We start from the raw sequence: 265,108 nt of genomic DNA on the forward strand, positions 1-265,108 counted from the left end.
ACACACATTTCAAGTACTTCCCCTGTCTAATAGCTGCCACCCATAAGGCCTGGGTTGTAGTGGTCATTTAAAACTGCTTTCTTCCAAGTATTCTTGTTTGGTGTCAGAATTCATAAGGGTGAAATATGAGGACTGTTTTTAGGTTATTCTCACTCCTACTAAACTTCTCAGCTGAACACCTCTCAAGGAAATCTTTATTTAAATTCATTTAAAGATGCTGTGATCTGCCTTGGAAACATCTTTAAATGCTGGGAGCAAGACAGGGAAACTATTCAGATCAACAACTGTGCTGTGGTTTCCATTTCTATGCTGTAGGTGTAGGACATTTTTTGTTGCAGCCTCCTGACACCCCCCATTCAACTTCTGGAAGTCCCTTCTTGATGAAGTGATGCTGTGATTTTATGGCTGCTCAAACTCAGGCTTTTGTACACAACCCTGCAGCTTTAACTGAGCATTTCTTAAACCACACATCCTTCTGAGGTATGTTGATGCCTTTAGATTTCTTTTCATAAATGTTTCCTTGAATAAAACATCCCACAACCTTTATTCCAGTCACATACATGATTTATGCCTGCCTATTTCTGAGAGGAGTGAACAGATGCATTCTGTAAGGGGACAGGGAAGGCAACATTTAATGTGTCCTCCGGTGTATATTGAAATCAAATCTAAAAAGTGTTCTATATTTCGTTTACCACCATGTTACCTTCTAAATTGCATGTGCATGGGACATGTAGAGACCTCCTTCGCTTGTTTTAGTATCTTCCTTCCTCTCTTCCTGTAAACTAACGTGTCTTGGACACTTTGTTGTTTCCCCAGTATAGAAAATAGCCAGTGTATTTTTAACTACATTTTTGGTGTCTTTTTCTCATTACATGGTTTACTTAACTCTGGGTGGGAATTTTCAATAGGGAAGAACTTCTACTGGAGGAAGCAGGCTCCAGCCAATGCCTGTTTACTAAAAGACAATTTACATATTTGTAGATAAATAAAAACTTACGAATGACTAATTTGGTGGCTTCAGGCCACCACCCATACCTGATGACCATGAGGAACTATTACCTTTGTCCTGGGGTGGAGCCCCAAGAACACTGTGGTGCCTCAGCACAGTGTAGCAAAACTGCAGGCTCTTGCAGGCCTCTTCCCAAGGCACAAATTTCCCTTGGAGGAAGAGACTCAGCAGAAAAAAAAAAAAAGCTCTAGTCCCTATTCATATACCTTTGCCTCCACACTTTCTCCTTGGAGATATGGAAGGAGAGAATGAGACTGGCCCTGTATCTCCACCTCACTCTCACGCTATGATGGAAATGCTCCCAGAGTAAGCATCGACCTTCACATATTGATGAATTTATAAAAATCTGTGTGCTGTGTGAGCCTCACTGGTTAATAAACCAGCTTTACAAAATGAGAGCACATTTTTAATCCTGTTCTCAGAGAGGAATAGAAAGGAACACACGAGTCATAGCAAGTCATAATAATTTAGACACTTAGGGACAACCAACAAAACAAACCATGCTGCAAATGCTATTGAATAAACTACTGGCATTGAAATCAATCAAGCAAGCTGGAGCTGTTCATAAATGAACAGCTGAAGGAATTAAAATTAGGATAGTGTCACAGGTCAGCTACCTCTTTGCAAGCATTTGGTCAGGAATAAACATTTTTTATCCACAGTAATGAGCAGTTCTCACTGTACCTGTATTAAATAACAGTCTTCCCTCAGTGATCCTGCAGGGATAGGAGAATTGATCTGCTGAGAACAATTTGTAGATTTGGAGTCTGACTTTGAGGGCATACTAGAGGAAAGTGAATACTCCTCAGGATTTTTCTGTGGAAACTCAACTTGAGAGGTAACTGGATGGGCTCAATCCAAGCATGCAATTTTGCCTCAAAACTTAACTGAAACACAGGTTCCCTGAAAACTCATAATCCCATCATGTTCCGTTCACCTTCCTGAGGGAACCGAGACCCACACAGCAGGTCTTTAGGACAGCTATGTAAAATAGTCCCTGGCATGTCAGCTTATGATTTATCTACTTCTGTGTGCCCAACGCTGTAAATGCTTTGGTTTTGTCCTATGTGATGAACTGTCTTGGAAAGGCATAAATAATACTGATTCTTACATATTCGCTCACTTATCTTGCACCTTTCTTCTCTATTATTTTGCAAACATCACAGAAAAGAGGCATTTTCCCCTTCACAGCCATCCACTTTTTTTTTTTTTTTTTTTTTTTTTTTTTTTTTCCCCTGTTGCAATGGGCTTAGAAACCACTTGGGGGAACTTTTTACATTGCAGTTAATTATAGATAAAGAAATTGTGCTGTCATAAGTACCTACCGGTCTGACTCAGCTGCTTTTATGAGCACTGAATGTAGTAGAAATCCAGCTGATTTCACTGGGAGCTGTCGAATATTTAGGACACTTGAAAATAAAGCATTCTTTAGATTTTCTACTGTGGTCATAGGGTTTGGGAAAGTTTGGATTTAGCTAAATTCCCGATTGAACAGCAAACTGGCATTGAAACTAATTATTTATTTATTTATTTTAAGTCTTGAACTGTATATTGATCTAAAAAAGCTGGGAAATGTTATTTAGTTGCTAAACAGGATTTTGTAGAGCTGTTAAGATAACTATTGTGGACAGTTAGATTGAGGTCGTGCTAGAACTGGTTCAACAGATAGCAGCAAAAATCTTGCAGGACCTTCTCCCCTTAAAGCTCTTTCATTTAAAATAAAGTTTGTGTCCTCATAAGTAAGAGCTGGGTGGGAGCAGAAACGAGCACAACAAACTTTCTCCAGCAGCCAAGAGCTGCAAAGCCGTTCCCTAAGCCTAGGCAGCAGTGGCAGAGACACAGAAGCAGCACCAGGTGGAGCTCGGCCACTCTTTTCGCCTTGAAAATCCTCCCTATAAATCTCACCTTCCATATGTAAGGCTGTACATTTTACAAAATAGATTTTTTTTTTTTTTTTTTTTGGGGGGGAGGGGGGGGGGGAAGAACGGCCTTTGAATTTAATATTGAATGCTAAATAACATTACACTGTGTTATGGTGCTGCTGTACCTGTGCTGGGAGACAACACCATGTGCAGACAACCCCAAGAGTGGGGACAAAGCCCTAAGTGATGCTCCCGTGTCCCTCTTACTTACAGCCTTGTGACTCAGCCAGCTGTGCTGGGTTTTCATCACTGCAACTGCTTCCACCTGGTTCTGATGACCTCCTGGTCTCAGCCTGGCTATCAGGCACTGGGCACAGCTCCTTCATCCTTGGCCAGTTGATCAGTTTTGCTTCAGGGACGTTCTCCTCTCTCCCTGCGGTGGTCCTGGAGCAAGCAGCCCTCTGCAGCCAGGCTGCCCACAGTGCTCTAGGTAGCAGGACTGCAGCATTTCCCACACTGTGCTTTTTCACACAACACTGAGGCATTAATCCTGTGTGCTTCTAAGGATGCGAGAAATGAAAGATTACCCAGTGAGGGACAAAGTTATGCCCTTTATGCCTCAAACTGCATCTAAACCCAGGAGTACTTTTATTTAAAACAAATGGACTATTAGGGCTCTAATTTGTGCATTAAAAAAAAAAAATGTCTGAAACCCTTTATCTGCGACAAATCATGGAAGAATCCATTTAAGTCCCAGTGAAATCAATGGAACTGAAGTCCATATCTTAGTTTCATCCTGAGGCTGGTTGCCTTCCAGGCAGAGGCAGAGGCTGGTGGCAGGACAGTGACCAGCGAACACTGCCGTGCCCCCTGCTTCTCCTCCTCCTCACCCAGCAGAGACAAGGGAAATGCTCTGGGCAGAAGCATTTTAGGGAAGAAATGAAGCAAAGAGAGAAACAAAGCAGAGCAAGGAGCGAACAGAGCTATTCCCAAGTGACAAACATGAGGCCTGTGAGAAGGTTTTTTTTTTTTTTTTTTCAGATGCTAGAGAACAAACAGAGCACTTGGTAGTCCAAAGCATGCACATAGATAGCTGTGTGAAAGGTTGGTGGGGTTGTTTTGTTTTGTTTTTGTAATAAATATGATCTTGTGGTCTTTGGCAGGTCATTGGATAAACCTCAGAGGCTCAAAGTACAGATGCTGAGGTTATGCAGCTCCCCTCATTTAAAGGTCATCACTGGGATTTGTGGAAATTTACACTATGAATGCTTGTCTTTGACAAAACCATCAGGAGATTTCTCCCCAAGAAAACAGTAGATTGGAGTCTGGTATATCCCTGGTATGACACAGCTAACTAAAAATGTGATAGCTCAGAGGCACAGCATTGCCAGGTGAGCTCCCACTGGAGCTCTGGATTGCCCAGCACCAGTACTTTGGGAGAACTGGCAAGCAACCTCTCAGCTTCTGACTGGGACATCTTGGGAGCCTAAGGATTTACATCACCCTTTAAATATTTACGTTGCAGCAAAAGTTTTATCTATTATGACAAATTTTTAAATAGAGATTGAAATGATCATTTTTCTTCTTGCTGTAGGAGTACACGTTTTTCTTTGCCTCCAAGTCTAGAGGCTTAGGGTTGCCTGGTTACTCTGACTCAGAAGCTCTGTGAGGTGTCTCTTGATGAAGAAGCAGATACAATTTGGCAATTAGAGATGCTTGATTTGTCATCTAAATGTAGAAATCCTTAGGAAAAAATAACCATTTGAAGAGCAGTTGTACAGAACCAGCAGTGAGAAACTCTTATAACATACGTTGGTATTGAACATGACCGTGTCATTTATCATAGATGCAGGAAGGTCATCAATAATATATACAATAATTAGTTGTTTTTTTTTTCTTATTTTTTTTCCAGTGTTCAATTAATAGAATCCTGTTTATAGCATATATGAATTGCAAATGTGATCAGAAAAACATTTTTGTTGAAGAATTTCCCCACAGACTAGTACTATAAAAAGACTGTTCAGCTGGCAATCTATTCATCTCAGGCTGGAGTTAAAGACACACAGTGTATTCAGGTTAGGCCAGAGCACAACCATCACAGCAAGATAAAAGCATCTTACATGCTTAAGTGTGTGTGTGTACATGCATAATTGTACATACGTTATATGTATGTATAAATTCATCCAGATGTTCTCGTGACTACACCCTTGTGCTGATTTGGGAAATCTGTGGTTGCAGAAATGGTTTTATTTTGCAAAGTATTTCATTTAGAACTGAAGCCATGTTGTTTTACTACTTGCTTTGTAGACATCCTTTCCTTGCTTGCATGTTGATGAATGGCAGCAAACAGTCTGAAAGCAAGGATGGGCATTTAATGGTGGGGAAGGTTTGCGGGAAGGTGCCATCTCTGGACCGAAGGTTTTGCTTAGAGGTCCAGGGAGCAGAAAGGCTCTGCCAGTGTAAACTACAAAAGGTCAAAATTTGATTTAATGAACTTAACCTTCAAGAAAACAAACCTGTTTCAAGTAGAATATCCCCTTAGGCTTACTTGATTCAACTAGCAATAAATGCAGAACAAACACAATGAAAAAGTCCCATTTTGTAAATCCTGCCATGTTTTTAATCAAGTGTAACCAACTCGTTTTATAAAGCCTAAGATTAAATTTGGCTACATAATGCTAAATCTAGTAGAGGTAAGGTAGATCCATGGCATTACGATGTTTCCTTTATACACTTGGTATTACGCCTACCGCTATAAACCTACATCACCTATGTCTGAACAATCATTTGTAACTTGTATATCAGATGTGCTGCCATAGACTCTCTTTGGATACTGCCTAGTTAAATGGAGCAATTCGCTTAAATATCTCCATGCTGTTAGGATTTCCTACTTCTTATATTATCTTTTTTCAGCTCTTAAAATGCAATGGCTTTGAGAGAGAAACAAACAACTATAGGTGTTTCTTCTCTTGTTATTTTAAAGGATAACTCAGGAAAAAACATATATCTCGCAGCCTTATTTTTGGTACTATATAACTGTCTTTAACAACCATTTTAAATATGAAACTGTGAAACTCTTAGCTATTAATGGTATCTAGAACTTCTTCAATGAACATTGGTAAAGAAAAATTACACCTCGCTGATCTCTTAAAGACTTTTTTTTTAAATTATTTTCATTTTTACCAGAATCAGCTGCATAGGTTATGAAACAAACCATTAGAATAAATGCCAGTTTTCATCAGGACACGAGGCGAGCCTGATGGGTACATCAGGAATGACAAGTAATTTACTTACTAATTGCTGAAGGAAAAGCCCACCCCTCCAAAAACAAACAAACAAACAAAAAAAACAAACAAAAAACTTGCATCAAAATATCAGGAATTGAGAAGATGTCTGGAAGTTAACACAGCAAAGCTGAAACAGAGCCAGAAAAAGCTTTCAGATCCAAACTTAAGTGCAACAAATTTGCAGAGGGAACAAAGATGACCCAACGTGGAGATGACTGCTTTCTCAAGCCCCAAGGGATTGATGCTGCGGCCTGAAGCAGGTAGGTACAGCTGCAGCAGCGAGAGTCTCAGCCACAGCCCCCAGGAGGACCAAGCTGGTGGCAGGCTGCGACTCGTTTCTGTGCTTCTGATTTATTTTTAGTACAAAGGAAAGGATTTCAGTATCGCTCCTTCTTGCCTAATGAATGATCAAAATTTTCCAGATCTTTGGATGGAAACATGCTGGGCCCAATTTTGTTATTTCCTGGTCTGTGCCCACACGATGCATTCACAGCCTCCCAGTGGAGTGGCATTATTGGCAGCTCAGAGCAAGAATAAATAAATTGGTGAGAGACAGCTGTATGCCATATACATCCACGTATCGCGCTGTGAGGTTCTGGGCTCATGCTCAGAGCTCCTTTTTGCAGGATAATCCATATTCCGTATCCCAGAACTCTTCTGGCTTCCTATTGTGAACTAGAGCAGTTTACCGCTTATTACTCACTTCATTACATATCTAGTGCATAATATTAATGATGTTGTCAGCAAATGAGAAGAATTACAAACACAAGTGAAGGCAGAGAAATAATCAAGGAGAAGAAAGCTTCTCATGGAAAAATGGAACCTTAAATGGAGAACTCTGCTTAAAACATCTTCTTTTTCTAAATGATAGGGCCCTTGGTGTTGGGGATGCTTGTGTTTTTTTTATGTAATTTTGGTCATGAGGTCAAGGAATACTTAGATATTGAATGTGAAGTGTTTTTGTTTATTTGTTTCTTTGTTTATAGCAGTGTTTTTACAGACATTTTACAGACCCTAGAAATTCAGTAGCCAATGCCACCAATGCCTCAGCTGTGTGGGAAAGGACTGGGACAATACAGTTTCATAACCTGAAATGGCCTGAATATTCACGCAGCTTATATATTCACTTACATACCACATATTCACTTCTGTGTGAAAGAAAAATTGTGAGGATTGCCTAGACCCTTATTTCCCAGAGACCAGTTCTGCTGACAGAGGAGGGGAAGATGAGCAATGGGGCAGGTATAGACCCATATGAATATTTCTCAAACAAAAAGTGGAACAGACTAGGTTTCTGGGTTTTCCAGGCTCCTCTGAAGGATTAAGCATACCCTGCAGTGGATTTTCTTGAGCCTGAAGCTGTGAATGCAGAGTGACAGTATTCAGGCAGGACCCCTAGGGACCCCTGGATACATTGCTGACAAAAAGTAGGCTGTGTGTATGTGTTGCTGCACGTAGGAGTTAGCTGCTCCTCTGCCATGGAAGTATCCTCCTCAAAGATATTTTTGTATAGCTGCTCTTCCTCCCAGTACATGCAAAGCCTCGAGCTTTAATTGCCTTCTGATGTTTGAGCCTTCAGGCTTCATGTTTTTATGATCCTCTTTGCAGCTATTTAATTCATATAAATTGGTATAAATTAAAGCTGACTTTTTCTACCTAATAAAGTCCCTGCATTTAAATAAGGAAACTAAAGATACACATTTCTATCAAAGAGCTATTTCAGATGTTTTCCTGAATTATTATATATTTAAGGGTGTAGGAGGAGGGGGAGAGGGAAGAAATGCGTTTCTCTCTGATTCAACCACAGAGGTGCAAACCATAAATGAGGCTGATCCTCCAACTCCCTTCCTAGCAAACAATGGGTCTTGAGGCCACTTTTCCATCCTACGGTTTATTTCCTCAGCATTAACTTTGGGAAAGAGAAGTGATGCCATGCAGCATTCTGGCCTAGCAGGAGCTAGCAGCGGTATCTACAGGAAGCTTTTAAAAATCTTTCTGAAAGTATCAAAGGCCAAAACTAAGCTACAGAGGACACTTATCAAGGCAGGACAGTATCTCAGATGTCCTCAATGGAGCTGGTTAAGGCTTCTTTTTCCCATTAAGCTTTTTATACTGCTGCCAGAAGCTGACAGCTAGGTGAAACTTTTCATGGCAATGTACTGATGTATCTTTCCATAGCAAGAGCTTTCTAAGTCCTAACATACACCTGGGCAAACAAAGATGCCTCTCCACAGTGTACCAATGTGGTCATGATCTCCAGGCTGCAGTCACTCATCCTAGATTTTTTAATTAAACTTGAAAAGAACCACATAAGCAAGCAGTGACACTCCCCATGGAACAGAATTTTAATTTTCCAGCTTCCCTTAGTCCTCCCCTAATAGCAACACACTATGTGTCAGCTCAAAGAACATATGTCTTGGAGAAGCTCTGCCAGGAGGAAGGAAGTTGGATTGCTGTTGCTAGCGGGGCAGAGCTGAGGTTTCTAAGGTATTTTCTCTGTGCATTTCCTCACTTGCAAAAAGGCTCACATTTCTTTTAGATTTAAAATGGAAACTGAATGCATAAGTTGCTACAGGTTTTCTTGTAACTTCAACATTTTAGCTATCTGTAGGTTGCTACCATATATGATGAAATTTAACTGTGTTTAATAAGATCTTGCAAATGTAGGATATTGCCAGCTTCAATATAGACTACAGCTGCAGTAGCATAGTCATCCATAGCACTCAGGTACAGAAGGCAGAAGAACATTGCACATCTGAAACCTCTCTTTGAATGGGAATATTGACACCACTAGAGCATTTCTCTACTCTGGGGAAAGTATTTCCAGATAGTAAAACGCAATAAGCCGAGAAGGTTTGGATTAGCATCTCATGTCAGGGCAGAATGGAGTAGACTGGCTTCTTTTGTATGAAAGGATTTCTAGAACAAGGATGATGTTTCAGAGCTTCTTGATGTTTCATAGTCTCTTGTCTAAAGGTCTGCCTGCAAAGAGAGGCAGTTCACTCCATAATGACTCACTTTAGCAGATAGAGCACAGAAAGCCTCCTGATGGCACTTTATTCTGAGTCACATTTCTCCAGTGTGGCATCCATTCAATGTACATGGACTGACAGTCACCTTACGCGATCAATTAAAATCTTCAGCACTGTATGAACGTTGCTGGAGTGAAGGTATATCCTAATAGATTTGCAACTACAGTGGTTATAGAAAACATCTGCATAACAATAAAGTTAACACACAGGTCACTTATCCTTCTTTTAAAGCTTTTGTTTGTGTTTTTAAAATAACTGCTTTTATATGTCAGCATCCTAGGTGAAAAATCAGGGATAGTTGAGTATCGTTGTGCATTTGTGTCTATGTGTGTATTTAAATGCATACATAGAAGTTATGGGTATATATGGATATATAGAGACATGGAAGTTAAATGAAAGCTTAACAATTATAGTTATCGACAAACCTCACATACACAGGTTACTCATAGTTAAGTACTAATCTTGCTTAACACTGTTGTGGGAAGAAAAAATGGCCTCCTCAGTAAAGACAAGAGTGATGGCTCTCATCTGAGTGATATTTTAGACATCCACAAGGTCAACATCAATGTCTGAGCTAGTCACCTTGACTTCCTCCATATTCAAGAGAAATTAGTACTTTGGGGTGTGTGATTCATTTGATGTCTCAGATACTGGGTTTAGCAGGAGATGAATTGTGTCCCAGACTCCATCTCTGTTTATAAAGGGAGCCTAAGGGGACTAGCAGATAGAGATGTTGGCTTAGTCACATGAGTACTATTTTGAGTAGTCTTATCAAACAAAGTTGCTGTTACTTCCCAGGTTTTCTTGATTCTCTCCTTCATCCCTCCCACACACCTCTCATAGTGGAGTTCTCTCTCACACATTTTCTTTTTTCCCCCCACCAACCACAGCAGCACCAGGGAATTGGGGTTCTTCTTAATTCCTGGACATGGATTTGGCAAAAACATGGTGTGAAGGACAGTGATCTTGGTGAACCATTGTGATATCTCCTCTACATGTTCTACAGAACAGGTACAATTTCACCTGGGCTCAACCCATTCATCAGGACATGGCCCCAGTGCCCCTGTGCTAGATCTCCAGAAGAGATGAGAGGAGACTGGGCAGTCACAGCTGAGCACTGAGGTGAAGGAGCACACCCCAATCTGTAGAGTTGTGTCGTGGTTGGGAAATGCCATGACATTACCGTGCTCCTGGATGAGGGAAATGACACAGGAGCAGCGTCCTTCACATTTATTTTGGAACTAAGAAACATGTGAAAGGTCAGGTCTCACATGTGCTTGAGTCCTGGTGGCTGTTTGTTGGGTCAAGGATGCCATCAAGGGGGACGTGGAGTCATGGTGCTCAACCATAATGCATTATTGCACATCATTGCCTCAGTGATGGAGGCTATGGTCTACACAGTTATAATTCAGGGAAGAATGCAACATGCACAGAGAAATGTATGGATATTCATTTCTCAAAGAAAGGGTATGGTATTTAGCTGAGTGGTGTAAAAGTTTGGCTTCAACAGCAGGCAGGCCAGCTATGTATCTCGGGAGGTGTGATCACGCTGCATATATCACACCTGTGCGATGGCATATAACAGTTTTTGAGGAAGAGAAAGAACTTAAATGGCTAAGTAGATGTTCTGATTTAGCTCAGTGCTAAGTGACATTTTGGGGGCAGAAAGAAGGGGTGTGTAGATTTCTGAGTGGGTTGGGGTGCGATGTACCATTTGCACCCTCACCATTGATGTGGCAACTCAGGGACACACCTCATAACTACAAGGTTATTGTCCAGCTCTCTGCACTTGCTTGTGCACGGAGCACATTTTAAGACTCCCTTTGTGTAAAATATGACCTGCCACAATGTTAGTGTTATGATCAATACATTTCAAGGACACCCATTTTCATTGTCATACAGATTTCCAAACCTGGCAAATTATGGACGCCAAATTCATCGTATCCACATTTAATAGTTTCCAGTGCTGGAATACTTCTGTACTATCTAGCACTTAATACCTATGATTAATAACCTCATATTCACTTCACTTTACACATATATTTTACCTGATGCTGATACTACACTGCCACCTTTAATTTCAGTAATTTAAGGTATTCTATCAATATTTAAAAACTGTATCAGTTTCAAGTGAAATTACAATCCATATAATATTTAAATCATTTTAAGCATCAAGTCACTTTATATGACATCTTTTCAATTACATCCTTGCTCAATATATAGAACACTTACTCATAAAGTAGAATGAGTTAGTCAGATGTACAGAGTTTTCAAGGTCACTATATTGTTAATAAAACTTGTTAACTGACACAGGCATTAGTCATAAAGCTGAGTAAATGTAATGATTAAGCCACTCATAGTTCCTCACCGTTCTGTTACATCCTGCCTTCTAAAGAGAGAATTTTTATTTTGGGGCCTGATTTAAACCTACTTAAGTCAGTGCAAAAACTCCCTGTGGCTTCATTGGGCTTTGTACGAGAGTGCCAATAAATAACAGAACGACACTCACGAAAGGAGCAGACAACAGGTTGATAACTTGGGCAGACTCCTACATACCAGCTCCTGGCACAGTTCGGAGCTGTAATGTTCATCTCAGAGAAACAGATGGAGCTTGACCAAGCTCTAGGTGGAACTGTAATTACATTTTAGTCCTTTAGAGATCTCTTACTGTAGGAAGAAGAGAATTTCCCTGCTGCAGAAAAAAAAAAAAAAAAAATGAATGCATTGAATAATCATTGCTTGGACTTGTCAGGGGCTTGTTGAACTTCCAGTAGTGAGCTGGTTTTCATTTGCTGGGTGCAAGGGTCCAAATGAGAGCATTCATGTAACAATACAAACTCTGCAGTAAATATAATGATCACTAACCAAATGGAGACACTGCACCTTAATGAAATCCCCATTCCTGCCTTGACTCCTTGAGGAGATAAAATAGATCTGCTCTTTTTAAATGATAAGGAGTACATTATCCCTGTATACATTACCACTCTATACTGAATAGCAGTGAATACTAAGTGTAAAATTGTAGCTTTTTGTCTGGCCTGTGTCTGCTGTGCCTTACTCAGACAGTCATCCTTGCTGTAAGATTAGGTATTTGAATGATTCTTGCCAGATGAAAAGCTGGGAGGCTGGAAAGGCAACTAAGGCATGGTCAGTGCCAATATGTACAATGCAGGCTGAGTCACATCATATGTGGGATACCACATCTCACCTAGTATGAGACAGCTTGGATACTTCGAAAACTGAGCCAGTCATCCTCATCTTCCTTTATGTTCAGTGGGAAGATAGCAACTTCAGGGTGCCTTTTAAACCACCTAGGGTAGGCATTATCTTCAGTGTGGAATGAACTATGCTATAAACTTTAATGACTAGCCTGAATAAATCTCCTTTGGCCATAGAGAAGACTCACCCATACATGGATTTCCACACAGTGAGATCCATCCAGAGCAGTCCCACAAAGCATCTGCCACTGGGAACCAGGAGGAGGCAGCTGGAAGACCAAGTTGTTGATACACTTTGCCAGCAACATGGGCAGAATCCCTGCCTGGCAATCCTGAAGCACTGCAATACATCCTCTTCAGATGCAGCATCTCCCACAGAGACTAATGGAGCTTTGGAATCCTCCATCAGGAGACTGTGCACTGCAACCCCGCTTAGAAGCAATGGCCTGCATACAGGAGGAAATACCCAGTCAAAGAGAAATCCTGCTCAAGGAAAATGTACAAATGGGGTAAATAAGTTTGCTACAGTCCCCAGAGTGTGAGGAGTTAAACTGGAAAGTATTTGTGGGAAGTAGTATCTCATCCAGAAAGCTGATCTGGTTAGGATCATCAAGGCACAGAAGTCTTTCTCATCAGAGAGCGCTGGAGGAAACAGAGTGCATGAACAATGCACACCATGCAGCAGTGGGGTAAACAACAGCATGGTAAAAGGAGTCCTCCTCCTTTTATTATCTGTAGTAATAATAAGGAAGCATTTCATTCAGAACCCATGACACTAGAAGGATAAAGAGTATCCAAAAGGTACAATAGAATGGCAGTAAAGTCCTTAGTGTGATTCTTTTATTAACACTACAGGCAGAGCAAGAACTAGACACTGGGCATGCGAAAGGGCTTATAACGAAAACTGCAGCCAAGGGTTATAAAGAGGTGAGTCCAGGACACACCTGCACAGAGTGTATTGTTGTCACTATGATAGATAGTGAACGAGCTCATTTTGATTTCTCTTTGTAAGAGAGAGGAGAGAAATGTAATCTTTGAAGGAGATCAATAGAGAATGCTAGAAAGGAGGATCAGGAAAAGTACTTAAAGGTTTCCTCAAGATCTGGGTTGACTTTGCATGAAGAATGTGACAGTGACATTAGATACAAATAAACTGACTTTTTCATAACATTGATTTCTACATTGTGCCACAAATCGCCTCTCTTCTGAGCACATTCAGCTCTGTTTACAAAGTTAAGGATGCAAAGAGGAAGATACTTTGATATTATTTCTTTGAATTTACCTGGCTCCATGGAATTAAACAGGGATGAAGATCTGCTGAAATTAAACAGACACACAAAACTGTACCAGATGTACCAGAGACACAAATACCAAAGACCGTCCCTGTGACATTTGGATAGTATTTGGAGAAGGAAGGAGGATTTTTAATTCATTCTTCATGTGTACACAGGAATGCTGCTATGGCAGCAGCAAGCTGCAAAGGTGTGCAAGGGAAATTCTGGAGGACTCCTGATGCCAGTGATAAAAACCAGTAAGTATTCATTTCCCACGTTTGAACAGCTCAGAGACCATAAAAACTTTAATGCAGGAAAAGGTCAGGACATTTCAACTTCTGATTTGTTTAGTTTTATCTGTTCCACTAAGAACTGCAGATTATAATATAAAAGAGCCAAGAAGAAATTTCACGTAGTACAAAGCAGCTTCCCTTTACCGAGTGTCCATAACTTGCAAAGCGATAATCATGTACTTTATAATCCTTTGGGAATCTGTACCCACTTGACTGCCATTAGACAATGCATAAATCCACTGTAGTATAAAAAGTGAGGAGCAGTATCATGCTTGTGTTTGCTAGTGCCAGCAACAGTATCTGAAGACCAAAAGATGTTTGGCTTTGTCTTCTTTTATACCACCTTTCACAAGTAGCCATGTCAACCCCACACTGATGATGGAAAATTAGGGCAAAGGGAGCAGCACCTATGCAAAAACTCCTAAATCTACACATGAAACTTACAACTAGGCAGAAAATGGGGTGAGTGCTCTGGACTGGGAGGTGGTGGGGAAGTATTTTGACAAGATGGCTCTAGTCCATAGAGCGGTATGCGATGTTAAAATAATGTAGGGTGTTTGGAGAAGGTTAAAAGAGCGCTGCCAGGGTTTCAGCTTGGGAAAGTAACCCCAGGGGATCAAAGGGAGCTGAACAGCCCAGAGAAAAATCTGGAAAGAGCTTTAGTTTGCAGCACAATGCTCTGGCCTCTAGCTGAAAAGAAAGTAAAACCAAGCATAAGCCACTGTGACATTTCTAACAAAAAGTTGAACCTTTTGTACTGTCTGCAGGGTGGCAAACAGCTGAAGGCACCTGGTGGGACCCCCCAAGGAAAGCAGGGATGTGAAAGAGCCAGTGGCAGCTCTTGCAGCAATGAATGTTTCTTTGTTACCAAAGAATTTTGTATTCAGGGGATTGCTGACTGCATATTTCTGTTTTCCTGATGTGAACGTGATCCAGATCCTGACTTAACACGGGCCAACTCATTCAGTGGGTTAATTTAAATGAGTCTGTGGCCTCCCTATTCAAATCCAGGTGAAAAGATGTCTGTGTTGTCAAACATGTTACCTCACCTGTTTGGTTTTAACATTGCATTCCTGGTAGTCCTAAATGCATTAATTCTGGATATAGTTCATGTGGTCCCATGTGCTGCTCAAAAAAGCTTCCCATGTCAAGGATCTATCTGACTTAGCATGGGCCTGTTTCTGCAGGGGACATGAGGGCACAGACTCTGCTGATTTTGCAGATTTGGTCTTGTTATTTGTAAAGATCTGTCACACCTTCAAACCATTAGCTTAACTCTTTGAGAGTGGAGTTTTCAGAGAAGTGCTGAATTCATAAAGGACTGGAGACCAAATTCTCTTTTTTAGTGGCTTTGAAAATCATTGATTTCTGTTCTAATCATTAACCAATTAATAGTTTGCATCTCAATCAGTGAAATAGTACCTGTTTTCTTCCAAGTTTTCTCTTGACTCTTATTAATCCACGCTAGAAAATGTATTTCCCATTAGAGGAGAAAAGAAACAAGCAGAGGAAAGTACAAAATGTGCATGAATAACCTCCAAAACTGCACTGTTTGTTTTGTTTCAGTATATTTCCTTTTATAACCTCCTGCTTAATGCTCTAAACATGCACACACTTTTGATGAAACAATATCCAAACAATTTACTTCTACGGAAAGACAATTTACTGTGAGGTAAAAGCAGGAGCAGGTTAACAGCATAAAACTGTGTCTTAATCTAAACACAACCACATGCAGGCTGTGGGTTCTGCATCTTCGATTGAAATCCCTCCCCCAAAGGTCAAATGCAACTATTTAAGGGCATAAGTAAACTTGAGTTTTGGGCAAGAACAATTGATCAATGTTCTCAGACACATGGTCTGATTTTTGGGTGGTTCTTTGGGGACCCAGGAGTTAGAATTGGTGATCTTTGTGGGTCCCTTCCAACTTGGGATATTCTGATTCCAAGAACTACAAGATGTGTACTTGTTTCAGCTGGGCTAACAATTTAGAGAGAATGTACGAGGCAATATTTGATCAATCAGAAATGTAGTTTTCTCTGAGCTCCTTAATACTAAAAATAATCATTTTTCATGAAAAAGTAACAAGGAAATTCTCATTGCGCAGAACACCAAAGCAAGTAATAGTTTAGTTTGTGTGTAAAACTATTTCTTATTCATTGATGAAATGATAAATTAAGAAAGAAAAAAGAAAAAACAACACAATACCACAACAACAAACCACAATCTACCTAAGAATGCTAAGAACTGTATTTTTGTCATATTGTTATTCAACTGGGAATTCCAGTTGCAATGTAGACAGCAAACAGTTGAATAGAAAGACCATGCCGTGCACAATGGCAATCTATAATTAATTATAAATCCTGGAAAACAAAACAAAACAAAACAAAACAAAATATTCATATAGTACAACTTAGTAAGGAACATAGCATTATTCTTACTTATGGCAAGAATGGTCATTCAAACAGAATATATAATTGCAGAATATATTTTTCAAAGTTGTCTTTTAAAATTTTCTACTATTTTTGAATGAAAATTTCACAACCTGTGAAACTATTGCCTTCTTATTTCAACCACAAACCAACTTATGATGCTGGTCTTGCAACGGAGCAGCTGAGATGCAAATCAAAACTTTGTAGCAAATTCCTGTAAAATAATTGAAAAAAAAAATCATAGAGATAACAAAACTGCCACCAGCAAAGAGAAACTGATATATTTTAAAATAAAAACATTGCAGCAAGTAGAAATAAAATACATTGGTTACAAAGCAGCACTAGGAATTTTTGTTAGCTTATACAAATAATGAGCAGTTGCCAAGTACCTCACAAAATGCAGTGTGGGAAGAGTTGGACAGGTGTCTTCTTCAGTGCTGCTGTGATTTTCCCTTGATAAAGTCACCAAGATCATTTGGAATGTCATGGTCCTTACCACCCTGTAGCTTCAAAATTTTTTCATGCAATATAGACATCACTATACAATGCTATTTTTAACACTGAAGTGTGTTGCATCAGCCTGTTTCTCATCTGTAGCACGTAGCCAGCCTAAATTCCCTGTCAAGTAGCACAGCTAATAGCATTCAACTCCAAAGAGATCCAGGTGGCCTCCAAAAGAGGGACTGCCCCAATTGTCCCCCTGCATGTCCACAGCACACAAACCCATGTCTTCTTCATGGCTCTTGTCAACCTGTGTGAAACAGCAGGGGAAAAGACATGACAGAAAGCCAACACCATTATGGGTGTTTGCCAAGCAGATTTTTAAAAATGCAGGTTGTAAAATATACTCCATGATTCCCCATCAGAAGCAGAAGCAAGTCAACAGCAGGCAGGAAAGCAAGACGGTGCACACGTGGGCAGGATAGCCCATGCCATGGTGAGATTGGAGAGGTGTCCAACATCTCTCCGACAGCCAAGAAGCAAACACATTATTTATCACACATTTTAAGCTGATAGATCTGAAAGACACCTAATGGGCTGAATTTCATCCCAAGACTCCCATTCACCAAGGTTAGCAATCCTTTCTTTTATTTACTTCTAAGGCCCATCTATTGGAAAATCTTTTCTTTTGCAGCTACAAAAGTGTAATGATTCTGTATATTTTTTGCCCCCATGAACAGTAAAAAAAAAAAAAAAAAAAAAAAAGAGAGAGAAATAAAAAAACCAGGAGAGGCCCTTTGTTCTCACTCAAATGAATGGAAAATTAATAAAAAAAAAAAAAAAAAAGAGAAAAAAAAAAGAATGGAAAAAGGAGAGTGGCAGCCAGAAGAGGTGGTACCAGCACCCTATGCTCACTGTTGTTTCCACAGAGATTTATAAACTGATTTGGAAGTAATTTATCATATGCAAACCTTACGCTTCATTTCATTTTGCAAATAGAAATGTGTTGATTTGTTTCTAATGGAAAAGAATGAATCACACTACAGTTTTTCTGCAGTGTAAATCAACATGTAGATAAACAGGTTATTTTTGTACATTATGAATAGTCGTTGAAAGTATTTAAATGGATTGTATATTCATGTTGGCACACTTGTGTGTACAATATGTATATCTATATTATGCAGAAGATCATAAATGCATACTTCAAAAATATATAGCTATTTTGGGTGCAATGTACTCTTTTCCATGCTTGAACACAATGAAAAATTAGGCCCAACTCAGATATCTAGAAATCTAAAATGCAGTGATTTGAAGGCAAAATGTTCAGTGTTTGATTTGTTTGTATGCTTTCAGTGACTTAAAAGAGCTAACATAAATGGAAAAAAAAAAAAATCACCTGCATAAATGGAGAAAGTTCAATTTTCCAAATATTAAAAAAACAGAGGATTGAATATTGCAACAAGACGAAGGCCTGCCAAACCAACTGAAACAATCAATTATTACCTAATATCTTTTATTACATTTCTAGCACTGTTAAAGCTAATTTCTGAGTTGATGAGATTAGCTCTTTTAGAACTGAAAAAAATTAGCTCCAATCTATCAGAAATACTATTTTATTAAGGGGAAAAAAAAAAAATGTTCAGCTTGAAGTAATTTCTTTGCAGGTAGATATGCCACCATATAATCCTGAACCAAATCAAATGCCATTTTGAAGAGTTATAATAGAAAGAAAAAAAATATTAAAAATTCTTTGATGGTTCCTCCATATTCTAGTATATATATGTGTATATATATATGGTGGAAGACACTCTTTCAGTTATGCAAAAGTTCAAGCACTCACTTAATGTACATAGCTAACCCTGTTCTCTCCAGCCAGTTCTGGTCAAAATAATTTTGTTCTTCACATTGCCACTATGATGAGGCTACTTTGCTGAGGGAGAAAAACTCTGGGCCAGTGCTCAGTGACTCAGACGGTAAAGTGCTTCCTGAAGTTTAGACAGAATCTCTTGTGTTCCAGTTTGTGCCCATTGTCTCCTATCCCAGCATTGGGCACCACTGGACAGTGCCTGGCTCCATCTTCTTTGCACCCTCCTTTCGGGTATTTAGAGACATTGGTGAGATTCCCCTCTGAGCCTCCTCTTCTCCAGGCTGAACAGACCCATCTTTCTCAGCCTCTCCTCACAAGAGATCATTTTGGTGGCCCCACGTTGGACTCTTTCCAGTAGGTCCATCTCTTGTGTTGTGGAACCCAGAACTAGATTGGCCTTCCCTTACTCCTTAAAAGCCATGCAAGTGTCAGAAGTGGAGCTCAGAAGACCCAGCTAGTTATAACACCATGTCTGAAAGCCTTAGGTTTGAGATTAACTTCATGAAATAGTTCAGAGTAAAATGTCTAGGCTATATCTTCCAGATACCCAGAACTGTGCACAGTTCACTTAGTGAATGTACATAATTCCCTTCCCCTTCTCTCCCACTCATGGTCATGGCCCCATCACTCCTCGATATCATGACTCAGGATGATTACAGAAACTGCAGTGTTTCAACTCAGGAGGCACTCTGAAAGTTATAAGTGAATATGTGCCTGTGCAAGAAACTACTGGAACTCCTACATGAATAATGGGACAATAATAAAAATGGTATGACAACTGAAAATAAACTAATTAAGCCTAACTATTTATACAGACATAAGAATATACAAAGGCTGTGCTGGATGAAAGGCTCACTTAGCCCCATATCCAGTAGTAGCTGATTATGGAAAGAAACCAGGGTGATTATGTAAAGACAATTCTTTAAGCAAACTGCAAATTAAGAGTTTTCATCCACCGTTTTCAGGCATCTTGATAAATCTCTCTTCTATGACCTGCCTAATGCTTTTTGAACTCCTGGTATCCACAGCAATCTGTGAAAATGAGCTCCGCAATTTAATTACGGCATATGTGGAAGAAAACTTCATTTGTTTTAAAATGCTGCATGATGGCCACCCTGGGTGTTCTGTAATTCCTGCAGGATGAAAACCAGCAAATACCAGTTTTCTAATCACCTTCAGACCATTTTTTATTTTATGTAAGTATCATCATGCTCTGTCATCTCTCTTCCAAGTTAAACAAGCTGCAGTTGATCTAGTCACTCCCTACACATCAGCCATTCTCTGTTTTTTGATCATTTTTATTACCTTTTCTACATGTTTTCTAAATTAGATGAGGAATCCAGACATGCACATACTGTACAGGTGACCTATAGGCTTTTACAATGACATCATAGGCAGCCATCTATTTATTTCCTAATCTTTTCTAATGTTTTAGTTGTAATTACTTTCAGAAGAATGTAGTGCCAATCCTACAGTTTTGGTCTCTAAATTGTAGTGACTGAGAAAAGAGAGCTGTTGGTCATGCTATTTCTATAACCTGAAATCCTGAACACAGTGTGCAGCTAGTCCAACTGTTGATGACAAGAAAACATAAGGAAAATCCTGAAAATGCTGATGTTGTGATCAGATCATATACCTGTAAAACTCATTTTTGATTGCTTTACAGGTTTGATGCTTAGTTTGTTTAATTTAGATCAGCAATGACTTCAGAAAAATCACAACACAAAAGGCTGTAGACAGATTTCATATAAATGTGCTTTATTGCAGAGAAGTTACATTATTTACATGCTGCAACACATTACAACATAAATCTATCAAGTAGTTCATGGTGGATGCTGTTGGTTGCCAGATAACATTGTTATAAGAACCACATTATAAAGTGAAGAGACTTACAGCTTTATATATTCTACAACTTGGAGTAGCTAAAATGTTAAAAGTCAAAAGGCAGTGTTTTCTCAGGCCTGCCTGTTGTCATATGCATGCAAAAGCCTAAGGAGAGCAAATATAAAAGTATTGTCCAGTTTCAGGTCTATGATGCCACCAAAGCTGATGATAGGTGTGTACTGATTTATATTTTAAAGCGTATAATCTTGCATAAATTATACAAGTCTAATAAGATTGGTATAAATCTAATTATTTATAAACCATGGCTTAGAAATAAAGGAGAAATGCAGCTTGCACATGCATTTAAAAGGACAACCTAGCAAATGTTTGTGACTTTAGTGTTTATTATCTTTTCTCTTAACAGATCTGCTAGAAAACATCTTAATTCTAGAGTTGCACTTCTCTTGGCTGAATAATGACAATGAAACTCCAGAAAAAGACAACTAAGCAATCTAGCCAATATATGCTGGTGGAGAAAAATCTATGAAATACAGAACATTATTTATGTCTAACTTAGTATGTCTTCATTAAGCAATGTTTCTAGCAGCATCATAGTGAAATATAATAGTTGAGTGAAGTTTGGCCCCTCTTTCTTAAGTGCAAAATAATCTAAAGTACCAATTGAATCTGTAGCCCAAATATCCATTGCTAAATAAACTGGGGAAAGCTTTGTTGCTTTCTCAAGGAAAGTTCTCCAATTGTATCAGTCTTAGGATATGTGACTACAACAAGCCTAAAGAACCATAACAGACACTTTTTAAGAAGTGAGGGAAAGGGTCAGGATGAAAGAAAACAAAACCAAACAAGAGTACACAAGCCAGTGCTTTCCCTGGTCAACCAGCCTTCATTCTTCTGCTGCCAGTGCAGCTGGGCTGATGTACACCAGCTAAGGAATGGACTTTGTTTCTGTGTTTCTAGTAAGGATATCTTTAAAAAAGAAATAAAAAAATAAATGAGTAAGGAACTGTAGATACAGAACAGCGGCACAGATACAGTCATGCATGAAGGGCTGGATCCTGCCAGTGCAGCAAGGGACAGTGGTGCTGGGTTGCTGACATGGATGCCCTCATTCCTGGTGGATGCTGCAGCATCCACCAAGCAGCAGTGTGTCCTCGAGGTAAAGAAGGGAGATGAGGACAAGGGAGGGCACCAGGGCTGGTGGTGCCTGCTCCTTGTGAATGTCTTCTCTAAGAGGCAGTGAGGATGTACAAAAATCTCTTTTCATGACACCCCTACAGATGCCCACTTCTAACCTCAGCGCCTTTGTGAGTAAGGGCTACCTGCCGTAAGCTGCCCTCCTTCCCCAGTCATACCAACCACCTCCTGAACGTGCTGCAGGACCTTCTTCCAGGGGTAGGAGAGGCACAAGGTGATCACCATATTCAGCAGGTTTAATTGTGTATCTCTCTGGAAAGGGTCAACGTGCCCCCGCAGGACTTCCAGAGAGCTGTGTTCTCAGGGTGGACTTCTTCCCACACAGGGCAGTTTAGAGTTACTTTCCCTCTGATCAAATCCCACTGAAGCTGATGGAAAAGTTACTGCCAAATTTTGTGAGTGTCTGGGATTGGGGAGGGGAAATTTGGGCACACGGGCTCTAACCCCAGCTCTTTTCCAAACTAAATAGCAAGCTGGATTTGGGCTGTACATGGGTCACCACTGGCACTGTTTGGGCAAAGTGGGTGCACAGATGGCCAAAGTAAGGGTCCTGGCCAGATGTGTCTTGAAGGTAGAGACCAGGTCTCCAAGGCCATGACTACATCCTACAAAAGAGGAGTCGGGGAGTCAGACCAGCCCAGGATAGCAAAGACCTAAGTCAGCATGTCCCCATGGTGGAATCGAGCACCATCCAGGCTCACCAGGTTGTTTGGGGCAGTTTGGCCACTATCATCTGGAGCTAACAAGCTCTTACTCTTGGTAGAATTTACGAATGAGGCCAATGTGTTCAGACAGCACTGGGACCTGAGCTGACTCTTTTCCAATTGGCTTAGGCTTTGGGCTTAGCAGAGGCAGTAGGAAGATCAGGTCTGTCTTCTTCTGTCAGTATAGATGGGCCTGTATTCTCTTGTCCTTTCCAAAGGACAAAAATATCCTCCTCTTGTCCAGCTTGTCTAAGTCCCTCCAATTGTTGCATTTTATCTTAAGCCACTTTTTCTATGATGCCACAAAAATCAGTTTATACTACATACGTGTATGTGCATGTGTGTATTAGATATGACATGTTATATATATATATATTAAACATATATAAATATCTATTATATATATATTATATATATATTAAACAACACATTCTATTCAGTCATCCTCATTTCGTGTTCTTTCATTGAATCCCATCACTTCTCTCAAATTGCACAAGTTCTTTAGGACTGAGCTGTCTTTATTTTGGAGTACTGTATGTACAGCCAATTCTAGTGAATAGCACTTCACTGGTACTACATTCAGATGGGCGAGGGTGGAACCTAGTTTTTATTATTAGTGATGCACAGATTCTCTATGATACCTCTTAGGCCCTGGTGGTATACCATGAGTGTTTCTGCACTAAGACTCATAGTTGTAAATGGGCCACCTTTGAATTAAGCTCATATGCAGGATGAGGACTGTAGCTATTACTGAAAATTAGTACTGTATTAAATACTAACTTTTACTGTAAATGTATGTATAAATTAAACATAAATAAATAAAATATAAACTTTTGGAGAGTGGGAGAGAGATGCCACCATTTTAATTCCTGCTGTATATTACAATTGCATATATAGGGGAAGAGAAATATTTCAGATTCTCTCTCCTCACTTGTGTATCTCCAAAGGCCAATTTCTGGAGGTTTGCCAACAGGGATAAACAGTAAACTGTTGTTCCATATGAGCTAGCTAATATATTTCCCAGGGTTGTCTGGTTTTAGTAAAAGCAGGTCATCATTTCTGGGGTATATTTGTTGTCATTCTTGCTTGTCTCATTTAGAAATATATCCTCAGTATGAAATACTGAACAAGACCATCATTATGGATGTTTAAAATTGGTATTCTGGTTTCTTAGATTATATTTTCCAATTTCTAACAAACAACAGATAAGTTGTCCTAAGACTTACCAGAATATGCAGCTAAGACGACTGGATTTCCACTATTAACAAAGTCTATGAGCATTAACAGGGAAGTGCATAACAAATAACTTGCTGTGTATAAAACCCCTGAATAATACAGTATCAAACTATAAATTTAAGTAACAGAGAATAAAACAAAAAGTTCACTATATAAATCACAGGAAAGGAAAAAAAATCCCCAAAGCCCAAAGGAATTTCCCAATGAGAGTTACGGCTTCCACAGCCAGTGGAAGATTACTGTAATTCTATATATTAACAAAAAGTCTATAGCAGGTATTTTAAGTTACAATAAGAAGAAAATATCTGCAGATTGCATAAATGTGTTGTTGTGTCACATAATATCAAAGTTATTTGCAAAAATTATACAATCTGGAATGCTTTAATATGAGACACAACAATGTACTTAAACACACAGTAATAAGAAAATGAGAGCAATCATTATATAAAATGTATTTTTGGGATGCATTGAGTTAGCAGTGCTATCAAGATTAAAATATGCAAAGTGAAAAGTCGTCATTTTAACAGCTGCTCATTGATACCCCTTTTTGCCATCAGGACATTTTCTGTGCCCTACTTCTGTTGGATCTCTAAAGTCCCAAGGGCGAGTTAAAGCCAGTTGTGACATTCAGAAATAATTCTGTTAAGACCTAGTGTGCGTTTTTTACCACCTTTTTTTTTTTTTCCTTTTAAAGGAGAAGTGATTTCACAAAGGCAGGTTACTTTCATTGACACAGTACAATCCTTGGAGTTGGGAACACATTCTGGGCACTGCTAATCACATTGTTGGCACTCAACAAATAAATAATAATAATAACAATTTGCTTTGTTTAATTCCTACTTTTTTGTTGTGCTGATTCCTTTAATTAAAGTGATGCTCCTTAGGAATTTTCAGATCCTTTTGGCCTAAGTCCCCTCTGTCTTTCCTGTTGTCTTTCTTCTCAATGTTGCTACTCTCCTCAGTCCAAAAGCCTCTTATTTTCGAGGTGTTGCTGTTTTATTTGCACTTATAGCAGAGGTGTTCGATAAAGCTACACTTCTTTCTGCATTTGGTAAATCTGGTGTATCATACTCCCAAGGGCAGACTTCAGCTCGAGATGCTGAAGGTTGCTGTAAGTAACTACTTGGCTTACGGGAGTCAGATGAAAGCACATTTCCCTCAGAAGAGGCATTTTTTTTCTGTTCCACCAATTTATTGATGTTTTCCACTGTTTTCGGGGGTAGCTCATCATGCTCCCCAGCACAAATATTCGGTGCATATCTATTAAAGTTCTCACACTTCAGCCCAGGTGAGACCTGAGGCTTGGAATTTGACTGTTTTTTCTCATTTTCAAAAACCTGCTGCTCTTGTGCCTCCCGAGTGGCTGCCTCCACCTTCTCTGAGCTCTGTTGATTTGACTGTTGATACCCCTCAGGTGTCTTCTGCTTATGATGAGATTTCCCCTTTGGCTGGGAAGGGTGATTTTTCTCTGGCTCTGAGGAAGCAATAGACACATGTTTTTGAACCTTAGAGTCAGAAGGCACAGGACCAGGAGTTTGGTCATATATCTCCCAAGGACAAACTTCTCCTATGTCAAAAGTGTCCTTGTGCAGAGACTTACCTGGGCCTGTGTCTGGATTTGTGGGTGTTTGAGCAACCCTTTGCTGTTTCATAATTCCAGACTTATGGGTTTTCTTTGCTTCCTCAGAGTGGGTAGAGTTCTTCCGATGAGAATCCTTATGCTCCCCTTTATCAGAGGCAGAGTGCTTTCTGCTGGCCTCCTTACCCTTCTGCTGAGATTTATGAGATTTAGCGCTCTCTTCTAGACTTTGCGTTTTACCCGTTAGTCCCAGAGTCTTTTCCTTGGCACTAGCAATAACACTGAGGGATTTTTGTAACACGGACGTTCTTGGATGCAGAGGCTTCTTATCTGCACTTAAATTATGTGCACTTACTGATTTGCACACCAAAGGAACCGATTCAGTGGACACTGCTTCAACCTTTTCAGGAGCTTTTTTGGTTACATCATTACCAGTCAAGGAATCCAGAAGTGAATTCTCAGCAGCCATAACGTCTGTGCTTTCTGTAGTTAAGCTGTTAGGTTCTCCTGTTTGATCCCTAACATGATCGTAAGTGCTGTGGGACTTTTTTAATGAAAAGACTCTGTTTTTGATAGTCTCTTCTTTTGGCTTTACAGAACTGGTGGAATCCTGTGGGTTTTTCTTCAGTGTAGACGTGTTCTTCACAGCACTATGCTCCAGCAGGTCCTTCTCGTCCCTGGAGCACTGCCTGGTGACTGTCTCTGGGATTTCCGTAATACGCCTCATTATCGAGCGACCCAGGCCCTTCTTGGAGCACCTTTTTTTCTGAAGATGTGGGTTATTAGCAATCATCTTCTTCCTTTTATAGATTTCAAGCTGGGCATATAGTTTCTTCAACTCATCCTGTAAAGTAAATAGCAAAAATAGTACGTAGAGTGAACACAGTCAAACAAGCAGCCCAGTGAATGCATTACATATTGCTCTAAAAATGACATTAAACTTATTTCACCCTCTTTTCTAGTTCTTGAATATGCCATTTCTCCATGAACTCAAATTTCATGTTCTTCTACCTTAAAATTGAGTTCAACCTTGGTGCACAAACCAGTTACCTTGCATAGTTGTGCATCATACAGCATGCACAATTAGTTACATTCCTACAATACCCTGTGCAAGCTTTCCTGCTGACCCCTACAGATATTTAGTATTCTGGGATTGTAAGAAAAGTTCCAGGCAGAGTTGCCCTTTTACTATTTAACATAGGAATAACATAGTTTTGTTTCTATTTCCTATGTTTGTTAAAATTATATGTTATATAGCTATGTATATATTATGTACAAACAACTAATCACAGTGACACCAAATGCTGTTTGTGCTTCCAGGTAATTCGAAGAGTCCATGTAAACTGATAAACAACTCTTGCTGTGGATGCTTATTCCTCCTCAGCCTCCAGCATGACTTCCACTACAACTAGTAATGTGGCTTCTCTTCACACTAGTGAATTCTTCCTATGATATTTTACATGACCTGATTACCAGAATCATTGAGAGACCTAAGCTGACCTGTTTCATCTGGTATCTGCAAAAAAAGTTACACGGATGTGATTCAGAGTTTACTGACAGGAAAAAGTGTTATTGAAATAAATGATATTTAAGTGAGTTATATATACCCGAATATCTTCAGGATCCAAACTGTGCTCGCTCCATGCTGAATTGATACTGCTGTTCAGATAGGATCCAGATCGACCCATATCGAGCTCATCTTCATAAGCTTCTGTAGCTATATCATCTCTTGGGTTATTGCTTGAATGTGAAAACTGCAATAGGCATTCATAACAAAGATGTTGCCATCAGTGCACTGCAAAAATTTACATCAACAGTTTTTATGACATAGTCAATCACAACAGATTTCATATGGTTTTCTAAACTCAAAATACTACCCATAAGTTCTACTGGTTTAAGTAGTGTCCTATAGAATATCAGCATTATATGGAAGAAACTCATATTCATGGTGAGTTAACTTCAAAGGTTTAGAGATCTGTGTTAGAAAAAACACAACACCTTTGTACTCATTTTGATGCTTATTTGAGCCTCTTTACAGTGCATTTATATTAAGCGAGCATGACAAATATATGGGAACAGTCTTTCAGTGAGAATTAGCAATTAGGCTGCTAAAATCATGACTGTATTTTATATTCCATGCAGCTGAATAATCCTGCAGAAAGCAGTTCTCCCATTTTAGATCCTGACCCTGGAAAAGAAGAGATAAGGTGGCCAATGTAAAAAAAAAAAAAAAAAGGAGGGGGAAAAATTGAAAAAAAAAAAAAAAAAAAGAAATAAGATGATCTTTCTCTTGTAAGTTTTAGCAAATGCCCAGATCAAGCATTGCAGGGAGAGGTTGTGCAACCTTTTTTTTATTCATATGGATTCATTCATCTGTGGTTACTATTGCCTATGTAGTCATCTGGCCTTAGGACTTTATGAATGGAACTAAACCTTGTGAATCTTCTTACTCCTTCAGTTCTTCGGGGTGCTGGAAGAAAAGTCTGTATAGTGTTACACAGAAAATAAGCTAAAAATTGAAATGAATATCCTTAGTTATGAGTCAGTTTCAGAAAGGTTAACAAATTTTCTAGGCTAGTCTAGAAAGGTATCTCTGAAGACATGTAATAAAGCATATGGATAAAAAACAAAACTATTGCTAACGACCAGCTGAGTCATTAAAAAAGTAACAAGGATATTCAGTATTAAGGCATCAGTGTGTCCCTTGCTTATGGCTGTTTAATATACATATATTTGAGAGTTTATCAGCATATCCTCTCCTGACAGAAAGGCAAAAGATAGGAATAGCAGCTTCATTAAACTGAAAATTGCATTAACTTGAACTGCTTTCCATTCTTCCTTCATATGCAACTTTCACCTTCATTGTTCTCTTTGACTCTTGACTTTTTGATTGATGCTATTGGTCATTCCAAAAGCAATTATAAAATCATGTGTTTGCTGGGGTATTGCATAAGAAGAAAGCTACATTCAAATGATTCAGACTGGTGCTAGGGACAGGTGGAGCTACCTGGGGTTTCCCTACCCTGGTGAGACTGACATATTGTCATTTCATTCTTGGAGCCTGCTGGGAGCTGAGCCGCAGTGCTCAAAGCTCATTCTGTTCTCCTCCCTGCACCCTGCCATCCTGCATCTTCTCACGTCCGGCACACATTCATCTTCTCACCCTGCTCTGCTCCTGGCTCCACATCATGGGCCAAGTCTCTCCTGGGTATGCAGGACATGGATGTCCCAGGCTCTGACTTGCACAGAATTTTCCTTTTCCAGCCAGTAACAACTGCCTGGTTGAAGTCCCAACCACTTCTTCTCATGGCTAGTCTGAGCTCCTTATGCCACTTTTATTTAACAGTCCACCCTAGTCTTTTTATCCCCTTGGCCAAACTCTTTGTCTGATCACCAATAGCACAACAGCACAGTCACCAAAGTACATGAAGTAAGCATTATCAGGCAAGATCCTTTACTTCTCATATGAATCAAATCATTTTTTGTTTAATTTAAATTAAAATTAAAAGTCCTCTAAATCTCTGGAATTTTGAAAGTAGAAAGAAGGAATTTTTCAAAACGTGTAAGAGTTTTTAAAGAAAAAAACATGTTTTTAGGCATTACAGCCAAATTTTACATTTTATTTTTCTACCAGTTGCTTGCTAATTTTATATAGAATTACTTCTGCAAGACATTTATGTTCCTTGGTCTTGGCAAAAGAAAAAAGGCAGGAGAACCAAATACCTTAGGGATCAGAAGTAGGCCAACAGTGACAGTCACAGTCAAGTGTGTGTGTGCAAAGAACAGCATCAGCATCCAGTCAGACTGAAGTCTCGAAGCAAGAATGAATCTGAAAATAGAATTGTGTTGCAATTCACTGCTTTTTCTCCAGTGCATCAGATTTAACATTTTTAACATTCTTTAGGATTCTTTTCACTGAAATGCCAAACACAACTATTTTTGTTCTGTACAGCTTCATACAGACCAAACATTACATGCACATGCTTTACCTACATACCACGATTTCAAAACGAATCAGAAAAAAAAACAAAAAAACAACAACGAAACAAAACACAAGATGGAACAAAGTATAAAAAGAAACAACAGACCTTTGAGGACATTTCTCAGTCTCGTGTTTTCCCTCTACTTAGCTGGTGTTTTTTTGGATGGTGTAAATCATCAGTTTCTTTAGAGTGAATTGAGTTACGGCAGTTTACATTAAGGATCTGAACTGATGATTTTAGGTTAGGTAAGCACGTGTACTATGAAAATTTGCAGTGCGCTTTGTAAATACAAGATGTCCAGAGATCACAGCTACAGAGTGTGGCTGATAAGCCCTCAAAGAGATAACTAACTGAAATGCATTTTAGTGGGGAGAAGAGAAATGGTCTTGATTGTAGGAGCAGTCAGGGTCTAAGAGCCCCACAAACCCTAGGAAATGAGTGGCTGAACGTCCTACATGAAGCAATTCCTTGCTGAGCTTTCTAAAAGAGTGGCAGGACAAACACTGCAGTTAAAGTTAACTGAAGCATGCTTGGCTTATCTGCTTTACTGAGCTCCCAAAGATATCAACTATAAGCAATGCAATGGATGAATGGATTCACCACTGGCTTGTAATTTGCAGGTCTACATAAATCATTCAGATCGAAATGAGATTTGCAACTTACCCAAGCCCACAGAAGCATATTTTGCAGAAGCTTTTGTTAACAGAAATAGTCTGGCATGAAACACTGCCTTATATGCCATAATAATGTATTTATCATTTCATGTTTATTACTTTGTAAATGCAGTGCTTCATGAGCACAATAAAATGTTATAAATTCTTCTTTCTGACAGACCTGTTGCTGTTAAGGTGTGCAGGCAGACGACGAGGCTCAGGCCTGCAGTTTAGCTATCTGAACACATCTTGAGAGCTATTGGAGATGACATGAGAGACTGCCGGATATAACAAATGACAGAGCAAAAAGCTAACAAAAGTTACAGATTGTGCCGTGAGGAATGGCACAATTGGACAGGCAGTTAAAGGAGAAAGACAGCAAAACTGCAGAGGTAATTGAAGGGAGCATTGGGGGCTTTGGGGGGAGCAGAACTTGCAAGGTCAGGGGTACCAATGTAAGGGCTTGTGATCACCTAGGTAATGAAGCCAGAAGTACCAAACTGAGTGCTGGAACCGACAGAAATGACAAAGTAATGAGGGGTGTGTTGTTTACTTGGGAAAACACAAGGACAGAGAAGGGCTAAGGTGGATGGCAGAAGAACAAGCATGGAAAAAGAGAAAGAAGGGACAATAAGAGGGGCTACTGACACGTATGCAAGTTACTAACTGAGCCCTGTATCTGATCTCTGTGGAGACAGAGTTTCTATTCAAATGAGATTTTCCCATATAGATTTTGTTCTTCTCAATAGTACTTTTGAGAAGAACATTTTGAGAAATGTTCTTTCTCAATTTTCTCAAGAAAGAGCAAGGCAGGAATTTAATAATATGCTGATCTGAAAACAATCAAGAATCCTCTGTTTCTGAAATGGGAATCACACTTTTAAAGAAGAACAAACATAAGCAGTTTGAGGTTTTATTTAGTGCTCATATCAGTCTTCTATGAGCTTCAGGGTTTTTCAGACTGGATTGCTGCCACATAATAGTATATGTCCTTCAAGATTGTGGCACTTTCAACTTCATGACAACTTAGATATAAGTCTAACATTACAGCTCTTTCAGTTACATGCAGAGCTTGGCAGGGAAGACAGAAGAAAAACAAAACAAAACAAAACAAAACAAAACAAAACAAAACAAAAAAAAAAAAAAAACACAACAAACTCACACAAGGAAAAGTGAACTTGAGACCAGGTTGGGACTTGTGTATAAAGATATGGACATAATCTCAGGAGGGATCATGTATTTACATGTATTTTGGTTAACTTCAGATACTGTAGGAACATCTTGGAAAAATGAATAAAGTCTGGAAATCTATTACTGAAAACAAACAAATCACTGGCCTGATCGGAAATGCAATAGGACCAAGTCTATAAAAGAGAGCTCAATCCCTCCTTTTCCTCCAATTCCTAATGCTTTCAAGTAAAATCCTCATGGTTGAAGGGAATGAAAATGTTGCATTTTCCCCTTTCCCTTTCTCTTCAATCCAAGGTTTCTTTCATCCTGTCCTATTGCTAAAAGAAACTTCTTAGCACACCTCTCCTAATGCACTGAACTGTATCTTCTACCATAGACCAAAGTATGGTTTAGGAACATCAATTAATGGGGGAAAAGTTTGACTGAAGGGCTACCATATTGGTTATAGCCAATTCAAAAGTACTGCAAGCAAATTTTATGTCTGCTCTATCAGAAATTGAAAGATACTTCAACCAAATACAAATTTTAAAAATCGTGGGTTTCTTTTTTAGATGTTTGTGTTAAGGAGTAAAGAAGATTTTGAATGTATGTGGATGATACATACATAAGGGGCTAGGAGAAGGTTAAGGAAATAAAAAGTTGCAGAAACATGGAAGAAAACATCAAGAAAGCACAGAGAAACATGAGCTCCAAGACAGACCAAGAAACTGAGAAGAGTATTTGAAGACTGTCAGTGAAGTGCCGTTAAAAAAATATCTGAGTAGATATAGGATAGGGTCTGTCAGGAGGCAAAGAAAGGTGTAAGAATGCCATAAGAAAGTCCTAAGAATCTCTTAGAGCATGAGATGAAATTAACGCTATCTTGCTATTCTGAATTTTCTAGGACCAATTCCTTATTGCAAAGTACTCTGCAGCAAAACATATATGGTAATTATCATGTAGCTCTGGCAAAGACTGTTATTTATCTGTTACTATTCTAATGATTTACAAGTATGAAACATAGAGCTCATTAGGAGTTTTATAAGAAACACAAGCCTTATATTATTGCTGCAGCATAATGACTTTTTATGTCAGCATATAAACCACTATGCTGCATGCACAAACCAGTGCAATTATCTCAACATACAGCTGCACTTTGCCAATCTGTTACACAACAGGACAAGTTCATATAAACCAACATCCTTACCTGCTGCTTTTCTAGGGATACAAACCAATGAGCAGAGTGTAAATGATTCAAGACAGACAGTATTTCTGCTACCTTTAATTTATCACATATACTGATATATACATATATCTAATTTATTGCATCTACTTTCATCCAAGATCATATTAGCTAGCAATACTGAAAAAAACAAACAAACAAAAAAAACCACTAAATATATGATTTACAAGTTGACTGTACATTTTCTTGAATCCTGTGGGAACAGTTTTAAGTTTAGTAGTTACTTAATTTGCAGAATTAAATATTTATGAGACCTTCCATTCTTCATCCTATCCCATTTACCCATTTTAAGTTGCACCATAAGAAACCTGAAAGATAAATAGTTAATTACTAGATCTACAGATCACTTGCCTAATTGTATGGAATATAGCAGAGATAATGAGCTCATTGTGAACTGCAACAGCCATATAACGTGGCTCATGAAATGCTGATGGGACTGTCCGCACTGCATAGCAGAGATAAACACCCCACAAGAGGAATAAAAATTCAGCTGTGAGAAGAACAAAAAGAAATAATTTGCAATTAGTTTTATAGATGAAAAAGGAAGGAAATTTGAAGCACTATAGTATCTTCTGTATATATGAGCAGATAAAGACAGTACACACTTGTAAATTTATATGCGCACACACAGAGAAGCAAACACTTTCAGATATTGTTACTGTGCATCATGCATTTGGTTTTAATTTTAAACACCTCTTTTTTCCAGATCAGGAACCTTTGCATTCATGGTGTTTCAGTTTTTCAATATACAATCATTAAGACAATGTCTAATAATTTCTCACTCATTTTTCAAATCGGGACTATAGCAACTTGATGTTATTTAAAATAACAAAATATGTTTATCTGTAGCTTTAGTTCTTGCTATAGAGGCAGCTACTGGTGCTACTACTAGACTACAAGTTTCTAAGTCAACAGTTTCATTTCAAAGGTTTGTAATTTAGATTAAACAATACATTTTGGATTAAAATTTTTCCACTGTTCATGACAGTTAATTCTGCTGGTGCCCATAATATTATGAGTCATTTCTGAGGGCTTAATGTAATTATATGAAATGACGTGTTTCTCTCTGTTAGGAGAAAAATGAGTAAAGGAAGAATGGAGGAGTAAAGGGTCAGGATCAGTTCAAACTATCCTGTTAGAGCTCATTCATCTGCACCCACTAGTCCTCTGGCTTCGTTTCCAGTAGACAGTCTGCTGTGACATCATTCAATTTGCTTTTGATATGAATGAAATAATTTCATATCCATCTCGAAAAACCTTCCCTTGCAAAAAATAAAAGCCTCAGCTCTGCCACATAGCTATGAGTACAGCTGGCACCTTTACCTCTTGCCTTGTACTCTGGGCTGATGATGGCTGGAAGTGGTTATGTCTGCCCAGCAAGGTGCAATTCCCTATCAGACCCCTGCAATAATGGCACTGCTCCAGGACAGCTTCAGAAATTGACTGTGGTCCTGTTGTTACTCATACACTGCTTTAGGCTTGGTGAACTTTTGCATCTAATCCAGTGACTGCTGTATTTTGTTAGTGACCCTCGCCTACATTCAGTTCTCTTGAGAGCATGTTTGTACATGTACTCGAGAGGAAAAAGAAGAATGGGTGGGATGGGATTGAACTCACCCATACTCAGCTACCGAGTAGTCAGGTGTCCAGCTCGGCCAGTGATCCTCCTGCTGCCTATGAACAACAAGCCAGCTCTGCAATGCAAATCATCACATCCTAACACGGCAGGAGGTGCCACATCTCTCCTTAAAATTTAAAGCACTCCAATGATTACCCTAAGTATCTAGACTTTAGATGTCCTGGTAGGTGAGCTGAAGCCTACCATAGCTCCTCAGCTCTGAAATGAATTCAATCAGCTGCCTGCACTAAAGAAAAGTTCCTTATTCAGCTTTTTGTTGGCTGGAATGGAAATTTGGAAATTCCATACTTTGTTGCTAGATCTTAAATTGCCACTGATTGTATGTAAAGAAACAAATTACCTTTACAGTAAAAATACAGTCAAATGTAATATAATAGAAAATCATTTCTTCCTCAAACCTCTTTTCACAAATACGTCTTATTATACTGTAACCAGAACAGGAGACCAGCAATATCACCCGATGGTAGTGATCATCAAATCATTATTGGTCTGGTTTGGATAAATGTCCAAATATTTGTGAACCCCCCATTATCAAAAGATTGAAGTAAAATATCTGCACTGTATAACTTATGAGATCAGGTCCTCTGGTTGCTTCTACTTATAACAGCATGTAACTGCTGCAAAGTACATACATTATCATAGTGTTACAGCATTTCAAAGCTTCTAATATCATATATATAGTTAGATATGTTACCAGTGTAGTCTATTACTCTAGCTCCTTAAAAACACCTATGCAGGAATCACCTACAAAGCAATCTTGCTCCTGAAGTCCTCTCTGAGCAAGTGGAATACAGATTTTGCTTCAATGAAAAGAGATTAAAGGCTCCTTTACAAATGTTAGCAGTTTTGTTTTCTCGAGGTACACTTGTCTCGCATATGCAGAATTGTGGCACTGAGAGGTATTGCTCTTCAAAGTAATGACATTCCTTGCTCTAATTGCTCTGTATTGATTTCAGAAGAAATTGAAAAGAAAAGAATGCATTCACAGGATTAGGTTGCTAAAGCCAAATCACTGTATTGCACTGTCCTATGTTCTACGGATCCCCATATTTCAGCAGGCATCACAGAACATGCCACATAGCACATTACCTCTCATTTTGCCTTTCATCCAAACTGCTCCACAGTATAAATTAATAAATGAATAGATAAATTATCAGTAGAGTTGCATAGATAATATAGGAGCTAATTATGAAGTAAGAGGCATACTACCCCAAAACACAGTTCATTTTTCTTTCTCTTCTACAACTGAAGTGAGAAGAGCCCCATGTCTCTTATTGTTAGAAATGACTAGTTACCATTGCTAATACAGGTGGAGAGTTTGAAAAAGTTGGGCTTTTAATGGCATGAAAATACATGTGCTAAAAGTATTCCTACTTCAAATAAACAGGATGGGACAAATTTTGCTTATTTTTACCAATAAAAAAGAAAGAAAGAAACAAACAAACAAACAAAAACCACAACACTGCTGCAACCTTGAAGATGTACGAGAATTATTATTTTTTTTGTATGCAGACTGAAAAAAAATGTATAATCAGTATTTCTCAGAACACAAATGAAAGTGAGTAAGTCAGACCCAGATAGCAAGATGAATTACAGTCAGTGAACTGCATTAAGTAGGAGTGAATGATTCCCAGATCTGATTGCAAATTTCCCTGTTTTCATTTTCAGACTCAGTCACAAGGAGTTCCTAAGACAAGAGGGGATTTCAAAGCATTAGCATACTGGACCATAACAGTAGTTTGCACTGTTTAATGCATAATGCTTTAATGCATAATGCTTTGCACTGTTTAATGCATAATGCTTTACATTTAGAGCAGAACTGGCATTCCTGTCTGCAGATAATAATTAGTGTGACATCTGGTAACACAGATAGGAAATAGCTTTTGAAACACAAGGTAAAATAACAGAGTTCCTATAGTTGCTAAGCCCAATGATACAATAATTTCATTAGCAATAACAAAAAAAATCTTGCTTGAAAAACAATTAATTATCAAAACCACTAATTACACAGCTTAAATGCATTGTGCAGAAGTTGTGCTTGAGGGGGAAAATTGAATTCATATAATTAGCTACGGACTACTAGTGCATGTTGTAATGAGAAACTGAAGATGTTATAAAATTTTGCTGTATTATTTTCCAGTTGGTCTTTCTGGTTTCTCAACATCAAATAAGTTAGTTATATATTTAGTATACTTATGACAAACACAGGTGTAGCTAACTTTAAATTGGTAGACAGGATAGGCAGACAGTTAAATAGGTAAGAGCAAGATTCTTAAGCACCACTCATCTCTGAAGTCCTACTAGTTTTGTTTGTGGCACACTAATGACTCTCTTGCACCAAGTATCTTTTATGATTAAAATCTGGCTTGCTGAACAATTTTTCACCACAAGCCTGGTGTGAGAAAAGTGACTTTTTGACAATTAAAGGACTACATTAGCATAATGCAAGCCCACCAAGACCAAACTCAAAGCTCAAAATGCATAATCTTGTTCCTTTAAATATGATTTATCAAAAGGCCTAAAAAATATTCCATTTTTACTTATTAAGCAGAAGAACAAAAAATATCTTCTTTTCTTACTTTGAAAAATGATGGAAATTTCTAGGAGAGACAGCTGTCAACCACTATCTGGACAGGAAATGTGAAGTAAAAAATAAAAATAAAAAAAATAAAAATCAAGCTTTTAAAATACTCAGAGCTATTTTGTAACTGTCCAAACCAGGCATTTCAGATTTTACTTGCAAATCTGTGAGAGATAAGAGACTAAGAAAAGGAATAATTAAAGACACAAGTAGATGCACATATGAATGGAAGGTGAGATGAAAACATAATATGGCCTCAATATGCCATGTGCAGGGATTAATTAATCTTTAAATATATCTCTTGCTCGTTATCTATTTCTTATCCTTAGAATATTTTATCTGGGCTTTGCACTATCTAATGAACTTACTTATTTATATTTCTTGTTTGTTTGTTTGTTTGTTTGTTTTTTTAAAAAAAAAAGATCATTCCTTTTGTTTGCAATGTCCATCATGTTTTTTAAAAAATGGAGCATTTTGGAGCACTTAGCTCCGTTACCCAACACACCAGATGACGCTGGATACATCTGGCCTATTACTACTAACAGTGCACTATGTCTGCTCACCTGGGATTTCTTTGGGTCACTGTTCATACTCCACAACTTTTGATAATGAGGGACAATGATACGTTCACAGTATGTGATATGTTTCTGCTCTGTAAAGAAGGACACGCTCACAGTTGGTTTTACTGACTTAAATTACCTGAAGATCTGCAAAAATATATGTACTAGGTTTTGGTAAACATTCAGTTGTCTGTGCTGTCAATTATTCTTTCATATTTAAAGCCAGTACAAAGCACAGCTCTGTCCAGAGACAGTCACGGAATCACAGAACTATGGAATCATTTGGATTGGAAGGGACCTTAAAGATCACCCAGTCCCAACGCCCCACGCTCAAAGCCCCATCCGGCCTGGCCTTGAACACCTCCAGGGATGGGGCACCCACAGCTTCTCTGGGCAACCTGTGCCAGAGCCTCTGCGACATCTTCTTGCATATGATGCAGGCTGCCCCACTCCTGCCCGCCCAGTCCCAGCATCTGTGAATTCTCTGTCCTCATTCACTGTGTACTCTGCAGATGTCTGTACTTCAGCTGACTGTATGGGACAGTGGAGTGAGATATGGGGAACTGAAAGCCATGATCAGAGTGCTGTTCCTGTCCTTTAGGATTTGGAAAAGTTAGACCTTCCTTATACTTGAATGGGCAACAGAAAAACACCTGCAGATGGCAAAGGGAAAAAGGTAGTAAGGGCATGACATCAAGCGTGGTAAGAAAAAACAGATTCAGAAAAGCAAAAATCACATAAGAAAACCTGAAAAGTCAAGAAATGTTAAACTCCTGATTTTTGAACTGGGACACTAACTCTTCTTAGAGGCCTTAGGAAAGTAATCCATCTTTACCTCTCCACCTTTGTCCTCTCTAAAACTTGGACAGCACTAACATAAAAATATGTAGTCTTTATTTGCCCTCTTCTGCATGTGTAACCTTCAGTTAACCATACCATTTCTTTGGAGACCAGACTCATTTACAGCACGTAACAGAGCAATTCCAGAGATAAATCAAGGTTGGCTAATAAAGAAATCTTTATAATTTGTTGCAAATGACATTTGGATGCTTAGTGAAGGAGAAAAAAGTATGCAGAGGGAAAAAGAAGAAAAAAAAAAAAAGTGGTCTTGAGCACATGCAGGAGAACTGAATTTTAACTTTGCACCTCAGTACTTCAGAGTTTAATGTCCCACTCAAGCCATGCTTCAGAGAGATGATCACAGAGCATGTTTTTCTTGCTAGCTGGGGGCCAGCTTCGAAATTTTTGCTGCAACTGGCAGCAGAAGTGAGCACACAGGGCTGTATTTGCAGCCAGTGAGACCCTATATAACATGTTCTGTACAGATTTGACTAAGCTCTGTAACTGAGCCAAAAGCATTGCAAAATGGACACCCAGATTAAATGGACCACATAACCCTAATCTTATTGCGCCTCAGTGCTGGCTGTGCAGAATGGGGATAATGCCACCTTGTCACTGAAAAATGGCAGTGGAAATAAATTTACCCAGATTTGTGAACATCTTAAATCCTAAACTGTGAGTTTCCTCCCTGCCCTGGTCTGGGAGGAAAGAGTTATTTTAGGCTGTCCTGGTTGATGCTCAGCCCTCCTCCCCTGACAGCAACATTCTTCTCTTGTGCCTCTTCAGGCCAGCCCCAAGGTAGATGCAGCCATGGCCTAGAGCTGCTACAAGGAGCTCCCTTGAGCCACCATCCCCATCCCCATGCTCACTTGCACTCTGTTGTCCAAAGGCTGCCTGCAAAAAGAAGACAGCCCTGAAGGTTTGAAGCCAGTTTTCATGACTTTGTATGATGTTCCATGTCTGACCATGCTGATTTTGCTTAAAAAGCACTACCACAGGACAAGAACATGACGCTGCTCTCCAGAGATGGTGAAATATTTTGCAGGCTTTCATTATAAGTATTTAAGAAGGGAGAGCCTTTTACAACTATGACCTTGACCAAGTCCATTTGGCATCCTGAACTTTACAAAACAGTATTGTTCCACAGCTGCACCATTTTTTCTTCAGATTTTGGATACAAACTATAACTCTCACTAAATCCACAGCATAGACAGGCTACAACTCATCTTCTTCTCCATCCCATTTCATCTCATCAAACTAATGTATACATTTTAAATGCCCTGTACTGAAACAAACTGCTCTGTAGATCTGGAAGCACAGCTCTTCCATCCATTTCCTCACTCTGAGTGCCTTCCGGAGCTGAGAGAGCTCCACTGTTAAACAGAAAAATCATGTCCTAGATTGCTCTCAATTTCCAGCCAGTGCAGTCTCTTTCTGCTTCACTGCATTCAATCTCCCACCTGGAGAGCTGTGCCATGTCATAGTAGAAGCTTTTTTCTTAGGCTGAAAGGATTTTCCTATATTTCAGCAAACTCTGGTTACATGCATAAGTCTTCAGTGCTGAATTATTCAAAGCAAGTTATAAATTATCCGTCTCTCTCAGCATACCTCAGGATTATTTCAATTAGCCAGGCACAGCAATAAAGAGACTTCTATGTGGAGTAAGAGTTGGTGTCAAATCCTGACATTTTTTCTCTACCAGAAGTTGGATTGTCTGTGGCTCTGCATGGTCCCCATGGTTTGAGGGTGACCTAGAGATGCCTTTTCCTGGCAATGGAGACATTGGAGACATATCCAGTGACCTGAGTGTGATATATATCCATGTGCCCCTTCCATAGGTGTCTCCCCACATGAAACTTAAGGCCTACAGTTTCCAGGAACTCCTCTCGTTTCTGCATGTTCCCTCTCTTATCCTTTATACTCCGTTTTATTCCTTCCTCTACCCAGCTGTGCTGCCTTTCCTCAGTCTTTCCACAGGCCGCTGTTATTAAAGCCAGCTGACCACTCTTCTGGGCCTGTCATCCTCTTCACTTTTGTGTTGGTGAAAGAGGAAGAATTAGAATCAGAAAGATTTACCACCAGCAGCTGAAAGCAAGCTGAGTGTGGGACCTCTTCTCTCACAACTTAAAGAGGTTGCGATCGAATGCCAACAGGATCCAAAATACTTGAAGGTCTGGAAAGACTTCAAAGTACAAACAAGAGTGCTGCAAAGACAAGACGAAGTCATGGCATCTCCCAGCCTCTCCCAAAGCCACATCCTCCTGCAGGTGGTTCTGAAGAATCTTAAATGTGGTTAAGAGAACCTGTACATGGTTTCCCTAGCAGAAACATGTTGTAGAAATGGTGCACAAACAAAGGCTGTTGGCTTTCATCTGTGATGTAGCAGGTACAAAGAAAAAGCAGTGTTAGAGCAGGTGGCAATGCAACCCAAACTGCTCCAGCCATGAGTTCCAGCTACTTTTGAGAAAGGGAAACTGAAGAATGATGGCTGCTAATTGATAAAAAAATACAAACAAACAAAAAATGTATTTAAACAATGCACCTTCTGAGTATCTAATACGAGAACTGAAGCCAGATCTTTGCTGGTGCTGAATTCTAGCAAGTTCCTCCTGGCTAGGCTTTCCACACAGAGGAGGCTATAAACACTACTTGGAAAAATCAGTCCCTAGATGTCTGTAGACAGCACCCAAAAGGGATAGCTGCTCTTGACAATTTTGGCATTAAACTCTGTACATTGATGTTAAGGAGAACATGGCTTAAGAACACCCATTTGGAAATTAACAATTCTTCATTCATTGCATACTCTGAACAATGTACCCTAAATATGGCATAGGGCCACTTCTGATGGGGATAACAAAAAGAAATAATAATCACTCATTTGCTGAATACAGCAGAAAGCCTGTAGAAAATTTAATAAAGGGCTTTGTAAGGCTGTATTACAATGCTCTAACTCGGAACCGTATGGATGGTCTTAATTCCCAATCTGTCAGAGCCCGTCCTGGCAATTCATCCCATCTTTAGATGCAAAGATTATATAGGTTAAATATTATTAAATGAACAGGAGGAGGGAACTCTTGGGAACACAGACTGAAATGCTTACTTTGTTCCTTTTCCTGGCTGAGGGCATTCAGTAATCATGATAGAGCCTTGTGTTTGAAACTCTCTTTATAATGAGGACCCAAATCCTGAGCTCCCAATTAGTGTGCTGGTGCAGCAGCTGAGCCAGAGGAGCACAGCTCCTGCCAGCTGGGAATCACACAAGTGCCAGGGAAAAATACCTGGCTGCATTTGGTTAATACCTGCCTTTTACTTCTTGTTTAAGTAAAACATTGGAAAAAAAGCACACAAGGTGTATGTGGGAATTTTTAAAAACTACAGTTTAAATGCTATCTGCTTTAGGTAATACCCTGGCTCTAATGAAGTCAGGATCATTCACCTGCCAAGACCACCTCTGTTTTTTACTGGTGTTCGTGCATGCATGTTTACCTCTCTGCCTAGCTTTCCCTCTTGCCAGGGGCTTTGCACATTAAACTTATTTTGCAGTTCTTCCAGATTGTAAGAAACTTTTTCTTTTTTTAAGTACTGTGCTGATATTTGTTTTGTTTATATGTATTTTTCCTCAGGATAAAGAGTAATAGTTTGATTTGTGACACTGTCACAAATTACATACCACAAGTTTTTAAGCTGCTTTTTTCTAATTTGGAGTCAGAAATCAGGCTGTGGCAGGTAGAGATGTAGAATATACCCAGGCCATAACAGAAAGGCTTTGTGGATGAGCTTTTTCAGGCCCTCAGGTCCTTCTCTAAAATCTGAGGTTGTGATCCACGCTGCCATGGCTTGTCAATGAGACAGGTGCCACAACCTCTAAAGTGATGCACAAACAAATACAAAGGAAATAAAAGAATCTAGGCAAGTGACAAATAAAATACCCACAAGCATCCAATCTCGAGGAAAATGCATACTGACTTACATTACATTACATAGATAAAATAAGCATTTACTGAATGCCTATTTCTCTCATCGGCATAGCACAAAGCACAGAGGGTAATGTTAGAAATGGTGACAACCTTTATGTCTAAGTCCTTACTTCACTCAAAGAGAGCATCCTCTCAAACTTAATGGAAATGTAAATATAAAACATTCACTGCCATAAAAGTTTCTCGAGATGGAGCCTAAGTAGTGTGATTAGTATGGAAAATGCTCCATAAATCCTAACTCAAATAATCTCTGGTAGCATAAAGGCTTCATCTCATTATGACTTTTTAACAGAGCCTTGTTAATTCTCACTTCACTAATCTGTGACCTTGAAAATTCCCTCTCCTCATTTCAGTGAGACATTGACAGCAGAATGAAACAGTGAGGTATTGGAACCGGTATTTGGAATATACTCCAAAATATGCAATAGTTTTGTATAAAATCTTGTGCCTGGCTAAATTAAATGAGATAACAAGCCTTTCATAAATTAACAACTGGCATTTTTATTTTGGTATTTTAAATGAAATATCATAATCTATCAATTAATTTGTAACATAGAATCTTTTCCTAGGCTGCTCCCAGTCAATTGCAGAAATAAAAGGAGTTTTGCATTACATGTATTTCTCCTGACATCTCTTTGATATAAGTACCTGTTTTTGGAAGTAGATCCTACTGTCTGTAAGCTTTTCAGACTGCTGTTAACAATAGACACCTGAAAGTGCACATGCACAGATATGTGTAGAGGCACACACATGTCAGTACAGACCTGTAGCTGTACAAATCCTGGCAGCACTCATGTGACTCCGCAGTTTACTGAAGACTTGCACAAATGTAACTCAACTCTGCTTATAAGGTAGTTTGGGTGAAAAGGCAAAATGCCAGAACAAAAAAAGCTCTGTCCAATTTTGTTCAGGCTTGAGAAACAGTTTTGCCTCTACTACCCCTGAGTATATTTTGGAAAAAAAAAAAAAAAAAAAAAAAAAGAAAAAGAAAAAAGAAAAACACTTTAAAAACCCCTCTAGGTGTAAATAAGTCTTCAAAAACAGTCTTTGTTCTTTCCAACACTAGGCATACAGCAATTTACATCATTTCTTACAATAGGGGACTATTGGTAATACTCAGCCATTAAGATCTGAGTTTTTATTCAGTTTACTAGCACAGCTGTAAGATCAAGAGAATAAAAAGATTTGTTTGCCATTATGCAACAACCACCAGTATCAAAGTTTTAATAATACTACACTGCATTACTGGCTGTGAAATGCAGTAAAATTTTCATCCAAAATGGCTCAGTGCAGATGACATCATGTTCTACATTTAATTCTCTCCTGTTATTAATTTTACAACATCTCTGGTGATTATACTGTTGCATTACAGCAAGGCATAGCTATATTTTATCAGCATACACCTACAAAAGGATCCAGATTGAGACACATTTCAAGATGTACTCATTTATACTCTCTGTGTGGTTTACCCGTGAGTACATTCACAAATGAGGTAGCCTGAGAGATCTTACATGAAGGAGGGAAGAGCAGAACACAGGGATGAGAGGGGAGACAGAGCAGCTTAGACCCATGGAAAGTCCTTGGGGAAGCTGGAAGCAGTGGTTTGTCCTTTAAAATGGCTGTGTGCTACTACGCACTGGCCTTCTGTACAGAACTCAGAGAAAATACCCCAAATACCCACAGGCTGCTTCTATCCATCTCGCCTTCACTTTCACAAGGAGGATACCCCATTACCTCTCCCTCATCCTCAGCTGCAGAGCTCTGTCAGTGGGATATCCATAGGGAGGAAAGGAAAGGGCAGAAAGGTAAGTTTTCACTTCAGATTTCAAAACATTGACATATTTTAGATGGTGGGTGGCACACCTATGTAGTACTGGAAACGAGGGCTCTAGGCGCAGATGCTCTGAAGTTGTCCAGCCACCAGGAAAGGGTATGTTACGCCATATAACTGAACGCTGGCATGGGGAAACCACTTTTAAAATAAAGGAAACAAAGGTGTGTCATTTTTCTCCTTGGTATGATGGATTTCTGCAGGGTGGCATTTTTTAGCTCTTGCCTATCCCAAGCACTGACAACACTTCTAGCAAATGTGTTAAGTTGGGAAGTTTGATGGGCATTTCCTATTCCTGTTACTTCAATACTAATTTCTGTGCAGTTATGAAAGAGTGCTCTAGCAAGTTCTTCTCTCCACGTGACAGCTCTGTCCAGTTCTGTGGTGCAGAAGCACAAGGCCTTTGTTATTTCTGCCAAAGTTTCTCATGTGTAATAGTGTAGAATAGCTAGATACATTCTGCCTTCAAAGATGACAGCTCTTGAGCACCACTTTGTTACTACAATCCAAGTTACAAACCTTTGAAAGTCATAAAATTCTCAGTATATTTTAATTATACTTCTCAGATCATTTAAAAAACACCTATGCCAATATTGCATTCTCCTCAATGTTTTTCAAGTGATGTTATGCATCCTGATAAAGCTTTAAGATATTCTAAAAGAAGGAAAATGTAAAGAAAAGGCAACTAAACCTTAGTTTAGACATTAGAGGATAAGCTAGAAAATGAACATACCAACAGCCATCATGTAATCCCAGCGGTCTAAGAGGCACATATTGAAGATCAGGTGGTCAGATGTTTGTCCTTGGCCAATGAGTGGAATGTTTCTCTCCAAATTTTGGGTTATTGCAGAAGTCCAGCCAACGAGGAACCAAAAGACTACCAGGAGAATTACAGCCAGCATCCTCATCACTCGCCCACCTGTCATGTATGGAATACGCTGAGCAGTTCGGGACAGGAATACCTTTAAAACCCTGAAAAATTCAGACATGGCAGAATTAAAAAGAGAACTAACTGTGTTGCAGGAATTAGATTTTCATTTTATTTCACTATCAGACTATTAAAAAAAAATATATCAACATTCTCTCCCTTGACAGTATATAGAAGAGTAAAATTTGAAACATTATTAGTTTCATATTCATCATATTTAAATGGAACTGATTGCTGCCCAGAGAGTGCTACAGAGCACTAATAGAAAATATTAGCTATACTTATGCTAGAGGCATGGATTCACATGCTGTGTTGTCAGGCTATTTTCTACCTTCCAGCTCCCAGTGGAAGACTTCTGTCTTTGGAAAAGGGAAGGTCATATCCATAAAACAGCAACCATGTGTGAGATTTTATTTTGTTATGATGCTGTCTGTCTGCTCATCCCAAATCATACAATTCCCCTATTTGATATTCTTCCCATAGACTCTGATGCTTACAAGACAACATCCTGTTCCTTGTAGAGGTAACTGTGGAAGGCACTTTCAAAGTGAGGGGTGAACTGTTTCAGTGATTTTGTCCTCAAAGCCACTCCACTTCTAGATTCCTGAGCATGAGCATGACTACTGAATACTCTTGATATCCATGTGGAATTAATTATCACTGAGGTTTAGAAAAAAAATATTTTTTTAATAAAGTTGAGTTTTTAAAAACCCTCAAATATTTGCAGTGTACCAAGCTCCTCAGCCAGATCCCAAATCATTTCATGGCCAGGCCTGCACTTTCAGCAAAAAAATCACACTCCAATATTTATGCTTATTTTTGCCTAAAAGGAAGCAGAAGCAACCGGCACTGTCTCTCAGACAAACAATAATGCAATGTCTTTTAAGGCAAAAGCACAAAATCTTTTCCACATCCATAAAATGAATCAGCATTTGACTACAAACACAGCCCTCACAGTGTGCGTTAGGTGAAGCCAGAGATCTGAATATGTTCAACATTATTCAGCTGTTTCCCTCCCAACAGTCACTCCACAGGGAGTCACAGGTTTTGATCCTTCCACGTCTGATTGATGTTCTCCTCTCCCTTCCCAGATGCTAAGTGTTTTATATCTGAAGAAGGTTCACAAAGACTTTGGGAAGGACAGGCAGAAAATTCCACAGAGGCGAGGCAGACAATTTCCTTCTGCCTTTATCAGCCATAGCACCATTGTTCCAGGCAATGCCAGTAAATCCTCATTTTTTAGAACACTAAAATTCAATATGAGCAAAGTTTTTCTCCTCCATGTTGTGAATGACAATCAATACTTAGCCTCTTGGAAGGAAGGAAAGAGATACTCTTTTTGTGATGAAATCAGAAACATCATCTTTTCACTGCTGTTGTTTGCCATTTGAGAAAAACCTTACCACACGTTTACGAAGCTTTAAGAATTTGAGAAATCATACAAGCTATCTGAGAATAGCAATAAACTCCTAATTCCTTTGTATTTTGGCTCTCCAAAGGCAATTCTTGGTGATTCTACTGAACTGTGAACCTTTTCTGGACATAACAAGCCTGGGCTCATTAATTTTTTTCCAGTACTAGCTCATTAGCTGCTGACTGTGAAACAGCTTTCATGGGGAGTGGGGTGGCCTGTCTACTTATTGATCTAAGTAGAGTGAAACAAATAACATGCTGCAATAGAGCAGTCAAAAAAACCTCCAATTTGCGTTTCTTTTTTTTCCCTCATCTTTTTCACAAAAACAGGCATCCATCACCACCACCATTTATATCTTCAAAATATAGGCCTACATGTAACCTAACCTCTAATTTATGTAAAATATATATACATATTTCTGAAGAGCTATCAGAAAAGCTGTGTTAGACTTGCAATGTTGAAAATCTCCCTTCCAAAGGCTGAGCCGTGAAAGTGCTCAACCAGAACACGAGGTCCAGTGTTGCAACTCCCTTGTCTTCCTGTGGCAATATGAATCCAAACCCACATTGCTCACCACCTCATCACTGGCAGACACATCCTCAGTCTCCCCTACATGTTATGAGCCTGTATTAAAGCAGAGACATGTACCCAGGAAGTTCCCCTCCTGAAAACATCCCTGCTCACCAGGCTGGAGCACCATTCTCCTTCCTGTACCTCTGACTCATATACTATCTAAGTTCACCCCCAAAGTTTAACTGTTGTGATATGAGACCAAATTGTCTGGGAACTGTGTGTTGTCTGATGACTGGTGCTTTCCATCAGAAAGGTGGTTCAAATCTCTGCCCTGAGTTCTTGGTAGACAATACTCAGTCCTCCTTTTCCACACTGTATCTATATATTGGGTTGAAAAAGTTATTGAGCAAATGAGAGAGATTTCTCACAGGGAGGTAAGATATAGAGCTTCTGGGCTACATCTATATTAAGAAATTAAATATGCCCAGATGATGGAGTTCCAGCTCCCAGAAACATTTTCAGATGCCGCTTAATTTATGAATATGTATGTAGCCATGGATTCAAATTCCTGAACAAATTGATGTTTGATCATGAGTATCAAGTAAAGCAATGCCAACTGAAAAAACTCCTCTTCCTGTCTATCCCCAAAACTCCTGATTGTTAGAAGCATTGGACACTGTTTGAGAGGTATTGCCTCTGATCTAAGGCAAAAGAGGAAATATAAGCATCCTCCTCAGCATCTTCTAGCTCTATTACCAGATAAAACTGTTCAACACATGCGATGCACTTTCATGCACTGCTGTTGAATAATCCAATCATCATTTTCAGTGAAATGTCGTCAGCTCTGTTTACAGGCAGATCAGACATCACACTGTGATGTGCTCTATCTACTTTGCTGGAAGACATTAAAAGCTGCCTTTAAGCAAAGCTTTGACCTACAGACAGTACAGACAACATTAAAGCCAGTTTGAGATAGCCATCCTTTTAACAGAGTAAGAAGACAGTTCAGGCTGAATGAACTGTCTGGAAACTACTGAAGGTAACCCCCAACTCTGCTGCCTGCACCACCAAGTCATCTGGGGAGAATTAAGCTCTGTGATCTGAGGCCTTGGGCTTGGGCTTTTTTTTTTTTTTTTTTTTTTTGGCCTGGATCTATATAGCTGGATGATGTGAGGGCTTGATTGCAAACATTGAGAGCAGAGAGGAGCGGGCAGCCCAGCAGACAGGAGGAGAAGAGGAGAAGTGACCAGAAATGGAAGGACAGAGCACCCTGGTTCACAGATCCAGCTGGGATCGCCAGCATAGGGACTGCAGCCAAAAGCATGTGGCTGCTGCTGTAAAAAGTATGTCCTGAGACATAATGTATAATCTTAGAAAATAAATAAGATCATACTGAATTTTCAGGTCATATCAATAATTCACCCTGTGAACAGAAAGCATGGTCCTCAAACCATGAGCTGACTCCGTAAATGGAAGGAACAACAGGTGAAGGGTCCTGCTTTGACAGCAGTGACCTGGCACAGTTTGTTTGCTTTTTATTTCTAGTATCTGTCATTTTGTGGCTTTACTGAGTCATCCTGTCAAACTGTTCTGTTCCAGACTGATGATTTTTATTGTGATATGAAAGCTACATCAGAAAGATTAAGGGTCAAGAGCTCTTATGCAGTATATTGACTTCCTATGGGAGAGGGATTACGTCTTATCTGCTTCTTCTGGAGTAACAGTGAACAGGAGACCAGTTACTAGAGCTTGCAAACTGATGTGATCCCACTGAGAACAGAGAAGAGGTACCTATGGCCCATGTACGGCACCATGCCAATGCAAAGAAAACTCACACCTTGCACTTGACACATACATCCACACACACAAATACTGAGTGTGGGGTTTTTTTCCACGTCAGGGAAGATGACTGAAGGAAGAACATCCACACTGAAGGCCCAAGACCTCACAGTTTGTATTTAGATGCACTCATACCACAAGTCATTGTCTCTTGGCTATAAAGGATAAAATCTTGCTAAGAGATCCAAATAAACAGCTTTTTCAAACACACCTCAGCTCAAACTCTCCAAATCAGTCTTGTCTAATTCCCAAATAATTTCTCAAGGCCTTAGCATAAAATAGGCATGAAGCCCAACATGGAATAAACTTAATGAAATCAGGGTGATTTTTTGCTTTATTGAATCTGGCCATTTTAAACCTGAGCAACCTGGGCTCAGAGCTGCACCATGTCAACAGTGTGACAATGGCATGGTGAGACTGTGTCATACACACAAAATCACAGAATCACAGAATCACAGAATCACAGAATCACAGAATGGTTTGGGTTGGAAGAGACCTTAAAGATCACACAGTTCCAACCCCCTGCCATGGGCAGGGACACCTCCCACCAGACCAGGTTGCCTAAAGCCCCATCCAGCCTGGCCTTGAGCACCTCCAGCGATGGGGCATCCACAGCTTCTCTGGGCAGCCTGGGCCAGGGCCTCACCACCCTCACAGTAAAGAACTTCCTAATGTCTAATTACTGATTGAATAGTCTTGTGTTCTGAGTGATCAGAGAAACAGTGATATCCTTTTTTCCTTAACAAATTATATTTACCTTCAAAAGTGCAATTTTGAAAATATAGTTTCCTTGATACTTTCCACAGAGTTTTAAAGTAATTTTCTATTACAGAAAACCACTGTAATACAAATAGTTCAGATATATGGCTAGAAAACAAAGCTGTGAAGAACTGTGAATATGTGTTAAAAATATATTTTATGTCAGTGCCTGCTAAAAACTACCATTAGTAAGCAAAGCAAAGACCCATAGGTCATGACATAATGCTAACCTACTCAATATAGTACTTTCCTAGATTATTTTTAATACTATATGTATTGCACTGTGCCTTTAAAAATAGTCATATACCACATGGAGGAAGACTGGACTAAATATATAATGTGCCACTGAAATGTTATAAAGGTCATTCGCCAGTGCTTTGATGAAAGTCCCAGTGCTGGATCAATATATAGGAGATAAACCGTGCTGCCATAATTTCCAAGAGTTTGACCAGACTGAGGAAGGTCATAAATTACGGGAGGGAAATCACAGGCAGTTCAAGGGAAGGCTCAGGGTATGAGGGGCAAAAAGCAGCCCAATAGTTCCCCGCTGCAATCAGAACCACTCACTCGTTCCCATATGAGCACCACTGGACTCTCAGTATCATGTATATTTAATAATACAGAAAGAGTCTAAAAATATGACTTGTTTTGATGAAAATGTATTGAGTTGAAGTAGCTTTTGTCTGTCAGTATGTGGGTAAGCCTGGAATGAGCTAACTTAATTATTTGTGGTTTCTTTAAATGTACCCAGATTCTAACACTTTTCATGCTCTACATATGCTATATTTTCTTCTTTCACCTGCAAGTCTAAATTCCCACCTGAGGGAAGCTCAGTTTCCTGGCAGAACATAGATCAAAAAGTTTTGTCTGTCTGTGGCTGATTCCAGGGATTGTAGCTGGAGTCTTTTGACAGATCAGCTGGCGCTTGCCGTTCCCCTGTGCCCCCTCGCTCCCCAGCTCACTGCCCTGCTGCGCGCATCTGTTCTGCTTGGCTGCTGGCCCCCATACCAGGAGGTGCTGCAACTGTGTGTGTGTGTGTTGCTTTTGGAAGTGCTTTTGTTCATATCACCATTCAGGTAGGTCTCATCAGCCACGGCAATTCCTTAGCTGGACTTGCCCATCCTGGTGGATGCGCCAAGCACCAGGGAGCTGAGAAGTAAGAAGGCTCAGCTGGGGACTTGCCGTGTCATGTAACCAGGCTTCAGTGATGCAGACCAAGTCTCCTTATTTACAAAATCCTCAGCTGCTTTGTGCTAATTATCTCTTCTAATAAACCACTTAATGCACTAATGCCCCCAGGAATCCTGCTGAGATTAGCAGAACTGCAGAGTGCCAGGGAAGCATCTGACCCTCTGCTGTCAAGTCCTGACCACGCAGAGCTCCTACAGAGCACTGTGACAGTAACTACGTATGCTATAAGGGCCCATCTCTCTGACCCCAGACAACTAGCGGTGGCATGTCTCGTGTTTGCCAGTTACTCATGTTTAAGGTTACGTCACACAGTTACATTCAGGGCACCAAAATCAAGAGCTCATGACCACGGAACCCTGTGTGAGATTCCTAAAATGCTGAAAATCCAGGATGTTGGGATAGGGATAACACCACCTCTTCCTGAATCTGCTACTGAATGGTTAATAAAACCATTTCAATAATTTCCTCCTGGTAGACAGGTTTAAATAATTACATCCCTCACTTGTTAAAAATGAGGTCAGCTCCTCAGACATTTTTCTCCATAAGCAAACCAACCCCGTTGAGCTCTTCTTCATTCAAATTCGAGGTGATTCTGTGGCAGAAACGTTAATTCATATATCGTTAAGACTCCTGCCGCTAGGACTTGAGTCTGGAGATCATAAATCCTTCAGGCTACACAAGCTTTGGCTAAGCTAATTATTTGCTTCTTAAAAATCATCAAGTGCTTATTAACTTTTTGTAAATCTAAAGCCATTCAGTTCTTTACTCCTATCAAAGACTTTCAGAATAGGCAGCAGAAAAGATCTCAGAGTCACAGTTTATCAGGAAGCTTATGCTGTGAAAACACATTCAAGCACTGCCTGCCAGTAATCCTCTCCTACAACAGGTCAAGCACATTTTCAAGACGATCATTACAAAATTTGCTTCACAGGGTGTTGTGGAGTTGAACTTACAAAGCCAACGCCCCTCCTGCTCCAAGCTGACAATGTTTGCTTTAACAAAGGCTGATGAGTAAAAGCAGTGGGGATGGCACAAATCCCCTTCCTTGTTAGTGCTGCTCCACACAGGCATTCACTCCTGCTGAAAACACTCACGGACGATTTCAGCAACCTCTCTGAATGTCAGAGGCATTTTCTAGTGACCAACAATAAAGTAGCCTATGTCAAAGCTTGCATTTTAGTTCTTAGATAGGCACACTACAGATAGCAAAAGTCTTGCCATGGATAAAACCCAAATCCAGACCAAAATAAATTTGGGGGTGGTTACATGTCTTGATCCAGAAAGACCTTCTTTCCTTTCTGCTCCTTCTTAGTTCACTGGCAAGCACTACACTTCTGATTAGAGAATGATAAGCCCAAATTAAAAAAGACAGTACTTTTTCAACATTTCTAATGTGGTCATGAAAGCAAAATACCTCCTTCCTTTTAAGCTAATGTCAATAGATCCGGTGATCCATTTGCACAATTTGAAGAATTGCTGCTTTAAGAAAAACAGTACTTATGAGATCTTCAACTGGACTGGACAGTTTAACAATCAAGATATACACTACATGTTACACCACTCTTATAAATTTAACTTATTTGATTATTTCATTGAAGTAATATATATGAAGAATGCATGGCTTCTCCCTGGATCAAAAAACAGTGAACAAGAATCTGCCAAATTTGAGGGAATTACAATTCACTCTCTTAGCAGTGTTTTATTCTGAAGACTGGACTATATATTAATAGCATAATTACAGACCACTATATACTTTACTTTTTGAGCAATGCACTAAACAGTAGTCAGCAACTGAAGAAAACAACATAACCATAATTTCATAAATGAAATATCTTACTGTTCAAAGATGGAGGTATCATTGTTTTCCCCTTTGTATCCCATGGAACATGTGGCTACTAACTCTCTTCTTGAAACTATTAGTTCATGTGTGCTACACTATGGATTGGAAAAGGTTTTCAATAAAAAGACCTCATTAATTTATTGAGTTTTTATCTCTAATTTCATAGCAAATTTCTATACTAAAGCACCAGAAAATCAAATTCCCTTTTATGCGATCTCCTCCATCTTACTAGCTACTTTAACAACATTAAAAACTTTTAATAGTGCTTTTGCAATAATATCATGTGATTCTGTTATGAATTTTCCACTGCAGGATCTGAGATCCCATAGCCTGAAGGCCAGATGTGGCTCTCTCTCCATTTCACATGGACTGGGTCAGTTACTGGCTACCATCACTGGGAACCCATTAATGTGCAGACCAGTAGAGGTGTTTGAAGCATCCCCAGCCTCAGCAATGAGAAGGTTTCCCATCCCTGCTCTAAAGGAACAAACTAGTCGACTTCCAAGATTTAAGAAGAGAGTCTGAGTTTGGGTTTGTCATCAGTGACCAAATGACTTCTCTGAAAACTCTTCTTGCGGGGGGAGATGAAAATTAATTTCCCCTTAGGAGATGAATTATTTTCTCTGTAGACAGCTTCTCAAGCTGGTGCAATTTTCCTGAGGATCTTCATGCTGTATGTCATATCTGGTGTTAGTTTTATATGTAAGATAATAAACATACAATTATTTAGGAAATGTTGATGTTAGTAGACTTCTCTGATGGAAATTACATTGCTCTGTCTGTCAATGAACTGCTGAGCAAGCTCAGGAAGAGGCCTGAGAGACAGCAGGGGGTGAAAGCAGGAGAGATGGAGTAGACCTGGGAGCCCGAAAACAAAATTTCCAAGAACCGTTGAAAACTGTGGAGAGCATGATGCAACTTCAAAACTCACTAGGTTAGATCAAATCTAGACCTCCCTGCAAGGACACAGTACACAAGTGAAGAATTAGGTATAAATACTGCTCTTTCCAGTCTTATTCATCTATTTGTCTCAATTTTTATTTATTTATTTTTTTTTTTCCATTTAAAAAATCAGTCACCTCAGCTGGTCAGAGAGAATGTTAATTTTCTGAGTCTTCCCTTTGCCTTTTTGGAGAAGGTTCCTGTAGAGAAGGTGCGTGGACTCAAAGCTGTAGCTGGCTGTTGGTTTAACTGCATTGTTGGAGGACATTCAAGAGAAATATTTTTCAAAATAAACTGGTTCTCTAAGATAAAAAGCTGGCAACAGCAAAACAAAGGATCAAGTTTGCTTTGCCTGGATTTGGCATCAACACATTTGGTTTTAAGTATGTTGCCTTCAAAAAAGTTTCAGTGGGAAGAAAGAGACGAGGAGAGGTGCTGTGTCTGTGGAGTGCTCACTAAAGCACTCTGCAGAGCATTGTTTCGCACAAAACTATCTCCTCAAATGACTTGCAAGCACTTGTTTCCTTTTGGTTTCTGAAATTACGTTAATAGGCACCACTTAAAAATGACAATCCATTATTAAAGATGCAGGAAGCAAACAGCAGCAACTGAAAGGACAGGAACTTCTCCTATCTGTATATGCATCACCATTTTTTATGCCTCCTATTATCTTTTGCAGCATAGTTTTCTCCTTTCTCTTTCTCCTTTCTCTTTCCTTCTCTCAAAATGTTTCAGGGCTGAAAGTTACTTTGAACTGGCTGAGAGAGGCTCACAGAGCTGCTTCCATGTCAGATGGCCAGGAGCATGTGTGCCTTTACGTGTCCAACCAAAGCCATAAAAATGTTGACATTTTTCATCATGACATCCTCCCAGTTTTATTGCTTCATCACTGATCATATGCAGACATGGAAACCTGGTTTTCTAAAGAAGAAAAGTTCCTGATTTCCAGCTGACATTAATGAGGTCTACATGAGTACAACTTCCAAGATTTATGCTTTTCTCACAAATTAATACGGTTAATATCTGGAAAAAATCTCTTTTCCTACTAGCCCATGTAAGCTAATCATGCAAAGTTCCTACATATCATCTCTCAGTTAAGTAGCCACGAACAAGAACAACCCAAAAGAGCATTTCCTTTAACCCACAATGTGGACACTGAGAAGGAGACCTGACAGTACATTAAAAGGCCCAGCCTCTGTGCTCTGCTCTCATTTACATACATTCACAACGATGGCAGGCAGTTAAACAGCCCAGATGTAACAAAAAGAGCCTGTTCTACTATATTTTACTAGATACCTTGAGGCATAAGAATGAGTAATCACACCCACTGGACACAATTTCCTACTCAAATCCAAATAGCAGGATTATTATATGGTGTAAAGCTGACAGAGATTAATAGAATGTGGTATAGAAAAGCCTGAGGAGAGAGTTGGTCAAAAACTGTCAAAAGAAACACATCTGTAATACTTAGAAAATATTTGTTGAGGGTTTTGTGCTCACTTTAATAAAATCAATGTTAACCATTTTATAATATGATTGACAGGCAGCAGTGTTTTATATCAACTCTATTGAAAATGAAGCTCTTTATCAGCATTATGTTCTCCTTCCACTTGTGGAATAAATATTAAATTTATCTTGTGGTCTGTGCATGCAGGTATCACGGCTAAGACCTTCATGTGTATTTGAAAGGAAAGTTTATTCTTCAGCTTGTCTGCAAATGATAAGATTCAAACCATTCTTACAACAGATTAAATCGGGAACATCTCCACCTGTCATGAGATACAGCAGAGTCATCACCAATGGAAACTGAGGCCATAAACAATGCTAACTTCTTTGGATGAAATTTCCATGTGATAAAATATTGTTATTATTAAAAACAGTCCTGTGCAAGTAGATTACACTGAAGGGAATGAAAATACTGGCAAGAGCACAAAAGCCCATCAGGCCTCTGGGGAGTTATTTTTGCTCTGGTCGATTAATTCACAGGATGCCAGAATAGCTGAGGTGTGAAGGGAGAGGTTAAGAAATTGTCTAATCCAACATTCATGACTGAGGCTGCATCCACTACAGCAGGTTACTCAGGACCTTGTCCAGATGATTTTGAGTTTCTTGTCTTTATTAAGCATCTGCCACAGCAGGGAGAGGAAGAGCCCAGTTGCTGGCATGGAGGAGCAGTGACCTCATATAGAATAAAAAGCCCAACATGTGAGTTAAATGCCAAAGGCTCCTGCAGCAGCTTCCTGTGCAGTTCCCAGGGTTACAGGAGATATTTAAGATGCAGGAACAACATCAGATATAAATCTCCCTCAATATAAAGGTGTAGATATTTGGCTTTAAATGTTGCAGTACTACCTGCAGCCCTCCCCTCCATTGGTAGTCTTCTTATTTTACATTAGTAAATTCTCCAGTCTCAAAAAACAACAATGAAATAAGGTTCCAAGCCTTAATTATTTCAAAACCACTCTTTTCTTCTGAATGCTGATGATGCAGGGGACAAACAGACATTAGCTGGTAGCCAAGCTGCTACTCACATAAATTCCCTGCCATATTGCCCAACTTATTCATGCTTCCCTTTTAGCATTCGTTAAGAACATTAGAAAAAAAGGAAATTCTACAGTACAGGCAAACAGACCAAAATAGAATTTTTTAGACCCAGCCTCATTCACACTCCAGTATTTGAAAAACTCCTACTGGTAGAAGAACAAGTAGAGCGATGACTGTGTAAGAAATGAACATCAGCATGTGCACAGCAGTTTCTTAGCTAAAGCAAAAAAGAAAATCTGTCCAAAGTCAAATACAGAAGAATGAGAAGAATGCATCTCTTCTGTTTATAATAGTAAAATAAAGGAACAAATAACTAAAAAAAAAAACCAGCAACTAAAAAGCCCCAGCTGTATAAAATAGACATCTGATAAACTGTTGAAGAGGGATGGAATCTTCTGCTCTGATTAGCCTCAGCTTGGCTTGTGCAAGCAGCACTGCACACAACAGTGCAGAATGTCCCTGTGCTTTTCCATATGTTATTTCTGTATGAATCCAGCATGCTACTGACTGCCACTATTGTTATTTAAACAGATCAGTTATATTCACACTTTGGAGGAGATAAATTACACTATGGATGATCTTTTTCCAATGTTTCTGTTTTAGTTTTGGCCAGGATAGGGTTAATTTTCTTCATAGCTACTCATATGATACTCTGTTTCGGATTTTTTTAACAAAATACTGGTAATCATTCACTGGGGTGTTTTTAGCTGCTGCCCTGCCAGCTGTGAGGGGACACAGTCAGGAGAGGTGACCCAGGCTGCCCAAAGGGATGTCTCACACCACATGGCAGCATGCTTGGCTGTAACAGCTGGGGGAAAGAAGGAGGAAGGGGGGAATATTCGGGGTGATGGAGTTTGTCTTCCCAAGGAACCGCCATGAGTGATGGGCCCAGCTCTGCTGGGAGCGGCTGACACCTGCCTGCCGGTGGGAAGCAGCGACTGGATTCCTTCTTCTGCTCTGCTTGTGTGTGGCTTTTACTTTACCAGGTGAGCTGTCTTTGTCTCAACCCATGAGTTCTTGCACTTTTATGATTTTGATTTTCTCCCCTAACCTACCTAGGCAAAGCCAGCAAGAGGTTGCATGGTGCTGAGCTGCCTGTTGGGTTTAAACCACAACAGGTTCATGTAAAATACAACATCTAATTAAAGGAAGTTCAAATAATTGTAGTCCAGAATCCTTGTAAAGTGTCAGCAGTATCTGAATAAAATTACTATTTTCATAAACTTCCACATTCTATTGCCAGGTAAGTGCTCATTCAGCTATGTTTACTCTCAGTATGTGTAAATATGTGTGGCAATCAGAAAAAAATGCTAATTAGGTCAATCATGAGCACTTCTAAGGAAGCTACAGCTTCTTGTAAACTAGCTTCTGAATGTCTCTCTGGATTTAAAATTTGTGAAAACAATTGAATATATTGCATGTATTGAGAAATACATGCTGTGGTTGACCCCCCACACTCAACAACCTCACTTGGTGCCTTCCCAGCCCTGTATAATACCATACTGCTAGGAGTGTGCCTCAACAGCTAGAACTGCTTCCTGAATTAGACATTTTTAATGGTGTCCTTAAAAATGACTGCTGATGACTGAGAACAGAGCTTATGGGTCAGGAACACCAATGTGGGTGACACTTTAGTGGGTATCTGCTACAGACCACCTGATCAGGAAGAAGTAGATGAGGCCTTCTTCAGACAACTGGCAGAAGCCTGCTGTTTGAAGGTCATGGGGTCTTCAGCAACCTGCTCAAAGGGCAACATAAGAGGGCATAGCCAATCTAGGAGGTCTTTGGAACACACTGATGATAACTTCTTGACACAGGTGACAGAGGAGCCAAGGAAGGGAGGCACTCTGCTGGAACTAATACAGACAAGGAAGAACTGCTGGGGCCATGAAGGTCAGGGACAACCTTTGCTGAAGTGACCATGAGTGGTGATGTTCAGGATCTTGAGAGAAGGGGACAAAATTTCAAGCTCCTCCAAGCTCAGGAAGGTATCAAAGGTGCAAGAAAGGTATCATAGGTGCAGGAAATCAAGCAAAGGTGGCAAGAGGCCTGCATGGATGAATAAGGAGCTCCTGACTAAAGTCAGAAGAAGGAAGTGTAAGAGAAGTGGAAGAAGGACCCAGGGTACCCAAGCAGAATACAAAGACACTGCTTGAGCATGTCTCAATGCAATGGCATTGGGATTAGGGAAGCCAAAACCCATCTGTAGTTGAATCTGGTAAGGGACATGAAGGGAAACAAGAAAGACTTGTACAGGTGTATCAGCAGCAAAAAGAATAGGGAAAATGCAGGCCCACTGTTCAATAGGGCAGGGATCTGGTGGTGACATGGAAAGGACTGCAACACTCAACCCTTTTTCGCCTCAGTTTTTACTAGTAGGACTTGCCTTGAGGAATTCTGGGTGCCCAAGACCACTGGGAAAACCCATAGTAAGAAAGATTTAACCTTTCAGGAATCAGGTTAGGGTACATTTAATTGAACTAGACTTACTGATGTCCATGCATGCAACATGGTAAAATGTCACTGACATCATTGTGAGGCCACTCCCAATACTTTAAAAGGTTGTGGTGACTGGGGAAGGTTGCTAAGGACTGGAAAAAAAAAGCAAATGTCACTCTGTCCTTCAAGAAAGGCAAGAAGGAGGATCCCTGGGAATACAGACTGGTCAACCTAACCTTATCCCTGGGAAGATGATAGAAAAAAAGATCCTGGACACCATTTCCATACACACGAAGGAACAGAAGGTGATTGGGAGCAGTTTGCACAGCCTTAGGAAGATGAAATTGTGCCTGCTCAACCTGATAGCCTTCTGCAAGGAGATGGCTACCTTGCTGGACGAGGATAGAACAGTGGATGCTGTTTATCTTGATTCAAGAAGGCTTTCTGTAGCATCTTCATAGACAAGCTGATTAAATACAGGCTAAATAGTGAGTTCAACTGCCAAGCTGAAAGGGCTGTGATTAGTATCAAGAAGTCCAGGTAGAGGTCAGTTACTACTGGTGTACCCCAGGAGTCAATACCATGTCCAGCACTGTAACCTTTTCTTTAACAACCTGGACAATAGAGCAGAGAACACCATCAGCAAGTTTGTAGTTGACACAAAGCTGGGAAGAGTGGCCGAGAGACCAAATGGTTGTGCTGCCATTTAGGGGGGACAAAAACAGGCTGGACAAATGAGCAAACAGGAATCTCAAGCTTCAACAAAGAGAAATGCCAGGTCTTGCACCTGGGAAGGAATAACCCCAAGCAGCAGTACATTCTGACTAGCTGGAATGTCACTTTGCAGAAGAAGACATGGGGATATTGGCAGATGCCCAACTGACCATAAGCCAGCAGTGTGCCCTCAATGAAAAGAAGGCCAGCAGCCTCCTTTGGCAGGGTATGACTAGCAATTTGAGGGAGGTGGTCCTATCCCTCTACTCGGCACTGTTGTCACATCTAGAGTGCTGTGTCCAGCCATGAGCTCCCAGTACAGGAGAGACATGGACATACTGCATCTGAGTCCAACAAAGAGCTGGTAAGATGATTAAAGGACTTGAGCATATGGGACTGTTCATCCTGGCTCAGGGGGATCTTATCAAAGCGCATAAATGCCTGATGGGAGGGATTAGACAAGATGGAACCGGGCTCTTCTTAGTGGTGCCCTGTGACAGGACAAGGCAATGAGCACAAACTGAAATACAAACAGGACATCCATAGAATCATAGAATGGTCTGGGGAGGGATCTTAAAGACCATCTAGTTCCAACCCCCCCTGCCATGGGCAGGGACACCTCCCACCAGACCAGGTTGCTCAAAGCCCCATCCAACCTGGCCTTGAACACTTCCAGGGATGGGGCATCCACAGCTTCTCTGGGCAGCGTATGACACTGTCTTTATAGTAATACAAATCTAAAATCTCATCTAAATCTACCCACTTTCAGTTTAAAGCTGTTACCCCTTGTCCTATCACTACAATCCCTGATAAAGAGTGCTGCTCCAGCTTTCTTGTAGCCCCCATAAATTCCATTTAGACACAATAAAAAGCTTACTTTCCATGCATGTGGTCAAACACTAAGTTGCCAAGACAGCTGTGGAGTCTCCATCCTTGAAGTTATTCAAAACCTGACTGTACATGCCCCTGAGCAACCTGCTCTAGCTAAGCCTGTTCTGAGCAGGAGGGCTGGAGTAGAAGACCTCCAGAGGTCCTTGCCAACCTCAACTGTTCTGTGATTCTGTAAACTTTGTGTAGTTAATATATAGTTGCATAGATGGATGGAAGAAACAAAGCAGTCAGTAATATTTTCTTAGTAAGCTTTCTGCAACAAGCTTTTTATTCAGACCTTAAGATTTAGCATGCTTGAATATATTAGGATTAGAAGCTTTTTTGTGTAATTTGTTCTATGAACTTCAGAGCTTTGACTGAATATTCCACAAAGTATCATAAATTCTGATCTCTAGGGCCCCTTAAAGTACACCTTTTTAGTTTTATTTTCAAAATTTATTATTGGACAATACCGTCATCCATTCTAAAGAAGCAAAGCAAAACTCACACTCCCCTGCAAGGGTACTTATATATCAATGCAACATACAACTTCAATAAATATGAATAAGTAAGTAATGATACATCTTGTTTATTTGTCATTCAGAAATGAAATGTTCAAGTTCAAAAAGTGAACTTGAAAAAGTAAGAAACACTAACTCTCATCTTCTATGCTTCCTCTCAGAAGCACAGGAGGAAATATCATCAACTGACAAGCTGAATTCTGTAAAGGTTTGCCTCATGTTCACCATAAGATAATGAAAAAAGTGACAGAAGCATACTTGATCATAAACTAGTGAACACCAACAGGTACAGGGAGATGACCTGGAGGCTGTTTCTCTTATTTTTGCAGCACAGCAGTCTATTCTTCCTGTTCATTAACTTAACCTGGCAGTTGACTTCTACAGCACAATGGAAATGAGCTGAAGGTAATAGTCAGGGTTTGGGTCAGAAACTGCTTGGAGACATTTGTCCTTGTATTGGTTTGCTTTTGATGAAAACATTTTCTCCTACAAATTCTCTCTGCTGTTGCTTTCACTGAGAAATGTGAGGTACTCAGCACCCCTGAGTAGTAGATCATTTATACATACGCTGAAATACAAATTTCAGAGTGCTGTTTAAAGCACTCAGTGTTGTGAATTTTTGCTAGCACACTTGTCATACTGAAGACAAACAAAGTTAAAACTCTCAGTGTATTTCACTCAATTTTTCTGATATTCAGATACCATGGAAATGAACTTCAATTAAACATTAAATCACTCAGCTTTTCACCGATCCATGCAAAACTGATCTGACAGTAGCTGTTGTGGACACTAACACTGGGGCTGTATTGCAACTGCCTACGTGGAGTTCTCTGTATCTAAACATTGGCAAGTCAGTCTACCTTGTCCTCAACGTGAAAACAAAGGCTTGGTATATCCGTGTCCTAACACAGTCATGACTTGTGTTACAGAATCACAGAATCACAGAATTTCTAGGTTGGAAGAGACCTCAAGATCATCGAGTCCAACCTCTGACCTAACGCTAGCAGTCCCCACTAAACCATATCCCTAAGCTCTACATCTAAACGTCTCTTAAAGACTTCCAGGGATGGTGACTCCACCACTTCCCTGGGAAGCCTGTTCCAATGTCTAACAACCCTTTCGGTAAAGAAGTTCTTCCTAACATCCAACCTAAAACTCCCCTGGCGCAACTTAATGTCACAGACCATTTAAATTATGGTCAAAGTCTTACTTGTCAAAGGTTCAAAGCCAAACTAGAATAATGTGTCTATTTTAAGGTAATCTAAAATAAAATATTTTTCCTGTTCTGACAGAGTGTTGCAAAAAACAGAGGAGAGATAATATAAATAAATAAATAAAAATTCAGGAAGAAAGAGGGAAGTTTTATTGCTATCAGACTGATGAAAAACATTTGAGATTCTCACCCAAAATCCAATGTAAAAGATCATCCTTGTAGACCCACGTAATCTAACCTCATACAGCAATGAAACCCTACTGACAACAAAATTAGTAGGAAACACAGTAAGTTGAAAACTCAGTAAAAACTGTGAAGATGAAGCAAGCAGAAAGAGTCCCAGCTCCACTCTGAGGTCACATACATATTAGAAAAGTGTGGATAATTTTGATTATTTTTAAGGAGAAGTTGTTTAAACAGAAATGCTCCAAACAGTGGGAAATCAAAGAGTGCTAAGAAATGCCATGGCTGTGGCTTTTCTGCACAACTAAATAATCCATCCCCAACACCACCAAAAAAAATAAATGGGGGGGGGGAGAAAAAAAGGGGGAAAATTAAAAAGATTTCTTTCCAACTAATAGTCAGATATTGACCCAATTTCAGACTTGGTGACAAGCATGGAATGAGAGCTAATCACAAAAGAAACAGATTTGGACTCTGGAATATAGAAAACAGCTTCAATGTTCTTCTTCATATACCATGAAGGAGATAAGAGAAATCAGCACAGTCTAACTGAAGAGACAAAAGGGAAGAGAAAATGTGTTTTTACTTAAAATAGTCTTGGGATGCATCATTTGGTTTCTGTATTCCTTCTGACAAGTCTTGTAAATGACATTGATGATTGTGACTTTGCGTGGTAATGCAGATGCATGATGACAGACCTGAGGCTTTCCAGGGCAGGGCAGGCTGCCAGTTCTTCCTACATTCGACTGTGCTTGAGCTGCATGCAGGCTGCAACAAGCTAGAAAACAGATAAGCTCAAAGGCTCCTTGCTTTCTGAGAAGATGGGTACAAAATCTGACTTCCTAATTTTGATTTTCAGTACCCTTTAGGTCACTCAGTTACGCTAATTGTGACCTTCCTATAATCATTATGGATGTTAGGAACCCACACAAGGAACACTTTTGGGATTTGGAATAAATAGTAGTATTTGGGTTTGCAGGATGATCTCTGTCAGTGGCTTTAATATAATCACTGTGCTTTCAGTGACAAGGTGTGGAAAACAACTACCAAGTTCACTGACTTGGTTTATAAGCTCTACCTTCTTTCTTATAAAAAAAACTCACAGATGGAGACTAAAAGGGCATGGGTTTGGTTGTTCCAAAGTTTATACAATTGCTGGGGTGCAGGTTTAACAGATACAAAGCATTTTAGCTCCTAAACAAGTCCTTTTATGAAAGTGCTTGTGGGAAAATGCAACTTAGGAAGATCTAGCAGAAAGTGCCTGGAACTGGCATTTGTGCCACTTGCGCTGTGTGATGCTGGTTGGATTGTAACCTCTTAAGTAAAGCAGATTTGGGTTCTGTATGGTTTCTGTAGAACTTGGTAGCATGGTTTAGTGGTGGACTTCAACCTTTCGGTTAAAGGTTGAACTAGATGATCTCAAAGGCCTTTTCCAACTTGAGTGAATCTATGATTCTAAGTAGTTTAGCCATTCCATGGTTCCTGGAGTTGGAACTGGCAAACCCTTTGCACCCAGACAAATGGCAAATGCAGCCCGGAGCACTGAGGAACAAGCAGCAGGCAGGGACACTAATAAGCCAGCTACAAAATTTTTACACTGAAATTTTAAAATATGGGACTTTTTTTCCTAACAGAGAAACACTGATATTTTAAACAGACATCCAAAAGGAGGAAGGAACAAGAGAGTTTATGATATCCATAATGAATAATTGGTCTTGTCATTTTAGGTGGACTAGCTGGTTAGTAGATCTGGTTGTGGCTGACACCTGATAGAAAAAAAAAACAACAGAGAACCACTGGGATCCCAGAATTAGCCCTTTGAAAAGCCACTAAGATTTGTTTATCAAATAAACCACCTAAACGGATCTTGAGATAGGTAGTGGTTCATCATGTATAAAATATAAAACACTATGAAAAAATTATGGGACAAAAAGGCATCTGGAGGTCCCAGAGTACCTACAAACAACACCGCACTGTACCTAGTGGCGCTACACGAGATAGTGCCTTGTGTTTGAAAAAAGGCTCAAGTCTGCCAGCTCCGGGAGAGCAATCCCACCATGCCCACATTTTCAGTCCAAAACATAAGAGTGGTTTGTTAGCACAAAGAACATTAAACTAGGTAAGCGTAATTTTGGTACAGGAAAACTAAAGAACAGTTTTCTGAGGCTCTCTGTGTCTTTGATGAGAGCAAGGGTTCTGGGCAACAAATAAATGAGTATCAGAATGACAGGTAAGAGAAAGAGCAAGCCCAAGAGCAAAGTTCAAAGAGGACATAAATAGACAGTGGCTGTCACCACCATGTTTCCCACCCTGCAAATGAGAAAAGGATATTAAAAGAGACAGAATGGTGAACAAGGATTTTGTAGCTCGTCTCTTGCCCGTGTCAGTGATCCTGATGTGAGTGCAAATCTCAATAAAGAATGTGAAAAACTGTAAGAGTTTGTTCATTCCCTGAGGAATCATCATAGAAAGCATACAAAATGAATGGAGCATGAGCCACTGTTTCCGAGGAGAAGGCTCTGACAAAGTTTTCTTACAAAATATTGAGTCACAGACAAAACTGAACATTACACAATGTATGTCCCTGCAAAAACCCTGAATTTTAATACATTAAAATGTAAAATGGCCAATGTCTCTTTTTCATGGGTGTAATAGGTTTTTATTCATCAGAGGACAGTGTTGATACTCAGCAGAAGCCATCAATTGCTATTTCTAAAAAGAGTTTGACAGTCACCACCTACAAGGTTCTCAGAGCAATATCTAGGCAATTTTCTCAACTAGCAAAGTGTGATTTGCAAATTGAATAAAAACTTGGAAGAGATTTGGTCACTGCAGCCATATTCTCCAAAGCATTTGGAAAAGTGCAGGAAAACAAAGTCCAGAGCTGGATTATGTTAATTCGATTTAAAAGAAAAAAAGTCTGTCCAGTCTAAGATAGAAGGCAGACTATTGATGAGGAAAGATCCTGCATAAAATAATTAAGGCCGTTACTAAGGGATGGATGGGACAGTGTAATTCCAGCTCTTTTATCAGTTTTAAGGCTCTCAGCACTATATGGAGTTGTGTTCAAAGCAAATAAGAGAATGATTTCTGAGGTACCAGAGAAATGTGTCAGAAGGAATATATGGTGGTCATTTAGGGACTGAAAGAAATCATAGGAGAGCTGAAAACCACACGGTTTAATAAAAGCTACTATGAAATACAAAGTTCAATACACAACTTCACAAAACAAATATGAACAGTGGCATGGAAAAGAAGTTCTAAAAGTTTGTCACATACGCCAAGGCTGCAAAGATAAGTCAAGCAAAAGGACAGAAGATCTCTTGCAAAAAAGGGGACACAGATTTCTTCACAATATCTGGGAAAAATAGCTGATACATTTTTAGCCTTATTTCAGTGAGACAATAGTACCAAAAAATTCCACACTTATACACATATCAGCTTGTTTTTTAATAGCCCTGGTGAAACAGTCGTGGTACCTTCAGGCACTGGCCCTTATCATAGATCATGAATTAATGTAGCTTGAACTGAAGGATGATTTAGGATATTTAATGCATTTTGCTTTATTCATAATTGAACAGTAGAAAATTATGTTAAAGTAATGTTGAAAAACACAAAAGAGAAAAGACCCTGGACCATGTAGAGCAACAAGGCAGGACCCATGTATCCCTGGCCGCCATCTGATGTTCTGTACAATAGAAAACTGAAAACAAGCACACCTGCACTGCTGAAAGTTGATGCCAAAGTCAGATGGGCCTAATGGATGTATAAAGTGATAGGCAAGGAGAAACAAAAAGCCTAGCAAGATCTGTAGCCACAAGTTAGCTGCCACTTCATAACAACTCTGCAAACAGACACTAGGAGGCAAAGGCTGCAAACAGCAGGGGCTTCACCACCAGCAGCCCTGTGCTCACATCAAGTTTTAACCTGCCTTAGGAATATCCAGGAAGAATATGTGGCATCTCCTTAAAATCTCAGTAAGGGAGAGGGGGATTTCTTGGCTCAAGAAGATCTCAGAAAAGTAACATGTTGCTGTTGCAGGGGCCAAGACCAGAATATGGCTCAACCAGAACGACTGCACTGCTGTTATCTTCCAGAGCACAGCAGCAATGATGGCTGGGAAGAGACCCAGGGCCCCCTGAGTAGCTCACCACTGCAAACTGATTTAATTTATACATAAAAATAGGCATTCAAAACCTTACACTGATTATTAACAATTTTTAGAGTTGGCTAGACATAGAGGCTGCAGCTTGAACCATATAGAGCTAATTGCAATTACGTACACAGGCTCACGTTGTGCACATAAAGGGGCAGAACTCAAATCAAGAAAATCCAAAACTCAGCTGACTCCATGTGTCAGTGGTTTTATGTGGCATTAAGCCATGTAAAACCTGCCGGTCCACTGGACTAATAATCTCCAATAGTAAGGGTTTTATTTTTTGATACAAACATTTTGTGGTAATTCTTAATTTAAAATATTACAGATTAACTCTGAAATCAATAGCTTGATACTTTCAGCTGAGTTAATAAATAATGAAGCTTGCTTCAGGACCTATTGTCTATGCATTCCTGAACATATAGAATCATAGAGTCATAGAATGGTTTGGGTTGGGAGGGACCTTACAGATCACCCAGTTCCAACCCCCCCTGCCATGGGCAGGGACACCTCCCACCAGACCAGGTTGCCCAAAGCCCCATCCAGCCTGGCCTTGAACACCTCCAGGGATGGGGCATCCACAGCTTCTCTGGGCAGCCAAGACAGAGCTGTCTTGACCTTCCCAGTTCAGATCATGGACTTCATTATTGCATCTAAAGTTCTTAGACAAACTTGCCTCTGTTTCAGAGAAGTGTGTATGAGGCTAACCCATACATGACGGCTCTGTGTTAACTCACCAACGTACAGACCAGCAGTACAGTGCTGACAAACTTTATCCTTTATGTGTTAAAGAGTGGTCACATTTCCCAAAGAGGTTAACTTACCATAGTTACATGATTTCCCATCCATCAGCTGAATAGCCGTTAATTTTATATACTTGCTTAATTATCCCCAGTTGCAAAGTAAAACTGGATCATTTAAGTCACTTCTATTCTTCCACCTTGGCAATTAGGTCATGCTAACAGATCGTTCACAGTCAGCTGCCATGGCATAACTCAATTGATCTAGTGATTACATCCACGAATGGCAACATGGTGTTTTTTTGTTACGAATGGTTTGTTACCGCTGGTCAGATGAAGACTTTTTTTCAAGCACATAATGACAATTTTTAGTCTTCAAGATAATCCAGAAAAGAGCAGCTCATATCTAAGAATATTTAGTTCAGGCACCAGTTATCCCAGTACTAAACATCTAAACTGATCCATACTAATACGGATGCTATAATTTCTATTGCATATATGTGGGTAAAAAAAAAAAAAAAAAAAAAAAAAAAGGTCAAGTATGGGACTAAATCCTAAATTATATACTTTGTGTAAAATTATATAAATAATTATATATAATTATATATTTAAAATTATATCCATTGAGTAAAAAGATCATTGCATTTTTTTCTATATAAACTTAAGTAATTTGCAGTTGTACTTAACTAAACCGTATCTTCCAAGACAGGATTAATTCTTGATTTGAAAGCAATACAGAAAACTTCCCATGTTTCTTGTTACGTTTTTCAATGGCTAAGCACCTTTGCTGAGAAGAATCTGTGCCAGATTACTTATTCGAATTTCTCTGCCTTTGGCTTCCAGCTACCAGATCCTACTAAGCCTCTGCCCAACAGATTAAAGAGTCTTTCATGTCTGCTTTTTTTCTTCCTGCTTGTTTATACACCACACAAGAAGTCTTCTTTCGGTCTTTTTGCTTATCTAAACAACAGATTAGGTTTTACAGTATCAAACACTTTCAGTAGCCCTCAGATGCTTACTGAATTATATCCATCTACTGCGTACCTCCCTTAAAAAATGCATCTCAGGAAGAGGGCGTAAGGCTATTGTATTAATCTCAAAGATGCCACCTCCTACAGCAAAATGAATTCCCTACTGATAACTTTTGAAACTGAATTTGGTTTCTTTAACTAGTCCGCAGCCATAATTTCTTTTGACTGCATTCAAGTGTATCTCTTTGACTAGGCTCAAGGTATCAAGCAATAAATACTGTTTTTCATTACTATCCCTTCTCAAACAAAATTTACCGTTTCACCAAGCTTTGAGTTATCCACAAATTTTATGAGTAATCATTTTGTGTTTGGTTCTTCATTGCTATTGAAAATGCTGAATAGTATCAGGCTTACTGCCTGATAAGACACGAGCCCACTAGAAGCACTCCCATGCAGTCATGATTTTTCACTGACAATCAACGTATGTGATCTGCAAATCCCTCCTTCTTCTTAGCTGTGACAAAGCCCTGTGTGTGGAGTGTGACTCATATACTTAACTCCCTCTTCACACTCCTCCACAAATATCCTGTAACTCATGTAATGCGGAATGATGCCTGGCTTCTCTGTCATGCCATAATCCCACCCAGCAGACAGCTGGGCAGCAGGTACCTTGTTTTATCAACCAATTCTGTCTTCCCCATGGAAAGAGAGATGAAAGAGAAAAAGAAAAGGAAGAAAGGGAAGAAAAAAGGGAGGGAGGGAGAGAGGGAGGGAGGGAGGGAGGGAGGGAGGGAGGGAGGGAGGGAGGGAGGAAGGGAGGAAGGGAGGAAGGCAGGCAGGCAGGCTACCTGGAATGAAAACGCAGCTATATTGCACAGCAGCACAAAGCTTTGCCACCTGATGGGGTCCTGTACTCAGCTGTGGTCTCAGAGATGCTGTGTTCCAGCTCCAGCTTTGAAGCCCTCCTGCCATCACGCAATCTGATGTGCAAAACCAGTCCTTTCTCCTACTCTCTGCCATGGGGCTGTTGCATGCCATCAAAATGAAAGAGATCTGAAGGGTCTCATGACACCTGTGGATCACTGCAGAGGGCCTTCCCAAACACTACTTTTTTTCCTAATCGTGATAGCAAGATAATTTAATATTAAAATGACATCTTTTTTATTCATCTTCTCTTGGTCTACTAAGATACAGCAGAATGTGCATTACCTTAGGTGATTAAAAAAAGCAGCCCACGGAACTGTATAGCCATACAGCTGTATCTACATTTTTTATATAAATTAAATATTAATAGGAATATGGACAAATAATATTTTCAGGATTATAGTTGTCTAATAATCTTATGTATTTTAAATGTTGCTGATATTTGTGCTCAAAGATAATGTTTATTAGTCCCATTTCTGTGCTGTGCTCCGTCAAGATTAATTGTGTTCCAAGTGTGTTTATAACAGTTGTGCTACATTTTATTAGTTTATACATATAAAGTAGATATTTTAACCAGAAATATGAAACAACCATTACACTGTCTAGTTAAGGCTAGTTATTGCTTGAAAAAGGCAGGGATACAAAACATCTAAATAGGATTTTAATAATGCAGATTTTATTGGGAAAAAGAGCCACAACAAAACAGAATATGGCTCTGTTATTTAATCTAGAAGAACTACCAAAACAAGAATTTCATCCTGAAAGTGCACCATACAGGAACACTATACGGAATTACTTAACTCTTAAGCCCATTTTTTATTTATAACATAAAATAAATAGCAAACAGGCAGATTTGCAGGAGGCAGGAGAAATTAATTATACTCAGGAAGTGAATGAATTAGGTTAAAACATGGTAACAAGAAAACAGATTTTTCCACGACCAGTTTAATTAGTGAAACTTAGTTCCTTTTTTACTGTGTGCGCAGAGATTTTCTGCAGCAAGTCCAACTCCCTTTCTTCCTTGCCAAACGGTAGCACTCAGCCTTTCCCTCTGCCCCCAGCCCTCAAAGCCCCCATTTCTCTCTTATTTCCCCTAACAGCCAGGCAGCATGGGGGTGCTGACTGCTGGGGCACAGCAGCCAGAGGTATCTGCTGGTGGTGTGCCTTTCAGCCTCCTGCCCTGTGGGACCACTCAGAAGACCTGTTTTCTGTCCCAATAGCATTTTTCACAAAGCTTGGTAGGATTTCATGTGTATAACCTCTTATTCTCTGCTATCTTTGGCTGAATTTGGCTAATGGGTTTCAAAACAGAACTGAGAGATAAAAACAAATCCCTGTTCGTTTGGCATTGGATGCAGCAGTTGACAGGGTGCTGCTTTGGAAGTTCCCATCATATATACCAACAACCTCAAACAACCATTTTTTCTGCCATATACCCAAGACATCTTTCCATAGGACTAGAACTACCTCTTTTCTTATAAAAGAAATACCACTGACGTGAGCTACAAATAATGCAAGTGACATAGAAATCCACATACGTTTTCCATGCACTGCTTTACTTCTTTTTTAAAGAGAGGTAATGCATTTTTAAAGATAGGTAATGCATATGGCATCGAACTGCTACATGTGGGGGGAAAAAAACACTGGAAGAGGACATAGATGTATTGGTCTCACTGATTTACTTTTTCTTAATTAAATTAAAATCATAATAAAAATAAAAAAGTACCCAATTCCTCTCCTTTTCCCTCACGTCTCCCTTTTAGCCAAAACTAGGTGCCTCCCTCTCATCCAAGTCATCACTACCAGGAAATGAAGCTCAGAGTGAGGTGATACTAATGCAGGAAGGCTCTTTTTTAATCCTTATAGATTCATTAGTGCTGCTGGCTCTGATATTCAAAGCAGCATTATGGAGCTCTTACATGAACACAAATTGAAGAGGAGAGACAGAAGAGGGATGTCTGTGAGAGGGCTGGAGAGGGATGGAGCTCCAGCAGCCCACAGCAAAAGCTGCACGGCTGTGAGTCCCTCTGCCAACCACTGGCAAATTTTGGAAGCTTCTTGAGTTAATTTTCCCTTTAGAAGAGAAACTGGCAGTACAAAATAAGTATCTTCTCAGTGCAGGATGTTTATTTTCAAAAGTCCAGCTGCCCTTTTCCCTAAAGCAGGAATGATAATAAGCAGTGCTCACACAACCCTGTTCAGCCAAAGCTTCAGACCAAGCGTCTCTCCCTTCTCCAGAAAAAAAACATCTTCATGTCTTCATCTGCCTCTCTCCAGGGATCTGCACAGAAATGTGTGCCAGACGCTGCACTTACTGCTTCTTTTCAAGAGTGACTGATGGTGGCTTCATGTCTGACCACATACTCCTTCACTTCTGCTTAAGACAACGCAGACAGAGACCAGGCAAACTGCACATCAAACCTTCCATGAGGTTGCATGGAAGATACAGAAAGATGGTGTCACTGAACTTCATTTGCCTTATTAGGAGGTAAAGTTAATGAGGAAACCGAGATTACTCCTCTGCTACATAACTGCACAAAATTAACAAGAGTTTTTACCTGTTTAATCCAAACCTGATTCCTATAAAAAGACATCTCACTCAAGACAGGAGTACTCCAAAGTTTATGAGTCTTGGGTCAAATCCAGCCCAGGCTGCAGGCTGTCCACTATAGGGAGGATGAAGCAGTAAATCATTCATTTGCTGATGGTTCCACAAATCACTTGGAAAGAGAGGCAGACAAATCCTCCTTCCAGGGACTGGGGGAGATTTATAGCAAGTTTCAGCACAAAGAACCATGGAATACAATATAAACCCATCGTGTTCACAGTAAGTTTGTCTCAGGGTGGTTGGTCTTTAAAATGGAGTTCAGAGTGACAAGCCACTTGACTTTTTAGGCTGATGCTATGATTTAATGGGAATATAATAAATGGGGATAGCTGCCCCCAAGCATTTTATAATAAAATCACATGAATTGGATTCACAAAACAAACAGAGATGCACAAATAGAACAGAGATCAAACTTCTCAGCTGTTAACCTGTAGTCTTCCAATGAAGAAATATACAGAAATGGTCAGAATGGTTATGGAAAGCCCCTGAAGTGCAACCGGCTGTGTAGATTGATTAAACCATCCCTTTTCTTGCCTACAGGCTCCAACTGCCACAGCACCATCTGTACCTTTCTGCCCCATATTCCCACCAGCCTCTTCTAGATGGGATCTGTATGTTCCTTCTCTTACCTAGCTACAAGAGGAGGTTTCGCTATGTCCTCCTCCCCTTCTTTCCTGTTCTCACAATCAACACACACCTCCTCCCAAGAGCTTCAAAAAAAGCAGCCTGACATCTTTCTTGGTTTCTCTGCTAGTATGAGTTTCCTCTCCTGTAAAATACTGAACCATGACACATGACATGCACTGCCCACCGCTCACACTCTTCCCTCTCCTTCCGTTATCACCTGCAAAGATCTGTAGGAAGGGCCACCGCTTGCTCAGATGCCTTAGAAGTGTCACACTGTACCAGACAGCAAGGCACAGCAATGTAATTGTAGCACAACTTTTAGACGAAGTGCAGAATTGCCTCACAGAGTCACATCTTCCTGTCCCCTCACTAATGCCCCCATCCCAACTAATAAAAAAGCCACTCTGTGTTATTGTCTTGTTTTCTCTACCTGGAACAACACCTTCTCCACACCTTCGTACTCTCCTCAGCTCCTCACTCTCCTCATTTGCTCTTAGTAAGAAAAGGAGGCTGCTGTGAACTGGAGATCCCATTCCTAGACTTGGAACTGATAGCCTAAAGGAAGGAGAGTCTCTAACTCATCACTCTCCTAAAATGTCTAAAAGCTGTCCTAGGTGTAAAGATAAACACATACATACACACACATATATATACATCTATTGTATGTATTTACCTATAGCTTTCTTCCATTCTTATGCTTTAATACAGAATTAAGGATTCTGTATTAATCCTGAACCCAAATTGGCAGAAGCTCACAAAATTTTAAAAATAAGAAGATAACCTGTTTATAAAATATAGGGTTTGAAAAAGGATACAAAGTGTCTTCAGTCAGAGCAATATACTGAAAGATACAAAATCAGCTGCTCTTTTAAGCCTAAAAAGTTAAATTTGAAACATCATTATTTCTTGAGGATTACTTTGAGGAATTCATTACTGAGGAAAGTACTGAGTCTTCTGTTCATTGCTCTACAGTTAGATTTCTTAAATTAACCTAATTTGCTTACCCCCACCCTCCCACCCCCATAAACATCATCTCATTATTTTAAAAATGCACAATGAATAAGAAAGAGGCAATTTAAGATGAGGCACTTTAGAAATTGACTGTGATGGGTGTTCAAAGTATGAATCAGTACATGAGTTCCCTGTTCTTTTGCTCTTCCTTAAGTATCTGATCTTGGCTACTTTCCTGATTTTTCCCTGTTTTCTGACCCTAATAAAACCTCAAAGTCTTCCTTGGGAAGTGGGGAGCCAAGGGAGAAGAAAGCCACAAAGCAAGAGTTTCCAATGCCTCCTACCTAGCTCTGGATAACTAACCTTCATGCTCCAGTGCTATTCAAAGCACCTCATTTGTTGAGAAATACAGCTTTAGACTTTCTAGTTATCATTAATAGCTGCTTATACGCAACACTGGTATTTCCATTAAACTTAGAAAAATCACCAGTTCCTTGCTAGCATCCAATTATTCCCCCAGGCAAGACACAGGCTATCTGCAGGAGGGAATCAGTGCTTGTCACGAGTATTTGTGGTGTCTATAACAAGCAATTCTTCAGCCCTGTGGTGTCTGCAGATTAAATTAGATGTGCCAAAAGTTTCTACTAAATTTCTACTAGCATCATATTGTTCTTAATTAGCATAATTGTTGCGAATATATACAATAAAACTTATCTAACTTGACTCAGTCTTTTGCAAGGCACACTCCCTAAGTGATATATTTAGTACTAAAGTAAAGTATCATGAATGTAAAGAATGAAAAGGAAGTAAAGAAGAAAGGAAAAGAATGATCATGAAACCTTAGTGGAAAACAAAGATTCCTAGAGAAAGTAATTCTAGATTAGTACATGAAATATTTATTTTATTTTCATGTATACATGAAATATTTATTTTCTTTTCATGTTTCATATAGAAATGTAGAATCAATCAGATTGGAAATGGTCCCATGAGGTCATTCAGTGCTAAAACCAAGGTAAACACTGAATTCAAACCAGTGCTTTTTACTCAGTGCTTTATCAAACTGGGCCTTAAAATCCCCAAGTATGGATGTTCACAGCCTCACTGGCAACTAATTCTGCTGCTTAATTACCCTCATGGTGAAAACGTTTTCCTTGGATAAAGTTGAACCTGAGGATAATACTGTATAAAGTTGAAAGCTCCCATTTCAATTTCTCAATGTCTTTTGTTGTCCCAACATACGTCACTGTAAAGAGCATGGCTCCGTTTTCTCAGTAAAATCCTTGTAGCTGTTAGCTAGCTACTGTTATGTCCCTCCTAAGTCATCTCTTCTCCAGGCTGAACATGCCCTGTTCCTTCAGCCTCTCCTTGCACAGCAAGCGCACCAAGTCCTGACCATGATGGTCCTTCACTGAACTCACTCACTCAAGTTCACTGATGCCTTGGGTGATACCAAAATTGGACCCAGAATTGTGGATATGGCCAAGGGGAATAATCACTTCCCTCAATCTACTGATTGGGCTCCCTCGATACAGCCTAGTCTGCTGTTACCCTTCATTGTACGGCACTGATCAAGGATGAGGATGTAGTTCATTCTTGGTTTCTTATTCAGTCGTTGTCCCATTTACTGAGCCTGTCAGCACATGTGCCAAGAAACACCAAAGAATGAACAAACCACAAGTGCAAAATTTTCTGCTGAATTTTCCAGCCTTTTCTCGCTTTATATAAGCAGAAGATCAACTACCCTGTTAGGACACTGCTTCCGCACACTATGTAAAATAATAGAAACAACCTGCTAGGTTAGCAGAACTGCAGTTATGATAGGAGTCTCCCATGGGCTTAAGACTGTTTCTGTCTGTATGTGAGCTATAGATAATGAATCATCCAAGCAAATCACCAGTTCTGTCCTATCTTTTCTATAGTGTTCTAGTTATTCTTTTTTGCATCAGAAATTGTTCATCCTGGAAAATACCATGAGTGTGTGGGATTTTCTGGATGAATTTCAATGAGAAGACGTGGCCAGACATAGTGTTATATAGTCAGGGTTTACCAACCAAAGTGTACACTTGTAACCAGGAACACAAATGCAAGAAGTCCAACAGGATAGCAGGGGTTTCCACCTAAAATGTGACAAGTCATTTGTGCACCATGAGCAAGATATTCTTAGTCCTCTTTCAGTTATGAGCATAATATTGAACCTTACTTATCTAACATGCCAACACTGTTATGAAACTACAATAAAAAGATGAGCAAGCTTACTTCATCCAAGGTGTTTAAGTACCAATAGATGCATATTGTACTTCTCTTTACTTCTACAAAAATACTTAAGGAATGTATCAGTAGTTTTTTTCCATGGAAAATTAAACAGGGAAAAGCATTAGGATTTTATCCAGCAAAGGCTTCACTTTTTAAATGGACTGCAGAAGTGGGGTTTTAAGCTGGAACTCTGAATCTTAATGTCTGAATCGCATTTGAATGCATTGCCAACCCATTGGAACCTCCCCCAGTGTAACCCAGAATTTCCCACACATTTTTTCTGGCAGGCACCAATGTTCGTGAGTGTGCAGCCTGTCAGCTGTGATTGCCTGAAGAAAGCAGCCCTTGACTTATGAGCCGTAAGAAATCAGAGTATGTATATTCACCATAACGTATTCTATTTCACCCACCAACACTGTATTTAAACACTTAGAAACATAGAGTATCTCTATGAACACTTTAAATGGAAAGCTTAGACATTTTACTTCATCCTACGTTCAAGGAGAATATATTCACCTTCTTTGAAAGGTGGCTCTTGCACAATTTTACAGTTGATGTACATATTCTTCATCAAATCCTGCAGCTCCAGCTCTACACCTCTCACACTCAGCCCCATTGAGCAGCCATCGTTATCTCTGTCTGCATTCACAGCTCTCTACTGGGATTAGGAGCATGCAATTGCAGCAGGAATAGTGTGGAGAAATACACAGTGGCTCAAAAATCAGAAACGGCACTTGTTTATGGTAATATTTGCAGCTCTTTAATCTAAGTACCCACACAGATTGCACATACTCCCACAGAGATGGAAATTAATAACATGTGAAATACCTGTGTAGCTTGAGCGTCACAGTTCCATAAACAGTGGCAAAGCCCAGAAGACGAACCCATCTTAGGAGAACACAGCGAAATACACTTGGCTCAAAATACAAAATGACAACCTATAGAACAGAAAGATAGAGAGAGCTTCAGTACCTCTTTAACGCAAAACTAGATCTTCAATCAAATGCAGAATAGTTGCAAAGCAGGACAGCAGACATATTTCAGTTCGTCCTGCTGTATATTTAGATTTTCTAGTAAAGTGACAAGATGATCAGATCAACCAGCTGGCACAGTTCTAGGCACCAGCTCCTTTTGAAGGGAGCTGGCAAAAGCCCTGTGACAGACTGTGAAGTGACAACACTTTTAAATGCAATTCCTCTGACTTTTCTTAACTGAGTGAAAACATGTACCCGGAGAAGATAAGAGAACAGACAAGGACGTTTTCCTTGAGCTATTCCAGTAATAGGCAGCTGGCCTAATTCTGGTTTGATGGACTGTATTTACTAGGTTACACTTCAAAGTTCCTCCTTCTAATAAACCGAGCAAAAAGTGAGCTGCTCTTTTTTTCTCTCTCAACCACTTTCTGTCAAAAACGACTGCACTAGCCTCTCCCTGTCTGAAACCCCAATATCTCAATGTCATATTTGTCTTTTTCCTCTTCTTCCCCATATGTTTTCACTGAGCCATACCAAATCTGTCTATACATCAACACTTTCTGAACAGGAATAACATTTTTGTTCACTTATAGATTTCTCCAACTGCAGCAACAGGAAGGTCCTACTGACTGAGTTCTGTTTCACTTCCCTCTGCTTCCCAATGGATGCTCCTCAGTACTCCAGCCACACCTTCCTTCTTCCAAATGCATTGCTGTTTTCTTCTTAAGTATTTCACTAATTTCTGTTTTGTTTTTGTGTGTTTTGTTTGTTTGGTTGGTTGGTTCCCATCTCACTATCAAGGCAGTAATGTATAACCCAGGCTGTGGCCTATCTGTCTAGGATTCCTCCCAGACAACCCATTGAAATTCTCCTTTCAGTGCTGCCCTGGCCATCTTCCAGCTAGCAGATCTTCCATCTTTCAGCTGTGCTTGTAACTTACACTTATGCACACATGATGCTGCCTGTTCTCCATTCTCCACCCCCCCCCCCCCCCCCCCCCCAGTTCATTTTAATATTACAAGAAAAGCTTTCAATTTAATAACCCAAGAGATGGGTAAAAAGATCTGTCACACTCTTAGGCTGAATTCTCAGCCTTGGTGCTGAGCATCACATGTATGCAAACTGTAGCATCTGGATGTGACCTAGACTGCTCTAGAACTGCTTGTAAACATGAAGGAGGCAACACTGGAGACAGAAAGGCCTTTCTCTGCATCTACCATGTACCACACATGAGGCCAACACTCAATAAACAGGAACATAACACCAATTCTGCAGGTGTCCTATGCCATCATTATCAAGTAAAATGCCACCCTGATCTAAAGCAGGGCTGCTCGGATGGAGGACTCGGACACAGTGTGAACCAGGAGTACATTTCTGCTGCCTTTAACAGATGTTGTCGCTTGTAGGGATGATCCCATATTCCTTCCCACTCTCTTGGCATCACCAGGAGCCCACTGTCCCAGGGATTTTTTGCCTTTCCCCACCTGCAGACCCTGCTTGGTCCAGCAAAGCTAGAGACGATGCATCCCACCTGCCTGACCAGAACCTGCAGAACACCACCAGGGACTGTAGTACAAATTAATTGCATAATCCTGATCTAGAGAAAGAAAGCACTGAAACATTTTCGGCCATCTGCCACAACCTCATTTAGAGTCACTACATTCTGGCAGTAGAGGTAGTATTGTGACTACCGGCTGCCACATGATATTATTTGCCTAAGTAAATGCTTTTCTATGTGGGGATTCAAGCCCAGGATATTGGCCAAAAGCCCAGGACTAGGTCCTCTGGGTGACACAGACATAGTTAGGAGAGTGGGGGCAAAAATGGCAGATGTGAGCTGAGACAGAGCGAGCTAGGGGAAGCTGCTGTGCTTCACTGCAGTGTTTGTTTGTTGGATGGATGGTGGGTTTTTGCAGCAGAATCAAGCTATTTCTTTAAAAATAAATAAAAAAAAAAATTGCTTGTTGAATCAAACCGGGTTGGAAAATTTCATCCGCTTTTTTTCACTGCTGTAGGACTGAACATGTTTCAAGGTAGGCATTTGCTGGGAATCTGATGAATTCTGCATGCAGCAAAAGGCCTGCCTCTTGGAAGATCAGATGGAAAAACAAATTACATCCACGCGCCCATGGACACGCTTGTGTAAATAGAGCATCCAGCAAGAAGTTGCTCAGAAAGACTTGAATTTTAGTAATGACCTCTTCTCCTAATATAACCAGAGCCAAGTCTGAAGCATTAACCTGCCTCCTGAGGTTTGCGAAGGGGGTAGAAACCATCCTGTTTCATCTTTGATTCTTCCAAACTAGAAAAACAATGCCAAAAAAAGACAGACATGCAGGGACTCTGAACATTTCAAAGTGGATCTGAAAGCAGAAATTTTCAGATGATTGAAATGGGAAGGTCTGAAAACTTTCCAGGCACACAATTTTCTGAACAAGGGCAACAGCTCTCTCTGCCATGAAAACTGACACAGCAATTTTAGCTGCAGTTGCTTGTTGAAATATTAACTGCTTGTGTCTAGAAAACCTCACTGATTTGCGCTGAACCATTTGTATGAGCAGCTGAGGCATTTGGCTAGCTATCAACCAAGAAAGAAGCACTTCAAATGCATCACGGTGGGAGCTGGCATGTGGCAGCCAGCTAGGAAGGCTGCAGAGGCAGGATTCTGTTGGTGAAAACTGTTCTCATTTCCCAATTTCAATGTAGACGTATTTGAAGTACTCCTTTGTCCAGTGGTCTAACATGTTGTGGAAGTTGACAAAGATTCAGCTCAAGCTCGACTCCCTTTTGGGTCTTTTGAAACTCTCTTCCTATGTTTGTATGATGGACAACAGTCACAGTGCTCTCCCAAGCTGCCAACATCCATTTCTACCTACTCTTCTGTAAGCTACACGTGGTCTGGTATGAACCAAGGTTTTGAACAGCAAGAATTATTGCACTTAATGTTTTTGCTTGCTTAGGCTTTCCAGAAAGTTATTCTAAGAAAATGTCAGCCCCATTTCCATCAGAGCTAATTGGGATGTTCAGCTGACTACTGTCTCTAAGCTTTTGTCAGCATTAAGTCTCTTACAATCACAGTAAATTTTGGTGGCACAATATTAAATTGGATAATCTTTAAAGGATCAGAGCCAAGGGGCTACAACAGCACTGTCCTGAATGCTCAGTACACCAAAAGCCATGCTCAAGCTTTTGATTCAAGTGGGATCACATTCTTTTAAAGAATATATGTCTGGTGAAATGTCTGGCTGCTGTAATCCATCCATTGTTCCTTCTTGCTAAAGCAAACAAACAAAAAAAGAAACATAACACAGGGAAGCCTTGGTTCATTTCATTACAGCCTTTTCTACCTTCTGATTACCAAAACACCCGTTTCCTTGTGTTCTTCCCAGAGACATGCCTTCCTTACCATGACAAACAATATGCAGCAATGGCCTGCTTAGCTCCAATGAGAGGTATAGGATAAGCATAGGATTCAACCACTTGCCCGGGCTGCTGTCAACAGCAGAGGGAATCCCTTTGCAGTTCTAAAAAACTACTCTGCCCACCAAAAATCTAACAGTAATTCATTTTCACTTTTTGCTTTTATAATGCATCACACCATGCTGGCAGCAAAAATCTCACCAAAAAGTGCTGAGATTTTGCTGATGGATGCCACAAAACCTATTTAAGACCCATAAGGAAATGTGATATTCTTTGTTTCACCAGCTCCTGAAATCTATTTAAATACTAGACACCAGTTTCTGTTCATTAAAGAGCAAGGATTTGAGGAAAAAATATTCAGAAACCAGAAGAGAAATCAGACAGTGCTTGTTCATATACTAGATACTGCAGCTGTGCATGAGACTTCATAAAGTCATGTGGCTCACATTTGCTGTTTGGACAAATGGATTCAGGTTTTTGCTTTTAACCTCAACATGTTTTGAGCTTTTATTACCCTTGCCAAAACATCATCATACTACTAACATCGTCAGTAGTCATACTACCACTTCTGAAGTCAGAGATGAAAAGACTTTCTAAGGTCACCAGGCAAGAGTCGAGAGCACTTAGAGATGGAGAGATAGAGACATGGAAGAGAGCCTTAGCTTGCTGACACAGCACTCAGCCAGCCCAATCATTCAGCTGGCATGAAGAACAGATACATGCACTGTCTAAAAACAATGCCTAAAGTCAATACAGGATCCTTACCCACTGCGGTAACTTTTTGTTATCAGGACAGATAGGAAATAGCAGTGCAAAGAGAACCTACACTGAACAATTTAATCTTCAAAAGCATACTAGATGTGGTCCTTATGAAAAAGGAACAAATACATGAGTTTATAGCTTCAGTGTCATTGTTTCTTGAAAGAAAAACAGCATTTAGAAAGATTTGCTAAAACAAAAGAAAAAAAAAGAAGAAAAAAAAACCACCTTATAAGACCTCTGCAATGGTAACATTGAGCAATATTTCTTTTGTTTTTTGTTGGTTTTTTTTTTTTTTTTTTTTTTTTTTCAGATTACCATTACTGTGCACATTGTGAGAAGACTAACTTTGCTTTCACCTGGGGTACCAGACCCAGGTGAAAATATTTTAATACTGTACAGCTCCACAAGGAACACTGACTGGGAATCAGGCATAGATTTTCTGCCAAAATTATAGGTGACTAGCAAATCAAAATGCAAAAGTCCCCTAGATAACCCATGGATAAACCTGGTACCCTTGAGAGCCTTGAAGAAATTCAGAACTTCAGTTTCTTGGACAGAATCTTGACCTAAAGGCTTCAGATACACATCTCCACTGACTAGAAAGGTACTTCAGCATTTATTTTAGAAAAGTTGCTTCATTATATGTCAATTAAAAGCCTATACTAGAAGGACTGAGATTATTGTAGATAAATTGCATTTTACTTCAGTTCTTAAGCCATAAAAACATCATGGATAGATCAAAAACTCATTTTCCTTTGCAGTCATCAAATTTCTATCATTCCTGTTGAGAAAGAATGTGCAATACCATAATAATTCAACAGATCAGAAGTCACAGAACAAATAATTTTAAAAATATTAGGAAGTGACAGTGCTATGAAGCCTAAACCTAAATATTAAAAATGTTGAATAGGACCTTAACTCAAAAACTCCAAAGAGAGAGGCTAGTTCACCTTTCAACTATACTTATTTTTGCCATGTTAGATACATTAGATACATGGAGATGAGTTATCCATGTTAGTTACATGGAAATGAGATACAGAGCTTAGAACATAAGCTAGAGCATCATCTGGTTATGGATCTGAGGTAAAGGTCACCTACTTTAGAAAAAAAAATGATGCAAAAATATTTTTTTTTCTTATTTTCAAATAACCAAATTTCTCCTGTGTCAAGTTAACCTTTACAAAAACCCTTACAGGAAAATTAACTATTTTTATTTAACTTTTTTTTCTTTTTCCCTGAAAGTAGTCTGCCCAGTACAAAGCAGGATGTGACACAGCCGTTTAAGATAATGCCTTTTGGGCTAATTCCATTAACAAGCATCTAGGAGAAACTGTGAGGAGATCTATCCGATCTGTTCCACTGCCCAGCACCATCTGCCCTTGCCTGGCCTGTCTCTAGGCAGTTCTGCAGCAAAACAAGCCACCAGACACTCCAAGAGCTCTTTCCGGCTCCCACACTTGCCTTTGACACGCAGCTCGTCCTCTCAGTATCCTGCCGTGTCTTTGAGATTGGCATTCTTTTTTCTTCTGCCATGTTTGAATAGTTTCTTTCAACATAAAATAACCTTTGGGATAACCTACTATATCAAGTCGCCTATTAATGCTTCCGTGCTAATAGTGAGAAGGGATTTCCTGCACCAGAGACACTGTTTGCAATATTAGATAAGCTTGCCATCCAAACTCATAACAGTCTGGCACTATGCTTTCTAGAAAAGGGACCCATCCACTTGTATGCAGGCAAGTTGCCATCTTCACAGATGGGCATGAATGAAGGCATTCATGAGCCTATGTACACTATGGGCATCACATACCACTGTTCAAAACATGATTCACAGCTCAGAGCATCTGCTTAAATATTAGTGAATGCACAACTCATTATCCAGTCCTGGACTACCAACAAATATTTCCGGTGCAACTACACAAAACGTTTTAGGGGTAGGATAACAGCTGAATATTTTCCTAGGCTAATTAAATAAGTGCACTTCCTTCCATCTCTATCCCATTTTTCTTAAACCACATGTACTTTTTAAGCCATAATATTTTACTCTACTAGACCTATGGAAACACAGTACCATAAAACCCTGTTATCCTTGCAAATCTACAATTTGAAAGCAGAGTTGTGCCAGATCATTAGCTCAACGTCTCTATAAAGCACACGGCTGCTGCAGGAAACCACAATTACTACTCAGTAGGTTTTCTTCTTGCCTCTGAATTGGAATGGAATCAATTCCTCAGTACAAAGTGTTGGAGACACTCTGCTACTGGGGGCAATGCATTTCAGATAATATGCACATCAAAACCAAAATCCTTATGGCCGTGTAAGATGTTTTGGTTTTCATAAAAGAAGACAAGTTCTTCCTAGCCACCCACACGGTCCAGCTTGAAACAGTCTACTGAAATCCTTTCAGGACACTTTCAGCTGTGGCTGTTTTTTCCCATTTCCTGTCTTAAAACATATGAAACATCGAGCTACATTTCAGCAAAGACAAATCTTGCCTGTATAGTCATTTGGAAGACCATGATGCAGTGTAAGTACATGTATATAACTACCAGCACCAGTGTAAGATGCAAAGACAGACTTCTAGAACTTGAGTCATCAGAATGCTTTGCTATAACTAATTTTTATCATACTTCAAATTCATCCTCGTCAGGCAGTAACAGCAGATCTCTAAGGCTCTTTATGGAACTTATTTTTTACAGTGAAGCTCATTCTGCTTCCTGAGAGATTTATTTGGTGATTAAGTAAACAGAACCTTCAAGAGAATTCTGATTTGACACAGGACTGTATACATAGAATATCTTTTTATTGAAATTTATCTTCAATTATTTTCCTTCTGTTTTCCCCCCTGTTTGTAAGCCAAATCTCAGCTAACCCTGGACATGACACCTCTAAGTTATTCTGAAGAAAATAGATGTCCATGTGAACTCCATGTGCTGCCATATCTTTCCTCCAATTTGAAAAGAAATAGTGGAATGCCACAGATCCTACCAGGTCTGGAAATATCTATATCTAACCTGAATGCATAGTATCACAATGCATTCATTTGCCTCGTGTTCTTTAATACAGTTATCCTAACAAAAACCCAAACAACCTCAGAAGTCATTCCCTGAAGGTTTGAGAGTTGTCTACAGCTCAGAGACTGCGCTGGCAAGATGTAGACTTGGCTGAACACATAATCAACATATAACCAGAGAAAGTTTAAAATCTATTTAAATGAAGATTTTTAATATGAGAAACAATTATTTTGTCTGAAAACGTAAAGCCCTCCAGAATCCATCTAGCTAAATGTGCACTGGGGAAAAAATAATAAAAATCTTACATATGATTACATATGTTAGAGGTTACACACACAGCCTTGAAGCACAAAATTAACGTATAGTACAGTAAATATTATAATTGAGCTGATTCTGTAGGTATTTAGGAGCTAGCCAGGGAGGTAGGAGCTTATGACCTCACTGAAAGGCAACTACTCGAAAAGTATCTGGCTCCTTGCCTTCAAAAGAGGAGTTTAAAGTGTTAAGAGCAGTGTGGATCACATAGAAGCTCTGCACTCTTTTATTTGATGTTTCTTCTTCCTAAGACTAATGCCCAAAGGCCTTGGATTCCTTTCCAGTTAAATATTGCAATATATGTGAAAATGTGGGTTTCTTGGTCAAATTGTCAGGTTTTGAGTGCAGATTATTTGACAAACTGTTAGCAGCAACATCAGTAAATAAATAAATAAATAAAATAACCAGGTGGGACACTTCCACAAGAAGTGATAAGCAGGCAGGAGCAGGAGCTCCAGCCACATTCATTCTAAGGATGAGAAAAGAAGCACAAGTGAAGTGTAGAGAAGCTGAACTTCTTAGCCACTCAATAATTCTATTTTTATGGGTTTGCATTACATTCAAAAATATAATTCAAAGTAAATAGAAGTAATTTAATCAGAATGCTTTATATAGGCAACAGGTATGTATGTACAGGCATGTTTCAAAAATTGTTCACGGCAATACAGAATTAAAAAAAAATCAAAGGAAGTTGCAAAGTCAAACTATCATCTAACTAAACTAGATGTTCCCTCCACCAGATAACTTCTGCAATCCAATGATTTCTTTTATCTCTTCATATGTATTTTTTTCACTGTGACATGCCACTTGGGTACATGACAACAGTAAATTGAATGCCCTAGTTTACTTACTTCATATGTGAAAAAAATAGAAAATGTTCTTATTGTATACACTGCTCTAATCTTTTCTTACCAAAGATCTGGTGACCTGAGAAGCAGAAAGAGAAACATCTTAAGGAGCTGAAACGTCTCAAATGAAAAAGCCATCTATTCAGCATAGTCATCTGCCAAATACTTGACACGCATTAACAACAGGGTTAAGAGTATACAAGTCTCATTTTATGAATTAAAAAATGCACCATGCAATACAATATTTTATTGAAAACAAGGAAAATCTACCAATTCACTCTAAGAATTGAATCTCTGTGATTTTAAGAAAAAGGAACCTTTTAAAAACATAATGGTAAAGTAGCCTACATTAAAATAAATCTTTCAGGAGCTGCCGCTATCTTAAGACATAACAGACTAAATTATTCAGAGTAACTTGCCAAGTACACTTAATGCAAGACACAGGTCATAAAACAGACCTGCACAGATTTTGCATTTCATTACAATAGGGCTGAAATCTCTACAAATCTAAGGAGAAGAGTTTTATGAGAACATTTTCAAGTAGTGACTTCTACTTGGGAAAAATTAAACATGCAGCTATTTAGAGTTCCCAAATACCTTATCTCCTACAAGAGTGGTTCTAATATTAATCTAACAGGTCTGTGCAGCATTTAACTCCAAGATTGTGAGAGGACACTTCTGGATGGTTTTAGTTCTTCAGGAACTCCTCCTTCCTGGCTGCATGCTCTCTCTGAATTACACCTTAGGCAGGTTTACGAGTCCAGGCAGAAATTTTATTGACACATAGTTTTAAGATGGTGACTTGGAAAAGATAATGGGGGCAGAGCAGGTCTTCGAAACATCCTGTTAAACCACAGCAAAGAGGAAGACACAGGACTGGCTGTTACCCTTTGCAGCAAAGTTTTTGTTGGTATTTATTTTGACATTAATTTAGAAAACCTCTCTCCACAAAATACCAGCCGGACATCTCCAGCCAGCCAGCGCTGATTAGTTTACTGCAGACATCACTGCTGGAACTATTGACTTTTCATTTTCAGCTTATGTATCTGTAGCGAGAACAGCAGCAGGGACAAGCCAAAGGCCACAGCGTAACAAACCACCAGAGGAAGCAGCGGGAACATTCCTCCTCTTTATGTTCCCAAATCAAGAGTGGACACCTGTCTGGGAAATCTGTGTCAGATAAACTGCAGCTATTGGCTTCAGTAGAGAAGTTAACTGGGTAAATCGTGAAAATGAGTGACATATAGCAGCTCAGATGACATGATCTATGATAGCACTGGTCTTAAATCTACATTAACCTTTTCAAAAAAAATCATGTCATTAAAATTCTGTGGAATTAACAAAGTCCAGAAGAAAGCAGCCACAGCTGCAAACTCAAAATTCACACCATAACAGAAACAATAGAAATAGAAAGGAAACACAATTTCTCTTCCCATTGACATTCTTTTCTCATATCATAATGATATGAACATTGTTGCCTTTCAAAAAAATTGCAGACAAATGGCTTTGCTAAGAGGGCCAGAGCACTCAGGCTCTTTAGCTCTAGCCAAAAGGAAAATTTTTGTTTTGAATAAATCCAAACAAATATTTATGGTGTGTTGAGCAGATACTGAAAAATTATTATGATAGAGAAATGAAAAGAAATTTAGAAAATTAAATTTCTAATTGATTCAAAATATCAGACTCTCTAAAGAAGCTCCACTCCTCCCTGCAGCACTGGTGCAGAGCAGCCTGCGGAACCAGCCCTCCTCTGCACAGAGCGTAGGCACATTTGATATCAGTCCTCTTCTCTGGAAACAAAACCATCCATAGTAAGCAACCACATACCTATGGATGGCTCAGGGATGCTGCAAAGTAGCAGTTCAATGGTGGCCTAATAAAGGAGAAGCCAACATGATAAATTTATTATTGGGATTAATACCATGGTGGTCTGAAAGAGCTGGGGACTGAACTCAGTGATGGAGCAGACCTTTCTTCTCATATGTTCCCAAGACAACTCTTCTCCAAACTTTCATTAGCATTTTATTTTTTTTTCACAGAGTTTACATTCTGTGATGTATTACTGCCATTCTGGTTTTAAAGTGTAGAAAGAAAAGAAAAACAATCATCTCTATAATTAGAGTGCAGCTGAGTTTCACTGGAAGCACTATAGACAGAGCATTTTCAAGGAAACAGACTTCTCACCTCCTTGCTGCATTTAGGCTACAGAGTGCAGGCAAATGAAGACCAGAGCACAATTCCTGTCTTCCTATTTTCATTGTCAGTAAGCCATTGAAAACATACTAGAAATAAATTCTGTCATAGCAAGTTTATTGTTTGTAAAGCATCCAGCACACACCTGACCATTGCTTTTGCTACCTAAGAAGTGCTGGGATTTTTAGACTATTTAGGAAAGTTATTTAATTTCTCAGGTCAGAGCTTCCAGCTCTTGGCATATCAACTTGAATACAGAGATAGCTGGCGCCTTACACTCCTTGCCATCCATATGCAAGATACTGCCGGATCAACTTATAAATAACATTTACTCTTTTAGGGATAGGATTTCCTAGCTTTCATGAAGTTTAAGCAGCACACTTAACCCTTAACTGGAGAAGTCTGACCCACCAGCCTTTTAAGTCCTTGTGTTAAGGTGAACAAATAAGTCTCAGGAGACCTGAGTTCTACTTTTCCACTTGTCATGGAGTTTCTGAGGAGGAAAATATTCTTAATAAAAGCAGTGTAGAAGCGAATATTTGGATGGCACAAAAATCAATGCTTTCACAAAACTTTGAGATCCAATAGATTATAGATATATATAATGATATTGTGGTGGTCCAGAATTTGATTCTGTGTGTATGGTTATGTGTTTGCTTATGAGAGGATAATTGTAAGTAAAGCATTAAATCTTTTTTGATGCAAGTTCTACATGTATAAATGTTTCCTACTGTTTTTTCCATTTTATGCACTTCTGTTTTTCTACATATAAAATTAATCACCTACTTGTATGAATAATTATATATCACTACATTCCCAACAGAGAAACAGCTAAACTGTATGAGATTCTAACCCGAATCTAACAAGCAACTTCAGTCAATAAGATAGAGAAATCATGTGTTAGCTCATCGGGTAATAACTAATAACTAAGTAATAGTTATTATTCACAACACTAGAACAAGGAACACACACACACACACAAAAAAAAAAAAAAAAAAAAAAAAAAAAAAAAAAGATTTATAGATTTTAGCCATTTTAGTTCGTTTGTTTTATCTAGCTCAGTTTAACAGTTACTACTATTTTAAACTGTGGGTCTCAAGGGAAGCAAAGACCTTTACAAGAATTCAACTGATGAAATAAATGGGCCTAAAAGACAACATATGTTTTGTAGATTTTAAGTTAATAAGGAATGCAGAAACACAAAAATAAGATGGCAATGAAGGTAACACAGGCACTAGACTATCAAGAGCTTTGCTGTGAATGGACAGGTGCTAGTTCCATTAGAGAAGAAAAATGCAAAAATCTTAAAATGTAAAGCAATGATCTCAGACGAGCCATGCTGAATACAATCTGTCAAGAAGCTCCCAAGTGTAGCAGCAGAAGCTATCTATCAGCAACGTACCTGGATAAACTCAGAGAAGCCTAAGAAGGATTATTTACAGATCTCAGGAGGAAAATTTCTTCAATAGTACAAGAACAGCACACTCAACCCTGAAAGAGCAGTCTTCAAAAGCTTCAGCACACGTAGGTGGCAACCAACTAAAGAGAACAACAAATCAGAACAGAAACCTTCCCCTAGGAAATGCTGTGTTTAAGTGGAAAGTAGGAGAGATGGATCCCGGAGCATATCTTCAGGAAATTGTGTGTGGACTTGAAAACCTTTAAGGAGTCTGTGGAGGTCACCAAGTAGTTGGTGAGAAGTTTGAACTATAATTGTGTAGGAAAGTTGGGAGTGAGATGAAAAGGGAGTTGCAAAATTTGAAGTAAGTGACTGGGGGAAAATAAAGGTGATAAATTCTCCTCCTCTGGAAAACAAAGTTTCATTACACCTCAACAATTTGTATTGCTGCTCATCACCTGAAAAATCAATAACCGTAAAATCCCTAAGGGATAATAGGCACATCTCATCTCCCAAACATCATATCTGCTAACCTTTGCATGCATTCTGGTTTTCCATAAAACTGTATTGGCAAATGCACAAGTAAACATATTGATGAATTCTTTATTCTCTGACATAGGCAATTTCTTTTTTCAGAAACAGATAAACCACAAAAATGTTTGAGATGTAAGGTTGCATTTCATGGGCTTATCTTTGATCTTTAATGTCTTTTTCAGTTGTCATTAAAAACTTAAATCCTCTCTCTCACATGATATGAAGCCTTTTCAGGCCCTATAGATTTGAACCGAAAAACCCAGAGCAGTACTAGCACCTGAAGATTTTCCTGAAATGTGCTTTCTCTTTGCATAGGGTTTAGGGTTTTTTTGATTAAAATAGCCTTTTATTTCAAAGATGTAAAATAACTGTAGATAAATTAATTGTTGGTAAGACAAAGTAACTCAGAGGAGCCATTTTTCATTATTTAGGAGGTATCTAGGAAAGTGCTTGAGAGTTAAGGCTGTCAATTTGTAAAATAACCACGTTCAAGCTATGCTGTTCCAGTGATAACTCTTCTTGTTTGGTACTCCAGGGTTATGTACCAGTTGTTCTGAACTTTTACTCAGTTCTTCATTTATTTTGTGATTGCTCTTGTGCATTGGCGATCAGTAATGCTTGGGCATTACTTAAACATTCATTGGAGCAGGTATTGGAAACCAGGTCTCCCCTTCCTCCATCTAAGTAACATTGCCAATAGGTAAAATACCTTCCCTACTACACTGTAATATTAATATTTATGTTGTGCTTATGCCTGTACCCTCTACTGCTTAGTGAAGAAATGGAAAAGAAGCAATAGCAGCATAAGAGGCTGAAATGCTTCTCATGCTTGAACATCTTAAAACCCTAGTGCTAAAACTTTTGGCAAGATGGTAGAAGTTGGTATCTCCTGCGATAGTGAGGGGAGCTTAACTTGAGTGTCACATCAAGAATGAAAATACGGACAAGTGGGACATTAGGTAAAAAAACTATATACTATAGGTTGAATTTTACCACCCACACTTAGCAAAAAAAAGGGCAAGGTTTGAAGGTTCACACAAAGAGAGGGCTCAGATCTGCATGCCTTTGTAAAGGAAGGCATCTTCACAAAATCTAGGCCTTGTCTGAGAGGCAGATTACAAACTGCAAATATTTCTTCAGCGTGTCCAACAGCCTGAGTTAGCTAACTCCAAAGCAGGCATGTTGGCTTCTGTGTCTCTGGCTCTGAGCACACACCTCTTTACCATCAGGAGTACACAGGCCCCACTGACCTCAAGGCATAAAAATTAGGTGCTGCAACCTGGAGCTGCAAGGCCTAATGCCATCGGAAGTTGAGTCCTGAAAAGATTTTCCCTGTTAAAAGCTGAAGCTGTAATAGGAAAACAGTCCATGCAGATGGCTCAACCATTCAACCTTCTTGGTCTCCTCCTTTCTGAAACACTGTACAAAATAGCTAAAACCAGTACCTGCCAGGTTCTCACTTTTTGTTGTGGCTTACAATAAAGCTTAGAAATAGCACTCTTCCAGCTCTTATTTGCAGTCCTGACACATCTCACTTGCACAGTCCACAAAATGTGCTCATTAGCAGATTAACATAAAACAGCAGAAAGAGAATTTCTTCAAATGTTTCACTCCTTTCTGAGCACAGGGGGAGTCCTCCAAACAGTCCAACAATTTATCAAAGAAAAGGTCCTTCCTCTACCATGACGGACATATTCTGCTGCGTTTTGTTGCTAGGCAGTCCTCTGCATTTTTATTAGTATTAGTATTAGTATTAGTATTAGTATTAGTATTAGTATTAGCATTAGCATTAGCATTAGTATTAAACACGAGCCAGGCTGGTAAAATAGATAGTTAGAAAGATAGTCAGAAAGGAGATAAAATACCCACGTATGTAATATAATACCCTATACCTCAGACTGGCCAGAACAGACATCTACAGACCTGCATTTACAGGAGGTGCTGACAGTACTCAGAGGGCCATGACCTCCCTTTTCTTCAAGGTTCTTGAACACTCACTATATATATATCACAACTATTTATGATTTAAAACAAACTCATTCAGGCAAAATTTGACAGGATTGTTTGTGACATGTCTGAGAAAAATGCATTACTTCAGACTGTCTAAGGAAATGAACTTAGCAGACTGCCCTGTGTTACAGTACAGTATTTAATCTACTATAGGAAAGACATGCATGGAGGAAACAAACAAACAAACAAACAAACAAAAACAGTTATTTGAATTTGCTTAGGTGGCCACAAAATCTCAAGAAAGTGTGTCATGGTCTCTTAGACTTACACAGACCAGTTACAATTTTCTTTTCTCCTGTTTTCTAACCTACTTCTCAGTCAGTTAAAACTAAACCTTACTTGAATTTAGCTCAAGGTTCCACATTTCTTTTCTTTTCATCTGTTGAAAATAACACAGAATGACTTTTCCCAAATTTACTGTCTTCTCAATAATTCATCCTCCATCAAATTGCTTGTTTGTTTCATCTGAACAGTGTCGGGGGGTTTGTCATAATGTAAACAATAATATATTCTAATTATGGTATAAAAATCTGATTAGTTACCTCCTATGAAATTAATTTCAAGTCTACAAGTTCTTGATCACCTCTGATGTCTGCTATATACACTGGAGAGTCAAAACAGAAATGATAACATTATTTGATATGAAAAAGCTTTTGACGTTATCAGGTTAGCAGCATTACTAGACACTTGAGGAAAGCCTAATATACTGGAGATATCTTTTCCAAATACAGTATATATTGATGGCACTTACCCTAAACAGAGAAGATATCATGCCTAAGAAAAGAAGTGCTTGTTATTTTTGTGCTATTCCCACAACCAACAGCAGTAACAGAAAGTCATCTCAGGGTTGGGGTCAAAACAGATCAGGTCCCTTTGCCTGTAAACCTAATAGTGTTCTGTGTCTTTTGGTTCCAGAAAAGTCACAAAAAGAACAGCTAAAAAACTAATTTAGACTTTATTAAAATGCTTGGTGACATCTGAAATTGGCAGATACCTTTATGTTACCAACATAATAAGCAAATGAATATATGTTACTAAATCTACTAATTTAAGATTTATACTGTAGGCATTTATGGTACTTTCTGATTCAGCTATCTTCCAAAATCCCTGGGCCTTCATAAAATGGAGCATATGTGCATAACAGTGCAAATGTTGAATTGATGGTTGATACACTTAGGGTTTAAAAAAACTTGTTATGGCAGCATTTTGCCTTCTCTTTTTGTAGCAATGACTGGTGATTACTTGAATATAGAGTGCCTGCTACAATGGTACTTGAATATAGATTGCCTGCTACAATGGCAGTAACTTATTTGGATTATGATTTCAAAGATGTAAATATGCCTCGAGGCTTGGAAAGTAGATACAAGTTTAATAAATATGGATATAAATAGCTAACTAAATAACCCAGCACACAGATTTTTGCAGATTAGCTCTTTATAGGTTTCAAGGCAATGCCATCAATAAAGAGAGAAAAAAAGGATCAGCTGACTGCACGGGCCAGGAAACTCTGCCAAAGAGTTTCAAAACAGCATTTCAATGATTCAGCATGCTGGTGATTTCAGATTAGAAGTTTGAGATAGTGAACTGAACATTAAGAATACTTGATCTGTACCCCAATACATGTTATATTTGAGAAGGATTAGGCTAGTTAACAAAATAAAAAACAATAGCAGATGTAATAATGGACTACTGTAATATATAAAATTATTTTGGACTCTGACTAATCTGACAACTTGCACACTTGAACGGTCATGAAGAGACCTGAAGATCAAAGCTACAAGCTAATTTAAAACTAGTGGTTATTTTAACAATTTACTTACAGAAAAATCCCAAATTTGGAAGGAAGATCAAAATTCTGAACAAGATTCAATACTTGAAGGAAAAGTGTAAAGGACTTGCATATGACAACAAAAAGTCCTTTTTCATGAATGTCATTGAAGCCTGTATGCATACCAGCATATACTATACAAAATGTACCTGCTGAATATACAGATAACAGCATTAATTTCTTTCAGTGAAAATGGCCAAAAAAGTCTTGATCACCCAGGAAAAGAAGTAAAAATATGCTCTCATAAAAAAAAAAAAAAAAAAAAAAAAGCCAAACCAAGAACTTAAGATGTCCCTTTCTCCAAAAACGCTTCTACTACCATAGTAGCAGAGGCTACAGTTTCTTGTGACAGATTCCTACCATAACTTTATTCCACCACAAACCACAGGGATTTCAGTACGTCCTGCACAAGCTGCATTCACAGTGGATCTGCACATGTGCACCCCTCTGATGCACCCAGAAAGGTCAGAATTAATGTGTATGGACATTATGGCTACGTTTTGCATTTCCACAGGCATACTTTTAACTTTTTGGCTATCCCCAAGCCAATCTCACACTGAACATACAAAGCGAGGACTGTCTACTGTCTGCAATACATAAAAGGAAAAAAGACAAGTAGCTGGTAGTCCTTTATCACCAAGGGAGATAAGATATTTGAGGAATTACTTTAACTTCAAGACTTATGCTTTACTGTTAAGTTTAACTGCAGGTTAAGGCTCTCTAGTGAGAGTGGTGGATTTCCTTCTTACTCCAGCATTCCTCACTGCTTTGTTCACCACCTAACTTCTCATGATGAGCTAGATAGAACTTAGTAGAGTACACCTGAAATATAGTCCTTGTGGGACTGGAATCTGACATTTTTTGTTAGTATTTTTATGGTTTAATCTTCCCAAACCTAAAACAAATATCCTCAGATCTTTCCAAAAGTATACCTAACTTCTCTAGCGATATAAAAATAATTGCATATTACCAGACCTTTGGGAGGATAAGAAATTTACCATCAAACATGTCCTTCCTCACACCTTTAATAAAATATTTTTAAACACTTTCATTGTTATTATTAGTAACAGCCATTTGTCATGTGATTCTTATTCATTGATCAGGACCCTGCTTTGCAAAGCACAGCTAAGTCAAACAACCCTGGACCAAGGAGTTCATAATTTAAATATGAGATGAGAAACCACATGTCAATACAGTGGAAGCACAAAGAAATTATATAAAAAAATATCTTTTACAATTATGTAAGTTGTGGTTCAGGAAAGGAGAAGAAAGCTTGCAAGGAGCAGGGAGAAATAACTGTATCTACACAAGCAAAGAACAAACACATAATGTACAGTATTTAGGTTTACAGATACCTTCTATAACGTGTTATTGTGCCAGTGAAAGAAAAACCAGAACTGTATCAAGGTACAAGATGTAATTTCCATCTTGCTTTCATTTCTATACTATTTAGTTACTCAATTTTTTATTAATTTTCCTGTTGCTATGTTAGATTTTCAATCATGTTTTAACTCTGAAAGTTCTCTATTCTGTTTTCTTGTTATTATCCTTTCCTTCTTCTCTTTATTACATTGCTTTAGCTTACCAAACAATATGCAATAAAGCTAAGAGTTTTAGCACCCTGGCCTATATAAAGATTAACATCAAAGAATAATGAAACTTGTGGATGATCTAAATAATTTAATATAAACTCAATAAGTGATACACTGTGAGAGAACCGTGTAAAATGTTATTTTTTCCACTTGCAATTTTGTGAGTGATGAAAGAAGGTCTCATTTCATCCTCTTATTTTCAGTGTTCTTGGAATTGCTTTAAATATTTTGGTTTTGAAATCCTCCCATTTATTTCCAATTGAGCTTTGATTGAATTGACATATTTCTCTCTTTGCTCCTTTTTTTCTTCCTCAAGAACATGCAAAACTTAGTGTACTGTATCATGCCATTACAAGAAGTCTTATTCAGATTCGGATTTCAAAGAAAGAACACTATGTGGATGCTCTATATTGGCTGTGAAGGACATGATATTCCGTAACAGCCTCCTCAAAACTTGCATATATTTGCAGACCTATGCTTAGTCCCACAGATGCAGAGGATCTCAAAATGAAATAGTTTGTATAAAACAACTTTTTTGGAAAATACTATTGCTTTTTCTATGTGGTCCTAATATACAGTGCTATGCAATGAATCAGAAGGTTTGCATCACATAGCAAAAGGTTGTTCCTTGCAAATACCTTATTCTTGTGAACACTTGCTATTCCATCCTCAGTACTACTGCTATTTCTATGAACACAAAGCTAACCTCTCCCTTCTTGGTGTGGTGTAGCTTTAGACCCAGGGGCTACTCTATTCAATGTGTCATTTTCAGAAATCAAATTTAGTTACACGGTGAACTTTTTACCTCTTGAACCCTAACTCTCCTTTTTTTTTCTTTTTTTTTTTTTTTTTTTTTTAACCCTGGCAAAGATGACTCTACTACATCATTCTTGATAATAGCTAGTGGAAATACAGCATATGTTATACACGAGTACTTGCTGATGGATTTGGATCATTTTATAGTGCACCTTCTATTTTATGTTGTAAATTTGTCCGTGCTCTTTTAAGTATTTATGTTATTTAAGCTTTTAAAAAGCTAATTTCTTATTTACATCAGATGATAAGTGGTTCAGGGGCACTGATTTAAATCCCACAGATCTCTTCTCCCAGAGTTTAGAAGTTCAATTACAGTGCTACGCTGAAATGAAAACTTTCTACTAACACCATCATAATTCTGTAAGATTTTTCCCATGTAAAGATTTCACTAATTATCATATCATTTTGCCTGTATACTGCAAGTTGTTTAACAATGTTTAACAGTTGGTATTAAAAAAAAAAAAAAACACCACATTATATCACTATCTGCATTGTCTGTATTCACGGCATGCAGAATGACTTGAATGAGAGCAGTCTCATCATTGATGGATGAAATCTCCCTTCTTAAGAATTTCTTCTAAAAACATCATCTTTTCTCTTTCTTTTTTGTAATGCATTGACTTTCTCAACTCTTGTAATCATTAACCATTTATCATCCTGAAATCATCACTTTAATCATTACTTAAAGTAGATGGTTAGGAAGTTCATAATACATTCACATGTTGAAGAAGAGGGACTGAGGAGAAAAACCCAGTGAGAAAAAATGCATGTCTGCTACTGTAATATACACAGTAACAGGCTTTGAGGTGGAGATTCTTTCAGTTTTCCTCTGTCTTGACTCAGAGGTCTCTGTCAAGCAACCTGGAACTTGATAGGTAAAATACAGTGTTTTAGCACTCAGTTGTACATATCACACCCATCTGTGCCTTACCTTCTATATCTCAACCTCATGTTCCAAGGCATGGTGGATTACCACAGCATGCTTTTCACTGGCAGCACAGGTTTATAATTGCACTCAATTTCATGTAAGATTCAGTTTGGTAGTATCAGATTATCTAAGCAAAGTCTACCTTAGGCATGAAATGCTTCTGCTTTCATTTTCCTCCAGATTCTTGTTAATGCAGACCACAACAGCTCTGAACTAGGTAAGCAGACAAGCTGACTTGTACAGGACTTTCATTGACCACAGCTGTTGCTCCTTTGGTCTTAGGCATGAAAGCATGTATAAACAATGAGAAAAGACATTTGGTGGAAAAATACAAACATGCCCCTGGCTTTCACTGAAAGACACTTGGGTAAGTGAAGAAGAATGACTGAAATTTATCTCCCACCAACACAAGGTCTCTCAGGTGCTAAACTAATTAGTGAAGGTAAATCACTGACATCAAGACTGTGTCCTATTGAGAATACATCAAATGTTGATTACAGCTTTTAATATTTTCCTTTCTGGCACAATTAATTCCTGGCATATCTGTAATATCAAAAACTCTTGACTTTAGTTTTGCAGTTTAATAAAAATGTAGTATATTACTTTTTATCACCTTTTCTGTAAATGTTGTCACATTTATATTTTGAACTAATATACGAATTAATTCATGAGAACCTTTATTCATGTATTGATTTTTCATATGCTTAAATCACTACAGTAAAATTTAAGCATTTTCTAAATAAACATTGTGCATACTGACTCAGTTCGCCTGCCACTTGCCCAGTCATCAATGTGATCATTAAACTGTTTGCCTGAGAAAAATGGTTCCTATCATTTCTAGCCTATACTCTACTGAGATTCAACAAGCGTTCAAGTGCTGTATAAAATAATATGCATGATCCTTCAATAATATATATATATATATATATTTTAATCTACTAGATATTCTTCGGTATTTCTTTGGCTTACCTATGGCAGTGTGGTCTGCCACCCAAGTACTAGCCAAGCCTCTAATGGATTCACTTTGGAGAGCAGAGCAAAGACAATGGGTTTATTATAGCATGGTTCTAGGCAATGGTAAGGCGCATACTATGAACATTCCCAGGACCGTTTTCCTCTATACGAATTTACCCACATTTTAGTCTTTGATCATTTCTGTATCAACACATTCTATGATCATAAATCATCTAACCACAACTTTTACTTTTCAAATGCAGCAGATTTTTAACATGTGCACATGGTTATACAGTTAATACCAGTTAAAAAGCCCTGCTGAAATACTGGGCATTGTTTTTCACAATTGTGGTCTGTTTTTATATTAATTTGAAGCAACAAGACAAGTAACAAGTAATGTGGACATTAACTTCGGGTCTTTACCTACAAATTCTTACATATGCAAGTCACTGTATTCATGCGAGTGACAGTGGCATTACAAGTAAAGGGAAAGGCCTTGCCACTCTGACCACAAGATTGATGTCAATGAATGAAGGGCTGACAAGACTGAAACACTGAAGTCCAAGAATCCAGCAGTGCAAGAAAGTCACTTAAAATAAAAAGACTGAAGAAAATCCAATGCAGCAATTGGTTCAGGTCACCAACTACTGCCTCCTTCTCTCTGGCTCTCAAGCCTCTGCAGACACACTTGACTATTCAGTGAAACTAGATTCTGACAAATGTGTCCTTCAAACTTAGTTCTCAAAGAAGCTTTCAAGAGTTGTAAAAATAACGTTGCCCTCTTGTAATCCTGTACTGCACCTTTGGATTCACAGGAAGAAGAGACTGGGTTTTGTCTTGTTATCACAGCCAGTGCCAAAAGTATGAGCATGGGAATCCAAGACATGAAAGAATGGCAACACTTCTACCTCTGCCATTACTGACCATTTACAAAACCCACTCAATGTTCCAACCGTGTCACATATTTTACACCATAATTCAAAAGTTACAACCACATCACTTTTCAATACGCCTGCACACTGCCTGGATAGATGATCTCTATCTATGTTTTTAAGACCTATCTATGTTTTTAAGACCTATTTGGATAAAGTCCTTAGAAACCTTGTCTAACAGCTGGCCTTATTGCTGACCTGCTTTGAGCAGTACATTGGACTACAGCCCTCCTGAGGTCCCTTCCAGCCTATGATATCCTGTGAACACAGCACACAGACAAGCACAAACACACAGAACAGACTCCTCACTGAATTTTACTTGTGTATTTCCTATCATTCATGATGCCATAGTTCAACTGAATTTCCAATACACCAAACATTTGTTATCTACATGGAGATACCAATCATGAGACATATAGCTGTGGCTAATCACAGTTCTAGATGTGGATAGATATATATTAAACAGCTTCTAGTTATATCCCTGAGAGTAGGTACCAGATTTTTTTAGGTTATCTATGTAGACTAGTGACAACAGAACCACGAAGAACTATTTCCTTCTGCATTTTGTTTTTGTGCTATTTCAAAAAGTAGTTATTCAAAATGCAAAAATTTTTCAGTGCCTGGTTCCAGTTAGTAGAAAGAGTCATAAACATTTGCCTTAGTGAGGTTCATGGCAAGAACACATTTCTTCTTAGCGCCTATGGGTCTTCTGTAATTTGAAGCAAAAGCTTGTAATGTGGAAGCTGCATGAGCTCCATTTGGGCTTTTGCATTCAAATCAAGCTGTCTCTCTCAAAAAAAGCTGTTGCTTTATTGGTTACATGTTAACTCCAAAAAGTATGTTTGTCTGCCAATTACAGGAAAAAACTATTGGATAAACCTCCACCTGGTTCCCTCACTCCTCTGCCCAAACAAGACAATTTACATATAAAATCCTCATAACATGATATTTTAAATCCACCTTTTACATTGGCTGGACTTTTAACCTACTGTGATCCAAGTAAAACAGGAAGACCCTTTTCTAGAGTACTAGCAAAATTTGTGGTGATCATCCCAGAGCAGAGAGCTATGCTGTGCCCTTAGACTTAAGTGGCACAAATACTATTATTTAGCAACTGTGAAACAACAAAAAAAGTGATGCATGTTGATTGTAAGAGCTTTAAAAACTATTTTATGAGTAAAGAGGATGTAGCTATATACTGAAAAGTTAAAACACCTGAGGTATGAGAGAGAGCTTAAAGCCTGAGATTCACCCCAATTCATCAGCATGAGCAGAGCTGAATGTGAAAAAGGCAACATCTTTCAGTTGGCCTCTGTGAACAACATGTAAAGAATAAATAAACAGTCACTGAGCTCTTGTAATGGATCACTTCTAGGCATACTTGAGGGACAAATGCATAAAAGCATTACACATTAACCCATTTTCACATTCATTAATATCAAAAACTGAGCTCTCCAGTGACCTTGTTGCTCTGCTCAGGGCTATGACTAACAGAGCTACCGCAGACTAGACCCCACAACATTCATGGCTCACTTCTCCTGTGCTAATGTGCATACAGATGATTTGAGGGGAAAAAAGCCCACACCCACATTGATGTTACAATACTTCCCACTTTCTATTCAGTCTCATAACACTAAAGGGTAGGTCAGTCTAGCTCAAGTGTGAAAGAGGGAGTATCACAGTCCCCGAAACAGATCCTAATACCTACTACATGCATCAAGATATCTGAGTGTAAAGAGTCTATTCCAGGCTTCACTACTCACCTGCTTCATGAGTGTCAGTGCACTGCAGCTCAGCATCTGTTTCCCTAAACAGAAACCAATGCTGCTTTGCTATAATTAGATGTTTGGAAATACAACAGACAGCAGGAAAGACAAAGAATTTGGATTTTTGAGCCAAAAGAAGAGAAGTCTGAAGGAAAAAATCCAATGGTCTTCAAAAAGATGCACTACAGCCCCTTCAACTAATCCATCTTATGGCCTAATGACCTCACTATTATAAAGTCACCCCCTCACCATCTAACATAACTTGCTAGATTTTAAACCCAGTGCCTCTCTTCTGTTATATCAAGAACATGGAGAAGATATTCCCTGCCTCTTTTCATCATGGTACCCACTAACTTTTATCACTGGCTGTAGGAATGATATCATAATATTGCATGGATTTTGGAATGCATTCTAGTGTTTCTTTTTAAGTACACTATCAGATAACCCACAGTTGCCTGGGTAGAATTCTTCACCATTCAAAACATTTGATAAATATTGTAAACATTACACTATTGGAATAGAGCAGCCCTTGGCTTCCTTTATAGTCAATGGAGCTAAGACCATGATTCACCTAATCCTCAAGCTAAAGTCTAAAGTGAGATGTAAAAGGCCCAGTTTCTCATCACCAACTACTTGGTGAGCACAGGATAACTTTTATCAGCTGTGAATACACACATTAGCAACAAAGAATACTAGAATAATTTAGGTTGCCAGGAACCTGCAGAAGGGCTACGAAGCTGGTGAAGGGCCTGGAACACAAGTCCTGTGAGGAGCAGCTGAGGGTTGTTTAGTCTGGGGAAGAAAAGGCTCTGGGGAGACCTCATTGCTCTCTACAACTACCTGAAAGGAAGGTGTGGGGAGCTGAGGGTTGGCCTCTTCTCACAGATAACTATTAATAAGACTAGAGGGAATGGCCTCAAGTTGCACCAGGGGAGGTTTAGTTTGGAAATTAGGAGACATTTCTTCTCAGAAGGAGCAGTCAGGCATTGGAATGGGTTGCCCGAGGAGGTGGTGGAGTCACTGTCCCTGGGGGTGTCCAAGGAAAGGTTGGACGTGGTGCTTAGCAACACGGTTTTTAATGGGTGATATTGATAGTAGGGTAGTAGGTAGTAGGGTTGGTTCAGATGATCTTGGAGGTCTCTTCCAACCTTAATGATTCTATGATTCTAAGTCATCTAGTCCAAATCACTGCTCAAAGCAGGTCTAATTAGGTCAGGTTGCTCAGGGCTGTGTCCAGTCATCTTAATGCTTCCAAGGATGGATATTCCACAAGTACATGTAATATGGGCATTCTGTTCCAGTACTTTCACGTAGTGAAAAAGTATTTCCTGGTATCTAACCAGAATCTCCTGTTTTCCAAACTGTGTCCATTACAGTTATCTAAAATCAGCTGATATCTCATCCCTCATGAAATTAACAGGCTGATCTATTAAAATATTGTAATACTTACAATATTTATGCAACCTATTACAATTATTATCAAGATTGGAGTTAGGAAAGGTCTAAAAGCTTCATCATGGTATTTCTGGAAAAGGAAAGTAATGAGAAACCTCCCTTCAGATGCCAAGTATAGAAGTTAAGAGACTATTGAAAAAGACATTCAGGTTTTGGCCCCCTCTTCAAAATCTAGGAACAAAGAAATATAATGAAAATCGATCAGAGAGCACAGCATTCATTTGGAGGAGGTCTATCAATAATTGGAAAGACTAATTAAAGGAAAGTCAGAGATGATACTGTGAGAACTACAGAAAATGTAAGAAATTAGAGCCTCGGAAATGACAGCTGCCCAGCAACCATGCATTTGTAATAGACAAAGCTCCTCTGCTTCTTTGTAATTCAGGAAAGATCAGTGTGTTGTTATCAATATAGCAGAATTTGAATAATAAATTTTGGTGGAGACCATCATTTGCACTCCCTGTTTGGTTCTAAGGGCATTATAACAGCTGTTTTTCTCACCAAAGGCAGCTGGCTGGTGATACTATTTTTCAATTAATGACTCTATACTATGAATAGATTACAGCATGTAGACATGTAAACAGTAACAATTAGTGAACGAAATTAAGCGATAAAACAAAACAGGTTTTGGTTTCCATTTAATTGGAGGGTAGGGAAAGGCAGAGATGCAATAAAGCTCTTCTGGACACAGTAAAATTGGTATGCTGAAGGCTCTCAAAGCAATCTAAGACAGACTGTGTGAATGGATAAAGAAAAAGACAGAACTAGGAAAGCACAGGGAAGTGGAGAATAAAGATACAGAAGACTTAAGCAGCGTGGAGAAAATCTAAGTGGAAATTTTCATTTTTAAATGAGAATGTGATTTTGCATTGAATCCTTAAATGAACAGAGATTTGAGTTATTTAGAATTGAAATTCTGTCATTTTTTTCTCTTTACATTGTATACACACTAACACAAGCTTTTTAATTCTGCACTTATTTGAGCATGAAAGTTGAGCTTTTCAGTTTTACATTCCAAGTCACAATAGAAGAGGAGATGGGACAAAAAGAAAAAAAGCATTATGTTAAACAGAAACACCATGCTGCAGTGGTGTCTGGACCATATTGGTGAACTTCATGTCATATTTTAACTTGCATCTCATGTCAGCTGTGGAAAACATATTTGAACATGCTTATTTAGGATGTATAAAAGGAGAGATTTATATTAGCACAGCATAGCATAGAACAGAACAGAACAGAACAGTTGGAAGGAACCTACAAAGATGATCAAGTTCAACTGCCTGACCACTTCATGGCTAAACAAAAGTTAAAGAATGATAATGTGGGCATTATACAAATGCCTCTTGAATACTGTTAGGCTTGGGGTACCAACCACCTCACTAGGAAGCCTCTTTCAGTGTTTGACCACCCTCATGGTAAAGAATTTTACTTTATATCTGATCTGACCCTCAACTGGCACAGTTTTGTGCTGTTCCTCCACACAATATTCAAGGTGAGGCCACACCAGCGCTAAATACAGCAGGAGAATCACCACTTCTGACAGGCTGGCCATACTGCACCCCAAAATGGGGTTTGCCCTCCTGGCTGCCAGGGCATGCTGTTAGCTTATACTGAGCCTGCTGCCAGCCAGCACCCCCAGGTCCTTCTGCTGAGCTGCTCCCTGGCCACTCATTGCCCAGTCTGTGCCTGGGTCTTACATTAATTACTCCTAAATCTCTAATGTATTCCTCTCATAAAATGAAGACCAATTCACATAGGTAAATCAACTCTACCTCTGTGTACATGTTACTACATTTTTAACATCACAGAGTAACAGAATATTCCCAATTATTCTCAGAAACAGATAAAAACACCAAACAATGGGAAGAGGTAAATAAACAATGCACGTGACCCAGAAAAATTAAGACCTGCTCTGCATGTATGTGACATACCAAATATCATAATCCATAAACTGCACTCATTGAATGAACATTTGTGTGAATGTCAGCTAGTGCAAACAAGACTCTTAGTTCAGAGCTCAGGCTTTCTTTCCCACTCCATTTTGCTCTGCTTTGTGCTCCTTTTTCCAAACAAGATGCGGGTGAGCACGTTTAGATGCTATTCACGTACAGCAAAATGTTAAGAGTTCCCATTTCAAGGACCCACACCCCATAATTCATACCTTGCAGAAATGCAGTCTTTTCTTTCTTAAAGATGATATAATGGACCTCTCTGGCTATGTTTTATGTGTGCTCTCACACTTCACACATTTATTGTTCAATTTTCTTGCCATGGATCAGAAAGTGATGAAATCTTCCTTGGAATAGAGGGACAGGGATATTGCAATCCTGGTATTTCTTCATTAGCTTCAGTTTTCTTTTTTACAAAACCATATTCTTGCAGCTGGTGGAATTGGTTAATTTCTCTGTCTGAACATTAATATGACCTCCATTACCACACTAAGTCCCTCTCCTTAGACCTTTAAAATAGAAATGATAAAATTACTTTCCCTTTTCTTTCAGCCTGTGGGAGTAATAACCCGATGAGTAATTACCTATGTATGAAAAAAAGAGAGCCCTACCAAAGAGTGTGGGAGCATAAACCTGCTCTAACAGAGAAGTCAAGTTGTACCCTTTACATTTTAGTTTCTAACAGAGCGTGTTCTCAGTGGGCAGTTTAATATCATATGAGATGTGCAGAGACAGACGAGGTCCAGTCAAGTATTTATTTCCCACCTGGGATACAGGCTCATCAAGACTTTTCAGCAGAACATTTTTCCTCAGACAATGTCAATTTGTCATTTTTCACTTGTCGTACATTTAACATTGTTAATGTCAATGAAAAAAAAAAAGGGGGGGGGGGGGGGAACGTTTAAACATCAGTGAAAAACAGTGGGGAAGCTTTGGTCTTCTAATGCCCCCTCCGAGCTCCACTGCCTTTCTTTTCCCTCTGCATTTAAAGGTTACAGATGACCATCTCTTGCATCTAACAGGTTACTTCTTCAAGTCAGCTGGTGCCAGTAAACTCCATTGCTATTATCTAAGCTTCTCTGATACTGAGCTCCTAAAGCCTGAGGACAGCCAGCCACCAGAGGACATGACACCAGAGATGCTCTACTCTGTGCTGGTGCGGCCTCACCTCGAGTACTGTGTGCAGTTCTGGGCACCACAGTACAAGAAGGACATTAAACTGCTGGAGAGTGTCCAAAGGAGGGTGACGAAGTTGGTGAAGGGCCTAGAGGGGAAGACGTATGAGGAGCAGCTGAGGGCACTGGGCCTGTTCAGCCTGGAGGAGAGGAGGCTGAGGGGGGACCTCATTGCAGTCTACAACTTCCTCGTGAGGGGGAGTGGAGAGGCAGATGACCTATTCTCTGTAAACACCAGTGATAGGACCCATGGGAATGGTGTTAAACTGAGGCAGGGGAAGTTTAGGCTAGACATCAGGAAGAGGTTCTTCACTGAGAGGGTGGTTGCACACTGGAACAGGCTCCCCAGTGAAGCAGTCACTTCACCAACCCTGTCTGAATTTAAAAAGCAATTGGACTGTGCACTTAGTCACATGGTCTAAACTTTTGGGTAGACCTGTGCAGTGCCAAGAGTTGGACTTGATCCTTATGGATCCCTTCCAACTCGGGATATTCTATGATTCTGTGATTCTATGATTCTATAGCATTTGTCCTTTCTGGAAGACAACAATTACAGGATCAAGACAAGCACTGGGATAGATGCCGAAGAACCAGTCACAGGTGAGCAGACTGCAGGCACAGCACACCACTATAATCAGGCTTTTGGCAAACTTGGAGCCAGTATGGTACAAACACTGACTGGTTCTGATAGAGCCTCTGCCTTGGAAAGACATGGCTCCATGGCTCTCTGGGAAAGCAAGAGGGGACAGCCATGGAAAGGAAATCCCCTATATTATGCTTTATGGTATGAATTTCCTCACACGATTTACACCATTTCTATACCAGTTGAGGGAGCAGTGCATGGTCTTCCTGTTCTTCTCACTGGAAAAGAACATGAAGGGACCTCTGGAAACCCAGGGGAGAGGCAATGCAAGTAATAAAAAGCATTTGTACAATATGGAAAAAACAAAACTTCCTTCTTCCTGACGTCTGCAAAGTCAAGGATGAAAAGACACATAAAACCATCCAAGAAACGCACACACGTTTCTTTAGAACTTGAAAGGCCAACAAAATTCCCAAAATAATGCATAAAAATTCCACCAGGATTTGTGTTTATTATAGCATTCTTTACACTTCATTCTGCTACAGTTTGTTCGCTATCTGTTCCACAACCACTAAGGAATTTTGTTTTCTAGTAGTCACTCAGTAACTGTCTGCAAAAGCACAGAAGATTCTTACTACTGAGGAAAAGAGAACATAAACATATTTTAAATCAATCCACAACTACATCTTTGCTTCTGTCCCCCGATTTGCACACTTTCAACTCACTTCACTTGATTTACTCTTTGATGCCTTGGTTTATCTAGGCTTTATCTTGGGTTTATGAGTTCAGTGGGGGATTTTTGAAAAAATAAAGTATATATATTTCATGGAGTTTTGTGATACATTCCTCATGTGAATGTGAAATCACCTTTTTTCCCATTTAAATGGATAACATCACATTTTCCCAAATACCTGGTATTGCAGATGTCACGAGGCCTCAGAAACACTTACTGAAATATATACCAGCAATAATACACTAAAATAATCACCTTCCCTTGTACTGCATTCCCAAGAAATATACGGTATAATCAGTGTCTTCCTTTTACATACCCTGTACATTTTTCCCCTGACAGAGCAGAGAGGTATCTTCTTTCAAGGCTAAAACTCAGTTTAGCGCAGAACACCAATAAATAAATAAATAAATAAATAAATGTTCTTTAACCGAAGATGGAGAATTTCTTCAAATACAGTAAAACATCCAAGTGTTCTTAAGAATATTTACAGAACATAGCACATTTTATTAAACCCATTAGACAATCATTACATAACTACTTTTGATAACCACATTTGTTACCAATGTGACTCATGCAACGTTTTTAAATGTTGGCAACGATATAATTTTCCAAAAAAAAAATCATTTTGACTTACTGGAAAGTACAGAAGAAGTGATCCAAAAAGAATGGTTTCCAACAGCACCAGCCCTGAAGCCCTGATACTCTAGGAAACAAACAAACAGAAGAAAAAAAGACAATACAAAATATTAGAAAATTCTCTGTGTGCAGTTTAGATTCTGAGTTCTTTGCAAAAGGCACCTTCACTTCCACCAGTATAATGCTTCCACAGTAATGCTTATTAGCACAGTATTAAGCTGTCTATCATGTTGTCACGCTCCACATTCTTTAATTCACCAGCCCATTACAATAGCTGTGTTTTACAAAATCCAATTTCAAAAATCACTCATTCCTATGTTAAATATTATTCAACACATTACCTGGATACATTTTCAAACTGCTAAAATGGCTCTCAATTGTGAGGAATTACAGATCATGGAAATTACAGATATGAATTTAACTGCAGAATTTGTTCTGTACTATTTAAATTTCAAGAAGCCCTTTGAACATTTTGACCTGCCTATTTAATATTGATGACTTGGCTTCCACTGTATGTATAAATAATCTACAATTTTACTGAATACAGAATGTACTCTTAGATTGAAAGCACCTTTATTTTCCTTGAAATTTTGTACAAAGACGTTGATTTAGACATTAACTTGTTAAGATTGTAAAATATTGTGCCATTTCCTTACCAATTCTAATGCAGCCTCCATCATAGTTTTCTTCCATTTTAAAGTAAAAAAAATCAATTATTTTCCTTAATATAAAGATTATTCCAGTAAGTTTGATGATTTATGTATAGTGCATCTGCACCTTATCTTAAAGACAAAAGATCAACACTGCTTCCCATTTCTTTAGCTACCTCCTTCCTCTGAGAGGGTCTTTCATTCACTATTCTGGATGTAGGCAGCGCCATCCTGACGGCAAGCAATGCAATCAGATAAGACAGCAAAAGAGGCTTTGCCAAAAATCTTTTGAAAAATGATGCATTTCATGCAATTTCAACCATTTCCCATCATAACATCCTCTCATGGACTGGAATCAATGGTCTGTGGTACTATCTCTAATGGGTTTAGATGGGAGAAGTTTATCTTTCATTAGTAAACCAATCATTAAAAAAGAGCCCTATGTGAGTAGATTTACAGACAAATTTTTGGTGCCCAGGAGTCCAGTTTCAACTTGCAAAAACTGGTGGATTTTTGTTGATGATCTTTTTTTTTTGGCCAGAAAGAAAAGTGCATGTGTGCTTTCCTATTCCTAATCTCCACTTTTAGAAAGTTCTTCCTAATGTTTCTTAAGCTTTCTGTAGTGCAGCTTTAGTTCTGAAACTTAGACTTTCTTAGTAAGAGTTACATATTAAGGATCACAAAACTATTCTGCTAACTCACTCTAAAATCACACCCCGAACTTGAAACATACATATTTCTAGCAAAATTTTCCTATAACATACATGCTTCCACAAAAAGTTTCCTAAAAAGCAAAGCAAAGCAAAACAGAGCTCCACCAACAGCTAAACTACCATAACTCTATTTCCAAATAGAATGCAATGCCTGTCAAAGCAATTGCAGAAACTTGAAAATTGACCCACAAGCAGAGCTCATATTTACATTTTCATCACTGGTCTCCTGCAATGCAAGATATTTGTTTCAAAAACCCAAATTAAAGTGTGTTTTCTTTCTCTCTCTCAGTTAATACATTTTGATGTTGGGTAAAGTGTAAGCTTAATCCCAAATACAAAGAGCTAGACAACGGGTAACTGAAATGTCACTGTAAGGTTCTTTAGGCTCACGCAATCCAATCTATCAGTGACATACCAAATTCAATTGAGTTAGCACTTTATGTAATTTATTTCTGTCATTTGGATAGAGGGGGAAGCTCACCCACTAGTCTACCAAGGTAAAGATGGTCCCACATGCCCACACTGCATTTCTTCACAAAACAGCCCTGCCTCATTTCATCTGCAAGAATGCTCCAGAGACATACACAAAGCATATATATCAACAGACAAAAAATGTCCAAAACAAAACGCATTGATTCCGTATTCGCAATATGTTTATTTTTTTATGAGTGTCCCAAAACTATAAACAAAAAACAAATGGAAGATATTATCGTTTATGGTTGCTGTATTAAAATTGCTTATGTATTCTTATTTATGTATTCAGATATACATTCAACTTATTCAAATGGCACTATAAAAATCAATACCTCTAGACAACATTTCAAGACTGCTTTCTGCAGACACTTTTGTTCTGATCCAATATGACACCAAAAAGCTAGAAGTAAATGTTTAGGTGCCAGTTATGAAGCCATTAAATAGAATACTTTCACGTTATTTTAATTAAGAAGTGACTAAACTCTCAATTTTTTTTTTATAGCTTTCATGTTTGAAGTTAATGGATTGTGCACACTGCTTTGACATGTAGAACAGAAACTGCATATATTTTGCAAACTATAAATGACAGTACGACTTAGTTCACGTTTCTAATGAACACATAACTTTAGTCTGAGAAAGGCGTAAAACTTCTGTGAAGTACACAAGGAAGAAAAGATTAGAAAGATTAGAAAAGGTTAAAATCTGCCTCCAATACCATTTCCTACTTTGTGATGTAAAGTTCCAATCATTACATCATAAGTAAAAACAAGTAGTATCTAGGACCAGAAGATTCCTTATGTAGTCCTGACTCTGCACATTTTGATAAAGTTTTTTTCACAACATCTTTCTAAGACAACACCAGTTTACTCACTGGGAATTAATGCAGAGGGGACTTGACCACAACCAATGAACTCATGTCTCCCACTATCAGTCAACCCTCAAACCCTGAAGAAGCTTTTTTTTCATTTTATACTATGCATCTCTATATGGCAGAATGACCAAGAAAGTAGGTGAAATGGGTATCTATAGAGAAGATGAAAACATTCTTTAAAAATTGTTCTTCAAACAGCTTCTGTATGAACATCCTTTTATAAATAAGTCTTTTGCACCCTGATCAGCCTTTTCTTATCAAGCTTTCTTCTGGATGGCAAGATGATAAGGTAACCTGCAGGGGCACAGAACTGCCACATTTCCAGCACTTCTCCCAAAACAATAAAATCCTATATGATTTCCTTCTCACCTGTGTTCCTGTAGCAACCATTATCTATGAGTTCTGACCATGTACTTCTCTTCTGTGCCCTAAAAGAAATATGAATTCCACAACAACACTGAAATTCAAAATGAACTTGAATCCAGGTCGTGACTGTGCCTTTATCTCAGTCTTTGGGACTTAGAAAATAGAGGTTTTAACCCTACATTCACAGCTTTTTGTAAGAAGATTCTTCAGAAATTGGAGTAGATATTCTGACAGAGATGAATGGCATCCCTATTGATGATGAAAAACATAAATGTTCAAATAAGAAACAGCACCAGCAAAATTCTGTTTTTGCAGTGTAGAGAAAATAAAAAATTGGGAAGGAAATGGAAGCATGAGAACTCTCCCAAACAACAAGTTTGAAATTCCATTTTTTAAATTTTCTTTATTGTAAAGAAAAGTGTATATTTTAACAAGAAAAAGGTAACATGGAAGCTTTCAGTTTATAAAAGACAAGTATATTTATTTGAAATATTTATATTTAATTTGACTCATTTTTTCCTCCAGTGACACTACTACAGCCCAATAAGGTGCAAGAAGCCTTCAGCCAGTACCAAAGCTTTAATAATAGGGAATAGCTAAAAGGGTGAAAACCAAAATAAAAGGTTTTTTACTTAATACATGAGATAGAAGTTATCTTATGTTAGATAGATAGCATTTCTATCAGCCTTGGAGCACCATTTTTCCACCAAGAGTTGAATTTGCCACTACGCAAACTTCACAAATACAGGCACCTAAGGCAGTATGTGTACCTGTAGGCAGCACCACAAATATTTGATTCTTTAGGACTCTCAAATGCACAAAGCAGTGAATGAGTCCACATATGTCAGGACACAAATCTTTACTCTTTTAAGAAAGTAAATGAAAGAATGGAAGCAAATGGCAATATACAGCCTCTGCCTTTTGCTCTCCACCAATGCTGTCTGTACAATTAAAATCCTCCTTCACAGAAATCAGGGCATTTTAGGATAAAGCCCAGGGGAATCTTCTTCCATTTGCATGTAACATCATGTCAACTTATTTCTCTTTTCCTTATCAGCTGCCTGGGCATTTATTTGAGTTTTTGTTTGTTGATTATTTATTTCTCTGGCTGTTCAGCTTGTGTAAGGTCTGTTTATTTGCTGTTTTGTCTGTTTGCTCACTTCCCTTTAAATGATTTCATTTCTGTGTTTAGTTATTTGTGTCAGTAAATCTGTCCTTTCTGGTTTTCCCTGTCTCACTTAATGGTTACACATTGCAGGCACCTAAGTGACAATGCAATTTATTTTGCTTCTAGCTTCATACTAACTTTTATACTTACCTTACCTCTTTCATACGTTTTCCACATTGTTTAGTTTTGTGGGTTTTTTTGTTTGTTTGCTTTGTTCTTTTGTTTTGTTTTGTTTTTAAATCTTCATTAAAAGTAATTATTGCTTTAAGCTGAAGGAGGAAAAATAATGCTTGAACTAGAAATTGGCTTAAATCCAGCCTCCATCCAGAAATTCTGGAATCAAACCAGAAGGAAGCAACTGAAATATTATGGCACGTATTACACTAAAGATGGAGACCAGGTTATGTACTGGTCTCTACCATCTTATTAGTCTTGAACTTGAGTTTCTCTGAAAGAAGTTACAATCCTTAAATCCTGCAATGAACAAAATGCCCAGTAAGACAATTCCAGCAAATCCAGTGCAAGTTGTCAGCCGTAAGAGACATTCAGGAGAATTGCAGTCAGGTGTTTCAGAGGAAGCTATCAAAAGGACCAGCTAGAAAAATGCAAGATAGCTTTAGGTAGATGATAGCAAACAACAAAATAGTGCGAGGACATAGGACATAAAGGCCCCCAGTCGGTGGGTGGGCTTGATAACTTCTGAATCACTGAGTATGTCACATTAAATCTACACAGAAAAAACACCGTAATAGGATGGTAAAACATTTTGCATCTGCATGTTAAATACTTCAAGAGGCATTTATGGAAAAACTGAGTTCATGTGTGACTTAGGCACTGGAACAGGACTCACAGCTGAGGACATACCCTTGTGTTATACAACCGCTGCAGAAAACAGACCAGCACTCCAACTCAAAAAGGATAAAACTTGAATTGTTCACAGTTTCTCCTCTCAGCTGGGATGCAGCTACTAGCAGTTGTGAGATGCCACTGGCCATTTGCACTTCGGTGACTGCTCAAAGTCACGTGGCTGTTGGTGATTTCAAGTAAGAAGTTACAAATATTCACAAAGTCCAGATATACTCCAGGTCATTAACAGCTCAGAGGTTAGTTATCACCTCCATGTGAGACTCAGGATTTGACTGCAGATCTGCAACCCAGATATAGGGGCTACGGTCATGCCACGTGATGGATGTCACAACATCTGATGTAGCATGTTTATTCTATAAACAAGTCCAGGAGCAGCTACAGTGAAATTGCCTTTGCAGGCTTCCCCTTGGAAGCCAAGACATAATAGTGGGTCAAGGTCACCCCATAGCAGATTATTTCGGTTACTTTAGCAAGATGCAGTGATGGAGAGGAGACAGAGCCTCGGGGCACGGATGAGGAAAGCAAAGTCAGGATGCTGGGGTCCAAGGCAGCCCACTGAGAAAGGAGACCTTGCCCCTGGGTGTGGGGGTGGTCCAAACACAGAGACAGTCAGAGACATCCTTACTAAAACCCTGGTTTCAGTACTGAAATCTCAGGGCAGCACATACAGATATTATAAATTAGGAAGGCACGGAAGTAAAGGCTGGCTCATTACTTCTGCTGTGAAGCAAACATTGCTGTCTCTCTGGAGCAATTCTTTTATAGAAAGCTTCACTCACTGTTTATTAGAGAAATATAGCTGTTTTTTAACTTTCTCATATATCTTTTCTCATTAATAGAAACAAACAAAAATGCTATTACAGAAAGCAAACATTTATCATAGTTTTTTGTTGTTCTGTGAAGCAATGAGGACTGCAGTCCAGCTGAGACAGAAGCATCCCAACAGCTATCTTTAATACAGAGTAACTCACAGAACTAATCCAATTATATGCTTTGCATCTAATCAATAAACATTAGAATAATCCATAATGAGCATAATGAAACCTAACTAGTCTCAAAGAATTAGTGACTCATATAAATGTTTTTTGGAAGGAGCTTCTACAGGTTATCCAGTCCCATCTCCTCGTTCAGGCAGGACTACTGCCAACAGTAATTGGGTCAGCCATAGCTTTGTCTTTCAAAGCCTTCAAAACCTCCAAGAATGGAGCTAGGTAACTGATGGGTAGCTGACCGTGGTCTGGCACTTTTTTCCTAGTGAGAAAGCTTTTCCTAATGCTCAGCCTCAAGTTCCCAAGCCATAATTTATGATTGTTGTCCCTTGTTACATCTCCTGACACTACTAAGGAGAGTTTGGATCTGTCTTTATAAACACCCTTCAAGTAGGCTGCTACTAGATTGCTCCTTAGCATCCTCTTTGCCATCCTATTCAAGCTTAGCTTCCACAGGCTTTTCCAGTAGGTTATACATGTATGCTCTAGCATTCACAGGATGACTACTGTCATCCTCTGGGCTCTCTCCAGTTACCCCACATTTCTTGAACCAAAGAGCACAAAACTGGACTCAGTATTCCAAGAGCAGCCCCACTACCACTGAACAAAGAGGAATAACAGCCTTCCTTCGCTTACTGGGTACGCCCCTGTTGTCCAGTATATGGTTTTCCTTAATCGTGGTGAGAGCTCAGCATTGGCTCATAGTCCTCTTCAACTTCCTGCTGTTTTTCAGCCAGACTGCTTCTTGGGACATTTGATTAATGAAAAGATCAGAATAAAATAAAGCCTTAGAGATAAACCATATGAACAGATGCCTTTGTTAAGATGATGGTATCAAGGCGATGCATCGACCTTCCTCACCAATCTCATTCCAAGACTGGGTTTCAGCCAGTTTTTCTATCCAATTACTGCTTCCAGTTTTGGATCTGAAGGAGCTGGAACTGCATGTGTTTGAAGCAATAAAAACAGTGTTTTGTTCTCTATTCTAAGTATTATCTTCATCTAATTCATAAAGAAACTGACCAGAAGAAGAGGGCAGCTTCTGGAGGAAAACTGAAGCAGAGACCACAAAAGCTGAGGAGCAAGCACATAGTGTAACTCACATATCATTAGAGAACAGCATGTAAAGCCAGATCACATTCATGTCATAACACTTCAAAAGTGGTATTTTGGTGTTACTGCACTTTTTGGTTTGCTCCCGAGCCTTTCTCTAAGGTAGGAAGGAAATCTTCATCAGTTCTGTACATGCTAGTGGCAGTCCCACTGTTAATTTAGAGCTTTACTGCAGATTATGAAACTAATGAGAAGGTGGGGAGTTCCTAGGTAGCACAGGCCAGGTATGCCCAGTCTTCCTTTTTGTTTCCCCCTTACCAATATACCTTAGTAGAGCACATTTTCTTGACCAGGGCTGAAAAAAATGCTTTTGGATTTGCTCGCTCTTTGGTCCATCCATTCTATGTTGACCACATCAATAGTCTTTAAGATAAATAATAATTTTCTATCCTCAGGTCTCAGGGAGTAACACAATTTCTGTAGCAAATCACATTAGGAAACTCAAGTCCTACATGCCTTTTCAGTACTGGCAGTGGGTCATAAATAAATGCTTGACAATTAACTGCACAAGGACAATTAAAAAAAAAAAAGTGTAGCCATCCAAGTTGCATCAAGTATAACAAAACCAGAAGCTAAAATGATGTATAAACAAGCACAGAAGATGCTGCATTACAATTCTCTGTGGTCCTAAGCAATCCAGGAAATACAGCAGCCTTAATTAACTTTGAATTTCTGAATATTTTCACACAATGCCAGTGATATGAGTGTCAAAGTATTTTCAGAAAGGAGAAAAATGAAAAACAATTAAAAGCCAAAATAAAATTGAAGTAATTCTGTATCTGGTACACTCTATATTAATGAATTAACAAAACTGTAGATTTTTGGTGTCAGTCCAGGAAGCCTGCAGATTTCTCCATGGCCACATGTCACAATGGATTATATGTAGCATGGTACCATGGAAACATAGTAAGGGGATGACTTGGCATAATTAGATTTTTTTTTCTCTTTTATTAAATAGTTCTGCCATTTTTATAACATAACAAATGACTGAGTGGGGCTGTGATTAAAAGAAAATTTCCTTTGGCAAAGGTGGCTTACCACCAGGATGCGATCTTGCCTTCCAGATAAACAAGGCCTTAAGAAAATCATTAGAAAAAAAAAAAAAAAAAAAAAAAAAAAAAGAAGATAGATTTCCTCTTTGGTCTCAACTTTGCATACGACATACTCATATTTCTTAAACCGTAAAAGGTACCTACCACTCAACATACAGCTGCTGGCAAGCACGTATTGATGCATGGCAGAATGGCCAAGAAGCTAGGAAACAGAGAACAGACAGAGGTTTGCTCTGTTATGCTAAGCTGATGCATTTGAAGAGACTAGATAAATCACTAAGCAAAACTGCCTCAGAACAAGTGAAACAAAAACCTTAGCTAAAGGTATGCGTGTCAGCAGTGCGGTCACTCTTTGGTGCTTCCAGGAGGAATACTCTCACATGTCCCTTATTTTGCACATCTGGCAGGTCCCATAGCGGAACTATAGATAATGTACATGTGAAGGCACAGTAGATGTGATGAGAAGCTGTTGGATCATGATTCTGAATTGCTCTCCTACTCTTTTCAAAGCCCTTCTTGTTCTAATTCTTGTTTCCTGCTATTGCTGTTTCTTTACTTCTGCCAAATGACTAAAGTGAGTGGAGATTTTGTCAAGCTCAAAATATTTGGTCTGAAGTGGAACTGGTTGAAATGGTTTATTGCCAGTTCATTATCTTACTAAAAAACACCTTCCCAGCATATTGTGTTTTTTTTTTTTTTTTTTTTTTTTTTTTCATTCATAAATGTATTTTTGCTTTGATTTCTATCCACTTTTTTTCTAAAGCCCATTGAACCTTTTTCCTCTCCTCTCAGCCTATATAACTTTTCCCAAGTACAAACACATTTTTATCTTTTTCAGTGTGTGGAAAAACTGAAGAACTAATTTTCAGAACTGCCATTTCACTTGAAATTTACCTCTAATAAATAGAAAACAGAGATTCTTCTTTAAGTCCCTGAGGCTGCACTAGAGCAAGCAAGATGTTTGGCTCCTTTGTTAGAGACAAAAGCAGTAGCTGCCAGTCCGCAGAAAGCCTGTGACATGAAGAAAATCAGAAGAGTGGTAACACGTTTCATTGTGGATACAAAGGAATGGACACAAAAGCAAGTGGAAAGAGACCTCCAAAGCCTCTGTTACACATACCAGAATGGCACTGTCTGGAAAACAATTCCATTCCAAAATAAATAAATAAATAAATAAAAAGAATAAGAAAAAAAGGTTTCATAAATCCACTTTCTTCCTGATCCAAATGCCTTCTAAAAGCATTGGTGAAACAGGAAAAGATACCATATGCTCCCTGGCACAAGAGAACTATCCTAGCACAGGACAGATCTGTCCACATGAAGGCAAACATTTTGAGGGTTGATGGTCTTCCTCATCCCAGGACAAATCACAGCCCGCTACAGCAGAAAGAATAATTCTAGTTTAACAATGTCAAAAAAAAAAAAATTAAAAATGTATCTAAAAGGCTTTCCCCAAGTGCACAGGCTTGTAAGGAGTTAAAAAATTAGAAGAGCGCTGCCATGAAATAAGCAGAGAAGTAAATAATTGTTTTTTATCTTCTCTATAATAAATTCAAAGACTGAGTAGGACTGCTACCCAGCAAAAAGGGAATTTTCAAGATCTCATTTCATTAATGTAGGTTGTCTTACAAAAGTCAAGCAACTCTTTTGCACGAAATGCTTTTCGCCTCAAAGTGGAAATGGTTGTGTCTCTTTTGAAAATTTCTTTGCAAAACATTCAATGTGAAATTCTATGCCCTGTTCAACCTCTTATCACACTGACAAATACTTTTAATGATAATTGTTCTCTTTGAATAATAGCCTTCTAATAGAATATGGATTGCAAATACAGTAAATTTCACAGCAAAGGCCAATGTTCCAAAGATAGGCTTACAGTTCCATGTTTCCATTTAAGCTATATTGGCACGTTGTCAAAATCTTCTGGCATTTGCAGTTTTCTGCAATATTCCTAAACCAAATAAATATAATCCTCATGGCTTTTATATTCCTCTTTAAAAAATACTTACAAAAAGGTCATTTTTTTCTATTACTAGTTATAGCTAAGCCCAAATAAAACGTAATCATTAAATTTACTTTTTACTTGGAGGAAAAAAACAAAACAGGAAAAGCAAAGGTCAAGCAGCCATCAATCATAAACCAATTTCATTAAAAGTGCACATGATGTCAGGCAGCCGAGAAATCCCCAAATGCTTTATTTTTCAATTCATGTGGCCCTTGATCTTTTCTATTATAGAAGTAATGAAAGCTGTTATGATATATCATGAAGATAAGTTGTTCTACATTTTGAAGTACAAATCCTGCTGCATAAAAGTTGCACTATGCCACCTACAATCCAGATACTTGAAAAAATACTATTGGTGAAGAACCCTCACAGTAAAACTAGTTAATGTCCCAGAGACATCTTTGTTATAAGACCAGGAATTCCTTCAGCTTAGATCAAGATAGCTGGCTCTCACCAAATTGTAATAAATGTGAGGGTGAAGGAATATCAATAAGGAGGTAAAGCAGGGTCCTAGTTCAGTTTCAATCTATTCACATCCTTATGGTTAATTTAAAGGTTGAATATGTAAGATGACGATTATCAAAATTCCAGATTGCCTAAAGAGTCTGCTTCACTAGGTATGCCTTCAATTAATGCAGAATGAAGAGAAAGGAAGACAAAAAGGCATTATGTTCTTCAAGAATAAAGTACGCTTTTAATATCGATAGTTGTTTAACCAGCAGGAGATCAAACAATATATATAAAAAATCTGGTGGATTAAAAAAAAACAAAACAAAACAAAACAAAAAAAAAACATTTCACTAGCAAGTACAAGGCTCATTTTGCATGTTCTCCTGGTCCAGTTTACAAATAGCTTTGGATCACCTGAATTGGATTTCAGCTTTCTCATTCAACATGGCATTGCCTATTACTGAAGATAATGCCACAGCTCACTAAAACAGTCTGTATAAATTGTAGCTCAATCATGTGGAAAGAAATAGTTTATGGTGAATTACAGGAGAAAAAACAACCTGATTGCAAAGCTCAAGACCCATGATATCTCAGAGGAAACAAACTGGGCATGATGTAAGAAGAGAAGGGTAGAAAAAACTTGATAAAGAGAAAAAAAAAAAACAACTCATTATTCACATGACTAAGAAGGCAAATGAACTTTGGATGATGATCATTACACTAATTTCAAATCAAACAAAACCTCATCATTCTGAAGGTTTTAAATCCAACTCCGGTTTATTTTATTCACTTTTCCTTTATGAGAGCCAAATGGCTAAACTGCTCCAAACTAATAATTTATCTGAGAAATGCTGACCCCCAAAATGGTGAGACTGTTCATCTCCTCAGAATTTATCACACTAAACGATCTTGTATTAAAAAAATTAATCATGGGTTGTATGTTTCACTGAAAATAAAAGCACACTTGCCTTTGAAGGAAATCTTGCTACATATTCCTGCTACCACTGTATGGTGGAAAGACCCAGCCCCACGTCCTCCTTAAGTTATTGTGGACCCTGCACAAGGAGAAAGTAATGAAGACTGCTCTTGCTCCAAGAAGTGGGAGTTTAAGCTAAAGGAAAACAGATGGATAAGGGCAGATGGGAAGACCAAGGGAAAAACAAGGCAATATCACTTATTGTAATGAGCCACCAGCACTCCCAGCCTATCAGTATCACACACTTTGTAAGTTGCTGAATCTGAAAACATAATATGGAGAGCAGGGGAGGCTCTCATAAAGCCCCTACCACGTATGAGGAACATATGAAGGGAACAAGGGGTGTATTTGAAAAATGTAACAAGATGATGATGGAGGCTGGTGTTGACACTTTTGCGTCAAATAAATGGCATGAGTAGAGAGGGAAAAGCTTATGAGGGATCTTGAAAACAAGAAGGTATAGCTTACGTACGCTGCCAACAGAGAGAAGCAATAAGGACAGCACAAAGTGGCAGGATAGGGAATTGTTTGCAGCATCATGTTGAAGAGATACAAACAAGCCATGACTGCACTTGCCAAAGCCAGAAGAAAGCATTGCAGTAGTCAAGGCACAAGGTAGCAAGATAAGGCAAGGATTGGCAGAAGGCATGTAATAAAAGGGAACTCGGAAAGAGTTCAGTGAGACTCTGACAGAGCTGGAGGCAAAGTGAGCTGAGTCCAACAAAATGTTAGATAACAAGCAGATTCCTACCGTAACTAAGAAAGCAGTAGCTGGGACATCTTTGAGGGAACCAGGAGGAGATGGAGGTTTCTTTTCAGGTCTACTGATGATATTGATGAGAAGTTGTCAGAGGAAAATGTCAAGATTTTACCTCAGAGGGAGGGAGGCATGTCTGGGACAGAGAAGGCAGAAAGCAATCTGACTGTTCTCAGCACAAAGTCCTAAAGAGAAGCTGACAGTATAATGCTGCTGCTTGTGATCTACGAACCTTCAACTTTCACCCAAAGAAATAATGAAAAGAATGAGGAATAGGCATATGTTTTAGTCTGAATGATCTGAAGAGGCTACAGTCAATTACAGTCTCCAAATCTGTGCCCTGTCTATTAGCCAAAGACATGTCAGCTCAGGGAACCACGTACAAAACCTTCTTCCATAGACAAACATCTATGATTGTCACTGCTAAAATTTCAAGATTTGTTGGTTGAAAAGTCCCTTCATTACAAGATGGGCTTTTACTTTGAATAGTTCTTCCTAGCTTACACTAAGGTGGTTATAATAAAAAGAAAGGCCTAGTTCAGATGGAAGTCTGCTCTTGGAGAGGGAAGCATGCCAAGGACATCATGCAACCCACCAGGGGCTTAGCTATTGCTATTGATTGTACAAGGAAGGTTCACAGCAGCATACAACTCCAAGACAAATAGCAGGATAAATAAATAATGCCACTGCTATTCTGCTGACATGACAGGAAGTCCCCTCCCAATAAACCTGTAAGCGTCCATTCACAAATCCAAATGAAACTGCAGGTAAATGCAACTGTCCTGAAGTTACTGCATCAAAGAATCAGTGGTAAAAGCTTATCATTGTGTGAATGGCCATCTAGTTTACTCAGCTTCCCTGAAAGGAGCATACGTATGAGATAGTCTTCAAGAACCAAAGACCAACATTAGCAGATGAACAAAAAGCTTAGCAGTTTAGTTTAATTTCTAGCTCCAAAACTGCTTTGGAAAAAATATTTTATGCTGTACTAGTTCTCATTGTTGGGAAACATATGCTGAGATTCATGGATTCAATTATCTTTTTTTTTTTTTTTAACATTTATTTTAAAAGGAAAATCAGATTATTATACAGTTAAACTTATATATGCATTCAAGGCTACTACAGCCTTGTCTCTCCCTGGTGACAGCTATCTTCCTAGCCAGGATCCTGTATTAGAAATACTCTGTTATCTGCTCCACTGACTAGAACATTGGGTCTCTATGCTGTAGAGTTTTATGGAACATTGAAGGAATAGAAGGTGACAATGATTCTGAACTGCAAAGTTTTGAACAGTGATACATAAAGGCTAAGAAAGTACACGCCATGAATCAGTCTGAAAGCCAACATGGAGCAAATGTATCCTAGTCCACTGCTGATTCATGTCACTTTGAAGGCAACATACTGCCCTACAATCTTGCATGTTTTCTGGATGGCCACTAAGAAAATGTGCTAATTCAACATTGCAGAGACAAAAAATTGGCTTAATATAAAGATACAGGAAGAAGATTGTGAATTTTGGATCCTTACAGCTATTGCTGAGTATTGATTAAAAGTCTTGTTTAAGACCTACCTTGTCCATTAGGGTAGACCCTGTCTAGTGAGCACCATTGCGTAGCCTAATTGTGCCTCCTATTGCCCTGCTCATTCCATTAGAAGAGCATCCACTAGATATTCTTTTTATACATTTATATCTTTATTTTCTTCACACATCAGTTTGTCCTGGGGCCTACAATGTCTAAGGTGGAAATAGATTTATTTTTCTGTTTGCAAGTACTCAATTTCCCTAAACCACTTATTATAATAAATGGAAATACACTCAGATGTGAAACCTGTGGGCTTATGAAGTGAATGCCACAACACCCTGCAAATGAATGGCAATAACAGTGCTGCAGCCATCGTTCACTGTCTTTGGGAACCACAGCAGCCACTATGTCATTTCTGATTTTCAACTGCTAACAGAGCCTAACAGCCCATGCACTTATCGTTTCAATATGGCATTCTGCAATTATTTATGTGAGAATTAATAAAGGTACAGCATCCCTTAAAGGCATATCTTAACTATGCAGAAAAATAGGAAAGGACATCTTATGAGTTCTGTTTTATGAATGGAGGAAATGAGAATTCCACTAAAAGTAACATCTGTTTTGAAAACATCATCAACGTCTTTAAAGCTGCACACCTCAAGACTCCAATAAACTTCCCCAAGAAATCACAAGAAACTAGGTTCTCACCCAAGGATGTAATGAAGAAAAGGTGCATAAAGCACTGCACAGAATATGTATGTGCTGAGTGAACTGTTGGGTATGCCCACCAGCACAGCATGTAAAGGCAGCTGCTCCATCTGCACAAGATCTTTTCCCTCTATCAAGTTTCCACTTCAGCTGAAATGTCAGCAATTGGTGTCTAGGGAGAAAAAAGCAGAATGTGCACCAAAGATTAAAGGCATCCAGGCACAAGCACATCAAGATGCTGCTGTAGTGTTAAAAAAAAAAAGAGAGAGAGAGAGAGAGAGAAAGGACTGGCTGATTTACATTAGAGAAAAAGGTATGTTTGCAAAGCCAGCAAGCTTTAATATTTAAAGATGTATCACACATCAATAGCTTGTGATTATCTCATTCTGAATTATTGCATCCTATCATGGTTGCAGTAAGGATGAAAAGAAATTCTTGATTTCTTAGTATTAAAAAGAAGAACTACAGCATTCATTTGCATGTTGTCTTTCCATCTATGTGGAGTTTTATGCAGTGTTTAAAATGTCATTGTTTAAGGCCGATCTTCATGGTTTGGAAATCATATTTAGCAGAACATTTAAATGCATTTACACTAGAGAGTATAAATAGGAAACTGGTGCCATAAAATATCTAGTCATCTTGAACCCCAGTCACTGGAAATCTATATTCAACAAAGAGTAAAAACAATATAAAAACAGTCAGTTGCTGTTATTTACCACAGTGAAAATGATTTATACTTGTTGATGATTAGCCAAGTGGTCTTGTTAACTGCAAGCTTTAATTTGATCAGTGTTCCATATATTTTTTTTCTTCTCTAATGCATTTTTGTGTTTGTTTGTTTTTTTCCAACAGTATCCATAAATGGGAAATAAAATATAACACAATAAAATGAGGTTTAGTTATAAATTTCTACTATTTGGAAGCATATACGTTTTTGAATGGGGCAAAGCCCTTCATTTCAATGGGATCTACTGCACTTCTTTATCCTTGTTAATGCCATATGACAACACCCTTCTGAACCACTGTTTTGAATATTTTATTCTAAGCACTTTTCATGTTATTTTTAAGAGCTGAAAACAATATTTTCCAAGTGTTGTGGTTGCTGTCAGTGTGAGCAAAGGCTGGTGTCATGTTCTCATCTCTCCTTGATCCCTGGGGCAGAAGTAGCAGCTAGCCTCTTCCACTCGAGGGCTGAGATCAGCATCTCTGTTCTCTTTGCTACTAGAGTTCTTACCATTTGTAAGGGCATTTATGACTCCTCACAGCAGTAGTATTCTACCTGATAGCTCCATGTTTGCACTAGTATGCCACTATGAAAAGATCAGTTATTTTCAGCTCTTCATTCTGATCCTTTTGATGGCAGTCTAATAATTGATGAACTCTTCGGCTTCTTTGTAGGTGATGTCCTTCCACAGCCCAGTACATTTGGAAGAACTTGTTTACAAGGCTGCTGGTTTTAAGATTTTGGTAGATCTTTAGTCCTTTAAATCATATGTTAACTTTGAATTAAAAAATTTTCTTAAGCTTTCTGTTTCTTCCTGATGGTGTTTTGCTCCGCTGCCCTCACATTGCATTTAGTCAACACTGCAGTTGGTTGCTCTCTGGTTTGAGCTCTCCATTGGTTCACATAACACTCCTTACACAGATGAATTCTCTCCTACTTTGTTGGTAAATTTTCTTCTAAAATCACTGTTTAGCTTCTCAGTTTTGAGAATATTTGCTTTACTATCAGTGATTTCTGTCCTTGCCTATCCAGCTACTTCTGTTAGGTTAGCCTCATAATTTATCCAATCAATAATAATGGCATAGCACACAACAATGTTTGCTACTGTTCACCTTGAGCTGATTTGTTTTTTAGTTGTTAAGACTTAAGAGAACATTTTGTATCTCTGTACACAGCCATACAGATCTTATTCCATGGGGCTGAAAGATGTTCTGCAAGATCCTTTCAGACAGTCTGTCAAAGCCTTTTGAAAAGCAAAGAAAAAAGAGGAGCCTATTAGTTTATATGCTCCTTTCCAATTGCAAGCCTCAGTTTAAGCCTGTTCCCTGTTTTGCATCCACTGTCGCTTCATCTTCCTTAGTATCACACTTCAGAAGCCTGGATGTCTCCCCAGTTGCAGTATTCAGCAAGATCATCCTGTTGGGGCCCTCTAATAACACTCCAATGTTCCTTTTCCTGGGCTCCACTGCAGAAATCCTTCAATGCCATCAAACTGGTGCTGTCAGGTGCTGTCAGCATTTCTGATGGGATTTGATCAATTTTCATCTCCTGGGAGTTTTTCTGCCTCTTGTAGCTCGTGTTAATGTCACAGTCAGGCTTTCCAGCTTTCATTACTGTTTGGCATTGTGGTTGTCTAGAATAGTTAGAGATTTCTTTCAAGTGATATACACATCTGCTTTCCCTTCTGTATTAGCTGTTAATTATTTTTTTTTTTCCTTTTTGGCTTTGTTTGGCAAACTTCCTTCATTCACTCCCCTGCTGAAATGCTTTGTCTTTTCCCTCTATAGCAGCAGCATCTGCTCTCTCTCTTATATTTCTCATCTTTCTCTGTCTTTCCCTACAAACCTTTTCATTAGTGGCTTAGCTTCTGCTACTCCTTCTGTGCATTCCTCCGTCATTTTTGTTTGTTTGTTTGTTTGTTTGTTTCTTACCACTTCTCTGCTTTCCAGTTCTCCTTCTCTGCTTTCTTTTCTCTGCAAAGGGCCACATTTTCTGCCTGTGATTTTCTCCAGTTATGACTCTTGCAGTTTATTAACAGTGCTGCTGAGCTAATCTCAGAGCTGCTGCGTCACTTTCACCTGTGTTTGACAAAGCCTCAAATGAATTCCTCAGCATCGATCTGAGCTTTCTCAGAGTATCTTCCCGTAGTTCCATTTTGTACTGTTTGCCAGTGCTGACTACTGCTTCAAGTCACTAATTTTCAGTTTCATATATAGGTTGGCAATGCAAAATTTTGGTCAGTGCCATCAGCGATAGCTTTCCGTAACTGCGTCTTGGACAACTGACTTGAATTTTGATTCATCCCTCTGATATTGGTTTTGCCATCTATCAAAAGCAACTATGCAAGTCTAGATGAGTAACTACAATGCTTTCAAGATCAGAAATGAAGTCTAACTTGATGACTCTTTGACAAAAGTATGGCTTTCTAATTCTACTCCAGTGTCTTATCTCAGGGCGTGGTTTAATATGGAGAACAGCAGAGAGTTATCCTTTGTGGTCTATTCTCCCCACTTCCAACAATAAATAGTATGTACTTCCCGAACCAGATGTTTCATTAAAAGCACTGTGACTAAATAACTGACAATGGAGAGAACCTTCATGATTCCTGATAAACTCTTTCTGAATTGATTTACACTTTGGGATCTTTATTGTTTTGTGCCAATGAGGGACATAAAGCAACTAAAAATTGTTCATAACATGCAGTTTATTTATTTGTTTTACTGCTTGGGAGATCTGTTGAATTCCTTTTAGTTATAGATTAAGAGGAACAGTAGTATTATTTATTTCCATGTCACCATTTCCCTGCCTTATATGATTTTATACCATATTTGCTACACTGTCTTTTACTCTGTCTTCTCTCAATTACCTACAAGAAGCATAGCTCACCTAGCTCCTTGAGATCATCATTTTTAAGAGCTTTTGTTAGTTGTCCTTGGAAAAAATACCCTCATCCATATGGAATAATCCACCTTCACAGAGATATAAATACATCTGTAGGGACATCATATTCTCACAGAAGTCTACTTCTCACACTTATTCACAGACCTAGTAGTTCTGTTCTTTATTAAAATTTCTATGAATTACTTAGTGTGTAAGCTGGACCTACTGATCTTTAGCTCTTGTCATCATTACCAGCAGTCTCTATAAATGCAGATGTCACGTTTCCTATCTTCCATTCCTCCTCTACTGCTATTAATATAAGCAGTGGCTTACTCCACAGTAAATAATTCAGCAACTTGTTAGAAGAGTTCTTTTGGAAGTCTAAAGAGGACTCTTTAGAGGATCCTTAAGAAGCCTCTCAAGTTCTTTCAGAACTAGCTGACTTTTAGAAGATTGTCATCTGGCTTTGCTGATTTATACCCATTCATTTTGTCAAGATCCTTCAGCCATGAAACCACCGTTATTGATATTTACCAGGTTTCCCTGTAGATCATTATTATTACACCCTAGGTTAGTAATAAAGATCATGTCAGAAACAAAATTGTACCTTCACATTCTGTCAATAACTCTTTGAAAGTAATTGTTGAAAACATCTCTCTTCCCACTGCTATGATCTCCTCTGGGAATGGAGCAGTAGATCTATTACCAGATCTATATCAACCATTTAGTAACTGGCTTAGACCTAGCATATATTCCACACTATTGATGAAACCAAGTAGACGAGTGACTTCCAGTAGCTTCCACTATGAGTATCATATCTTGGTCTTAATATGTATAACCACTGTGATCTGAATAGTTCAGATTTTTCTTTTCTAAAATACTTCTGATCTGCACCTGCTCTTCCTGATATGCTAGCTTTTGGAGACCAATCTTGACACCTCCATTGCAATTTGAAGAGTCCTTTTGGACCTTTACTGTTCTTTGTCTCAACTCCTGCAACTCACAAAGTAACAGGCTGGGTGCCAGGGATGTTTTTTCCCAAGACACTTTTTGTTGCCAGACAAATTTTTCAAGACCTTGGCTTTTTGAAATTAATATTTATCAGGAACGTCCATGAAGTACAAGCACTGAGTAGTGTTCTCTTATGCACATTTCTACCAGAGTGGTAACCTAACCCCACCCAGTTTCCCATTTTAATGAGCATGTTTTACTAGTCAACTACTACAACAAAATGCCACGTATCCACACCTCATTCTTTTCAACACTGGGGTGTTGAATCAGTATTTTTATATTCTGATCACTCTATTTTGCAGTTGTAAAGACTTTGAAGACTATTTCTTAATACCATAGCAGTATATACTTCTTTCTGTTAAAAAGCTATATTAAAAATTACTTTTTCTAACTATTTGAATATTTTAATGCCATATGTGGGAGGGAACCCCAAAAATGTTCTTCTCTGACACCCACCCAGCACAACAGATATGAGCAGTTTAACACAGTTAAGTTTAATCACATATGGATATACTAATCCAATTGAGGCTTGTTACACTAACAGTTGGAAATTCTCAAAATCCCGGTATTTTGAATACTTTAATAGCTGCTCTTTAATTTCTGTGACTTTTCCCCCTTAGTGGAGAGTAGACAGTTACCGGTTTTCTTCATTCACGCCAATTTTCTGTCATTATCGAATGTAACCAGCAGTTTTCTTATGCAAATACTCATTGTTCTCACTATGTTTGCCCTTCATAAAGCTTCTCATTTCATGTTAATCATACAAGATCTTTTTCTTTTTAAAATCATGCTGTACCAACAAGATATTGAACATAAAAGGAATCCAAGAAAGAAACTCAGCTGACTGCCATGAAAAGCAATGGAACACCTATTTTTCAGTTTCTGTTTCTTGAAAACATTGATCATAAAGGAAAGGATTGTTAATCTACACATGACTTTTTTGTCTCTCTTTCCTTTGTGTTTTCCTTGTGAAATACGCATTTAGAGCAAAGTCAAACTTTCTTCTAAGGTAGCTAAATTATAATTGAATCCATTTCTGTCCAACTAAATGAAATGCTATATCTCAAAGACATCTTTTTTTCTTTCTGGGAAAAAAGGAAAAACAAGTTCGGTTTTATGTCTGGTTCTCATGTTCAGATGTCATAATAAATCTCTCAAGGTAACAGGTAATCTGGAAAAGAATAGATTTATGGTTTTTCTATATAAAGATTGGAAAGTTCTTTAGAAACAAGGAAAGGTGTGTATATGCTTCTTGGTTTGCCTTGGTATTAAACGTTCAGATCCTGTCTGGTTCTTTACTCATAGCTTACTTTGAAGGAGTGGCTGATTGTCACAAACGTAAAAAGGTACCTGGCATAACTAGCAGGTTTTGTGAAATTCAAGATTTCTCTAGTATGTTTAATAAATATATATATATATTTTTAACAGTAGTGAATATGATAACACAATTTATGTCAGTGTTCAATTGCAAGTTTGTTTCTGTAATTTCATTCATATCTGACCTCAAACTATTTATGAACAAGTATAGAAATTTCTTATAAAACCATCAATACTTTATTGAGAAAAAAATCAGGGGAAACTTGCAAGGGCTGGACATGAAGTAAGCTATTCTGCTCACTTTGCAGAACTAGAGAGAAAAGTTTTACTCATGAGGAACACTTCTTTCATCATGATCTATTTTACACAACCATTAAAATCAAGCAACATTACTCTGAGGACTAAAACCTCTCAGAATTGAAATTAAGTTCTTCTGCTAAGTTAACATTAGGCAACTAAATAGATGCCTACAAAATACTTTTCATAATGAAAAACTTTATAAATACAATTAAATCTGTAATTTGAATCATTTGATGCAATTTCATTAAATGCAAAGACTCTGTCAGAAACAGGGAAAAAAAATAATAATGTTACTGTTCATTCTGTGATTTCCTGCCAGGATATTAAAGTCTTTCAAAATGAGCCACACATTTGTAATACAGACAGTGTAGGATTAGGGAGATTGTGGGATCAAGTGTTCCAAAAACAAAAATGGAAATGCTTATCTAGTTATGGAAAATGGATGAAGCTATTAATTTCAACAATGTAGCATATTGTGTGCACACCTACGTCTTCCAAATGTAGGTAGTGAATATGTGCCAGCTTACATCCTTTTTTTTTTTTTTTTTTTAGTAAATTGGAAGTTTCATAGAATATTCTGTATTTACTGATTTACTGAGCCAACAGTGAAATTGCATGAGATATTACATGTAAATATATTTTGAATGAGGTAAAAGCAGAAAGTTTATTATCCAGCTAGTGTCTCAAATGTATTGAAACCAAACATCCTTCCTAGCAGTGGTAAAACAGCCAGAGACTTTCAAGACCTAGAGTGTATAAATACCCACATACCTTCTTAGGTACCTCCATTATTGGCCTCATTTTCCAAAATGACTTTGAACACAATAGGTTTCCTTGATTTTTACAGACCATCTATAAATGTAAGCAGACTTCACTGGAAAACAACTTGCTCAGCTTTTTTTTTGTTGTTGTTTAATTACATAAACAATTTAGGTACCTCCATGCCTACAGGAAAGCATACCTGTATGGAAATCCAATCCTCTACAAAAGAGTTGTGCTCCTTACTTGAGAAGTTGAGTGTCCTCCAGATGAGAAGCTATTCACGTAACATAAATGAGTCTCTACTACTCAGTGAGAAGGAAGATTAAAGTAAAACAAGACTGCTTACCTTTGCCTTGCGGAAATGGTAGACTACCAGCATGCTTATGAAGTCCAGCAGCATACAGAGTGTTTGGAATGAGATGATAGCAAGCCGTAAATACTTGTCCTCCTGTGCATAGCAGGGAGTATCATCTGTACAGTACGAACATCCTTCCCTGCAGGGCAGGCAGGTGTAGACTTCCTCCGACAAGTCACCTCCAGAAAAGCGATTATCTGTATCCTTTCCTGAAAGTACCAAGTGGGGCAAGGGAGGGACAACTTTAATTGTACAGTATGCACAGCTCTTACATACAGGAGCAAAACAGTTCTCTGCTGACTCCTTTTCCTTCCTCATTCTACTCTTTCATTGAAGGATGAAATAGTTTGCCAGGGCTGCTTTTGTCATTTCACTCTCTTTTATCACATTCAGAAAATGCAGACCAATTTAGACATGAGGGAAAGTGAGCTTATTAAATGCTAAATACATTCCCGTTGTATTTAAGAAGGGCTAAATCTGCAGAGGAAATTATTTTAAGGAGACTTCTCAATGGGGGAAAATTATATCAAAGATTTAGGAATAAGGAAACAATTTTACACAGACACATGAAGAGTAGATCCATTAACTACTTAATGTTCACTGTACAAGCTCTGATCTTATTTAAGACAGTTCCTCAATTTCATAAAGATGCTATCTAGCAAAATAATTAGCTTCAAAGACAAATATACGTATATATATATATATATAACTAAAACCACCTTCTTTGTTCAGCAAACAGTTGCACAATCGCACTATTCTGTGCTCAAATCCAAACCAGCACATTTACATTGAGTATATTTTTCTACAGTTCACATAAACACACTAGAGAACCTCAAAATCCTATTGGCAAGTTAATATCTTGTCAATGAAAATCAACTGTCCTTGAGATGACATTTGGCCCATCAAAGTGAACCCACCAAGAGAGCATACAGGAGCATTTTCTGCTTTTCCTGATCCATGAACACTTGCATGTAACCCCCTGCAAGACTGCTTACCCTACAGTCAACTAATGGAAGAAAAGTTTGAAAGAAAAGGGGGAAAAACAGAATAATGTTAAGTAAATAAAAAGGCAAGCTGAATTTGCTTAAAGTTATTAAGCAAGGAAAGTTGTCAATCTTGCATTATCTGGTCTAAATTCAAGAGACAGTGTAATTTGGTAATGTTGCACATATGCATGTTGGTGTATGAAACTTCTTCAGACTTTTAGGTTGAAACATTAGAAACAGAAGGTTATCTACAAGGATAATTACTTCTTCCTTTCTCAAATGTATGCGTGAATGTGCAGGAACATGTCTGTTGATGGGCAAAATCTAGGAAAGGGACAAACCATTCATACATGCAAATAAATAAACATTTGGTGTGCTGTTCCAGCAGCCCTCTACTCCTCACCTTCAGTGAAAGGTGATTCTCTCTCACATCCCATGGTGAGAACAGTCTGCATTTTTCATGAAAATTGTGGATTTCTCTTTGGTGCTTTATTCTAAACAAAGATGTTGGAAACCTGAATATAGCAGAAAAGTGCTGACTCATGCCAGATTTCCTCATACGCCAAGAGACGGTAAGAATAGATGTAGTGTCTTTTTGACCCAGATTATGGGAGGTAAGAATGGAAATGTTGGAAAATAACTGTGCTTGGGCATTCTATGAAAGTGGAGAACCTCTAAGAAACATTGATCTTGAAGACATCCTTGGACTAAAACTTTTTGTCAGACTTAACACCCATGGACCTCTACCCATTATCACTTCAAAAGCTTTGCCAGAGCCCATCTTCTCTGCATCTAATGTTACATCTTTATTTTCTCAGTTAACATATACAGAAACAGAGCCACACTGTCCTCTGTCAAAGACAGAATTGACTGTCTTGTACATCCCATCTCAGTAGCCAAATCAAGAATGCACTATCTACTGCTTGAGTTTTCAGCTTCATTTCCATTTGTGCTCATATAAACCTGCTTTTCCACCACCACTTGTTCCTTTGTCATTTCCATAAGGAGTCACCCGTCAATTAGTCCATTTCCTAGAAGATTATTTAATCTCTTAAAACCTCACATTTCTAAGTCACATATGCACCACTCTGTGGTAAAGTGTTATTGTGGTAACTATCTAAAATAAAATATTATCAGGGTAAAAATTTAAACACTGAAAAAAATGTAAGTTAAAAACTAAAGTTAGGAGATTACTTAAGTCACGTGTCTTGAAAATGTTGTATGGTCCTAAACTTGATATTGTTCAACCCTGAAAGGTGCTGCAAATACATTCAAATCTATTTTATCAAGTATTTTCTTATCAGAAGTTTATTCACAGAAGTTTATTCTTTCTGCACAGAAGTTTATTCATGTGAATGCTCAGCATGTACTATGGGGATAATTGCTGATAAACAGCTGCATGTTATAGTAAATATCCCAAGGCTATGAATTCATAATGCAACAGCAAACCTTTGCTTAGGTATTTCTGGTGTAATGATTTCTGCAGTGTATGAAGGAAGATCATCAATATGCATCTCCTGTGCTGCCAGCTATGACTGATTATCTGGTGAACATCTTTTGACTCTTCAATGATTCTTCATTATGGCTTATATAAGAAAGATTTAAAAAAAAAAAAAAAGGATCTACTTGAGATTTCATACAATGTGATAAGAAATTATTTACAATCTCCACTTTTTATTTCTCCTTACTAAAAAGAAAGAATAATTTTCAGATTCTCTAAAAGAAGCTCTTGGCAACTGACCGACCATTGTATTAACCACCGACTGGGAGCTTGTTTGGAGAGGGAGTCCAAGTCCACCCACACCCCTGCCCTGGTTCTCTGTCCCAAGGCACTGTCAGACATTGCATAGTCGAACCACTCTGCCTTTTATGTCTGGCACCATCCCTTCACCAAAGTCAATATAACATCACCTCAAGCCATAGACAGCCCAAGCTAAGCGTGATGTGACTGCCTCATACAGCACTGCCAGGCCAAGACTGCACCGTGCTGTGCCTACCCCTGTTTCAGCTGCTCTTTTAGATTCCACAGGCCTCCTCCAGTGAAGAAAATCACTTTTTCCTCCCTAAAAGATGGCCAAATATTTTGAACACTTGTACAACAGACAGACATAAGCCAATTTTTCTCCCTGTAAGGCAGCAGTAGTTTTAGCACTGACATAAGTGAGACTGCATTGAACGCTGAAAGACTTTGTGCCACTGTTAGACCTAAGGATGAGGAAGATATATACAAGTACCTCCCTCAAGAAAAAAGAAATGCAGTAACAAAAAAAATAAAAGCATAAAATGGACAGAGAAAAGAAAGAATTGGTAGGAAAACAGGAATAGGAGCACAAACTAATATGAAATGTAATAAAAATAATGCCTGAGCACTATATTTTTCCTAGTTCTTCTCTCTTCTATCCCAGTCTTCCTTTTCTGTCTGATCGATAAGCACAGAGAGCACGGGGCATGCTGAGCAGTGAGCAGAACAAAAGACAGATTCTGCTCCTGTTTTGTAATAATGTGGATTAGGAACAACATTAGAGTGATGCTGCAGTAACTTAAGCAGCATGTATGAATGGAACTCGATCTGGTAGCCTCTCAAAGTTGCAGCAAGCCATGGTCATAATCCTCACCCTGGAAATGTATCCCTGAAGTCAGCAAGAGATTCCATACACACAAAGATGTGCACAAGTAAGTCCTGTTGAAGAATCAGAGATAAGGGGCAGGCTTAAAGAAGGGAAGTTCTAGTTGAACTGGAAGTCCCTCCTGGGACTTGAGGTCATTGCACTGGCAGAGACATTCCAGTCTCATATCCAGACACAGAAGGTATACCAGTACCTTTTTGCACAGGGCAGGTTCCACATCCAAACAGCAAGAGCTGAGGGGAATCTCTGCGATTCATTGTCAATGTATTGTTAAAGAATGCAATTTTAGGTTGAACAAACGACAGCTGTTCTATTAAGGATTTTCTAATGCATATCTGATTAACCTGTGAGGCAAAGAACATAAGTTCATAGTGCTTCCTAAAAGCAAACTATTAGGAAGTGCATAACCAGGTATTCAAGCACTTGCAAGTTAAAGCAACTTGCATACCTGAAATAGGTCTTTTTCTAAAATCAGTTTCTGCTGAGATTACTTGAGTCACAAATCCTATGTGACTGTGGCCTGGCAATTTTGCGTGGTCATAATTTGTATATTCACTACTTCTGCAAAGTTCAATCTTGAAAGCTGATCAAAAGAGACACTGGAAATATATGTCAACGACTGTGCTCTGTTAGTACCAAGAGTCCACATTAAACAAATCAGCAAAAAGAGAATGATTTTACATATTTTGGCACTGTCAGTTCTGAAGAACAAACCCAGCCTTGGGACAGCTCACCTTCCTGGCTTCCCCATCAGTATGAGACTGGCCCAAATTTCCCTGTCCCATCTAGAATCTGCAACACAAGCTGCACAACCTCCCTGCGAGCAGCCAAACTGGACTGCTCTAAGTCAGAAAAACAGAAACTTTCCTACTGAGGACATTGTTTATGCAACATTGCATCTCAGCATTAGGTCTCCAGCTGACTTTGCAGAGGAGGTAGATAAGCAATCTTTTAAGCCTGCCCACTGAGCAAACTGTGTAGAGACTCAAACATCCCTGCAAAGCCATTTATACAGCTATCTTTCAGTCTCAACCTGAATGTTCATCTGGACCTAAAGCAAAACCTTGCCCCTGCTTAAAACATTGTTACTTCAGGCTCAATGTGCAATTAATGTGCAATTAAACTTACTCTGCTATGGTGCAGAATCCAAATATAATTAAGAATTACCATCATTTCAAGATACAACCCTGAATTCAAATTTCCAATCAACAGAAGCACAAAACTGGTCATTTTTAATTTATCTACCTACTTAGATCTTATCTTGAGACCTGCAAATCTTTTCTGCCTCCTGATTTTCTTTCTCTAGGAATACTTTCTAAGCCATTAACATTTCTATACAGTTTCCTCTCTCTTTTCATCACACCTCACCAACCTATCTCTGCAAAGAGATCTTCAGGTCAGACAGTTTCTGTCAAAACTTGCAGGAATCATGTCTAGAATCCATGTATTAGTATCGTATTGAACCTTCAAATACACACTACAGCCATTTTAACCTTGTTGTCTTTTCTAGTTTTGTTTTTACAGAATACAGTTGGGTGACAGGGCTAAGCTCCTTTGAACCAGTGATTTTTCTTCAATTATTTCAGTCACTTCCAGTCTCCCACTAGCACACATTTTGAAGTCATCTCTAGAGGCTGGCAAATTGAGCTGCATCTAGATGAATTAAAAGCAGATCTTTATTAATGACTTTTTCTAACCTCATGCTTATGTTAGCTCACAGTAACACATGGCCAGACTGGAGAGGCCACAGATCATTTAATTCCACCCCCTTAAATATCAGTATATACAAGCACTTTTGTGGGAAAATTTCACTGTATGTTAGCTATTTAGAAGCAAAATATCCAATATAAGTTAGTCATGTAGGCTCCTCCTTCTGTCGTACACGGAGGGAAAAAAAAAAAAAAAAAGACTGTTTGCCTAAAGAGTTACTTCTCTCATCTAAAGGTAAGTTTCCAAAGCAGCAGGATTACCCTCCAGGGGAGCCATGCTCTCCCTACTGACTACAGTGTAAACCTAGATGACTAATATCTGCCACACATCTGCACTTCAGACAGCTGTTATAAGATAAAAATGAATCTTGTCCCTAATGATCATTGTTGTTAATGTCTAGCCACATTGTTTTTCTGTGGTCTATGACATTTGGTATGATAAAAAACTATGAATGTTTTGTTGTTGTTGTTTGTTTGTTTTTCCATATGCTCATTCAAAGAGTTAAATCCCAACTCCAGCATAACTCACTGCACTGCAGGAGCAACCAAGCATCATCCTTTTTCTATTAAAAGATTCATAGAGAGCCCAAAGAAAAAGCACTATCACAAGGCTGCCTTCTACAACACTCCACAATATGAAAAGGGAATGGAAACAAACACCACGTAATTTTTTAAACAAACACTGTGCTATTTATGCTACGTATATTTACAGGAGATATAATACAGGCCGAGTAAGGGGTGAGATACTTCGGCCAATCTATATCCGAACCAGACCAAATCAATAAAAACGGGCCATCCCATGACACAGGTTAAATGAATAAATCTCTGGAACTTGGGGCTGCAAATAAACAGGGAATATCCGTTATCACACAAACAGGAATATCTATTAAAAGAGCTACCCGCCTTTCACCCAGAAACCCTGTAACTTTTAACATAGGGAAGCAGAGCTTGTGAGTAACTAATTTGGGAAGGAACTTAGAAGCTTTATTTCCAGCTCTTGAGTTAACACCAAACAGTGTATTTAACCCAGTTCTCAGGTACACTGTACCATGGGGCCAAGAAGCTGGGGATGGGATTCACTAGCAAAGTCTGCACAGAGATCACACCTTGGTCATATGATAAAAGTAACAGTCACCACCTTTGGAGATGCTTGTTCTTTTATTTTTCCTGCTGTATATCAACCGAATTCTGTTTCCCTACTTCCTTTAACTCACCGTGAGTACCACACAGCATGCTTTCTTGCAAAGCATAGGCTATATGTCATCCATAGCATACTGCCAACCAGACTCAGACCTCACCCACCTCTATTAGCCTGTTTGTAAGAATGAGAGCTTCGACATGCTCCTTTGGACTCTCCTTTGAAAATCAATTAAAATTAAAACAATTAAAGCACACACAAAGCCAGAGGCTAGAACATTCCAGTTTGAACTAACAACAGAGACAATTATTAGATTAAATTCCTCAATACTTGTGCTTGAACACAGATGTCAGAAGTCTTTATTTCCCTATAGCAAGACTTCTTTTCGTATTTTTAAATTTATTTACAAATCAAGTGTTCTTAAAGTGGATACTTTTTACAGGATCTTGAAGTGTATCACAAATGGCAAACCAAAGGGACAGAACTCCTTAAATCATTACATAATCCGAGAGTTGCAAACCACTGGGATTTCACTGTATAACCCTGACTAGGATAAAAAGGAGCTCTGCATTATTAATGATCTCTTTTTCCTTTCTTTCTTTCTTTTTCTTTTCCTAAGACTCAAGCAAAGACACTTACTCTGAAAGCTGTTCACTGAAAAGATGTTGGGATGATAGAATCCAGTCTTGCAAATACATTTGTAGGCTCCAAGCACAAATCCAAGGCCTTTAATTGGCATGCACTGTGAGAAAGGAAAAAAAAAGAAAAGTAATGCAGGTGACTATACAACCATATACTGAGATATACATTGAAGCATAAGTAAAACATTACAAGATCCTGTGAGCAGACTTCTAAGAATGAGCAGGCACCCCTTCCAGTCTGACAATATTTATTTTCTCAGGGACTCTTCCCATAGCCATATTTTACTCCAGCTTGTTGGTTTTGTTTGTAGTTTGTGGTTTGTTTGTTTGTTTTTTTTTCATTACTATTGAACAGCACAGTTACAAACAAGCCTGTCCCATGACAAACCAGCCAAGTGGAAAATTTGAGATTTGTCCCTGTGAGGTGTCCCATTGCCAGGCTCCGTCCACACTGCATCTTGAGCATGGCCCTGAACCTGAGCCCAGGCCCCAGATCCCACTTCTACCATGTGTTGCTTAAGTCCAACGTGAGGAACACCAAAACAAATTTATGATGGTGACAGAACATCTACTGTCAGACCGCTTCTGTACAAGAAATAGGCTATGGCTAGCACAGAGGAAAGATATAGTTTGGCAATGTGAAGGCAGAAACACTGGTAAATGAATTTTCCCAATAATGCTTATTTCACTTTACCATATCAAATTAGACTGCCATCCTAAATGCCTTTCCCATCAGCATAGGTACTAGTATATAGATACTATACCAATACAGGTACCGTAACGATATGCCTCTGTGAATAAGAACTAGACAATCATATTTCTTCAGTGAGCAACTGAGTGATTTAACTAAAATATCCTCTGCCCTCTCAATTCCTTAAGTGTATGCTGCTGTATGCTTGTTTGCTGCTGTCTGTGGCTTCAGAATAAGTGTAAATCTCTGCCTGCCTGTGGCTGGGAGGAAGATGCAGGGGACAGGGCTAAGTAAATAAGACACAAGTTTTAAAAATCAAATGCAAACCATGAGAGGACAGTCCACGCTGACATTTAATAAAAACTCCAGCATTCATCTCAAATTTCAGTTTTGTGACATAATCCCTCCTGATACTCGGAAAACCACTTTGCTTCTCATGCCCTCAGGTGGGCTGAGCAGTCTTTTCTCATGTGTGTGTGTGTGCAGTGCCAAGCTCAGCACCTCAGTGCAGGCCAGCAGGTGCTACTGGAAAGCAACAATAAGAAGGAAATCAGTATGCAAGAACACTGAAAATTCATTCAGCCTTTACGTAAACATGAGAGGAGGAAAGAAAGGAAAAAAGAAAAGGCGCAAATAATTTTTCTTCTCACTTCATCTTCCACAGAAATGTGACTGTGACAAGGTGAGGGACAGGAGACATCAAAGTGAGATGAATGTGTAAGTCCAATGACAGCAAAACCTCTTTAGCCATGAACAAAAAAGCAGCTAAAGAAGGAAAAGAATGTGCAAATTCCATCATCTCCAGCCCCTTTCAGTCATCGTGCTTCAGAAACATATTTCAAGGGAAAATTCTGTTGTGGTTTTCTGGCTTTTTTTCTTTGTAAGATGAATGCACATGCTGCTAAAGATAACACATTTGCTTTTGGAAGCCAAGGAAGAAAAGAGCTAGCTTCAACTGAATCCTTCAAATACCAGAGCACCCATAGGACCACATCTATAATCTGTTCTCACTGCAGAAATTCTTCATATAAAAATGTGGCACAGCCTCGTGAATCTGCTCTGCATTAAAATAAATGTGTTACTGATCACACACATCCAGTAATCACACCAACAGAAGTTCATAACCTTTTATTGTTTCTGACCAGCCAACAACCTAAAAATGAACAGAGGATTTCAAACACCGCTGTCTGCCTTTGGTGTAAGATATTACCCGTGTTTCTTGTCTTTGGCAGCTGTAATGTACAACTTAAGAACCATCACTCAAATTCTATTTCTTGCAGTCCATAAAATTCCATGCAAAGGTATAAAAAGGATCAGTCTGGTGAAAGAAAAGGAGGAGGGAAAGCAAGCTTGGATCCCTCCAGAAAGCCGATACAGTTTCAAACTGTGAAATTGCAGCATGCTCAGAGATTACCAACATTTCATGGAAAGAGAACTATTTAAAGTCTTTTTTCTCTTTTTTAAATTTAAAAAAAAAAAAAAAAAAAAAAGAAATTTCAGCAGTGAAGCACGAAGAACGCAAAATACCATGTGGCCAAATAAATAGGAACTATTCCTAGAATGAAGAAATTCCTCTCTTCTTGAAAATATTTTATAAATTACTCCTGTATCAACCAGCAGGGGCAAATGTGACGGAGATTATGGTCTTCCTAAGGTTCTGCAGCCCATACAGCCCAGCCCAGCAGGCTCCACCTTGACAAAACAGCAAGATCATTTAATGTAACTGGGAATAGGACTGCATTTCAGATAGCTCCTGTGTTGCTCCTGGGTGCTGGGCACTGGGAGCATGGGGACTGAGCAGCTCGCAACAGACTTTGTGGACGGTGCCAGTAAGATTAATCTGCTGCTAGGTCACACAAGATTTGATCCATATAGAACTTAGCAGTGGAAAAAAGCAAGCCTGAAAAACACCTACCTCCACATAAGCAAAAAAGGGAAGCATAAAGCTGACCTGGTTTCAGATTTTATCATGAATGAGAAAGCAAAGCTGTGGGAATAAAACCACTGTATTTCTGAGTACTGTTTGTTCATCAGTGGTCATCAGCTTTTAAAAATTATGCCTAATTTAATTCTGTCTCTTCTGTGCGCAACAGCAAGTGCCTAGGCAAACAGTTAAAAATGTAGAATCACAGAATCACAGAATTGTCTAGGTTGGAAGGGACCTCCAAGATCACCGAGTCCAACCTCTGACCTAACACTAACAGTCCCCACTAAACCATATCCCTAATCTCTACATCTAAACGTCTTTTAAAGACCTCCAGGGATGGTAACTCCACCACTTCCCTGGGCAGCCCATTCCAATGCCTCACAACCCTTTCGGTAAAGAAGTTCTTCCTAATATCCAACCTAAACCTCCCCTGGTGCAACTTTAGCTCATTCGCCCTCGTCCTGTCACCAGGCACGTGGGAGAATAGACCAAACCCCACCTTGCTACAGCCTCCTTTAAGGTACTTAAAAAGAGCGATAAGGTCACCCCTGAGCCTCCTCTTTTCCAGACTGAACAATCCCAACTCCCTCAGCTGCTCCTTGTAAGACTTGTTCTCCAGGCCCCTCACCAGCTTCATTGCCCTTCTCTGGACTCCTGTAGGACAGCTACAGTGTGCCTTCCCCTGATACTCCTTTCAGGACATCCTCCTATGATTGGCACTCACATTGCTTTAACTTCCAGCCATTAGTTCTTATAGATTGCTTGGTAACAATTTACAGCAGCTTTATAACCTTTGCTAAAAAAAAAAGTTACAGTTGTCTATTTATTCCAGCACATTTATTCCAGCTGTCTGTTCCCGGGTTTGCAAGATTTTATTTTCAGCTTTACAATATTTGTATAAGAAAATGATCCTAAGTTTAACATACTATGCTTTTAAACTATAGTCAGCTCAAAGAGTAAGATATCGATTATGTACCCTGAAATTTTTTTTATAAATGAAAATAAATGGGTCCTGAATCAACACAGACGCACCATCTAAGCCAGCAGAAAGATTGCATTGGTTTAAATTTTCTGCTGATTGTTGTAAATGACAAAGTTGGAGAAATCTAACATGATAAAGAATATATTTGTTTGGAAAGAAAATTGATTCTTAGCATAAACTGTGCAATTGCTTTGGAAGTCTAAGCCAAATCTTCTGGCATAAAAGAGGCAAAGCCATTCATCAGATCTGACTGGACAGAAATCAAGTGACAAAGTATTCAGCAGATGCACAAAGCAGACATCACATCCATGCAAGAAAATAGAAGTGGAAATGACAGCAAAAAAAAAAGAAAAAAAAAATTAATAGCGTAAAAGAAAGTATGTGGCATCATGTGCTATATCTAATTTAGAAACTTATATGAACCACCAAACAAATGTAGTCTGTGACATTCTCAACCTGAAGGATAAAACCAGTCATTTTAGAATTACAAAAATTAAAAATTAAAAGAAGACTAAAAATAGAGCCAGCCTTGGCTTGGGTGCTTCAAATTTTTCAAAGCACGTGAGCAGCTTTTTCTGCATGCACAGAGTGATGAGGATGTTTGCCTTGGGTAAAGTCGACTCCTTGTTCAAGAGTAAACACATGATGGATAAAATTTAACAGAAACAGTACAAATAAACACATTTCATCACTGGGGTTTGTGGCAGCACGTGTAAATTCTAGAAAATACTCTGTATGTAGAGGTCAATTTGGGTCTGGCATATAAGAGCTGCTGAAGCAGAGGGGTGTCCCACGAGACCCCAGGAGCTCCTTTCCCATCCTGTTTGCCATGTGTCAGGCACGTTCATGCAGGAAAATAAATGAAAGAAGATAAAAGAGTAAAAATCCATCTGCTGAAGTCAATGACAGTTTTGTCATTGAAAAGGCTTTACCTATTACATTCTCTCACTTCATTTATCTGCCAAGAGCAGGGTTGCATTTTGAAATGTGTTTGCAGCCTCCTCTGAAGCGCACAGCATCCTTGCACCCCAGGGCCTTGTGCACACACCTGGGAGCTGGCAGCTTGCCTCCAGGCAGCTAAGGCTTCAGCCTGCTAACAACAGTATTCACAAGGTTTTTGTCTTCAGATACACCATTTCGCTTCAAAAGGGAATGGCAGGGCTGGGCACTCCATAACCTATATACCAGGGTTACTTGGTAGGCTCCCGTAACTTTTTCTCCTCAATGACACTGAATTGTTATATCCCGAGTCAGACAAAGCACACCAACAGCTGATCTGATTCAGCTTAAAACAAAGTTAGGAGTCAGGAAAATATCTGTCTCAGGTGAGTAACCAATGGCATGAAGCTTCGCTAAAAACTCCACTCTGCATTTTAATGCAATTTCTCATTATTCTGATTTTGTTCAGCCATGGGACCAGAGTGAGCAGTGATAATGAGGAGTCTCAGCTCATTCATGCCAATAATTATAAGCTACATGTGACCATTAAGGCTCTAATGCCTGATTTTTGTATTAATCTTAGCTATGTGTCAGAACAATCATAAAATGGAAGAAGCTATTCATGTTACCTTTTTTTATTAGGACACTTTGGCTACTACCAACAAGAACCCCGGCCCTAAGGAATGGCCCTATTTGGGCTCTGACCATCACTCCCGAGATGCCAATGCTAACAGCAAATAACCGGCCAAATGTAACAAAAAGTGCTAGTGAAAATGGTAGAAATGGCACATTTTGCAAAGAGAAATATATTTTATAATATAGATGATATTACAAATCATGGTACTTGCTTAGAAGAGGGTGAGAAGGGAAAACGGTGAGCACAGCAGTGCTTGAAAGCAGGTTACCTGCAGGGGGAGGGGGCTAAGCATCAGAAAACTCATCTGCAGCATTCGTCATACGTACGGGGAACCCAACCTCAGCCTGCAAATGATGCTTTCCACAGTCCAGATCACAAATACACAATTACAGCCATTTTCAGAAGATGTGTAGTTTATACACTCAAAGGCTCTGAAGCAATGACAGTGTTTAAGGCAGATTTTTCATTAGTGCTGAAAACAACTGCGCAGGCAACAGTCAGGCTACTTTTAGGGGGAAAAATATCTCTTTATATAACAGATTGGAATTGCCATTGGTAACCTGAATATCATTTAAAAACATATCAAACTTTGCTTCTGATGGATACACTATACAATAAAATTACCATTTTTTCCTCTCCTAGAAAACTAACCTGCAATTACAAGGGAACCTGTTAACAGACACCATAGGGACTGATAATTGTATAGCCATTAAATAATGCAGCCTGATTACATTGGAGACATTTTCTCAGGGCCAGGTTTCATTCATATTGCAGATAAATTAAGGCATTTTTACTGGTAGCATGGGTTAAACAGAACTAAGAGAAAAGTCTAATTCGCTTCCTTACGGTCTTATCTGCATTAAAGAGAATTCTCTTAAAACTGAATCTCTTCCCAGACTTTTTTCCCATTGTTAGGATAATTTCATATTTTACACATAAGCACTACTGGAAATGCCAAATGTTATCTGCAGAAGACCTTCCAGAAGCTGTCAAGGAATACACCAAAATACACACAGGTCCTTCGCCTCTGGACTTCTCATCCTGCCAACTGCTTCTGCATTCATCTGTGACTTGGCAGAAAACATCACAAAAGTTTGCTTGGGAGACGGGCCACACAGTAACACCGGAGAGTAAGAGAGCCTGCCAAATTCTGCAAGAATGTGAGGCATTTCCAAAACCCTTTGGTGGAGGAGCAGCTGGACCTGCTTCTGATTCCCATGCAGGGTGGACCAGAGCTGTCTCTCACTTACTCATGTTTTCCCAAATTATTAACAAACTAGCAGTATTTTGCAATGTCTTAAAAAAAAAAAAAAAAAAAAAAAAAAAAAAAAAAAAAGCCAAGTAACTCCATTTTGTATTATTTATTGATGTTAACCATTTTAAATCAAATTTTCACAGTTGGTCTACATCTGCCAATAAATGCCATTATCTCCCCTTCTATTACCTCTACAACAATAAAAATGACTTTCATTATGAAATCCATTTTGCACATTCAAAGCCTCGTTAAAAATATTTCTTTACAATTTTAAGAACAGCCATTCATATTCTCTTCTACAGGCTGATAAGAAGCACTAGAATAGTCCGTCCAGGCTAGTAACCCACCATGAGAATTGGGCAGTTTTAGCAAAGAAAGCTCAATCAGAATAGGAAAGAGTAATAGAGGGTCCACTGGAATTGCACTGCTCATCTCACAGGACTGAACATGTCCATCTACAAGATGTTCAACTGAACATCTTGTAGACTGTTCAATTCTTTTTTTTTTTTTTAAGAGTTCATCTCTTAAAATTCCACCAGTGTGGATAGCCTGCTGGCCCTGCTTTTTGGAAAGGAAAAACATTTCTTACAGTTCATCCAAAAGCTACTAAATAGCTGCTACAATAAATCATTAATTTAGGTGCTTAATTCAGACAGAGGAATAAAATGGTGGAAAATAGTACACAATGTTTTAATAAGTTAACATGGATAACATTACTGATCCAACACTTTCCAGCCAGCTGCTACATCTGTCCCTTCTATTGCAATTCCCAGCAACCACTACAGCAATTGTTTCTTGACTGTAAACATTATTTTTAGGCTGGTTCCACACACTAGCAAGACATATGTGATCATACTGGCAAGGTGTGGAACAGTTGTGTGTGTTTTCCCAATCCACAATAACTTTTTGAACCTTCTGGCCGACTGCAGGCAGCGTGGTAGGGGTGAGAGACTTCCTCAGTTCCCACAAGCTTCGGCAGAGTGACATCCTGGTAGAGAAGAGTTAACTTACCCTTGTCCCTGCTAAGGGAAGAGCTACATCAAGAGGACATGTTCTATTAAACACTAGAGAACGTCCTTACCAACGCCACAGGCACAGGAAAAGGTTTGGCTACCACTGGTGCCCCTAGACGTCAATTAACAGCAGAAGAAAATGCATTAGAAAAACAGGCTACAATAACCTGATGCACCACTTCTTTGGCATTCTGTCCATCTTTAGGTAACTAAGAAGCTGGCTCATTTTTCCAGAGGGTTTTACCACTCAAGACTGCCAGGAGTCTTGAGATGAGTCCAGCTATGTGGAGTTGGATAAAGGATGCTCCTTTCATCACAAGATCACTTCTTCCTGAAATTCTACTTCGGTGTTCTGTGTGCAACCTGACCGAGATGGTGGCTTTGGAAAGGATCCGAATTTTAATATCTTTGCTCGATTTTGCATTATTCTTTCCTTTATATTAGTGCAACATTACACAGCAGTTGAAGGAAAACAGCCACCTCACTGACTGATAAATGAAGACACAGCATTATTTTTCACAAAACAGTCTGACACTCTCTGCTACAGTCTTTCTGTTTGCTTGGTGGTCACTGGTAGAAGAAAACTCCCAGCTAGGTTCTGCCCATTGCCTCTATTGTTTGACAATGAGTCACCTCACCAAGATAGTTAATTTTGCTTACAGGGTAGTATCAGGATTTGAATATTTTTACTTGTCAAACAATATTTTCCACTGTTACAGCCAGGTTTTACGTCCTCAATATTGGGATGTCTCTCAGAACTGAAGTTAAGAGCAATTTAACCTGTGACCTGAGCTTAGATAACTACAAATTCTTCTTGACTACTTTCAATCTCACCACCAGGCTTCCTTCGCAGTTTCACATACTAAAGGAAACGATTTCACGACAAAGTCATCATTCCTCTTCTTGCCCAAGAGCCATGCAGACAGACTGGTGTTGAAGCCCCATCACAAGTTAGTAGCAACACTTCATTACTGCTGTCAGAAAAACTTCCCCTCGAACTCTCAGTACTCAACAGCACCAGCTCCACTTTGATCTCCCCAGGTTAGTGCAGCATCATTGAAGAATTGATGCTGCGTGAGCGCTCATTACAAAGCACAAGTCCTGCAGAGGTGCTGCGTGCCCCACTGTCACAATGAAAATCCAGCACCCAGTATTTGCCAGCTTTACCTGGCTCACTCAGCCTTTTCTTTAACACTAGGCAAGCTTAAAGGGTTTAAAAAACACTTGAGAAGGACTTGCAGTCATATCTTTCGGTAACAAACAGAAGCAAAAGTTGATAACACACCACAGGGTAGCCTTGCTGGGGCTCTGTGTCAGTGCTATGCCAGGGGCCTCCAAGGAGCAGCCCAGACTCATGAGCATGCCACGGTGCCCTAAAATCTTGGTAGCGGCCCGCTCCGTGGGGACCTCCAAGCAGGGCAGCTTTCTTTTGGAAAAATCTTCAGTATAACTAATCTTTACAATAGAAATATATCCACATCTAGTCAATCCTCCAAGATGTACAGCAATATGCATGCCAAAATCCAAGTTAAATTCAAATATAAGCTGGAAGGATGAAATACATATAGCTCTAACTGGTTCACTACTCCGCTTTCCCCCAGTTCAGTGATGCACCATTTTTGAGTCAAGGTCCCAGACTGGCTGGTGGCTTCACCAGTTCTGAAATGAGTTAACCTAATGGCAGATGGCAACACCACAGGGACAAGAGAGAGATGTCTCCTCTTCTCTGGAAGAGACAAGCCAGGTGTCCTCAGCCTGTCCTCACAGGACCCCTTCCAGGCCTTTTACCAGCTTTGTTGCCCTCCTCTGGACACTCTCAAATACCTTAACATCCTTTTGTTATTGTGGAGACCAGAACCAGATACAAAATTCAAGGTGAGGCCATACCAGTGCTGAATACAACAGGAGAATCACCTCTTTTGTCAGGCTGGCCATGCTGTCTTTACTGTACCCCAAAATGGGGCTTGCCCTCCTGGCTGCCAAGGCACACTGCTGGCTCGTGCTGAGCCTGCTGCCAGCCAGCATCCCCAGGTCCTTCTGCTGAGCTGCTCCCACTCACTGCCAAGTCTGTGCCTGGGTCTGGCATTGCTCCATCTGAGGTGCAGAACCTGGCATTTGCTGTGGTTGAACTTCACACCGTTGCTGATGACCCGGTGCTCCAGTGTATCCAGATCCTTCTGCAAGGTCTCTCGTCCTAAGCCTGTCAGTGTTCAAGAAGCATTTGGATAATGCCCTCAGTAATGTGCTTTAACTCTTGGTTAGCCATGAGGTGGTCAGGCAGTTGGACTCAATGATTTTTGTAGGTCCCTTCCAATAGAACTATTATATTCTTACCTATCCTATCCTATTCCATCCTATCCTATCCCATCTTATCCTATCCTATTCCATCCGAGATTCCAGCTTGCAGCAGGAAACCGAAGCAAAGCATCAATCAATCTCTGGAACCAGGAACTCTGCAACTTCACATTCCTTTTCACTCCTGGCAGGGTTACCATGAGTAACGCTATTTGAAAAAGCATGCGAGTGCAAATTTGGAAGCCAATTTCCCAGGGATCATTAAGAACATCAGAAAATTCAGCAAGTTTATCTGCATTGTAATTACTTCTTTCTCAAGTACTTGCAAGTGGCAGAAAGGTAATGCTGAAACACATGAATCAAAGTAGCCTCTAGGCAGTAAGAGGCATGTATCACCCACCCATTCTATTTAATGAATCTGAATGAAAACAGGGACTCATGAATAACAAGTAACACGGTATATCCGCTGGAGAGGACACAAGCTGGAGTTTTCCCTCTATTATTCAGCAGCTGCCAGAAGCTGGTTCACAAAACATGATGGACTGGATCTCTTCTGACATCGTTAAAATTAAAAAGGAAATTGTTTTCTATTATTAATTATGGAAGCGTAACGCTTGTTCTCAGAGCTCCCAGAAATGGTGAAACGGCATCTGGTAGCAGCATACCGTAGATGTATAAACCTCAGCAGACGATAAGATGCTTGGAAGAGTTTGCCTCAGACTCAACTAAATGTCAAGTTTATTCTTCATCTGCAAAGCAAGCCACTTTTATTGAAAGCCACTACAGAAATAGCACCAAAGGCCTGCCAGCCTTAATGGGACACACACTTGCACACGCAAAAACCCACCCTTGCTCTGCATCATCTCACTTTTTAAGTATCATTTTAAAATCACTTGAAGAGTCACAGTCATCAATTCTCTTGAGTGGATAAACTTCCTGAGACCAGGGAAGTTAAAGCCAGGACAGATGAAGGCAGAATCAGGCTCAGTGCCAAATTCACATATTTTATTTGGTAACACATGGATATTATAAAGGTGACAATGGAAAAAGAAACAACCTTCAGATTAAGAAATAAATGTTTGGTTAATAATTTCACTAGTCTGCAGCTAGTGGAATCAGATTTTCTTTCATATTAAAAATAAATAATGTGCGTACTTTTTTTTCTAGGCAAACAATTCCAGAAGAATGATGACATTATAGCACACATGGCTTTACATTTTGTGTTATCACGGTCCCCTCTCTGTCCTTTCTACCCTTGTTCTGTTGCAAAGCACCACGTCACCAAGGAAGTGAGACTTGTGACTCACCTCCCCAGAAAAGTCTCTCACATCTCCCCCAGGGACAAGGGCTCTCCATTCAGCTCACTCCCAGCAGAGAAGTTTCATTCACAACACTCAAGAAGCAAGAGAAATCTAGGCACCAGCCTATTTAGTAGCCAAGGCAGTCTCTTCAAATACATCGACCAGTACTTTTCCTAATCTAACAGCACAGATTGGGTCTTCCAAATTTCTGCTCTGGGACTCCTAAAACTCCATCTCGACCACTGACTTCATTAAAACAAACAAACAAACAAACAAACTCCTGAAGGTAAATTGTATGAAAGTGTTTCTGTACAGTAAGTGAATTATAAACTAGCCAAGTTTGAGGATGAGAACTTCTACTGAGCTTTCTTGAGTCCAAGACAAACTCTCCCAAGTACTGTCATTGCTTTATAGTTTTCAGGAAGTTTCTGGATTCTGTATCTACAAGTTTTGGGATATAGTTACCATATTATAGGATTGTATTCACTAATATAGAATTACAAAGCTGTACAAATAGACTATGGCAGAAGCTTAAGGTGAAATTCTACTCCCACTCACATCAGCCTTCCAAGGAGTTAACTGTAGGAAATGTACTGAAAAGCCTAAAGCCCAGAAGCAATGTTTTGAAAGCCCTCAAAAAGGTCAGAAAGGTGAAAAAGCCAAGCACTCTTTATGACCAGAGCCCTGGTAAATGAGAAAGCTGTTGACCTGCAGACTCTGTAGGCTCCCAGGTCAGGTTTGGAGATTCTTGATCAGGTTTGAAATGCTCAGAAATTCACAGGCATCTGCATGGCCGCTCCAGGACAAATACTTCAGCAGACTGTCAATGCAACTTACCTACTAACAATTCCTTACATTTCTCTTACCAAGAAAATGTTTCCTTTGCTTATCTACAAACTTTATTTCTGCTTGTCTTACAAAAGATAAATATTTTTCTTATCTATGGACTTCTTCTGGGGGGAGAGGAAGGCTTCCTGTTTTGATCCAACTTGCGTATCATCAAAGAAGGTCAAGATTAGGTATTTTATACTGCTTTGCATCATAAGAAATGTCTTGGTGAACCAGTGTAAACACCAGGATATTTAGTCGGTATCTTACCCAAAGGGAAAACAGAGAAAAAAGATAATTAAATAAATAAAATAAAGGATCCTGCTCTAACAAGTAATAACTTGCTGACTGTAATATAGATACTATTACAGTATTGCTGTGACCACTGAGAAGGTTACCTGACAAACTAAATCCTATTTACCTTTTGCTATAACTCTTTGCTCTCCTTATTAGCTCATTTGAGACTGGTATGGTGCTTATAATTGCCCTGACCTGTAAAAAAATCCTGTTAATATTGGCAGTGGTGCTGGTACTGGCAGATTAAAGACACTGAAGTTAATTATATTCAGACTAAAGTAAATTTGGGAAACGTATCTGGATGCTCTCAGCATTTGGCTAACTTTCAAATTAGAATCTACTGTAAATGCACAACTTCATTTCCCCAGTGAACTTTTACAGGCTTTTGTTACAACAATTAGCCATTTTGTGAAGGAAAAGTTCCCTGTGCAGGGACCAAATGTAAAGAAGTGAGCGGGCAATGAAATATTCCCATCAAAAGAATGCATTCTTCCACCAGCAGCAAAGTCAGTTCAAGTGCCCATTCATTCACCTTCAGCTTTCACATGAGAGAAAGAGGAATGACACTCATTTATATACTGCACTGATAAACCTTTTTCTCATTACAGTTTCCAAGACAGTTCCCCAAGACAGATGATTTAACACAAATACACTTTCACCTGCATTCTTTAGCTCCTTAAAAAACTTTACCCAAGTATTCACAGGAACTAGTAGCATCCTGAAAACCTAGGACGTCTCTTTGTTTTAGCTACAAAGAATGCGTAGTGCTTTAAAAAGCTTATCAGATTTACTTATTAATAATGCCCTTTTTTATTTTTACAAAAAAAAAAAAAAAAATTATTTTCATCATATTTTCATGCTAAAATATGCTACTATAGCAGTCACTTTGCAATACAACATGTCATCACAGAATCACATCTTAATGTGTATATTCTACACGTTTTGATTCAATACCTCTGGTTACAAATTGCCGATTTTAAAACTTTTTATGAAAGTCATTGTTGACTTGCTCAGTTAGTCTAATGGATTATTTCCAGTTTTTATTTAAATTAGGATTTGGATTAAAAGATGGCTTATAAATGAGATAACTCTAGTTGTAAGAGCACAATGTAGAATTATACCAAGCAAGATTCCAAGAAAACATAGACACAATTCAATATATCAATGAAATCTGGGAGCAAGAAGGTGGAAATGGGCCCATGGCCAAAAGGCAGCCCTCTGGAGGGCCCAGCCATGCTGAGGTTGGTCTAAAATCTTCTTATTTTAGTTTCTCTCAATGTGGTGCAGTAGAGGAATTTTAGTAGATCCCAAGGACCCCATCCAATATCTTTCTCCCTCATACTTCCCCAACCTTGTAATCTCTGAATCTTTCAGACAAAGCCATTTATCCTCACAGGCAATTACGCTGCTGAACCTCTAACTACAGCTGAAGAATCACATTTGAAAGGCAAACCAGCTTTTAGTGGCATAATGTCAAAAGCGGCTGAAAATACACAGTGGTGCATCCAAAAGGACAATTCTTCAGGAAATTATTAGTGGTTATTTTCAGAATCACAATAACGTGCTCAGAGCCACACAGAACAAAAGATGTATGTGGTCTCTGTCACATGAAGTTCATTGTAACAGACACTTGCAAGACAGAATGAGAAGGATCCAATTCAGTTCTCATTGGCCTTTCTTTTAAATAAACACAATTTCAGTGACTCGAGTGCTTCCTGTCACCTCATTGATATTACCTGCTAATGGTGCTAGAATCAAATCCACTCTGCTTCAACCTGCTTCTATGCTTTAATTTATACTCATTTTCTTTAAATCCATTTTTAAGACTGATAAGAAGTTATGAAACCTGAAGAGCAAAGACCCATGTAGCCTCAAGGGCCATCCATGAGACAGGAGAGCAGCAGAATCGAGAAGGACCATACGGTAGGGCCATTTTTACACTACTCTGATTCAGCTTCTGCTGTTATTGCCAATTAGCAAATAACATTCATTTAGCCACATGATTCCCCAGGTCCTCATCAAATTCCAGCTTTAGCAGTGAATTCTTTCCTAAATGTTTAATACTCTAATTCTCTGTTTTTCTTTACCCACAGCTTCAACAAACCTCTCTCCCTGCATTTTAGAGTAAACTTGCCTCGGGATGGCAACCAATTGTCAAGTGTTACCACAGAAACTGCTGGATTTCAGTGTTAGCAGGTGAAAAAATCCCTGAGCTATGCCCGAAGTCAGTAAAGTGGCCTCTGGGGTCTCTGAGGGAGGAAAAGAGTTGCCTAATTGTTCAGGCTTGAATTATTTTTGCTTGATACTCTATCCATCACACTTGGTGTCAGAGAGATTAGGTACACAGCCTGAACTTCACTGGCAAGACTAACAAAGATAAGATCTTTCCAAGAAAACTGAAGATCATTTGGAATATGTTCGTAGCACCACTTGAGATTACAGAACATGGCAGTGTACTGTGCCCTAACCAGTTCACATCTTCTTTAGACAACCAACACAGCTATTAGGTTGCAAAAAGCTCCTATCTCAAGAAAGCAGTTTTATGGCAGAACTTCTGACAGCCCAGAGATATTTTTCTGCTTTCAGTAAATTAGTCTGCCAATTTTTACACAGCAGTAACCCGTATCTGAGCTGTGACAACGTCACTGTCTCAATAAACATCCAAATCTCTTTGCAGACCACATCCTCTCCCATTATCTTGTAAACCCACCGTACTTTTTAATTCCTTATCTTTCCCACTAATTGCCCAGTGGATTGGAAATGCCGTCTGTCAAAGTACAGGCCGTTTGCCCTTTCCCCTTTCTGCTTGCAGGTTGCTGCATCATTTGCTGTGCCTCCGAGCTCCTTGCTCCTTCATCGATCTATCCACACCAACAGGAAGCCTCATGGCAATCCCTGCCACACTTCTTCAGGGGATTTCTTTACCTGTGCAACTTGAAAAGGTGCCAGTTAAAGCTCTCTCTTCTCTGCCTTGCTTCACATACTCCTTCATTCCACTTTTCTTCCTGGTCTAAGACATTTCTTAATTTATAGAAAAATTGGGGATAGGTTGCTGCATGTTTTCAGGCGGTCATCCTGGCACTCAGGCTCATTGCCCAGTAACTGAATGTGTCAGTGGCTCCTTAGAAAGGAAAATCATTAGAATGCTATCCCTATTACAATCATGCAGACTTCAACCAAGATGTTTATTATGAAATCTTGTTCTTTAAAATAACTTTGTAGGAATTCTATTAAATCCATTTTCCAAACACATTACCTCTTCCACAGAGGTAAGACTCCCCACATTAAGACTCTTAACATCGGGTTTGTTTTCTCACTGTTTTCTCTCAGAGGATACATCATAGCTTTTTATGTCTTAAAGCTAAAATTGAAATTGCTTCTTTGCATATGAGATTCTGTTGTCTTCTTTATATGGGCTTGCTTCTTACTAAACCATCCCACCGACGTTCATGGTAGTTGTGTTGAAGTAAGAAACTACCAAAACACGCAAGATAATCAAAACAGAGCCCTAAAATAAGGTGCATTAAAAAAGCTGTTATCCTGTTATCTGTGGCAACAAGCACTCCTCAGCTTTTTGAAGATTCATTTACACAAATATTTGAGCCCTCAAAGCCAACACATTTACAAATCATTTAGACATAATCATCCTGTCACTTACATACGGCTCAACAAACATGTCATTGGGGAAACCCTGCAATGTAATTAATGTTGGGTTGAATGACAACCGAAGAAAAACATTACGAGCATTTTCATTCAAACCTGAAAGGAAATATCTCGTATGTCAACACTCACTTCACCAGGAAGATTGATTTTCCCCATTATTATTCTTAATTGTACACATGTAGCCTTCAATTTAATTTCACTGAGAATTTTAATGGTGGCTTGGCAGTAAGGTTTTCTATCTGGCAACGCAGGCAAAAGTTTTAGTCTCAAGAATATACAAGATTAAGCCACATGCCTGGCTGCACAGTTAAAAGACCTAGTGGTCATAGGGGAAAGAAAAGAAAGAGAAAAACTTACTATAATTTTTATGAACCTTCAGTTTTGTGGGTAAAATATAAAACAGAAAGTGCCAGTCCCGTTCCATTAATCATATTTTCCTAAATACACTGTCCAGTCTTTTGAAGGAACCATGGCCACAGAAGGCCTTATTTTGCTGTCAGCACTGTAAAATTTCATACAGTAAAACAACTTGCAGTCACATTTACCTGTGCTATATTTCCTCTACACTGACTGCAAAGTTAAAACCAAAGACATCTGTTGGTGTATCATTTTAAAACACAGACACAAGTGCTCTGGAAGCAGAACAGCAGAGTGAGGCTCTGGATGCAGCACAGCCTCACCAGCACATCTGAACTCTGAACAAAGTGCTATTAGCATTTGATTAAATATTAATTTCAAGAATGTAGTTGCACAGCATCCAACTGAGGAAAAGCCATTAGCAAATCACAAATTTTTGCCAAAAAATACCTAGCACAGCACAATTTTTCTTTCTGCCCTATTTAATATGGATCACGAGCAGGTAGTAAGTGGCCTGAAAGCACCGGTCCCTCCCAGGGGTGAGGGCTGCGGCCTAGTGTTGTCCCCACTTTTAAACAGACAAAATCCAGGTTACAAAGCATGCCTGGGAGACATGGGCACTACTTGTTTCAACAGGAGCAGGATGAAAACACTCGGTTTGAAGGCGCAGGCAACATCCTGCTGGGAGGGGGCTTCAGGTGCCTGCCCTCCTGCCCCTGCTGACCAGGGATCAGGGCCCTCCTTCACCAACAGGGAAAGGACTAAAAGCATATACATCCTTTTTTCTTTCACTTTGCCTTGGATCTTAAGCTACAGATCAGCCTGAGAACCTTTCCCACCTGCCCTGTCTCACAGAGGGGCTTCACACACAACACTGGCCTCAAAATCTGCCACTACGCTCCGGCAAGAGCAATTTTCTGCCACTGCTGACCGGCTTCTCTCTGGGATTCACTCCGTGCTTTAAACACCCACACACCACGGAAGATTTATTTGGTCATTGTCACAAACAATTCCCTTCACATCCCGCTGAAGTGAAGTTGTCCTAATTCCCTTAGCAGTGACACAGCCTGTTCCCCTAACAGACTTAGGTTGTGTGTTCAGTTCATTGCCAACACTTGGGTTCCTCCAGCTGAAGAGCACAGGTCTAGGGCCTCACATATAAAATTGGGTTCAGCTGTATTGAGACAATACAAGGTTAAAGGAGAGCTCTAGCACTACCATGGATAGGGCCGAGCAAATACTTTGCAACTGTTATTTGCAAAATAAAAATCGTTCAGGTCATATTTTAACTATTTAAATACCTGAATTCAACCTAATGAAAAATATTGGTGAGGAGAGGGAGAGCTTAAATTCCATATGCTTAAAATATGCATTCAACAGTGACTGCAGAAATGGTAGTCTCCCACTTAACATTGAAATGCAAGGAGTCCCTACACCTCTTGAGATACAGTGGGCATCACAGGTTCTGCTCCTTTCCTTGTTTTTCCTGACCTGAACCTGGGATGAACCTTCCCTCACAAGGAAAGGACCTGAGCTTGCATCCCAAATCCCCAGAGGATGCTCTAGCACTCAGCATCATTTCTGAGAGTGGTTTCTCTTGGTCTCTGCCAGAACAGCGCAGCAGCATCGCCAGCAGAGATACTGATCTCTGAGCAGTTTAGCTCAGGTCTCTGAAGGAGCCTTGGAAAAAGCAGCACCCTTTAACTACCAGGCTGCCAATCCATTCACGCTCCCATGGCTCCCAGCGGCAGTCCACTTATGTGATCCATTATGTGACACTGGTGGGGTCACCGTCAGGGGCAGAGGCAGGTGTAAAACTGACTTTCCATTTTCTCACACCCAAACACCAAGCTTACCTTTTTTTTTTTTTTTTTTTTTTTTCCTCCACACATCTCTCCTGTTCAAGGTGCCCTCTAGGCTTTCACATGTTTCATCAGAGCACTCTAATATTTTATAGCACTCATGAGAGCACCGGATGGCAGGCACATGATCCCTGCCCAAGGATCTTACAGCCCGAAGAGGCCAGTGAGGGCGAGACCAGCCCGGTGCATGCAAATAGGTGATGTGGCTGCTGGGCTCTCAGACGCGCTCAGCCAGCACTTCCCAGCTGCAGCTGGCTCCTTCCCGTCTGTCTTCCAGAGCCCTTGCCTTTACAAGACACCTTCACAGCACTCAGCTATGCCTGCAGGAACATTTCTGCTGTGTTTTTTTTTTTTTTTCCTTTATCTTTCCTTCCATGTCTTTTTTTGCTTCTTGCATTTCGCTCCTTCTCCTTTCCTTTGTTAGGTCAGCTTAATATGCCTAAAATTAAATCTGTTTTCTCTTTGGATTAATGAATAGAGGACAAGCCCAATTACACTATTGTTGCTAGTAACACAAGACACACAAAATACTCAGGAACTACAAAGTCATCAAGCAGGTATATGTGAGCTAACTGTTGTTTCAGAGAAAGTTGTGTAATCCAGAAGGACACCAACTCAGGACACACCTTTACATCAGCTGGAGAAGGACGATCCAGCTCCCTAAAACCCCGTACACCTTCTGTCAGCTTCTAAAGACACTTCCTCTCTAATGATTTGTGTTACCATAATTTTCAGCATTTTTTGTGTCTTCAGAGCAGTTGGTAACGGAAAGCTGCTAACCTCTGAGCTGCCTGGCAATGTGGCTCACAGACTGGTGGCGCACCGTTACATGAACAGCTCCCAGGGGCGCTGCGCAAAGTGCTTCTCCCACCTGGTGCCTGTGAGAAGCAGCACCGCAAATAGCATCAACATGCCGGAGGATGAAGCCACGTTTAGTAAAATAACGTTCTCAAATCCTGCCACTTCACCCACTCTTTGTCTGCAGTTTCCTTACATGTGAAATTGTTCCATGTGGTCCGACTTCCTCAGTTTCTGTGCTGAATTTCTGAGTAACTGAACTAGCCGGGCTTGGCATTTTTGCTGCAGCTGTTGCCTCTGTATTAAATAAGTTACACTTAATGCTGAGGGGGAAGGAAGAAAACAGATTTCCCCTTCCTAAGCTTTGTCACTGTGGGATTAGCCTGTTAGGAAACGAATGCCAAGGAACCTCTCACTGAGCAGCCAGGATTCAGGCACTATTTAGCTGCAGATGTCCTGCGAGAGTACAGGCTTTATTTGCAGATATACTTGATCCTAGCTTACACTTGTAATTATTTGTCACTGCTCATCTCCATAGAAATGAAAGGATTTACATCTTTTAAATAACTGCTTTAGAATAATAGGTAAGATGAGTTTTCAGACGTATCTGACAATGACAATTATAAACGTTCAGGCTGCATCGTCTGAGCTGTTAAAGCAGAGAAGCAAACAAACCATTATGATTTCCCTTTCTTATATTAATGCATTTTTATGTTCTGCATACCTCTATATTTAGCTATGCACTTTTAGAATTGATAAATGAAGAGCTGCAAACACTGTTCTAACGTTACATCCAGGATTACTGTGCCATTTCTCAGGAGTCCCAGAGAAGATTATAATACATTTCCTCTGTGGTGTTGCTCTCCTCTCCGATGTTTTTTTCAACTTTCTACTGCAGTATTTGAGAACAAAACTGACCAAAAAAGCCCAACAATGCTAGCAGCAGCACCTGCAAAAGAACTGGGTAAAACAGATTTAAAATAGGCTAGTGCTTCAATGCTCTGGCCTTCTGCAGTCAATAGTCATAAATCCTAACTCATTCTTTGAAATCAGAACCAGGCTGCTGATGCAGACAGCTCCAGTTTCACCTGGGAGGTAATGAGGTGAAGCCACTGAATAGGAGAGAAGAAAAACCCAGCCAGCTGACTCTGCACCATTTAACTCAATGGCTCCCTAGAGAGAAGCATCAACAGCAGGGGTGCAGCTGACAAGTGAAATGTTGCTTTGTGTAACACTTCACTATCTATTTGTGCCCTATCAGAACAGCAAGAAGCTAAAAGGCCACAGAGGAACAGAAGCACATCAAAGCAACCTGCACAGGTACGCTTTGTGGCTACTAGTCAAAAATTCAGCAAGTCTGTGGGTTGGCACAAGGTTTTGTCCCCTGACTTCTGTTAGAAATTAGTCTTCTCAAAAATATCTCCCCGGACTGCATAGAGCTTTATAGTATTGACAAAACAAAGTCCTTGCTTTCAGACCTTGGGTTATATAAACGGTGGGAGACAACAACATTTAACATTTTTCAGTCTCTCTTTGCTACTCTGGAATGCTTTTGTTACCATCAAAATAATAATTAAAAGAAATCTGCAGACTGTACAATGAAGGATGTCTGGTTTCTTTATAGATATAGCTCATGTTTCATAAAATCATTTTGTGTGGTGGGTACACATAACATCTAAGCTCATGTGCTTTCTCTGGTATAAAACAGATGAAGTCACCCCACATCTTTCTTCCCATGGTAAGCTTTCTCCTGCGTCTGCTCCTTTCACAAAATGTGAGAGGCATATTTGTGACCTCCATCACTGTTTTTTTATGGGCTTTTCCCAACCACAGAGGATGTTCAGCTGCAAGACGTGAGAATCTGTCCCAAAATCTAAGGTCCAAAGCTGCTAAAACAATCCAGTGAGCACCAATGGCCTGAGCAGAGCCAGAAAACACTGGAGCATTTGATCCATCATCTGCCACATTTGTGACCTTGATAGCAAGCTGCGCAGCCTGAGTCTGCTTCATTTCAATCTGTGAATCACTGGAAATTTTCTCTCAGCTGGGGGGCGGCTGGACCTTGTTGAGACAGACATCATTAATCAGACTGTCCCCAGCCTTAATCACGGCTGCAGTTGTAACACCATGGATACTAATATGAGGACAAAATACAGAGAACTGCTTACGAAAAAAATGTACTTTCTAATCTCATTTAGATTCTAAAATTGTTATATTTAAAAGCAAGCACATAACAAGGAACCTAGATTGTTTCCCCACATACCAGGAACAAGTTTTTGCTGTCTTTCCTTGGCTGTCTTGTAAGCATTGGAACAACAGTTTGAAAAGATTTCCAGGAGATACAGGAGTAAAAGTCTAGGACACAGGCAACATTTATTTTCTTCTTCCTCTTAGTAGGTCTATAGAGTTTTAATAATAATTAGATGCCTCCTCTAAAAAGGAGTTGTCAGACCACAAATGTATAAATAGCAAGAAAATGCAGGAATTGAACTGTCAATTCACTAAGATCATTTTTGCATTAAAAAAAAAAAAATCAAGTTTGAGGTGAATAAATAACTGCTATTCATTTTTGTCATTATTGTTACTGATAAAAACGTCTTTGATTTGTGTGCAGCTACTCTTTCCAGTGAAGATATGCGTACACATTTGCATATGTGCTTAGCCCTTTGTTTGAATTTAAGATTTGCTTTTTGGTGCATTGGGAAATTCTAACACTCTAATAAGATTTTTAATTAGCAGATATGTATTTACACTTTCAGCTAAATTAAGGAAGAGTTTTGTCTGGGAATTACATGATTTTTCATTCCATTTCTCAGCGGCTGCAGACTGAATGCATGCAACATTGATATTTCTCTCCACATAATCTTACTTAGAAAGCTTTAAATTTTATACTCCTTCATCTGCAGTTGTTCAGTTCAAAAACTCACTTATCTAGAAACTAATGAAGTGTTTGTATTAGGATTATTGTATTGCTTTCACACACAAGAAACCACGCTTTCTTCAACTATCTACCAGAATAAACAGCTGTCATTCCATATATCCATGGTCTTTAGTCATAAGAATTGTTTTAAACCACTGACTATAGTATCTTTTCATCATATTTTTCACTGAATATTCTGGAATTAAAAAAAGTTTCAATGACTCTTCCCTTATCCAAATTACTTATTACATTCATTTTTCTCGTTTTACAGGTTGGCTTTGTTTGATATATAATCAGCCAAGCAGTTTACCAATAGAAATAATGGTAAAAACAAGGAAACCTGAATTCAGAAATGAGAATACCTCACAGCTAGCCATTCGTAATATAAATAAGGTTACAGAACATATCAGGGGTAAAATGTTTTCTAAGGAAGCCAAAGGAGATGGCTTGCGTTTGGAATATTACATTGAAGAGAAAAGCTACAATAAACCGAGAATAATTCACCAAAATATTTTGTGAACGTCTCTGAAAAAACATGGCTGAAAAGTCAAATTCTAGTTACATAAAACCTGACACAGAAGAGGCAGAAGCTTACGTGGGAATTTTTCAGCTTTCTCAGTTCTAACCAGCATACATGAAATATCAGAAAACAAAAAAAATGCCAAATTTTGCAATACAGAATTAAGCCAAAATATATCAAAGTCAGTGTAAAAATTCCTCCTGCCTTACATGGTTTTTGAACCAAGTTTTAAATAAATATCAACATGAAGACACTATTCTGTAAAAATATGCATATATTTCTGAAGAAATGCAGTCCATAGCATTATAATCACAGTTTGTTTTGTTTTAGTAGATAACTTGGTGGCAGAGCATCTGTTGCTTGTCAGTTACTGCTTCCCCACCTCATCATTCCCTTACACCATGAGGCTAAGATTACTTGAGTAGTGTTTTTTCTTTTTTCCTTCCCTCCCAAGACTAATTGCATGTTCGTATATTACCACAAGTCTTTCCAAGATCATATGGGAATCATTTCAATCTCCTCCAAGATCATTTCTGTCATAACCTGCTATTCATTCCTATAAGAAAATGTTACCCATTTTGTTATTCAACATAAAAATGAAATCCTGTATTATCTGTTCTGTGCATTATAACGACACCATGGTTCACCTCCTGCAATTTGAACAGTTTGTGGCAGCATCAGCAAGGCTACCTCTCTTAAAAAGTTTCCAGAGGCTGCTCTGCCAGTTCAACAGCTTGTGCCACTGAAGGCAGCTCACTCACAGGCAGAGCATACCTAATTCTCCAACAGCATGATTAGGCTGTCAAGAATGGCATTACATACTTAAACCATTCTGTATTTGACAGCAAAGACCTCAGATGAAAAGAGGTCAGTGTTTACAACTCCACCAACATTAATAAATAATAAATGGAAAAGATTTTTTGTTAAGTTTCCCTGGTAAAAATATGCAAGTGTTCAGCACAGTGAAGCCAGGCAATGACATTGCTTCCCAGTGAGTAGCTGATCCCAGAGCATGCAAACCTGACTTTCTCTCCAGAGAACAGTAAAATGACCTTGGTTTGCAGCAATTCAGGGAAGCAGAACCTGTAGTGAAAGATCCAGGTCACATAATCATAGAATAGCTTAGGCTGGAAAGGATCTTAAAGATCATCTTACTCCAACCCCAGTGCCATGGGCAGGGATGCAACCCACTAGATTAGGTTGGCCAAGGCCACATCCAACCTGGCCTTGAACACCTCCAGGGGTGGGGCATCCACAGCTTCTCTGGGCAACCTGAGCCAGTGCCTCACCACCCTTACAGTGAAGAATTTCCTCCTAATGTTTAATTTAAGTCTATCCTCTTTTAGTTTAAGACCATTCCCTCACTCTATCCACTGTTCTGTCCTTCAGGATGGAATGGAATGGAACAAAGGAATACTACTAGAATAGCATTAAGCAGAAGACTATGGAAGGACAACTTTTCATTTTTTTTCTACACCTCCACTTGTAGACTAATTAAAATCCCTTTCCCAAACTTTGAATCTTTGCTAACACTTCCCTTGGAAAAGACATGAGTCCATCCAAATGAAATATACTCTTATTAGGTTGTATTTCAAAAAACAAACAAACAAAAACCATAACATAAACCATAAGCAAACCATCTGCTGCAAGCTCAGACCAGCTCTGCTGCAGTCTTTGGCTGATGGGAAAGAGCAACAATCCAGGGGATGGTGTCAGCCCCGCTGCGGTACTGTACGGTGGCTGCTGGAGCCCTGCTGCTCAGCCCCAGCTCCTCCCTAAGGGCACCTCAGAAAGGTTGCTGCTGGTAAAGCTGGGGACAGTGAACTGTGGCCTCATTCCCATCTTGGCTTTCCCTTGGCTGTCTGACTTCTCCAGTTCAGCTCACCAAGACTGATTGACACCATGCCAGGGACCATGTACAGGGACCGTTCCCAATCAGCAGCACCCTGAGGCGCTCCTGGTGGCACTGCAGGCCCACCTGTATGCCTGTATGGCTCCAGACACAGACTCTCCTCATGTGTCCATGGCATTAGCTGTGTTTCCAAATACCCCACACCAGATCCTTCCTCTACCATCTTATCCAGCCATGTACTGTAAGTATTACACATATACTTACCTCTAAACTGATGTGACTGATTGTTTCATTTCAAATCACACCCTGGCGCCATTTCCAGCTAAACCACCTGACCTTCTTTTCATTTATCTTTGAACTCAGCAAAAGACTTTCTGGGCTGACTGGGCTGACATTTGAAAGCCAGCAGTCATGAGTCAGAGACTGCTCTAAGACACCTGACAACAAGCTCCTCTGAAACCCATATAAGCTTCCTCTCCTGACACCTCATCTCCAACACTTTACCCTCTGAAGTCCCGTGAATTCCCCTCACCACCAGAAAAGATTTTTGTCCTATATTTCCTTCTTTTTAGCTCCTTTATCCTTGTTAACATACATGTGTCAAACTGAATGAAAATTCAAATGGAAGTAATAAACTGCATTAAAAACTTCAAGCCTGAACCTTTCCCTTCCCCAGCACCTCATCAACATAATCCTCCGTATCCTCCAATTTTCCCCAGGCATGTCCAAGTCTGGTTCATTTACATTTCTAACATTCAATTCTAATCATTTATTGTCAGATCTTACAGTAATTTACATACAGTGCCTCTATCCATTTGATCAGCAACATGCCTTTCCCTAGGCAGTGCCAAGCAGAAGGAAGGGAGATGACCCAAGAGCAGAGCTGTGGGGCTGGGGCAGCACAATGGGTACCACGGTGCAAACTGGGGCTGCTGGCTTAGCTGAGGCTTTCAGAGAAAGATTTCAAAGCTGCTGCTTTATCTTTTGGCAGGGATGAGGACAAATTTTCCTTGCCAGCAGTCTTCTGTGTGTGCTACCTGCAAAGATCTCTCCTGACTACCTCCACCAAGCTTTCACCAAGTGCTTGAAGGGACAAATCCAGGCCTCTTGGAACAAAGGACAGGGTGAGCCACCCCTGCTCAGAGCACGAATTAACACAGGTCTGACCATCAGCAGCCAAACCACAGCCCTTGGCGGTTGTCTGCCTCCACTAGCACCTGCCCAAGCACTTCTAAAGCCAAAGGGAGACGTGGCACGCATCCCCACCATCCTCACTGGAGAGGGCTCATGTTCTCATACAGTCACAACCACACACTTTATAAACAAATATATCAAAACAGTAACGTTTCCATATGTCTGCCACAAGTATTATTGAAAAACAAAGCAACCTGCTTTTTTTTTTTTTTCATTTACTGCTTTCTTCTCTTCAAGGGATGTCACATCTGCAATTGCACCGCTGTTATCATAGAAATGTCAGCATTTCTTTTTTCTGCTATCACTACCTAGCTATAGATTATTGTCAGTTTGAAGAAAAATATCATAAACAAGATGAATAGCCCTGCCTAATAACTTTGCCTCACAGTCCCTACACTAAATCTTAGTTTGACTATGAAGTTTTCACAATCTCAAGCACAAATTTTGATCTTTCATTAAAGCAGTATGCCTGTTTCTCACAACATGAAAAATGTTACTTGACTGTTAGAAAAAAAAATAATCCTATATTTAAATGTCTCTACCTCCACCCCAAAGCCCTGAAATTCATATATCTGAGACCTTTATAGCATTGCTTTGTCTGACATGGGAAGCAAGGTAGGAACATAGGGTGGCTCAGCAAGCACTGAGATAAACAAGAGAACGACAGGTTACTGCCTATAATGATATGATCCAAGGCTCTTGCCTCTTCTTCATTCAGGACACCGGCTTGATCTCACGTGGGACAACCGGGCTCCAACCTGACACAACCTGCTGCCTGTACAACCCTGGCTTCAGCTGTTGCAGCAGCTGAGCAGTGCACTGAAAATGAGGCAGAGCTTTAGAAGACTCCCGGGAGGATTTCGTGGTTCAGGTAACTACGTTATCTGTTTCTATCCCTGCCCACACTGCAAAGGGATGTGCAGTCAATCTGGTAGACATGACCTCACCCTGCCCTTTCTCCAAATCAACATGAGCTCACCCTGCCTGAGAGATGATCCAAAACTATGTACTGTCTTAGCACAAAGCCCAAACCAAAATACCCTGCGCAGGAAGTCAGGCACTCCAGCTGCACATAGGTGCCAGAGGTCAACGCAGCACATAATTTACTTAGGAAGAGAAGCAAGTGTGTGAGCTTTTCTACGGAGGTCGAGCCCAAATACGCACTGGGACAGCTCAGCAGCTGCCAGGAGGAAGGTTTGCTGCTCAGACGGTTTGCAAAAAAAGGAGCACGGCTTCGTGATCCTATCAAGACAGCAAGCAAAAAAACATTTTCCAAGAAGTACATATCTTCTCACCCCTGGGCACAGTGAACTTCAGTTTAACCAAAATCAAGGGAAGGAAAGAAGCAGCAAGCAGAAGAAAGAAGTAAGCACCCAGCATTTGACATTGGCATGGCGTGTTTTTGCTGTTGGGTAGGGAAGTCAGCTGAAGGCGGCCAATAAGCACACATGGTACAATCAGCACTTCCACGGCTAGCCATATGGGAACAGGAAGACGAAAAGATGGCACAGACATAAAGCCTGTGAGTAAATAATGGAGACTAACTCCAGAGAGAGCTGCCTTAACAGTACCTCTAAAACTCGGTGCAAATAGTCCTGTAAGGCTGCTGCACAAGAAAGCTGAAATAAATCCCAGAGTCAGAGCACTCAGCAACCTGCACCTATTCACAGGCTGGAATCATCCTGTGCATCTCACACACCGCCTTGCAGACTCACCGAGGTGGCTGTTCACTCAGCTGAGCTCCTGCCTCACGGCCAGAGGCAGGATCACCACGCTGCTCGGCTCCAGCAGCCAGAGCAAACTCTGCCAGCTTCACTGCACACCCACCTGGTCCCAAAACATCCTGCGTGCTCCATCTGCATCATGCGTGGAGGTCACCTCTGTCCCTGGCTGCCTTCTTTGTCGATGGATGGTACCTGCAGCAGTTCTTTCTATGTATTTGTATGCAATAAAAACAATAAAAATACTCCACGTATCTCTGCATCGCCTAGCAAACACAAGGTGTGTTGCACGCTTAATTTTACTTGCATAACACTACATCTAAACTAGTATTCCCAATGGTGTTTTATAGTTGAATTAACCTGTAAATATTCTAGGACTGGAAACATTAAAAGGATGCCAACTGTGCTGTTTTATTTTTAAACAGGCAACAACTGCATTTCATTGTAGCAAACATTTCCCTTCATTCCCATTAAAGGGAAAAGCTGTTTTCACTAAGGTTATAGAAACAAAGAAAAGGATATTATGTCTTAGGAATCCTATGAAATTCACAGCATTCAGAATTAACAAAAATAAGAACCACCCAACGAACATCTTACATAATTTAGCCCCAGAATCAGAAACAAATGTTGGGGGTTAGTATGCTCTGAACGACTCCAACAACCTTAGAATAAAGCTCTGAGCAAAGAATTTGATGATCAGATGGCACAAACCAAGGTGACAAGAAGCAAGTGTCCTCAGACACCCTGCATTGTCATTTTCCTGCCCCTTCCTATGATCTCTGACCCCAGCTCTGCAGTTAAGCTTCAGCTTCTCTTTTATCTAAAAAAATCCTTGAGAAGGTCGCAATAGGTGAAGCAGTAATACTTAGATATAGCCTCCTCCTGCTTTTGTGTGGTGCTTCTCTGAAATACTCATAAAATATGCATGTCTTAAGCTTCTTCGTGGCACTGACTATTGTGCCACTTAGATTAACGAAAGCAGTGAAGCAGTTTTAAAGGGACACTGCCAACTGGTTTGAGGCTTTAACTGACTCAAACGCAGCATGTGTTTGGAGGAAAGGGATGTTAAACAGCTCTAATAATTACAGTAATGCATGTTGCAACAATTAAACTTTAATCGGAATAATTTGAATTCTTTCAAATTATCTTTCACAAAGTTATCAGGCTCCTTCCCACACAAGACTGTGCTAAAGCAAGAAGAAATAAGCTGATCAGTTTTGTCCCGCTCAATTCTGCAAATTCTGTAACATCAATCAAAAGGAAGTATTTTTGTTTAAATACTCTAAATAGTCATCTTTTTTTCAAAAACATCACCAAGCAAAAGTCTTGGCCTATGTTACCCCTGCTATCTTCTAAAAAAAAACAACTCTAAGGTAAAGATAATACAGCCTTAGCACCTCTTCCATTGCTAGACTTGATAAAACCCACCCACTCACCAATGCCCTGCAAAAAACGCAGAGTCACGTAACACCAAAGGCTCTAAGCCTGTTGACAGGTGTCCCTGGACAAGACCTAGCCAGGCTTCTATACTCGCTGAGCTGCTGCTACCCAAGAAGATGCAGAAGCCAAGTACCCAGGACTTTCCCCTCCTGTGTGTGGGCACCCCAATACTGCCAGAAGCCAGCTCCCAGCAGAGTGTGGCTGCTGCAGTGTGCTAGCTGAGCATCGGCCCCTTTCCACGACTTACAGAATAGTTTGGGGGTTAGAGCACTTGCACTGGGTGTGGAAAAATGGGAAACCTCAACAAGGTGCAAAAAAAAAATCAATCCCAAGAAAGAGAATTACCCACGAGACACTCAACCCAGCATGCGTGAATGGAGCTGAAGGACAGGAGGAGGTGGGAGCACTCCTCAGCCAGGTATCTGAGGCATTATCTGACAGAATTAAGGATTCGTTGTACAAGACAAACTCACATGTGACTGCAGCCCTGTACACAATATGGAAACAGTGCTGGGAGCAGCAAGAGAAAGGCAGCGCTCTTCCCCATCTCGTAACATCTCTGACCAGCTGAGCACAGGCCAGTGCTTCCTCCAGCCCTTTTCTCCTGTCCAATCCATCCTGAACCCTTGGTTATGCAGTGCCATCAAGTCAACAAGGACAGAGACAAGCGTCCCAGCTAAGAACAGTGTTATCCTGGTGGCACATAACTCTTCTGATTTGTGCAGATCTATATTCACTCAGAAAGAAGAATATTGGAATCTGGTCTCCTTCATCCCGGGCAGGAGCTTTAATTACTGAGCCATTACAAAGTAAGGTTACCAGCAGCAGCTCTTCCTCCAGCTGTGTTTTAAATTAAAAGTCTGAGGCATGGTGTGTTCCACAGGAAAAAAAAAAAAAAAAGGCACATATGGTTTTCTATAATGAAGAGGGTCTCAGCAGTGTGTAGAGGAACCTCTCTGCCACCTTAGGTGATTTGTCAGAGGTCCTACAATGGGTTGGCAGCCAAGCATGGAATTGAATCTAAATCCACCTCCTAGTCCAGTGCTCTTTCTGCTGCATCTTCTGTGCTCCTGGATTTTGGTGTCAGAGCTCAGCCACCCAAGATACCCCAGTTTTACAACAGTTTTTTCTGCTGGGTGTTGAAGTCCTTCCACACATTTCCTCTTGGATAACAATTCAAGAAGATAGACACACACTGTTCTTTCCCTGCTGGTTTTATCTCTAGGTGCCATTCCCCTGCTTTAAAGAAAAGGAGGAAGTGAAGAAAAAGCAAAATGGGGGAAAATTCAGAAAGCCAACCTGCCTAGGCCTCCAAGGGGCCTTCTCAGAGTGCCTGTCTAGAGTCAAACGATAAAAGTACAACCATTTTTGCTGTTACCATTTTCCTCCTCTTTTTAAAGAAAAAAGCTCACAAAAAATGTGAACATCTAATCTTGCATTTTACATATCATGCCATCACTATCCAGCTTCACAGTTTTTTGTCACAGCTGCTAACACCCTTCCTATACCTATTGGAGGAGGTGAAAGGCTCCTTACTTTCAGACGTCAGCTATCTCAGCCTCTCAGTCTTCTCTCTCACAGTTCAGTGGCAAAACTCTCTTTAACATTGTCTCCTGAATGGTTGTCCATGGAACTTGGCAGTCGAATGAATGACAGCTGCTAATGCCACCAGAATAATCCATGCTTTATCACACTCTTCTTCCAGCCCGTCCCCCAAAAGGAGAGATCAAACTAACCATCACTTGCTTAAAGATTCTCCTTCTCTTTTATTACTTATCTCTAATGCATACTTACAACTGTGTGGCTCAGAACATTTTCTCAGTGTACAGCAGATAACGCACTGATAGATAGTAGGATCGCCTTAATGCCAGAAAATTTGGAGTGACTCATCTCCATGAACGCAAGCCATCTGAGTCACAGCCACGATGACTCAGAAGCCCGAGGAAAAGGCACCTTTCTGGGAGGAAGAATTGAAATTGTCCTACTTTTCCAAATACATGACTTAGAGAGGAGCTTCCCATTGGGATAGATTTTTGTGGGGGGAGAGAGGAGGAATTACATCGCACAGAAGAAAACCACCAGGCACATGGTGAGTCACCGTATTTTCATTATTAGACCTTCTATTTAATAAATAACATCATTCTTCTCTTGTTCTAGCAAATGAGATCGTGCTAGGCTGTTTGTTGAAGTGCTTGATTGCCTGACTTCATTGACCATTCACTAATGATTCTGGTCACATAATCAAAAGTGACCACAAGGAAAATAAAAGTTAGAAGATCCCTGGTTCATTAAAGCTGTCAGCAGGAGTGGATAAATATGACACATTGAATGATGTACTGCAAAGTTTCTGGATGTAAATGTGATAAGGCGTTTATCCATCATGCATCACTCGCTGGTAGCAGAAATATCACATTGGATCATCTGAAAGAAACAGAACGAGCTCATAAATCCACTTATATTCAAATTATAACTCTGTTTATCAGAAATTGTGCATAGATCGAAATTAGCAAGCAGCCAAATGTGATGGCAGAAGTTCTGCAGATTTCTTTCTATGGACCAAATGAGGTCCAGGCCACGTGAGTCACAAGGCAAGGCAGTCTTTGTCTACAGGGGTTGTCAGGGTTTCCTTTCAGTGTCTTACACAGAGCTAAAGAAGGGAGAAACTTCATTCCACAGAAAACTCCAGTAACTACAGAGATGGATAAGATGGAAAACTGCAACTAGTTAACTGTCTTGGTCCACCATATTTCAGCTAATTACCCACCTGGCACTGATGTAGGTGCCTCAGAACAGTATCACATACACAGGACCTCACTGCCAGGAGGGATGGCGACATGCCAGGGCTGAGGGCACACTAAACCACACCTCACAGCTGGTTGAGTTCATTTTGGTGCCTAACTGATGAAAGCACTCTGTTCCCTCATGGTTTTTACCCTTTTTGTCTTTCTTCCATTTGCTCTTAAACAACTCTCCGGGTAGTCTGTTCCGTGATCTCACCTTCAAAGCTTTTAGTAGTTTCCTTTTCTAAATTTTTTTTTTTTTTTTTTTTTTTTTTTTTACAAATGCAGTCATGCAATGGGATCTGCACTACTGTTGAGTAACTGCTTTTGAGTGCTTCTAGTGTTAGAATCATTTTCTTCAGCTTTCAGCCCTTCCTGCCACATTTGGCTTCAGAAGTTTGATTTTCTTTCTTCAAATTGACCATCCTACTTGTGGCTGCTCTGGCCACGATCTTGAAAAGATGGCTATTGCATGGAGCAGGCTGGCTGTCTCTAAATACTTTCTCTTCGACCTGCTTTCCATTCCCATGAAATTCTTTTTAGATTTTTATTTCCCATTTTTGTCTTGGAATTCTGAAGTAATGCAGCTTAACTTAAAACCTCAGCAGAAAGGTCTACGCTAATATGTTTATTCAGGCAGACTAGAAGCACGGAAATGAGCTTGGTCCATATGAACTCCTGAGGTTCCTTCCAGTCTGAATTACTGTGACTTGATGAAATCAATAGCTGCAGTAGTTAAATGAAGAGCAGGCACTTGTTAGCCCCATCATAACGTAGCTGTTTGGCTGAGACTGCATCGCCATCGGAAGACAAGTTTACAGCACACACCTATCGCACATACAAAAGGAGCTGTTCAAAAAGAAAGCCCCTTTAAAAGACCATTGGTGTTGAGATGCTTCACAAGGAGAGGAAGCACCCAAGAACGCACCTGTTGTAGATTGCTTCGGTTATTTGGCCTGCAGGCTCTGGCAGGCAGCAGGGCTGGTTTTGGCTGCTGCCCCAGGTGCGTGTTCTGCCTCCGGCACGCCTGAGCAACTCAGCGCACACCCAGCCTCCCAAAACCAGCTGATATAGATGGGTTTGCACTAAAACTGGAGTGTAAAGTGGTGCAGGCGATGGATGTACTCGTCCATAATCCCATCTCTCTGTCCCATAGCAGGGGTAGGGGTCTCTGACAGCAGGGACACGCAGACAGCTGGGGGCAGCAGCGTTTCAAGCTGCAGCATGAAGTTTTGCCAGCAAATGTCTGCCACAGCCCGGAATTTCCCTTGACTTAAAGTCAGATAAATTGTTTCTCTTCCTATAGATGCAATGCTCTCCTCTCGCGTTTCTATTATTACTGCAAATGTATTTATAGATCTTGGCAACACTTTCCATGGTGGCCAGTTCTTGTGCATATTCTGATTTCTGGATGTCTCAGCTTGATTCACCTGAAAAGGCCTGATTACCGAACGCGCTAAGTGCCAGCTCTCTTGAAAATCAGGTCACGTTAAGGAGGCTCGGATTGCTCGTCACTCCTCACCATCACAGCTTTTGATCCGTCTCCCCGGCTCTTCCTCTCCCGCACCATCAGGCCAGACCTGCGGCGGGTGTGAATCAGCAAAATTCCCGCTGGCGAACAGAAATTTTAGTACCAGCTCCTTCCAGGTTTTCTGCTTCGGTTGTTACAGACATATTGCCCTTCAGCTTTCTCTTGGTTTTCCTATTTTTTTCTCACCTCTTAGAAACAGATTGAGGTCACACCTCAAAGTACTTATCTTGAAGCAGCAAGGAGAGGCAGCTTAGGAGAAAAAGCATAAAACAGAAACACAAACCAAGCCAATCTGATTTGCTAATCTGTGCGCGTAGGTGATGATATGGCCATGGCTACTTTTCCTGACATATACTATCATAGTCAGCGCTCTGGGGATTGCTTTCAGAAAGAGAAGCAATTGATCAGACTCACAAATTCCTCTGACACGATTGTGTTTATGTTTCTAAAGAAATCCTATTTCCCTGAACACAGGAGGAACCAAGCAGCAGGTGTGGCTGTGCTGCAGAACGCAGCCTGGAGGTACCAGCCTCAAACAAGGCAGCTTGTGCTCTAGGAAACCTTTCTTCTTTCTCACCTGGCTCCTAGCCGCTGTGCTAAAAGCCCAAGAAAATGTTAAATGAGCAGGTTGCAGCAGGTCACAATCCAGCTGCTCCCAGCTGGCACTGGAAGTCGCATTGAAGAAAAAGAAAGCAGGATGGCTTCCCAAGTCAAAATGTCTCTTCCCTAAATCGGGGAAGTACCCCCTCATATTTAAGCATCTCCAGAGCAGCTGCAAGGCTTGCTGCTATTATTTTTCGTCTTCAATAAGAGGAACTACAGTGGTTCCAAGAGCTAAATCACAGGCTAGGCGCAGGGATGTCCAAACTCCTGTGATCTACCCTGTGCACTTGCACCTTTGCTCTTTCCTCAGCCCTTGTCATTCCCTCTGAGGAAGATCACTCAGAGATGCTGAGGGAACAGGGAGGATGTGTATTATCTCCTGCACCACAGCACACCTTTACAGGCTGTTTACGCAGGCAGTTGATAAGATCCCGAATTACATCAATGACAAAAATGGACGCTGCTGCATAGCAGTGTTAATTGCACTATGAAATCACAGCCTCAGGGAAACCAAGGCCAAGGCTCCCTGTCATCACATACAGGAGACTCCAGGCACAGCCCAAATCAGAAGACATAACAAGTTATGTCTACCAATAAGGTATTGCTATTATTTGACATTTAAATTACTTCAGAACTTCAACTCACAAAGCCTATATATTTTAATTATGAACTTATTTATAGCCTTGATAAGAGGACAAAACTAAATCCCTTCTGCCTATCCCTGGTTGCTGAGCAAAAGGATGTGAAAGATCCCTTTGCAGTCAGTGATCAGGATAACCCTACTTACTTTTCCAAACAGTTTTGCCCTGAAAACTAATTTCACAAGTGCTGGCTTTGTGCTTGTCATCATGTTTGAACAAAAATTAATACTGTTAGGGACAACTGTCTCTATCTTAAGATACTATGCCAGTGTAACATTACATCAGAAATAAAAATTAATTGTTCAGTTTTCATTGGTTAAAAATAGAGTTCAGAATACAGAGCAATAGTTGTACGCATAAAATATATATAACTTTAAACATGTCCTGACCTAAAGACAATTCAAAGACATACTTCTTTATAAAATATTGTTTCCTACAGAAGTGCAGTAGATCCTTTTGCTTTTTCATGTGTACACAAACAGCTGAAACACAATGCAAAGTTATTTGGAAAAAGAAGCAACGTGCTTAGATTTCCCTCTCAACATCCTAGTCACAATGCTGCAGCTCAGCTAGAAGAACACAGGGAAGCCAACAGCATGTCAAATTCAGAAATTATCTCTATGAAAGCACTTGTAGAGTTTAATTTTGTCAGGGTAGCTGGCTGATCCGAGACAGCCAGCATGGCTTCACTAAGGGCAAATCGTTCCCCACCAGCCTGGTGCCTTTCTGTGATGGAGTGATTGCATCAGACAACAATGGAAGACCAACAGATATCATCTACCTGGACTTCTGTAGGGCCTTCAACACAGTCCCACATGACATCCTGATCTCCAGATTGGACAGATACAGGTTTGAAGGGTGGACCATTCAGTGTATCCACTGAACTGGATGGATGGCTGCAGCCAGAAAGCTGCGGTCAGTGGCTCTGTGTCCAGGTGGAGGTCAGTGATGAGTGGTGTCTCTCAGGGGTTTGGTTGGGACCGTTGGGACTGGTGCTGCTTAGTATTTTTATCAATAACACGGACATTGGGATCAAGTGCACCCTCAGGAATTTTGCTGATGAAACCAAGCAGAGTGGTGCAGGTGATCCCACAGAAGGAGGGGATGCCATCCAAAGGGACCTGGACAAGCTTGAGAAGTGGGCCCATGTGAAGCTAATGAGGTTCTACAAGGCCAAGTGCAAGGTGCTGCACCTGGGTTGAGGCAGTCCCAGACGCGAGCACAGACTGGGAGAAGAACTCATTGAAAGCAGCCCTGCGGAGAAGGACTTGGGGGTTCTGGTGGACAAAAAGCTCAACACGAGCCAGCAGTGCTGCTTACAGCCCAGAAGGGCAACTGCATCCTGGGCTACATCAACAAAGGGGTGGGCAGCAGGGGAGGGAGGTGGTTGTGCCCCTCTGCTCTGCCCTTATGAGGCCTCACTTGGAGTCCTGCAATCAGGTGTGGGGCCCCCAGCACAAGAAGAACATGGAGCTGTTAGAGTGTGTCTTGAGGAGGACCACGAGGATGATCAGAGGGCTGGAGCACTTCTCCTGTGAAGAAAGGCTGAGAGAGCTGGAGGTGTTCAGCCTGGAGAAGAAAACCTCTGGGGAGACCCTGTTGCAGCCTTGCAATACTAAAAGGGGCCTTATAAAAAAGATGGAAGGCAACTTTTTACATGTGTAGATAATGATAGGACAAGAGGGAATGGGTTTTAAACTACAAGATTAAAAGTAGAGAGTAAAAGGGAAGATTTAGATTAGATGTCGGGAGGAAATTCTTCACTCAGAGGGTGGTGAGGCACTGGCACAGGTTGCCCAGAGAAGCTGTGGATGCCCCATCCCCAGAGGTGCTCAAGGCCAGGCTGGATGAGGCCCTGGGCAACTTGATTTAGTGGGTGGCATCCCCACTCCAGGGGGTTGGAACTGGGTGATCTTTACGGTCCCTTCCAACCCAAGCCATTCTATGGTTCCACATACCATATTGCAGGCTGGCATTACAGCACAACATTCATTTCTAATCAGATTTTAATGTATACATTGAGGGTGAGAGAGATGGGTGACATTTGAAAAACAAACACCCAAAAGCATTTCCCATTGCAAAGCATCCTTCAGTTAAGCATTCAGCAATTTTAACTGCTTGTTCCCAAAGACTTATCACATAAGCAGATAAGAACTGGGGAGAAAGCACAAATTACCACGAACAGCAGAAAAGGAAGAATCCTACTAGACCAAGAGGTCAGAGATGTACCTTTCAACACCCAGCCTTGCTATGCCTCCCTGAATCATAGAATAACTTGGGTTATTAATTTAGGCCATTATTTTTCCTGAATTAATAGAGATATTCTACATACCTTCCTATCATACACCCTTTCCACAATTCCCACTTCAAAACATAGGTTGGTTGTGCAGTCTTAAATTCCCACTTTCATGGCAAGAACTAACGTCTTCCTCCCTATCCAAGAGTTTTGCAAATAGAGCTTCAAGAAATACCCTGCACGGCAAGCAGAAGTGTCAGAACATTTGGATGGGGCTGCTTAAATAAACGTTGAGGACATCTGTTCTGAAAACTACACCAGCCTTTGTGGGTTTTTATGAGTAATATGCTAAAAATGGATCATAAGTGGCCAAATTCTGTTCTCAATCAAACTTAAACAACTTCAGCGATTTCAGCACTACTACCCTAATTATCTCAGCTGATATGCAGCACGTCTGCCTGTTGGCAAAGCCGCTACAATATTCACCATATTACAGGACTAGGTGCTTCCTGCAGTTGAAATTCTCTCCTTTCATTGTCTCTTCAACAGTGATTTTATTTCCTGCTAGACTTCTGCCTCCTGGAATTGAGTCATTTCATCTCACTTTGCACATTTTTCATCAAGTCGGGAATTGCAATCTGAAAAAGGTGCACAAGGAAGAAGGTGCAAATGGAGAAAGGCTGGCATTAGCATACATTTAATGGGCTCCAATCACACCACTGTTCAGTCTAACAGAAGAACGTGAGCGATCCCCAGCCGCAAGTAACAAAGTGGAATAGATTTCCAAAGAAACTAGGGAATTTCTCATTGATTAGGCTTTAATTTCAGATTGCAGGTTTCTCTCAAAGGCATACACAAGTTCAGTTACAGCTTATCAGACTTGACAGCTTTTACTTCCATACTAGACAAATGAATGTCTTCCACAGCAGGAATTACTGAGTGACATTTTGTGCTTTGAATTATGCAGGTGATCAGACCAGATATTCGCATCTTCTCTACATGGCCTTGGAATCAATGAGTCGTGGCAATCAGTAAGGCCACAATATCTAATTTGATGTGCCCAACACTTCCCAAATGAATACTTGCCTTTACAGACCAGTCTCCATCTGAAAGAATTATAAGGTAGGTGGCACATTTCATCAGGCTGTCAGTTCCTGATTAATTTCAGTTCTTGGTATTCTTGGTTAAGAACACTTTTCTCAGCTTTGGTTTAATCCAAGTCCAAAATCAGGAAATATTTAATGTATGCACAAACTACAACCCTCATGTAAAGTAGCAAGTGGTTTTAGATTGTATTAAAAAGAAAAAAGCCAATATTTTCTTTCAGCAACATTAAAACATTAATTCCTAACTTTGCTAACTTGTGGTGATTTTCAGACAGAGGAAAAGTAAATGATTTTGTAATCTTTACTGTATTCTTTTTATACCTTTGAATAATTCAAAGAATAAAAATTACACTAGAGTAAGACTCGGTGAATTCCAAATCCACAGCTCCTCACAGAAAATTATTCAAGCCTGAGGAAGTTAATAGCCCACAGGCCATCACCAACAGGAACATCCCTTACTGCAATTCTCAATTATCAGGCTGTAGAACGCATTTTATTCCATTCCTAGGAAGTGGCATAATATCAGACAAGAGAATCACATAATTTCATTTTTGTAACCTTTTTCACTTTCCTTCCCCCTCATTTCAATTTGGATGTAATAATAGCAACCAATAATTCAAGAGCAGCTAGAAATTGAACCTTGCACTATCCCAGAATAGCTTAGTGACCATTTCAAAGGTTATGAAGCATTAACCTTCTCCTTTACCTTAAAAAGAAAATGCATGACTAGAAGCAGGCATTAAGCGGTCACATCTCACAATTCACACAGTAAATAAATATTTTAAGACATAAATAATACGCGGTTATGTATGAATTTCCAAGTATTATTTATACCCTTCTGGTATGCTTTATTACTGTTAATCTCCTTCAGTAGCACCATCATAAAGCACCCTGCAAAAGACTGAGATGTATTCCTCATCAGCTTTTCACACTGCAGTAACCAGTGTAATGAAAAAAAATATATCATTAAATCTAAATTTGACCAGAGGAAGCATTCAAGGACCAAACTCAATTCTTCTCTGGGTGACACACTCCAGTAGCATCAAGAAGGGATAAATGTGCGGCTCTATTTGGGCCTGATCTAGAACAAATTAAAGTCTGTTGAATTAAATAAAATTTTCTTGCTTTCTGTCACAGTCCAGAGGATTCTCAAAATTGACACAAAAAAAAAAAAAAAAAAAAAAAAAAAAAAAAAGATCAGAAACTTCAAAAAATACTTTTAGGAACAATACAGAAGTTTTAGCAAAGTTCAAGTGATACCAGTGGTTCTGACAGACAAAATTTGAAGTCTCTAGTGATTTAGAGCCTACATAGAGATTTTTTTTTTTTTTTTAAATGACAATTTTTCATTTTAATGCCTTCACTTTAGCAGTCACTGGTCTAGAAGGATATTCTGAATTTTGTGGTCCTACAACTCAATCCAAGCTATCATAAGAAACCATGCTCAAGTCCTCCTTCAACTACAACACAACTGCAACACTGTAGGAGAGACCAGACCACTTTTCTCTATACCAGAGTAAGGATTTGTCACCACCTCTGCATTACCGCAAGGACTGCTTCATGCAGAAGCCCTCACCTTTCCACAGGCTGCTAAATCCATGCTACAGCTGAGGGTCTGACCAACTGCAAGCACAACTGGCAGCAGGCAAAACTGCTTTACACTAGAAAGGGAATTCACTCATTGCACAAACCTGTACATGAGTTAAACAGCAAAAATGATGATACCAGTGCTACCAACAGGGTTGAGTATGCAGGCAGAACTGACAAAGCTAGGAGTAGGAGGCTTTCAATTAAATTCACCTTGCTATTTCTGGGGTTTTCACTGGAAACAACTATGTATGGAATCAGGCTGCAAATTACTTGCATACCATACCAAGAATTTGAAACTGCTACAGAGTTGTGAACGTTGGGTGGACACAAAGCGCAATGGAGTAAAAGGGGCAGACTCTGCACCTTTTTGCACCATGCATAGATATTCATGTGGTGTGTAAAATCTATAATAAAAAAATGTAGCAAATGCATGACATGACAGATTGGGATGTGTACTGCATAAAACAGGAGCTCTGACTTCAGCTGCTGGACAGCTAAACTCTACCTGGGCTGGCTGAGGTACTGCAGGAGTGAGCAATAATTCTGCTGCTGAATCAAATCCATGGCTTAATGGTCCTGAAATCATGGAGGCTGGAAGACAAAAGCAAGCTCACGCCCTGCAGTGGAAAGCTGTATCTTGCAGCATTAGTGCTCTGCTCCAGAAGCAGAGTGTCAGCATGCATGGTGTGGTGCAGGCAAGTTAACAAGGCTCCCTTGTTAGCTGAGTTACTAGCTCAGGACAACCAGGCTGGTTTGGCTCATTCTTACAAACAATACGCTCAAAAATGCAGATAAAGCAAACTGTTCATCATCTCAGCTGTTCCCCCTGTGAAACTGGTGTGGCGTGACAGCACCTGTGTCACCTGCAGCATAGGGCCAGAGCAGCCCCGCAGGGCAGGCAGCAGCAGAAGCCACTCCTGAGCTTAAGGGACAGCACAAACTGTCTGCGACAGAACCCAGGGAGCCATCAGCCAGCCACAACCAAGAGATAATCAAATAGAAAGTAGACTTAGCAGGAAAGAAAAATAATAACCAGTCAGCAACTGGACACAATTTCTTTGTGTCTGTGTATTTCTCTGGGAGCTGTAAATTGTATAGATTTCCCGTTTTAGCACTTATCTTTATAATTCTTCAGTTTCCAGAAGATCCCTGTACAGCTAACGTGTCTGCACAAAAAGATGCTTATAAGAGGATCTCTTGGAAAAAAATATGTAAGTTTAGGACTCAGTAATGTATGGCAATAGGCATTTACATATGAAAACTGTTAGCTTCCATGGCATTCTGTTAAGAAATTTCAGTCTCAACTACTCAACACATGAAAGAATCCTTTCTTCTGCTGTCACCTGCTTGTTCCATTTGGTGTCTTCCCAGAACGTCACTACTACGGACAAAGAAAGTATCTCAGGGACCTAGTCACAACTCGAGGTGGAAAGAATGAAATTAAAGTCAGATGGACCTTGACCTCCTTGTATACAAAAATAAACCAGTGCTGGAAGAGGTCGATAAAGGATAGTGCTCTCCTTGCACCCAGAATAAGCAGAGCTCTTCTCCCCAAGATAGAGGCTACAGCAGACCGTGAAAGATGGATGGCATAACCACAGCCAGCAGCTGAGATTGCAGGGCTTTGGCTGCTGGGACTCTTGTGAGGAAATCCAGTCATTGCCACAAGTATCGCAGCTGGTGAGGAACATGAATTGTTTCTGGATCTGTCAGCTTGTTTGGGAAGGATGGTAGACAACAGCAAATACACTGAACAGGTTAATCAATAAAAGTGTTCACATTCATAGGAGTTATGTGCATTATGCAGTGTGTATTTACATCCAGCCATTTAACAAGATTTTTGTGTAAATGAAGGAAGAATATTCTTGAGTGAAACAAATGTACAACCTATTACCCCAGAAAGCTCCTTACATATGCATCTCTCCTAGGAAGATGGCAGGCAATTACATAGATATGCAAGGGTCAGTCAGCACAGACTTAGGCAAGTTAGTTAACATACAGCTGGTCCGAAAGAAATCAGCTGAAAGTAATGGGGAGACAGCCATCCTACAACAGGAAAATTTCAGAAGTTTTGCCACCACAGGCAATCAACAGCCATATAATGGCATATATTCCTGGGGGACAGACAGTACATTGTCACCTGTGTGAACACATCGTGAGCAGAGCCCGTCAGTACCGGAGAGCCTGTGGAAGGCACCCTTCTTGTCCAGCACAGCTGGTAACAGGCAATGCACTGCAGACTCAGTGGTGGATGTCAGCAGGACCAAACAAACTTTTCAGTTAACCTTTCTTTGAACAACTGTTTCTCCAAAAATGCAAAACTTCAACTTATGTCTATGTTATAGACATATATATATGCACCCAAAGTCAAGTCTTGTGACACTTACTGGTTTAAACACAGCCCTCAATCAAAATTAGGCACTTTCTCAAGTTGATTTTCAATGCTGAATCTATTTTTAAAATTTATTAAATGGATTGTTTCCACTAATACAAACAGGAACACAGATTATTATTTATTACAGCATTCATGATTTCTTCCTTTTTCTCTCATAAACCATTTCACTTGGCTACTAGCTTATTCACCACATCACACTGTGTAAGTCATGGCTTTGACTGGGATAGAGTTATTTTCTTTATAGAGGCTCACACAATGCTCTGTTTGGGATTTTTGATGGAAATCATGGTGACCACACACAGGTGTTCAGCTACCGCCGAGCAGTGCTCTGTCAGAGCCAAGGCCTCTCCAGTTTCTCATGCTGCCTGGCCAGTGAGGGGCTGGGGGCGCACCAGGAGCCAGGAGGGGACAGAGCCGGGACAGGTGCCCCAGGCTGCCCAAAGGGATGTCCCACACCACACGGTGGCATGCTCGGTAGTAACAGCTGGGGGAAAAGAGGAGGAAAGGGGGGACATTTGGGGTGATGGCGTTTGTCTTCCCAAGGAACTGCTACGGGTGATGGGCCCAGCTCTGCTGGGAGCGGCTGACACCTGCCTGGTGGGAGCAGCGACTGGATTCTTTCTGCTCTGCTCGTGTATGGCTTGTGCTTTACCAGGTGAGCTGTCCTTGTCTCAACCCATGAGTTCTTGCACTTTTACGTTTCTGGTTCTTTCCCCCACCCCACCTAGGGAGAGTGAGCACGTGGCATCCTGAGCAGCCTGCTGGAGTTACCCCACAACAATGCTCCACCCATACAAAATGCAATCCAACACTTGAATAAGAAATAATAATGAGACAGCCATAAATAGAAAATCTTCAGACACTTCTATTTTTTTCCCCCATTTGGTTTAGTTCTGATCACTGTTTACTTTTTTTTTTGCCGTTGATTGAATTTGGGAAGGCTGCTTGCTGACAAATCCCACATTCTGCTTTTTAAACATCATCTCGTGCATTCTGCCGGTGTTTACAATACCAGGTGTGCATGTTCCAAGTCCTGCTTTCACTGACTTCTCTTTAAACTAGAAATATCATTATATGAAAATTCTATTTAAAAAACAGTGTTAAAGTACCAGCCTTTATACTCTAAGTCCTTTTAAACATTAAAGATACCTTCACTGCTGTACACCGCCCCAGTAGACTACAATGTAAGGGTCAAAGCAGGGTCCCCAGCCCATAGCCACTACACCACTTGCTGCAGGGGACTGGTACTAGTACCAGTCCAGGCAATGCTTTCAAGGGGGCAATGGGAAGAAGTTATAACCCTTTTAGCCTTAGTTCTCACATATGTCCATGGTCCAGTACTCAGGTAAGGATGCCAACACCTACCATAAAATTGGAAGCATTTTATAGCTCAGATTATACTTTCAAAATTAAAATGAGCTATGGGATAGCTACTTCAATTTTAAAAAGTGTCTTGCTTCTTTACACTATATAGGCTATATTCTTACAGTGGAATGAAGCATATTGAGGTATACTCTGAATAATAATACAGACATCAAGGAAACTGCTGCTAATTGCAGCCAAAACTCTACAGTACCTCCATAAACACAAAACCAACACTCCAGGGAAGCCAAGTGAAGCATAGGAAAAGCAATGCAGAGGGAAGCCTTTTCTCAGGTGGGACACAAGTTTGCATGCAAGTCCAAACAAGAAAAGAATGGAAATACTTTGGTCCTTGTGGCCCTGCTGCTGATGGAGAGAGCAGCAGGTGCTTTCGGACCTGTGCTTCCCACTGGACCTGACAGCTTCCTAATGCCAAAAGCAACACTGACCAAGTTAAAAGAGAAATTAAGGGGAAAATGTATAGCAGTGTGCACAACTGAACCCAGTGGGACTCTCCAGCTTGGAAAAGAGATGCTTCACTAGAGGTATGATTAAGTCGATAAATTGAAAGCCATGGAGAAGCTGAGCTTGGAGGAACAATTCACAATTGCTCGTAACACAGCTGGAGGCAGAAAGACTACTTTTTGTCACAAAACATAGTTGACTGCTGGAATTTGCATGTTATGTCCAAGTCTAAATGCACTTGAATGCAAACAGACATTTCACTGGAGTTCAGGCCTACCAGTGGCATTGAACACAGAGAGATAGAGCCCCACTTAGACTCAGCAATTCAGGGATCACCAGAAACAGTGAAATTTGCTGGGTTTTCTCTCTTCCCAAGGGATCTGCTGATTCTCACTGCCAGAGAAAGGAAATAAGCTAGATAATATTAATTTTACTATATTTATGGCCTGTAGGTTCGTCTCATTTAATCAGTGTATTTTTAAACAGTTTACAAAAGCTGCAGCATATCTACTACATACAACTACACCCCCCAAAAAAAATTAAGGACCCTTCAAAGATAATATATGACACCTCAGTCAGTCAATAGACAGCACCAAAAGCTATACTATATACTAAGCAGTAGCAGAGATCTGTGACAATTCACCCACGTGAAGTTAGCATTCAACTCTGATCAGCCCCTTGAGATGTTCTGTGCACAATCACAGTTTTGAACCAAAGTTAATAGTTTTGTTGTTTTCAAGATAGTGGATCGATGCTAGGAAGACTTCTAGAAAGCAAAAGTTCACAAGATTCAGAGGCTTTCATTTGTTCTACATAATTATCTATCTTCTGTTATGTTAGTGACAGCCTAAGTAGTTCATGTTTTGCTTTTCTGGTGCTTTGAAATTTATCTATCAAAATCCATTAGCACAGCCACAGCCATTCCTACTAGATGCTGTTACCCTTCAGGAACTCACAAAACTGTTCAGACACAAGCAAGAAAAATAAAGGAAAAATTAGAAATCTGCTAACACAAGACCAAGCTAAATTTCTGAAAAAGCTGAGAATATTTTTGAACATCACAAAACTACTTTTTTGTGCTAATAGAGGAAGATGCGCTTCTCCTAGGTCAACAGCCACATCAGCACAAAGAGCCTGTCCCTAAATGTATAGTCTTTCCTTCAAGTTTATTACAGGATTTATTTTGACTCACCAAGATAGCTCTTTGATGATATACAGCTATAATCACAGAGGAAAGAGAGAAGCATTTTACTTTACAGTTAAGTTCTCAGGGCAGAAGACGGTCAGCAGAAACATGACAACATCTTCAATGTAACAGAGATCCAACTACTTTATTTTGGAGTGCATTGGGTTAAGACATCTGAATGTTTCACTGGAAAAGATGCACTCCTACCCTTGTGAACTGTTCCCACTGATGACCACAAATGGTTCAGACTGATGGAGTTTTAACCAGTTACTCTCCACACTCTAAACACAGAAGCAGAGTAGTAAGACAGGATGCAAAGCAGACATGAGAAACACATGAAAACACAGCCTTGCTATGGTACAGTAGCTCTTTAATTCACCATTCATTGGGCTGGACCTTACTAATATGTAGCTATTCAAAAATTAAGTTCTGTTACTTAAAGGACACAGAACATGATAACCAGTTTCATCATGAAAGAATTACAATGGATAGTAATAGCTAATCTTTAGAGGCAATTCAAGCCTTCAATGAATAACCTTCAGAATTTGCAGCAATATGCAGATATTTCTTCTGTTTTAAAATACCTGCTTTTTTTCTGCTTGGGATTTTTTTTTTTTTTTTTTTTTTTTAATTAGGATTAAGAATTAGTGATCAAAACTCATCACCACTTACATTTGATTGTTAAGAGGGCAGAGTTGATCCTGGAACATATCAGGAGGGGAATACTGCCAGTGTGAAGAGACAATATTAATACCACATTATGGCATTCACGAGGCCATAATTAAAAGGCAGTGGCTTGTCTGTCCAAATTTCTGAAAGCATACAGACAAATAAAAGCAAAATGTCAAAAACAGCTACAGGAATTAGTCAAAGGTTAGGAAATACGCACAAATACTTCCCTGCTAGATTAACTTTTAGTGCTGGTTGCCTCTTTATTTAAAGAAAACGGCCTGACTAGTTCCAGTTATTAAAAGCTGAAGTGACACAACCTCATAAGGGAAATAAGTTTATTTCTGCCAGCTAAATTAACAAACTTCTGGAACAGCCTGTGATCTCATGTGGTTGGTTCCAAAACATTTGAAGAAATTCAACCAAGATCAAATACTTCCATAAAGCCTTACTGGAACTGAAAAAGAAATTACAGGCATGCTGGAGAGACAAATAAAATTATATAGCAAGAATTATAAAAAGACAATGGTTCCTCCAAGCCTTGGTTGACCAAGCTATTTAAATACGTTTCAAATTTCAGTGTATCACAGCAACTCCATTGATTTCAGTTAATTTACCCAAGACTCGCATCAATACAGCTGACATTATACACTGGCATGGTGATGCTGAGCAACACATCAAAAATTACAGCATCCAGTTCAAACTGAAGTAAATACATTTGGAACATTTTAAGGAAAACTGATACCTACGCATTGTTATATTGTTGAATGTTGCCTTTGAAGGGTGTTCTTCCTTAAATAAAACCATCTGGTATTATGCCAACTGCTATTTCCACGGGCATGTTTTTAAGTGCTGATATAATAAACCTATCAGTGATGCCAACCTAAAAGACCATGGTTGGTTTAAGTAACCAACACACTTAGGGAAGAATCCTATGTAAATACAGAAGCATCAAAGATACGCAACCATAGTTCACTACAAATTTCATTTTTTTCATATCATTTACACATATAGAAATACAATACTTGCATGTGTTTCACATTTCAAATTCTCAATGGCAACAAAAAAGCTAAGCTAAAATATCAACACATATGAGATTTACTAAAATTATTTCCTATTTCATGACAGGCTACAGTTTGGGTAAAGATACCAACCCCTTTTTTTTTCTTTCCAAAATATTTTATCTACTCAGAAGCATAAACATTCAGAAAGAACAAAGGTAAGGATTCTGTTTGCCTGGAAGACTAAAGAAATTATAATCTTTGAATACAAGACCAGGCAAAATATCAAATAGTGAGATAGGAAGATTATATCACCTTTGAATTTAGTAATGGTGAAACACTATCTGGGATGTCTGCCAATTCCTGGTGTATAGAGTTTGTGAAGGAAGATGGTACTTTGGAGTAAATTCAGGAAAAAATCCATAAAAATGAGTTGAATTCCAGAAAATGTGCTTTACAGGAAGACTTCTTCATGATAAATGAGAGGATTAAGTTGTTCAGATTGAAATACATTTACACAAAGAAAGCAAATTTGATATGATTACCATCCAAATACCTACAGTGGAAGAAGTTAACCAGTAGTAAAGCAAATCGTTAGATGAGGATGATGCTTACGTGGTATCTATGAATTGGTGTATAATATTATATGATGACAAAAATGATTTGAAGCTAGAAAAATGCAAGTATGGAAAAAGAGACATTTTCACTAGAAAAGTCCATCATAGGGCCAAACAGATTATTTACCATTTGAAATGCAAAACCAAGAAGGGATCTCTCCCTCTCCAAGTCATGGCCTTGTAGTCTACTAATTTCAGTGCAAGAATTCATGGATAACTCTATAACCCGTGCTGCACAATGTCTTGGTCTTTTGGTTTCTTTGCTTAGGAAATTACTACACAGAATTGCTTCACAAAAGATGTAACAAACAAATCCTGGGGTAATCTCTTCAAGTAATAACATAAAATCGGAAGGACTCTTGTTCAGTCTATATACCTGCTACTGCCATGTTATTTTTAATTCTATCAGTTAGTAATGCAGCTGGTGTCTTTAATTTTTGTTTGCTTCACCTTGAAATATTTACAGTCTTGGCAGACTGCAGAGATGGAGATTAAAGATGGAAGGACAAAAGAAAAAATGCTTGAAAATAGCTTTTAATAATTTTTCATTGAATAAAAATGAATGTTTAAGAATGTGCTTAGAGTAGGTGACAAAGAAACAATGACTCCTAGATTGTATGGCTCTTGCATTTAACAGCACTTTTTTTCCCTAATACCTTGCTATATCCATTGAATTGAGGTGTAACGGGAGTAGGGTGATAATCATCCTTCTCAGAGAATGCAATGGTCCTGTATTTCATTGATCTTATATTCATCATGCCTCTAACAATAGAGTTACAATAAAATTTGCACATCATTTCCTCCTTCTACTGACATATAAGATATGCAGAAAATAAAAAGATTTCCCTATTTCTCCTTAGTGCTCAGGGACCTATGCAATGATCCACATCAACAAGAAAATTCCAGTACTGTCTGGTCTATTAAAACTAATAATCAGTTCTACTGCTGTGGCAAAACTGACAAGTTAAAAAAAAAAATGTGATTTTTACTCAGTAGGGAAATCATCGTTTTTGCAACAGAAGAGAGAATGAAGAGATTCTTCTTCTCATTCAACAAATGAGATCCACAGGGCTCAACCTGTTTTATTTCCCCAAACCTCATTTCTTATCCCTCCCCATCATGAAATGAACCCCACATACACACTATTTTCTTTGCCTAGGGACTTTTACCAGCCTTGCTAGGTGATATAAGCACCATTGGTATTCTTTGTATGCCTTTATCAGTCTTCAGAAAAACAAAACGGCCTGCTTTCATTGTCAGACCAGAGTCTTCTAGGGTTCAGTTACCCAGACAAATGCCAATATGCCATTTTGATCTCCCCAGGCAACACCCGTTGTGGCATCACCCCAGCATGAGTTCAACCTGGGCACCGTGGTAACAGATAACAAAAAATGTTTTTAGAAATAGATTAACAGGTAGAGGAGTGCCAAGGAGAACCTCCATCCTTTACTGGATGCAGTGGGAAATGTGACTCCTGAGGATAAGGAAAAGGCTGAGATTCTCAATGCCTTCTTTACACCTGTCTTTCATAGTCAGACCACTTATCCTCACACAAGCGTAGGTTGGAGTAATCTGTCCCAAACTCTATTATCTGTCTTCACTACTGCTGCTGTTCAGGCTAGGAAGTTGAAAGCTGTCTTATTGATCAAACTCTGTCACTTTTACTCTTATTTAAGTGTGGAAATAGAGAGAAAAGAGTGACATGGGATGGCCCTATAAAACAACCCCATCTGGTACTACGAGTCTCCTCCAGAGGTGTGCAAAAAAAATTCACTACAAAGAAGGGTACCCCAAACATGAAAAGAGAACAGTCCTGTACTCTACTCTGATTGAGGACCACTTTAACAAGGTACTGACCTAATTTCATCAGTCACTTCCAAGCCAGGCTTCAAATCAGGAATGGATTTCAGCTTTTGCTGAAAATTAAGCGGCACTTCAGTACCACTGAGGTTTAAGTCCTTCTGTCCTGTTCCTGCTGCTTTCCTGTTCTCATATTGGTTGAAGGTCCTAGAACAGTTTTAAAATTAGAGCCTTCGATTTGAGGGTAAAAAATATTTTGACTTTAGACACTCAATGTATTTCTCTCATTGTTGTTTGCAGTGTTATACGGAAATAAAGCTCTCAAGCCTTTCTTCTTAATTTTTGGGGTTTTGTTTTTGTTTGTTTTTACTATTTTTAAAGTAAGGCCATTAAGGTCTAGCTATCCTACAGCCACTGAAGACAACACAGGTATTGTCATTAACTTCCCTGAGAATGTGCAATTCCTCAATTTGACCTCAAAGTGTCAGATAGAAAATTGTTTCAGTATTTGACTATTTCAAACAGATTATCAAAGCTTTCTTCGCTATATTCTTAGGAAAAACACCTTTGGCATGCTCAGCACCTATCAGTCACATGAGAATTGAGCTTTCAGTCTCTAAGGGCTGAGCCCTACTTCCAAAAACCACTTGTGTGTTTACACATTCATGCTTTCTGACCTGCTTTTTTTTTCCAGTGGGAGTACACAACATAAAAAAAAAAATATATCAGTATTTATTTATAGTAATATGTCATAAATAAAAATGCCATTTTATTACAGTGAGCAACACAGGGTAAGTCCTGGAAGTCTTTTCACAGACTGTGTGTGAATACTAGTTTGCTTACCTTTCATTATCGACGTTGTTACCTACCAATTAAACGACAAATATTGCAGACACAGTGCATACAAATACTTGGGACAAGGTTAAAATAACATTTAAACCTGAAATTTTAACACACAAAAGGTGCCTGTCCAATGCCTTAAAGACCAAGTAACTTAGTTTCAACTGGATCAATGAGTTACTTTCTTATTTCTGAAATCAGCCATTTGTATCTACCTAGATGATGAACAAATGTGGTCAGATTTAATCCACTCAGACATTAACCTGATTTTGTTTCCTAAAAAGAAGCAAGAGCCCATATTAATATTGAGATTTCAAACTGAGATGGTAGATTTGGAGATCTCCAGTCGGATTTGTATGGGTGGATGTTAAAATGAAAACATCTGTTAAAAATCATGAATACAGAAATTAGGTGGTAGCTGCAAATATAAAACGACAAAGGGAAGGGATAATAAAAACAAACAGAAAACTGAGTCACGTTTTGGAAATTTGGGGAGAACTAAATGCCTTACGTGTGGCAGTTACTAGAGCCAGGTCAAAATTGCTCAAATATACAAGGCTTGCTGATGATTGACAGTCAGAAACAATTCCTTGGACTCTATGCAATACAGGCAAAAAACAGTGCAAGCAAGAAAAAGTAACCCTTTATTAACTGCCAATTTGCATTTAATTAACTTCAAATATTATACTTCCCCCTATCAGGGGGAAGTATAATTAAGACGTGAATCAAGCTGCAAGATATGCTTCCTTCTGCACAGTATTTAAGTTGCACTCTTTCTTAAAATACCTAGATCTCAAATAAAAATACTTGTCTTCCCAGACAGGCACGCAGCTACATAAAAACAAACTTATCAACTATAACAGTAAAATAATTATCAAAAATGATGTACTCTTCTAGAGTTTCCAGTTTTAAAATTAGATCCAGCCATTTCACTTTGGGTAAACTGGACACCGTGACCTGGCTTGTTACAAGCCAGCACTGGCAGGAACATTTTTATTAAAAAAACTGAGGATACAGGATCAAGTTTTGTTTTGTTTTGTTTTTTTGTTTGTTTGCTTTGTATTTTCTTTTCCTTCATTAAATGGAAGGAAATATATCATATACAAAATGCATGAGCTGGGAGCGACAAAGATGAATAATGTATCCCTCACTTGTTTGCGTAATGGAGTTAGATCTATTTTGACTTCTCAGGCAAAGCAAAAGTAAAAAGTAATGGTTTTCGCACCTTCTTCCAGAAAGTCCTCACCAACTCGTGTCCTACTGAAGGCCAGCATATTCTAGAGAAAACTAACAAACTTCCAGCTAATGGGGGCACCCCTGTAAGAGAGCATTGCAAATTTTGCCAGTTGCATGGAGAAGCTACAGGAGAAACTCAAGGACGCAGGCAGAAGGTGGCAGACAAACATCCATTTCTGCTCTGATGGCAAGACTTTGAGTGGTGGAGTGACAAACAAAGATATTTCAGAGAGGTTTATTTTAACAGATTTAGGATCCTTTTACCCATAAACAACCTTATTCAACTTTTAATATTGTAGTTTCTCCCCAAATGAGCATTTTAGAAACCTCTGGGAGCTTCTAAATACTTTCAAAGCCTTAATCCTGAAACCAAAGGCTGAGTTGTGCATTTCAGATTGTATCTATGTAACTAGAAAACGCCAAAGTTTTCTCTTCCAGGAAAAAGAGAAGTAATAACCACAACAAATTTCTTTAGCAACCTTTGTACATGACTGAGATATAATAACTTGCACAGTACTTTAACTCCCTCTGAGTCTGACACCTCTTCAGCACCCACAGGGCAGGGCTGTGCAGCGAGGAGCTTCATCCTACACCAAAGTCATGGCAGCAATGCCCAGCGAGGAGCAGAGCTGCACATCTCCGAAGGCTACATCAGACCAGCTGCTCTTGACATGGTAGCCAAACTTCTCCATGTACACACGCCACTGCTGACTCATATGGTTTTGGTGCAAATTTACACCAGTGCTCAAAGATTTCAGAGCTACAGGTCTTGGAGAACCTGCATTTAGATCTCTGAAGATGCTTTTTCACTTCGGTGTCTGAACCGAAAGTATTTTGTTTGGATTGACTTGAAATCTTTTTTGGGCTGTGGAGGGCTTAAGGAGGATGTGGGACACTGCTTTTCTTGCTGAAACAAAGCATCCCAACTTTTCTACCACCATCCCAAAATAAATAAAACGTGTTAATTTTGTTTAATACACCAAAAAAGATCAAAGCAAACACCACAAAAACAAGGAAGAGATTACCCTTTTTTTTCCCCCCAATCTTTTAAGCTACTCTTGAAAGGCTGACATTGACCTCAAAACCAAAAGACATTTCCTCTCTGGCTACTCTGTAGGAGTATTCTCCTAGGACATTCCTGCAGAGGAGAAGGGATTAGCTTCTCAACTAACATTACTCCACTTTCACATAAACTAACATAAGATTTACGTAGAAATCTGTCAGCAATACCAAGGCATTTCTATTACAGAAAGACCCTTTTTGGCAAGAGGAATTTCCCCTGAAATTACAGACAGTTTTTCTCTCCACCAGCACTTAGTTCAATATTTTCTTCCTGAGCTCCCTGCACTTGTGGGGACTTTCTCTTAAGATTATTTCTGTGCAAAGATTTTGACAGTAAAAAAGTTTCCAATTTCAAATTCAAAGTGCCTCATGACAAAATATCTCATTCTTTCAGCAATAATGTCAAGTTTCTGTACTACAAATAGTTCTCTGCATTCTTTTAGACTTACACAGTTGATTACTTGCTCCTAACATCTTCAGCCACAAACCCTGAGATTCATAAATGATGTAGTAGTGTGAATTTTACAGCCAAGCATCAATGAGAAAATAGTAAAACAAGACAACTCTTCAACCATGTCAGGTTTTTTTGTCCTCATTTCATCCAAAAACGTATCAACATTAACAGCTGCTGAATTTCTGCAGTCCTTCAAATCGTGCCTGAAGTCATTACCAGGTCCCTCAGAGGGTTTGGTCCTGCAGCTGAAGAGGCTGGCATGCCAAAACTGTTACCATGGCTCTTGTAGGAATTTAAGGTGCAGGCAGCCCCAGTGTACTTGAAAGCCTTTATATCAGCTGTGGACAAATCAACTTTTTAAGTGGTTAATGAGCACTAGGTGCTCATTATTGTCTTTATGGGAACAGCTTCTTGCTCTGTGTTTTCTCAAGATTTCACATGAATCCTCATCTCCTTTAATAGCTAATATACTCTCTCTTACTAGGTTAAAAAAAAAAGTCTTGTAACAGAACAGCTTTGGCATTACCTTCTTTCTGAATAATCTAAAACTAATATTAAAAACAGGGATTTTTCTAAAGAAAGAACTGCCTGGTAGAAGTTTATATACAAGAGCAGTCTGAATTTAGAATCTAAAATATATTAGAAGTAACTTATCTTACTTGCTAATGTAACTTACTTTAACTTACCTTACTTGCTAATACTTACTATGCTTCCTACATAACACTCCACCAAATAAAAATGGTTCACTTACCACTAATAAAATCAATTAATTTAACAGGCCTCCATTTTTCTGTTTACCTATGATATTTAATAAAAAGTCTTTTTTTCCACCATCTGATTTGTTTAGTCAATATCCTCACCATGCTCTCTCAAATAATTATATCCTCAAGTAATAAGCTCCTGTTATTTATCTTTCATTACACTTTTCTTTTTTAAGCTAAGAGTCCTGCTGATCTCTTTTCTTCATTACTTCTTGTGCCTCAAAGCATTTTTTTAATCAATTGAACACTGTTGTAATCTTCAAGTTCTAGGAGAAAAAAATAAAAATAAGAAAGGATCTCATTATTATTGTGACCTAAAAGACATTTGAGCTGTGTTTTACAGAGCAACAGCACTTAGCAAGGTGTACTGGCAACATGGCAATAGCTCATGGCTTCTCTGTCAGAATTCACTTGTGTACTGACAAGTAGGGCATAAATACTTTAAACACTTCAAACATGACCGTATAGGGACAAATACAACCCAGTTTTAAAATTACTGTCCTTCCACAGCTAACTTAACAGCACGACTTTCATGGACAGAGATTGACAAAGTAGTTCAACAACTGTTAGCTTTAATTATCATAACTATTTTCCTTAAAAGCCATAAGGAGCACTTCATTTCCAAGCTTCCTATCTAGCACCCATGACTACAAACCAACAAGAGGAAATTGATCATTCAAAATTGCCCAGACGGGTCTAAATCTATCCCATCATTAATTACTGCCCTAAAAACTTGCTTTGCTATTGATAATCTGATTTGTTACAAAAGTTACTGGAAAACCAAGTGCTTTTCCCAGTAAGTGCCACATTTTCCCTATCATCCCAGCCCTTCTCCTTGACTTGAATATAGTCAACTTGTTTGCAACATCAATATTTTTTGCAAAGTCAATATTAGTCCTTATATCTGCTACATAGAACCCATTACACATTTTTCCCTGTGTAAGTGATTTGTTTGGAAAAAAAAAAGTTAATACTTGTCCTCAGAAGAACTAGAGCATCTTCAGTATTCCGTATCCAATTGCAGAGCCTACCCACGTTGCCATCTCTCCTGAAGAAGCTACTCCAGAGGCCCTTACCGTGAAGATCAGATTACGTCTGCCTCTAAATTCTGGACTATGAGATCTGAAATAGCAGTTAACGGCATTTTAACAGAGACAAGAAGAAGCACTATAATTCTTTGTGAGAAGGCAGATAAAAACAATCCAATTTTGAAGGGTTGAGAAATATTCATTTTGGAATCTACGTTGGAAATACCTCCAGGTGTTTTGAGAACTCACCATCCCTCCAGCATCCAATTTTTCACTCAAAGCACAGCCTCTTGGGTTCAGTCTCATGAGATCAGTGTCAGCAGTGGTCTAAGGGACAATCTACTTTGTTTTTTTTCTCCTTTTCACCCTACTTGTACAAAGTTAAAGTTCAGGTTCATAGCAGTTATCATTAGACTTTTTCCTTCAACTTCTTTCCAGCTACCACATTTTGGGGTAAATCTGCAAACTGTAAATTGCTTGTTTCAGCCTATTTCTCTAAAAACCTGTTGTCTTCTGGATAAAGATTGCCTAAGGCTCTTATTATAAGGCTCCACACTTCTAACATCTATTCTAAAAAAGGTTCACTCTGTTCACGTCTGTAGCTTTTCCCCTCCAAATGCCAAGCAGGCAGTCTCAGGCAAGCATCCAAACTCTCCTTGTTTTCCTTCATACAGGCTGTTTTCAGGGAAGAGAGAAATGTGACCCGTCCGGTGCTTCTCCCCACCAAGCTTGCAGACTTCCGCAGGCTGCAAAGCGTTGGTTAGTCTCTCTCTACAAGATGTGATGTGGCAAATATATACAAGATTGATTCTGTAATCAAAATGTAGCAGGGAAGCTTAAGAAGGCACAAGGAAAATTGTCAAGAGGCACATTGGACATCCTTCACCAGCTTTCACTACAGAGTCAAGCTTAACAAGAATTAGGCTGTTAACTGTCCACTGAGTTAACAAATCTGGTAAAGACGCATGAAGGAAAAACAAAGCATCTTCTACTACACCTCTATTTTTGTTCCGATGTGTTAAGAATAGTTTTCACGTGTGAACAGAACTGGTTCAAAAATAGGCACAAGCTGTTGCTGATGCAGTGAGCCAGATGCTGCTACCTCTCGCAGCAGAGAGGCAGGGATCACATCATCATGAATAAAAACCCCTCATTCCTGCACAGCCCCTGGACTGCTCACAGCTCTGCTGTAGAGTTGAGCCATAAGCAGTTTCAAAGCAATCATCTTCACTTGAAATTCGTTACAAAGTAGTAAAATGTTTTAAGGTTTTTAAGTTTTGTTTTTCTCATGTGCATTAGTCAAGTTGTTACTGGTAAAAACTTCACAAATATGAGTGGCTGAAGCAGACGAGAAACCAGCTCAGAAGCAGAAAGCTCAATAATGGGGTTAGACTAAATAAAATCACACTGCACTGTTGTATAATTGTCTGGGTTTGGAAGACTCTCAGCCAATTTAGTTTACAAGAGACATCAAAGAGGAGGAGACAATTTACTATACTTCAAAAACCCTCAGCAATTGAAATAGTAACAAGATCAAAGGTACACACGATGAAATGATTCAGCACTTCTGTGACTTTATAGAATAGATTTCAAGCCAAAGGGGAGTATTAGATAATATAATCTGATCAACTCTATAGCACAGACCACACTGCTTCAAACGAAACACCTCTGCCCTGAGCCCAGGAGCATGGGAATGACTAACACACATCTTCCAGAAAGGTTCCTGGTCTGCAGCCATAAGCCGGAGAGCACGGACTGGACTGCATTTGGATTTGGGTATTTTATTAGGTAGTCAACCTAGAGAGGAGTAAAGCAATTGAAAAGAAGAATATGTCATTTCTTGTTTTAAAATTTTATATTGAAATACACATCTATACACTCTGAAAATTTAAGCAAGAGCTAGGGAAAATTTAATGAGACGTTGATTTCAAAGTCAGTGCATCATCTATTCCATGTATTCCAACATTCATCATCTAGCACTGTGATAATCAAGATATAGAAAAATAGGGAAAACACTCTAAAATTTGGTGCAGTGCAATAGCATGACAAGGATACAAGATGGGACTCCTTATAATCATGTACTCAAAGAAAATATTTTTAGGTTACACTTGTAACAAAAATGACATAATGCATCATCTCTGTTGAATAATGTTAGAAAGTAGCTAAAATAATCTACTGATATATAATTACAGGCAACTCAATCACCTGTGGAAAAGAAACATAACTGAAAAATGCATTAAACCTCTAAAAATAATTCTTCTTTAAGTGGCTAAGTAATGTTTCATAAAAATCGCTTTTCATAATTACATAGACCATAGCAATAAAGTGGTCCCTTAGAAAGCAATCATCATTATGTAGTCCCATCCTGCAAGAAAATGCAAACTTCAGAATTAAAGTTCACTAGTACCAGGAGGAAAAAAAAAAAAAAAAATAGGTTTTTTGTTTAAGAAATCTTCCAAAATATCCGTATCGAGATGGTTGAAGCATCTTATTTAGACATTTCAAACAAGCGTCCTCCTAGCTATCCACAGAAGTCAGTGTAGGTGAACCACCAAGAAATGCTTCCTTCAGGTAACATAATGCAGTATTCAATTTGCAGAGCTCTAGAACAATATGAAATCAGGAATATAAGCTCTACAGGGCAAATATTTGCCCTGTTTTTGCAATGTCTCATATAACAGGGTCCCAGCCCACAGCTAACACTCTTAGCCAGTACTGAGACACCAACTTATATGTAGTCACTAGATTTTATTTCATCTAGAAACACATATAATTCCTCAAAACATGGACTTTACAAATCAAGGTGTTAGAAACTTATTTTCCTATGTTTTCTGTGGTATATACAATTCCATTTTGTGGGAAAATGATTAACATCAGGGTAACAATTTATGACATGCATAAAACCAGCTTGTGCTATGTCTTGGACATTTAAAAATATAAGTGTGTTTTATCATGCCTCGTAAAAGTTTACAAGTTCTGGAGTGCCTCCGACTTCCTTTCTTGGAAGAAAGATGTTTGGCCTATGCTAAAATAGCAGCTGTTTAGCCCCCAGAGCCTGTAGCAGAGCACGGGGCCACATGCTAGGCCAGGAGCAGCATCTCCCAAGCCTCTGTTACATCTCATCATGGAGCAGTCACCATCTAGTGCAAATAATAATTGTTCACATTCCCTATACGTCTGCACACACAGGCATGCATGCCCATGCATACGATGTGTATACACAGACAGATGTAAATGAATATGCAGACACAAAAACTATTCAAATAAGTCACCACTAATTCAATTTCTCAGCTCTAGTGAAAGCTCTTAGGTCAGACTAACTGTGTTAGCTTTATTTTCAAATGTTTTGGATGAAAGTTACAGGACTCTCTTCACCTAAATCGGAATGCAGAGTTATACCACTCCATGAATATTACTTTTTTCCCAGATAACTATATTTGAAAGATGAAAAAATAAACAATGATGGAATGGGGGTGGAAAGCAAATACTGTACTCTGGCGGAGTAGAACTTGGTAAGCAAACCCTACTGTCTATTTTATGCAAGTAAATAGAAATTGATTTCCCTGTGAACAACAGTTGTGGCAAATCTAGGGGCTAAGTTTAGCCGCAGAGGAATTCTAATCTTGCTACAAACAGAAAACAACGCAATATTACAAATAGAAGACTGTCTCATCTGTTTCTACAGTAAAATTTACTTTTCCTCACCATCTCTTCTGAGTAAAGGAAGTATCCAAGACAGTAAATATTGTATTTATCTTCAATAGCTTACATGCATAAGATGTTGAGAAGTATTTTTCTTTTTCTACTTATTCACTGAAGAAATAAGAGTAAAACCCTTGCATGAGACGAATGAAAAAGAAAGGCATTAATAAGATGAAGCTCAGTAATGGATTATAAACTAGCCAGAACAAAAAAGAAAACAAATATTCAAAAAGATAAAAAGAGTAGAATCAAACACTCTGCGTTCCCATATTAGGGACAGTGCTTAATATATTCGTGATCTGAAACAAGATAAGGTGACAAAGCAATGAGGAGGCACCAAAAAAAAGTAGTTTAGCAAATGCAGTGCCAAATTTCTAGATTAGCAGCTGCCCAGTGATTGGGTGACCTGATAGCCATCAGTTTGCGGTACTGGAAAATGCAAACAAGAATAAATGATGTGAATTACTGGCAGCTAAACAAAAGCAAAGACAAACAAAAAAACAGTTCTGCATTTGCAAAGAGACATTGAGAAAAGAAACAATTCACCTTCTACCAGAAGTCACCAACAAAAGTATTTTAATATCCACTGCTCTAAAAGCTATGAAAGGGCATTCAAAAATAAAGTTATATGAGTTTCCATTAAAGCCATTGCTATGGCTTTGAATATGAAAATTCAGCAGCTACTTTCTTTAGTTTTTCATCTTGGGATCTTTAATATGTGTTCAATCTAATTTTATAGAAAAAGTAGAATAGTTACAGGAATAAAAGGAACGAACTTTCTCCTTAAGGCTAAATTAAACTTGTCTCTTGTGCAGGTATCATGAAGTATAAAAAAAGCAGGAGAAGCAGTTGCTACATTTAATAAAAATGTTATGATAAGGGAGACAATCTTTTTCCATTGGTTTAGTCAGAGCATTATCTACTCTCTCAAGCCCATGTTTTTTCAATAAAAATAATTTGCTGTAGAATACTTGCACAAGCAGAATTTTTGTATTTTTACAAACAAAAAAACCTTCCGCATTATATGGCCTGAGTATACAAATAGCTAAGTATCCGATTCAGGAGCCGTCTGTGCAGTTCACATGAAGTTGGCACCCTCTGCAATGACAAGAAGTGTGGTAGTACCACATTTAGCTAAGAGGATTTTGGGTGGTTTGTTCATTTTTGACTATTCTGTCAGAATGGAAGATCAGTAAGAAAATCTGTTCAGACACAAGTTTACAAAAATGCATCAGGATGCTTACTCATCCTGTAGGCATCTGGAGTGTGGGGTGGATGCGTACCATCCACACCCCAATACCCCTCTCCAAAGACAACCCAAGACTGGGCCCTGGCTGGAGAGCAACATGACTCACTTTCAACTCACACACTCTACATAACTTCGTGCAGAAACCAAACTGGAGAGAGCAATTTGCACACCTGGAAGTAACACGTCAGTCTGAGCGAGCAGGAGGTCTATCAGCTGAGAGAATATTTTTCCTGTGTCCCAGCTCTACGATGTGGGTAACAGTCTTTATGTTATCTCACAAGATACTGGAGCACTTGCATGTCCTCAGAAATACGCACATCCATTCTCATGTAGGAGGGACCAAACACTTTGGCACCAAATTAGCATCCATTTATCTAATCACACTCATTACTTAGGGACAGGCACTTCTTTACTGTGAGGGTGACAGGGCACTGGCACAGGCTGCCCAGGGAGGTTGTGGAGTCTCCTTCTCTGCAGATATTCAAAACCCGCCTGGGTGCCATCCTGTGCAACGTGCCTTAGGTGATCCTGCTTGGTAAGGGGGTTGGATTAGATGATCTTCACAGGTCCCTTCCAACCTCAGCCATGCTACAACTGTGATTTTTCAGATATTGTACAGACCTCTGAATGTGCTGGTAACAAATGAAAATCCTGGATGAATGAAGTTCTGCTGCATTTATACTAGATTTGACAAAGCTACCATCACTTCATGTGTAGGAAAGGTAACTCAGCCAGTTTCCCAAAGGAGAATAATCCAGCCTGGCTACAGTCCCCAGGCTCCTGCTGTAAGGTTTTCTGTGGCCACGGGTAGACCTTGACCTGCAGTTTCATGCCCCAGCCACAGGACATTAGTTTGCCAGTCTCTCTCCAAGGATGAGCTCCTGTGCCCGTCCTCCCTCTGTGACTTCTCCTTTGCTTCTACCAGGCACACTTTGTCCATGTCCCATTAGCTAACTAGGTACCTGGGCCATCACCTCTTTCCTTCCCAAACACAAGGGGAAAACTTATTCCTCCCCCACCTACTGCTGTTACACGAGCTTTTTCATACTCTCTCAGATTCTCTCCAATGCACATCTGTAAAAACAGAGATAAAACCTGTAACTTGGAAGGATTTGGAAGGGGGGTGAGAAACACTCCTATCCCCAATCCCTTGAGCCACCTAACCTCATACAAGTGTCCCTTCCTATAGAGTTTGCCTTTATTTTTATTTTTTTCCTGACAAAGTTTAATCATTTCACTTCAAGGAAGAAAAAAACACACAGCAGTAAGAAAACAAGAATCTGAAGACAAAGACTAAGGGACCCTAATTGCTAGCTACTGCTGCTTCTCCAGAATGAAGGTGTAAGGATCACTCGATTCCCATATCCACATGAAATGAAATAAGCATACAGGGCCTAGGCCTCCTTGAGTGCATGTCAGTGTCCTGCAAATCCAGCAAGAGTAACTTCTTTTTACTTTATTTTTAAAACAGTTCACCTTATCCTGCAAGGACTGGTTCAGCTAATCAGTGTTGTCCCACGTAATGATGGTATGTCCAGCAGAGAAAGATCTGAAAGCTGTACCAACAGATGTGAAAGAACTACCAGTAACGGATGCCATGCAATGATTGCCTATCAACTAAAAAAAAAAAAAAAGCTACATCTCTGCTATTTTAATTTTTGTCAGACAGCACTCAGTCATCTATAGCTTTTCACTTTTTAATCTGGGGAAAGGAAAAGCACTGCAAATAGAACTGACTTGGACAAATTTAGATGCTCGTTAATACTGCTAAGACGAAAGGAAACATTACAAAGGTTTTCTTTAGAATAACACAGAAAACCAAGAGCAACTCTTCAAAACAGAGTCATTTAAGATTTTTTTTTCTGAAAAGGCAAAGATAGCTGTAGCTAAGCAACCTGGCTGCTCTTTACACTGAAAGTTGGTTTTCATAGCACCTTGTTTATCACTGAAAGCTCTCACAAACCTTTATCTATGACAGGACAGACACTCCTTTCTGCTTCTGAAAGCAAAAAGCGCTGGCTATTTTTTCTTTACCTGTGTATTAAACTGAGCTGCTCCCTTCCTACCTTAGATTTCCCCTTTGGCCCAGGATTTGATGCCATATTTAGTAGTTATATTCTACCACTTAAGATCTTGTTTTCTTCTAAGGGGAAATATCACCTCACATACAGCAGGAGAAGTACCAGCATAGAGAGTGTATCTTGAATGCAATCTGTAACTCCAGGGATGATGATTGCTTCCAAATTAAAAGTTAACTATATCCTGTAAACCCTGCTCACTGTCAGACTGTATTGCCAACACACACCTTGGTTTTTAAATTCATCTCATTCTGACTGCATTTTTCCTAATGGACAGAAAATTCATGTAAGTAGTAATCAAAATCAATGTCACTGGATATGACCCACAGGGTTATGACTTTTAACTTCTTGTCAGGCTTCCCCTCCCATGGAGTATGTGCATTAAATGGCCTTTTCCCACTTTGACAAAGGCATCTGCTTGGAAAACCTGGAAAGCACTTTTGTTTTTCCTTTCTCCCAACTCCCATTACACTTGTATTGTTAACCACACACACCCCTCGCCTTTTTGTTGGTTGCCTGTAACACTGTGTAAACTGTAGTAAAATGCAATGGTCACCGGTGTTTTTGCCTGCTAAACAGGAAAAAAACCTGACTGTATTGTTCCCATATTGTTTCCTTCCTCCATTGGTTGTGTTTGTGCAGAATAAATACACAGGAGGCCTGTGCATCTTCCTACAAACACAAATATACACATGCTATATACAGACAGCAGTGAAGCTTTTTTTGTTTACTCTGCCTCCCTCATTCCCTCTAGATATTTTTGCACGCTGTCATTTGTGGAATACTGTTGCAACCCAGAGAGATGTCAGCTGAGCCTGCCTCACAGTGCAAGTTGTTGGCAGTCTCATTAAGGCTGGGGGAACGGCGTGGAAGCCACTGCAGTTTTCACAGGCTGATGCTGCTGGCTGCAAGTGTTCGGCCAAGCTCGATGTGCTATGCCAGCTGATTTCTTCAAACATTTCTCTGCCTTGATTTTATCGTCAGTGTCCCAACAAGGACTCTAAAATCATTACCAGAAGTGGAAGCAGTTACCGACAGAATGTATGGGGAGATAACCTTGTATATTAAGAGAAAAATCTTTAAATCTTTCAAACACTAAAAGTGCATGCTTTCTTACCCTCATACCCAACCTTGCCTGTACAATGAAAGCATATTCTGTTTGTTATTAGGAAACTTTTTTATCCTGTTAATTTCAGAATTATCTTTAATATTTTGTTCCCTACCCAACTCATTTGATTATTTTTTGTCTTGCACATATTACCCACCTCACCCACTGCAAATTACCTGTGTATTTTTTCCAGGGAAGAAGGCAGAAAGGAGAGTGCAGCTCTGTGCTTCACCATGGGTTGTCCTTTCTTACCCCAGGCCAAGAACAGAGCACCTGGCCACAGTCCCCTTCCTTTTTGGCTGATATGGTTAAAAAAAAAAAAAAAAAACTGAAGCAGACTTTTATCACTTTTACAGTTTGGCTTCACCATGCAAAGCCTCACCTAACTGCCTGCCTCATCATCTGAAGGTTGAAGGAAGCAATGACTGTTCTCCCAGTTCATCTAGGCTGCTATGAAGTCAGGGATGGGCACAAAAGAGAGCAAGTCAGGAAAAAAAAAATATGACTGTATACTAGGGACCTTGGTAGCCAATTTAAAAGTGGTGGAATCTAAGATTTCAGTCCCTGTTCCCAGAGTTTGCTTTTAGAATTCAATTTGAGTGCACCATAGAAAAAGCAAGGTATTTAAGAGTCAACTTTCCATGTCCTAAGGAACACCTAGGAGAGAGAGTGATTAAAGGAGAAATAGGATGCCTAGGCATTTTCTCTATTTGAGTAGTAATAATCTTCAATTCCCCAACCACACGCTATTTTTCTTTCAAGCAAGGAAGAGCACTACAATTATTCCATCACACAATCAGGTTAGATTTGAGACCTCCCAAAGCTAAATCACAGTGTCACAAATTAGGATCATTTTCTAATGATTCTGTGCCAGAGTGCATAAAGGCAATACAGTATTTTGAGTAGAAATATCTGTGTTTTCTCTTAGACATTAGGAACCATACTTTTTTGTTTGTTCTTGATGTTTTAGCCTTAGCACATAAAGACCTCTGGTTTATTCAGCTCCCAGCATGTTTACATTTGCCGTAATGCACCTCCTCCTCTCTAAACTCATTTTTGTTTGGAAGAAAAACATTTTAGAACAGTACAGAAAGTAGGAAAATTTACCTGAAGCATCTGGGAAATATTAGCCACTACAAAACTGAAGTAAGACAAAATAAAGAAGCCTCTTAGTAACTTGTGAGCTGTTTTATTTTCTCCATTCCCTCAGTCACCTCCTTTCCCTTTTCTCTGTCACTTGCTATATTTTTGTAGTGTTAGACAAGGAAAAAGAGATTTCTCTCTGAAATATTGAGCTTTATGCCTTAGACTTAATGGCACTGGTACCTGATCTAGCAGTAAGGGCAGTGCAGTAACCAAAATTCCAGAGAGAACTGGGAACTTGACTAAGCCAAAGGCTTACCAAAAGGTCTGTGGAAAAATAATGCACTGCTGAATGCTCGAGTCATAAAAAAAAAAAAAAAAAAAAAAAAAAAGATGAAGCAGGGTCTAACAAGCTTAAATCTGTGCCCCCTTTCTTTATTCTGCTTGAGACTGACTTTGTAACCTGGGACAAAGCATTCCAGCATCAGCAGGGATTTCTGCATCTTCATCTAAGAAGATGAAAGCAAGGATGGGCAACATCATTTCAGTAGCATTTATAAGACACGCTGTATGGAAAGCATTACTGCACAGCTATGTAACCTACCCTTACTCTACAGTGCAGATTTTGTTTAAACAAAGTGTGAAAAGCAGCATATGAGATCCGTTTTTATAAAAAAAAAAAAAAAAAAAAAAAAAAGAAAAAAAGAAGAAGACCCCTCCTAAAGCGACCACAGAGGAAAAGGAGATGGTCCACAGATTATTCCTAGCAACTACCTATCCGCAATGTCACTGTTATTAGGCAAGGAGTCTCATCATCTTCAGATGCAATAAGGAAAAGCACTCCCTGCTGACAAGCTGCATGTTGGTCTGGGGGAGGTTGGCATTACCTTCTTTCAGCCATGAGACCCTTGCTGATTTAACACTAATAAATGTCAAGGGCAGATGAGAGGTTTCTGCTCTACGTATGAGTTGAAAAGCTGTTCATGCAGTGGCATTCATTTCCATACCCACATTATTAAAACCATAAGCTGTGAACATTAGCCCAGCTCACATATTACAGCATCACTCATTAAACAACTCCCGTTCCCATGAGTAACACTGCTTATCTGTGCTTTAGTAGAGAAAGGAGGAATTCAAATCTGAGGTTAAGACACCTACATTTAAGTATCTACATCTAGGTGTCACTAGATGCCTAAGAGGCTTTGATACACCATGAAGGTCTAGGTAGTAAAATTGGCAGAGCAGCCAAGGACATTCTTTTTTCTTTTGTAGAAGTAGAGCAGAAGCAGAACAGAAGATATATTTTATTTATGCAGTAAGCTTACTAAAATAAAATCATGCATCTTTCCAGTATGAAAAATAGAGCATCCTTTGTAACATCAGCCCAATATCCCAGCATGAAGAACTAATCTGTAATGTACATCTCACATCTTAAGTAAAATGTTTAAAAAAAAAAAAGTTATTCTCTCCCTCAGCAGGTAAGAAACACCCACCATGCTCTCAGCAGGAGAGTGAAGCCCAGACTGCAGAGAACCCAGCCCTGGCTCATATCTTCAGGAGACACCGTCCCTGCCTTAGTAGTCCATGCCTTGCACCTTATTTCAAGAGGGAGTAGCTTTTTACATTCTTCTGTGTGCAGGACACACAGTTAAGGACTTAGATTTGGAAAAATATATATAGTTTTGAAATTACCTCCAGTGTGGTTTCACTCGGATTATGTTTTGCTTAATGTTAAGAATACAGAGCATGATTCAGAACCCATTACAGCTAAGAGTGGGCTTTGAACCAGTCCAAAGGTACATTAAAGCTTGCCAGTGATACTTCTTCATTATTTCCATTGTACTTTTACATGTGTTTTTCTTGGTCTTCTCATAAGATTTCTTTTCCCCCTCCCTTTTCTTCGCTGCAGGAAGAAACGTAACTTACCATCCCACCCCTCTGCTGACATTTCTACTCATAAGACATTAGGAAAAGGAGGACAACTTGTCAAAACACATAGTCATGTACAGGATAACTAGCATACACTAAAAAACAAGGTTTATCAGATCTCAGAACAGTATTTTTTTCTAGGAGGAAACATGAGACATCGAAAATCATTCCCTTCAATTTAGAAGTCAAAAACTAATTGACAAAGAAAAAAAACATTTGCAGAAATATTTACATTTAGTTTTTATTTCTCAAACAACATTTCTTATTTTGTATATATTTTAAGAAAAAAAAAAGTGAAAAATACCAAAAAAGGTGTTTACAGCAATTCCGAGTTTTTCTTGCTCAAAAATGTTAACCAATGAATTCCTCAAAACAAACTTTTCCTAAATTTAGATTTGGTTTGGATAGAACTGCATTTTACAAGTAGTTTGGTAAACAACTCCAAATTTCATTCAATTTTCAAATTTCTTTCAGCTTTCAATTTCCCCTGTGCTTTGTGCTTTCTGAAAGTACAGAAGTACACAAAGAACAGTCTCACAGATAACAAATGTGCACCTTTGAAAACAACATTATATGTAATCAAAAAAATCACTGAATATATTGTAGCTTTAAGTTTCATTGCGTACATGTGATTTGCCAAGCTGAATGATCTATGATACATTGACAGACGGAGCCAGACACAGGCCTTCAGAAGAAAGGGGAAGCAGGAAGGAGTTGAACAGAAACATTTAGTCAGCTCTGTCAAAATGTTGGCATTTCTATTAAAAAAGAATTATAGCATCCAATTTTGTTATTCTGCATCATTCTTGCAAGAGACCAAACTTCTCTGAATAAACAGTACCAGCATTTTAGCCACTTTTACTGCATTTTATAAGACTGTCCACTCAAAAGAGATACTCATATTAAAGTTTATTTTAACTTTGAATGTAAAATAATGGGTTTTGATTGACTCACAAGAACTTCATTAATCATTTCGCAGATATTCTTTGTTCCTATAGCTAATATTTCTGCACAGTAACTTAACTTCTGCTTTAATGCCAATATTCCTAAACTGCAGGCATTCCTGAAACTCATGCATACCATAACACCTTGCACAGGAAGGTCTGCCCAGTCCATAAACCACATTTAGAGTCTATAGAGCAGCTAACACTTACACTACAGAAAGTTATTCATAATGGAAAGACTCCTTGTTGAGGTTTAGCTTGGTTCCTTACAAACATACCTCAGAGTTGTTGAGATGACATCTGTGTGTTCCCGAGAACCACCCCTCACTCGAGCACTGGTCGATATCCACCTTCTGCAGATTTATGTCCACTTTAACGACACCTCTGAAAAAGAGAAAACAGCCTTGAACACAATGACTACAGAAATACACCAAACTTCTTTACAATGCTATAACCTGCCAAGCAGAACTACATTTGTCCTCTAAATATGGAATTTGATATGTCTGAGAAGAGAAATGTGGAGTTTTGTGCTCCCAAAGCCATGCTCGCAGAGACATATTCATATGTTAGAGCTAACTGAGTTGCATTATGGCACGAAAGCTGCAAATCTCATGCACTCGACAGATGTAAGGTGGCAGGTATGAATAAGTTACACACTCAAATAATTTAACACCCTTCACATTTTACGATGCAGAAAAGAACTAAAATAAGCACAATGAGTGACCTGCTCTCTCTCAGACCCCAGCAGCCTCACCAGCCAACCCAGAGGGCACACTGAGCACTGAGGCCAGGGAGTACCCAGAACCATACGTGACTGCCATGCCAGGTGACAACATCCTCCCTTTTACCCCAGGGAATGATGTTTGCCAAAACCATTGTGCAAAAATTCACACCCAGACCCCCCTCTCTGCACATCTCCTTGACTACATTGATATATCAGCAATTTAATTCCTCTCACAGAGATGCAAGCCACTACAGAAGGGCAGCACAGTCCAGGAGTAGGCCACTGATGCCTACGAAGCCAAAAAAAAAAGGTTCCTCCATACACAAGTCCTTGATGACTGTCTGAACTATTTTAGTTGGACACCAAGAACGTTTGTGTTTTCTTCATCAAAAGTTCCCCTTAATTTTTTATGAATGAAGAGCTAACAACCAATTTCAAACCCAGTGCTCCATTTTATAAAAAGAAACTCAGAAATCACCACAAGAAAACAAAAGCTGTAAGTTTGGAGTCACATTTCTAAAAAAACCTCCAACAATTTCCTCATTTTCTCTAAAATCATCTCCAAGATGACTTCAGATGTGGAACATTTATAGCATCAGCTTGTGAAAGTAGCTGTGACTGCTCTGGACTTGGCAAAAATGTTGCCATGCAAATTTTGGTAGGTCATAAGAGACTCACTCAACTCATAAATGCTCTCTACTGATTTTCTAAGTCTAGGGTACCACTTCTTATAAGTCAACAGTTTCAGCCACTTCAGACTAAAGCTTTGATTTCCACCATGTGACCTTGCATGGCACAACAACCACCAGCCCCCTTTCAGGCAGTGGACTACCCTCCCAGCTACTAATCCTCACCTTTACCAAGGACAGAAGTGGTGCAACATTACCTCTTAATTGCCTAATGTCAGATTTCAGAAACAAATAGCCTAACATACATGCTGTAGTTACATCAATGGTACCAAAATGCTTCTAAATCATTTCTTAAGATACCATTCTCTAGGTCTTCCAAAGGCACTCTACAGACTGTTCTTCACCTTCAGAGCTTTGTCAGATTCAACATACCATAGTCACACTTTTCAGAGATCTCCTCTTCAGGCCTTGGGATGCACCAAAAGCTTTTCCCAAGAGATCTCAAAGGACCAAGGACATGGTCACCTTTGCTCACCTCAAAGCATGTTGACTCTTTTAACTAAAGTACAATATATATAAGAATTGTAACAATAAATAATAGTGCTACAGAGCCATACATTTGAGGGGTCGCTTGTGAACGAAATCAGAACATGGGTAAGGGCGAGCTTGCTCAAAACAGGACAATACTGCTCCCTCTTATCTAACAGCAGTATGACCAAGAGCAAAGTGTCCACACCAGCTATATCTGGACATTTATCCTCATACATGCTAGATAGTCATTGGAGAAACACAAGGAATCAGAGGAAGACTGCATTAGGAACCTATGTGCCAAAATAAGAAGTTCGTACAGATGCTCTTCATCCCCTTGCCTCTATCTCCTGCTAAAATCTACACAATCTGATACTGGACACGCTTTAAAATCTCTTGAAATATCTAAGCATAGGTTGTGGCAAATTCAGCTGGAAATAGCACACACCATGCTTTTGGAATACACAAAAATATTTTTAATTCATAGCTCTATTTCCAGTCTTGTTTTGAACATCAGCCTCCTCAGGGACTGCTAAAACTACAGTTCCTCCCCTCCCAATTGCTTTTTCCATGGTTCCCGGTAACCACTGGCCTCAGGGGAAAAGCTGCCACACTGTACACACTAATGCTCCCTAAAATGTTTATGTTGGTGGGTTACAGGCTTATCTTAACCTCGTGAGAAGACACCTGCTTCAGTTGTTCCTGGAGTACATAGAGTAAGCAGATGTAACTAACTCCTCAACAGGTCACACACAGACCCCACCAGGTAGATTTCTGGTATTTTCTGGACTTTTCTGAACATAAATACTAATGTGTAGGCCAGGGACAAGACCTGCTTATTAATGATTTCACTTTAGCTGCACACAGGTGTAAAGAGCTCAAGCGCATGAAGCAAGCAGCAGGCCCAGGACTAGGGCAAGTCCCTGCCTTCTCAGTTCATCCTATACACAAGGGACTTTGGTAAGGGTCTCTCAAGCATTAGGTTGTCACTGACTACTCTAAAGAAACTAGTTTATGTGGTAGGAAAGAGTGTTGATATATCCTTACTAAGGCTGCAACAGGTTCACCTGGGAGACTCTCCAAACACCTTAGGAAAGTAGGCCTTCAGTTCCTTTACAGGGAAAGCTTTTCCCTTGCATGCATTTATTTTTTAACTGGTCAAAGAGGCAACTCTCCTTTCCCTCTACAAAGGCTTCTGGAAAGAGACAAAACGAAAATGAAGGGTAAACTGATCACTGCTGGGGCATGAGGAATAGTTACAAAGCACACACACACAGCTAGAGTTTGCCAAGTGGTATCACTGACCATTTCCATGTCCTCCGTCCAAGGCCCAGCATCCACTTCAGCAGCAGGCCCACCTTTTCCCCTGCCCTAAGTTTGCTAACAACATGCTTACAGAAGTGTTTCTTGTTGCCCTTCATGTTTCTTGTCAGATCCAACCCCAGATGTGCTTTGGTTTCCCTAACCCCATCCACCATCAAAGTCTCCAGAGTAGGATTACCTGAGCCTGCTTCCACCTCTCATGCACTTCCATTTCATGTTTGAGTTTTGACAGTTTTTTGTCAGGCCAATGTGGCTGAACAGCCACAATTACTTATTTTCAAACTATTTCCACAACGCTTTATCCAGAAACACTACAAAGTACTTTGATTTTAAACAACGCGTTTTCCATTTGAATTCTCATGTTAAAACTTCTCACAAGAACACTTGCCTTTCCACAAAGCCCAATCTTCAAGACCTCGGTACAGATATTTCTATCCTTTCTACCTTTTTGTGTCTGCAGTTCTGTAGCACAACCTGAACTTCTGATACAGTTACGCTGTTCTGCTTTGTCCTTTTCCCAGGGCTTTATGAGTTTGTGGTGAAAATCCACAGGAAGGAAGAACAGTGCAGTCCAGAAGCAGGACTATGAAGATCTCTCCTGAGTGTTAAAAAATACTACAGCTTTCCACTGTCTTCCCTCACGGCACATTTTAACCCTTTTTCACTGTACCTCTGCAATATGCTCGTCTCATGGTAACGTCACAGTTCTGCTGAGGTAGTACCAGGCTCTTGCAACTACTCGATGATACATAACGCTTTCAAAGGAAAGAAGTTTAAGTGTACATGTGGCATTTACGAAAGGCATCATGATGGTACAGACTTATACTGCATTCATTTGGGACACTTTGCCATTTGAAAACACCATCTCAGACTCATACCCTACCAACATTACGCATAGGGTACACCAATATGTACGTTATGCTGTATTTCTGATATTCATCTGTGATTAATACAGTAGCTGGCACAGCCCAGCTAGACACCCACATTTTCACTTATTTTTGATTCAGCATTCGGAAAATGGAACATATGGAAGAACACATCCTCCTATTATGTATACAGACCAACTACCTGTAAGTGTTACATTTATTGGACTAACTGGAAATAATTGCAGAAATAATCTGCTCTCTCAATAGAAGTGATCAAGACAAACGTCAACTGTATGACAGTCAACTCAGTTTGTCAGCATAACACATTCATCCACGCTGACAGTGCTGCCTGGCTGAACTCAAGCCACTGTGATAAGTTAATAACAATATTACTGGTAATTGTGGACCATCTGGCAAGTAAGTATATTTTGTTAATCTCCTTATAACTATAAATATTTGTTTTCTGCCACAATTTTACAGTCCTTACACACACAAAAAAACACTAAAGATTAAAGTTTGTGCTTAACATTTTGGACAACTGTAGATGAAGAATTGGTTGAATTGTACATAACAGATAATCATTGAAGTATGTCATCAAGGATTTTGTCGGGTCAGAGGTTTGATTTAAGAGGCTTTCATGTCTGTCTTAATTTCCAGTACCACTGTTTGTTGGCATTCTGTTTGCCTCAAAATCTGTGCCAGAAATTGATTTAAGCTTATTTTCTCAACCTACCAGCTATCTTGATAGTTTCAGTAGTTATAATATTTCATTGTAACAACTTGTTGTAAAACCTGTAGATACAGAAGATTTTTTTGCCTGTACTGTCTCACTATAAAAAAAAAAAAAAAACAAAAAAAAAAACACAGATGGAACATCTTCCCTTTCTCCCATCCAGCTCAAGCCAGAGCTGCACAGAACAGCCTGCCTGCATTCAAATGGTGACAAACAATGTCTTTGTCCTCTAGATCTTCAGAAGCTTTTGGCACAGAGGTCATCGTAGCTCAGCTAAACAGGCATTCAAAATTTGTCTTCTAGGTTTGTTCACTTAATGCTGTGTCTGTAAGCATCGCAGGCAAATAGGAGAATCTGATACCAAATGTATGAATAAGATCCTTACAATAATCAGTTCTGTAATAAACAGTAAACATCAAGGGCATTAAAGCCTATTAATTGAAGAATCAGAGAAACCTTCTGAAATTTAGACGTAAAGAGAACCAGATACAGTAGCAGATCCTTTAACATTAAAGGTTGTAGAGAAAAGTCTCTCCAAGTTATAACGAAGCCTTTCAAAAGCACCAACAATACCATATATATTTCATCTGACTGATGACAAATCCTGTCTAAGCATGAATCCTGCATGCCTCAGTAGAATGTAAACTTCCTCATGATGTGTTGCATTAGAAACCAGGGGAAAACAAAATCACTGTGGTGGGTTTAAAGAGACAAACAAATGGCCCTCACCAGCCACAATTAAGGTATCAGGCATGGTTACTCCATGCCAAAGCAGACATCATCCCTCAAATCTAAATGCCTTCCTAGGTTCTTAGTACCATATTCATTCACACCCCACAAGTTATCCTTGAGAAGTCTTCCTTACCAAAAAAAAACAAAAACAATGAAACGAGAAAAATGAATTCTGTACTGATGTCCCAAATCTGCAAATCCACACACCTCTAGATAAATGCATACTGTAATAAGCATAGCAAAGGTTTTCAGGTTGGAAACCTCTGTGCCTTCTCATTTTGCAAACTGGCTCATTCAAGAACATTAGCTTTCAAATGTTGCACCTGAGTCCACTTCAAAGCGTCTTTGGCCATCCAAGAAAATCCCGCTGTCAAATTCACAGGTGACCTTCAGCTGTAAAGATCTTACTGGTAATCAACAGCTTCTGTGTGTTCAAAGTTATTTTCAAAAGTTCAGATTTGGGATTCCACATCACCGCGATGTCCCTAGAATTATCACCACCTTTGCACTGTAATGTAGCCACCAGATTCATACAAACCTACTGTGATATTACATATAACATGATTTTGATTTGGTCACTCAGTTATCACTAATTTCTTAGTGTCAGGACAGACAGACTTGCCTGATTCCTTAGCCATAGCATGACTGCTGGTTTTCAGCCCACTTTCACAGAAGAAACAGCTTTCACTAAAAATATATTTAACTGAAGAGTGCAGTATAGCAGTGTGGGCACACGAATTAGGATTCACCTGCAAAGAAAATCCCTGTAGGCCATTTGGAAGAGTACTACAAGGGTGGAATACTTAAAGCTGACTCCTCTGTTGTCTGCAGAGTTATTTCGTATTCAATTCAGCCTTCAGATTTATGGCACACAGCACTGCCTGAGGACTTCCCTGCATTTTAGTTAAAGAATTTCCTAGATGCTTTGAGGGGTGGTGATATTTTTGCTGGAGGATTTGTGTTTAAGGACTGCTAGCGTCTAAATTCTGTGACCAGGCACCACCTCATTGAGGAAGGGTGCAGTGTCAGCAATGGCGGGGTACCACTTGCATTAGATTCTGCTTATGAAAAAAGGTCTTGGAACCAAGTTTAGATAGTTCAATAAGAAACAGTCATTTTTCAAATATTCCCATTACTATCCATAGGGTCAACAAGACAGGTGGAGAGAACAGACAGTGATATGAGGAAGTTAGGAACAAGAAGAGCTCTGAACGAGAAGGATCCTACACAGGAGAGATGACCTCAGCCTAACTACAGCTGCACTTCTGACACCAAAGATTTACAAGGTAGTAGGGGAATTTTAGAAATGAAAAGTGGAAGCCAATGTTCAGAAAAAGGAACCTGGAGGAGCATAAACTCAAGCAAGAGGGCAAGACAAAAAATAAGAAATATTATAGGATCAGCACGTTAGAAGCGTAAAATCTAACCAAAACAACCAAAAAGTTGTCAAATATCTCAGAAAAAGGCAGTCCAAAATAAAATCCATCAGGCCAGTAGACAATCATAATCTGAAAAGAACTCAAATGACAGAGCCTTTACAGAAAGCAAACTGTTTTAATCACTACACTCTTTTAGAGCCAAGGAAGCTTCCACTGCTCAGCCATTCTGGAGAGCATCAGTGTGACAGGAGGTCAGCTCTCACCTGTAGGGATGCTAACAAGCTGGGCACCACAGTTACGCCTGCTTTGCTCAACAGGTTTAAAAGGGATCAAAACCAGGTGAACCCTGACAAACTTTGCAGGTGATAAAAATATACAGCGTACAACACAACTAAATCTGACTGGCCCAGAGAAGTTGAACGCAGAATGCTGGAAAAGTGTTTTTGTAAGACAAGGATCATGGATGTCCAAATAAATTTATCACACAGCAAATTTAAAAATAGAAAGTAATAATTGCTCTTTAAACAGCTCAATTATATTATGGAAAGCAAAGCTAAATTATATTGTAGAAGACAAAAATGGGTTAAAAATACGTTTAAATTACAGATATCAGTTTAATCCATACCTACTATCAATGCCCTTTCAGATGCAGTCTGAAAGGCAAAGTTTTTGTATTGCTTATTACTTGTAAATGGAATATAACCAAGATACTCAAACACTTCTTATATTGCTTCCTAAGTGCCTGCCAGAAGCTGCTTTTGGAGACAGAACTAGATAAGCCTCTCATCTGACCTAACAGCGCAATACTTTTGTTCTTATCTTTGGGAACATTTCTCAATCTCAGCTCAGGTTCATGAATAGACAGAATAGGAGGTGACAGTCCTGGCGCTGCATCTCCGATAGTGAGAACTGTCACATGCCCACTCCCTTCAAAAGACCTTTGATAGCCTGCTGTGCTGGAAGCCTTAACCAAGGAGGATAGGGGCAGGGAACAGAGGATTGGAAGTAGCAGTTTGACCTAAAAAGCTCATTCCTTTTATTCCAACTTACCACATGCTACATAAGTGTTGTCACAAACACATGTTTCAGTCCTCTCCTGGTCATATTTAGCTTCTTTCTTCAAATACCCCACTGTTTCTCCAACAGGGAAGAAATCCAAAGCGTGCTTCCAAAAAGAATTCCTTACTCCTTGTTCCTTTTTTTTTCATCATCATTTAGTTTATTCTCAGCCATGGCCTAATACGTAAAAGGCACATACATCACTGACTGTATAGAGAACATTAAAAAAAATACTGGGGAGGGGGTTCTTTAACCAACAATAAATCACGTTAAGTAGACATTTCTTTGTTCTCACCTCTTTTCAGGAATATAAATCCAAAACTTTTAGTTTGAGGAAACAAATTATTCCTTTTCATTTTCAAAATCCATTCTAAATCCGCCCACACCTTCAATCATGTTATATGGGCCAGGACATGGTATAGAAGAAGATGTCAGCCTCACCATTTTAAAATATTTTCAAGATTATACAGCTAACACATCATGCCACAACACTTAATATCCCTCCTTAAAAAGTTAAACTGAATTTTGTTTTCCGAGTTCAGTACTAAGACTAGATTGAAAAGAAACGGGGAAACTTTTTTTAAAAGAGGTGGTTAAAGTCAGAACTTGTAACTTTTTTTCTTTTAAATGTGATTCAAGTTCTGAAAACTCTCTTTTAAAGTCTATTTTTGTGGGTATTTTACCAATTTAACACCTGTGAAATATTTAGCAGAAGCATATTCCCTAAGAAATTACTTGTCATATGTAGTTCTACCTTTATGGTAGAATTTGCCTTCAGTAATGTTTCCTTAACTAAGCACCCCATTATGGGATAACCCTAGAGTGGTTTGAGTAATTTTTAATAGTACAGTGGAAATCATTACATTACACTGCCTTTAGGGAAAAAAAAATAGCTGAATTGAACTGTGCAATAAAGATTAATCTTTGCACCAAGGAATACATTTCAAATAATTAAGAGAGAAGGAATAAATGTCAGGAAGAAAAAATATTAGGAAACAACAGTTGATTCAGCCAAACTTCAGAACGAAGGTACCCACAGCTGTTGCAGAACACAGCATTGTTCAAAAACCAAAAAAACAAAGCTTTACTCAGCTTGTTGAGTATGTTCCTTTCTGCCAGAACAGCCATTATGCCATTGCATCCTCACAGCAGTCCTTGAGGCAACTGATTGCAAATGCTGCCCTGTACTTGGTGAAACACGGCCTTACTGGAACACAGAGAGGCAGAACCATTCCTTCACCCTAAAGGGATTCAGGCCTGCTAGATGAAAAAAGTGAGCAATGACCACTTCCCAAAACGCTGACATGCTTCACGACAACAGTAAAGAAAATGAGAGCAGCACACGAGAACGTTCTGAACTGCAAGAGCAACAGCTCATACATCAGAGTTTGGGAGTAATTGATGTCATCGCACGAGGCTGAAACACTGCACACAAATCTGACTAACCATATTCAAGGAATGCTGGAACAGGACTTGAAAATAGGGACCATGGCAACAGAGAGCTCCTGACAGGAGGCTGGAGAAGGCTGGGTTCTTTAGCCCAGTAACCAAAGGTGGAGAAGGACCTGCTGCTGCCTATAAATAGGTCAGGGCAGTAAACATCTGCAGACAGCTATTTCAGCCAGAAGGCAGTTCTGGAGCAGGAACAAATGGATATTTAAATGAATAAATTTAGATCAGAAATCAGAAGAAGCTATCCCAACCATCAGGCTGGGGAAGTGGAGAGCCAAGACAGAAAGCTACCTACTTTAAGATGAAGTTGCGTCAACTGATTACATTAAGCGGGCTTTGGTGAGCAAGAGATTTGGCTCAATAACTGAGGAGAGTGGATTTTTTTTTTTAATTTTTTATTTTTTATTTTTTTATTTTTAGAAAAGGAAAAAATCTCATATGCTCCTAGTAGGAGACTACTTACACACTTTCCTTCCAGATCAGAGAGCAATCCTCCCCACCCACCCACTGGAGTGCTGAAGCAATGAGAGCCTCCCACTTCCCCTCTAGAGGCCGAGTGAGTGCTTTTAGCAAATGGACCACAGCCATGAGGTGAAGCTTTTCACACCCTTCTGCTTCCACAGCAAGGCTGCAGAGTCCAGCTGGATCTTCGTGGGCTGCAGAACGTGGCTCAGTGTCACTGAGCAACAGAAAGTAGCAGAGGAAGGTCACAGACTAACAACAAACACTACCAATGCTCTACCCTGTGCAGCACAAGAGCTGTAGAGCAATTAGACACATTAGATGTTGAATTCCAGCTGCATCAGCGTAGACTTTGGAATGAAGAAGGAATGGTTAATGTCACCAACAGATGACTTCCAGTCTCTGTGAATCCCCTCCCTGCTTCAAAATGAGCCTGCACTGTATTCACTAAGCAGATGGGAGCATCGCCTCCCTTCCTTTTGGGCAGAACAAAGGTCAGGGAAAGCAGATGAGACACCAGCAAGCACTGCTAAGAAGCAGTGCAAAGGCAGCACCACTGATATGGTCCCACTGGCCTCAGACAGCTTGCGGTACGTTCATCAGCACAATCAACATGTCTTTGGTTTCTTCACTTATCTCAGTAGTTGGCCTACAATAACCTTGTCAAGAGAATTAAAAAGACATTCTCCTTCTTGGCCTTCACTTCACAGTTTGTCTTCCACCTCATGTGAAGGGATAATTATATGGGGGAGTACAAAATTAAAGGCCAATAGCAAGCTGTTTGCAAGAGCCCCGTGCCTGTAACAGTCACATCCTTTGACTGTAGGCCCAACCCTTCACCACATAGAAGTGATGCTTTGCTTGCAACTGCATTTGCAGAACCTCATTGATGACAGTACTGCAGTAGTAGCACGTACTGAACAAAACCAGTAGTAATTATTAGGCTCATCTTCATGAAACTCTTCCCATTACTGTATTGGGCAGTGTACCCATCTGTTACTGGGACAGAAGATACACCAAAAGGTAGGGGCAATGGCTTTTCCTTCTACAGCCTGAAAAGATGCTTCTCCATGAAGAAAATGAGTTCATGATTCTGTTACTCCAACATGGCACACCATAAACCTAATGTCAGCAAAGAAGAAAGTACATGAACTGTAAGAGGAGCATTAAAGGGGCACACACTAAAGTACCGTCAGTGATCCCACACCAAGCTATTAAATGGAAGGAGCATGTAAGCTGAGCCATTAAGTATTCCTAACAGATGGTTCAGGGATATTTCGTTGAGAGGACCAATGTGGCTTTTGAAAAAAATGGAGACTAAAATACATGCTGCTTTTTACCATATGGGCCTTAAATAGGAATTTAAAGTTAAACCATTGTGTCACTCACAGACAGATGGTGAGGGGAAATAAGGCTTATTTCATGAGGGACCTTGTAGTTATTAGAACACTAGTACTAATTGCTGTATTAGATCTTGCATTTTTATTTTACGTGCTTATATTTCAGATGGTTTATCCTCTTCAGAACTCACTCTGAGGCTGCACACCTATCAGGTACTAAAAATATTGTGTAACTACCGAGATGTCCCGCAAGTCTTGGAAGAAGTTTATTTTGGTTTTAGTATTTTCTATGTAGCTGCAGAGTTATTTCCTCAATATCACACATAAGCCTATTAGAGGCCATCTTTCATGTAACATATCTCAAACTAGAAACACTGGAACCATCATTTAACTTTGCCAAGATATATACATACACACACTTTTTCACCTGCTTTCTTATGGAGTTGCAAGTTGTCTCAGAAAAACATCCTGAGATTTTCTTAGAAGTGTTTATCAACACATCTCTGGGTTTGATACAAGAACTTTGTCCAAACTGTTCAATTCCACAGCAGTACAACAGTAATACAACACCTATAATACCCCATTGCAACATCTAAATGAAAATTCAGTTCTCCAAGCTTAAATGTGCCTATAGGATGCCCTCCAAAATATCTGAGTTGCAACAAATGATTGTTTCCTTAACTGAGGTGAATCCCACACAGTAAATGGAGGCCAGGAAGATCAGGAAACCTGGCAGTGCTCTGTACTGCGCCCAGGAGGACCCCTACTGGTAGCCTTGGTTGGCCAGGGTTACTGCCAAGTGGACCTGGTGTGTCCTGTGCATGAGCTACCACAGCAGAAACCTACACCACTGAGATGCTTCCTGGCATCATAGGAGCTTGGCACAGAGCTGAAGTTGATGCTTGGTCTCTGCTGCTGAAGAGACCTGCTCTTCTTTCAGCTGAAGGTAACAAAGCTTTGTTAGATTTCATATCAAGATCTAATTTCTCTAATACTTAGTTGGTGGCTGCAACCCCACCTCCAGCCTAAAGGTTCTTCAAGTTACATGAATTTCTGTCCCCAACAACAGAATCTCTGCCTCACTAGCTTTCACCTGCATCCTTAAGTTTGTTTGAATATTTCAAGCTACAAGAAGTTCCCTGAACTTGTCTGAGTCCCTGCTGGGGTCCAGGAGAGCTCTGCAGTACAGCTTTTCTTGGCTTTCGGTCTTGAGAGGAAGGAATTCAGCAACAGACTGCAGATGAGCTCATTCTACCCTAAGCCTACCAGCCCCAGAAGCGTGAAGAGCAAAAGGTAATTTCATACATAATCATCCTCTCTTTATTCAACATATTTTTATTTTTTTTTTTAAAAAAAGATGAGAATACATGACTGCATTCATACCTACTTGATCCCACCAGATTTCAAACTAAGCCAAGAAAGCCACTGTTCATACACACAATTGTCTGGGCACTCGAGTGTGACAAAATCTCTTCCATTTCCACTGTGTTGTTAGATGTCTTCACCCACCACTCAATCACAGCACAAAGCAAATTCTCTGCTCTTCCCTTACTTCCTGAAAAAGGAAAGCTGCTTCACTAAAGCTGCTTTGAGTGGGCATTCCCCAGCAGAATTACACATGATCCCCACTACAAACGTGCCAGTGCAAAAACCGGATATCTCATACTCCACAGGTTGCTCTCATTCCTTAGACACATCTTTTTTTTTGCTGTTAAAATAAGTTATAAGAGCCCTTCCGTATCCTCCTCTCTGCTAGTCACAGCCCAGTGAGAAACTCCTAGAGATAACAGCAGTAGAAAACAAGCAATTCTTCACATGTGCCAGGTCTCATCTATACAGTTTTGCAATGGGGTGGGGATCCTACAAACAGTGCCCTAAAGAAAGCTTCCCAACTGCTGGTTTAGGCTGTAACCACATGCACTATGAGAAACCTGCAGTGGCAGTCACCTACACACTGACCAGGCTTGAGCACCCCACAGTGGATGTGCCCTGAAGACCAGGAACTGCAGTTTACCAGGGTGACAACATTGTTTCCCAGTTGGTTAAAAAAATCACAGTTGGGGTTGAGCTACTTTTAGTTCTGCAGCAGAGTAAGAAATAACAGCTCGGTAAAGATCGTTTGCAAAGAAATAACCTGCAACTGGCAGCTCCTGCTATCTCCTCTCCTCCAGAGAGATGCCCTGCACATAGCCCACATACACACCTGTTTCAGTGAGAGCAGTTAAAGAAAACACGGCTTTACGGACTGAGATAGAAGCAATCCTCCTGAGCAACAGCTCCCTAAGACACATGAAGGTGACGCTCAACAGGAAGGCCTGAGGTTGCACTGCGGTGTGACTGAGCAGCCGGCCGGGGAAGGGCTGCTCAGGTCACACAGCAGAGGCACAGCACAACCTTCCCGAGGAGGGGGCAGGATGGGGAAGCCCACCTTACCCCCTTCCGAACAGGCAGCGAGCAGAGGAGCCCCCCCTCCTACCTGAATTCGGGGAGAAGGTTTGGTCGCAGTCCATAGAAAGCCGCCGAGAGAGTCACTAACCAGCCGGGTTTGTAATTCCCATTCTCGCACTCCAGGTAAGGCGAGGACCACCTGATGTGGTTCTTATCCGCCGTGAAGCTCTCGCGCCTCTTCCAGCTGTTCTCCAAAGTTTTGGGGCCTGCGTTCAAGACCTTCCTGTGCAGGTGGGGCCTCCACTTGCGCTTCAGGCTGTGGAACCACTCTGTCTCTACAGAGGCATTCGCCAGGCGGTGAGCCGAGGAGGACAAGTCCTGCAGGAGGATCTGGCTCTCGTGCCGGCTGGCCTGGAGGAAAACCTGGGGGGTCGAGGAGAAAGGCTCCGTGCTGAAGGTGATAGCTGCCCTGGAGATGTTGGGGTCCCCCTCCAGGAGGCTCCTGATCAAGGCTCGGTACCACTCCAGGTCCTCCTGCAAGTTCTGCTCCCGCGACTTATTGCTCTGGAGGATCATGTTGAGGAAGTTGGTGGCGTGGGTGAGGGTGTCCAGGGCCCCGTGCAGGGACGGGTGGGAGGTGAAGCGCGACTTGCCGGCCAGGCTGGCCAGCTCGTACCTGCCGGAGCAGTTGGCTCGCCGCAGCTCCCGGGAGTCGCCCGTGTAGAGGAACGAGGCCACGTCCTGGGGCACCTCCTCGGCCAGCCGCTGCGCCAAGATGGTGCTCTCCGGAGAGCGGCTCCGCGGGGCCGGGGGAGGCTCCCGGCTCTTGATGTGGTTGTAAACAGCCTGCCTGCCTCTGGCCGCCCGCTCCCGGCCCTGCGCCGCCTGCCCGGGGCTGGCCGCGGCGCCGAGCCCCCGCGGGGCCAGCAGCAGGAGCAGCAGCAGCCGGAGCAGAGCCATGGCCCCGGGGGCAGCGCAGGCACGGCGGACTCACTCAAGCCGCGCTCCGCAGGGCTCCGGGGCTTGAGGGGGGCAGCCCCCGGCCCCGAGGCACCTGTGGCGGCCCCCGCCGCCGGCTCGGAGCGGAGCGGGGCTGCTCGCGGCTCCTCCGGCGACGGGAGCTGCAGCAGCAGCAGCAGCGAGCCCGGCCGGCCGCGGCCACGGCGCTCACTGAGGCGCTGCCCAGCGCAGCGCGCAGGGGCGGCGGCGCCCGGCGCAGCAGCAGCGGGTCCCCCCGCGGCGCCCCGCCGCCGCCCGCGCTCCGCCGCTCCGCATCCTTCGGGCGCCGCTGCCGGAGACCAGGAGGAGGAGGAGGAGGAAGGCGTGCGGGGTGCGCTGCGGGACTGCCCCCTCGCTGCCGGCTTCACCGGGAGCACGGCGGCTGCTGGCAGCGCTCGGCTTCTCCCCGCCGACCACCAGCGCGGAGCTCCGCCACACGCAGCCCCTCACCGCCGGGCGCCCCCTTCCCTCCCTCCCCGCCGGTCCTTATAGGTGTGCACCGGGCGGCTGCCGCCCCGTGTGGCCGCCTCGGCTGCCAGTCAGCCGGCAGCCATTCGCGGGGCGGGAGGGAGGAGGAGGAAGAGGAGGAGGAGGCGCAGCGGAGAGGCGTCGAGGCAGCTCGCCTCACCTGCCGCCCGCTGGCCCAGCCCGGCTCGGCTCGGGGCGGAGGCGGAGGAGCCGGAGCCGCCCGCCTGGAGGAGGCGGGGGGCGGCTCGGGGCGGCTCGGGGCGGGGGCTCCGCCGCGGGGAGGGTGGCGGCGACGCCTGGCGGCCGGGCGAGGAGCGGCCGCGGTTCCACGGGGGGAACGGCGGGGCTGAGGGGAGCAGGGGGCTCCCTCAGGTGCTGCCCCGTCCCCTCGTGTGGGGATGCTGCTTGTGTCACCCGGCCCTGCTCGGGCACTGCCCTTCATCCTCCTCCGCAGCGCTAAATCCTGCTTCTGTCTTCAGAAGGAAGCCCGCAGGCCCCTGGTTTTCAGGGCTGACATGAAGGGTGCTGGCTTTGAGCAGGGGCAGAGCTGGCCAATCACCCCGCTGTCCTCCTGCTGCCCCAAAAGTTAGTCCTTGGGAGCACCTGAAAGTATTGAACGTGCGGTTAGGCCTTTCCAAATAAACCATCGGCTATAGGGCTGGCATGATCAGTAGTACAGATGTAGCACCAAAATAAATAAATAAATAATAAACTCTGCTTCACTTTCCATTTTCTTTGACACAAAGTTACTCACCTGCTTAACATCTTTTACCTTAGGTGTTCATGACAGGAGGCAGTTTGCAAAGGGTGAATTTCAGAGGAGACTGTCCACAACAAAACCTCACGATTACAATTAATTCCCTTCTGGTTTAATCTAAAATTCCCTTTCGGAATTGAAGAGTGCAGATGAGAAGAGTAGTAAAAAGATCCTTTTCTTTCCCCTCTCCCCTCTCCCACACACACACGTGCATGCACATCCTATAAGGAGCAGATTTCAGTCATGCAGAATATATGATCTAATTTTAAACCGCTGACAAGATATATCTGCTCCTTAAAGCATCATCTTATTTTAGAATTATTTGAAACTGTCATCATTCTAATACAGCTAAAGGTAAATTAATTTTGTGGTCCGTGTTTTTGCAGTCAATAGTCACTGTTAAAGAATAATTTACGTGTAATGAACTTTCCCTCAAGTGAATATCCTATGAGATTATTTAGAAACCACACGTGCTGAGCAGCTCAGAAACTGGTATTTACAGTTTAGCACAGCACAGGGAGTCTGTGCTTCGGAGTCTGCACTGAACAAATACCTGAAGATGCATCATTTGCTGCAGGTAGGTGAGAAATGGGGCTTATGAAAGGAGCAGCTGTCAGGACTGAGCTAAGCTAACATGGAGTCGTTTACTTGGTGAGGTATCAGTGACAAATAAATAAACAAGCTTTTTTTTTTTTTTTTTTTTTATCGGTGTGCCTGTGCTGATTCTCTTCACTGCCGCGGGCTGCTCTAAAGGTCAGCTGCCTGATGGGAGTGCACTTCCCCTCCTGGAGCCTGACCATTAATACCTACTGAAATTGCACCTGCTAAACGGCCAGCGATAATCAAGTATCCTTTTAATGTACTTAACATATTAAGTTCCTTGTACTTCCCGATCTCCTCACAGTCCTCCTCCTCACACCCTTCTCCAGTAGCACCCACGACTCCCACACCCCCTTTCCTTCACAAACACCCCCCCAAGCAGCTCTTCTTCTCAGCACACAGGTTTGCAAGGAGATGTATGGGGGCACAACTCCAGCTGCTGCCTGTTTCCTCCTCTCCTGGGGACAGCTGGAGGCAGAAGGCTTCAGCCTTCCTCTTCCCCCGGGTGGCTGTTTGTGCTGCCCATGTTCATGAGGCACGGGGAGAAGATGAGAAGTGGAGGGCCTTCGTGCCGAGGGTGTGAGGGCGGCTGTTCTGGTGCTGCATCAGAGAGGGGTCAAAGAGCCTTTCTCATCCCCCAGGGCCTCCTCCCACGTCCATTCAGACCGGCTCCCAAACAGCTCATGTGTACAGCCACATCTAAAATGAGATGCAAACAGTTTTTAAGCCACTGCAAGCGTGCATCTACTTACAGCTTTGTAAAAACTGTATTGCAGGACTCAAAGACTACCCAGATACAGGGCACGGGCAGGATGGAAAGACAGCATCCTCTTAGATGAAGGAAGTGACCAAATGTTTTATTTACATGTTTATTTCACATGTTACATGTAAAAAAAATAATAAAAAATAGAAGTTGTACATGGTTTTTTTTTTTTTTTACATATTTAATTACATATTAGAAAGGATTGGAAGAGATATAGGAAACTATGATCATTGTATTTTTATTTTAGTATTAAAACACAGTAATGGCTCTGGCCTGTCACTTGTAATGTGTTGGTAGTGTTAGAAATCTCTTCGGCTGTGACCAGTACAACACAAAACCGGACTGGGAGTCCCCAAGATACACAATTACTGTGCCTGAAAAATGTTTGCTGTGCTTCTGTCTCAGCTCTGCCAGCAGAGCTGCCTCAGGCCATCCACCAGTGGGGAATCAAGAGGCATCTGACCGCTGTCCTGCTCGTCTGAGTTGTTACAACTACCACGGCTGTTGCAAACAAAATGCCAGTATGTGAAGGGTCTCAATTGATTCTATTAGCTATTGAGCTAGGAGTCTACATTTAGATATTGCATGAGCTCAACCTGAATCTAATTACAGTGCAGAAAAAATAGCAGTGCAAAATGTTAGTGGTTTTTAATAGACTACAGTAACTGTAACCTACTTTTTCCAAATATGGCCTATACACAAGATCTTGGTTTATCTAACTATTAGAAATGCTAGAAGTGTTGAAAGTATTGCATTGTTTAAACAAATCAGAATAAAGACTTTATTAATTTCTGTCCTAAGCTAATGAGGTGATATACAGACTATGCTCAATAAATGCTGAAATGTCCAGAATAATGTTGTATCTCTCTCAAAACAGAAAGAAAATGTTTATCAGCATCATTGATTGTGCAATCAGAAACATAAAATATAGATTTTTTTTTAACAAAAGTATACTTACTTTTTGCTTGATTAACTAACGAAATAATGCCCTTGCAGTCAGATTTTTGTCTGTCTGTTGAATCCCCTCTGTCTGCCAATAACTTCCGATCCCATTAGTAGATTTCAGCTCTTTGACAGAGGTGTGAAGGTCTGAAAGCTTCCCCAAGTTTCTACAAACATTGTGAAATTCACAGCTGGATCAAAGAAAGAAACGCACGTTGATTTTCATATTCAGGGGAAGGCTGCGTAGTGAATTCCACAGGTACCTGTTCTCTTTGGTCTTTGGTTCTCTTTGACCACTCATATTGGCCAATAAACGTCAATATATCCCAAAACAGCTGGATCATGTGCTCTTCCTCAGTGCACAATAGACAGGGAACAGTAGAGGGGGTGGAGGTGGGGGCTCAAAATGACAGGACAGAGATGGAGGTACTGGTGGTGGTGGTGGTGGTGGGCACCATGCCATGCGGTTTTAATATACAGTGCAGGGTGTGTGGGGGCTAGGAGTGATGCTGAGTTTATTGTAGTGGATGGCAAGAGTGATAGTAATGTATTGGAAATCAGGTTTCTTTAATTATCTTGTTTTCACTCACAACTGAACTAAAACCACCACCTGAATATTGCAGGGAAAAGGAAGGAAAGAAAGAAGGGATGAAGGGAGGAGTAGCCAAACTGTACATGTGTTGTTATCTAGAACTTTATGGCAAAAGCAGCAAAAGCTTACCTGTTGACTACTGCTCACTTGCAGTGAGAAACTCAACCCCCCTGGGCATTTCCTTAGAAATACTGGGCTTGAAGGAGTCTCAACAAGGTTTCCCAGTACAACCCTTCTGCACTGGAGCAGGATTGCATACAGCAAGTCCATCTCTGGCAGGAGCTTTTCTACCTTTCTCTCAAAGAACTTCCAGTCAGGTAGACCCCACAGCCACCCTCACTACCTTGTTGCAGGTTGTCATCACCTTAGCACCAAGTGTAGGGTGGGTGGATTGCCTTATATAATCCAAGTCTTCTTTGGTTCTTTGGTCCTTTACTTTCTTCCTCTTAGAGCACAGTCATCATTGGATGTGTCTGTCTGAAAAAGACCACCTTGACTTGTTCTCTTTTTTCTTTCCTCTGGGCTGAATTAATCAAATTTCCTAACAGACTACACTTCCTAGAACTGTCATCTGTCCTGGTGCCCCAGACAAAGCCCCTTATGCATCTTCTGCAGGCTACAAAAAATTCTCAGTCAATACCCCCCACATTGAGGTCAGCCTGCTTTTTCACCTTCACCACAGTATTGACCAATATTTGAGACTGTAATCCAATATAATCCTCATGACCTTTCAAAATATTTTGCTTCCTTGTTATCCACTGTCTGTTTTTGTTTAAGGATTTGATCCCTCCTTCCTCTGGGTAGTGCTTTGCACTTGTCTTTGTTGAATTTTATCTTGCTGATTTTAGGCCATCTTGTGGATTTTTCAAGATTAACTTTAATTCCAGACCTGTTCCTCAAAATGCTTTAACTATCTCGTTGTTTCTCATAGTCATCTGCTAATTTTATGACTCTTTATTTCATTATTAATTTTGTTCATTAGCCTATTTAATAGAGTGTAGAGACCAGATCCCTTCAGGAACCTACTTGAAACCTCCTCCCAGTTTCATGGTACACAACTGTTACTTACATTTTGAGAGTGGCTTTAGTAGCAAATACTTACCCACTTCATGACCTATCTATACAATATTTTCGTAGCTTACCTCTGAAAATCTCATTCTAGGTGTGTAATAAATGTTACTGATGCAGACACATAGCACATCTGCTGTTTCATCACTATTTCTGAGGCCAGTTATGAGTCAAAGAAGAAACTTAATTTGTTTTGTATGGACTTTTCTTGACAATCCCACATTAGCTAATTTCAATCAATTAATTATTTTTAGGTGCTGACTATAAAGTAGTTTAATAGTCCTTTTGGAGATATTTATTCTACGAGCTCCACTTTGTAATCCCCTCTTCTTAAAACATATAATATGATTTTTTTCCAACTTTAGAATCTTCCTCCCAAACACTTGAAATGCAAAGTGATAGTGTATGTTTGAAAGATCACATCTTATCTCTAACAGAAAATGTTTTTTGTAGATTAGGAGCAAATTGTCTGGCAGACAACAAATCCATGTCTTTGACTCCTAATTGTTTATGGAGAACAACTTGCATCTGATATGCGGATGTATCTAATATGCAGATGCAGACTCTGCATTTTAAATAAATGCTATTCAAAAACTTTGTCAGCTTGCTCACAGTCGGGAAAAGATAAGGGAGTGCTGAAGTTAGGTTGCAAACACCAACTGTTCTGCTTGTACCTTACAGAAGTGACTTTAATGTCGGGAAACGTTCACGTATGCTAAGGGCTGCTGGTGCCTTCATAGTCTGCTGCACTCAGAGTGATGCGCTTACACTGCTGAAAGAAAAATCACAGCTCAGAACACATACCAATAGCAGTCAGATCCCTGAGCCCGTCTCCATGAATTATTTTTATTTTAAATTAAAATAAAGGAAAAACAGAAATGTCTTTGGCAATGAAGGCAGAGAGCAGAAAACTGAATAAATGACAGCAGTGGTACCTGAACTGCCCTCGCAGGATGAATCCCACTTCCCCAAAGATCATTTCCAGTACAAATGTTGTGATAATATAAGGACAGTAAGTGTGCAACACCCCTAGTAATGATAAAAGGCTCAGCATTGTATCCAAAAGGAGAATGTGGTGTTTGAATCAGAGTGCTACACCTAAGAGCCAGCCTAAATCCCCAGCCTGTCAGCAAAATGCAGAGCTGAATTCAGCGCCTCAAGCACAGCTTCGGGAAGGCAGCCCAGCAACAGACTGGCAGCTGCTCAGAGCCAGGGCAGAGCAGGCAAAAAATTAATAAAAGCTAATTGCACGGAGAAGGGTAAAGGAAAAAATCACCCAAAAGGCAAAGTTTAAAATAATTATAAGTATTGGGAAAATAAGATCTCGGTAGAACATGTAATATTGAGGAACTAAGTTTCCCGTGAGCACCTTACCTTCAGTAATGAGCCAATGGATTACAGTGGACATCTTAGTCAATACAGGGCTTTCTAACAGCTTCATAAGCATCCTTCAGAACTAGCAACTGGGAAGAATAACCTACAGGGTAAGAGCACAGACAAGGTGGGTTTCTTTGTTCTCTTATGGCAAGCATAACATCCATAGCATTCCCAATAATATCTCAACAAAACTGGGATATTATTGGAAATTTTATCAAGCAATAAGTCATGAATCCACACTCTCCTGCTGAAGTCTTATCCTCCTGTCCTAACCCAGGATACTGGATAAATGCTGATAAAATTCTCTCCTGTTTTATTCCTTCTTTTCTCTCTGCTTAGGATTTACAGCACTTTTCTGAACTTTCACAGGTGTGACTCACCATATGATGGCACAGTAACTACTTGGGATTTGACTGTGTGTCTGGATTCAGTTATTCAACCTCCCAGTTATTCAACCAATTACTTTTTTTCAAATACTTTCCAAAACTAAAATCATCTTGCATTCGCTTTCAGCTACATAAAATAGAACAAATTGTCATCTGATGTAGATTTGCATATCTCTACTGAAGCCAATGAAATTATATGGATTTATATAGATAAGTATTTGCCCACTCGCCTGACATGCAGAAGGCAAAATCCAGAATTCCTATTAAAATGTTTCAAAAACCTACATCCTGTTACATTTTGTACTAAGAATCTGCAGATGTCAGCTAATGAAAATAAGCTTCAAAGGGAAGAATCATCTGAATTAATTGGGAGCTAAATCACAATCTCAAAATAAGTTCTGTTTGGAAATGGTTGCTGTATGCTGTGCTGTTAAGTGGGTATTAGCCTTTTAACAGCTATGCTGTTTGATGCATCTTTCCCTGGCTGTCCACTTGAAATAAGCAATAAATAGCAGAAGCTTCTGATCATGGACCTCGACGTCTGAGGCGGCCCTCACTCCTATGTTGATAAAGAATTCAAAATAAACTCTAAGATGTTGCTTTTCATTTTTCTTCTTGGTTTTTAAGAGACAGATAACTCTCTCTCTTCCTTCAACAGTGAAGTAAAGCCAGAGGTGAGATGTGGTAGATACTCTGACTCCTGTTACCAGTGAATGAGAGAGAAATACTGATGATATCAAAGAAACAAGAAGAAAGAGAGCCAAGGAAATTCCCAGTTCTGAACAGTTTTTTTAAATAGTTTTGAGGATTTTTTTTTTTAATCATTTGTAAAAAGGGAGGCTCTCAATGTCAGCCAGACTACAGTCTGGAAGAGAAAGGTAATATGCTGGAAGGCAGTAGAGTGAAAATAATAATAAGAAAAATATACAGCTTCTTGTCCTACATAAAAGGCTCCAAAACACCTATCTTTGTGTTTTATGAAAGCTGCTTTAATGGACTAGGGAGCACATGGCTGGATGACCCTAGGGCAAAGTTTTCAGTAGTTACACCAAGCACATAAAGCAAAGCCAGCGGAGGAGCAATATTTCACAGCCATTGCCACAGCAGTGCTGGGGGGGAACTCAGCAGGACTGATCCAGCCTCAGGAGTCCTGGTGCTGAAGAGAGAGGCACGAAATGCTATGGCAGATACTGGGTAAGAGCAGACCAGATGCATACACTTTAAGATCTCCACTGTCACCAGTAATGCCCATTGCTCTCAGCTGTAGTGTTTGTGTTTCCTGATGGGGATCACTGGTCTCTGTGCCCTGGAGTCATTAACGATGCAGAGAGCTACACCCTTCATAGGGATGGTGAAGAGGCCTTGTGGGGAAAGGAGTTCTTTTGGTGTCTGAACTCAGAAAAAACTCTGTGGATGAAGTAATCTTTGCAGTCAATCCTTCGTTGCCCTAGAATCCTCATCAAAATGAACGGCAGTTGAAGAGCAGAAGAAAATCTCTGCAAATTTCTGTAAAATTGGAGACACTTGAGTCTATGGCTCAACCGAGCAAGGATGACACTCAGGAGAAAGTGTTTGGTCCCCACTGCTTCCACAAATCACTGGTTTCCAACAAGATTAGAAGCTGATGTTGATGAGGTGGAGGGAGGATTCAGCCATTATTTTCAAGAGGAAAGCTATTTCAGAGGAACATTTCAATTTACCTTCTCCAGAAAGAGTAATGATTTCCCATGAGGAAAAAAAAATAAAAAAGCTACTTCACAGAAATAGAAAAGAATAACAGTTTTTCTACTCAACATAACCTCATTCTGCAGCTTGTCTCCCTAAAAAAACATTATAGTCAGTGGTTCATTTTTTGCATTCATTATCTCAATTCATTTTCTAAGGTAATTCAACTAATAAAGTAAAACCAAAAGTATGAGTTGCAGGTTAAATTATAGCTTCAAAGATATTTTGGTGGCATACAGTTTTAAACTGATGATACAAATTATTAGTTTTGATGTGAATAAAATCCAGGTATTGTGTACATGATGTTCACAGTCTGTCTTTTGCAGACCAGAGACACGCTATCAAGTTCTGCACTGGACTGATGTTGTCCTTCGCAAATACATGTTGAAAGAACATGGAAATTATGGATAGCTCTCAGCACTGTAAGTTCTAAGTCCCCCACCTGGTCTGCCCTTGGTGAACATTACGTGGATTGAAGCAGCAGCTGGGCAGTACTGCAAAGGCAGCTCGGATGCATCCATCCCATGCTGCTGGACAGGAATTGTGGATATAAGTGCCCTACACGTGTTGAGGACGGTTCATGTCAATGTGTTTTTTGATTATTTGCAAGAGAATGTCTTCTAGTTTTACCCCGCTGTGCCTACAAGTTACATAACTTTCAGCATTGCTTGCGGTATCAATTATTTGGGGATAATTTTTTTCAGCAAGTGTAAGCAACCTCTGCACCACTGATTCATTTGTGTTATAAATCATCTTGGGAAGTGAAACTTGGGCTCCTTAGACTTGGACAATTCAGAACATTTTACTTTTTTTCTTCACGAATCTCAAGGATCTGTTAGAAAATATGCAAAGCATCCTTTTTTTTTTTTTTTTTCCACAAGCAGGATGGGAGGCATCTTCTGGTGGATAAGCCAGAACTTATCAGCCATCTTATCCAGTCATATCTGCTATTTATACTGCCCTTCTGTGAATGTGTTATCACTGCCCTGCACACAGTTCTGAGCCATTTTCCACAAAACCTACAGATTTCAAATCCAAACCGAGCACAACACAGATCAGATTCGTACAGAAGCTGGGATTCAGCCTTCGCTCGGGATGGCTGCTCGTGGGAGTGCGTGCATGCATGTGTATTTGTGTGGGTGTATCAGCACTCATTTCTTATATTTTGTTCCTGCTGTAAAACTGACTCGGAGCGATTTATTTTAATACCAAATTGCAATGTTAGTTCATCTTACAAGATGGCAGTTTAACACTTTGGGAGGAGGAGGGAGGAAAGGTTTTTCCTGAGGTGTGCAGGGTCTGTGATACTCTGCAACAACCAGAGCAGAACAAAATTCGAGTGACCATCTTGATGAAAAGGTGGATGTGCTCAGTGAGCCAACAAGAAGCGGTAAGGGAAAGCAAATGAGACTCGATAATTTTTTTCCTCTTCCAGCCATTCCATCTGAATTTCTGTAGTTTTATTTAAGGCAGAAATATTGTACTTAAGGGAGTTTATTTTTTTTTTAATTAAATATGCTCAATTAGTTTGTGAAGAAATGTTTCTCTGTAAAAATCAGCTGCAAAACTTGGTGAGTTCATTCTTTCCCTAAAGCTAAAATCAGCTTTCCTAGCCTTCTCCCTGACTCTAAAAAAAACCCTGTAACTTTGGCATTTTAATCTCCGCAAAGGCCATATAGAAACAATCACAACAAATGATGTTTGAAGAATGAAGGCAAGATGGCTTTAGGGCTCCATCACACTAAAAATGGGAAGAGAAAGGTTGTCTTCGGAGCCTGCAGAGTGTTGTAGCGTATGCAAACAGTGGTGGCTCTCACAAAAATAAAAATCAGCTGCCTGCAGCTGGCTCATGTCCAACCACCTCTGTAATTTAAGGCAGCAGGAGTTTCCTTGCTCAATCTCTGTCTGAACGAAAAAAAAAAAAAAAAAAAAAAAAAAAAAAAGCATGTCATTTCAATGCCTGTTGGGTAAAATTCTCATTACTTGCACAAAACCCATTGTACTGCACTCTGCAGGCTCTCAGCATCCCAGAGCCATCCCCCCCCAGGCTCAGCCAGAAGGGTCCAGTCTTTGGGAGCTCGTTTCGCAGCAGTCCCACCGTGTGGTGCACCAAGACCTGTCTGAGCCCCAGACACTGTTAAAGGAGGGGGGGACACCATACAGGGTGACACAGACACGGCTTAGTGTATCTCCTACTGCCCATTTCTTTGTTATGAATGGCAAAGCTTTAGTACTAATGAAGTGCCACGCATCAAACGCACCAGGTAACTCTTGAAATATTGCATGCTACAAAAGTAATCCAACTCTTAAAAAAAAAAAAATCCCTTTTCTTCCTTTATCTTCATATTCTGTTTCATAGCTCTGATCCTCTGATACTGATCTGGTTGCCTGCTTTCCTCTGTTCTATCACACTCCCGTGTGTTCCCGTGTGCACACACATACAGGCATGCACTCTGCACCCATGGCACTGTCCCTGCCATGTTTCTCTTGTAGTCAACCTCCTTGTCCCACCTACATTTTTAATCCACGAGATCCCATTGCTGAGCTGTGGCAATGTCACAGCAACCCTCTGTGAGCAGAAGAGGAGAGTGCAGGTGGCTCACACAGCTGGGAAGGAGCCTGGGATGAGGCTCCTCCAGCGCTCCCGTTGTGCCCAGGTCAGTGCCTGCTGGATGTAAAGAAGATTGCAGTGCTGAGAGGCAAGGGTTAAGCCAGTTTAGTTACAGGATGCATTTTCTGACTCAACCTTGTGATGCTTTTATTTTTTTCTGCACACAGTGAGCACCGTAAAGGTGGGTAGCTGCTGGCCAGCTCTGCTGTGCTTGCCGCGCTGCAGATGTTCGCCTGTCACTTTGCTCTGGGCCATCAGACGCGATAGATTCCCATTGCAAACAGAAGACAGGCTCCATATTCAGCAAACTGGAATGAAACAAGGTATGTTTCCATTGCTGCTACCCCAGGAATATGCATTATGCCTATATTTTACATTTATGCCACTTGCACTCAGTTCTGCATCCTCTTGTTAGCTGCAATGATTACCTTTGGTTTTGGCAGCAGTGTGATGATGCTGTATTTACCCGAAGAGGATTTCAACTCACAACCCCGCTCAGCAGCTTAGCAGGCCATATCTTGCTGGAAGCCACCTTATTTGTAGTGAGGATGAGGAAGGTGGTGGTGTCCTCTCAGAGCCCATCCAGCATCCCCAGCCCTTGGAGCTTTGGTCCTGCTGGGGCTGCCTGTGCAGGGCAGGGGCACATCCTGGGCAGCAGCACCCAGCCCTCGCTGGTAGAGCTGGCCCTGGGAGGCTGCTGGACATTAATGCCAACCTGGGACTATTCCCAACAGGCTTTCAGGACATTGTCACCCTGATGGGGTGAAAAGCATTGAAAGCATTTAGCACTATGGCTGCAAGCAGCCAGCCTCCCTGCGACACTTTCCAGTATGTAGACTTAGCCCACAGCTGTCTTCTGGCTTTGTTCCTGTCTTTCTCATTCTCACCCCATAGGTTCAGCCACTTCGAGCTCAGCCATGCTTTTCTAAGCAGGCTCTCTCTCCCTCCCTGCATTCTCATTTGCAGCCAGCTCTTGGATGTTTCTTCTTTGATCCCTTTCCTGCATTCAGTCTTGCCAGCCCACCGCCTCTCACCATCCTCCGTTTCTTGCCATCTGAACCCTTCAAGTCTTTTATAAATTCTTGTGTCCTTCAAGTCTTGCAGATTCCTGGTGCTTTTCCATCTTTGCTGCCTCCCTTCTTTCCTTTCCTTCTGATGGTTCTGGTAATGGCACTTTTTATTGTGAAGAGATAACTTGTGATAGTCAAGGTTTGAAATCTCATAGTTCTTTCTTCTTCCCCTCATTCCTTTTCCCTTTTCCTCTTAGTTATCTTCTCCACTGACTTCCTTTCCCTGTCATTACATATTCATTTCCCACATCTTTAGAATTCACCAGCACCCTGCATGCTTTTTTTTTTTTTTTTTTTTTTTTTTTATAAGCAGCGGCCACTCTTAATCTTCCCAGGAGCTATTCATCTCTGTGCAACACCTGTCATCCTCCATGCCACCGCTTCTCATTTTACATCTGGTCTGCATTTGCATAGTCTGGTCTTTAGCTGGGCTTCCTGGTGACTTTCACAGCTTTCCCCACATCATTTTTAATCTTTTCTATACTGCTTCTCCCTTCCTTTTTATCCCAGAGGCAAAAGGGCCCCGTTAGCTAGTTCTGTTTCATAGGAAATTTTCTTTCAACATCAAAGAATACCAGATTGCAAACAATGTTAAAATTAGTGCACAGTTCTCTAGATCCTGGTGAGTTATAGCATTGAAAGAGATTTATGTCCCAGAATTTCTTATTCATCCTTGGGTTTAGTGCCAGTCAATTTTGTCTAGCCCTGAGGCTATGGTGCTCAGTTCATCTTTTTCCATGTCTGTACTTCTGTGTCAGTTTTGAAAATCATTATTTCTCTAAATCCTTGCCCTGCTGTTCTCGCTTTTGTCACTCAAATGCACATTGAATTTATACTTAGTGTTCCTGGATTAAATCATTTCTCACAGCCCCTTTGTGGGTGAGCTTCCACACCCTTCCCAAGCAGCCTGATCCCTGTCCCCTGCCCTTGCTATCCCTTGCAGTGTCTACCTGCTTTTCTTGTGCCAGTGGACATGGAGAACTATTCACTTTGCAGGTACCGTTTACATTTTGCACATATCCACTTTCAGCCTTTCTTTCTCTAGATTGGGCTAACAGAGGATTTGATTTACCCATTAGTATTTCATTTCCAGAATCTCCTGAAGACATATAAAGGGGCAAACACACAAAGTTCAAGGGTGTATTTCCATTTGAAATATAGGACTATAAAAATCCACCTACAACCAGTGACCTTTCAGGATGTGCAGCATTAGATCACATTGAAAGCACTGGCACAGGAAAAATGCGAGTGTTAAGGAAAAGTAATATCTGGGATCCCTGGTGTAATGTTTGCAAGACAAGATTTTATAGCACTTATTTTACCCTTTGATTTGTTCACACCTTTTGCATCTTTCCTCAGGCTGTAGTGTTCAAACCTCTCCATAAAAAAATTCCCATTTGGACAGATTTTTTTCTGTCATCAGATGCCTTTCTCTCATCAGATAGCCTTTTCTAAGAGTCCTGTCAAAGCTTTTCTTGTGACAAAGGTTGCAGCTAATGATAAGCTTGCAATTCCCTTAAAATAACTTCATGGATCCTGGCGGTACTGCTGGAGATGAGGGTGCTCCAAGGGGCAACACAGCAAGTTGAATAGCCCCTTGTGAGAACTTGCTCTGAGTGGTAGGTAGGACTTGTCAGGGTGGGTATTCATCTCCAAACATACACATAAACACACACAGAGGGTGTTAAAGTCACAAGGTGAACATTTGCCCTGATGTTGATTATAAATCAGCGAGTCTTTTCTACTTTGCAAAACCAGTTTATAAATGAATCTGAAAGAACTATAAATGCTTAAATACCATTTTTATCATGACAGATAAACCCAAGGGAATAAGCAACACCAGTTCTTTCTCTCAGGATTCCCTCATCTCCAGCTTCAGTTCAGGTTTTGCTCTCAAGTCACACAAAGTCAGATAAGTCTCTTAAAAACTTGTCTGGTCTCCTTCTTTTGGTAGGTCCCATATTGTCATATTTACTCAAGCCATTAGTGCTAAGATGAGCATCCAGAATTTATTGAACTTTTTCTTCAGCTGAGGGTGCTTAGTCCTGGGGGGGTGTTACACTGAGCCCCACAGCAGCCCTCCTCTGTGTGGGACACAGCAGGGACATTTGGCTGGAGTGTGGTGCTTCTACCTCGAGTCATTACTTTTGGGCTTTTCTTAAAAAGTCTCTGCAGTATTTCTCACCATGCAACAGTATTTCAGAACAAGCTTTGCCAACAGGCAGTGTAACTCTCTTCATTTACCCAGCCAGCCACAAAAGCCACACAGAATTTCACCCACCCCACAAGACACACAAATTTCTTAAATGAATCTGTGCCACATCTGTCTTTTGGGCTCTTGTAAGCCTTTGGACCTTTGCATGGAAACAGAGGTATTCCATTAAATAACCTTTATCTGTCAAAGGATTGTGCACTTCCAAGCTGTTCACTGAGCATTTGAGATAGGTGCTTGAGTACATGTAAGATGGTGGATTTTATTCCCCATAAACAATGACCTTTTCATATCTTCTTGTGGAAGCAAGTTTAAAATGGAAATATGAAGAAGAAAAACAGAAAGAAAAAAAAAAAAAAAAAAAAAAAAAAGGCTTCTTTTTGCTTCTTTTTACCACATAGTACCCAGGATCTGCCATGGGGCTCTCTGGTTATAATAAAAGCAGCCATCCTGCCTGAGATCCTCGAGGCAGATTAAAGAAATGTTACATAAAGCTACCCTTAAAGATTAACAGAGCAGATGAAAAATTCTACCTGAGCCATAACCCTGGGACCTTCGGTGGTGAAAGACCTCTGGCATGTCAGTGAATGCAATTTGCCTTTAATCCTTAGAGGTGGACTAGAAATACAGCTTCTACTTTGTTCCTGTTTTATAGTTAGCAACCTGGGTAGCCATGAAGAGCTTTTCCTAGGGGTCTTTTAGCAGCAGGAGGGATCATTAAACTCATATAGGGCCCAGCATTAAGAGTGGGCCAAGCCAGCACCTTTGGGGCTGGTAGCAGAGGTTCCTTGTCCAGGTACATCACCCCGAGCATCCATACCCCCCTCGCCAGCCTGGGCTGCCTGGGGGATGTATGATATCAAAACAACATTAGGGGGAGCTCTGTTACCTAGTCCAGTTTTTAAGCATTTGTGCCTCTGGCAGAGCAGTGGCTTCAGTTCCTGGAGAAATCGGTGTTTTTCCTGTTAAACATCAGGCTGCTATGCTGGGATTGCGGGTGTTATGAGCAGTGAGGTCTGCCTGATAACAGGTATTTTCTTACTGCAGAAATAGCAGAGAGTGAATCCCACTCTTAAAAGAGAGTGGCTAATTATCAACAATTATTTTAGCATTTCTGAGGAAAAGTCAGAAATGCCACAGAGTTTTAACTACAGCCTTTACTTCCATCAGACTGATTACCTAACAAGATCAATAGATGGCCATGGGAGCTTCTTGTTTCCAGTACAATATAAAGTTTCAGCAATTGGTCTGCACTTTTGAGGGGGTTACGACCAGCACAGTTTACAGCAGTAATTATCCCAGAACATTTATTATTTTCATATAAGCTCCACCGTGCATAAGTTAATTCATAAACGATCATTAGAGAAGAAAAGGAGAAAAAGTAAAATGAGAGTTCTGATTCAAAGGAGATGGGATGAGTTTGAGTTACAGAGAATAAATGATGGCAGATCATGGCACAGGGATTGTGGGGAACGGGAAAGATGTGTGCTCTGGGAGGGTAGAGGGGAACAGGAGAAGCTGGAAGAGACAGCAAAGTCTACCAGAGGGGTAGACTTTTTTATTGGGTTTCGTGTTGGGACACAGAGATCACAGAATCAGATTTCAACAGGAAAAAAAATGCTTTGTACGAAATGGTCTCTTCCCCATGTTAAAATGCTTTCTACCTATTTCTAACTATTTCTCTGACAGCAGGGGTGGTGGTCACAGAGCAGTCCACATTTGTGCCTTGAAGCACATTTCTGAGCACCTAAGACAAACCAAGAAGTCTTTGTGTTCAGGTTCTGCTTGCACCATCTGCTCCGAAGAGACACGCAGGCTTTCAGAAGGCTGCCAGCTGGCTGGCCATTCCTCTCGTTTCAAACAAACAGTCAACATGTTTTCAGTAAATGCTGAATGATAAAACTTCTCTGCTTCATCCTTTCTGCAGTTCTCACTGGAGAGGGTGAGAGCTTTCTTTCTCTTAGCTACATTGTATGTTTCCAGCATGATGAACTTTCCCTTCAGGTTGTTATTATCTCATAAAAATAGCCCACACAGAGTAATATTCATTATAAGAGTATTATAATATGAACTTTAAAGGAGTTATTAGCTCCTTGAAACAGGCTAAAGAATGAGATCATTTAATGATCCATTTCTGAGCCTATACATAATCAGTCTGAGGATATTCCAATGGATTAAATCATTTTAAAGTGACATTTTTTTCTTCCTAACATATTTTCACTTATAAAAAGTGAGGGATGGAGACAGTTCTGGGGTGAAGCACTGCGTTGTGGTCTAAGGCAACAAGTGAATGCCATGTCTAGGTACAGGAGAGTGACGAGCAGTCACTCAGTCACTGTATTGTGCCAACACCCTGGTGCCAACACTGGGTGTCTTCAGGAGTTATGATCTCATTTTTATGTCCCAGAGTATGTTCATCCTCTGGAGGATGTTTGTGGTTGATGTGAGCAGGATGGGGCAGTCTGGAATGGCAAAAGTTACTTTTGTGATCTAAAGGCAACGCGCTCCTGAAGCACCACACTGTCACTCTCAGTTGGCCGGAGTACCTGGTCCTCCCAGCTTCTCTTTTAATGCCCGTGAGAACATGCAAGCAAACAAGTTGGTGTTGTCAGAGGAAATTCCAGAGCATCAGCTATTGTCTGATAATTGTTCACCTGAAGGCTCTCCCTTACAGGACATGTGAGGTCATTTTCCCCTCCCTCCCTCACAAATGCACTGTCCCAGTTCCCTGGATCTAGATGTGTACACTCAGACAACTAACACGTAGCACCAAGATGTAAGCTCACATTTTTGGCACTTTCTTCAATGTTCTGCTTTGCATCTTGCATAAAATAACATTATTATTTGATTAAAATGTTATTATGTTTTAAGTCATGTACCATATAAGAAGCTTCATTGTGTGACCTCAAGTGTAAGTACCACATTTATGTCAAAGGATCCAAAGGTTCAGGAGGCAAAAGACAGTTTGATAGACACACAGAACGTGATCATGCAAGTTTTCTTTAAGGGATCTGGGTAAACATATTCATAACGACAGCCTGACCCTTCACACAAACATTCAGGTCAATAACTTTTCTTGGGCTTATTCTCTTATCACCTTAGTAAGCTTGTGTAAAATTATTCACATGCATAAATATTTATAGGATGATTCCAAGGGTCATTTCACATCACTCAGTATTTTTAGCTCATCTTTTTCTTTGGTGACATGCATTATTCACACATCAAGAAGATAAATCATAAGCACAGTGGTATTTTACTCTTTTAAAATCCTTTGGCTCATACCATAGGACAACTTCCTCCCAAGGAGCATGTGTCTTTTAAAAAGTTCTGGCATAGCCTTTTGCCCTGCATCCCACTAAGGGAAAAAAATAATAATCAAAGTTTAAAAAATTTCAGATTTTGCTCATTTCCTTCTGGGACAAAGAAATAATGTAAGTGAGAGTACAGAGGAGATTCGTGACAAGTAATTTACTGGCAATACCAATAGCCTGTCCAGTGAAGTAGGAAGGAAGTATAGCTTGTTTCAATGGCAATTTCTATTGTAAGAAATGTTTCACATGCTAAATGTTTCACGTTCCTTATGGCCATGAAAGTGCATCCTCACATTACTAAAAACGGACTAGGAAATTACATACAGAAACATAAACAAAAAAAATCCCAAAATAGCATAAAAGAACAAAGAAAACAATTAAGTGAAGGAAATTCCAAATGAAGGTGGTGACTGCATTGGGCAGTGGCATAACAAATGTAGTGCACATAAATAAACCAAGACATAATAAAAGGTAGATTGACTGAAGTGCATTCCACACAACTCATATCCTGCTGCATTACTTCCTGTCATTAATTACCCCATCTACATCAAAATAATATCAATCAGCCAATTGGAAGCACGAGTTAATGAGCAAAATTTCATACTCCAGGGTCAAGTTCCATTTCCTTCATTTGTCTTCATTAGCAGCACCTCTCAAGGCTCTCCTGAAATAGAAGGCAGTGAATTAGTCAATGAGCTTTTAAAATTCTCTCTCAAGAATGCTTAGAAATAAAATAGCAGGATTGACCATGGAACTTTTAGGCTTAAATCGGGGCTGTTATTGTTTTTAAATAGTGTTACTGAACCTACATGTCTTACTTTCCTAATTTTTGCCATTTATATTCCTGACTGGGTGTCACATATGCATGCCTTTGCACTGAAGGATATGAAAGTGCCTTACAAAGTACTGCCTGGTCTGTAAGGTGTAAACTGCAGTAACTTTTCTTCTATGGTTTCTCCTATTGAGTACACTGCAGCCAGCAGGTTTCCCGTTACAATGCCTTATCCTTTTTTCCTGTTCCAGGTAAGGTGCGTTGGTCTCTTTGCTTCCTAGGGACAAGGTGGGAAAATCAGCCACCACTGGCATCCCATAGCATCTACTAAGGAAAAAGGAGACTGATGCCACCATGGGACAGTCACACAGGGGCCCTGCTTCTCCACACTTGCTCCTGGGTCTTCCTCTCTCCTCTGACTCCACTGCCCTTGCAGAAGCATGCACACCAAGAATCCTCAGCAGATTACAACCCCCTTAAAAAATATCTGTGGACAGGGAAAGTGGAGTGATACTGCATTCACTTCCCTGGAAATCTCTTTGGCTTATTCTTCTGAGGGCTGCTGGGGAACAAGAGAATGTGGCCTCTCAGGGAGCCCTTCTTTACCAGCAGCTTGAAGCTCTGCCCTTGATTCCCAGCTGGGAAAATATAACAGACTTATATTCTTTGGAAATATCATGGTCATCCCAGATATGCACCAATGTGAGCTAAAAAGGGGGCAGCCACCACCTGGTGCAGTGCTGCATACACATGATCAAGCAGGAAAAGGAAAAAAATTTGAGGACTTGGAGCTTCAGAAGTGGTGGGGATGTTCAATTTGTCAGTGAAATTCGAAATTCAGACAGTTTATGTAGGTCAAGAAGGTCTCCAGCCCTGTGAAGGCAGCAATCAGACAGCGAGGCGAGGAGGTGCTGTGCCCCCGCTCTGCTCCCCTCTCGCCCTCCCCTCTGCTGGGTGACCTTGGCTGAGGCCCTGCTGTGTGCCCTGCAGCGACCACAGCCACTGAGAAAGGCAGGAGTGTTTTAAAATAAACTGGCAATAATCTGTGCATTTTTGTCCTTGCTCTCCCAGCACTGAGCTCACTGACAAGCAGTCAGGCCAGGGTGCTGACCACTTGTATCTGTACCTCAGATAGATACAAGGCTGGTCTTTGCAAAGACCCAACTGTCCCGCCCTGCAGAGCCACTCACTGCTGCACCTGCTCCAGTGCAACCTTCTGGGGAGCCTTTAAACTACCTGAGTTAAAGTCTGTGTTATCATTGTGAAAAAGAGACTTTTCAAAACAACTTTAATTTATTTTTGTTGTTTTCAGAGGTGATCTTCAAAACACAATGTGTATGTAACCATACCTGAGTATGCCAAGCACTAGAAGTGCAAATGCCTCCATTTCTTGCAGCAAATGCTAGCTGAGAAGCAAGCGTAGCAACTTGTCATGATACCTCTGTCATTCCTCACCAAATCATGAAAGAGACTGTCCAAGGATCAGTGCAGTAAATACAATTGTCGTTGCCTGTGCAGAGGGTGGTTCAAACGATGTACACAAAGAAAAGCACGTGCCTTTTCCATTGTAGGAGAAGCCATTTTCCTGTGAGCAATCCAGTTTTCAGAAATCTGGGAGATGGATGCCCTGCTCCATAGAATAAAGTAGAATACACTACAATACAATACAATACAACACAATACAAATAATGCCCTTTCTGGCTGTGGAGCCTTTGCAGCACTGGGCAGCCCTGCAGCACAGGGCCAGTGGGTGAGACTGCTCTTGTGCACTGCTCTGAGCATGGTGTGCATAACCAATAAAGCAAGGGCTGTCTGAAAAATAAAAGCTGATGGAGAGGATTCCCTCACTGAACAGCACTTGTGGACCCCTTCACTAGCTCTGATTTGTATCTGGAGAAACAAGGAGATTCTTTTGTGGACACATGGGTGTTTTCCTCTTCATGCAGGTAGAGTTATTGCCAATGTGTTGTTCATAAGCAGCTTTGGCCAGTGGGTAATTTGGAAAGAACCAGCATCTGTTTGAAATTGTTAACTTAGTGGAGCAATTGCTGTTCTTCCAAGACAGCATGTACAAGCTGGTTAAGACAAGTTCTTAAAGCAGAGAAATTTCTGTTTTGTTATTATCCCATGGGGAGGCTGAAAGAGCAGTGGGAAAATCCTGAAAAATCTCAGGTGGTTTTCTTCTCACCTCCCATGCAAGATGACACTTCTGTCTGCCAGCTACCTGCACTGGGTCGGGCTGGGATGGAGTTAGCATTCCCCAGAGCAGCCCATACAGTGCTGTGCTCACACCAGTGTGTTGTCTGTTGCAGAGCAGTGCTGAACAGCATCAGCCCATTCCTCAAAGATCGTTCTTCAATCTGATAGCAACGAGCTCCTCAGTGCAGTTACACATTTCATGGTTCAACCACCTCTATACAACAGATTCTCCAAGGACAGGCACTGTGCAGCAAGGCAAAGGAGGTGCTGACCAAGGTCGGTGGCAGGACAGTGTCCACAGAACCAGGCCAGAGGAAGGAAACCTCCTTTGGAGGATCATCAACAATGGCAAAGCTGAGGGCGCACAGCCCTGCCTGAAAGCTTCCCTGCCTGGCCCTGCCAGGAGGAAAGAAGAAAGTGTTGGTTTGCTCTTTGCTGGTTTGTAAGAAGCCTCCACTGATGGGGCTGAGGGGATCTTTAATAGACCGAAGAGGGAAAATAATTTTGTTCATTTTATCATCAGTTTCCTAGAAAAAGCTCAAGAGAATTGCAATGCCAGATTCTGGACAGAAAATTATTTCTGCAAGAAAGCAGACACTGAGCTACAGAACTAGGCCCTGGAAGGTTAGCCCGGATCCTTGTAAAAAGAGGCTGGACATTTTTTGAAGAAATCTTCTAACAGTAATTTGGACAATTAGCTATTTTCTGATATTTCCAGATCCCTTGAAAGTCTTTGTGAAAGAAAAAATACTCCAGCCAACATTTTTGTCCTACAAAAGAAGCCAAATCAGCAACACTGAGAAGGCCGCTAATGAGACATCTATTATTGCTATTGATTTTCTGTGGAAAATTGTCAGATTGTGTCACCAAGCCTGATGAAAGGGATATAAGATTGATTTTTATATCTTACACCAACTTTCCGTGTACCTTGGTCAGTCATTTATACTGGCAGATTGATGATAAGTAATCTTTTGGGAAGCTGTCTGCAAGCAATTTATGAATTCCAATTAGACTTCTATTACAAACACTCAGTATGCAATAGCAACTGCATATTAAATTGCAAACTTCATTTGGGGAGGTGATCTGCCTTTCTTGCCATTGTCTTTCCAGTTTTTCTAGGGAATAGTTGGCAGGGTATGTGTCTCCCACTCCAATGGAGAACTTCAGCAGTGAAGGTGTCCAGGTAGAAAAAGGTACACAGTGACTCCTTGTTGGAAAGACTTTAAACAGCTGCTAGCATTGATCAAGGGTTACATGACAGGTAAAAGTGATGCTCCAAAGTCCTAAAATTTTGAAGTCTTATTGATGTGTCTGTACAAATGAAGTAGTGATTTGCTTGAGTGTGACAGGGAAGCTGTTAGATGTGATGCCTGTCGGTGGTCCCTCAAAGAGCTGACAAAGGTCTAGACAAGACAACTGTGGTGCTGTCTTGAGCAGGATATGCACACTAGGAAATGTCTACATAAGGTATTAGAAGACATACACGAGCTGTACATATTGTTGTACGCACTTCATGAATAATCTTAACTATTATTGTGTGACCTGGTGCGTTAAATTGTGGAACATCATTTTGAAATAATTTAAACTAAAAGAGATAGAAGATGAATAAATATTACCACAAATCTCCTCCCGACTTCAACCATATTAGTGTAGGCTGATAGGATATAGTAGTAACAGCAAAAGTAACAGGAAAGCATTGGAGGCTGGCGTGTCAGAAGTGGGAGATAAACCATGATGTTCTGTCTGCTGGATGAACAGAAAGAAGCTGGAAAGCAAACAGCAAGGAGGTATATCTGCTGGCTTTAAAAAGATAAGGATCATTTGTCATTGGAGATATGATAATAAAAGAAAAACTCAACCTATATCTGAGCTCATGTTCAAGGGAAAATTCCTATCTGCAGATGGCTTGGGAGCTTCCTTAGGGCCCAGGTAACTTCAGGCAAGATTTCTCCCCTGCTGGAGAACTTGCCACCTTATCACAGAGCGATCTTTAAGGCAGGATTGAGAGCTTTCAGCTATAATTCCCACTCTCATGTCTGTTATCAGAAGTTTACTACTGAAGCCTTATAGAAAGTCTTTTGCCTTAGCAGTATTACTTTGTCCTTTTTCTACTCCTTTCATCATGTGTTCAAGATTAAAGGTAAAATTCCTTTCAGTCTGCAGCAGTGAGTGCATCATTTCTTTGGAGTGCACTCCTTGGGCTTTCTTCCTTGCATCTCAGGTTTACAGGTCAACAGCTGCTAATGACAGGATCCTGCTTAGCACATGTTTAGCATATGGATAAAATAATTAAGCCATTAGAAAATTGCATCGTGGGAGTAGGAAAGCTGATAGGAGAAATTATGGTGCGATGTATAGGGAAGCAATTTAACCGTATAAAGGGGGCTCACAGGTCTCTGGCCTCTGACCGCTGGATTCCCACTGCACCTCGTGGCTGACCAGCAGGCTGTGGTATGTCTGCTTTCATCCACACCAAATAATGAAACCTGCAGAACAAATTCAGTGTCAGGCTGAAGTAAGGCAGGGGCATTTGGGCCTGGAGAGTTGCCTGTAGGGCAGACCAGCACCAGCCAGCTGTGCCTCGTGGTTGAGCAGTTCCAATGGTGCCCAGCAGGGTCAGACTTGGAGGGGGGATTCGATGTTCAAGACTGTGAAATAAGGCTTCTTACCTCCTCAACTGGTCCCTGGCAGCCCGGCATGAATCCCCTGTGTGTTTCCATTTTCACATTTGCAAAGACAAGCTAAACCACCCAGAAACTGGGAAGAGATGTACCATGAAACATCAGACGTGGATATGCTGTGCTCTGGAAGCATACAGCCAGGCCAAGGAAAACTCAGCTGCCCTGATGGTGCGAAGGAAACAACTCCAACTGGGGGACTGACAGGTAGCTGTCAGATCTGTACCCATGCTGGGTACATCGAGAGGACCTCTTGGCAGTGCAGGAACCTCTGATGGGTGCAGGAGAGCCGCAAAATCACTCCGGCATGCCCTGGGAATGCATTGTTACTTTTAGCAAATGAATCAGATGAATCCCCAGCTTGGGAGGCAAACAAAACTGAACACAAACACATCACACAGAAATCCGCACACTTTTAAGGCAATCTGTTCATTGAGAATCAGGGCCAGCGGTGTCAGGGTGGCTAAATGGAGTTTACCTGTGTTTATTCAGATCCCCGCAGGGTTTACCCACTTTTCACTGCCTGGCCTAAAACCCCAATTGCGTGGTTATCAGGTTAGGTGACATGAAGGCTGTTACACAAGGCAAAGCCATGGCAGATGGGTCTTCTCTTCTCCACATCTCACGGCAAGCACCCTGCGCCCCTTCCCCTGCTGCCCGCTGCTTGCTGGCAGCGCTGCAGCCCATTTAACCTCTTGGCAAGGCCAGCTGATTAATCGAGGCAGCAGAAACATTGATCAGCAGGAACCGGCGCGTCATGAATATTCAGGAGGCCCCAAAGGAAAATTTATTTAATAAGTGACACCCCCTCCTTCATTAAGCACGGAAACGTTTCATTCACGACGGCTGCACAAGCAGCCTCAGCGCGCAGCAGCATCTGCCCTCTGCTGCGCTCGGGAAATTCGCTGGAAACACCCAAAAAGAGTGACAGAGGTTTTTTGTGATTACCTGTCCCAAGAGAAAGCGATAACCTGACCTTAGCAAAAATGAAAAACAGATGCTTGAAAATACAAAATGGATAATTATTTAGCCAGCCCCCAGCTCTGGGGGAATCCAGGCTGGGCTCTGCCAGCTGGGGGGACCTTTGTGTGCCCCCCAGCAGCCGTGCCCCCCGGTCTTCTGGCCAGCCAGATTAGATGCAGCTAGTTCAGCTTACTTCTGCATGCAGAGACACCTAATTGGATTCATTACAGCGACATTTGCATAGACGAGCATCGCCCGTGATAGAGCCGAGTTATTATTGTATAACTGTCCCCATTCGGAGCGGCCGGCCGTCAGCCACCTACAGGGCTGGCAAAACACATTTTGTTGGCAGAGACTACTGCAAGCCATTTTCCGCTGCCATTTATTTGACAAACATTATTGTACCAGCCAGGAGCCTTAGCTATCTGTCACTGAGACGACACGTATCTGGTCTATCATTAAAAAGGGAAATCTCTCTAAATTTATATACAAGTGTGAGCTAAAAAGTATTGTTTCAGCAGCTTCTTAACCCTAAATTCTGAGAAAAGCAAACATGCGTCTTCCCTTAGGGTTTATGCAATGTTTTACACGTGACAACAGGAAGCTGAGAGCCGTTTCACATCTGACTTAAACCAACAGTACATCATCAAGCAAGATTTCTTGTGCCATTGGTTATTCACAACTTTTTGTAGTCTGAAGAAAATTACAGGCTCTGTAGTGCAATCAATAAACTATGTGGTGTGCTCTGAATTAGGAGACAGTTGAGGGGGTTGGAGTAAATATTCTGGCTTCTAAAAGGTTTTAATGCTTTTTGTTTCTGGTTTTCTTTCGCTGAAAAACAAATGTGTAGGAAATGCTCTTGGGAAGCTGCTGTTAATTTCAGCACCTGTCAACATCATCATCCTCGCTGTATGTCCCCTACAAGGTCAATTCTGTCAATGGAAGAAGAAACAGAAAATTTCTGAAGCTGAAATTGTAATTAGATCATGACTGAGAATTTGCCTAAACTGTTTTAAAAACAAGACAGATATTAAATGTAATGTTATTTTTACTTTTGGTAAGTAACACTACATATTTGGTAAGCAAGCTAATACATGTCTCTCTCAAAAAAAAAAAAAAAAAAAAAAAAAAGAATTTTAACCAACCTGGGAGGTTCGCTCTTTCATCACATAAGGACTCTAGCAAAAAAAAAGCACAGAAAATCACAGCTTAGGAACAAAAACTGAGTCATTAACACCTGCACGAACAGTACAGAGAGTGAAAATATCAGAGCAGCCGTTCCTCCTGCAGAAACCCCTTTGCTTTGCAGAGAAGCATCCTCCTGCAGCACCGCAGGACTCTGCTGCTCATCGGAGCGCCGCGATCCTGGAGAGAGCCGGCAGTGACAGCCACACCACCCAGTGCTGGGGGGTCTTTCCAAGAAGCCAGGGAGAAGTTTTATTTGTGACAACCTCTGTGATAAGTGCAAAGCAACCCCTATTCTCAGCCTCATTATGGGGAAAGCTTGTGACGGGGAAATAATAGGAAAGGTGGTGAGATACTGTCAAACGCCTGTCAAGGCAAAAGGCAAATGCCATTTCCCAGACAATGATGCCGTATTAAGCATGCACGGGAATAGAGTGCATTATGCAAAGAAGGCACAAGATGGACAGTTTGGCAGAAATTCAGGTACCTCGGACAGGCAGATGACTGCCAGTTTTTCGGGAGGGCAGGTATATTGCTAATTAATAGGAAATTCCAGCAGAGGAACCCTTGGACCACAGAACGAGCTCAAAACTTTGATTGAAGAGAGCTACCAGTTACACAGAAATGCAAGATGATGCTGTACTTTGTGTGAAGAGGTGTTTGGAGCAAGGCTGCTTCCTTCTTTCTGCAAGTGTGTCAGGATCAAAGAGAAGCCATGGGTGATGCTCTCACATTCCCGTGTAGGACACACAATACACCCAGCTGGGGACAGCCCGAGCCCTTTCCCAGCATTGGATTGTACATTTGTGTACCATGTTCCTTCACAGGAGATGTCCTCATTGCCACAGAAAAGCAACCACAGATTTGGAAAGAATATGAGAAACCGTACTAAAACCTTAAAGGAAGAGGTGAAATCCGACCATGCCATTCTCCAAAACATGCTCTGGGATTTTTCATGCCCACAGGCAGGGAGCACCACACTGTCGCAGAGTGAGGATAGCTCCTGCCAGGCATCCAGAGCCTGTTTCACAACTCTCTCAGACACGGAGCCAGATCATCTGTCAGGGGAAGCAACGAGCTCCAGCTATTTGCCAAAATAAAACGTGTCAGACATCATTAGAAAAATGCAGGGGGGCTTATTAGTCATTACTTCTTAAAAATAAACAGCTTTTAAAAACAAAACCATTATTTTTCAGTGGAGAGAGCGGAGAGCTGGCACTTCAGAAACATGCAGACCTGCCCTTGGCTCTCCTTGAAGAGGAAGAGGCAGAGGAAGAGGAGAGGCCAGGTTCAGCACAGCCTCCCCACAGCCCCGTCCCCAAAGAGCAGGGCACTACAGAGATGAAGGAGCTGTGAGAGCAGCCATCCCTTCCCTCCTGGATAGGGATGAGTAACAGCTCGCTTAGCAGGCCCTTCATTTTTGGAAGTGCCATTCTCAAAGGCTTACCATTAGTTGAGTCTGACTGAGGAAAATAACGTGTCCTGGGAGAAAGCTGGTGGCCCGAGGTGAGTCAATTAACCTTGTCAGCCAGTTTCCAAAGCAGTCTGTCAGTGGAGGTCACTGGGGCTCTGTTTGGAAGCCCATTTTTATGATGTGTGAGCTGGTATGCAGCGATGGGACACTTTTAGGGAATGGTTCCCCACCCATCCACCTGTGTAAAATCCCAACCCAACAAAACCTGCTTGCAAGAAAAACCACCAGGCTGGCTGAGCCCTAATGTGAGACTGTTTCGCCAGGCACCTCAACCACGTTTTCACCAGAAGCTAAAGCTGCCACTTGCGGGACTCAGCTGGAGGAAGGGAAGCTTCTGAAAGGGAAGGCAGGCTGGTACTGCTGCTCGCGTGCAGCTCGGGGCCTCGGCTGTAATGATCTGGGCACAAAAAGAAATGAGCCAGCACAGCCTTCCCAGCAGATCTGCAAAGGGAAACAGCATTTTACATCATTTTACAACTCATCATAATGCAAATATTTTCCTCCCTGAGTATAGGTGTACAAAGATTACCTGCAGAACTGCAGCAGCACGTAACTGCTGACACGCTGTCAGTATCAATAATTAAACAGTAACTGTCCTGAAGATCACAGGAGGAGACAACAAAGACTAAACTTAGGATGCTGTGAGAAAAGGATAGTTTATGTAATAGCTCTGGGAGTGTTTGAAAAAGCTGTCTTGTGAGACCGCATGCTTTACATAATCTGTCCAGCAACTCTTCAGCTCCCAAGTGAAAGCAATATCAAGGATTAAACCAACAGCAGTTTAAAAAATAAATGTATTGAGATAAAAAACTCATGAAATGGCACTTTCTTCCTACAAGTGTGTGCTCTCTCCTGCTTTACCCAGCCACATTTCCATATATATATATATATGTATATATATATATAGATAGATAGATATATAATATAGATATTTTCCAGCCCCACAAAGTCAATACCACAAGAGGAGGGCAGCGGACTCCATCTGCCCTTTGCACCATCAGAGAAACCAAATGCTGTCTTCTGCCTCTCGGCTACCGATGGGTGCATGCTGCAGAAAAGTAGCCCAGCTTTCAAACCCACAGGTTCTGTTTGCAACCTCTGCATTGAAAAAAACTTTTCTGTAAGCCAAGCAAATATGCTCGGATGTTGATTAAAAAGATAATAGGCACCCTACAGGACGTGGATACAGCTGTGGCTCTAGCAGTGCTTGTTTTATGGAGCAGAAGGAGGGGTGGAGGACAGCACTGAAACACAAAACCTCCAAGAGTCTGTGTGCCAACCTGGCCCTGCAAACCACTGCAGCTGCATCAGTAAAACTCCCCCAGGAGCAGTCTGATCCCAGGATCAAGGACTTTCCTTAACTATACCACAGTGCACCAGAAAGCAAAAAGCTCCTGTTACCCCAGAGGCAAAGTTTCCCCATTGGGATTTATACCCATTCATCCACATGGGCTTACAAATGCTGCAATAAACATGTTGGTAAGGGATGAACGGCCCTAGTCTGGAAGTATATCAGAGATAAAAAAGCCCAGGAAAAGGGGAAATACAGGGAAGGAGGGAGAAGGAGCAGGAGGCAAAGGGATGCTCTGTTTCACTCCTGCCCAAGCAAAGAAATCTTGCTGCTACATCTTTAAAGTAAGGTTTTCAGGGATGCAGACATCCCTTTTGCATGTGCTCTGCCAATTCTGGGAAAGCTAATGAGGCTCCCTTTCTGAGAAAGCAGGTGGCTGCGCTCCATCCCGCTCTTTGAAATCACCTAATGAGATCGTTTCATCCAGGAGGCAACTGGAGAGCCCACACTGCATGGCAGAAGGCAAAAGCAGCCTGAGAACGAAGGGCGTTCAAGGTTTCGAAACCACATCCTCCCTCCTCTTGATGTGATTGATCACTGATGAGACAGTGCCTGGAACAGCGCTGGACAGCTATGAAGACAGAGCGAGCAGCCTGTCGGTCAGCGGTCAGAGGGTGAAACACAGAGAGCTCCTGCGGTCCTGGGGAGAAAGCAATGAGCCTTTGTTTCCACCCTCGTCTGATCCGTGACAGATAAAAAACTAGATTTCACTGCTCGGTTTGGCAGGTGATAAATTCAGTTAGTTCAATTAGTGTGAGGCAGGAAATCTGGAAGACTCTTATGAATTTTGTCAGCAGCGAGCGCACGGCGAGGACCTGGGCGATGCTGCTGCTGCCCAGCGGGAGCAATTGCTGCCCTGTGGAAGCACACAATCCAAGCAGAGACCTCACACCTAATTATTTTAAATTTGTGTAATGTCATACAGCAAATGTCATCCCTGCAATGTCAGGAGATGTGTTCTTTCAGCCACTGATCTTCTTCTGCCTTTGAAAAAGCAGCACAGATAACTCCTCCGCCTGACAGGATTTCTGGACATCGAATAACATCAGGACATCTCCTTGGCTCATGGGAAACCCGCAGGAGCTCAAAGCCTTTTCCTAGTTCCTCAGATCCTCCTCAGAAAGGAAAAGCTGCTATGAATGGCAAAACAAACTCGGATTCAGGTGCTGGATTCACGGTGCTTCCTTGGGTCAGCCTTTGGCTGGGCAGGAGGAGGCGAAATGTCTGCTCCTGCTGTAGGCCTTGGTAGGTGATCTGTGCCATATGCAGTGCTCTCAGCAGAGCCCTTTCCTCCCCTCCCTCAGCTCCACAGCAAGACTTTGGGGTCTGGAGAGCCAATTTCTGTCCTCAGCCACCATTTTTCCAAGCGATCATCTGGGGCATGAAGGAGCTTGAGGTGGAAGCAAGCCCCTGAGGCACCCCAGAGCATCTTCAAAGGAGAGCCTGACCTCGACAGAAGCATCTTAATACTGCAACCAATTCCCACTGAGCTACACAACACCAGGACAACACAGCATAAATACCAACTGTCTGAGAGTTATGTTGCTGTGCTGCAGTGAGATCCTGATTTATTTGGTTTTGATAAGGATGGTGCCTTTATCTATTAAACAGGCAGCTTAGGATTTACACTCGTTGAGGACAAGCAAGTTTAGAAATGCTGAGTATTTGGAAATGTGTTATTGGGGTGGAAGGGGAAGCTCTCCTTGAGAGCAGAGAAGAGCAGAGACCCAGAGGAGAAAGCCAGGTCACTAAGTCCTGTCCTCTGCTGTCACACAGCCCAGATCGTGCCATCCCCTCCAGCCACCAGCCTCTCGACCTTGGCTAAATAGCAAAGAGTTTGCTCTGTGAATAGCTCAGAGGGCTTAGAGCACAACCTCAGCTTCAGAGGACCCAGTTCCTCTGTGCAGGAGCTTTCTGATTAAATACACTTCAGATCCTCTGCATGTGCTGTTTTGCGGGCTGGTGCCATCCTTTCAACAGCAGGGTCCCTTCTTCCCCCGTGTTTCCCTATGGGCGGGCTGTGACAGCGGTTCACCGCACTCATCGTGCAGCCGTGCAGGGCTCTGACAGCCCCTTTCCAGCTGCACCATTCTCATCTACAAATCAGTCTGTGTTTTAAAAAGGTTCATATAAATATTGCCTTAACCTGCTTTGAACATCACTGCACGTTTCCCCGGTATGATGAAATAGCAGCATGGCTCTGTTTTGATCCGGCTGTTCCCTTGTGGGACGCACACTCACGTCCTCCTCTGTAGGAAGCATCTCAATTCAAATCGTGGTGTAAAGCTCTTCCTTTCCCTAGAGAAGAGCACCGAGGTGAAGAAGTGAGACATCTTTAACATGAAGCAGAGGCTCCCTTCCCCTGCATGTCCCCATGTCACTGCAGCCAGGGGACGAACACACGGTGGCATGCAGGCAGGGGCAAACCAGGCTTCCTTCCTTGGCAGCCTCATGGGGAGGCACGAGGGTGGACACAAGTTCTTGTTCCCAATCTGCAAAGCTCCTCCGAAGTGCTCAAGGACACGCTTTAAATTCCTTTCTTCCAGCACCTTGTTTGATAGCCCATAAATAGCTCCTCTCCAAACACAATGTTGAAAGCCCAAAGCCATGAGCAAAGAGTAAAACTGTTTCAGTGTTTAAGCACTTTACTGTATTTCTGGAGGCCAAAAGCTTCACTGCTCTGTTGGGCTTTAAATAACAATAATAATAATAAATAACTATTCAAAAAATGCCATTTCATTCCTGAGATTCCTATAAGATAGGGCTGTTTTCCTTCATCATCAAAAATATATCTCAGAGCTAAAAAAAAATAAAATAAAAAAAAAGAAAGGATGAGCTGTGTGTTTTTATGAAGTCGGTTTGGAGATCATGGCCAGGGATTTCACATCCAGATACCTAAATATAGAGCGGTACATACCATGTCTGAACTGCTGGGAGCTTTATGTTCAGAACCGGGTACATGATCAACAATTTCTAAAAAAAAAACACCCTGTCCCTCTGAGTTATTTAATTTGGGGTATCAGAGCACGATTCTGAAAATATTGAGATTTATTTTCCTTCATGTATCATTTCATGGCATTGCCTGGTTCCATCAGTATGAGGATGAGACCAGGGAGTAGTGACCTGAGCTTCCTTAGTCCTAATATAATGTAATATTACTTGGTAAATACCATACTAATACACATCAATACCAACCTACTTATCACATCCTATTCATTCAACACCTTCTTATAGCAACACAAAGTCAATTTCCTGGCTTAAAGCAAATCTTTTACTTTTGGAGATGCCAGGATTCAGGGAGGTTTCCCTCTTTTTGAGGCTAGGAATATCCTACAGGAAACAGCCATGATCAAAAGTCATGACAGAAGTAGAATGCTTTGAGTTGGATGTATTAGCAATGCCTCACAGTTTGCCAGCTAATGTGTGCCAGCAGAGGAAATAAGCACAAGGAACAGCAACCGAACCGAACCTCCGGTTTGGCTGCTCACATAACTTCCCGTGCCTTGCCAGGAAAGAAGCCTGCTCTGCGCAGTGAACTCCCACTGACACTGCTTGGACCCCTGTCCTGGGGCTTGGTACCAACCCCAGCCCCTCCACAGAGCAAAGGAGTCACCTGGGGAGACCAGCAAGGGGGTTACACGGATGATATCACCCTGCAGCACGAACAGGACTAATCTTGAATGATATTAGAAGCAGAGGCATAAGACTTTTTTTTCCCGGATGAGACAACCCATTGCCTAAAGACACGTTACAGCATCCAGCTGGCAACAAGGAGTGCTCTGCAGTCTACTGAGACACAGCCTGGGAATCTGGACATCATAGAATCACAGAATCACAGGATGGTTTGGATTGGAAGGGTCCTTAAAGCCCACCCAGTCCCAACCCCCTGCCACAAGCAGGGAAACCTCCCACCAGACCAGGTTGCCAAAAGCCCCATCCAGCCTGGCCTTGAACACCTCCAGCGATGGGGCATCCACAGCTTCTCTGGGCAACCTGGGCCAGGGCCTCACCACCTTCTGAGTGAAGAATTTCCTCCTAACATCTGATCTAAATCTCCTTTCTTTTAGTTTAAAGCCATTCCTCTCTTCTTCCCATTGAACATCCTCAGCTCTCTCAGCCCTTCTTCATAGGAGATGTGATGTTCCCGTCCCCACCAAGCATAAAAAATGCTGCCCACCACAGGACAGCAGCATGGCCATCTGTCAGCCCTGCTTCCCAGCTGGATCTTGCCCAAGGTGTCCACTCTCAAGGAGGAACCACATCCCACAGCCACGTCCTCTGGCTGGATTGGGTCTGTCTCCTGGTTCTCCCCAGATAAAATGACTTTTTATTTTAAGATGGAGCTGTGTCCTTCAGGTTCTCTTCCAATTTCAGGCAATTAGATTTTCAGCTTCAGCCCTAACTCTTGTCGATTGGACCAATTGGTTACCCAGTCAAATGCAAGACCAAACATTATGACATCTTTCTTCCCTCTGTGTGGATCCAATTTTGTACAAATGTCTTGCTTCTTTTATCTAATTGTGCATTCACATTTGATTCAGGAAATGAAAACAGGCAGGAGCTGCACAAGGTATGGCCCCTAAAGATCTGAGGAGGACCTTCAGCTGGTGCCAGTGGCATTTTTCCAGCTCCAGATTAACGACAGAGTCGCTACAGATTAGCTACTCTCTCCTCTTCCCAAACTGTATTGGGTGATACTCAAACTGAAAAGCCAAATAAGGATCCATTCATTTATAAAACGGCATTAAGAAGCCAGAGGTAAAAGATACATTTTCTCCTCTTTTGGGATAAATCCCAATACAGAGAAACTCATTTTCAGAGGTAAGATTGCTCCAGAACAGCAGCCACGATCAGACCGGGGTTACAGACTGTGGTGGTTTTACTCAGCTGGGCAGCCGAGCAAAACCACAACCATGCTCACTCCCTCTCCTCAAAGGAAAAGGAGGAGAAAATGTGATGGAAGGGGCTCAAGGGTTGAGATAAGGACAGGGAGATCACTCAGTGATTATTGTCACAGGCAAAACAGACTCGGCATAGGGAGATTAATAAAATTTATTGCCTGTCACTAGCAGACAAAAGCAGTGAGAAACTAAAAAGCAAACTGAAAACACCTTCCCCTCATCCACCCGCGTCTCCCTCCTCCCCCCAAGTGTCACTGGGGAACAGGGCATGGGGGCCGCAGTCAGTCCCTGACGCTTTGTCCCCACTGCTCTCTCATGGTCTCTCTCTGTCCCTGCTCCCCATGGGGTCCCTCCCACAGGATGCCATCCTTCCCGAACTGAGCCTGCGGGGGCTGCCCACAGGCAACAGCTCCTCAAGAACTGCTCCCACACGGCTCCATCCCACTGGGTCCATCCCCCAGGAGCAAACTGCTCCAGCACGGGTCCCCCATGGGTGGGGGCAGCTCCCCCCAAACCCCCTGCTTTTGCGTGGGCTCCTCTCCACGGGCTGCAGCTCCGGCCTGGGGCCTGCTCCTGCGGGGGCTCTCCATGGGCCGCAGCCTCCTCCAGGCCACATCCACCTGCTCCACCGGGGGCACCTCCACCCATGGGGGGGCTGCAGCGTGGAGATCTGCTCCATGTGGGACCCATGGGCTGCAGGGGGACAGCCTGCTCCACCAGGGGCCTCTCCGCAGGCTGCAAGGGAACTGCTGCTGAGTGCCTGGAGCACCTCCTGCCCTCCTGCTGCACTCACCTTGGGGGCTGCGGGGCTGGTGCTCACTCCTCTCTCCCAGCTGCTGTTGTGCAGCAGTTTGGTTGTTTTTTGTTGTTGTTGTTGTTGTTTTTATCCCCTGTCTTAAATCTGCTCTTACAGAGGTGCTTAGAGAGCTTTTTGGCTTGGCTTTGGCCAGCAGCAGGTCCCACTGGAGCCAGCTGAAACTGGCCCTTATCTAACAAGGGGCAGCTTCTAGATCCTTCTCACAGAGGCCACCCCTGCGGCCCCCCACCACCAAAACCTTGCCACATAAACCCAATACACAGATGTAAAGCCCCAGCTGTACGGAAAGAAGAAAGCGATGCTGGCAACTGCTTGACTATCAGTTCAGAGAAGGGAATCCCCTCCAGGCTGATGTGGAAATGATGGGTGAAGAGAGTGTCTTTGCCATGGCAATATTAATAGCTCATTTGCAAATTTTTACCCAAATCTATTCACTTCAAAAGCTCAGCTTGGGGACTCGGAGAGAGATTTTTCAACAAAACATTAGTCTCAATTAACTAAATGTAACTAAGATAAATGAGATGAAAAAAAAAAAAAAAGAGAGAGAGAGAGAGAGAGAGAAACTGAAGCAGATAAAACTGGTGAGGCCATTAAATCCATAAAGTGAAGATGCTGAAACTTGGAAAGCATCCCAATACAGTCCTGCAAGTATTCAGAGGCAGGGTCAAAAAAGGATAACAGGGCCCTCCCAGGCTGGAGATGCTGAGCAGCCAGACACTATTGACACAGACAGTCAAATTTCAGTGCAGCCCACAGCAAACTCTGGGCACCAAGGTGGGAAGGAATTTTAATGAGCAATTTCAGTCTCACACATGCTATAAAAAAGCACCTGGCATCCTCCCCATTGATACCAAAAAGCTGTGCCCTCCGGAGTAGAGACTAGGTCGCAGCATCCTGAAGGGAGGTTGAAAAAGAGACCATGGTAGAGTTTCTTTCTTTCTGTCTTTGATCCTGACACACTATTATTAACACATGTATGTATGAGCTCTGTGGGATCAAAAACAGCAAGAGGGAGAGGGAGAGGGAGAGGGAGAGGGAGAGGAGAGGGAGAGGAGAGGAGAGGAGAATAATGTTAACTGATTTTAAAGCATTAACCCATTTTTTTATGAGCATCTATAGCACATTGCGCATTCTCAGTAAAAAATAACTCATGTAACCAGTGGTACCCCTTTAAAAGCCTATTCTCTGATGCCTTCAGAAAGACCAGCACTGCAGCTCTCTCAAATGGGGCAGATGTACAGCAGTACCACATGGGGTGGCAAGTTTTCCCCAAAAAGCACAGCAGATGAACCAACGTGAGCAGCGAGGGCAAAACAATCAGAGTGCTCTTCATGCATCCAGGGGCATCAAGAATCCCAGCTGCCTTCCCCAAAGCACCCACAGTGTGCCATTAGCCTGGGGCAAGGGAGCCAGGTGCTTCCCCCAAAGCCACTGCACCCAGCTGGGTGGTGGCAGATGGCTGCTGGGGATGGTTTTCAGCTGGGAAAAACAGGAATAAGAGCGTGCCCGAGGGCTCGTCTCGTCTCTGGATGCTCCCTCCTGAGCCTCATCACACCCGGCAGCAGCAGCACCTGAGGGTCTCCATTCCCCCAGCAGGGCCTCACGCCAGGGCAGCTCGTGGGCTCCTTCGGCATCACTTAGGCTACAAGAGTAGAACATGGTCAGCTGGCAAAACTCATAAAAGCCTTCCTCTACCACCACACGGCTGGAAGAGCAACGTGCACATCACTTCCCAAGCTCTGAGCCATGCCACACCATGCAAGCCCCCCAGAAAATCTGCATTTCCTCTTTTTGAGGCATTGTACCGCTGCACAACGTGCGCTCAACCCCCTCGTGAGAGCAATTCTTCAGCCAAGCTGCTGAGCCACAGAGGGCTGCTTTGCTTCATCTGTTACTGCTACAGTTAGTTAAAAGGACCGATTTTCCACCATGGTGCCGCTTGTTTTCATGTGATCATTTTCATTATCTCTAACCAGCCTTTTGTAAACCAGTACCCTGCAAGAAACCCCCAAATTGACCACAGTGGCAATCAAGGCACGCATGGTGCTCATATTCAGATAAAGAAAAACCTGTTCTGCTGCGGATGGCTGTCTGATGCCCAGTGTGCCACCTCTCTGCTTCTCACATGGCTCCAGATGTAGGTCTGCAGCAGCATCCCCTGGATGTTGGACACACACTGTCATCCTTTCAAAGTCTCTTTTCAAAATAGTCAGGAACCGGAGTTCTTGAAAGCAATTAAATCTTTGAAAGGAAAGATATACAAACTCCTTTTTCCCACACAAACTTGTGAAACATCTTCGTACCTGTTCAGAGAAGGCCTCATTGCTTTTGAAAACGTAAGGTAAATCTTTTCCAGAAAAAGGTTTTAAACTATTGGATTTTCTCCTCTTCCCTGGGAAGATTCAGAAATCTTCATGATTTTCCACATCAGTGTCTTCCTTCAGCTTTTCCACTCAAAAATCAAACAAGTGCAACTTTGCTATGTAGACTGTTCTCGTTATTTATTTGTGCTTTTTCATGTAGATGGGACTGGGACTGGCTGTTTCATGGCAAGGCACCTCCACTGGCTTTCACACAGGCCTCTGCTAGCAAGCTGGCAAGGATGAGCCCTTACAGCTGGATAAGGGGCTTGCTGGCTTGCCAGCAAGTGGTGAAGTGGTGTGCCTGGGGGTTCCCTGGAAGGTCACCTTGGTCACTGCATTTCCAGTGAAACGTGGGGGATGAGCAGAGACAGGACTCCCTGCTCTCCTCCATGGGTTATCCTGACCATGGATCTGCCATGGTGAGCTCACCTTTAAAACTTAAGGCAAGCAGGAATTTACCTCAAATCTTTCTTTGGTGGGTGCTAATAAAAAAAAACCTGTATGATGTGTCCTCAGAAGATGACCCAGGCCTACATATATAAGTATGCTCAGGGTACATCTTCCAGATCTCTGGCTGAAACTTCTGCAGCCACTGCCATTTTCTGTGGTGAAATTGCTTCCAAAATGGGATGGGGACTTCCCTCTAGACCTCAGATGGCTTACCTCAGACCTATGATTACCAGAAGTTTTGTGCAGCTGCTGTGCTTTAATGGCACTACAACATTTTTACCACTTTAAAATAGCCTGGTTAATGTAATTCTCCTCCTGAAATGTCTTCCTGGTGAAGTGTGCCCAAATCACAGTGTTTCGGCTGCCACAGAGAACACACTGAAGTGGGGAAGGAAAAAAAAGAAAAAAAAAAAAAAAAAAGAAAAAATAGAAGCAAAAGAATCAGGGTGAAATAGAAGAAAAAAAAAATACAGAGACTTGTGGAGAGTAAAACCATAGGGAAACACAGGATAAACAAAAATAGATCACTCCTTGGTGTCAAGTTTATAAATGCAATGCCTTATTTTCATTTTCTTAGAGTTTTGAGACATAAATTGATACATTTCTGGCTGAAATCGTTCATATTGAGGATAAACTCCTCTGATAGTATGGTTAGACCTTGAAGAGGTTATTATCTGTGATAACGTAATTAAATATTATAAAGGCTATATATGGTGAAACTGAGCTGAGGTGGCCGGGGAAGTTATGACACGGTTATTTCCTCACAGCTGAACACTTGACCTTGGAACCACAGCATTTCTTTGTGGAAGTTTTCACAAGTGATATTAATAGGGAACTTCTGCGGCTTCTCACAGACTTGACAAGCATCCCCAGTGACCGTGTCCCTTGTTGTCTTTCTGCTTCATTACACGTGGCAAGAATGAGAGAGATGGAAAGAGTGAATGAGAATTTTAATTGCTTTGAAAAGAAAGATGAGCATGTCCTGTCCGTGTCCAAATTTATGCGGAGTCACTTGTTGGGTATCTGGCTTTTGGCCTGTGTGAGACAACAATGAAAGGGTTAACAGAGAATGTCATAGATAATTATTTTAAAGGTAATAAATATGTAATTAATTTCCAGTCTGCATTTTGCAATAATCCAATATTGCTCCACTGCGTTCCATGGTGGTCTCACAACTCACTCTAATCAGATTGCAGATTTATCAGGTGAAGTAAAATCCAGCCTTTAAATCACCCCTTTACTCTGAAACCCCCGTTTCTTCTCCAAAGATGCACAGCAGTGCTACTCCCTTTGTACAGATGCAGACGCTGATGTTACAGAGTAACCCAGGTGGTCAGGCAATGGGCAAGAAATGAGTAATTCGTATCATGCTTAAAAAAACGAGCTTCAAAGAAGCTACAGATTGTATTTCCAATGGACAACATCATCTTTATTATTTACAAGGGACGTTCAGATTCTCCTTGCAATATACTTTTAAATGAAGTTTGGAAACCGTATTCCAAATATTTATTACAAAATAAAATATTGCCTTATCTATTAACTGTTTTCTGCTGTTTTCTTCCCTAAATACCCAGGCTGGCTCAAGGGCTCTCGGCAGTGTAGACAAAACTGTGCACCACAGGGAGAGGCAACAGTACCATGACAAGGGGGACAGGATGGGACAGGGCAGTGCTGGGGAGCAGGGCTCGGCCCCACACTCAGTGCAGCAGCCATGTGAGACCCCAGATCCCATGCAGGTGATGCTTTGGGAGGGTCAACCCTATTTCTGAGGCTGCAACAGCCACTATGGGCAGCATCTGGCCTCTCCAGGACCACATCCTCCAAGTCAGCCTTGGCATTTTCAGGTTTGCAAAAGCCTTGATCAATTAGGAGTAAATCTTCACAGCTTTCTCTAAAAGTGCCTGGCAAACACAGAGAGTGCATTTCTGCTGCATCTTCCATCATAGCCTGCAAGCTATTTTTATTTTATTTTATTTATTTATTTATTTGTTGCATAAGGGCTGCTACTGAGAGCAAGAGGCAGATCTCTGGATGGTCTACTCCAGTGGGGACCGCTGGTTTTGTCTCACAGCAATGTGTTATTTCCCCTTTGTCTGGTGACTCAAGGTGTTTTAGTGCAGAGGATGCATTAAAAACCTCAGCAAACAGAGAATTAGCTGCGATTCTCTCTGTTATAATAATAAAATCAAGCAGCACTGCCAAAAATAATCACCTCATTTATGTATCAATCACAAGGCAGAAACTGCTCTGGAATTATCACCGCTTGTAGGAAATTGCCTTAACTGTACAGATAGGAGAACAAAATGCTGATTTTTGTTATCGTGAAAGAAAAACTCATATGTCCTTCAAGCCGCCTATATTTCAAAGCCCATCTGAAGCCGAGCAGCAGCTGGAGCAGCTCCTCGCCGTCCGTCAGAAGCACAGGTGATGGATTGTGTGTACGCCCGCAGATCCCTGCCACCCCCCAAGCCAATCTCTTGGACCAGGCTGAGCACAAACAGGGTTGCACAGGCCCACCTGCTCTCCTTTGTGCTTCATAATGTGTTCCTCGAGCCCAGACGTGGCTGGGAATTTAGCGAATCCAAGTTCAGAGGAGGCAGCTAAGGACAGCAGGGTGTCACGCAGTGGGCTGCAGAAGAGGCTCATTTGTTTTCCAGTTGCCAGACTGCTACAAGGCCCTTCAAAACATGCCTTTTGCCTACCTGCTCAGCAAACACAGAATAATAAACACTAGTATGACCATGCAACAACCTCTGGCTTCAGCTTACACCAAACACAGACCAAGTGGCTTAGAGGAGCCTGGGCAGCAGCAGCTGCTGCAGAGAAGGAGCTCACAGCAGGACTAGGAAGCCTTTGTCTCTGTCTTCTGCACAAAGCCACACTTCTCCAGGCTCCTGAGAGATTTAATCGAGCTGGCAGGGCAGTTCCCAGGATGTCTTTCCCAGTCTTTTGCCTAAGTCTAGCTCACACCTTGCAGTTTCAGAGACCTCTCCCCATCATGTCGCACTGATACCTTGCACTTGGCATTCGTGGGCTGTTGTTGTACAGCTGCAGAGGGAAAATCACCCAAGAACTAAGTTTGTAGCCCAAGCTGAGGTCGCATCTCTCTGTAATAATGAGCTTTCCAGCACAACTGCCTAATTTCTTTCCATATTAAAAAAAAAAAAAAAAAAAAAAAAAAGGGGGGGGGGGGTGGAATACCAACTCCTTTTTACAGCTACTTTTTGTTTCCTGCTTTGTAGCTCAGGAGCCAACTTTCCACTTACTCCATTACTCTGCATCACGAACATTGTACTCTGATCTGAAGTTTTGCCAAATGCTCTCAAAAGCTATTGCACTCCCCTTGTACACCGTAACATTAATATCCTCAAACAAGCTCACTACATTAACAAGTTATGACCTTTCTTCCTTGCATATGATCGCTTTCCTGTCTTTTGCGCCTGCCTCTGGGTTGGTTTTCCATCACTTGTTTATTCCTCTCTTTTGTTAAGAACACGCTGAAGGAATTTCTTAATCACTCCAATTACAAATTCATATCTCTAATCTCCCTGAACGTTTATTTTTTCCAACCATTAAGGTTTTCCTTTGAATAACAGTTGGCAAGCAGCAAGGATTGTTCCTGCATCTGAAGTTACAGCTGAAATCCACACAGTGTCATTATATCCTACGATAAAAACGTAGCAGGATTTGTCTGATTGTTTCTAGTGAATAAAATGTAACTTGGAGTACATGCCAGAGTGGATGCCCTAAGCAAAAGCAGAGATAAACCCCAATTTAAACTGGGTCCTCAGAACTGACTCGGGAGCAGCTAAATTGCCATCCATTTTCTGTTTGAACCTTCATTTAAAAGCAAAAATCAAAATGAAAAATAAAAATGAAAGTAGAGAGAACCAATTTATACTTCCAGTCCAGCCCAAATTATCCAGGCAGTCTCTCTTAGTCCCATGTCCTTCCCCCCTGGCCTGACTCACCTGGTTTAAGAAGGGACAACCAGGGCAGGTGAGCCTCAGGGCTGACGGGATCCACATTACTTGGCCATGGGAAGTGGGAGCAAGGGGTGAAGGGCACCAAGAGGCACTTCGGTTTGATGAGGGGCTGATTGGAGAAGCATCACTCAGACAGTTCAAGAGGGAGCAAATGAGGTGAGGAACAGTGCAGAAAAAATGTGGAAAAGGGAGGGGAGAGAGAGAAAAGCTCGCAGTGTGGTTTCTGTTGCTTCTTATTAGCAGCACAGCTTTTATATTCCTTAAGGAAAGTATCTCAGTGCTGTCAAAACAACCAAGAACATCAGCACAAGTCCTCACAGGTTGTCTTATCTGAGCAACACACGTCTGTCAAGGTGCATAAAAATCAATAGGTGGTAGCAAGTGTTCACATAAGATGTCAAGCAGGTGAGGAACCAAAGCTGCAGCCCCTTCTACACATGCATCAGGGCACTGCAGAGGCCAGAGGCAGGGTTTGGATGACTCCAAGAGCTGCCATTTAGCGAGGAGGCTCTGGCAAACACCAGGAGCTGTACGGTGCCACTGCCTAGCAGAGTGGTCCTGCACATGCTGGGTAACCAAAATGAGAAGCAATAGGGCACGGTGCATGCAGGGGAGCCACAGAGAGTGCCAGACCTGTGCGGTGATGCTCTCGTCACTTGTGCAGCTGCTGTTTTGAGCCCTGTCACCAAGCGTGGTGTCCCTGGGGCCGACTGCCTCATCCCACCTGAGCCCACGGATGCGGCAGCCTGGTGCCCACGGGGATGCACGCTTCCTTTGGCACAGCTTCTGAAATGCATCACACACGATGATGTTCACAATGGACATGATATTCTGTGCATACTGAAATATGTATCACCTATACACGTATACTTTATTTTTTTTTGTGCATACGTATTCATTTTCTCACGTTTTCTGTCTCTCAAAACACAGAGCAAACTGAACAAGACAACCTGAGAACATCCACAATCTGGAAGAAGTCACACAGCACCAGTTAAACAGACTGATAAAGTATCAATGCTCATCCCATATTAAAAAACAATTTCTGAGTTTAATTTTTTTTCCAAAGCTTTCTTTTTTCATCTTAGAATTATTGCCAAAGTAGGGGGGTTTCCCTGGTATCTGGCTTAGTCAGGAATTTACACAAGTCTCTCAAGAAAACCGCAGCTCCACTTTTTTAGTGTGATTTTAAAGCTGGAAGTGGCCTGTGTTATCACCATGGCCCTGTTTAAATGAATTGTTCAAGGGGTCAGACTTCCAATCTTGGGCTTTTATTCACAAGTACTTGGTCGAACTGTGTCCAGCTTCTGACTGTTCACTAGATCTGATTTTTTCTGCTTTCCCCCCCTACTTGCCTTCAATATATTGAAGTCTGATTTTAAAAATAGCTCTTCTCTTTTGTGTCATTTACTTACAAATTTGGTGAGAAGGAAAGCAGGAAAAGAATAAAGCATACCTTAATCAATCTGAACAAAAGGAAGAGCTGCAAAAATTACCACTTTCAAGCTTTCTGAGAAAGATACCAGCTTATCAAATATCAGCACACTCACGCATATTTGCCTCTTCTGCTCTTGGGTGAAGTTACGGTAACAAAATAATGTCTTCTGGTTTTCCATTTCGCTGAAAATTGTTGCGTACGTGCACCTTTCCTTCTGTTCAGAAGTGGTAAAATCCTGCTGATAGCCCTCAAAAGCAGAGTTAACAACAATGCAGTTCTCAGAACTTAGGTGTGAACATTTCAAGCGATACCTGATCACAGAAGGGAAATAAAACTCTTGATTTGCAGTCCAAGCAAGCAGCCTGAAAGAAACTTTATTGTATTAACCACAAAATCCCCTTTGCAAGACATGTATTTGTGTTTGTTTGCTTTTTAAACAATGCTATTCTGGTACTTTAAGTTGTAAGAGAGAGCTAAATTTACTCTACAAAGACTAATTTTAAATTCTTCTGTGGAGAGGAAATACATAAATTAAAAATGATTATGCTAAAATGGCTTCATGATAATATGTGATGGTGACGAGTCTGAGTGTGTTACAGACATCTGCTTTGCAAGCAAAAAAAAAATTATCAAGGCAGTCTCAATGACACTCTAAACATTGCTGTTATGTGGCTTATTTCTTCTCCATATTAATCTCCCTACCCTGTAAAAACAGACCTGCAAACCACACCATCACTACCAACATCAGATGTGAAAATGGAGGGGGGAAGGAAAGGAAATACAGCACCAACAGCAGGTAAATCAGGAACATGGGATGGACTGGGCAGTTGTCTCTGGAAAATTGGAGGCCACCACATAAAGTTGCTTTCATAAATTGATCAAAATGACAAATTAGGGTGACAGGCAGTTCATAGGGGAAAGTTAGGGGATACAGGAGGTTAAAGATACCAATTTTTGCCTTGTTGGTCCTTACCACATGGCTGCAGTAGCCATAAGGCACAATAACTTGTCAGCTTCTCAGCTGTACAATTACTTTTAGGCTGTTCCATTTATACACAATTTGATCAGTGAAGCAGATCATGCAATTAATACAAGGAACAAAAACTCATCACTAGAGATGTGGCTTCTGCTGCCCCTGAACTGACTGAAAATTACCAAGAACCAGCCCCCACCAGGAGGTAGCAGACCCACTCTTCACCTCCTAAGCTTGGCACAACAAGCTAAGTGCTCACAGAAGGCAAATTTCATTTTGGATGGAATAAAAAAAAAAAAAAAAATGTAGTTTTTATTTCTTCATTTCCCGCTGTCAGCTGTCAGCTGTGCCTTGCGGAAATGAGTAACAATTTATGATGCTGGGCACTAGAGAGATCTTAGTAGTTTGTGAAGTAGTTTCCATCTAGCTTTCGCAGCGGTTCTGTGCAGAGCAGGAAAGTTCACTTGGCACTCAGGATCTTCTGGCTCAGTTTTGCCACTCTGCGTTTGCAAAAGAGGTTGACCGTGTATGACATCTTTAGTAAAGTAATTCCGCTGCCAGTGTAATACAGCAGATAATTGTGCCTGTTTTCTATTCAGGTGCTGTAGAGAGGGAAGGGACCAGTGCTTACAACCATCTATTTTCACAACATAAAGAAATCAGTAGGAGCTTTATCACCACCAATCAAGGGGCCCAAGGAACAGAGGTGCTGGCGATTCAGGTGCTGCACACATCCTGCAATCCAGATTTGAAAAGTAGTTGTAACAGCTCAAAAATGTAACATCTCTTTGCTTTTCATAAAGGAACATGAGGGTTACCTTTCTGTTTTCAGTAGTCATATCTTCAGCACCCAGTGTAAATTCAGAGACTCCAACATAGTGCTTTGATACTAGTGCTAAAATACAATGGTGTGAGTGCTTGCACAAAGCATAGTTTGGGATTATATGACAGTAACTGACTACTTTCAAAAACACATACTTCTAGATTTCCAACACTGAGGATGTCAAAAAGAGAGTGGAAGACATGATGTTACCAGCTTGTGAAAGCAAACTGCGTTGCACCGTGACCCTTTGCACCCTGCCTTCTTAAAAACCTCATGGAAGAACTTCATAAACCCAACTTCCTTCCAGTAGGCGATCCTGGTCACTTACTGAAGATTTCATTAGCAGTACGATTATTCCAGAAAAATCTTTCATCAAAAACGTAACCCAGAGTGATAAATCACTCAGAACAATAAAATCACTTGCATGAACAAACACAGCTTCTATCAGTAATTGTGCTTGCTTGCCCTAGGCATGTTTGTTACATATGGGAAGCAATAATGCTTGTGGTTACTATTCCCAATATCACATTTTTCTTTCCCAGTTCACACTTATTCATAGCAATGCTTATCCAGCAGCAGTTATATAAGATGCAATCCAAACATTCATAATCAACCTCTCACAAACAATAAGCTGCATTAAATTAGCCCCTGACGTGCTTTGTACCAGCAAAGTAATTTGCAGATCCTTTATGAAATATTAGTCCTACTATTTGACAGCAGCCATTATGGCCATTTTTTTCTGACAGCATTATATGCAAGGGCTTGGTTATATGATCTCTCCGTGGCTGTCACCTAACTGAGAGATCCTCAGACAAAAGCACAAGTTTGGTTTCATTATTTCCCCTTTTCTGGGAGCAGGAGTACATACCCATCTGATCTGACATCATAAGATGTCCCAGAAGCAGCATGAGAAATGGCTGAGATCACTGATTTCCACTGGTTGTGTCCATCATATCCTGTTCATTACAGCATTTCTGGGGACCCTAAACTGTGCTTTTGCCTTGATTAACTCATTTCGCCTGTTAAGTTGTGTGTACTGCTTACTGACTGTTCTCCAGGATAAGTCCTTTCCACGTGCCAACCATCAGCCTTTGAGAGCAGAGGATGTTGCTTTCCTTAGTATTTGGGGTTTTCCTTTTTAAAAACCTCCTCTGTAGGATATGCTTCTTGCTCTTCTCTGTGGAAACCTGTCCACATCTACTCAACTAGTGCCATGCCAAATTACAAAAAAAGAAAATTCTGTGTGTAATTTAACTTGAAAAAGTAATGGCAACAAATCAGTATTACAAATCATTTACTTTCTTATCAACATTGATTTCATAATTATCATGTATAAGTTCCTTCCTAGCGCCTTTTCCACATCCTTGAAATAGTCATTTCCATTTCACCATACTTCTTGAAAACTTGCAGCATGTAGGAAGCGTTCAGACCTTAAAAATTTACTGGTAGTCAGCTCCAGATATTATTAACTCACAAGGTCTGCCTCTGCAGTCCTTGTGCCACGTCCTACCGGCAGGTAGTTTCTACCGACCTGATAACTACAAAAACATGTGTTTTGTTTTGTTTTTCTGACAATTGTATTCAGCAGACAGTATTTCATATTTTGTTTTGCACAGCCACCTCGGAGAGATGATACAGGTATAACAGCATGTTAAGGAAAAGAACAGCTGCTGAATGTCAAAGCAGTACCCGCTCACTCAGCGAAGATTGTCATTAGTGTCAGGAACGGAGGCAGCCACTTCTCTGTCCACTCAGCTGTGGTAAACAACAGGAACCAAAACCAGAGGGGCTGATGCATCAGCGGGAGTGGCACATGGAGCAGAAGGATTAGTAGGAAATGTACACAAGCATTAGAGAAGATATTCTAAGGCCACAAAAGTTTCTGTACCACAAATCTAAAACTACCAAGACAAGGAAATGTAGTCTATTATAGCTCTCTCTGTTGACTTGAAATAGACTTGATAAAAAAAATTACCCAAACTGCATTTGATTCCAGTTTAAGCATGAACTTAAGGTAATGTCTTTTTTCCAAACCAAAGCAACTAGGGCACTAGCTAGAATGATTACTTAGCTCACGTCTGATCTTACAGAGTCAGCAAAAATAAGCAAGGTAAAATGAGGACTTTAACCACAGAAAAAGAAACGTAAGTATAATAAGCATGTCCCTGGTGTATTTGTATTGGTTTGGTGGGTTGTATTATGCTCTGTTCATGATTGCATTTAATTTAAGGAAAAAGAAAAACAGAGTATTGGCTTTTAGCACGCAAAGATAATAATAAACCAAAAAAGGTAAAGCCTGAAAGAAAGCAGACCTGCCTGTGGGCTCTGTTATCAAGTCTGAATGACGAGTATTTGAAAACACATTGGTTGGTCATTTCAACATTAAGCTATGAATAATCCTCCCTGCACAGCAGGGCACAGTATTTATACTGTGGTTTTCTTCGAATACAGTTATCTGCTCTTTCTTATCCCAAAACTCAATACAAACCCCATACCCTACATCACATTCTAAAGCCCAAAGAAATGGGGTTTGCATGTACGATAATGGCATTACATGCGCTCTTTATTTAAATATTAAAGAATTGAATTTATTTGTTTGTATTAAAGCAAAATTGTTTCAAGATTTACAGTTGAAAAGTCTCTAACAGTATACAATGCTATGAATTAATGTGTTTCTTTGACCTGGAACCATCATAAAATTCTATATATCCCACATATCAATGAACACGAAGGTTTCTTACAACAGAGTTTTAGTCAAATTTCTATTAATTAGGTTTTCTAAAAAATGAAAACATAAAAGGCTTGTATAACATCACAAGTGCTTATGATGGCCTTTAATTTGATAGCCTTCAAAAACTGCAGAAAACTGTCTAGCAAATTTCTGTTAGGAATGCCATCTTGTGGTTAAAACTGTATATAACCACGACTCCAGGTAAACTTAGCTAAATTTTTACCTGCTAAATATAGTTTATACAGAAATGAGGTACTCATATATGACCCTTCAAAATCTACGCTATTCATTTATTAACCATTCTGGATGAAAATGTCTGTGAATATGGATTTCCCTTCCTCATCTGTATACAATGCTAATTAATTATGCAGGGAGCACAACTTTCATTAGGAGATGGTATGCATTTATTAGCATTTTAAACAGAAACAGATTGCACATGCATTTAGTAAAAAAAATAAATAAATAAATAATAAAAAAAGAGCCCACTTAATGCCTACTTTATTTAGATATAATTTAGTGGATTAATTTCAAACATAAGAAAATACGAGCATTTTTCTCAAAACATTTCTAGAAAAGAACCCTTTTGCACATACTATCTCTGCTAAGCTTTATGGAACATCTCTGGTTGCTATACAAAAGGTCAAGTTGAACTATAAAAAGGAAACACTGGATGTTTCAATTTGTCTTAAATAGATCTTATCGTGAGCTGAAAATGAATTGAAAATGGCTGTTGGATCACAAATTGCTCACTAAAGCACAGAGAAATGCCAGGTAAACAAGAATAGAAAGAAAGGGTCCAAAAGCATCTAATAATCTCTAAGAGACGTCTAATTTTTAAAAGCTGAGAAAAACAAATAATCAATAGCTACATTCAATACAGCTGACATTTTCATAGGCAATTCCCTACTACTTATGTTCACATAATTTTCATAATGAAAGTATGCATTACACAAACCATCACAACACATATTGTATAATGAAATTTAAAACTAATGAGCCATATCCTAATAGCCATGAGTCAAGTCAGGATGTGCATTAGTAGACCATTTGCAATTCTCTAGTGGCAGAAAGAACAAGGCTAAACATATCCAGTAGCCCATTTAGAGCACAGCTTGTTCTTTGTACTGGTAACAGTAGAGCAGAACTGAAATGAGTTTGCAATCTTTAACGCTCAGGCAGGCCTCTGTGAAATATTGTTCATACTTCTGTTAGCATGTAAGTTACTCCTGGGGCAGCCAAAAAGGACTGCTGTGATTATTTAGCTTGACCTCTTGCATAACATGGATCTGGCTCGCCTGAATTTCTCCTCTATCAAATCACATCTGTTCAGAAAACCATCTAGTACTTCCAGACTAGATAAAACTTTACCAATCTGTTAACTGCCTTTACTTCTTGCAATGTGTCTAGCTGTATTTACAATCACTCGATCACTTCTCCTCTGCTAGACTGAAGAGACCTTTATTTTATTAATAGGCTTTTGCTTCAATAATTTTCTTCTATGCTAACTTTCCTTTCATTAAACTTAAGCAGATTCTATTTACCAAGACTCTTGTGACATTACCTTTTTAATCTTTTTATTGCTCTTACAACTCTTTTCTGTCCAATTTTCTAGTATTACTGGAAAAGTTAGGCACAGCATTCTTGGAAAAGGTTGTATCAAAGTGAAATACAGACAGCAGCATTACCTTCCTGTCAACATTCCCATTTCTAGACCTGAAAATCTCACTGGTCTGTTTGGCCACAAGGCATGCTGACAATTCAAGTTCAGCTGAGCATGCACCCCACCTCCAGGCACTCTTCAAAGTCAGCATTCCCTACAACACAGTGGTCTGTTCGGTAAGTATGACCTCAAGCCTCTGCTCCTAGAGACATTGTTGTACTTTAGGCCATGGTAAAATGCAGATTTTTCACAGCTCCCTACTAAATAATTCATCCTACTCTGTTTAAGTGGCTCCTCGGTATTTAAATTTTGTGGCATCCGCAGACTTGAGCACTCATTGTTAAACCTTCCTTTGTGTTCTCAACAAACTGATGATTAATAACCAAAACCTGAGTGAACTCATGTAACAAATCTGCGCAGTCACAGCTGTCCTTTCAGAATTACATTTTCAGATCTCAATTAGCATCATGATGAATTCTAAATTGGATGATAATACTTTACATATTCCTATAGCAGTAAGTTATTTAAAATAAAAGAAAAATTAAGGTTTGGATCTAGATTTGAAAATCTAAGGGTACTCCAAATAGCAGTAATGAAATACCTAAACATTAGAGCAAAAATGTTTCTGCTATGTAACTGATTTTGTAAAGCTTGGGATACACTTTCCATTAAAAAAAATGCATTCTTTTGTAGCACAGGAAAAAATACTGTGGTTTCTCCACTTAGTTAAATTGTACATAAACAAGTAAATCAGGTGCTTTCTTAATTCTGTCAATCACTTACCACTTTATTTCCTATGCATTAGCCTCCTACTCTGTGCTCTGTTCCGAACCTTGCATCCATTTTATTACACCAGTCATGGAAGTATCCGAAGATCACCTTTAAGAGCCATCAGAGAATAAAGTCTTCTGGAATAAAAGGCAAAAACAGTTTAGATCCACCTGTACACCTGAAGATCCTCGACAGTTAAAATACCTAAGCTGGAGAGCAAGACTGTGACTGATAGCTTTTAGTCTGGTGCCTTCTGAAAGATCTTGCTGAAGCAACAGCTTCCCGCTTTTGATGAGCATG

General features: G+C 40.4%; 1 protein-coding gene across 2 annotated transcripts; it reads right to left on the minus strand.

The window, feature by feature from the left end:
• Positions 1–24,362: 24,362 nt before the first annotated feature.
• On the minus strand, positions 24,363–215,383 carry GPR158 (G protein-coupled receptor 158). 2 transcript variants are annotated; one of them, XM_032182603.1, is made up of 12 exons: positions 214,484–215,370; positions 201,059–201,164; positions 134,831–134,933; positions 127,723–127,940; positions 105,702–105,770; positions 75,716–75,825; positions 44,481–44,719; positions 32,671–32,809; positions 28,994–29,099; positions 26,878–27,024; positions 25,292–26,114; positions 24,363–25,165 (listed from the first exon to the last, which is right to left on the minus strand). In XM_032182603.1, the coding sequence occupies exons 1-12, from the start codon at positions 215,353–215,355 to the stop codon at positions 24,666–24,668; spliced, it is 3,432 nt and encodes a 1,143-aa protein (XP_032038494.1). In that variant the 5' UTR covers positions 215,356–215,370; the 3' UTR covers positions 24,363–24,665. The 2 variants fall into 2 exon arrangements, with proteins under 2 accessions (XP_032038494.1, XP_032038495.1); XM_032182604.1 differs by having other exon boundaries at positions 24,363–26,114; positions 214,484–215,383.
• Between the last annotated feature and the right edge of the window lie 49,725 nt (positions 215,384–265,108).

Source organism: Aythya fuligula, chromosome 2 (assembly GCF_009819795.1).
Source record: "Aythya fuligula isolate bAytFul2 chromosome 2, bAytFul2.pri, whole genome shotgun sequence".
Taxonomy (NCBI): Eukaryota; Metazoa; Chordata; class Aves; order Anseriformes; family Anatidae; genus Aythya; species Aythya fuligula.

Bases quoted from the DNA above. Each gene is read 5' to 3' on its own strand.
- GPR158 (XM_032182604.1), bottom strand. From the start codon at position 215,355: ATGGCTCTGCTCCGGCTGCTGCTGCTCCTGCTGCTGGCCCCGCGGGGG. The intron at 201,165-214,483 runs GTAGGAGGGGGG...TCTCTTTTTCAG, and splicing joins AACCTTCTCCCCGAATTCAG to AGGTGTCGTTAAAGTGGACA. The intron at 127,941-134,830 runs GTAAGTGTCTTT...TGGTACTTTCAG, and splicing joins TTCAGTGAACAGCTTTCAGA to GAAAGGATACAGATAATCGC.